Here is a 288,358-nt window from a genome sequence, read left to right on the forward strand (position 1 = left end):
CGTAGGGCTCTGTGCTGACAGCCTGGACGGGAGCCTGGAGCCTGCTTCAGATTCTCTCTACCCGTCATGAGCCCCTTGGAGCTCATGCTCTCTCTCTCAAAAATAAAATAAATATTAAAAAAAAAAAAGTAAGAATGAAACAGAGGCCATTGGGTAGGAACTGTCTATGACGGTTCCTTGTTCCAACCCACCCCAAAACAATTTTTTTTTCTTGCTCTGGAACCTGGATCCGCCTACTTCCTTAGGATCTTTGACTTCTCTCCTATCCTCAGCCCTTTGAGTACACACACGCCTGCATGTGTCCCCTCTTCCAAAAATAACTCCCTCAACCTGCTCTCCTTCTCCTGCCCTGTCCTCACGCTCCACTTTCTCACAGCCCTCTGGTCCCCAACCCACCCGACAATGCCCCCGTCACTTTGCCAAACCTGCTCCCGCAGAGGCCACCCGCGAACGCTGTTGCTACCACTGGTACACATTTTTCCATCTTTATTTAATTTTTTTTGCAGTTTATTTTTTATTTTGAGAGAGAGAGAACCAGCAGGGAGGGGCGGGGGTGGGGGACAGAGGATCTGAAGCAGGCTCTGCGCTGACAGCAGAGAGCCCAATGCAGGGCTCAAACTCACGGACTGTGAGGTCCTGACCTGGGCCGAAGTCAGAGCTTAACTGACTGAGCCGCGCAGGCGCCCCTGCATCCTCCGTCTTTAACTTCCCTGCCCCCGCTACAGCCTTGAGATCCTTGTGATCCTCTCCCACTTGGCTTCCTGACGCTTCTCTCCTGCTTTCCCCCCTCAGGCTTCTCCTGCCCAGTCTCTCGTCGGCCCCTCCTCCCCTGCCCTCCCTTAAGTGCTGACCTTCCCCTTGGGCTCTGACCCTCTTCCCTTCCGAAATCCAAGTCTCTTGCCAGATTTTCCTCTTACTGATCCAACTGGTTGTTGGATGTACTCGCTCCTCAAGCCCTAGACGTCCACCGCCAAACTCGCCATTTTGCCCACCAACCCTGACTTGCTTCCTGGATTTCCTAGCTGAATTCGTGGCTCTACGATCTGCCCGCTGTCCAAGTCAGAAACCTGGGACTCCGGCCAGACTATTCCCAACCTATGTCCTTCCACTAGCCACGTTGTTTACCAGCTGGTCTCTCTGCTTCTTTCTAGTCTCGACTCCCCCGGATCTCTTTTCCATGCTATTTACAAATGCTCTTTCTCGATGATCACCAGAAAAAGTCGAAATTCTAACACTAAAACCCTAACTGCACGCCTAACCCGATATCCTTAAGGATACAGCCCCCGCCTACCGCCCCAACTTCATCTTTCATCATGTTCCCCCAAATCCACACCAAACACACTACACCACCTTAAGTTCCCAGATTGCTTCATGTTTCATGACACCCCCAGGGTTTTTGCACTCACTGGTCCCCTGTGGAAATACCCCGTGTCCTGCCACCAGCTCAGTAAACTACTTGTCTTTACCGCAGGTGTTACCTACTCTGGGACGCCTTCTCTGCTCACCAGACCCTCTCCTGTCCCGGAAACTCACCCGCCAGGCTGAGTGAGCCACCCCTCTTTTACACTTCCATAGCCCCTGAATGTGCCCCAGCCTGAAATGTGGTTGTTGACTGACTTGCAGATCTCCTTCACTAAACAGGGACCTCAATCAGTTGGGGACCTCGATTAGTTGGGGACCTCGATCGGTTGGGGACCTCGATTAGTTAGGGACAGCGCCACCTTGCCCCTCTAGTTCCTAACACACCAAGAATACTCAGTAAATGTTTCACGAATGAATGGACAAATAGTGACAGTTTCTTGGGTAGCAGCCCCTCTCTTGCATGCCTAAGAGGAAGAATCATAAGCAACATCAAATGTTTGTGTGTGTGTGTGTGTGTGTGTGTGTGTGTGTGTGTATACACACACGTAAGGGTGAAGCATCTTTAAATAGAGACCACTGTGGGGGGCACCTGAGTGGCTCAGTCGGTTGAGCATCCGACTTTGGCTCAGGTCTTGATCTCATGGTTCGTGGGTTCGAACTCTGTCAGTGCAGAGCCCGCTTTGGATCCTCTGTCTCCCTCTCTCTCCGCCCCTCCCCTGCTCGCACTTTCTCTCAAAAATAGATAAAAAAACATTAATTAAAAAATAAAAAATAGGGGCGCCTGGGCGGCTTGGTCAGTTAAGCATCTGACTTCAGCTCAGGTCATGATCTCGGTTTGAGCCCCGCATCAGGCTCTATGTGGACAGCTCAGAGCCTGGAACCTGCTTCGGATTCTGTGTCTCCCTTTCTCTCTGCCCCTCCCCCGCTCATTCTCTCTCTCTCTCTCTCTCTCTCTCTCTCTCCCTCCCTCTCTCTCTGTCTCTCAAAAATAAACATTAAAAAAAATAAAAATTTGCATGGATGGAACTAGAGGGTATTATGCTAAGCGAAATCAGTCAGAGAAAGACAAATACCATATGGCTTCACTCATATGAGGACTTTAAGAGACAAAACAGATGAACATAAGGGAAGGGAAGCAAAAATAATATAAAAACAGGGAAGGGGACAAAACATAAGAGACTCTTAAATATGGAGAACAAACTGAGGGTTCCTGGAGGGGTTGTGGGAGGGGGGCTGGGCTCAATGGGTCAGGGGCACTAAGGAATCTACTCCTGAAATCACTGTTGCACTATATGCTAACTAATTTGGATGTAAATTTAAAACATTATAGACATTTTTAAAATAATAAGAAAAATGTTTTAAATAATAATAAAAATTTAAAAAATAAAAAAATAAAAAAATACAGAGAGATCCCTGTGTGTGTAATGCATGCACATGAAAGGCTAGACAGGTTATGGGAGACTATTCATTTTCCTTTGCCTTATTTCCCCCTTTGCTTGTAAGTTCCTGGGCCTTTCTCCATCAGGATTCCTTGTGTTCAGATAACTTTATTCTGCTCTTTCAACAGCTGCACTTCCTGCCCACCACAGAATTTCTCGATATTCTCACTCAGTAGTCAGGACAATACTCTCACGGCAGCTATCGTGAACAGGTAAGAACTCTAAAGACAGAAGAGAATTGCCACTTCCTCGCATTATCAATTTCCATTCAGTCTTCTTTTTTTAATTTTTGTTAACATTTATTCATTTTTGAGAGACAGAGAAAGCGTGAGCAGGGGAGGGGGAGAGAGAGAGACAGAGCGAGAGTGGGGAGGGGCAGAAAGCGAGGGAGACACGGAATCCGAAGCAGGCTCCAGGCTTCGAGCTGTCCGCACAGAGCCCGACATGGGGCCTGAACCCACGAGCCTCAAGATCATGACCTGAGCCGAAGTGGGACGTTTAACCGACTGAGCCACCCAGGCGCCCCTCCATTCAGTTTTCTCCTCTCTACATTCAATTACCTCAACTCCTTTAGCTGGGTTAATATCATGTCAAATGAGACTTATAATCGACACTCATAAGCAATTAATTATCAATATTTATTTCAATCACGCCCCTTCCACGTTCAGAGGCCAAAGCATTAGTCGTTTGTGGCTTTCCCCATGCTACTACTCATTTTCAGTTTGTGCTCATTCTGCCCCATTCCAAGATCCTTCTATGCCAAACCTGGGGTCATTCTGGTCATTCTTCACTTTTTCAGCTTAATTAATTGGAAGGTCACCTGAGTTTTATTGCGGGGAAATTAACAACGATCCACGGATAATGTTAAAACGTTTTAAGAACAAGCTTTAAACTAATTAGCAATTTGTCATTCCATAAGGCTAGACCACACCAAATAAATCTGTGTTTTACAGCATAATGATCATCTTTAAAGAACAAAGTGTCTTGAAATAGTTGTTACTGGGCATTAATTAGCGTATACAGGAATTATAAGATAAAACGCGAAATTGACAAGGACAAGCCATTTTTAAAATCAGCCTCTCAGTTAGAAATTAAGTCTTCAAGGCACTTAACTTTCATCTATCACCATCATTGCTATATAGTCCTTGTAATGAACTGAATTCGATTCTGGATCAATTGCAGCAGACAACATTTCTTCCATTTCCTCCTGAGAGAAAGGCTCACCTGGGAAGGACAAGAAGGGAAATTCATCATTTACAATCCTCTGATCTTTTTCTTTCTCTTTCCGCCGACCAGCTTAATTGCCACGGAGCCCCCCAGGTCCCCGCCGTGTCGCTGGTTCCTCTCCCTGGGGCCCCGGAGCCAGCACATCACGACCGTCCAGACGCTCAAAGAGCAGGCAGTTGTATCCCTGGCCGACTTGGGACTTAGTCTGCCTTGCAGACATCATAGCTCAAGCGACCTATAACATCGATCACTCCAGCTAGAACAGCGGGAGGACATTAAGACCCCCCTGAATAAGGTTGCTTATTTATTTAAATTAAAACTATTGGAATTGCCTTCACCCGGAGGCTCACTTTTCTAGGGAGTTTAATCATTATATTGAGCAAGGCTGTGGCGACGGGATTAAACGGTCGTGATGCAAAATTGCTGAAGAGCCACTGACAGAGACGTGAAGTCTCTGAATACTCCCTGACCAGCTCGGCCAGCTTCGTGATGCCAGCTGAACCCACAGACAGATGCCACTCATCCTCCGGGTCAAAACGGTCCTCTCTGTTATAGTCTGGCCCAGCGTTGCTGTCATACGAAACCAAAAGTTACACAGAAAATCTATGGATTTTGCTGGATCCAGGTAACAGCTGAGGGTCATCTTGGGCCCTGATGCCACCAAGATGAGAAGCAAACCCGGGAGGAATGCCGGAAAGGTTGCCAACTACTTAAGAAAGAACTTTGTCCTGATATTAAGCAAAAATACAGAAACGTCCAAATCGCCACTTTCCCCCAAAAGACGCTTCTCTGAGCCGGTGAGTTACTAAGGCCTGAGGATCACTTATCTTCCGAGTTTTTCACCTGCCACGACACACGATGTTTTCCAGGTCGGAATTCAGCTAAAACCACAGAAATCATTCAAGTGGGGATCGTGAGGACAATGATAACAGATTATCAAACAAGGGCAATGTGTCAAGTTCTCAAAACCGTACTTACATCCTGAGAAAAGACAGAACGCTTACACAGCCTAACATCTTTCTTATACCTGATTAAATGGAAACTCCACTGCCAATGAACTCCGATGGGCACCGTGGAGGTCCTGCACAGAGCACTGGTAACAACCACGTGTTGAGACGCACGAAGTTAACCTCCCAAGCGCCTCACAAGACGAAAGGATGGCTGCCCCACTTACAGAAGAGGAACCGGCACACAGAGATGCGAGGCCACCCGCCCCGGCCAATGAGTGGCAGAGCTGGGATCTGGATGCCGTAGTCCAGCTCAAGGTCCATGACCTCGAGGACTACACTGGACTGCTCAGAACACGGCGCTGCTCACAGTACAATCCAGAAGGCAGTCACACCGCTTCCGTGGGCAAGGAAGGAGGTACACAGTGTTTGATTAAGGATAGGAACGGAATAGCTTAATGATTAAAAGCACAATCTTGCAGGGGCGCCTGGGTGCCTCAGTCGGTTAAGCGTCTGACTATTGATTTCAGTTCAGGTCATGATCTCCTGTGAGATCATGCCCTGCATCAGGCTCTATGCTGACAGTGTGCAGCCTGCTTGGAATTCTCTCTCTCTCTCTCTCTCTCTCTCTCTCTCTCTCTCTGTCTCTCAATGAATAAACATTTTTTTTTTTAAAGCACAATCTTGGGAGGCAGACTACCTGGGTTCAAATGCTTAGCTGTCTCATTAACTTTAAGATCCTGGGCGAATCACTTAAGCTCTCTGTGTCTCAGTTTTCCTCCCTGCGAAATGGAGAAGATAATCACGGCAGCCATCTAATGCGGTTGTTATGAGGACTCAACATGTTATTATCTAACTAACACTTAGAACATTCTGGCACACAGGTGGCAACATGTATTTGTTGAAACAAAGTTTTGGAGACCTTCCCTGCTGCTAAATACTGTCTGACACCATCACACGCCTGGACGTCTTTCAGGAATTTGGTTTGCTGCAGCTTATCATGTGTTTCATATGACATCCCAGGCAGCCAGAATGCATCTTCCCAACCTAATAGTCTGTGGATGTTGTGAAACATCCCCTTATCTCTGTGTCCGAGGCAGTCTGCTTCTGATATCTCGGTGTCAGTCAACAGTATTCCCGTGACACCCATCATCTGAGTCAAGGCCCTGTTACTCCTGCCTCGCTCCCACCTTTGTTCCCTACATGATGTTACTCATCGGGACCCACGGATCCTGCTGTAGACAGGCCTACTGTACCTCTCTCTCTTTTTTTTTCAGTTTATTTATTTTTGAGAGAGAGAGAGAGACAGAGACAGAGAGTGCCCGTGAGTGGGGGAGGGGCAGAGAGACGACACAGAAGATCCGAAGCGGGCTCTGTGATGACAGCACAGAACCCAATGCGGGGCTCGAACTCAAGAACCGTGAGATCATGACCTGAGCGGAAGTCTGACTCTTAACCGACTGAGCCACCCGGGGGGCCCCCTGTACCCATCTCTCCTTTCCGTTCCGCCTGCTGGCTCCAGACTAACCTCGCTAGGGCACCTTCCCAAAGCCGCAGTAGCCTCCTGACCTTACTTGTCCACAAACCGCCAGCACCAGACTGGCCTTCCAACAATCCCTCCTGCCCCGTAAGGACGCCATGCTCCTGTGGTGCCCACAGGGTGAGTCCCGAGCCCTGAGCCCAGGCCTCAACAGGCTAGCCCACAGATCTACCCAGGGTTGTCTCCTGCTGTTGGCCAGCAAGGCCCCCAGGCACTCTCCACTCACAGTCTCCATGATACGGAGATATCACGCTCACTTCCGCCTCCCCACCTCTGTTCACACTATGATGTCAGTACCTATCTCTCTCCATCGGGCCCCTTCACGAATCCTTCTTTCATCGGCTCATTCATTTATTATTTTTTTTTAATGTTTATTTATTATGGAGAGACAGAGAGACACAGAGCATAAGCAGGGGAGGGGTAGAGAGAGGGGGAGACACAGAATCCGAAGCGGGCTCCAGGCTCCGAGCCGTCCGCACAGAGCCCGACGCGGGGCTCGAACTCACCAACCGTGAGATCATGACCCGAGCCCAAGTCAGTTGCTTAACCCACTGAGCCACCCAGGCGCCCCTGCTCATTCCTTTAATAATTCAACCCACATTTGTTGAGACTTACTGTGGCGGGGGGGTGGGGCTATAACGCATAAGACTTTACTCTCGCTCGCAGGGCACCTGGGTGGCTCAGTCTGTTGAGCATCTGACCTTGGCTCAGATCTCCCGGTTTGTGAGTTTGAGCCCCGAGTCGGGCTCTGTGCTGACGACTCAGGGCCTGGAACCTGCTTCAGATTCCGTGTCTGCCTCTCTCCCTGCCTCTCCCCTGCTCGTGCTCTGTCTCTCTCTCTCTCAAAGATAGATAAGCATTAAAAATAATTCTTTTTGAAGATATTTGTTACAGTGTCACAAGAGTGCTTGGTGGCAGCCGTGACAGCCAAGTCATTCTTGTCCTCGTTGCCCGTAGCCTCACCTCGTGGTGGGTCAGGTCAGCGTGGCCCAACCAGCTGTGCCAGTGGACAATCTTGGTCTCCAGTCCTCACAGTCACTTGCACTTTTGGTTCTGTCTCTAGTGATGGCAACTGTGCATCATGCGGGACTCAACCCGCAAACCAGCGAACGGAACAAAGGAGACAGAACCCTAACCCCATATGGGAGGAAGGAATGTGACCCAGATGGGCACGGTTTCAGGAGAGTGACCATCAGGCCACAGAAGTCCAAGGAAGACGAACTTACACATCCGCCTGAGCAGAGAGAGTGCCTCAAGAAAACAGTGTTATGGGTAACCGGGCATGTGTAGGTCAAGGTCAAAGCAAATACAGAACGCCGCCAGCATAAAGAACTGGAAGTTTCCGTGTGAATTCTATTCAACTGAGTCTGTATTATCTGTAAGTTCATCAACTGAAAAGCTCTTTGAAAAGGAATTTTACCATAACCTAATTCAAATCTTCAATCTAGTCACAGGCACTGATTTATAGTTGATAGTTCATGTTTTCCAAGGGCGTAGCTTTTATTCTGAAAACACTCTAAGAGAATGGAGTGCCTTCAATTTGTAGAAGTTTCATTATACGTTACAAACTCCTATACAGCAACTATCACTCTCCCCTTAACCGACCCTTTGTCCTCTTACCCCCACAAAACAGAACCCGTTCCAAAACCAAAATAACAGGAGTAGTCAATAACTCTTTGAACCAGAATGATTGATTTAAAAGCATCTCCTAGGGGCGCCTGGGTGGCGCAGTCGGTTAAGCGTCCGACTTCAGCCAGGTCACGATCTCGCGGTCCGTGAGTTCGAGCCCCGCGTCGGGCTCTGGGCTGATGGCTCGGAGCCTGGAGCCTGTTTCCGATTCGGTGTCTCCCTCTCTCTCTGCCCCTCCCCCATTCATGCTCTGTCTCTCTCTGTCCCAAAAATAAATTAAAAAACGTTGAAAAAAAATAAATTAAAAAAAAATAATAAAAAATAAAAATAAAAATAAAAGCATCTCCTAGGGGCGCCTGGATGACTCAGTCAGTTGAGCATCCGACTTTGGCTCAGGTGGTGATCTCGCGGTTCGTGGGTTCGAGCCCTGCGTCGGGCTCTGTGCTGACAGCTCAGAGCTTGGAGCCTGCTTCGGATTCTGGGTCTCCCTCTCTCTCTGCCCCTCCCCTGCTCACACATTCTCTCTCTCTCTCTCTCTCAAAAATAAACATTAAAAAATTTTTAATAATAAAAGCATCCCCTAGAACTTTTCCATAATTGTTGTTAAATTATTAATCACTTAAATAAGTCACAGTTGAAAAAGAAGTAATAAATCACTCTTACCTTCTTCAGTCATATATTTGATCAGTTCTTCCTTCAAAAGAAACCCACGTTTAGATGGATCTAATACCTAAAAGAAAAGGCGGATATTGTATGTTTGGTTTGGCGAATACATTCTAGATGATGCATTTTTCACATAAATACATATAAAATCTGGAGCTTACACACCTCAAACGCTCGAAGAAGGATATCCTCGGGAATTGGTCTGTATCTAATTATGCAGTAAAGGGAGCAAATGTCACAGTATTTAGCTCAGTCTCCACACAATAAACGATCACATAGAACAAAATAGCAGCTGCTCATATACAAGGATAATAGTACTAACCACACTGAAACAGTTTTGGATTTCGAGATATGAAAGTCGAAAGCGCTTCACACCCAAAGAAAATATTTAGTTCAAAATCACGTGATGTTATCTATTCATCTTTTTCATCCTGATGAAAATCCACTTCTCGGGAAATAAACTTTCTACAGTAAACCAACTGGGGTAAGCTAACGCTACACGGTCTTTAGAAGAGTAATTAGGGTTAAGTCTCAGTGATGATTCAAAACAGAAGATAATAAATCTGTTGTTGGTTTATGCTTTTGGTAGCCTTTTGCCTCTGTAATTACACTTTGCTTATCAGATTAGTATAAACATGGTTGATATTTCTAAGCATATGCCAAATGGCCGTTCAGAATGCAGTGACTGGGGCACCTGGATGGATCAGTCAGTCAAGTGTCCAGCTCTTGGTTTCGGCTCAGGTCATGATCTCACGGTTTGTGAGTTCGAGGCCTGCGTCGGGCTCCATGGCGTCAGTGCCGAGCCTGCTTGGGATTCAATCTCCCTCCCTCTCTCTCTGGTCCTCCCCTACTTGTCTCTCTCTCTCTCTCTCTCTCTCTCTCTCTCTCTCTCTCCCCCCCCTCCCCCCCCCGCCTTTTTCTTTCTCTCTCTCTCCAAATAAATAAACTTAAAAAAAATAATTAAAAAAAAAGTATAGTGAAAAGTCAGAAGGAAGCTATCCCAGGATAAACACTGGTTGGTTGAATAAAATATACAAAATGAGGGGCGCCTGGGTGGCTCAGTCGGTTGAGCGTCCGACTTCGGCTCAGGTCATGATCGCACAGTTCGTGGGTTCGAGCCCCGCCTCGGGCTCTGTGTTGACCTCTTGCTCAGAGCCTGGAGCCTGCTTCAGATTCTGTGTCTCCTTCTCTCTCTGCCCCTCCCCCGCTCACGCTTGGTCTCTGTTTCTCAAAAATAAATATAAAAAAAATTTTTTTAAAAGAATATACAAAGTGAAAAAGCCAAGTGCTTTTAAATTAAGATAATTCTAATCACTACCTCCACAACTGCATGTACCTTCTTACCTTCTTTCCAGGAGTACTTCAGTCATCACTGGAAGAAATTTTTCAAATCGAATGTATCCAGTGGGTTCTTCTTCCTCTACCTAAACATTCCATAACGAATAGCCATGTAAAAAAAAAAAAGAAAAGAAAAAAATAATAGCCATGTATTACTTCAGCAAGTGCACTGAGCAACTCCTTTTCCAAGCACTGTGCCAAGCGCTAGGGATTTGATAATGAGCATACTTGGGTATGGTCCCTGCTCGTAGAGCTTATATTCATTAGTGGAGACCCATACTAATCAAAAAACAACAGAGCTGAGTGTCTAATTATAAACATAATGAAGTGAAGGAGAATGGGTCTATTAGAGCATAGAGCAAAGGGCAGTTGTAGGTCAGATCAGGAAAGGCACTCACGAGGAAATCACACTGGAGCTGATTTATAAAGGATGAGTAGAAGGTACTTAGACAAAGCCAGCAGAGACGAGACTCCACGTAGAGGAAACAGGATGCGCTAAGACCCCGTGGGAGCCAGGAGGCTGAAGGGGGGGTGCTCGGGAGCAAGATGGAGGACGTTTCCAGATGAAGCTGGAGGGAGAGACAGGAACCGGAGCTTGCTGGGTCTTATCGTCCATGAAAGTGACTCTGGTTGTCATCCTAAGACCAACGGGAGATCCCCGAAGGCCTCATAGATGTGTGTGTGTGTGTAAATGATCACACTGGTTGGGGGCAAGGCGGCTTCTGCCATGGGCTCAGCAGCTGTGACAGAGCTTGGACTAGAGTGGTGGCCATGACAAAGAAGTGGATGGTTTCAAGAAAGATTTAAGAAGTAAAAGCAATAGGGCAGAGCTGCGTCTATTATGGGCAGAGATGAGAACCAAGAGAGGAGTCAAGGACTCTGACTTGCAGAGATGGGATGCAGTGATGCTCTCCCCTGTGATGAGGAACACCGGAGAAGGGCCCCGATTAGGGGACCAATCATGTCTCAAGGACCAGAGTACATATCAAATCACCATAACATTTACTAAATGCCCACATGGTTAATGGCACTTTGTTATACCACTGCTAAATAAAACACTACACCCGAGGAAGAGAAATTTGGGTACCTGGCACTGTTAAATGAGAATGAGAGACTCCCACCCATAGGTTCAACGTCAACAGTGTGGCCGAACAAAACACTATTGATCTTAACTTTCATGTCAGGCTATTTACGAGGAGCTGTAAATTTTCCACTCCTTTTCAAAAGTCCTATTAAAAGGCTCATAGATCCCAATTCAACACAGGACCTTTTAACAGATTCATTCTTTGAACAAAAAATAAGAAATCTATAGGTCGCTGCTAAGTGGAACACACTGTGGTCCCGATGACAACTATTTTTCTAATGTTTATACTAGAAGCTCAGAGGCTCACCTGGTATGAGCGGAGCCCTCGGACTCCACTATCAACAGAAAATGTCACCCATCTCATGACACAATGATACTCCGGACTCTCTGAGCCCGTCAATACGCGAACAATTATCTCAGCAGCTGCCTCTCGGCACAAGGCGAGATTTTGCAAATTAATGTTCATCTGGCTCCGATGTGCTTGAGTAGCACTGTGACTCCCAACCCCGGGAGCCTCTTAAAAATCAAATGTCGATCTCATGAGACTACCTTTGGAGGGATAATTTTTAAATTAAAATGGCGGGTTTCTAGGCTGATCACTTTACCAATTTGCTCCAGAAGCCAGGGCGATCAATGGCTTGCCTCCCTCTCTCCGCATCCCCCACAAATAAATCACCGTGGAGCAAACAGTCTCGACCTTGAAAGATCAAAACTCCTCTATATTTTATGAGCATCCTCATCAATCTACAAATGGTCTGGAGGTTCTCCAAAGCTCAGCTCTGTAGCACTCTGTCCACCACGTGAGAATTCACAACACATAGCATGTGCCCCGTAAGGCTCTCCTGGTTCCCACACGATTTCCACGATCCCCCTGGGGGCTCGCAACGCTGGGGCGAAAACTGCAATCATTCTGGTCCGATCTATCTGTGAGAGCCAAAACTGCACAAAAACAGCAAGTTAAAGCAGACCTCCAGCGAACCAGCATGGCAGGAGATGCATACATTTTTTCTTTTAAGACAGATAATGAATAAACAGAGGACTTACGGTTAAAAAGTAAGAAGAAAAATAAAGAAGTCCACCTTCAACTTGGGCAGAATGTGAAAATCTTTCTATGACCCAACACTGTCCTCTAGAGGCCACATCTCATCCATTCTTTTGTACACAAAGATGCAGAAGCAATGGCATAAAAACGATGCAATTAAATAATTCTTTTTTTAAATGTTTTATTTATTTTTGAGAGAGAGAGACAGAGCACAAGCAAGGGAGGGGTGGGGAGAGGGGGAGACACAGAATCCGAAGCGGGTTCCAGGCTCCGAGCTGCCAGCACAGAGCCCGACGCGGGACTCGAACCCACGAACAGGGGGATCATGACCTAAGCGAAGTCAGACGCTCAACTGACTGAGCCACTCGGGTACCCCAATTATATGATAATTCTTTTTTTTTTTTCAACTATTTATTTTGGGGACAGAGAGAGACAGAGCATGAACGGGGGAGGGTCAGAGAGAGAGGGAGACACAGAATCGGAAACAGGCTCCAGGCTCTAAGCTATCAGCCCAGAGCCTGACGCGGGGCTTGAACTCACGGACCGCGAGATTGTGACCTGAGCTGAAGTTGGACGCTTACCCGACTGCGCCACCCAGGCGCCCCTGATAATTCTTAATACATAGTATTAATAAACTGTTTTGGACTAAAAACTATTTTGTATTAGAGAAGGTTTTTTAGCATTTAAAACAACTTTTTTATTTTAGAATAGTTTTAGATTTAGAGCAAAGCTGTGAAGATAGTACACGGTTCCCATATACCCCCACCCATTTTCCCCTATTGTTAATCCTTCCATTTCCATGGCACAGCGCTAGTTGGCTCACTGTCACAATTAATGAAGTGATATTAATACATCAGTATTCGGTAAACTCTATGCTTTATTTGGATTCCATTCATTTTTCTAAAAGTCATTTTTATTTGTTTTTAATTTTTTAAATGTGTATTTATTTTTGAGAGAGAGAGAGAGAGAGCATGAGTGGAGGAGGAGCGAAGAGAGAAGGGGATGGGGCTCGAACTCAAGAACCATGAGATCACGACCTGAGCCAAAGTTGGATGCTCAACTGACGGAGCCACCCCAGGTGCCCCTAAAAGTCATTTTGAAAATACGGTATATTTTTCTATCATAAAGAAGAAACCAGAAGAGAAGGGAGGAATCTGGAAATACGAATGGGGAGAGGGAAGGCTAAGATGTGGTTCTGTTATTTCTGGTGTAGGACAAGCTAGTTAATGTTATGAGGCCACAAGTAAGATAGGACAAAAATACTATGTTCTAGAAATGTTATGCGATAATGGCTCAATGGTTATTTAGACCCACATACTAAAACGCCATTAAGATTTAATAGAAATAGGGGTGCTTGGGTGGCTCAGTTGGTTAAGCATCCAACTTCGGCTCAGGTCATGATCTCACAGTTTGTGTTTCAAGCCCTGCGTCAGACTCTGTGCTGACAGCTCAGAGCCCGGAGCCTGCTTTAGATTCTGTGTCTCCCTCTCTCTCTGCCCCTCCCCTGCTCATGCTTTGTCTGTCTCTCTCTCTGAAAAATAAATAAAAACATTAAAAAAAAAGATTTAATAGAAATATATCAAATATCAAATTATATACATGTGGGGGGAGGTGTAGGAGGAGGATATATCCACAGGTATAGAGAGAGACAGAGAGAATGACTTGTGGGTTGAGTTGTGTCCTCCCCAAATTCCTACATTGGAGTCCTAATGCCCATACCTCAGAATGTGATTTATGTGGAGAGAGGGTATTTACAGAGGTGATCAAGTTAAAATGACCAGTGTCCTTATAAAAAGGGGAAATTTAAACAGAAAAACATGCGCACAGGGAGAATGCCATGTGAACCTGAAGACCGCCATCTCCAAGCCATAGAGAAAGGCCTGGAATAGATCCTTCCCTCACAGACCAGAAGGAAACCACCCAGCCCATGCCTTGACTTTGTACGTCTAGCCTGGAGGGCTGTCAGATAATAAATTCCTGTCGTCTAAGTTACTGTTTGTGGTACTCTATCACAGTAACCCTACCAAACACACACGCACGTGCACACACACACACACACACACACACACACACTCTAAGTATGCATGATACATTGTAACCCAAAGACTTTGAATCCCTATCAAGCTTAAGTTCCTATACTTACCAACTGGAAATTAACAAAGCAGACATTCGAAATTCAGAACTGATTTTACAGAGCTGATATGGAGAAAATAACACAGCCCAGACCTACTTTCTCCAAGAGAAAACTCAATTAGCTGACTTATGGGGCCCCCAGGTGGCTCAGTCGGTGAAGCATCCGACTTTGGCTCAGGTCATGATTTCACAGTCCTTGAGTTCCAGCCCCGCTTCGGATTCTGTGTCTCCCTCTCTCTCTGCCCCTCCTCTGCTCATGCTCTGTCTCTCTCTGTCTCAGAAATAAATAAACATAAAAAATTTTAAATCAATAACCTGACTTATAATGAAGTGAACTCAAGAAGGACTCCCATGTTACAGCAGACATGTTGGGAAAAACTAGGAATTCATTGCCATTTCTTCATTCAACCAAAGTCATACTGGGAAAACACTTCTCTTTGTATTGGGAAGTTTCTTTAAAAAATAGATGTTGCCTTTCTCACGGAAAAATATCAACATATTCACCATGTTAGACCAAGGATAGTTTAAAATATTCTGACCAACATACCCCTTTGCGTCCTCACCTGTAACAGGGCAAGTGGCCGGTTTATCTCACACAGTTGCTGTGAAGTTTACATGAGATGATTTGAGGTGTTCTGTGAACTGTGAACCTCTCTTTTTTTTTATTTAATTAAATTAATTTATTTATTGAGGGGGGGCGGGGGGGGCAGAGAGAGAGGGAGAGAGAGAGAATCCCAAGCAGGCTCTGCAAGGTCAGTGCAGAGCCCAATGCGGGGCTCGAACCCACGAACCAGGAGATCGTGACCTGAGCCGAAACCAAGAGTCGGACGCCCAACTGACTGAGCCACCCAGGCGCCCCAACCGTGAGTCTCTTGTTATGAGTATGATGATTTCTATCAAGAGGGCGCGCACATCTGGTTCTGTATCGTGCCATGACATCTTCTAAAAGAATCCATGTCTGGTGCTGAAATCTCAAGCACCCCCTCCCGGCCCCACCAAACAGACCTAACTTGTTCATACGGGAGTTTGGTCCTGCCTTCCACCTGTAGATGCCACAGGGTGTGTGGTGAGAACGTACTCCATTGCTAGGCATACCTAGTGCCTTGTGCCCAGCCCCGGCCCCCGCCTAGAGGACAGGGCGTGCGCTCCCCCTCTGCTGTCTCCCTCTGTGCCTCTGCGGGCTGACTGGCAGGACAGGGGGAGAGTAACAGCCAGCCACCAAACACGTCCCTCCTCTTCAAAAGACAAAAGGAAAGCAAACAAATACATCATGTTACCACCGACGGGGATGAGGCAAAGTCCGGTACAATCTGGTTTGTTTCAGCTACGAGGAGGGCTAATGTACGGAAAAGGAGGTCACAACTGGCAAGCGGCCTGGGCAGCATTTGTGAAGACGTAATAAACCCCTTTGTAGGAAGATCCCCCCGCTACCACCACACCTGCAGACACCCCAGTCTCTCTGCACCCTCTCCCCGGCGTGAAGAAGTCTCAGTAAATATGGATGGTGTGGGATTTTTATAAACATCGCCATGTATCTCAGTCTCAAAGCATGAGGCAAATACGGTTTCTCACTCCACTTTGGCCAAAGTCAATTGTCTTCATGTATTTTGCTCCTGCAGAAAGTCGGACACAGGGAGGTGAAGTGCCCACCTTGTCCATAATTCGGTCAGGTGCTTTGATGGGACCACAGCCCAGAGTTCTCTGCCCCCAGAGTGAAATCATCTTTATTCCCACAGTGAAATCATCAGGCCATCCCTTTTCTCATTAAAGCATTATTTATTTTAATGCTGAACTCACTAAGTAGGTGCAATAAAACACACAGTGAAAATTCATTTCTCCCCAGTGACACAACACTCAGTCAATAAATTGAACGATTTCATGCTTCACAAAAGCAAGATAATATCAGTAGTTAATATGGTTTATAAGGCACCTACATTTCACCTAGTTCCAGGTCACCAAAGAAGATATATGTACCATTTTTTAACTCTTTGTGGTAAAAGATAAAAACAAACACCAGGAGATATTTCAAGTTAGGCTCCAAATACCACATATTCAAATTCTGATACAAATCATGACTCAAAGCAAAAAAAGAAAAAAGTACAATTTAGAAAGTATTTCTCTACCTTGGACGGAATATTTTATTAACAAAAATCCATTGGCATTTGCCAAAAATCTTTACGAATGAAAAATCTTAAAGCCGCCTACTTTAGGGGCTCCTGGGTGGCTCAGTCGGTTGAGTGTTCGACTTCGGCTCAGATCATGATCTCGCGGCTCACGAGTTTGAGTCTCATGTCTCACTCTGTGCTGACAGCTCAGAGCCTGGAGCCTGCTTCAGATTCTTTGTCTCCCTCTCTCTTTGCCCTTCCCCTGCTCATTCTCTGTCTCTGTCTCTCTGTCAAAAATAAACATTTAAAAAAATATAATAAAAAGCCACCTACTTAAGAAAATTTGTTTACTCCAAAACAGTCCAGAGACTATTGTACAAAAATCAGGATATGTGTTTGGGTTATAAATTATTTATTAAGGTAAGTATCCAAAAAAAGTTGGAATGAACCAACCATCAGAGATGCTAAGAATCGTCAGGTAGCTAAGCCAGATCATTACGTTCCCTTCCAACTGAGTGTTTCTAGAACTTGAGGTTATGCAGGCATCAATGGCTATCAATTTCCCCATTTTATCCTCTTGTAGGGGGGGAGGTGTTAAGGGGTTCAAGCTAAACTAACAGTACTACAAGAATACAGTCATGTTAAAAACAGGCATACGAAAATAATATGGAAGGAAGTGCGCTACAACATTACAATGATTATATTACGGCGATGGATTATTGGAAAGGATTTTCCTCTATTTCTTTAAAAATTTTCTATAATGTATTACTTATTTTATCACAATAAACATTGAAATAAAAACTTTTATTAGTCTCTTGTTATGGTTGGCTTATATAAAATTATGAAACGTATTTATTTATATTACATATTTGTGTAAGAGACGGAAAAAGACACTTACTGACCGATTTCTCTGGGTTTTGTTTCCTGCTGTTGACCGCTGCTTTCGTACCATTTACTGTTGTTCTTCTAGCTACAGATAAGTGATAATCTCAGTGTATTCTTTGTGCAACACAATCCTCTCAACACCCCACTCCCCTTCCCCACCGCCATTTACCTATTTTCATTCAGAAATCATGGCTGGTAGCCATTTCTAGATAATCTCCGAAGTACCTCTCGGTCTACAAATCTTTACCTCCGGCATCTAACATTAGCACAAATTAGAGCAGATCTGCTTCTTTCCCCCACCTCCTCCAATGCCAAGGTGTTGAGGAAAAATAACAGATAACGATATTTCACGTCACCAGCTACTTCAAAATCAGAACATAATTATCCCCACCCGTTCCCAATCTCTGACACAGTTGGATCCCGAACGATGTGACATCTCAGGGCTCATCTGGAAACGAGAATGATGTAGTTAAGGTCCAGGCTGATGGAAATCCCCACTGGAATTTTTGTGGATTATGCAGATTTTACTCTACTAACGAGACAGCCATTTCTGAAGTTTCAAAGAAAATATTTCTGAGGATACTTAACCAATTAAAAATAATGAGAAACCGTGATTTGGGACCTCTGGGGCTTGTGGTACGTCTGGTGTGGTAAGGTATTTTTCAGCCAAGATGAAAAATGCAGGAAATGACTCAGTAGAATCATTACGTTGTTGTAACTGGTTACTAGGGAATATTTGACACATTGACATCATAAAGGCTTCTCACCACTATTAATTTAACATTAAATCACTGACCACAGAAAATGCACCGAACATTCATTTGTGGGTGAGTTTCTTCATTTAGCAAAATGAAGAGGACTGAATACAATCTCGAATATTTTAATGCCTATGTATTTACATTTTCGATGTTCACAAATTTAAGTGGTTTGAAACTATCCCGAGCCCAATTAGGATGGGGTTTCTCCACTTGTCTTGTGTCTCTGTATGCCTGACACCCGGCACGTAGTAAATGCTTGATAATTATTTGTCGAATGAACGATGACCCGTTCACAGGAGTTTTTAATTACTTTTACTTCCCGTAAACTTGGAATTTTTGAGCACATGAATCAGACCTATAGTAAGTATCTCTGCGGTGCTTTGTAAGCCTAATCTCCACATTTGCTACTATTCTTTTTTTTTTTTTTTAATTTTTTTTTTCAACGTTTATTTATTTTTGGGACAGAGAGAGACAGAGCATGAACGGGGGAGGGGCAGAGAGAGAGGGAGACACAGAATCGGAAACAGGCTCCAGGCTCCGAGCCATCAGCCCAGAGCCCGACGCGGGGCTCGAACTCACGGACGGCGAGATCGTGACCTGGCTGAAGTCGGACGCTTAACCGACTGCGCCACCCAGGCGCCCCATTTGCTACTATTCTGATAATAGGTCTTACAAGTAGAGTCTAGAAAGTATTAGAGGCAGAAGAGAAGGTGTCAGAAACACAATTATAACCAGACTACTGCTCGGGCCCACAGCGAACAGGAGAGCAGTTTCTTGAACCAGTACACGTCGGGCTTTGTTCTACATGCTAAGGATGCAATGGTGTACGAGGCATAAGCTTTGCGCCTTCAAGGAGTTTCTATCACAAAAGCGAGAGACAGACACATAAATAGAGAACTTCAGATCGTGTTGAATACCGCTGACAAAACACAAAGGCTTGTATCATCAAGTCAGATTCACCAGAATCCGAGATCTTACCTCGTATCAAACTTCCAAGGACAGAGATTCACAAGGCACAGGTAAAACATGGGGCAGTTCAGGATGGCAGCAGCATCTGCGAGATGCTTTCTTTCTTGCCACATTAGGACTCACTCTGGTCCAGATCTAAAACATAAGGTCTCTAAGTGCTGTGGGTACTTGGAAGAAGAGCACCCCAGAGCAGGGGTGAGAGCAAGAACAAAGACCTTGAATAGAAGCATGTAGGACATAGTCGAAAACAGCAAGGAAGCCAGCATGTGACCAAGGACAATGGCAGGAAGTGACAGACCTGATCCCTTAGGGCCTTGTAAGCTGTGCTAAGAAAAAGTACTTTGGACTTTTTTCCTAAGTGACTTGGGAACCTCAGAAGAGGGGTTCTGAGCAGAGGAGTGGAGCACTCTGACTGACCTAACCTTGTTAACATCATCCTTCTTGACTGTAGTGTGAAGAGTAGACAGCAGGGGACCAAGCGCGGGAGCAGAGAGTTCAAAGGCCGCCATGGTTGTTCAGGGAGATTGGGACAGTGGCTTGGACCAAGGTGATGGGTATAGAAGTGGTAAGAAGGAGTCAGTGTATCATCTGGAGGCAGAATTTGTTGGTACAGTGTAAGGTGGTTCTTTGTAAAGTCCAATTTCACGATCTCTGTTTTCTACCTTGTGAGTTTCGTCCAGCTGCATTTATTATAATTGCTAATATCCTTATCTTGTGCTTTCTATGCACCCTGATTTTTCTATGCTTCTTTTTTAGTTATTTCCCACATTCTTTTTTTTTTTTAATTTTTTTTTTAACGTTTATTTATTTTTGAGACAGAGAGAGACGGAGCATGAATGGGGGAGGGTCAGGGAGAGGGAGACACAGAATCTGAAACAGGCTCCAGGCTCTGAGCTGTCAGCACAGAGCCCGACACGGGGCTCGAACTCACGGACCGCGAGATCATGGCCTGAGCCGAAGTCGGCCGCTTAACCGACTGAGCCACCCAGGCGCCCCGTTATTTCCCACATTCTTTGGACTGACTGAGACGCCCTTGAATTCGTTTATCCTCTTTATCAATTTGGAAGTGATACGTTCAACTTCTATTCTTTTTGTAGTTACCTTTAATATTTAAACACGCTTCCTTAATACAATCTAAAGTGTGTATTATATCATACATGTTATAATTGCTCAGTGTTCTAATTCTCACATTTAGCAAACCTCTTTTTCAAAGATTATTTAAGGATATCTCATTTAGATTTATTTTCATTTTCTCTGGATTATTACTGCTGCTTTCTGCTGAATGACTAATCAAATATCAGTGGAAGTCTGGGTTAAGAAGGCAAAGTGCACACACGCATGTAACTTCAGTCCCTCTCGAACCTCGTTAAAATTGCAGTAAAGGAATATATTTTTTAAACAATCACAAACCTTAGACAGGTAGACTAGGAGAGCATACAACGGCAATAAAATTTTGGAAGCTGGAAAGCAGATGGACGAGTAACAGTGACCTAACAGACCCAGAAAACTGAACTCCAGCAGTAGGCCAAGAATTCTCAAAGAGCGGAGTTAAGGCAGAAGATTTTGGTATGAGAATCCTGGGCTCACCTCTCATCCCATGGATACAAATTGGCAACACCCACGTCAGTTGTATATAATCCAGAAAATGACTCAAACACTGGCAGACAGATTCTCCACAGCTAAATGTAGAAAAAAGGCTACATCAAAGAAGGGAGGAAGGGGCAGAGATACAGCTGGGAGCCTAACAGACATGCAGGACTGTCCGAGACTGTCCGGGGAGGGAGGGATGCTGGGGACACAGAGAGGGAAGAGGAGAAGACCCCATGCCAGGTACCCAGGCACAAGGGACTCACACAGGGAAGACAACCCCTCCCCCACCGCCACCCCCCCCCCCCCAATATCTGGCTTTGAAAGCCAGAGAGGCCTAACTTCAAAAGTTCTTACAATCAGTGGGGCTTAATACCTGGAACTTTAAAAATCAGCAGGCTTGGCTCTAGGAGAGCCAGAGGGCAAGAGGAAGCTGGGTCTTCCCCCTTAAGAAGACACCACAACAAACAGCCCCTCTGACATACACCATAGAAGCAGCAGTTTGAAAGACACAGGGGTACACGGGAGGGAGATTTTTTTTTTTAATTCCAGTACAATCGACATACAATGTTATATTAGTTTCAGGTGTACAATATAGCGATTCAACCGTTCTATATATCACTCAGTGCTCATCATGATAAATGTACTCTTAATCTCCATTACCTATTTCACCCATCCCCCCCCCCCCACCTCCTCTGTGGTAACCACCTCTTTGTTCTCTATAGTTAAGACTCTTTTTTGGTCTGTCTCTTTTCTTCTTTGTTCTTCCGTTTTGTTTCTTAAATTCCACGTCAGAGTGAAATCATGTGGTATTTATTTGTATTTCTCCGATTGACCTATTTCACTTAGCATTATATTCTCTAGATACATCCATGTTGTTGCAAATGGCAAGATTACATTCTTTTTATGGCTGAGTAGTATTCCATTATATACATACCACAGCTTCTTTATCCATTCATCTATCGATGGACACTTGGGTTGTTGCCATAATTTGGCTATTGTTAAGTAATGCTGCAATAAACACAGGGTGCGTATGCCTTTTTGAATAAATGTTTTCATATTCTTTGGCTAAATACCCAGTAGTGGAATTAATGGATCATATGTTAGTTTTATTTTTAATTTTTTGAGGAACCTCCGTACTGTTCTCCCCTGTGATTGCACCAGCTTGCATTCCCACCAACAGTGAACGAGGGTTTCTTCTCCACATCCTCACCAAACTTGTTGTTTCTTTTGTTTTTGATTTTAGCTATTCTGACACGTGTGAGGTGATATCTCATTGTTGTTTGGATTTGCATTTCCTTGATAGTAATACAATAATCCAGTTTAAAAATGGGCAGCAGACATGAACAGACATTTTTCCAAAGAAGACATCCAGAAGGTCCACAGACACATCAAAGAAATGAAAATGGAATGTTCTCAAAATATCTGTTGAATCCATCTGCTCCAATGTGTCGTTCAAAGTCACTGTCTCCTTATTGATTTCTGTTTGGATGATCTGTCCATTGATGTAAACAGGGCATTAAAGTCCCCTACTATTGTTATATTGCCATTGATTAGTTCCTTTCTGTTTGTTAGTAGCTGCTTTATGTATTTGGGTGCTTCCATGTTGGTGCGTAAATATTTACAATTGTTAGATCTTCTTGTTGGATTGTCTCCTTTATGATTATATGGTGTCCTTCTTTGTCCCTTGTTACAGTCTTTGTTTTAAAGTCGATTTTGTCCTTTATATAACTATTGCTACCCTGGCTTTCTTTTCACTTCCATTTGCGTGATAAATGTTTTTCCACCCCTTCCCTTTAAATCTGCAGGTGTCTTTAGGTCTGAAATGGGTCACTTGTAGACAGCATATAGATGAGTCATGTTTTTTTACCCATTCCTTCACCCTATGTCTTTTGATTGGGACATTTAGTCCATTTACGTTCAAAGTAATTATTGATAGGTATGTATTTATTGCCATTTTGTTACTTGTTTTCCGGTTGTTTTTGTAGTTCGTCTCTGTTCCTTTCTTCTCTCATGGTTTGCTGGCTTTCTTTAGTGATATACTTGGATTTCTTTCTCTTTATTTTTTGCATATCTATTACAGGTTTTTGATTTGTGGTTGCCATTAGTATTATATATAGCAGTCTATATTAAGTTGATGGCCACTTAAGTTTGAACCCATTCTTCACTCTTCTCCCCCCACTCCACATTTTATGCATATGGTGTCATACCTTACATCTTTTATTTTGTGAATCGCTTGACTGCTTTTTACAGATACATTTAATGTTACTGCTTTTGTGCTTCCTACCTTTCTTATTCCTACTTATGGTCTTTCCTTTCCACTCAAAAAGTCCCTTTTTTTTTTTTTTTAATTTTTTTTTTTTAACGTTTATTTATTTTTGGGACAGAGAGAGACAGAGCATGAACGGGGGAGGGGCAGAGAGAGAGGGAGACACAGAATCGGGAACAGGCTCCAGGCTCCGAGCCATCAGCCCAGAGCCCGACGCGGGGCTCAAACTCACAGACCGCGAGATCGTGACCTGGCTGAAGTCAGACGCTTAACCGACTGCGCCACCCAGGCGCCCCTAAAAAGTCCCTTTTAAATTTCTTATCAGGCTGACTTAATGGACATGAATTTCTTTAACTTTTGCTTGTCTGGGAAACTCTTAATCTCTTCTTCTATCCTGAATGAGAGCATTGCTGAATAGAGTATTCTTGGCTGCAGAATTTTTTTTCTTTCAGCACTTTGGATATATCATGACACTCCCTTCCGGCCTGCAAAGTTTCTGCTGAAAAATCAGCTAATAACCTTATGAGGTTTCCCCTGTATGTCACTGCATTCTTTTCTCTGGCTGCTTTTAAATTTTTATCTTGATCACTACTTTTTGCCATCTTAATTACTATGTATTTTGGTATGGACATCTTTGGGTTGACTTTGTTGGGGGTTCTCTGTGGTTCCTGGATCTGGATTTCTGTTTCCTTCTCTAGATTCAGGAAGTTTTCAGCTATTATTTCTTCAAATAAATTTTCTATTCCTTTTTCTCTCCCTCCTCCTTCTGGGATCCCTATAATGTCAATGTTACTACACTTGATGGTGTCACTGAGTTCACTTAGTCTATTTTCATTTTGCATTTGTCCTTCTCTCTCCTGTTCAGCTTGATTGCTGTCCATTACTCTGTCCTACAGGTCACAGATCCATTCTTCTGTTTTCTCTAGTCTACCATCTATTCTCTCTTGTGGGTGTATTTTTCATCTCATTCATTGAGTTATTCGTCCCTGATTGGTTCTTTTTTATGTTTTCTATCTCTTCCTTGAGGGTCTCACTGAGGTCCTCCACTCTTTCTTCAAGTTCAGTGAGTATCGTTATGATTTTTATTTATTTTATTTTTTATTTTATTTTATTCAATTCGATTCGATTCAATTCGATTTTATTTATTTAGAGAGAGAGAGAGCATGCGCAAGCAGGAGGGGGCAGAGAGAAGGAGAAAGAGAGAATCCCAAGCAGTGGGATTCACACACTAACAGTGTGGAGCCTGATGCAGGGCACAAACTCATGACCTGAGCCAAAACCAAGAGTCAGATGCATAAGTGACAGAGCCACCCAGGTGCCCCCTGATTGGGCAAATCCTTTTAATATTGATTAAGATAATCATTGTTTATTGTGTTTGTTTTTTTGTGTGGTTCATGCTTTTTATGTCTTATCTAAGAAATGTTTGGCTAACCCAATATCACAAGGTTTTCTCTCTTCTTCTAGAAATGTATAGCTTTAGCTCATCTATTCAGATCTATGATCCACTTCAAGTTAACCTTTGTATGGAGTAAAAAGAGTGACAAACTTTGTGTTCTTTCTATTCAGATACCCATTTGCTCCTGCACTATTTATTGAAGTGATCATCCTTTCTTCATGGAATTACTATGGCACCTTTGTCAGAGATGTATAGTTCTATTTCTGGATCCTCTGGTTTGTCCCATTGGTCTATATGTCTTTCAGTCCACAAATATCACACTGTCATGATTACTGTAGTTTTGCAGTGAATCTTGCAATCAGGTAGTGAAAGTCCACCCACCCTTGCCCTACATTTTCAAAATTATTTTATTCTAGGTCCTTTGCTTTTCCATTCAAATTTCAGAATCAACTTATAAATGTCTTTTAAAAAAAAAAAAAGCCTGCTATGATTTTGAACACATACTGAATTCATCAAAGAACTGCCATCTTAACGATGTTGTTTTGCCATCCATGAACATGTATATGTATCCTTTTAAATCTTAATTAATTTCTCTTTGTAGTGTTTGCTGTTTTTAGTGTATAAGTCTTGCCTATATTTTGTTAGATGTATTGACTCTTCTATTCTAATGCTTTTTTAAATGGAGTTGTTTACTTGATTTCATTTTTCTTACCATTGATTTCTAATTATACAATTATGGGAATGCAAGCTGGTGTAGCCTCTCTGGAAAACAGTATGGAGCTTCCTAAGAAAATTAAAAATAGAATTACCCTACGACCCAGCAATTGCACTACTAGGCATTTATCCACAGGATACAGGTGTGCTGTTTCGAAGGGACACATGCACCCCCATGTTTATAGCAGCACTATCGACAACAGCCAAAGTATGGAAAGAGCCCAAATGTCCATCGATGGATGAATGGATAAAGAAGAGGTGGTATATATACACAATGGAGTATTACTCGGCAATCAAAAAGAATGAAATCTTGCCATTTGCAACCACGTGGATGGAACTGGAGGGTATTAAGCTAAGTGAAATTAGTCAGAGAAAGACAAATATCATATGACTTCACTCATATGAGGACTTTAAGAGACAAAATAGATGAACATAAGGGAAGGGAAACAAAAATAATATAAAAACAGGGAGGGGGATAAAACATAAGAGACTCTTAAATATGGAAAACAGAGAGAGGGTTACTGGAGGGGTTGTGGGAGGGGGGAATGGGCTAAATGGGTAAGGGGCATTAAGGAATCTACTCCTGAAATCATTGTTGCACTATATGCTAATTTGGATGTAAATTTTAAAAAATAAAATAAAATAAAGAAAGAAGACATCTGGAAAAAAAAAGAAATACAATTAATTTTTCATGTTGACCATGTAGCCTATGATCTGGCTAAAGTCACACATTCTAGTGGCTTTTTGGTAACTCTCTTAGGATTTTCTCCATGAAAAATCATGTTGTCTGACATAGAAATAGTTTCACTTTTATTATTTTTATAATAATATTAAATATACTATATTAAATATTATAAAAATATATAAATATAGAAAATAATATAAATATAAAATAGTCTTTTACTATTTCTTCTTACCTTGTTGCACTAGCTAGGACCTCAAGTACAATGATGAATAGGAGTGATAAACACAGGCATCCATGCCTTGTTCACGATTTTAGGTAGACAACACCGAGTGTCATCTTAGCCTTGAGTTTTCACAGCTGCCCTTGGCCAGATTGACAAGTTTCCTTTTCTTCTTAGTTTGCTGAGTATTGTTATCTTCAGTGGGTATTGAATTTTTTCAAATGCTTTTTATATATTTATTGAAATGATCATATGATTTATCGACTTTGTTCTCTTAATGTAGTAGATTACACTGATTCATGTTAAGCCAACCTTAAATTTCTGAGATAAACTCCACCTGCTCATGATGTATTATCTTTTATACGATATTGTTGAGATTGACTTGGTAAAATCATAGTAAGGACTTTTTACATCTATGTTAACAAGATCTGTAGTTTTCCTTTTTTTTGTAATACAATTGTCTGGTTTGAATATCACAGCAATACTAGCCTGGAAAGTGTTACCTCCCGCAATGTTTTCAGAAAGAATTTGGGGTAGAAATGGTACTATTTCTTCCATAAATGTTTGAAAAAAAATTCACTAGAGAAGCCATCTGAACTTCTAGTTTTCTCTATGGGAAAGTTTTTAATTATAAATTTAATTTTCATAACTGATAGGGGGCTACCCAAATTCTCCACTTTTTCTTGGGTCAGTTTTGGTCATTTGTGTCTCTTGGTGAGCATGTCAATTTCATCTAAGTTGCTGCATTTAGTGGCATAAAGCTGTCTCTTATTAACGTTTTTAAATGTCTGAAGGACAATGAAAAACCCTCCTCTAATCTAGATGTTGGTAATTTGTGTTGATTGTCTGAGCTACAAGTTTATCAGTTTTATTTGAAAAGACTAGTATTTTGCGTTCAGGGATTTTCTCTGTCCATTTTCTAGTTCACTGAGTGCTGCTCTTCACAATTTTTCTCCTTCTCTATATATTGGGTTTATGTTGCTCTTCTTTTCCTAGCTTCCTAAAATGAGAATTTAGATCATTAATTTTAGGTCTTTTTACTTTTCCAATGTGAACATTTAGAGTTGTAAACTGGCCTCCAAGCACTACTTTCCCTGAATCCCACAACGTTTGACGTGTTGCATTTTCATCAACGTTCAGGGCAAAATGCTTTCTCACTCCCCTCGTGATTTCTTCTTTGAGTCATGAATCGTTTTAGAAGTATGTTGCTTCGTTTCAAATATTTGAGGACTTCCTAGTTATCTTATTCTCAATTGATCTCTGGCTTCATTCCATTTTTTAAATCAGAGAACATATCCTGTATGATTTCGATTTTTTAAAATGTACTGAGATTTGTTTTATGGTCCAGCACTTAATATATCCTATTGAACATTTCATGGACACTTGGAAAGAACATGTATTGTAGGTGTAGTGTCCTATAAATATCAGTTAGGCCAGAGTGGTTAATGGTGGTGTTGAGATTATCTCCATCTTTGCTGATATTTTATGTAGTTGCTCTATCAATTACTTGAGAAGCTTGTTAAAATCTCCATCTATGGAACACAGACATTTATGATTTTTAATACCTTCCTGACGAATTGACCTTTTGAAAAAAAATCACTGTACAGTGTAATAATCTTATCAACATAGGTGTTATTTTCCAAACATCTCATAGTTCTCCCTTCTAATTACTTTAAATTCTCCACAATTCCACTTGAGTTTGAACTTTGAAGGCTGTAGACCTCTCCACGCCCTTCCCACTGGTATTGAGAGGCCACCATGCCCCCCGCACCCCCACCCCTGGCCCCAGCTCTCACACGGAAGAGCCTGGAAGGCTCTAACTCCATAGCAAAGGAAGAATGGTTTAATAACCTGTATGTCAATAAAATTTATATTAACCCTTCTTACGGCTGTTGGGTTTTGTGATATTCCAAGCGGGTAGAGATTATTTGGGGCAAGTTGCTAATTGTAGAATATGAAGTAGAGGGATCAATGCTGAGTGATTTTTAAATGATCTATTTCAAGAGAGACATCAGCTCTCCTGTTGCTTCTCAGGAAGTGAGGGGCTGAGAGTATGTATCTACACTGAAATTTAAGTAGATGGCAACTAGAGAACTGAACATAGATTTTGATGTGGGTTTTTGTTTTTGAGAGAGAGAGAGACGAAGGGAGGGAGGGAGGGACAAGCAGGGGGGAGGGGAAGAGTGAGAGGGAGAACCCCACGCAGGCTCCACGCCTAGCATGCAGCCTAATGCAGGGCTCGATCTGAAGACCATGAGATCATGACCTGAGCCAAAGTCAAGAGGCAGATGCTTAACCAACTGAGCCACCCAGGTGCCCTTCGATGTGTAGAATTTTAGAGCATTGTCACATGATTGTATTTTTTTACATTATTGCATTTTAAAGCAAATGAAGCAGATATAGTTTCATTTCTGAAACCATTACAGAGCATTTATCAATACAACATTCATCCTTATTCACCCACTATTTGGAGCTTTTTTTTTTTTAATGTATTTGATACCTACAAATATCTATGTGCTTTTTTTCCCCCTCAGTTATTTGGGAAACTTCAAAAAGGGTAGTCACACCCAAAGCTTCTTAAGCATCTTGCTATAATTTAATCTGAACAAACTGTTGTGCACAAATACAGAAAAACATATGCAGGGCTTAGATAGCATATTGCTATAATTCTTAAGCTTCTTAAGCATCTTGCTGTAATTTAATCTGAACAAACTGTTGCGCACAAATACAGAAAAACACATGTAGGGCTTAGATCGCACAGTGATCCCTCTTGGTCCAACTGTTCGAAACGTGTAATTTTCAAAGGCTGTGTCAATGTACCTAAGCAAAGGACAAATACAAAAGAAAATGCTGGGGCCTGAGCATCTACTGTGATTAACTGTGAAACCCGCGGGGTCATTTCGGTAGAGAGCCACCTACAGAGCAAGCCAACCCAAATATACACTGAGTGCCCACCAGGGAACAGCTGATTCCTTGCAGCGATCAGAATGAATCCTCATAAAGACACTTGGCTATTGTTGCGTTCTTTTCACAGATGCGGGACCAGGCTTTGAAAGAGGACGCTGCTCAGCCAAGGCCACACAGCTGTAAGTGGTAGCTCTGGGGTTTGCAAGTAGACTTCCTGACACTATTCGTGGTGTCTGTTCCACTTTGCCGGAAAAACTTACAGATCAAGAGTTGGCAAACTTTCCCTGGAAAGGGCCCGACAGTAAATATTTTAAGCTTTGCAAACCATATGGTCTCTGTCGCGAGGACTGAACCTCCACTCTTGCAGTGAGAAAACAGCCATAGACAATATGTAAATAAACGAGCTTAGCTGTGCCCCGATAAAATTTTATTTACAATAAGAAGAGGTGGGCTGGATTTGGCCCAGGGGTTGGGACTGGCGGACCCCCGCTACAGATTGAAACGTACAAACCAACCGTCAAGGAATCAGGCTCTAAAGGTTCCGCTTTTCTATCTTTCCAGGGCCATTTTTCATTACCGCTGCGCTTACTCTACTGAATTGTACGCAATCATGACGATTTCACTGTAAATTCATCCTCCAGTCCCTCTCTGCTCCACAATGCCAACGTTCCTCTCCCTAGCACAGATTCTCGCTTTGTCGATCAACACTGTCAAGCAGCGATCAACACCTTATTTTTAAAAATGAGGACTGGGGCGCCTGGGTGGTGCAGTCGGTTAAGCGTCCGACTTCAGCTCAGGTCACGATCTCGCGGTCAGTGAGTTCGAGCCCCGCGTCGGGCTCTGGGCTGACGACTCAGAGCCTGGAGCCTGCTTCCGATTCTGTGTCTCCCTCTCTCTCTGCCCCTCCCCCGTTCATGCTCTGCCTCTCTGTCTCAAAAATAAATAAGCGTTAAAAAAAAATTAAAAAAAATAAAATAAAATAAAAATGAGGACCAACTTGGGAAAAATAAGTTTTTTTTTTTTTCCTCTGAGTAAAAATAGTTTCACCGGGTCCCCAAATGGAAAACCAGCGTAAAGATTTTGTGCTTTACTGAATATTTTTAAATGCTAATGAAAAACTGGTACTGCCTTTTAGTTACCAAGATGCTAAGAGGTGGGTACCAGAGTTACCTTCCTGATCTTCCATTCCTTAACTTTATATAGTGTGTTAGGATTCAAATACGTTATTTCATTTGTCTTTGAAGTACCGATTATCATGGAGAAACTGAAACGGATGCGCCCGGGGCCGGTGCTGTGCTGGGCACATGGAATAAGGAAATCAACAAAATCGCGCTTCCTTGCCTGTCCTCTGTTTCCTCCCACTTGGAGACCCACACACCCACAAAAGCAGTTCTGGAAAGGTTCTTCTCGTGGTGGGGGCCCAGGGAGCTTGGTTCCCCGCAGGACCCCGCTTTGTTGGACTGAAAGCTGCATGCGGAAGTTAGAGCAGATCCTTTGCTGGAAAACCAAACAGGGCAGGAAGCTCTCTGGTCTTGGGCCACTCACCACTGCTTTACGGGATAACTCTCTCCAAGGACTCATCTACACTGTTACAAATAACCATTTTTCAAATTCTTAGACTCTTTGGTCAGTGTCAAGTTAGTTCTTATTATTGTGTTTACTACTTGCTCGGAAAGTTGGTTTTATTTCCCCCAAATAAATACAAATTTCTTCCAGTCTCTGTTTCCGTTTCTATCCCCTCTGAAGTGATGTTATTCAGTATATTCCTTTCCAGTGCCAATATCCTCTCTGCACATAGTCAGTCCCCTGTGTCTGTCTGCTGGCCTTTCTTCAACTAAGTTTAAAGAGTATAAATAAGGGTTGCCTGGGGGGCTCAGTTGGTTAAGCATCTGACTTCGGCTCAGGTCATGATCTCCCAGTTTGTGGGTTTGAGCCTCGAGTCAGGCTCTGTGCTGACGGCTCGGAGCCTGGAGCCTGCTTCAGATTCTGCGTGTGTCTCTCTCTCTGCCCCTCCCCGCTTGTGCATGCGCACTCTCTCTCACCCCGTCTCAAAAAGAAATAAATAAACATTAAAAAAAAATGTATAAACAATATAAAGTGGGCTCCTCACTTGAGCCATCATGTTACTCAGTCAAAGCCATTTGTTCCAGATCTGCTATTAATTTGTTCAGACCCTGTTGGCTGGCTGATCCGTAAAGCTGCCCGAATGTTTCCACCAAGCACCCTCATTACTTTAGGACACGCTTAGCTGCAGGGAAGGGTTTTTAGGCACCAGGAATGGACGAAGCAGGGAACCCGCGGCACGCAGCCTTGCCCCAGGTCTGCTTACCTCCGCGATCAGGTCATGGAGCTCTCCTTCGCTCGGGCAGCACCCTAGCGACCTGATAATTGTTCCGATCTCTCTGCGGAAAAAATGGTCAACAGTTTTAGAACATAAACTTTGGAAAGCAAGCGCTGTGTTTCTCTAAACAAGGTCAGGGCAGATGTAGCACCGAGGTCACTCAATTAAGTCCTACCTCGTGAGGACAGCAGATACTTTTCCGGGGGAAGGAAAAGGCAGACAGGTGAACCAAAGGGAGAAGAAAGAAGTGTTTGTGGGGATTAGCCCGAGCCCAAATCAGAAAGTTCTAGAAAATGAAAACAGGGGAGGGGGGTAAGGAAAAGAAGTGTCAGGCACTCACTAGCTGATTTTAAGTTAATTAGCTGTTTCAAACCTCAGTTTCTGCATCTGTAAAATGGTGACAACAATATCTCCCTCAGAGGTTTGTGTTAAAGTCCACATTAGCGGCAAAATACTGAAAAGCGTGGCCCCTAGTGTCAGATTGTCAGGGTTCAGATCTGAGCTCCATCACGTGCTAGGCTGCACAGGTTAATCTCTGGGTGCAGAAGCCTACCCGGTGGTTAAAACCTAGTGACTTCGTGCAAAATACTTAGAAAGGGGCGGGGAACACCCTAAGAGTAAAATAATACGAACTATCATAATATAAAGCATAGTTCTTGCTTTATATTATGCAAGATTTATTGAATGGCATACGCTCAATAAATATTAGTTACGCCCCTGCCCTCCCCAGAATGATGTAATTCAATTCAGCAAATAACCTAAGAAAAGTATAAATTCTATTCGGTACTCCCTAGATGTGAAGAGAGGGGATTTAGAACAGATTATTAAAGATTTCCACTTAGGGGCGCCTGGGTGGCGCAGTCGGTTAAGCGTCCGACATCAGCCAGGTCACGATCTTGCGGTCCGCGAGTTCGAGCCCCGCGTCGGGCTCTGGGCTGATGGCTCAGAGCCTGGAGCCTGTTTCCGATTCTGTGTCTCCCTCTCTCTGCCCCTCGCCCGTTCATGCTCTGTCTCTCTCTGTCCCAAAAATAAATAAACGTTGAAAAAAATAAATAAATAAATAAAGATTTCCACTTAAACTTATTAAAATTAAAGATGTGATATTTGAATGTTAACTTAATTTCACAAATATGCACTTGAATAGAATTTTTAAATATTTATTTATTTATTTTGAGAAAGAGAGGGAGAGAGGGAGAGCGTGAGCAAGGACAGGGAAAGAGGCGGGGAGAGAGAATCCCAAGCAGGTTCCGAGCTGTCAGCACAGAGCCTGATGTGGGGCTCAATCCCAGGACACTGGGATCATGACCTGAGCCCAAATCAAGAGTCAGACGCTTAACCAACTGAGCCACCGAGGCACCCCACTTGACTAGAATATTTTTTTTACCACTCTGGGTAATAATGATGGTGTTATACTTACTCCCTATTTTACTGAGAAAACATTTTTTTTTTTAAGTTTATTTATTTATTTTGAGAGAGAGGGAGGGAGGGAGAGAGGGAGGGGCAGAGAATCCCAAGCAGGCTCCACTGTCAGTGCAGAGCCCCATGCGGTCATTAGATCATGACCTGAGCCAAAACCAAGAGTTGGATGTTTAACTGAGTCCCCCAGGCGCCCTGTGAAAACATTTAAAAATGTTTTTTAAATGTTTTTATTTATTTTTGAGATGGAGAGAGACAGAGCATGAGCAGGGGAGGGGCAGAGAGAGAAGGAAACCCAGAATCTGAAGCAGGCTTCAGGCTCTGAGCTGTCAGCACAGAGCCCGACGCGGGGCTCGAACTCACGAACCGTGAGATGGTGACCTGAGCTGAAGTCGGACGCTCAACTGACTGAGCCACCCTGGCACCCCTGAGAAAACAGTTTAAATTAGAATGTTAGGCTTCTTCACTTACAGAGGCTGCGGGATGAGCAGCGAGGGGAAAATCAAAAGTCTTTAACTGCGGAAGACGGGATTCTTAATTTTCATTTACTGATTTTCCTTTGTAACAAACACGGCCCACTATACACGCCACGTCTTCCTGCGGACTACGTTTCACACCCACCGGAGGACCTCAGTCTGTACACTTCTGCATTGTTTCTCCCGCCCAGGTCCCACGTGAAGGCAGGATCTGAACATGATGGTGTGCATAGAAACTGAAGCATTTTACAAGACTATACTTTCGAGAAGTCCCTAAAGATGTGCCGTGAATCTGGCTAACACCGAACTAGTAAACATATCGTTGTAACATCAGACTGGCTGCTGTATACATTAGACCAAAGAGAGGCAGGGACAAAAACATGATTTGGTAAGTATTCACAGATTTAGCCCTTCCATAACCTTCCGGGCCTTTTGCTATGTGCATCAGGAAACTGAAACTCCAGGGGCGCCTGGGTGGCTCAGTTGGTTGAGCATCTGACTTCAGCTCAGGTCATGATCTCGTGGTTTGTGAGTTCGAGCCCCGCGTCGGGCTCTGTGCTGACAGCTCAGAGCCTGAAGCCTGCTTCAGATTCTGTCTCCCTCTCTCTCTGCCCTTCCCCCACTTATGCTCTGTCTCTGAAATAAACATTAAAAAAAAATTAAAAATACATAAATAAATAAAACATTAAAAAGAAAGAAAAGAAAAGAAAACTGAAGAAACTCCAGAATCAGAGGGACCCGAAGAAAAGCTGGTTACCCTACACCAGAGGCAGGGGTGGGGGTAGGGGGTGGAGAGGGGACCTGGAACCGCCTGCGGGCAGGCGTGTAGGACAGCGGCCCTTTCGTCCGTCTGGCTACTGAGCACTGCGCAGGTGGCTAGCCCAAACAAAAACAGGCTGTAAGTGTAAAACACAGATTTCAAAAACTGAGCACACACACACACACACAAATGTAAAATATTTCATCGATCATTTTTAAATTGACACATGTTGAAATGACAATATTTTAGACATATCGGGTTGACTAACACTTATTACTAAAATTAATTTCACCTGTTTCTCTTTTGCCTTTTGTTTCCTTGTGGCTACTAGAACATTTTAAATTATCAGTCCAGGGGCGCCTGGGTGGCGCAGTCGGGTAAGCGTCCGACTTCAGCCAGGTCACGATCTCGCGGTCCGTGAGTTCGAGCCCCACGTCGGGCTCTGGGCTGATGGCTCGGAGCCTGGAGCCTGCTTCCGATTCTGTGTCTCCCTCTCTCTCTGCCCCTCCCCCGTTCATGCTCTGTCTCTCTCTGTCCCAAAAATAAATAAACGTTAAATTATCAGTCCAATACTCCCTATTTCTGGAAATGGCTAGGAAGAGCTGCCATCACGAGTCAGACGTTGAGAGGTACACAGAAAGAGAGAGAGAATCACCTTGCACCGTGTCAGCAAGGTAATCATTCTCCCTCGTGCCTCTCTGAGAAGCGTTAACCAGGTGTTTGTTTGTTTTTTAATCTTTTCATTTATTTTTTGAGTCTGTCCGCAGAGAGCCCGAGCAGGGCTCGAACTCACGAACCGTGTGATCATGACCTGAGCCAAAATCAAGAGTCAGATGCTTAGCCGACTGAGCCCCCCCAGGTGCCCCTGAACCAGGCTGCAACGAGCCCTCGGTCGCTGCCAGCCCCCACGACACAGGAAGGGCTGACTATTAGGTGGCGGGCCGGGCGGCGTCCACCCCCAGACCCGACGCACAGGAGGGCCTGAGCGGGAGGAAGGTGCGGGCCGGAGACACAGCTCTGGCAGCGAAGCCGTGGGCTCTGACGGGAATGTGCTGGCAGGAAGACACCAGCCAGGGGTCCAGGAGGAACTCTCTAGAGGGCCCGCGCTGACCCAGCGGTACGAGGAAGTGGCCCGCGTTAGCCACGGAGGAGAGGAGCCAGAGGGGAGGCGCGGACTCCGCAGAGGGCCGCGTCCAGGGAGCTGAGGAAAGACGTGGGGAAAGCGAGCCTCATCTCAGTGTCCCATGCTGCGGAGAGCATGGGTTTAGGGAAGGAAGATCAGTTGTGATATTTGAGGAGGGAGGGCGGCGTCGAAATCAGACTGCACGGGGTCCGGGAGGATGGGTCCGGGGAGCGAAGGGGAGGAAGTGATGTCTAGGGAGGGGGGCAGAGGCGTGGGGCCAGGGAAGATTCTGTAAGAAACGTAAGACCGGAGGGAGGTGGGCACTCACGAACGCGGATGGGCAGGGGCCGGCGCGGAGAGGGCTGGAGAGACCAGGGCTCGCGAGGGGGTGCTCCTGGGGAGGTGGGAGCACTCAGGGGGCACACGGCTGGCCCGGGGCCTGCCACCCGCAGGCTCCGTGTCAGAAGGGCAGGTCCTTCCTTCCCGCCTGGAAAGGTCTTCTCTACCCCTCTGGCTCCCCTTTGAAGAACCGATCACCATGTCTCCTCCCCTGAGTGAATCCAGCCAGGAAGACCCACTTTGCCCACGGAAAACAGCTCGTCTGATGCCCTCCAGCCACACAGGCGCTACTTTTCTCTGGCCCTCAAGCACAGAGCCTGACTCCGCTAAGGGGAAAGGGCAAAGCTTCTGGGGCCGATGAGTCCACAGCGGCCTGAAGAACAATACAACTCAAGAACTCACCCCGAAGCCCTACAAACTGGCCCTCGAGCTGTGGGCGGCGGCGAATTCACTGAGCATTCGTGCTCCTTTGCTGCCGTCAACCAGTCAGACCTGCCGTTTCCTGTCCTGGATTCTGGGCCCCTGAACCTTCCATCCTGCCTGCTCTATTAATCCCTAACCCTGAGCAACTCCCCGGTTTCCTTCCTCTGCTCCGGCAAAGCACTGCGGGAAGAAAAGACCTAACAAAAGGATCACGGGCCGCTGCAGATTCACGCCGTCCAACATCCAGCGTCCCGCATGCTGCCTAACCCCCTTGCTTTCGCTTCCTGCTGCTTCCCTAGCAAACTGCCCCCCAAACAGCCATTCTGAATCATCTCCGGCCTCACGCTCAAAACCACAGGTACGTCCAATCTCAGCGGAAGACCCCACCGGCCTGTCACCTGCGTCCCCCCCCATGCGAACCGGGCACGGCTGACCCGCCGACCACCCGCTCGGCCGGCCCAGGCCGCACAGCTACGCACCGCAGCCTGGGTACAGGCAGCTCACGGCTCTGAAGGAGGCAGAGTCCAAGACCTGGTGAGAACCCTGCTCCCAGCTTGTGGATGACCGCCTTTCTCCGTATCCTCCCATGACCGACAGCGAGCGGGCTCTGGGTCTCCCTCTTCTTTCAAGGGCCCCAATCCATCGCGGGGACCCCACCCCCGTGACCTCATCTAGACTTAATCACTTCCCAAAGGCCCACCACCTCCAAACACCATCACGTGGGGGGGCAAGGCTCCATCATATGAATTCGGGAGGGACACACATCCGATGGCGGGCGCCCCCACGACAGGCCCGGCCCCTGTACCGCCTTCCAAGTGTGTACAAGCCTCCCCTCCTCTCCCTCTCAGCCTCCGAGGAACTAAAAGTGCCCTTCCCTAATAAAGCTCACCCCTCTCCATTTTCCTGAGTTCCAGGCTGGGCTCCATTTCTCCCCCCCAGCATGTATATACATTATTCAGTGCCCCTCTCAGTGTGCATAGTCTTAACCCCCTCAGTCTCGGCTCTTTTTCTGGACACACTTGCCTCCCGCTCAACATCTTCATTCAGCCCTTTACTAGTGGCTTCCTCTTTTGCCCTGAGATATTCACGTAACTTCCCTCTCTTAAGACATTTCTAACAGGTGCCTTACCGCCTCCAACTACTCTCCCTCCGCTTCCTTTGCTAGCACAGCCCTTGTTCTAAGTCGCTCATCTTGGGGGCGCCCGGGTGGCTTCAGTGGGTGAAGCATCTGACTCTGTTTTCGGCTCAGGTCGCGATCTCACGGTTTGTGAGTTGGAGCCCCACGTCGGGCTCTGCACTGACAGCGTGGAGCCTGCTTGGGATTCTCTCTCCCTCCCTCCCTCCCTCCCTCTGCTTCTCCCTTGCTCTCCTGCACACTCTCTCTCTCTTTTAAAATATATAAATAAACCTTACAATGAATAAATCACTCATCTTGTAACTGTCAGGACACCTCCCGCCATCCACTGTAGACCTGCCGGCCTAGCTCTTGGCCACATGCTCCGTCTGTCCTGTCTTAGCCTCTCCACCCCTCTCTTCCTCCCACGGTCCCTCAACTGCCCCCTGCCTGGACCCCTGGTTGCAGGATGACCTCACTGTTCAAAGTGTTACAGGGGCCTAAGAGAAGAAACCCACCACTCGGATCTGGGCAGAGAGAAGCCTGCCACTTGGATGTGGACAGAGAAAGGCCCACGGCTCAATCCTGGACAGGAGAGGCCCGCCGCTCGGATCTGGACAGGAGAGAGGCCCACCGGTCATCACAGCACCGGCACCTGCAGGGAGAGAGGGACAGAAAGCCTGTGCAGGGCGGCAGCAGTGGGGGACTCGAGTGGCAGGCAAGGGGAACACAGGGTTAAGGCGGCCGCTCTGGAGAGGCACGCGCAGCCTCTGGCCAGAAGCTCGAATTCAGTGCAGCCGCCGGTCCCGCGGTCCCCACGGAGGCCTTGACCCCTCGCGACAGTCCCATGGGGTGTGCGCCTTGCCCTCTCCATTTCACAGACCAGGAGACGATCCCGAGATGTTCAATAACTTACCAGGGCCACAAATAGCTGCGCATTCTAGCGCCCCCAGAGCAGGGGGCCGGGGCTGCGGGCCCAACCAGGGGGCAGGACAGCGACACAGGAGACTGACCGGCCTTCCGGCTGGGAGCCGTCACCTCCTCTGGGACTTGGAGAAGGAGACCCTGCAGCCCACTCCCTCCCCTCCACCACCTGCGGGCTGCAAGGGGAGTGGTAACCGCGCACAGGGTTTCACCAGCGGGCCGGGCTCTGTTGTCAACTGCTCTAAATCCTCTTACCCGCTTCCTCCCCAAGGCAGCCCTGCGAGGACGACCCACCAAAACCAGGCCACAGAAAGATTGGGTAACTTCCCCAGCACCCTGGGAAGTAGTGGCTGGGATCCCGACACACACAGGCTGGAATCCACACGCCTCAGCCCTGCACGCCGCCACCTCTCATAAACCTGATCCAGTATGTCACGAGACGGAGGGAACTCGGGGACTGTGACAAGGCGCCTCCAAAGAAGAGTGGAGGTTCCATCCCACGGGAACCTTGAAGGCAGATCCAGGGCGCCAAACAGACGACCCAAGGGACAGAGTTGGCCCTCAGATAAGGTTTTGCTCAGCGCAGTGTTGGTTCATAACATCCGTGTCTTCAGGAGTGCCCCAGGCTGTGTCCCTCGCACATGCACATCACAGGCCTGGTCCCTTGGGAACCTGGGTCTATCACTCCTGGAAAATAGCAATTTTGTACGGTAGGGATTTACCTGCAAGAAGCGGGGGAATGAGCCAGTGACCTCTTAAAGTTTTCTCCCCAGGGGCTCTGATTCTAAGATTATACTTACACACACACACACACACACACACACACACACACACACACGGGTGGCTTATGTAAGTGAATATTCTTGCTCTTAGAAGGTACACACTGGAGGACTTCAGGGGAAAGGTCACAGCGTCTACAGCTCACTCTCAAATAGTCCAGCAAAATAAAATAATAAAACGTATAAATACGTAGATCGTGTAGATGTGGTGTGTGTGTACGTCATAAGAGAGAGGGAACACAGGCAAAAGCAAATGCGCCAGAATGTTAATAACTGGCGCATCTAGGGGACCGTACACAAGAATTCCTTCCACGCGCCACTCTTGCTGTTTGTCTAGACGTGTGAAATTTTTTAAATAAAAAGTGTTCGTGAAAGAAAATAATAACAAGAAGTGGGTGCCTGGCTGGCTCAGTCGGAGCATTCCACTCTTGATCTTGGGTCATGAGTTCGAGCCCCACGTCGGGCATGGAGATTAGTAAAAAGTAAACTTAAAAAGGAAACACAAGATAAGGACATTTCATTCTCAGGCAGGAAAACCAAAGTAGAAAGAAATAACAACAGAAATCCTGCCTCATATAAACTGTCTGCAAAACAATTTACTTTTTTGTGTTATACTATATTTATCATGTTTGGCTTAAAAAGTTGATTATTGGGACGCCTGGGCGACTCAGTCGGTTAAGCGTCCAACTCTTGATCTTGGCTCAGGTCACGATCTCACGTTCATGAGATCAAGCCCCATGTCAGGTTCTGTGCTGACAGCGCAGGGCCTGCTTGGGATTGTCTCTCTTTCTGCTCCTCCCCTGCTTGTGTTCTTTCCTCTCTCTCTCTCTCAAAATAAATAAATAATTTTTTAAAAAGTTGATCATTAACGGTATCTTAGTTTACAAGAAAATACGTTAGTGACAACATTCTTCAATTTCACAACAAAATCAGTTACAATATTCTTAACTCAGTACTTTAGCATTTAAAATAAAAACCTGGGGGCGCCTCCCTGGCTCACTTCATAGAGCATGTGACTCATGATCTCAGGGTTGAATTCAAGCCCCATGCTGGGTGTACAGATTACTTTAAAATGGAAAACCCAACAGACTCCACCAAAAGTCTACTAGAACTGATACATGAATTCAGCAAGGTCTCAGGATACAAAATCAATGTACAGAAATCAGTTGCATTCTTATACACTCATAATGAAGCAACAGAAAGACAAATAAAGAAACTGATCCCATTCACAATTGCACCAAGAAGCATAAAATACCTAGGAATAAATCTAACCAAAGATGTAACAGATCTGTATGCTGAAAACCATAGAAAGCTTATGAAGGAAATTGAAGAAGATACAAAGAAATGGCAAAACATTCCATGCTCGTGGATTGGAAGAATAGATCTTGTTAAAATGTCAATACTACCCAGAGCTATCTACACATTCAATGCAATCCCAATCAATTGCACCAGCATTCTTCTTGAAGCTAGAACAAGCAATCCTAAAATTCCTATGGAACCACAAAAGACCCCGAATAGCCAAAGTAATAATATTGAAGAAGAAAACCAAAGTGGGAGGTATCACAATCCCAGACTTTAGCCTCTACTACAAAGCTGTAATCATCAAGACAGCATGGTATTGGCACAAAAACAGACACACAGACCAATGGAATAGAATAGAGACTCCAGAATTGGACCCACAAAAGTATGGCCAACTAATCTCTGACAAAGCAGGAAAGAATATCCAATGGAAAAAAGATAGTCTCGTTAACAAATGGTGCTGGGAGAACTGGACAGCAACATGCAGAAGGATGAAACTAGACCACTTTCTTATGCCGTTCACAAAAATAAACTCAAAATGGATAAAAGACCTCAATGTGAGACAGGAAACCATCAAAACCCTAGAGGAGAAAGCAGGGAAAAACCTCTCTGACCTCAGCCGCAGCAATTTCTTACATGACACATCTCCAAAGGCAAGGGAATTAAAAGCAAAAATGAACTATTGGGACCTCATGAAGATAAAAAGCTTCTGCACTGCAAAGGAAACAAGCAACAAAACTAAAAGGCAACCAATGGAATGGGAAAAGATATTTGCAAATGACATATCGGACAAAGGGCTAGTATCCAAAATCTATAAAGAACTCACCAAACTCCACACCCGAAAAACAAATAATCCAGTGAAGAAATGGGCAGAAAACATGAACAGACACTTCTCTAAAGAAGACATCCAGATGGCCAACAGGCACATGAAAAGATGCTCAACATCGCTCCTCATCAGGGAAATACAAATCAAAACCACACTCAGATACCACCTCACACCAGTCAGGGTGGCTAAAATGAACAAATCAGGAGACTACAGATGCTGGCGAGGACACGGAGAAACAGGAACCCTCTTGCACTGTTGGTGGGAATGCAAATTGGGCAGCCGCTCTGGAAAACAGTGTGGAGGGTCCTCAAAAAATTAAAAATAGATCTACCCTATGACCCAGCAATAGTGCTGCTAGGAATTTACCCAAGGGATACAGGAGGGCTGATGCATAGGGGCACTTGTACCCCAATGTTTACAGCAGCACTTTCAACAACAGCCAAAGTATGGAAAGAGCCTAAATGTCCATCAACTGGTGAACGGGTAAAGAAATTATGGTTTATATACACAATGGAATACTATGTGGCAATGAGAAAGAATGAAATATGGCCTTTTGTAGCAACGTGGATGGAACTGGAGAGTGTGATGCTAAGTGAAATAAGCCATACAGAGAAAGACAGATACCGTATGTTTTCACTCTTATGTGGATCCTGAGAAACTTAACAGAAACCCATAGGGGAGGGGAAGGAAAAAAAAGAGGTTAGAGAGGGAGGGAACCAAACCATAGGAGACTCTTAAAAACTGAGAACAAATTGAGGGTTGATGGGGGGTGGGAGGGAGGGGAGGGTGGGTGATGGGTAGTGAGGAGGGCACCTTTTGGGATGAGCACTGGGTGTTGTATGGAAACCAATTTGACAATAAACTTCATATATTGGAAAAAAAACCAACTGAGAACAAACTGAGGGTTGATGGGGGATGGGAGGGAGGGGAGGGTGGGTGGTGGGTATTGAGGAGGGCACCTGTTGGGATGAGCACTGGGTGTTGTATGGAAACAAATTTGACAATAAATTTCATATTAAAAAAAAATAAAATCAAAATCAAATCAAAAACTTGGCAGCACTGGATAGATCTAAGACATTGTGTTTCATGAAGTACAAGTTGCCAGGAAGCTGGCTATCAGTCTACTATTCCTTGCAGGTAAAAGTACCTGGAGAAGACGGAGCCCCCCAGTGAGGAAGGCAGCACCGTGAACTGCTCCTTGTGGGCACAGGACCAGAGCAGTTTCTCTGCCGGACTCTTCACCGAGCACAGGGCTCAGGCTCGCTACCGATGGGACAGCACCTGCCAGCCACAGTCAGATCCACTCTGGCCCAAGAAGGCAGCTCACTGCACAGGCGCCCCTCCAGCCTGGATCAGCAGGGGGAAGGCAGAGGGTGTTTAAGTACTACTAACCCTTTCTCCTCCGGTGTGTTCTTTCTTCAAATGACAATGCATTAGGTGAATTTATTTCAAGAGGCTTCCCGCGTTCCCTGAGAGGAGAGGGGAGGGGAGAGGTGGGGAGGACAGGAGCAGGAAATAGAGAGGCAAAGATGCCTCTTGTTGTAACTCGTCCCGGAATACAAGGCCAGAGGCACAGAAGACCGGACGATCCCGAGAGCTCCTCTTACTTAACGATTCTGCTGCCAATAACACGGGACTGCAGCCGAAGCAGTCAGGTGGGCTTCCAGAACCCCAGATGCCCGGGAGGGGGCTGGGGTCCTGGCCATCAAGGAGGAAACCATGTAACTCACAGTTCAGCCTCAGGAGCAGAGAGGCTCCTAAAGGTGAGTGAAGAAAAACGGGGGAGGGGCGCCTGGGTGGCGCAGTCGGTTAAGCGTCCGACTTCAGCCAGGTCACGATCTCTCGGTCCGTGAGTTCGAGCCCCGCGTCGGGCTCTGGGCTGATGGCTCAGAGCCTGGAGCCTGGTTCCGATTCTGTGTCTCCCTCTCTCTCTGCCCCTCCCCCGTTCATGCTCTGTCTCTCTCTGTCCCAAAAATAAATCAACGTTGAAAAAAAAATTTTAAATAAAGAAAAACGGGGGAAAAAAAGAGAGAAGGGCAAAAAAGAGCAGAGGCCAGAAAAACATCAGGCCATGAATTTCTGAGAAAGAGACAGAGGTCTAGAAAGGAGGAGAACCGAAAAAGAAAGAGCAAGAAAACACTGAAGGAGATGAGATTATAGCTTTCGGAGACAAGGAACAGAAATTCCCAAGCTTAATGATGAAAATAAAAGACAGAAGTTCAGAAAGAAGAAATGACAAAGATACCAGACAACTGGAAAGTTGAGCAAAACTGTGAAATAAAGTGGTACAGTTACATACAACATTAGGCTGATCAACCCACTTTACTTGCACAAACCGGGACTGTGAATCAAGCGAAACGATTGAAAATTATTGTAAAGTATCTTTTAAGACTACTCGTAACATTAGTCAATCATTAAAGTCTTTTACGGTTATTAAAATACCTTTTAAAGCAACTATTTAGGAACTTACTGAAGTCAATGTAGTAAAATAAAACTAAAATCGTTTTTGTTTTTGTTTTTTAAATTTTTTTTAAACCTTTATTTATTTTTGAGACAGAGAGAGACAGAGCATGAATGGGGAGGGGCAGAGAGAGAAGGAGACACAGGATTGGAAGCAGACTCCAGGCACTGAGCCATCAGCCCAGAGCCCGACGCGGGGCTCGAACTCACGGACCGCGAGATCGTGACCTGAGCTGAAGTCGGACGCTTAACCGACTGAGCCACCCAGGTGCCCCTAAAATCGTTTTTGAATTTTAATAATTTCTTCCAAAGTCTTTTTGTCAGGCGTTTAGAAGAGAGTCCAGAGAAACGGCGCAAACGCAGGTGCGTACAATGGGGAGTGTGCTGTTTTCAACTGGTTCCTCAAGAGGGAAAAGCCCTGATTGGAAGCATCTGCATTTCCACGGTGTCAACACAGCCATCTGGGCCAATTTTGAGCTGCCAGAGTGAAGTCACCGGGGGAGGAGGTGGGAAGAGATGTTCCCGGTGTCCCCAGCACATCACCGCACGGCACCCCAGCACACGTACACGAGACAGATTTGCAACAACGTGGATGGAACTAGAGTGTATTATGCTGGGCGAAATAAGTCAATCAGAGAAAGAAAGATATCATAGGATTTCACTCATATGTGGAATTTAAGAAACACAACAGATGAACATAGGGGAAGGGCAGGAAAAAATAAGATAAAAACAGAGAGGGAGGCAAACCATCCGAGACTCCTAAATACAGAGAACTAACTGGGAGACGCTGGAGGGGAGGTGGGTGGGGGGATGGGCCTTGAGGAGGGCACTTGTTGGGATGAGCACTGGGTGTTGTATGTGAGCGATGAATCACTGGGTTCTACTCCTGAAACCAATACTACACCGTATGCTAACTAACTTGAATTGAAATCGAAAAAAAAAGCGTAAGAGTCAAACGTGGTACTGCAATTAGGAAGTAGCCACTTTTGAGTATTACCTTTTCGTTGTTAATAAGCACCTTCATTTTCGCATTTTATAAGAACAGCCTGGAAAAGTACAGAGGGCTTGATGAGTCTGGGTGACGCCCTCACGCAGGGGCCGTGCTAATCTCTGCCCCGTTCCAAACTGGGTGTCAGTGCCGCCCCAGGGAGCACCTTTGTTTTTTTCAATATAATTTCCTTGTAAGTTTGTGTAATTGACTTGTTCCATAAATGAGTGTGGCGGCGCCTTGCAGGATCCCTGCAAACCTAACCATCATCTCTGTGAGTCAGCGCTGGACCTGATGTTTCTAGACAGGTTCATCCTCTGAACGAACGAGGGCCCACTCACTGAGTGTTGGACCGTGTTTCTGAAACAGAAATTCGGTATGTTTATTGTAAAAAAAAAAAAAAGAAAAGAAAAAGAAAAAATCTGTTTTTCCTTTGGAAAATGTTTTTCTTTCTTTTAAATCAATTTCGTGGGGTTTTCCTTTTCTTAATCGAGGACCCCTGACTTTTGGTAGCATTTTCCAAGAAAATGAAAATCAACATTCACATAAAGTCTTTAAAAATCTGCAGGGCCATTTCATCCGCTTTGGCAGAGGAGACGTTGCCTCGTGTCGATAAGAAGTACGAACCAATTCCAGAAGCCTTTATGGTTAAATACTACGAATTTGTTTCTGTACTTGCACTATATATAATGCGTAGACGTGGGGACAAAATCGTTTCAGAACATATGAGTCACAGGAACGTTGCCCCAAAGTGCTACCGTTTAGGTTATACACAGCCTGTGTGACCAGGGCCTGGCTGGTCCTGGCAGGCGTCCAGTGGGTGCAGTACCACGTTCCTGACACAAGGTGGAGCCAGTGCCACGGAGCTAGGCCCTTGGCGAGTCTTCCGCGTAAGGGCAGGCTAAGGTCAAAATCGTTCCAAGTGAAGACCCCGTTCAGGACAATTGACGCAATGCTAAGGGACAAAAGATAGGCAAAATATTTTACCTCCTGTACGGAATAGCGGATATTCGGCGACGTATAAGAGAATGCGGAAAGCGATTCAAAAATTTCTAAGAAGGAACAGAGCGGGACTCGAAAATGATTTCCATTTACTTCGTAAATATTTGCCAAACACGACTGTGTGCCAGGGACTGTTCTCGGTAGAACAGCCGGCAGAAGGAAGACCCTGCCCTCGCACTGGGCGTCTTTCACAGATTGATCTTCTTTTGCAAAGCCGTGAAATGAAACCGAAATAATGGCTAAACCTCCTTACTCAGCACAACTGCTCTATTAAAAAAAAAAGGCTTATTTTTCCAGAGGCCCCTCTAGTCAAGTGAGGATCGTTTTCCCACTGCTAAAATGTGCTTTCCAAAAACCTCTGGGCTCTAACCGGTTACAGTATTATTTCTCGTACAGTCCTATGTGCTAGAGGTTCCAGCCCCCAAGTGAAGGACTCGGGGTCCCCTGTGTATCACAGAAAAAAACCTCTAGCAAATATTGGATGCTCTAGATAATAAATGACTCAACGGCACCTCTATTTTTACCGTGGGTGCTGTGGTTACTGTCATGAACCAGATAGACAAGGATCACCACCTCTGTCATTATTATCCTCAGTGCATTAGCCGGCTAGGGCGGCCATACCAGAACACCACGTCTGGGGGGCTTAAGCACCCCCCAGGTGTTTTATTTGCTCACAGCTCTAGAGGCAGGAAGCCCAGGATCAAGATGGTGGCACGGCGGGTTTCTTCTGAGGCCTCTCTCCCCGGCTTGTGGACGGCCACCTTCTCCCCGTGTCCTCACACTGTCTTCCTTGCGTCCGTGCATCCCTCGTGTCTCGGTGGGCCCAAATTTCTTCTTCTGACTCGGTCAGATTTGGGCCTGCCCTCATGCACTCATTTTATCTCCGTCACCTCTTTAGAGAGGTGATTATCTCCAAATAAGGTTACATTCTGAGATGCTGGGCATCGAGGATGTGACTTCTGGCTGGGGGAGCTCATCTTGGCCCCTGACAATAACAATAACGACTATTACGCTCCAACCACCCTTTTCTGGCCGCCATTTCTTGCCGGGACCACGGCAGTTGCCCACATCTAGCCACCGCCTCTGCTCTCACCAGCCACCTCCATCCACTCTCTCAGCAACCAGAACAATCTTTTAAAAATGAAAATTAGGGGCACCTGGGTGGCTGAGTCGGTTAAGCGTCCGGCTCTGGCTCAGGTCACGATCTCACCGTTCATGAGTTCGAGCCCCTCATCGGGCTCTGTGCCGACAGTTCAGAGCCCGGAGCCTGCTTTGGATTCTGTGTCTCCTCTCTTTCTGCCCCTCCTCCACTCATGCTCTGCCTCTCTCTCTCTCTCAAAAATAAACATTAAAATTTTTTAATAAATAAATAAAGATGAAAATTATACCACGCAGTTCTCCTGCTTAAAACCCCCAGGAGCTTCCCACTGCACTGATAACGCCGGTGAGGGCTCAACATAATTGGGGCCTGGCCACCCCCTGACAAGGTCTCACACCCTGGTCTCCAGCTGCCTGCCTCACAGCCACACCGTCCTCTGTTTTTCTCTAACACACTAGACCCCTGCCCCTTCGGAGGACCTTTTAATTTGCCCTCCCCCAGTTTTTCACATGGCTGGCTCCTTCGAACCTTAAATATCCTTTTTTTAATGTTTATTTTTATTTTTGAGAGAGACAGAGGAAGAGAGTAGGGGAGGAGCAGAGAGAGAGGGGGACAGAGGATCAGAAGCGGGCTCTGCACTGACAGCAGCAAGCCCGATGTGGGGCTCGAACTCATGAACGGTGAGATCATGACATGAGACAAAGTCGGATGCTCAACCGAGAGCCACCCAGGAGCCCCTCGAATCTTAAAGATCTTAACTCGAAAATGACCTCCAGAGAAATTTTCCCTGGCAGAGATCTACCCTGTTTCCGTTTCACCCCACCTCACTAACCCCTCATTTGCTAACACATCACCCTCTTTTACCTTCCCTAGAGCATTTCGTAACATCACCCTGTTTTATGTACTATATTTATAGCACTTTTTACTGAAATCTTGTTACTTGTATATTCTCTGTCTCTTCCTCTAAAATGTAAGCTCCGTGTGGGCAGAGGCCCCTCCCTGCTACATCCCAATACCTCAAAGGATCTCACACATAACAAGGACTCAGTATATATCTGTTAAATAGTACATGAATTTGTAGAACACTTTACAGTTTGAAAAATACCTTTCAATCAAAGAGAACTTTCATATTTATTCATTCATCTAATTCTCACACCAATCTATATTACGGGAATTTTTTTTTTCTTAAGTTTACTTATTTGAGAGAGCATGCTCATGTCGGTGGGGGGAAGAACAGAGAGAGATGGGAGAATCGCAAGCAGGCTCTGTGCTATCAGTGCAGAGCCCAACACGGGGCTCAAATCCATGAACCATGAGATCGGGACCTGAGCAGATCAAGAGCTGGACGCCCAACCGACTGAGCCATCCGGGCACCCCTCAATCCATATTATAATCCCCATTTTAAAAATAAGGACTCACCCTCCAGGAACATAACTAGTATGGAGCAAAATTGGAAGCTGGTTCCATTCTCTGATTCCTGAGATTCTGTCTCTCAGGAGTCTCCGCAATAACATTTTCTTAGAACCAATCACGGTGGCTAATGTGATTTGAGGTGAAAAGTAGTGGTAGAGAAAAAGTGGAACAGAACCACAGCGCCTTTTGCATATCTCTCCTAGATGTTTTGGTTGTAACAAGGGCTTAATAAACCTTTACTAGATTAATTAACTAAAACATCTTCCACTGCTGTGAAAGATCTAAATAATCCCAAGATCAACACCGACCAAATGGTTGCTCGCCGTCCAAACAAAACAGACAAAAAGCTCACTGTCCTGGAGTTTCTTTTTTAAAAAATAACACTGAGACACCATTCGGCAAATGTGATGGTAATCATTTGTTACACGTCAGATCAATCAATGAATGTGAAAATTAGTGGGCAAAGTTTGAAGAGAAAGGATATTTTGAAGTCTCTCCCCCAAGATATTTATGAGTTCCAAAGGGAAAAATAATAACTTCGTGGAGTGGTAAACCTAGCAGACACTTCCTCAAGCAAGCGAACAAGGTGAGCATCACCAGCAAGGACACGGCCACATCAAGTACCCGCTGCCGTGATGCTCTGAGAAGAATACAAAATCACTCCCTGGTATTCCTGCCGAAAAACGCATTACCTCGATCTGTGCGGGGGGGAGAAAGCGTCTGACAAGCCCAAACTGAGGGGCATTCTACAAAATCACTGAGCAGGACTTTTCAAAGTAACAAGGTCATGAGAGAGAAAGATGGGGGAACTGTCACAGGTTGGAGGACTGAAGACACTAGACAACTAAGTGCAAGGATTGTGTGTCGGATCCTGGAAAAGTTATTTTAAAATAATAACATGCCTTTTTCTCTATGGTTAAAAACTGGAGATTTCTTTTAAAAATCAGATGTTTTTAAAGAGGTACCACTTTTATACCTCGGAGATATTAGCCATTTGCAACGTAACATTTTCTCAGTCGTTTATCTCTTGATTTTTTAAATTTTTTCTTGAAATTTTTTTCTGATGTGGCTGAGCATGTCAATCTTTTCACTTTAGAATTTTGTTTTAGAATTCCAAGTCCATAAAGGAATTCATCTATATATTTTTTAACACTTAAAAAGTGTTCCATTTTATGCTTCGATTTTTGTTGCATATAGACTTTATCTTGGTATACAACTTGAAGTACAGATCTAATTTCATACTGTTTCGAATGGCTATTATATAGTTGTTGAGTCTACCTTTTCCCCACCTATTGGAGAAGTCACCCGTATCATAAATGAACTCTCTGTATGAATATTTCCGGATTTCCTGTTCTATTTCATTGTCTGTTATGCCACACTCCACTCGTTGTAAAAGACTTGTAATGTTTTACTATCAAATAAAGCTAAACTCACCTCCATTCTCTTCTTTATCAGCAATTTCTTGGCTACTCTTGCTTATTTGTTTTCCATGTGAACATGAAATTCACTTGCATAGCTCCAGAAAAGTTCTATTGGTATTTCAACCGTGGCCGTGTTGAATTTGAAAGTTGAACTCACCTTTATGAGTGCAAGTCTTCCTATCCAAAACACGTGGCACGTCTTTCCATTTGTTCAAGTCTATTTTTAGATCTTTCAGGTTTTCCAAAGGTAGCATTTGTAATTTTTTTTGTTATGTCTCTAAATTTTAGCTTTTTTGTTGCTCTTGTAGATGGGTCTTATCTTCCATGGTATCACCTAACTGGTCATTGTGTAGTTGAAGGCTCTGGAGTTTTGTGTATTGGTTTGATTTCCTACTGCTTTATTGGAGGGTTTTTTTTTTTCCCCATAGTAATTTTTCCACTGGTTCTCTCGGGTTTTCTAGATAGTTCATAATTTCTAGATATTTCATAATAAAGTTTAGCTTTATTTGATAGTAAAACATTACAAGTCCTTTACAATGAATGGAGTGTGGCATAACAGGCAATGAAATAGAACAGAAAATCCAGAAATATTCACAGAGAGTTCATTTATGATACGGGTGACTTCCCCAATAGGTGAGGAAAAGGTAGACTCAAATAGAGACCGTTCTTCTCTCTTCTGTCCTTCCCACCTTCTACCATTTCATGTCCAATATTCATGTTTCCATTACAACTTGCCTAATTGCGCTGGCTAAAGCCTCTAATGTTAAATAATAATGGCAGATATGGATATTCTTGTTTTTGTTCCTGACTTAACAGAAATGTCGATTGTGCTCTCTCGTTAAGAAAGAAACTGGATTTTAGGCTGAGATACACAGATTTCATGTTACGATACACGGATTTCCGGATCGACTTTACTGAGTGTGATTTTAGGTGTCAACCTGATTGGGCTTAAGGGATGCCCGTATAGCCGGCAAAATATTATTTCTGGGTTGTGTCTGTAAGGTTGTGTCCAAGAGATTAGCATTTGAATGGTAGACTGAGTACAGAAGATTGCCCTCACCAATGTAGGCGGACATCATCTAATCTGTCGGGGGCCTGAGTAGGAAGAGAAGACAGAAAGGCAGAAAAAGGGCCTATTTGCTGTATTTCCTTGAACTGAGATACCCATCTCTCCTGCCCTTGGACACTGGTGCTCTTGCTGCTTGGCCTTTGGACTCAGACTGAACCACATCACTGGCCCTCCTGACTCTCCAACTTACATACAGTAGTCACAGGACTTCCTGGTCTCCGTAATTACGTGAGCCAATACCTGTAATGAATCTCCTCCCCGCCCCCACCCCGCTCTACATACAAATATAGATATACAGATATAGACGTAGGTATAGATGATACAGACATGTCCTATTCTGTTTCTCTGCGGAACTCCGACATATTGAATCTTTAAAATTATGAGCATGCAGAATTCTGCCCGATGCCTCTTATGTGTCTGTAGACATGATCCTGTGATATTTCCTCTCAGACCTATTAATATCATTAAATGTAGGGGTGCCTGGGTGGCTCAGTCGGTTAAGCGTCTGTCTCTTGGTTTCAGCTCAGGTCACGATCTCATGGTTCATGAGTTCAAGCCCCGCATCAGGCTCTGCGCTGACGGTGCAGAACCTATTTGGGATTCTCTCTCTCTCCCTTTCTCTCTGCCCCTCCCGTGCCTGCCTCTCTCTCTCTCTCTCTCTCTCTCTCTCGCTCTCAAAATAAATAAACTTGAAAAAATAATGAAATCTATGAATACACTCCCAAACATAATACTATTCTTTCACTCCTGGAATCAATCCCATTTTGCCTTAATGTGCATTTCATTGCTTAGCATTTCCCTTATAATCTTTGTATAGATATTCATAAGTAAGATTGTTCTCTAGGAATTTTTCATTAAGTTTTTGCTATCAGTATTATACTTACTTCAGAAGAAGAATTTGGAAGTTTTCCTTCTTTTCTTATTTTCTGGAAGAAATTAAGTACCATTGGTACAAAAGTGTTTTTCAGGTTGGATGGAATTCTCCCGTGAAAGCACGTGGATTGAAGCCTTTTGGTGAGAGAGCGCTTTGAAAACTTGCCTGTTGATTCTACAGAAATTGGTATGTTTAGATTTTTTTACCTTTACTGGGTGCCATTTTTTGTTAATTTGTTTTGCTTCGCTTTTTTTGGTCCATTAACTTTTTGGAAAGTGGCTTTTAGTAAATTCACAATGGTGAGCAGCCATGACCACTATCTAATCCTAGACCATTTCCCAGAGAGGACCCCATACCTGCCAGCGGTCCCTTCTCATTCCCTCTCCCCTCACCTCCTCGTGATCACTATCTGCTACCCAAGTTGTCTTTCACTTGGCGTAATGTCTCCCGGGGAAACCCACATTGTCACGTGTATCGGTACTTCATTCCTTTTTGTGGGTGAAGAATATTCCATTGTGTGGACCCACCACGTTTTGTTTATCCATTCATCGGTTGATGGACAGCTGAGTTTTCTCCTTTTCGGCTGTTAGGAATAATGCTGCTGTTAACATTCATGTGCAAGCTTTTCTGTGAACGTGTTTTTTCATTTCTCTTGGGTATATGCCTAGGGATGAAATGCCTGGGTCCTACGGTAACTGTGTTTACCTTCTTGGGGAACGACAAAAGTTCCCTGACGTGGCTGCACCATTTCACATTCCCACCAGCAGAGTATGGGGGTTCTAATTTCTCCACATCCTCACTGACATTCATTATTTTACATGAAGAGGAATTATAGCCATCCTAGTGAATCTGAAGTAGTATTTCTTTACGGTTTTGATGTGTATTCCCCCTTAACAACGAATGATGTGTGGCATATTTTCACGTGAGTATTGGCCATTAAATATGTTCTTTGGAGAAATGTGTATTCGAATCCTTTACCCACTTTCTCATTGGGTTATTTGTATTTTTATTATTGAGTTGTAAGAGTTCTGTGCACATTCTGGATACCGATACATGATTTGCACATATTTTCTCCCCTTCCGTGGCAGACTTTTTATTTTCATTATGGTGTCCACTGAAGCGCTAAAGTTTCTAATTTTGATTTAGTCCAATGTACCTATCTTCCTCCTTCTGTTGCTTTGCTTTGTGTGTCATATCTAAGAAGCCACCGCCCCATCCTGGGTCACAAAGACTTAACATCTATGTTTTCTTCTAGAGTTTTACAGTTTCAGGTCCTCAGTGTAGGTCTCTTATCTAGTTTGAGTTATTTCTTATATATGGTACGTGGCAAGGGTCCAAACTTCACTTATTTGCATGGAAATACCCAGTTGTCCCAGCACCATTTGTTGCAAAGACTATTCTTTCTCCATTGGATTGACTTGCCAACTTTGCAGAAGATCAATTGACCATAAATGTAAAGATTCATTCCCCAACCCTCAACTCCATTCCACTGATGTACATGTGTAGCCTCACGCCATCATGTCAGTATCACAGGTCTTGATTACTGTAGCTTTGTGTAAATTTTGAAATTGGGAAGGGTGAGTTCAACTTTGTTCTTCTTTTTTGAGATTATCTGTGGCTATTCTAAGTCCCTTGCAATTCCATGTAAACTTAAAAAAATTTTTTTAATGTTTATTTATTTTTGAGAGAGACTGAGACAGAATGTTAGTGGGTTAGGGAGAGAGAGAGAAAGAGAGAGAGAGAGAGAGAGAGAGAGAGAGAGAGAGACAGAATCTGAAGCAGGCTCCAGGCTCTGAGCTGTCAGCACAGAGCCTGACGTGGGGCTCGAACTCAACGAACCACGAGATCATGACTTGAGCTGAAGTCATACGCTCAACAGATTGAGCCACCCAGGTGCCCCTATTTATTTTATTTTATTTTTTAATGTGTATTTATTTTTGGGAGGCAATTCCATATAAACTTTAGGACCAGCTTGTTGATTACTGAAAAAAAAAAAAAAAACGTGAAAGGCAGCTGGGATTTTGATAGGGATTATATTGAATCAGTTGATCGATTTGGGGAGTATTGCCAGCTTAACAATAGTTAAGTGTGTCCAAACCAGGTATACAAGTTCCAACAAATGATATTCTACTAGAAAGTTGCCCTTTACAGCTAGATTTTCAGATTTGCTTGCATAGAGTTGTACAAACGACTCTCGTGATATCTTTAAAGTTCCCATTTCGATTGTTATTTCAGCCCAGACATTTGTGCCTTTTTGTGCTTTCTCAAAACAAACACACAAACAAAAAACCGCCAAGGACTTTTCTTATTTCGACCTTTTACAAAGGACCAGCCCTTCATTTTATTCATTAGTTCCTACCATTTCCCTTTTCCAGCCCCATCATGCTTTATCTTCACCAAGCCCTCCCTTCTGCTTTCTCTCCTTTTGCACTTTTCCCCCAGCTTTTTCAGTCATATATTCTATCCATTTTCTTATGCTTTTATTTTCCTTGATCTAGGCATTCATGGGCTCTTATTTGGTTGTACCTCATGGATTCTAATGTCATTTCCATTTTCATATCTCATTTCCATTATAGTTACTTTCCAGAAGTTTTTGATGTCATTTCCCCTTTGACCTAAGAGTTGTTACAGGCTCTTAACATGTTTTCCAGGTCGAGCCCCAGACTTGGATAGGGATGAGATCTTCCAGAAAAGGACCTAAAGGGAAAAGAGGGATGGGGATGGACCTAAAAGGAGCTCCGAAGGAAGAAATCGGAGGTGTTGGATAAAAACAATAGGTGAACTTGGGGAAAACAAGGGAAGAGACAACCAGTGACCTCAGGAGACACCGTTTGAATGGGAATGGGTTTGGGGATAGAAGTCAAATTACAAAGTGTACATGAAGAATGAACAGGATGAAGGTTATCAATGAGAGCAAACCCTTTTTCTCATTAAGATTCTTAGCTGTGAAGAGAAAGACAAGGATAGGGCATTAGCTGGGGGTTTATTGGGTAGAAATGTTTTTTGTTGTTCGCTGTTTGTGTTTTGGTTTATAGGAAAGGCATCTTTAGAGTGGGATATTTTGGAATGACACTGAAGCCTTTCCATCCAACTCAAGGCACCCTTCCCCCAACCAAGGCGGCTAGCACATTCCACATTCACTGCCTCAGGGAAAAGATTACTCAGCACAACACAGAGATCTGGGTGAATCCAAGGAAAGCTTACTTATCCAAAGGGCTCATTACTTGAGACTGTGTGGCTAGGCCCTCGTTCTCTCCATGTCTGCTCCTGTGCTGGCCTCCATGTTTCTGCCTGGCATTAGGCTACGGGTTCCGGAGAGCCAAGGGTCTTGTGAGGTAGGAGAGCCCTCGAGGTCAGCTCTACGCTGCTCTTCTGTATGCAGTCCTGGGCTATCTGGGTTATGGGGCGGCTCTGTAAAGGCCACCACCACACACACACACACACACACACACACACACACACTGGTAGCCATTTTTTCCCCCAAGCTCTAGTTAAGATTCCTGGGAGCCGGGTTTGGGAATTCCTTTTGCCCCATATCCTTGTTTGTACCTATTACTGAAAGAACGTATGCCACGTTCTTCAAGTTCCTATTCAAGTCTTTGCTCATTTCACTGTGTGGGCTTTTTTTTTTTTTTAAGAAGCTCCCAGGTAATTCTAGGCCTAGCGCACCCAGAGCTAGAAACCACTGATCTAGTCCACATGTCAACCTACCTACCATCCTAGAGTTCTTTTTCTAAAAGCCCAAATCTGTTACCTCTCTGCATTTATGGATTTCTGCTGCCTACATAACAAAATCCAGGCTCCGTAGGGCACAATTAAGACCATTCACTGAATGGCCTCAATCCACCTTTGTAATATTTATTTCCTAACAACGCCACAAACCAGTACCTCTGGTCATAGGACTTTAATAGGACTGACACTGTAGGGGCACCTGGGTGGCTCAGTTGGTTGACTGTCCAACTTCAGCTCAGGTATGAGCTCACAATTTGCGAGTTCAAGCCCCACATAGGGCCCGCTGCTGTCAGAGCAGAGCCCACTTTGGACCCTCTGTCTCCCTCTCTCTCTGCCCCTCCTCTGCTTGTGCTCTCTCCAAAAGAAACTAAAACATTTAAAAAGAAGAAAAATATTAGTGACACTGTATATGGACCAAAGACAATGCTGTACACATTGCAGAACCCAAATGTTAAATACATTTTGTCTTCAGTAAATTTTTATTTATTTAAAAAAAAATTTTTAATGTTTTATTTATTTTTGAGACAGAGAGAGACAGAGCATGAGCAGGGGAGGGGCAGAGAGAGAGGGAGACACAGAATCTGAAGCAGGCTCCGGGCTCCAAGCTGTCAGCACAGAGCCCGACACAGGGCTCGAACTCATGGACAGTGAGATCATGACCCGAGCCGAAGTTGGACGCTCAACCGACTGAGCCACCCAGGCGCCCCTTCAGTAAGTTCTTAAACATAGGAGAGACGAGAAATAGAAGCTCTTAGTGAGAATGAAAAATACTTTTAGAGTTGGGAGAGCAAAGGAAAGATGGCCAAAATGAGCTCTCAGGGAAAGGCTGGAAACTATCACAAAACGCACTGGTACTTTTCAGGGGGAAAAAAAAATAGACATTTGGGTATCACTTCTCAGTAATTCAGAAAATGAAACCGAAGAAGGCTACAGGTCAGGAGCTGGGGTAGCCACCGTGCCTTTAAATTAACCAGAAGCTGACTTGAATTACAGCACTTGCAGCCTGGCTCCTGGCCTGGTTTCATCACTGCATTATGCAGTGACACTTCCAAACGCTCGTTTCTGAGTCCTTCAAAGACACAAACAATTAATTCCCATGCTCCTTGGGACCCTGCTAATGTAACCCAATCTCCTTTCACAGCCACTTGAATAGCACCCAGCACAGTCCTGTCTCTCTCACCTCCCCCAGGGAAAGGACAGATTTAGACACCTCTTACTATCTCTACAGATGAAACGGATGAAGTTTCCACCACTCCCTCCATCCAGAATTTGTCGAACACGGAATCCCACCGCCACAATTGACCATGGTGGACACCGAGTCACTGGCCCTGTGTACAATACGGAACCACTGGCTACTGATCGCCTCCCGCCCTTCTCTCTCCTCTCCCCTCCCCAGTCAATCTGGGGCCATTTCAAACAACTCCCAGACTTTCTTACGCAACCACAGATGTATCTGATCGCCACAGCCTGCGATTTGCAGGGTAAGTCGCGCAGGAGGACGTTTTTCACGTCACGCCTGACGGCAGTAGCAAAACAATGAAGGCTCTTCCTCTATTTCCCATCAGCCTCTTCAACCAACTTCAGCCTCGGACACAGCTCCCTAAGATACCTCGGCGCCCCAAATCCTTCCTTGGGTTCCTGTGGAGAAAGTTCCATAAGGCAACTCTGTGAGGATAACAGTCACCCCTACAACAAACTCCACCATCCAGGGGCTTAACACAACGCTTATGGAGGTGGCTTATACTAAAGCCAAAATGAGTTTTCTTGATCGAAGAACGGCTTTACCCCAAAGAATCATTCTGCTTCCACCTTGTGGCTCCATCACCTTCGACGCATGGCTTCCAACGTCACTCTATTTGCACGCATCAAGCCAGAAGGAGACAAAACACGAAGGGCCACGCACGGGAGGTTTTTAAAGATCAGGCAGAACTCCCGGGACATTCCACTGGCCGCAACCCAGCCAGGCGGTCTACCTAGACTGCACTTCTGAGCCTCCCGCCACCTTCCCAGTAGGGTGGGAAGTCTAGCTTAGCTGTGTGCTCAGGAAGGCAGGAATACAATTAGCCTGCCCAGTCTCTACCAGTCAAGCACCGTGGCAGGAAATCACTAGCATTACCAGGGAGGACTCCTGTCCCGGAATTGGGTTGAAATGGCCTAATGTTAGGTTTCTACCACCTCATCAGGGTTGGGGGGGGGGGGGTGGAACTGTACCGGATAGGGAGTAATCCACAGTCCCGGTGAGAGGTCCCTCATGCGTAGGGTGTGGCGCTTTGCGCCCCTAGACCTGCCTTGCGAGGAGGCGCGGCTGCCTTCACCAGAGATGGCCACACAACCAAATATGGCATCTCTCCACAGGCCCAACAGAAACGCTAGGACACTGTCATCGGAGCCCCGCTCCATCATTATTTTATTTTCTTTTTCTCTTATCGTATTTTAGTTCCTGTGTGAAGGAGAACAGGTTGAGGCTGCAGGACTATGAAGCTGGAAGCCACAGAGGGTACACACCCCAGGAATTATATGCCCTGAGGCCCCAGGAACTACACTCCCCGAGACCACCAATCCTCAGCCCCCAGCTCCTGATTTTTCAACGTTTTTTATTTTTTTATTTTTTATTTTTGGGACAGAGAGAGACAGACCATGAACGGGGGAGGGGCAGAGAGAGAGGGAGACACAGAATCGGAAACGGGCTCCAGGCTCTGAGCCATCAGCCCAGAGCCTGACGCGGGGCTCGAACTCCCGGACCGCGAGATCGTGACCTGGCTGAAGTCGGACGCTTAACCGACAGCGCCACCCAGGCGCCCCCCCAGCTCCTGATTTTTAAGGTGAACAAAATTCACACCTGATCTGGGGCTCCTGGGTGGCTCAGTCGGTTGAGCCTCCGACTTCGGCTCGGGTCATGATTTCCCAGTTCGTGAGTTCGAGTCCCGCGTCGGGCTCTGTGCTGTCAGCGCGGAGCCTGGAGCCTGCTTTGGGTCCTCTGTTCCCCACTCTCACTGCCCCTTCCCTGCTCACTCGTTCTCAAAAATAAACATTAAAAAAAAATTGTAAGAAAAAAAATCGCATCTGATCTAGACAATACAATAAATACGACAGACAGATATCTATAATCCAGAGTCAACCAAAGTCAGCCTCCAAAGTTACCAAAGACAGGAAAAGGGTGTTCTTTATCACAACAGCAAATTAAGTGCCCTGGACAGGATAGTCCCAATCTAAGAGCTATACGTCTGTCACGTGGTATTCTATTAGTCAACTCCCATCTCTGAAGCCTGGGGTATGGTATACTAGGACATCTAGGACTGCCCCCCCCCACCTTTCTGATGTCATCCAATACACTAAAACTTAGCACATGTGTGTACTTAGACTAAGAGTAAACTGGAAAGCTATGTCCATTCTGGACTCCTGAATGCTACTGACAGGCCATAAAAATCAACTTCATCACAGGCTTGGTCCCATCCCAAGGGAACTGTACCGTCCTATGAAAGTGCACAACCATTTGAGTGAAAAAGGGGGGTAATAAAATAACATACATGCATAGCCTTGTACATGTACGCATAGGTATTTCCGGAGTGATCGCTAGAAATTAGCACTAATTGTCACTAATACTTTGGAGCGGTCCTGGACGGCTGGTGGAAGGGAGTTAGCCGGACTTTTCTCTGGACTGTTGTTCTCTTTGAATTTTGAGCCATGGAAATATATTATTTTAAAAATGTATCTTTAATTTCAATCCCCCTTCCTGATTACTCCCTTCACACCCTGTCACCAAGATCCACTATTCTCTCTCAAATCTTTCTTCCCCCTTAACATCTTTGAATCTTTGGCAAACTCCTCTTCAGTCACAGTGAGGGTGGCCTTCTTAGTCTGTTCTGGCTGCCAAAACAAAATGCCATGAACTGAGTACTTATAAACGACAAACATTTATTTCTCATAGTTCTGGAGGCTGGCAAGTCCAAGGTCCTGGGGCAGGCAGACTTGGTGTGGTGAGAACCTGCTCCCTAGATAGCGTCTTTTTGCTGTAAACTTACTTGGGAGAAGGGATGGGCTAGCTCCCTGGTCTCTCTCGTGAGTGTGCTAATCTCACCCACAAGGGCTCCACCCTGATGACCTAATATCTCTCAAAGGCCCAACTCCCAATACTATCACACTGGGGATTAGGATTTCAACATATGAAATAGGGGAATTCAGACCATAGCCGTTTTTTTTTTCTATTTTTTTTTTAACATTTATTTATTTTTGAAAGACAGAGAAAGAGAGAGAGCACCAGCTGTGGAGGGGCAGAGAGAGAGGGAGACACAGAATCTGAAGCAGGCTCCAGGCTCCAGGCTCCGAGCTGTCAGCGCAGAGCCCGACGCGGGGCTCAAACCCACAAACCATGAGATCATGACCTGAGCTGAAGTCAGATGCTTAACCAACGGAGCCAACCAGGCGCCCCAGACCATAGCAACTTTTTATTCATCCCCCCCCCCCCCGCCACTGCCATTCTAATATCAGAATTTAATTATGCAGATTGAGACACCTTATCTCCCAACAAGAAAAAAATCAAAGTCTTCCTCTTCAGAAAAGGGAAGAAAAAAGATCTCGGGCTTCCAGGATTTACTTTTTGGCATTCCAGGAAAGGGCTACAGTCTTTGAACAATTCCACGTCAATAATTTTAGCCCTGACACAACAATAGCATCATATTATGAGCAACCCAAGTTTCCAAAATTAGGAGATACATTAAATTATGATACAGCTATACATCCCAAGGTGTTTGTCTTACAGCCATTTTTAACAATGATGGTATAAACTTTTAAGATGTCATTCAAGTACAAAGTATTTGACTATAAGGCAAACATTTGAAACATGAAAGAAATGGGGCTCCTGGGTCGCTCAGGTGGTTAAGCGTCCAACTTCAGCTCAGGTCATGATCTTGTGACTCAAGAGTTCGAGCCCTGCATGGAGCTCTCTGCTGTCACCGCAGAGTCTGCTTCAGATCTTCTGTCTCCCCCCTGCCCCCCTCCCCGTGTCTGTCCCTCCCCACCTCATGCTCTCTCTCTCTCTCTAAACATTTTAAAAAATAAACATTAAAGAACTTGCAAAAATACCCAAGAGCCCTTTTCGCAAAAGAAACTGACAAGAGAACCCAGACCACAGAAATAAATCAAAGAATATGAGAAGGGAAGAGAAATGGGGGTCAGCAGTAATTCCATTCAAATAGAGAAAAAATATACTTAAAAAATTAACACAAAACCAAGTATGAATATTGTACCTTGTCAGCGTAAACATAATAATATGCCGCAGATAAATCGGGGAACTGAGGGTGAAAAAAATGGAAGAAATTTTAAAAGTGCTAACGTCCGCATTCTCCACAGGAGGGAGTCAACTGACACTCTGTATTTGAAATAAGTAGTTTTTTAATTTTTTTTTTCAACGTTTATTTAGTTTTGGGACAGAGAGACAGAGCATGAACGGGAGAGGGGCAGAGAGAGAGGGAGACACAGAATCGGAAACAGGCTCCAGGCTCTGAGCCATCAGCCCAGAGCCTGACGCGGGGCTCGAACTCACGGACCGCGAGATAGTGACCTGGCTGAAGTCGGACGCCTAACCGACTGCGCCACCCAGGCGCCCCAATAAATAGTCTTTTAAAAACATACATACCCTCGTAAGGTTTTTCCTCATTATCTTCTCTGAAGTGAAAATAAATAATGTCTCTCCTGGCCAGCAAACATTTGAGAGTCCACAACTTTTTCAATTTAAGTTTATTTTTTTTCCTTTCTTAGTTCAAGTAAAATTAAATTAATACTTTTTGTTTTTTTTAAAAGCATGGTTATTGTGATCTTATTTTTAGAGGCTAGTCTCTTCCCTCATGTATTTAATAAATGTATGTATATTGGGCAACTGCTATGTGCCAAGCAAGTCCGAGGTGCTGAAATACAGCAGTGAACAGAACAGACAGAAGGTCCTGCCCTCATGGGGATTATATTCTAGATTATTTTCTTCCATACGTTTTCTTTTTCCTTTCTTCCCATTCCTCCTACTTCCTTTCTTATTAACTCCCCATTTATCCTATTATATGAAAAAAAGAGGTCTAGAACTACATTTGTCTAACATTAACAACTGTTATTTTGGGAGGTAAGATTTGGGATGATTTTTAAATTTTTTTTAATTAAAAAATTTTTTTTCATGTTTACTTAATTTTTGTGAGAGAGAGAGAGAGAGAGAGAGAGAGTGAGCGAGCATGAGCGGGGGAAGGGCAGAGAGACAGACAGACACAGAATCCGAAGCAGGATCCAGGCTCTGAGCTGTCAGCTACAGAGCCCGAGGCAGGGCTCAAACCCACAAACCGTGAGATCATGACCTGAGCCGAAGTCAGGCACTTAACCAATTGAGCCACCCAGATGCCCCAATTTTTTATTTTTTGAATTTTTTTTATGTTTACTTTTGACAGAGAGAGAGAGAGAGAGAAAGAGCACAAGTGCGAGAGGGCAGACAGAGAGGAAGACACAAAATCTAAAGCAGGCTCCAGGCTCCGAGCTGTCAGCACAGAGTCCAACGTGGGGCTCAAACCCACAAACTGAGAGATCGTGATCTGAGACAAAGCCAGACGTTTAACCGACTGAGCCACTCAGGCGCCCCTGGGATGAGATTTTAAAACTTCAAGCGATTATTTAATTGCAGTTCATCAAAAGGACAATTAGAAGCAAACCGAAATTTCACAAAGCAACCGGAAAGTGAGATGGTGAAAAGCCAAGGTATACACCACTCTTGAAACAAATATGCATTTTTATTGTGAAATACATTGTGAAATATTACAGAAAAAAGGACACACAAAAATATAACAGCCATACATCCAATACCAAGATTTAACCTTTTGCCACATCTGCTTCCGATTTTTTCGCTAATAATAAAACACGGCAGAAACAGCTGAAGTCCCACTCTCCATCCCTTCCGTCTCTGTCTTCAGATGCGACCACCATTCTGAGGATAATATTTCTCGTTCCCACGCACAGCATTGTATTCACACACCACAGATGCTGCTGTTCTTTTGTATATTTAACATTTACGTATGTTATCAGGTTTGCTTCTTTTTGTAATTTTTGTGACGCAACATGCGTTGTTGAAATTGATCCAAGCTGTCCACGTGGTCTAGGTCATCACTCATTTCATTCACGTGTGTGAACTATGCAAGAACAGACCCGGTTTTTACAATTATGGATCCAACAATCCCATTCCTCTTTAATACTGTGTTTTCCCACCGCACAAACACAGGCCCACTGACCTGCGCAGTTTCTCCAAAGCTCTTTGAGTCGTTTCAAGCTTTCTCAGATAATAATTGTTTAGGGAAACTGTCCCTGCAATCTCTCCGTATTGCTCACCCTTTTTACTACCCTTTTTACTACCTGATTAAATGTATTGTGAAATCTTGTATCAACTTATCTTCAAAAATAGTATTAAATACAAAGAAGTAGAAATAATATTCACGGTACCTCCAATCTTCTTAGGAAAAGTTATCCCTAATCCATCACAAAAAGGTTCTTCTTACCTACTTCTTATTGAAGTTTAGACAAGCTCTAATACACTCAAAGTTCCTGCCAACTGCTTAAGAAACTCAAGTCTCCTTATCAGTGAAACAGATGAACACTGGGTGTTGTGTGCCTCAGAGACTCATGCTGAGTTGGGATGGAAACACCAAAAAGGAGACTCGGTGCATTGGCAAGAGGACACCCAGGGGGCCGCTGGACTACAAAAAGTTTGCCCAAAGACTATGAAAGCAAGAAAATATTAGGAAAAATCTCCTATAGAAGAAGCAGGAATAAAGTAAACACAGAATAGTCTCAAATACCAATAATGTCACTCTGCAAAGGCACAGAAACATAGGAATGGCACAGATGGGTGTGGTTGGGAAACAGGACGACCAGCACTTTTATTCCAGGACTGGACCCTTGTCATCTTGGCGCACCAAATTCTCCAGGATCAGACCATTCTGGAGTTGGTTAGAATGGAGTGTTAAAAACATATATAACTTGATCCGATCTTAAACACCTTTCAAAATTCATTCATGATTTTTCATTTGCTACTCTTAACACTCTCGGGGCTTAAGTGAAGCAGGCATGAGGAAAATAAAAAGAGGGTGGCACATAAAAAACCAATGATAGTAATCAAAACCATGATACTGGCACAAAAACAAACACAGAGATCAATAGGACAGGATAGAGAGACAGGAATATACAATGGAGAAAAGACAGCCTTTTCAATAAATTACATTCGGAAAACTAGACAGCTACATGCAAAAAAGATGAAACTGGGCCACTTTCTTACCCTCTACACTAAAACAAACAAACAAACAAAACAACAACAACAAAAAAAAAACCTCAAAATGGATTAAAGACCTAAATGTAAGATCTGAAACCATAAAACTCCCAGAGGAAAACATGCAGTAATCTCTTGGACATTGCCCTTAACATTCCTCTAGATATGTCTCCTCTGGCAAGGAAAACAAAAGTTTATTCTTATTAACTACTGGGACTACACCAAAATAAAAAGCTTTTGCATGGTGAAGGAAACCATCAACAAAACAGAAAGGCAACATACCAAATGGGAGAAGATATTTGCAAATGATAGATCCTATGAGGGATTAGTATCCAAAATACATAAAGAACTTATATAGCTCAACACCACACACACACAAAAAAAAGATAATCCACTTAAAACAGGCAGAGGACCTGAACAGACACTTTTCCCAAAGACATCCAGATGGCCAACAGACACATGAAAAGGTGCTCAACATCACTTATCATCAGGGAAATGCAAATCAAAACCACGATGAGATATCACCTCGCACCTGTCATAATAGTCTCAAAATGACAAAACAATGACAAGTGTTGGCAAAGAAGTGGATAAAAGAGAACCCTCATGCACTGTTGGTAGGAATGTAAATTGGTGCAACCTCTGTGGAAAACAGTAATGGAGGTTCCTCAAAAAATTAAAAACAGAAATACCATACGATCCAGTAATTTCACTACTGGGTATTTATCCAAATAAAACAAAGATACTAATTCAAAAAGATATATGCATCTCCGTATTTATTGCAGCATTACTTATAACAGCCAAGATACAGACGCATCCCAAGTGTCCATCAATGGATGAATGGATAGAGAAGATGTCTCACACACACACACACACACACACACACACACACACACACAGGAACATTTCTTAGCCATAAAACAGAATGAAATCTTGCCATTTGCAACAACATGGATGGACCTGGAGGGTATTATGCTAAGTGAGGTGAGTCAGACAGAGAAAGATAAACACCATACGATTTCACTTGTATGTGGAATCTAAAAAGCAAAACAAATGAACAACCAACAAAAAACAAACAGATTCTTAAATGCAGAGAACAAACTGCTGGTTGCCAGAAGGGAGGTGGGGAGGGAGGGTGGATAAAATAGGAAGGAGATTAAGACGTACAAAGAGATGAAAGGTATAGCACTGGGAATATCATCAGTAATATTACAATAACGTAAAAAAAAAAAAAAATTCAACGATACAGCCAGCAACTGACTCTACTGACTTGTAGTATACCTTTATTCTGTTAGACTCAAAAATGAAAGAAAACTGACTACAAAAGAACTAGATTTGTTTGTGATTCAGATTTGAATGACATTCAAATTAAATTCATCAGCTACATGGAAAAATGAATTAGCTTCTTTACTTTAAAGGCATTCCTTGTGGAATGTTATTTTTTACTATACTAGCTTCATTCAGGCCAACTTAAATGTATTCTATTAAGACTACTCTGATGACTTTTGTTTGTTTCCAAAAACCAAATCCATACTGGTGTGTAATTTACCTTTTTTTTTTTTTTTTAATTTCTGAACACCAGAAAGTAAAAATAGTCAGAAGACAGATGGCATACAGTTCACACTTTATGGCTAGGATCTTTAATATATATATAAAAAAAAATTCAATAAAAAAATGGGAAAGGACATGAACTGCCAGTTCAAACAAAAGGAAATACAAACCACTTTTAGACATACAGAGAGAGGTCCATAATTAGAGAAATGAAAATTAACACTGAGTTTCTATCCGCTACGTATCACATTAGCAAAAATCTTAAAGTCTGATGATTAAACTTTGTCTAAGAGAGAGTAAGGAAACAGGCATACTCATGAAATAAAGTGAAAAAGGGGCACCTGAGTGGCTCAGTCAGTTAAGTGTCCGACCGGCTCAGGTCATGATCTCGCAGTTCATGAGTTTGAGCCCTGCGTCAGGCCCTGTGCCGACAGCTAGGAACCTGGAGCCTGCTTAGGATTCTGTCTCTCTCTCTCTGCCTCTCCCCTGCTATTACTCTGTCTCTCTCTCTCTCTCTCTGTCTCTCTCTCTCAAGAATAAATAAACATTAAAAAAAGTTTTAAATAAAGTGAGAGAATACATTGTCAATATAGCAACAGCTAGCAAAAATATTCATGCACTTTAATATATTTTCAAGAATTTAACTAAAGAAAAATTCTCACTTTTGCAAAATAACATGCAAAGTAAGCTATTCTCCACAACATGGACTGTCATAACAAGAGTCTGAGGATGCCTGGCTGGCTCAGTCGGTGAAGTGTCCAACTCTTGATTTTGGCTCAGATCATGATTTCACAATTCATGAGTTTGAGCCCTGCATCAGACTCCATGCTGACAGTGAGAAGCCTGCTTGGGATTCTCTCTCTCTCTCTGCTCCTCCCCTGATCATGTGCATACACATATGCTGTTTCTCTCTCTCTCTCTCTCTCTCTCTCTCTGCATCTCTCTCTCTCTCTCTCTCATTAAAAATAAACACACTTAAAAAAAAATAACAAGAGCCTGGAAACAACCTAAATAACCACTGATAGGAAATTAATTCAGTATATTATGGTTCATCCATACAACGAAATGAGGAAGCTCTTACGTACTAATAAGAATAATCACAAAGATATTAGAAGTGAAAAAAGCAAAGTACAGAACAGTTTAGTCTCTCACCACTTACATTAAAAATACACATCCTGCGACGCCGGGGGCTCAGTCGGTTAAGCTTCCGACTCTTGTTTGGCTCAGGTCATGATCTCATGGTTCATGGGTTCAAGCCCCACATTGAGCTCTGGGCTCTGTGCTGACAGCATGGAGCCTGTTTGGGATTCTCTCTCTCCCTCTCTCTTTGCCCCTCCCCCATTGGCTTGCTCTCTCTCTCTCTCTCTCTCTCAAAATAAGCAAACATTTTAAAAAAAAATACACATCCTATAACTCAACATCAAAAAAAACACAAACAAAAACAGTACAATTTAAAAATGGGCAAAGGGCTTAAATGGACATTTCTCCAGAGAAGGGGTACAAATAACCAATGAGCACAAGCAGATATGCTCAACATCATTAATCATTAGGAAAATGCAAATCCAAATCACAAGATACCACTTTAGACCCATTATGATAAAAAGGAAAAACAGAATAACAAATGTTGGCAAGGACATAGAGAACTTGGAACCCTTGTGCTTTGCTGGTAGAAATGTAAAATGATGCAGCTGTTGTGGAAATCAGTGTGGTGGTTTCCTAAAATATAGAATTACATAGAATTACTACATCATCTAGCAACTCTCCTGCTGGGTGTTCATCCAAAAGAACTGAAAGCAGGGACTTGAACAAATATTTGTTCAGCGATGTTCATAGCAACATTGAGCAAAAAAGCCAAAAGGTGGAAACAACCCAAATGTCTATGAACAGAGGAATGGATAACTAAAACGTGGTGTATACGCACAGGAGAGTATTATTCAGCCTTAAAAAGGTTATGAAATTTGGGGCGCCTGGGTGGCTCAGTCGGTTGAGCATCCGACTTCAGCTCAGGTCATGATCTCGCGGTCTGTGGGTTCGAGCCTCACGTCGGGCTCTGTGCTGACAGCTCAGAGCCTGGAGCCTGCTTCTGATTCTGTGTCTCCCTCTCTCTCTGCTCCTCCCCCTCTCATGCTCTGTCTATCTCACTCTCAAAAAATGAATAAATGTTAAAAAAAATGTTTAAATACAAAAAAAACGCTATGAAATTCTGACGCATGTCACAAGGATAAACCTCAAAGATGTTATGCTAGAAGAAATAAACCAGACACAAAAGGGCAAATGTTGTATGACTTTGCTTATATGGCATCTCAAGAACAGTCAAACTCAGAGACAGAAAGTAGATGAGTGGCCGCCGGGAGCTAGCAAGAGGGGGAGTGCGGAGTTATTGTTTCAAGGGGTACAGAGTTCCAGTTTGAGAAGATAAGGTTCTGATTTCAGCTCAGGTCACGATCTCACGGTTCTTGACTTCCAGCCCTTCCTCAGGCTCTGCACTGATGGTGCAGAGCCTGCTTGGGATTCTCTCTCTCTCTTCCTGTCTCTCTGTCCCCCGCTCCCCCTGCTCACTCTCTTTCTCAAAATAGTTAAATAAACTTTAAAAATAAACTAAAACATGGGGCACCTGGGTGGCTCAGTCGGCTGAGCGTCTGACTTCGGCTCAGATCACAATCTCACCGTTTGTGGTTTGGGCCCCGCGTTGGGCTCTGTGCTGATGGCTCGGAGCCTGGAGCCTGCTTCCGATTCTGTGTCTCCCTCTCTCTCTGCCCCTCCCCTGCTTACACTCTGTCTCACTCTCTCTCTCTCTCAAAAATAAATAATCATTAAAAAAACCTTTTTTAATAAAATAAAACAAAATAAATAAAAAGAGGAACTGGTTAGCCGGAGTTAGAGGTAGAAAGATGTGCCTGTACTATTCTTTGTACCTTTTGAATTTTATCCCTCGTCTGTATCTCATCTATACAAAAATTTGGTTCTCAATCAGTCTTACTGATTGAAATCTGAACACAGAACAGGAAAATGTACTTAAGTCACAATGTATCATGCTCTACGTTTTATATGAGGCAAAATTAAAATGGTCCCAATTAATGACATTAAAAATCTGCCTCAATGGTTTTCAAGGTGCCAACTTTCAAAAGCTAGTTAATAAGGAAAATGAACTTCAGAACTTAAAAACTCAACACGCAATGCACAGAAATAAGTAAAACAATTCTTATGAGAGGTTTGTTATGTATAATTGCTAATCCAGAGCAAACAGAGGAAAAACTAAATTATTTACTTCAATAATACAAAGTATAATACTACTAATTATATTGTCCTAAAGTATAATACTACTACTAAAGTTACTACTAATAATGTAATACTATTAATAATAGCTAGTTTGTTCTGAGCTAATATTGTTCTAAAAGCTTTAAAAAAATGACCACTGACAACACTGGTTCTCAAATTTTCTGGTTTCAAAATGTGTTTTGCATTCTTAAAAATTATAGAGATCCCCAGAGAGCTTTTCCTTATGTGAGTTACATTTATCTCTATTACCATATTAGAAATTAAACCTCAAAAAATTTAGGGGTGCCTGGGGAGCTCAGTCAGTTAGGCATCCAGCTCTTGATTTCAGCTCAGGTCATGATCTCACGGTTCGCGAGATCAAGCCCCGCAACGGGCTCTGCCCTGACAGCATGGAGCCTGCTTAGGATTCTCTCTCTCCCTCTCTCTCTGCCCCTCCCCTGCACATGCTCTCTCTCAAAATAAATAAAGAACTTAAAAAATATTTTAAATATTCACTTAAAAATCTTTTTTACTTTTTTGTTTTATTTCAATAATTTTAAAAAAATTTAATGTTTTATTTATTTTTGAAAGAGAGGGGGAGACAGAGCGTGAGCAGGGGAGAGGCACAGAGAGGGGGAGACACAGCATCCGAAGCAGGCTCCAGACTCCGAGCTGTCAGCACAGAGCCCGACGCGGGGCTCGAACTCACGAACCGTGAGATCATGACCTGAGCTGAAGCCAGATGCTTAACCGACTGAGCCACCCAGGCGCCCTTAGAAATCTTTTTTAAATATTTTAAAATATTCATTTAGGAATAACGATAAATAAATCCAGTGCAAGTGTATGTAATTTTATGAAAAGTAAGTGCATTTTCCAAACAAGAACAAACTGCGTTAGAAGAACGGCACCGTTTTCCATGTTTGCAAATCTCCCTGCTGTCGGGCTTCACAGAAGACAGCTGGATTCTCATATCTGGTTCTGCATTCAATCTGTTGCAATATCACACATCATGTAGCTTTTCAAAACCTCCAACACATACTTGTGAGAAATTGAGAATGAAAATAGCAAATACTGTCTTAAAGTTACTATAAAAATAGTTAAGACCTCCCAGACCCCTGAAAGGATCCTTCCTCTGAGGCCAAAGTAAATAGAGAGAATAAGTAAGTTCCTCAGTCACAGGGCTGGGAGTGGAGCCCCGGCAGTCTGATTCCGGACCTGGGGTTGCCCCTCCGACCGGGAGGAAAGCAGCAGAGGCCCATTTCATGATGTTTTACACGGCGGTACAATTTCAAATTCAATCTCTCAATTCGTGCAAAGCAGAGGTGAGGAGAAAGGAGAGTAACTGCCCCAAAACTCATCCTAAGGGAGCCCAGGGCTGCCTTACCAAGAAAATGGCACCATACTTACACTGTAGGAGAGACACAGCTAAGTGTCCTGGGAGCCTCTCCAGCAACAGCTCTCTCCTGCCCAAACCGAGCCCTTAGCTACATCTCTGGACTCTCTGTCAGATGCTTCCCTACGCTATTCTTTACATAGACTTCTGCCTTCAATTCTTTTCTCCCCCAGTTTTATTGAGGAACAACGGACAGATGTCACTGTGTAAGTGTAAGGCCTGCAGCATGACGGCGCGAGTTACGCACGTTGGGACACAGTGACCACAACAGGTCCAACCTACATCCGGCCTCTTTTGCAGACACAATAGAAAGAACAGAACAGAAAAGGAAAGAAAAGGCCTCCTTGTGATGGGAACTCAGGATTGACGTTCCTCACCTCTTCCCTACAAACCGCCCAGCAGCGTTAGCTGTACCCGTCCTGCGGGACATCACATCCCGGTGCTTACCGCGTAACTAGAGGTTTGCACCTCGCAACCAGCTTCCTCCGGCTCCCCTCCCCCATCCCCATGTCCAGTATCCACTGGTCCAGTAACCAGTGTCCTGGTCTCCTTTCCTGAGTTTGTTTTTTTATTTGTTCGCATTTTAGATCCCACCTATACGTGAAATCACACGGTCTTTGTGTTTCCCTGACTTATCTCATGAGCATAATTCCCTCAGGATTCAATGATGCTGTCACCAACAGCAGGATTTCCTCATTTTTATGGCCGAATAATATTCTATTGTATATCTATACCGCAACTTCTTTATCCCTCCATCCATCGATGAACACTTAGGTTGTTTCCATGTCTTGTTGTGGTTTTTTTTAATTCTTTTTTTGTAATTGTTTAATGTTTTTTTTTTTTAATTTCTTTACATTTGTTTACTTTTGAGAGACAGAGAAACAGAGCACACGTGGGGAGGGGCAGAGAGGGAAGGAGACAGAATCCAAAGCACACCCGAGGCTCTGAGCTGTCAGCACAGAGCCCGACGTGGGGCTCGAACTCACGGACCGCGAGATCATGACCTGAGCCGAAGTCGGACGCTCAACCGACTGAGCCACCCAGGCGCCCCTACAGATGCCAACTCTTGCCACACAAGTAAAAAGACTGAGATGAGGGAAGGTCCCCGAAGCCCCCCACACCCAACGACAGGTCACCTGTCAGACACAAGCCTCAAGCAAATACTGGTTTCTCTTCTCTGCTCCCCTGGTCTTCCTCTGGCTCTCCCTGACCTCTCTAACACTACCTCTGTCCTCTGCCCCCTGGGGAACCTTCCAGCCTCAGCAAGAGGTCTGAGGCGAAGGCAAGAGCCATCCTTGGATTGAGTCGTTCATGCCACATGCTCCCCACCTCATCCCAAACCCTGTCACCGGCACGACCGCCCCACCGGATGTCTTCCTCCTATGATATACCCACCCTGAGGATAAAGTGCCCCCCAAATGGCACCCGTGTGGCCCGTGCATCTGAAGCCACGTGAAGCCACACACATCCTCGGCAACAGCTGAGCCAAGGCTCACACAAGGCCGACCGCGCTGGTGGTTCTGGAACGGAATTCCCAACTTTATCTATCGCCTGCTTCAAGGCCCAGAAACACGGTGGAGGGAGAAAACTCAACTTTATAAAGTAATGAACGGCACCGCCCCTTCTCAGTCTCCTCTCCTACAGTCACACCTGTGCCTTCAGGGATGAAGACACTACACAATACACACAGTTACAATGTGTGGCCAACAAAATAAAATCGCATGCGGTGGTTCCGCCGGTGTGGCTCCTTTAAAGCACTGAGTCCCCCGACTAGCCCTTCTGTCACTTCCCACTGCTTCGCTGGCCTCTGTGTCCTCGCTTCTGAGTTTCGAGACTGTGATCCCCCCACATGTTCCTCGTTCGGCTCGGTCTCCTGGAAGGAAGGTCCGTGGCCTCTCTGGGATGTCCGTGGCCTGGATCCCACAGCCTCTGCTGTTCTCGTGGACAGTCTCTTCTGCCTTTTTGTTTTGCTTTGTTTCCTTTCTGGTCTCAAACTATTGTCTCCTGTCCTCCATTCCCGATCTAGCAGTATTCATGTCTCTCTCTCCTCTTTGTATGTTCTTCTGTTTGGGTTCTTTTTGTTACTTGACTTGGGGAGCGTATCACTGTTCAAGTATTATTAATCTTTCTTTGTAATTTCTGGCTCGATCACACAAAACCTATTTATTTTTTTATTTAAAATTTTTTAATGTTTATTCATTTTTGAGAGACAGAGAGAGACAGAGCATGAGCGGAAAAGGGGCAGAGAGAGAGGGAGACACAGAATCCGAAGCAGGTGCCAGGCTCCGAGCTGTCAGCACAGAGCCTGACGGGGGGCTCGAACCCACGAACTGTGAGCTCATGACCTGAGCCGAAGTCGGACGCTCAACCGACTGAGCCACCCAGGCGCCCCACAAAACCTACTTATTTTAAAAGCAAATTCCGTTCACTCGACTCAACCAATAGTTACCAAGCGCCAACTATGTGCCCAGCAATCATGCTACAGCAGGGGTCACCTCACTCACAGAATTTACAGTCCGGAGGTTGCAGCGGGCAATGTGGATGTTCTTTTCACCAGGTTATAAAGAACAGGAAACAGTATTGATCCAAAGCACTAGCTAGTAGAGGGCTTCCACAGAGCACAGGGAAATAAACACTTTTAAACAGCATAAGAAATCCAAGGCCTGGAAAAAGACAAGACCCCTCCTCTATTTTAGGAGTTGTGTCCGTCATTTAGAATCAGAACAAAGAAGACACGTCCAAACCTCACATCCACCGTATTATTCGCCTCGTGGTCAAACACTTCAAAGGCGTCTTTGATTTTTTTGTGGAACTCTGCTACGGTTATGTCTGCAAAAGACAAAGTAAATAAAAATTGTTTTAATTACTCTCCCTTGGGATTCCGAACAGAAATTTCAGCCGCTCAGCTAGAACTTCTCAATAAGGAAGAGCACGCGGAACTCTCCTCATCCGAACGCACCAGTTAGCATGCTTCCCTCCCTCTCGAGGAGTCAGGGAACGGACGGACTCTTGTTTCCCGAGGCACGAGACACACACGGTGCATTATCGGAGTACCTACGCCTCTCGAGTACACAGCCTCACGGGGTTTACACGTGTACAGGGTCATGGGGCCACCGCGATCGAGACACAGGAAGCTTCCAACACGGCGTGTCTTCTGTCCCGAGTCGTCTGGGCAGAGAGTCCCAGCCGAAGAGGCAGAAGGAACCCAGCACTAGATACTGATTGTAGGTCACCGGCATGCCCACCTGCCCTGCTGTGCCCGAGGAGGGCGGAAGCCGGGGGCTGGGAAGGCATGCAAAGGCCACATGTGACACTCTCTCAAAGAGCTTTCAAACGAGTTTTGAGACTAAGAATTACTTCTCTGAAACAATTAGGAAGTCATTTATTCGGTAAGTATTTATTGAGGCTCTACTATGTGCTGGACACGACTGTCGGTGCTAAGGTTACAGCCAGGAGCAGAATGGACAGAAGTCCCTACCTCATGGAGCTATGCGTACTGGAGGAGATACAGAAGCTCACACATACACTGTAGGTCAAATGGGCCTGGAAAACATAAAGCAGGGAAGGCCTATGAAGAGTGCTGGCTGTGTGGGAGGGGGAGGATGGGGGGTGTGGGGGGAAGGCCTCCCTAGTGATGAGGGGGAAGAGGCAGCCTTGTGAATATCCACAGAAGGAGTTTTTAGGCAAAGAGAACAGCAGAGGCAGAAGGGTAGGAAATAAGGTCAGAAGGTGTGCATTTGGGGATTTGGGGGCAGAAGACGGGTTCTATACCTGCATGCTGCTTTAAGGATTTTGTTTTTTACTTTAAATGAGATGATGGATCACTGGAGGGTTCTAAAGCAGTGCTGTGACATAGCCTGGCTTATATCCACTTCAGCTACGATGTTAAGAATATACTGGAAAGGGGGGCCTGGGTGGCCCAGTTGGTTAAGCATCTGACTTCAGCTCAGGTCATGATCTCACAATTCGTAGGTTCAAGCCCCACATCAGGCTCTGTGCTGACAGCTCAGAGCCTGGAGCCTGCTTCGGATTCTGTGTCTCCCTCTCTCTCTCTGTCCCTCCCCTGCTCACGCTCTGTCTCTCAAAAATAAATAAATGTTAAAAAATAATAATAATAATAATAAAAGAATATACTGGAAAAGGACACCTGGGTGGCTCAGTTAGTCAAGTGTCTGATTCTTGGTTTCAGCTCAGGTCATGATCTCACTGTTTGTAGGTTTCAGTCCTGCATTGGGCTATGTGCTGACAGTGCAGAACCTGCCTGGGATTCTCTCTGTCCCTCTCTCTCTGCCCTTCCCTGATCACTCTCTCTCTCAAAATAAATAAATTAATTAAAAAATATTTTTTTAATGTTTATTCATTTTTGAGAGACAGAGACAGAGCATGAGCGGGGGAGGGGCAGAAAGAGAAGGAGACACAGAATCCCAAGCAGGCTCCAGGCTCCGAGCCGTCAGCACAGAGCCCGACGTGGGGTTCGAAGTCACGAACCATGAGATCTTGACCTGAGCTGAAGTCGGACGCTTAACCAACTGAGCCACCCAGACTCCCCTTAAAGGATGTCCTGGAAAGGGACAAGGGTGGAAAGAGAGACTACTTAGGAGGTTATTGCAATATTCTAGAGGGAGACTGATGATGGCAGGGATAAAAATGGAAGCAGTCGGAGACGGTGAGAAATGACAGGATTCTGGATATATTCTAAAGGGCACAGCAAACAGGACTCGCTGATAAGGTTTGGTGTTAGGTGCAGAGAAAAAGATAAGAATTGAGGTTGACTCCAACGTGTCTGGCTGAGTGGAAGCCTAAAGGGGGAAAATGCAGTGAAGTCTCAAATTTTATTTTTTAGATACTAAGTAAAACTAGGACACCTAGAAAGGGAGAGATTGAGTTCATATAATTATTTTAATTATAAATAGAATACCATCAAATTACAGAAAATGGGGGGAGGGGGAATTTACTCATATTCCCTTTACCCTAACATAACCACGAATCATTTTGCTAGATTTTCATCCAATCTTTCTTCGCACACAACCTTTAGTATATTGTATTTCATATACCATCCTTTCGCTCAACGAAAACTTACTGAATACAACACTACGTACTAGGTTTGCGTCAGATGCTGTATCCACATTTATAGCCAGCAAGGTATCAACCAAAGTTCAGAGGGGTTGCTCTCTCCCACACTCTAATTGCTAGTACTCCTTAGTTAAGAACCGTAACTCTTAATTCCTTCACTCAAATGTTATACCTTTCCAGGCTACAACATAACCTATCTAACCTTCCATTTTTCACAGTACCAAAGGAATATGCCACAACTTACTGATATTAATTTTTCTTTATTATAAAAAACATTGCTAACTTCACAAGCAAAAAACAAAAAAATGTCATCTGATTATTTAAATTTACTCTCCTTTGATCACAAGCGGACCTGCTGTGAACGATCGGTTCTTGTTGTCTGCTCACTCCTCTAGGATCTCCCGTTTTTTCTTGGCAAGTTTTGTAGGTGCTCTTTAAATAATGAAGACTTGGGGCGCCTGGGTGGCGCAGTCGGTTAAGCGTCCGACTTCAGCCAGGTCACGATCTCGCGGTCCGTGAGTTCGAGCCCCGCGTCGGGCTCTGGGCTGATGGCTCAGAGCCTGGAGCTTGTTTCCGATTCTGTGTCTCCCTCTCTCTCTGCCCCTCCCCCATTCATGCTCTGTCTCTCTCTGTCCCAAAAATAAATAAACGTTCAAAAAAAAAAAAAAAAAGAAAAGAAAATTTTAAATAATGAAGACTTAACCTTGTGTCATAATTACTGCAAAAAAAATTCCAGGTCAGTTGTTTGCATTTGTTTTTCTAAAATAGAACGAGCTTCACATCCTTGCTGACCATCCATAGCATACCAGATTATTGGAAGAAAAAAAGGATACAGAAGAAAGTTTAGATTAGGTAAAAATCACTTTGAATCCTACCATGTGGGGTTAGCTACTCTCTTGTTGTCCTCTAATCTAACTTGCACTCAACAATAAATTGTGAGCATCCTGCATTTCAAAAATATGTTTATTACATTATCATTTCTAGGGACTGCTTGGTATACCATTATAGAGATTTATCATAATTTATTTAACCAACCCTCGAAGTGTAGGCATTTCGGCTGTTTCCAATTTTCCACTGTTATAGTTATTCTTTGGTGAACAGTCTTGTCCATTTCATCTTTGTGAGTTTGTCTTATTATCTCACTGAAATACAGTGAGTTGCGACAGTTGAATTTGTGTGGGACATTGGGAAGGGTCTAATTAGTCATAATAATGTCTTGGGAAAGTCTCACTGGTTGTAACACTGCCAGTGCAGAAAACTGATGTCCGCTTTCTAAGTTTAAGGTCATGTTATTAATTTTTTTAAGTTCTTATTCAAATTCCAGTTAGTTAACGTACAGTGTAATATAGTTTCAGGCGTACAATTTAGTGATTCGGCACTTCCATACATCACCCCATGGTCATCACAACAGGTGATGACTTAATCCCCATCACTTATTTCACCCATCCCCCGCCCACTTCCTTCTGGGGACCATCAATTTGTTTTCTATAGCTAAGAGTCTGTTTCTTGGTTTGCCTCTCTTTTTTCTCCCTTTGCTCCTTTGTTCTGTTTCTTGAATTCCACATATGAATGAAATCATAGGGTATTTGTCTTTCTCTGACTTATTTCACTTAGCATAGAACTCTCTAGCTCCATCCATGTCATTGCAAATGGCAAGATTTCATTCTTTTTATGTCTGAGTAAATTCCATTGTATAGATATACCACATCTTCCTTATCCATTCCCCAGTCAATGAACACTTGGGCTGTTTCCATAATTTGGCTGTTATAGGTAATACTGCTATTAATCAGAGTACACGTATCCCTTTGAATGAGTATTTTTGTATTCTTCGGGTAAATATCTATCAGTGCGATTGCTGGATCGTAGTGCAGTTCTGGTTTTAACTTTCTGAGAAACCTCCATGTTTCCCACAGTGGTTGCACCAGTTTGCATTCCCATCAACAGTCCAGAGGGTTCCCCTTTCTCCACATCCTCTCCAACACCTGCTGTTTCTTGTGTTGTTGATTTTAGCCATTATGACAGGTGTAAGGTGATACCTCATTGAACTTCTGGCTTGTATTTCCCTGGTGATGAGTGATGTGCAGCATCATTTCAAGTGCCTGTTGGCCATCTGCGTGTCTTCTTCAGAGAAATGTCTGTTCGTGTTTTTTGTCCATTTTTAATTGGATGATTCATTTTTTGAGTGTTGAATTTTATAAGCTCTTTACATTTTTGAGGTACTAACCCTTTATCAGCTACGTCATTTGCAAATACCTTCTCCCATTCCACAGGTTGCTTTTAGTTTTGTTGATTGTTTCTTTTGCTGTGCAGAAGCTTCTTCTCTTGACAATAGTTCATTTTTGCTTTTGTTTCCCTTGCCTTAAGAGGAGTATTTAGAAGAAGTTGCTATGGCCAATGTTAAAGAGGCTACTAAGTGTGTTCTCCTCTAAAATGTTTATGATTTCAGGTCTCCCATTTAGGTCTTTCATGCATTTTGAATTTATTTGTGTGTATGGTGTAAGAAGGTGGTCCAGTTTCATTCTTTTGCATGCTCCTTTCCAGTTTTCCCAACATTTGTTGAAGGAGACTGTCTTTTTCCCATTGGATATTCTCTTGCTTTATCGAAGACTAACTGACCATAAAGTTGCGGGGTTGTTTCTGGGTTTTCTACTGTGTCATGTGTCTGTTTCTGTCCCAGTACCATACTGTTTTGATGACTACAGCTTTGTAATACAGCTTGAAGTTTGGATTTGTGATGCCTCCAGCTTTGCTTTGCCTTTTCAAGGTTGGTCTGGCTATTTGGGGGCTTTTGTGGTTCCATAAAAAACCACATTGTAGCCGTATTTGTTCTTCCATGAGCATGGAATGTCTCTCCATTCCTTTGCGTCCTCTTCAATTTCTTTCATCAATGTTTTGTAGTTTTTGGAGTCCGGGTCTCACCTCTTTGGTTAGGATTTATTCCTAGGCATCTTATTGGTTTTGGTGCAATTGTAAATGGGCCTCTTTTCTTAATTTCTCTTTCTGCTATTTCATTATTGGTTTATAGAAATGCCACTGATTTCTGTACATTGATTTTGTAGCCTGCAAATTTGCTGAATTCAACTACCAGTTCCAGGAGTTTTTTCATGCAGTCTGTAGGGTTTTCTATATAGCGTATCATGTCATCTGCAAATAGTGAAAGTTTGACTTCTTTCTTGCTGATTTAGATGCCTTTTATTTCTTTTGTTGTCTGATCACAGTGGCTAGGTCTTCCAGCACTATGTTAAATAACAGTAGTGAAAGTGGACACCCCTGTCTTGTCCCTGACCGTAGAGGAAAAGTGCTCACTTTTTCCCCATGGGGGATGATATTAGCTTTGAGTTTTTCATAGACAGCCTTTATTATGTTGAGTCATGTTCCTTCTTTTTTTTTTTTTTAAATTTTTTTTTTCAACGTTTATTTATTTTTGGGACAGAGAGAGACAGAGCATGAACAGGGGAGGGGCAGAGAGAGAGAGGGAGACACAGAATCGGAAACAGGCTCCAGGCTCCGAGCCATCAGCCCAGAGCCCGACGCGGGGCTCGAACTCACGGACCGCGAGATCGTGACCTGGCTGAAGTCGGACGCTTAACCGACTGCGCCACCCAGGCGCCCCGAGTCATGTTCCTTCTAAACCTACTATTGAGTGTTTTTACCATGACATTAACTTTAAGGTCACTGAAAAATTATATTATCTTTTATTTTTAGGTAGTCACAGCAGATGAGTTTTCTTTTCCTACTTTAAATGTTTGAAACTTGTCCTCTGAGGAGCTTCCTGGTTGGTGCATATATGGAGGTCCTGGCAGAGAGGCCGATCCGGGGAGGGCACGGAAGCACCACACACTTGCCCGCATACCTCACCCTATGCCCCTCATATCTGGCTGGTCCTGGGTTGGACACTCGGGAGGAATATTGGAGGTTCAGTCCAACTCTTGACTGGAGTTGCGAGTACTTCCTACAACGCGGACAATGTGCCCTTCTCCAGACTTTGCCCGATGAGCTCTGCAAGACAGAGAACCGCCCACAGGCAGCCTATCTCAACGCCAGACAGACACTTCTATGGTGATACCTGGTCTTATAGTGTACTGCTGTCACATCCCTAAGCCAAGTATAAATGATTTTCGTACTATCCAAACATTCTTTGTTGGGGAATTATTCTAACTTTTAATCGATGTCTAAATAAAGGATATATGCACCCCAGTGTGTACGCAAGACAATACAATGGGTGTGAAGAAAACTTATAATTACAATGGGAAGGGGAGGGGAGGGGAGGGAGGGGAGGGGAGGGGAGGGGAGGGGAGGGGAGGGCAGGGGAGGGAGGAACTTATCCTTTGAAAGGACCAAGAAGGAGAGAGAAAATCACCTTGTGCTGGAGATTTGGTGAATACTCAATTCAATTTTTTTCTACAATTTAAAAATACATTTTACGCTTTCATACATATGACATTTATTTTGACTTGATTCAAAGTGACAGACTAGCTTCTAATCTTAGTTTAGTAATTTCTAATTTTCTAAGCATTTGATTTATTTCCTCCTACTTCACAATGTGATCTAGTGTCCTACGTGATAGAGACTACTTCTATTGACTGTGTATTCTACTGATTCTATTCTGATTTGTATGTCTAGTCTTATGCAATTAGCATACTAATTTATTTATTGCCACTGTATTGGTCTTCTTTTTAGGAATGTTCATTGATATGTTCACCAGTGTATTCTTCCAAAAGAAATTTAGAAATTCAAATAAAGTTTAGAAAGGCCAAATAAACACCACTGGGAGTTGTACTGCTATTGCAATGAAGCTACACAGTGAGAAAGAATGAAGATTTTTAAATATGTAGTTTTCACATCTAAGCGATATATATTAGTTATACATCCCTTTTCTATCTCTAAATTAAATATTGCACATTATAGTTTTCCTCCTATAAGTCATATACAATTCTCCAAGAAGACTATGCCCGAGTATTTTTATGGGTTTTGAAGATTTCAAGTGAGAATTTTTTTTTTTATTAACTTATTTATTTGGAGAGGGAGAGTGTGAGCAGGGGAGGGGAAGAGAGAGAGGGAGAGAGAGAATCCTAAGCAGACTCTGCACTGTCAGGCAGAGTCCCATGCAGGGGTTGATCCCAGGAACTGGAAGAAAATGACCTGAGCCGAAATCAAGAGTCGGATGCTTAACAGACGGAGCCACCCAGGCGCCCCACGCGGGAATCATTTTTTAAAACCCTGTAATTTTGGGGAGTTGAGGTAAATGTTGAGTGTCTTATTGCTGCTACTTATGTTATGTGCATCTATTTCCTGAAACTTTTATTAATCATAACCGCTTTCCAGTTGGTTATATTTTCTGATCTTACATTTTGTCTCTTCTTTCTAAAATTTATACTTTTTAGTTCCTCTTCATGACTTATTGCACTAAGCACCTACCAAAACAACTTCAATGCATCAAGTGCTGGTGATGATTTTTGGTTTTTAAAAAATTATGTTTTTAAGTTTACTTACTTTTGAGAGAGAGACAGAGAGAGAGGGCACACGCGGGCACGTGCAAGTGGGGGAGAGGCAGAGAGGGAGGGAGACAGAGAATCCCAAGCAGGCTCTGTGCTGACAACAGACAGCCCCATGTGGGGCTCGAACCCACAAACGGTGAGATCATGACCTGAGCCGAAGTCAGATGTTTAACCGACTGAGCCACCCAGCCGCCCCAAAGCAATATTATTATTTAATAGATTCGAGCACTAGTCTTTGACCAGCAAAGTTCATGCTGGCTTGTGTCCTGAAACAGGAGTTACCTACAGCTGAAGGCAGCATTCCTCGATTTCTCTAAGTTTACATATAAACAACAGGCACTGGGGCACCTGGGGGCTCAGTCAGTTAAGCGCCTGACTCTTGATTTCCACCCAGGTCACGATCTCATGGTTCGGAAGATCGAGCCCCGTGTTGGGGTCGGCACTGAGAGCGTGGAGCCTGCTTAGGATTCTGTCTCTCTCCCTCTCTCTCTGCCCTGGCCTGACTCACTCTCTCTCTCAAAATAAATAAACTGAAAAAAAAAAAGAAAAGGGGGTACTAACTTTTAACACCTTCTTTTCAATACTTTCTAAATTTTCTGCAGCGCACTTTTTCACACCCATTCCTCAAGATGCTTCTCAATAAATGACTTCAGTGATCAATATTTCCGGGAAACTTTGAATACTACAGTCTCCTCTTGGAAATACGTGATGTGTGTTACTATATTAAAGTCTTTAGGATGTTCTACAGCAAAGAAACCTGTTCACCTTAATGCAGCGTTTTCCAAAAGTACCCGATCACGTATCTCCTTTCTCCAATCATCACCTGTCGGGAATAATTAATGCCTGAATTGAACTCTGGGACTTCCCTAACTCAGGAATCCTCACCTACTGGCCACTGGCAACATGTGAACGGATAACGGTCACCAAAAATACTGATCCTCTCGTCCTTCGCTGTGGCCAGATGAGGCCGGCAGCTGAGCACATCTTTCTATTCCAGGGCTTCCCAAAGGAGGTTCAGGGGAGCACAGGAGCTGATGGCATGTCCCTTCCCACGGGTGGCAAGCACAACAAATGCCAGCAGATACCCACTGCCCCACATCACCAAGGAGGTGATCTACCACATGGGCTCTCATTTCAGAAACCATATACCAGGGGTGCCTGAGTGGCTCAGTCAGTTAAGCGTCCGACTTCAGCTCAGGTCGTGATCTCACCGTTTGTGGATTCCAGCCCGGCGTCGGGCTCTGTGCTGGCAGCTCGGAGCCTGGAGCCTGCTTCAGATTCTGGGTCTCCCTCTCTCTCTCTGCCCCTCCCCCGCTTGCACTCTCTCTCTCTCTCTCAAAAATAAACAAACATTTAAAAAAAATTAAAAAAAAACCCTATATACCAAATACATCCCTGCCTACCATGGACGAAGCACAAGGAGTTGCTGGAGAAGTCCATGTTCCCGATGTCCAAGGAGCATCGTGTGCAACCCAATCTGTGGTCCACTGGGACTGAGGGGATTCATGGGTCTAGGTAACAGCCCCAGATCCCTACCTTCCCATAAATCATCTACTTCTGCCCCTCTGCAGCCGATGTGTCCTTTTAGCAGTCTGCTACATGGTTCTAACAACACATGCATGTTACAAAAATTATGTCTTCACCATTATTTTGAAATAATCGATACAAGTATGCTCAAATGGATTAAAAGCAATTTGCATTATTAAAAACTTGTCTAGGGGCGCCTGGGTGGCGCAGTCGGTTAGGCGTCCGACTTCAGCCAGGTCACGATCTCGCGGTCCGTGAGTTCGAGGCCCGCATCGGGCTCTGGGCTGATGGCTCGGAGCCTGGAGCCTGTTTCCGATTCTGTGTCTCCCTCTCTCTCTGCCCCTCCCCCGTTCATGCTCTGTCTCTCTCTGTCCCAAAAATAAATAAACGTTGAAAAAAAAAAAAAACTTGTCTAAATTATATTTGCCAATTAAAGGATACATTTTTAGATTATATAAATATAATTTCAACTGTTAGAATATTTTTTAATTTTTTTAACATTAATTTATCATTGAGAGACAGAGAAAGACAGAGCCTGAGCAGGGGAGGGGCAAAGAGAGGGGGAGACACAGAATCGGAAGCAGGCTCCAGGCTCTGAGCTGTCAGTACAGAGCCCGACGCGGGGCTCGAACCCACAATCCACGAGGTCACAACCTGAGCCAAAGTTGGATGCTTAACCGACTGAGCCACCCAGGTGTCCCCAACTGTTAGAATTTTTTAATGGTTGAGAAAGATGCTTTTACATTTTTTCTCATTGGTGGTAAACTATCACAAATTGAAGCATAAAATCTGATATTCTGGAGGGCAGGTGTCTGGCTGACTCAGTTGGCATGGAGCTCTCAATCTCAGGGTCCTGAATTCAAGCCCCACTTTGGGTGTAGAGCTTACTTTAAAAAAAAAAAAAAGAAATAAAGAAATAAAAAGTATTCTGGGAAGCAAGCTGAAGTTCTTCATTAAAATTTTTAAATATATAGGGCGTCTGGGTGGCTCAGTTGGTTGAGCATCCGACTTCGGCTCAGGTCATGATCTCCCGGTCTGTGAGTTCGAGCCCTGCGTCGGGCTCTGTACTAACAGCTCAGAGCCTGGAGCCTGCTTCCGATTCTGTGTCTCCCCCTCTCTCTGCCCCTCCGCCACTCGTGCTCTGTCTCTCTCAAAAAGTAAATAAACATTTAAAAAAATTTTTAATAAAATTTTTAAATATATTTGGAACACTTATATATATAAATTCATCATTTACAAATTTCCTAATACTCTGTGTTTTATTTTCTTATAAAAATAATACAGGAAAGGCAATGATTTTTTTTTTCATTAGGCCCCATGTTCATCAGGCCTCAAATTTCCCCTAGCTGTTTACCCCAGTAGCCTATACAAATATTATATTCCATGCTCATGTTTGTAAGTGTTAAAGGCTGGGAATCACTCCCCGAAGGTAAATCACCTAAGTCCTTTGAGAGTGTGTCGCTCATTCTCCTGGTCAACTATCTCAGGGATTTAAGGAATATTAGCAATATTTTGCTCCCCTTGCTGCTTATAGCCCCTTGCTCCCAGCCCGTCATGTTTTTTCCAACTCCTTTGATTAAGAAAAATGTCAAACATACAGAAAAGGTGCGAGCTTGGGGTGGGGGTGGGGGATGGGTGAAACAGGTGATGGGGATTCAGGAGGGGCACTTGTGATGAGCATCAGGTGATAGATCACTATGCTGTACACCTGAAACTAATATTACACTGTATTTTAACTAACTGGAATTAAAATAAAAACTTTAAAGAAAAGCAAAGCTGAGAGCTCAGCACCGTAAGCAACTCTATACCCGCCACGTGCATTGAACGATGGCTAATATTTTTCCATGTGTGGCTTCCTCCTTCTGTCTCTGTCCCTAAATACATTGAGACATGACAGTACCTCATCCCCAAATGCTTCAGCATGCATTTCCTAAAAATAAGGACAATTCTCCCACATAACCCCCATGTAATTGTGACGTTCTTAAAAAGGAGCAAGAATTCACTAAAATCGTCTAACAGCTATTTCAATTTTCAGATCTCTCCAGCTGTATCATTGCCACTTAGTTTTCCCAACCCAAACTCTAGTCAAAGTTTGTGTGCTCCATTTGTTCTTATTTATTTATTTTGGCCTCTTCTAAACTGAAACAGTCCCCCCCCACCAATCCTTCCTCAGCCTCCTCTCCCTCCAGCCATGAAACCAGCTTGGTGAAGAGACCAAGCATCGCAGTGTCTTACAAAGCGCCCTACATCCCGGCGTGGCCTGGGAGCGTCCTTGCTTCATCCTGTTAAAAACTCCTACTCCATTAAGTTTTTTGTTCCTTCAGGACATGTCACCTACTCCTCCTCCTTCTCGTTGCTGCCTTCTATTGATTCTCTGATCACTGTCCTTCACTTTTTTTTTTTTTAGTTTTATTTATTTAAGTAATCTCTACACCCCATGTGGGCTTGAACCCACGACCCCAAGATCAAGAGTGGCATGCTTCCTCCGACTGAGCCAGCCAGGCGCCCCTGATCACTGTCTTTCCAATTTCACCCCCGAGCCAGTTCAGAGGGCCCATATTCACAGTCCTATCTGATAGTCAACACACTTTGATTGTACATAGGAAACACTTCTGAAATCTGTCTCTCCTCTTCCATTCCCACTGCCACTGCTTAAGTGCAGACCCTCATCATTTCTGGCCTCGATTAATACAGGATTAATATTTGCTGTCTTTTTGCCTGCAGTCTCCTTTCCCCCTCTTCCCATTCCAACCTTCAAGCCACAGTCCTTGCTAGGATGATCTTTCTAAAATAAAAATTTGCTCACATGACTCTAAAATCTTTCAATGATTCCTGGGGTCTTAAAAAAAACAAACCATTCAGACTCCCTTAATCAAGCCCACGAAATCCTTTATGAACTGGGCCCCACCTATCTCAAAAAGGTCATTTTGTAACACTTTCCTGTACAGATCTCCCATCTCAGAAATCTTTGTGGTTTCCCAATCATTATGCTTTTCCATAGCACCATTGTGCTTGATAGTCCTTCTGTGTGGAACAGTCCTCTCCTTTTTCCTGGCTGACTCTACTCATCATTCAAGGCAGTTTAAGAGTAACACACTTTTTGAAGGCTAACCTCATCCTCTTTTTCAGTTAGATGTAATTAGGTAGCATCAATGGGTATATCTATCATATTATTACATCGAACTCTATGGTAGTTATTTATTTATTTAGCTTATTTATTTGTTTTTTTTCCATACTTGTAAACACCTTCAGAATAACTTTGACAGTCAAACATCTTAAACATACTAAAAGCTCAATAAATGCTTCCTAAACAGTTAATAATTAGATAGGAGTGGGGCGCCTGGGTGGCGCAGTCAGTTAAGCGTCCGACTTCAGCCAGGTCACCATCTCGCGGTCCGTGAGTTCGAGCCCCGCATCAGGCTCTGGGCTGATGGCTCAGAGCCTGGAGCCTGTTTCCGATTCTGTGTCTCCCTCTCTCTCTCTGCCCCTCCCCTGTTCATGCTCTGTCTCTCTCTGTCCCAAAAATAAATAAACGTAGAAAAAAAAATTAAAAAAAAATAATTAGATAGGAGATAATTCATATCTCATATGGATATGGACATTCCAGAGTTTCCCTTTTTGGTGTTTTGTTGGGTATTATTAATAGAGTTATATTTATTTCCTTCCTATAATGAAACTGGGTGATGCTTAGTGGTTTTCTACATTATAGAACAATTTATGTAACAAGAGAATTGTCTGTTTGCTAAGAAATTGGCAAGGAAAGGATTAAGGTACTTAGGAAAATGAGAGACAGTAAAATGCAGTGGTTAACAAATTAACCATTAACCGTTAACCATTAACATATTAAAAGGATTACACATCATGACCAAATGGGATTTATTCCAGGAGTGCCAGACTGGTTCAACATATAAAAATCAATCAAAGTTATACACCACATCATTGCAGTAATTCCACTATTGGGTATTACCCAAAGAAAACAAAGACATTAATTCAACACAAGTTCCGTCAATAGATGGATGGATAAAGATTATATACACACACACATACACACACATATATATGTATATATTTAATATATATACACGTGATAGATATATATAATATATGTATACACACACATAGTGGAATATTACTCAGCCATAAAAAAGGATAAGATCTTGCCATTTGCAACAACATGGACGGACCTAGAAGGTATCGTGCTAAGTCAAGTAAGTCAGACAGAGAAAGGCAAATACCATGCGATTTCACTTATATGTGGACTCTAAAAAACAAAACAAAACAAACAAACAAAAAGTAGAATTAGACCTATAAATATAGAGAGCAAACTGATCATTGCCGGGGGAGGAGAGGGATGGGTAAAATGGGTGAAGGGAAGTGGGAGACACAGGCTTCCAGGTATGGAATAAATAAGTCACAGGAACAAAACGTACAGGACAGGACATATACTCAATGGGAGTGTAATAGCATGGTGACAGATGGTAGCTACACTTGGACTGAGCACAGTATGATATGTGGACTTGCTGAATCACTATGTTGTACACCTGAAACTAATGTAATATTTTGCGTCAACTATACTCAAAAAAACTCCGAAAAACAAAAAAACAAAGTTATACATCACATTAATAGAATAAAGGATAAAGGGCTACGTAATTATTACAACCGAAACAGAAAACGCATTGGGCAAAATTCAACATCCTATAACAATATCAATAATCAGAAAGCTAAGAATAGAAGAAAAATTCCTCAACGTGATGAAGGTCATGTATGAAAACCCAGAGCTAATGTCGTATTCAATGGTGAAAGACAAAGATTTTCCCCTAAGATCAGGAACAAAACAAGGATGCCCTCTTTTACCACCTGTATTCAACATAGGATCGGCTGTTACAGCCAGAGATCTAGGCAAGAAAAATAAAAGAGATGCAAATTAGAAAGGAAGAAGTAAAATTATCTGTTTGCTATGACGTGATGACATGTAGAAAACCCTAAAATACCACAAATAAAACTGTCAGAAGCTAATAAAGGAAATCAACGATGGTGCAGGATACGAAATCAACACACAAAAATCAGTTGCATTTCTATCAATAACAATGAACAATCTGAAAAGAAAATTTTAAGAATAATCCCATTTACAGTAACATCAAAAAGAATAAAATACTTAGGAATATATTTAAGCAAAAACCTGTGTGCTAAAAACTACAAAACACTCATGAAAGAAATTAAAGACTAAATAAGTGGAAAGACATCCCATGTTCATGGACTGGAAGACTTACTATTGTTAAGGTGATAATTCTACCTATTATAGCTTGGACTGTACCCTCCCCCCACCATTCGTATATTGAAGTCCTAACCCCCTAAACTCAGAATGTGATCTTGTTTGAAATACAGTTGTTGCAACTGTAATGACTAACCTGATAAAGTCATATGGGAGTAGGGTGAGCCACTAATCCAGTATGACTAATGTCCTTATAAAAAGTGGAAATGTGGACAGAGAGACAGATACACACAGAGCATAAACACCATTTGGAGATAAATACAGATATCAGAGTGATGCAGCAGGAGCCAAGGAATACCAAAACTGGCCAACAACCCACCATAAGATAAGAGAAAAGCATGATTCTCTTTCACAACCCTCAGAAGGAGTCAATCCTGCCAACATCTTGATGTCACACTTCTAGCCTCCAGAAACCATTAGACAATACATTTCTGTTGTTGAAGTCATCCAGTTTACGGTATTTTGCTACAACAGCCCTAGCAAATTAGTATCAAAGCAATGTACACTTTCAATCTAATCCTTACCAAGATTCCACTGGTGTTTTTTTTTGCAGAAACAAAAAACCCATCCTAAAATTCATGTGGAATCTCAAAGGGCCCAGAATAGCCAAAACAATCTTGAAAAAGAACAAACCTACAGGACTCATACTTCCCGAATTCAAAACTTATCACAAAGTTATCATAATCAAAACACTGTGGTACCGACATAGGGACAGACAGACCGATGGAATAAAATGGAAAGCACAGAAATAAACCCTCACACATGGTCAGCTGATTTTTGACAAGGGTGCCAAGGGCACTGAATGCAGAAAGGACAATCTTCTCAACAAATAGTACTGGGAAACCTAGCTATCCATGTACAAGAGTGAAGTTGGATCCTTATCTTGTACCACACACAAAAATTAAATCAAAAGGAATCAAAGACCTAAATACAAGAGCTCAGACTATAAAAACCTTTAGATGAAAACAGGGAAAAATCTTCATCCGTATTGGAGTTGGCAATGATTACACGGATATGACCCCAAAGGCAGAGGAAACAACCAAAAAAATTCATAAACTGGACATCATTGAAGTTAAAACTTTTGTGAATCAAAGATGCTATCAAGAAAGTAAAAGACAACCCACAGAATGGGAGAAAATGTTCGCCAACCATATATCTGATAAGAGATTAACATCCAGACTGTATAAAGTACAACTAAAAAACTAAAACAACCCAAGTTAAAAACATGCAAAAACGTTGAATAGACATTTCTCAAAAGAAGTTATATAAATGGCTCATAAGTGCATGAAAAGATGCTCACTGGGTGACCAAATCAAAACCACAATGAGATACCACTTCACACCCATTAGGATGACTATTTTCATAAAAATGAAAAATAACAAGTATTGGTGAGGATGCGGAGCCCTTGTGTATAATTGGTGGAAATGTATACTGGCACAGCCAGTGTGGAAAATAGTACAGAAATTCCACGCAAAATTAAAATTCAAATTACCATATGACCGAGCAATTATACTTCTGGGTACACATCCAAAATAACTGAAAGCAGAACTCAAGCAGATATTTCTATACCAATATTCATAGCAGTATTATTCACAATGGTTCTAAGGTAGAAACAAACTGAATGTCTGTTGACAGATGGATACATAAACAAAATGTGGGACACACACACACACACACACACACACACACACACTGGAATATTACTGAGCCTTGAAAAGGAAGAAAACACTGACATGCTACAAAATAGATGAATCTTAAAGGCATTAAGCTAAATGAAAATAAGCCAGATAGAAGGACAAATAATGAATGATTCTACTTCCATCAAGTACTCGGAATGGTCAGATTCAAAGAGACAGAAAGCAGAATGGTGGTTGCCAGGAGCTGGGAAGAATGGGAAGTTATTGTCTAATGGGTAGTTTCTGTTTGGGATGATGAAAAGTTCAGAGAATAGACAGTGGTGATGGTTGCACAGCACCGTGAATGTAATTAATGCCATTGAACTGTACACTTGAAAATGGTTAAGGAGCATCTGGGTGGCTCAGTGGGTTAAGCATCGGACTCTTGATTTCGGCTCAGGTCATGATCTCATGGTTCGTGAGATCAAGCCCTGCTCGATCCCTGCTTGGGATTCTCTCTCTCCCTCTCTATGCCTTTCCCTCCCTCCCTCTCTCTCTCTCTCAAAATAAATAAAAATTTAAAAATAGTTAAAATGGTTTAAAAGAAGTTATAAGAATGAAAGTTTAATTAACCATTCTAGTAAAATTGTTCTAAAATTGACAGTGGTGATAGCTTGCCCATACCCATGAATATACTAAAAACCACTGAATGTACACTTCAAAAAATGAACTGTATATGAATTATACACCAATAAAGCTGTTATAAGAAAAGGGGAGGGATGTTAAAATTCTTATACTCACAGAGAACATGATTATGTAAGTAAACATTTCCCTTATTCTAATGAGAAGTGTGCAAAAAAAAGTTATTGAAAAATTAAAAATAAAAATATGCCAATTGCTTAATGCAAATTTTCTTTCAGAAGAATCCAAAAAATACATTTTATGTGTAAAGCCAATCCATTTCATCTCTTCCTTTCCAATCTGTATACCTTTGATTTTTCTTTTCTTGTTGGGCTGTGAACAAAATGACACAGACTGGGTAGCTTATAAACAACAGAAATGTATTTCTCACAGTTCCAGAGCAGGAAGTCTGAGATCACGTGACCAGCATGGTCTGGTGACCAGGCACTCCTCCAGATTATGGACTTCTCATTATAGCCTCACATGGTGGAAGGGGTTAGAGAGCAATAATCCCATGCATTAGGCCTCCACCCTCATGACCCAGTCACTTACTAAAGGCCCACCATCTATGAATACCATCAGCTTTGGGGGTTGGGATATCAAATATGAGTTTTGGGGAGACCCAAACATTTAAACGGTACACTAGTACATACAGTACCACATTGAAGAGGAGTGGTGAGAGGGGACACTCTTCCCTTGTTCTTGATCTTAGTGGGAAAACCCCAAGTTTCTCACCATTAACTATGATGTTAGCTGTAGATTTTGGCAAATATTCTTTATCAAGTGGAAGAAATTTCCCTCTATTCCTAGTTTACTGAGGGAATAGGTGTTGTATTTTCTCAAACACTCTTTCTGCATCTATTGACATGATCATGTGAATTTTCTTTTTTATAGCCTATTGATGTGATGAATTACCTTACTTGCTTTTTGAATACTGAACTGGCTTTGCATACCTGGGTCATGGTGTATAATTCTCTTTGCACATCACTGAATTTAATTTGCTAATACTTTGTTGAGGTTTTTGCATCTATGTTTACCAGAGGTGTTGGTCTATAATTTTTTCTCTTACAAGGTCTTTGTCTGGTTTGGTCTTAGGATAATGCTGGCCTCATAGAATGACTTAGGAAGTATTCCCTCTGTTTCCATTCTCTGAAAGAGATTGGAGAGCATTGGTATAAATTCTTCCTTAAATGTTTGATAGAATTCACCTGGGTACTTTCTGTTTTGGAAAGTTGTTGTTGATTCAGTTTCTTTAATAGATACAGACCCACTCAGATTGTCTGTTTTGTTTTTTTTTTCTTGGCTGAGTTTTGGCAGCTTAGGTCTTTCAGAGAATTAATCCATTTCATCTAAGTTATTAAATTTGTGGGCATTGAACTGTTTACATTATTCTTTTACTATCTTTTTAACTTCCATGGGATCTGTTGTGATGCCCCCTCTTTCATTTCTGATCTTTGTAATTTGTATTTTTTCTTTTGTAATTAGCCTGGCTAAAGACTTACTGATTTTATTAATCTTTCCAAAGAACAAGCTTTTGGTTTCACTGATTTGCTCTATTGATTTCCAATTTTTTTATTTCATTGATTTCTGCTTTAATTCTTATTATTTCTTTTCTTCTTCTTACTTTGGATTTAACATGCTATTCTTTTTCTAGTTTCCTAAGATAGAAACTTAAATGACTGACTTTAGATCTTTCTTCTTTTCTAATATATGCATTCAATGCATTTCTAAGCGCTTTCACTGCATCTCTAACAAGTGTGCATTCTGATACACTGTATATTTAGTTTCACTTATTGTGAACTATTTTAAAATTTCACTTTATATTGCTTCTTTGACCCATATGTTATTTAGAAGTATGGAGGGTTGTTTTGTTTTGTTTAATTTGAGAGAGAGAGAGAGACAGAGACAGAGAGACAGAGAGATGCATGTGTGCAGGGAAGGAGCAGACGGGGAGAAAATCTTAAGCAGGCTCCATACTCAGCATGGAGCTAGCTTGGGGCTCGATCCCACAACCCTGAGATCATGACCAATATCAAGAGCTGAACGCTCAACTGACTGAGCCACCCAGGATGAGAGTGGACACTTCTAGTCTTAAATTTGCTAAGGTTTGTTTTATGGCCCAGAATATGGTCTATCTTGATTCATGTTCCATGTGAGCTTCAGAAGAATGTGTATTCTGCTATTGTTAGATGAAATAGTATATAGTTATCAATTATATCCAGTTGACGGATGATGTTTTTGAGTTCAATGAACCTCCTTACTTACTGACTTTCTGTCTGCTGGATCTGTCCATTTCAGATAGAGGGGTGCTGAGGGGTGATGACTAGTAGATTCATCTATTTCTCCTCACAGTTGTTGCCTCATGCATTTTGACACTCTGTTTTTTAGGCACATACATGTTAAGGATTATTATGTCTTCTTGGGAGAATTGACCCCTTTATCCTTAATGTGATATGCCTCTTTATCCCTGAGTATTTGCTTTCAAGTGTCCTCTGTCTGAAATTAACATAGCCACTCCCAATTTCTTTTGATTACTGATAGCATGATGTATTTTTTTCCATCTATTTACTTCTAATCTACATGTGTCTTTATATTTAAAGTGGGTTTCTTGCAGACAACATATAGTTGAGTCTTGTTTTTTGATCCACTCTGACAATCTCTGTCTTTTAATTGGTACATTTAGACCACTTATGTTCAAAGTGATTACTGACACAGGAGTGCCTGGGAGGCTCAGTCAGTTAAGCAACCAACAGTTTCGGCTCAGACCATGATCTTGCAGTTTGCAGAATTGAGCCCTATGTAGGGCTTCCACTGAGAGTGCAGAGCCTACTTGGGATTCTCTTTCCCTCTCTCTCTGCCCTTCCCCCCGTTTGTGTATGCTCTCTTTCTCAAAATAAATAAACTTAAAAAAAAATCCTTAAAAAAAGTGATTATTGATATAGTTGTGTTGATAAATACCTTATCTGCTGTTTTCTATTTGTTGCCCTTATTCCTTGTTCCTATTTTTGTCTTCCACTCTTTCTCTGCTTTTTCTGGTTTTAACTGAGCATTTTATATGATTCCACGTTCTGCCCTTTCATAACATATACATTATACTTCTTTTTTAAAATTCTTTTTTTAAGTTTATTTATTTTGCAAGAGAGACAGAGAGAGACAGAGAGAATGAGTGGGGGAGGGGCAGAGCCCAACGCAGGGCTGGAACTCACGAACCATGAGCTCATGACCTGAGCCAAAGTCAGATGCTTAACTAACGGAGCCAGCCAGGCACCCCTAAATCCTTTTTAGTAGCCCTAGAGTATGCAATACACGTTTACAACTAATCCAAGTCCACTTTCAAATACTATACCACTTCACATGTAATGTGAGTACCTTACAATAACAAAATAATCCTAATGCCTCCCTCCTACCCCTTACATCATTGCTGTCATTCATTTATATAAGCAAACATAAGCATACGTGTGTATATGTACATAAGACATATACATAAGCATACATAATCAAAAACATTGTTGTTAGTGTAATTTTGAACAAATTATGTCTATTAAAATCAATTAAGAATAAGAAAAATAGAAGTTTTATTTTACCTACCCTTATTTTTTCTTCAGTGCTCTTCCTTTCATAGAGATCCCAGTTCCTGACCTATATCATTTTCCTCCTCTTTAAAGAACTTTTTTTTTTAATATTTATTTATTTTCGGGAAAGCGAGGGGGACAGAGAATCTGAAGCAGGCTCCGTGCTGACAGACTGACAGCAGGGAGCCTGATGTGGGGCTCCAACCCATGCACTGTAAGATCATGACCTGAGCCGAAGTCGGACCCTCAACTGACTGAGCTACTCAAGAACTTGGAACATTTCTTGCAAGGCAGATCAACCGAAAATAAATTCCTTCAATGTTTGTTTGTCTGAGAAAGTCTTTATTTCTCTTGCATTTATCTGGAGCATAATTTCTTAGGATAGAGAGTTCTAGGCTGATGGGGGTTTTCTCTGAACACTTTAAATATTTCACTCAACTCTCATCTTGCCTGCATGGTTTCTGAGGAGAAGTTGTATGTAATTCTTATCTGTATTCCTCTATAGTGAAGTGTTTGTTTGTTTGTTTTTTTGTTGACCTCCGGTTTCTTTCAGGATTTTCTTTTTTTTTTTTTTTTTTCTGTAGTTGGAAAATTATATGCCTAGGTGTAGTTTCTTGGCATTTGTCCCTGTCGGTGTTCCCCCATTCCCTGGATCTGCGGTTTGGTGCCTGACATTATTTAGGGGAAATAGTCATGATTGTTTCCTTTTTTTTTTTTCTGTTCCTTTCTCTCTTTCTTCTTCTGAAATTCCCATTTTGTATATGTTACACCTTTTGTACTTGCCCCACTGTCCTTAGATATTCTGTTCTGGTTTTTTTCAGTCGTTTTTTTTTTTTTTAGTTTTTTAAGTTTTTATTGATATATCCTCAAGCTCAGAGATTCTTCCTTCAGTTGTGTCTACTGATAAGCCCACTGAGGTCATTCTTCATTTCTACGACAGTTTTTGATCTCTAGCATTTCTTTGTGATTCTTTCTTAGGATTTCCATCTGTCTGCTTATATTGCCTATCCTTGCGTGCCGTCTAGTTCATCCATGAGAGCCCTTAGGATATTAATCACAATTTCTTTCTTAATTCTCTATGATAATTCCAACATCCTGCCGCGTCTGGTTCTGATGTTTGCTCTGCCTCTTCTAGTTGTGTTCTTTTGCCTTTTGGTATGCATTGTAATTTTTTCCTTATAGCTGGGCATGATGTGCCAGGGAAAGGAATAGGAAGGCCTTTATAATGTAATGGTGAGGTGTGGGAGCTGGGGATAGTGTTCTAGAAGTCCCGCGATTAGGTCTCAGTGAGCCCATGCCTTTGGACTATGAGTGTCCCAAGTGTTTCTCTGTTGTTTCCTCTCCCGTTAGGTGGGATGGTAGGATGAGATGGCCGGAGTGAGCTGGAGTTGGTTATTTCCCTCCCCCCAGGTCAGTTTAGGCTCTGATAACATCCCAGCAGGTTAGGTTCTCATTAACTCGTTTCTTCTTGTTAAAAACAGAGTGCTCTGGAGTATTTCAAAGATTTTTTTTTTTAATATTTGTTTGAGACAGAGAGAGCACATGAGCAGGGGAGGGGCAGAGAGAGGGGGACAGAGGATCTGAAGTGGGCTCTATCCCTACAGCAGAGAGCTCAACGCGAGGCTCAAACTCAGGAACCGTGAGATCATGACCTGAGCTAAAGTTGGACACTTAACCGACTGAGCCACCCACGCGCCCCTCTCTGGAGTATTTCAAAATGGTTCCTTTTTTCCCTCCTCTTACTGAAAGCACAAGGGGATATTTCTCTGACATTTACTACTGGAATCTGGCCAAGTTCCTGGAGGTAAAACCCATAAACGTGTGGGGTCCCCCGATGACTGGGTCCCCCTGGAGTTTTTAACTGTCACCCTTGTCCACACCCTGTACTTCCTAGATGACAGTCCAGGTTTTCCTCTCCTGGCACCGGTTCCCACAGCTGTTTCCGTCTGTGAGTCTCTGCTCTGGAGTCTTGTGCTGTGACTCCCTGTATTCACCTGTCTTTACAATATTGGGGGCAGCAGTCTGTCCTGTGTCTTCTCCTCTCTTACAGATCCAAGAAGAGTTGGTAATCGTTCAAAGTGTTCAGCTTTTTGCCTGTTGTTAGGGCAGAATGGCCAAGCGGTCCATTCTATTATGGCAATATAGATACTGACGTTAAATCGAACACATCCCTGTAAAATAAACATTTTATTTGGCACATCTTAGCAGCTCAGCGGTAGATTTCCAGACACTTCCTACCCTGGCACGGGATTCCAATATGAAAATGTTTGCTTGAAATTTTGTAGCAATATAATGTTTGTTTTAAAGCATTCATAATAGCCAAAGGTTTCTCAACCCTGTCTATGATAATTCCCTTTCCCAATCTTAACTTTCTAAAACCAGATTACTTGACTAGTGACCAAAAACCTGTGTGGATTTCATGGTAATTTCATGGTAGAAATATTCTCAAAAGCCTTAGTACAGAAGAGATAGAGAAAAGTTTTCCAATACGCCACATGAGAAATATGTTGCCATTATTTCACACTCTTCTACCATCTGTTAATATACCTGTAGCCAAAAGATAGAAGCTCTGAAATAAAAACTGCTATATGATGGCTGAACAAGAGGTTCTTGGCTATCCTGCGCTTAACCAGTAAAGTGACAGAAACAATCTCCTCGGAATTCTTTACATGGATTTCTACTCCGCCTCTCCAATACTCAAAGAGAAAGTTACATACCATACTGGAGACCATGTCCCCATCGTGCTCCTTACCACGTAGAATAGATTTTTGTGCCATAAGCTTCCACATCATAAGTTTAAGATGCAAACATATATACGGGGCCACATCTAATGTGCACAGATTAACGAATTAACCTGAATCCTTTGCAAACTCTTCCAAAAATGAAGAGGAGGAAAACACACTTCCAACTTACTATGAGGTCAATATTGCCCTAACCGCCCCCCCCCCCAAAAAAAACAAAGACATCAGAAGAAAAGAAAACTACAGACCAAGATTCCTTATGAATGTAAACACAAAAAGCTTCAACACAATACTCGCACATACCAAACCCAGCCACATAGTAAAGGGATTATACACTATGACTAAATGGGATTAACCCAGGAAGGCAAGATTGGTTCAGTACAGGAAAAAGGTTCCAGGCCAGGTAGTTAAGCCAACCAGCAAGTCAAAAGCAAACTAAAGCACTACCTTCCCCTTTTTGCCCTTTCCCCGTTAGCGTTTCTGTTTTTGTTTTTTAAGTATTCCTGGTTTCTTTAATTTAACTACATTTTTTTCATCATAAAAAGAAAAAGGCCTGATTGTGTATATTCTTGCCAAAATAGAAGACCAGGTCTCCTCATATTTGTCTGAAATACCATGACAACATGTCAGAAAGTTATATTAACCTATTAATATTTGCATGTTAACAACGTAATGAAAGCTTTAGAAAGTTCTATTGTTGTCAGAAAACGATATAAACTATTCAAATTAAAGTATAACAATATGTCTTTGCAATAATGGAGGTGAATGCTGGCAAATATATTTGAAAATTTACACTGCTCACAGCAACATTTCAAAATAACAATTAAAATGCATCTGATTTTTAAATATTTTGTGAAAAAAGTAATTTTTGTCTAGGAAAAAATCTCGAGGATTATTAGAATATAACAAATGAGGTACTTGAGGCAATGATTCTATTTAAAGAAATACATTTTTTACCTAGAAGTAGAATGAAACACAATGTGATCAAATGTGTTATCACTAATTTTTACAGTATTTTGGTAATCAAAGTGCTTTTCTCTATATGTTTGTGTAAACGTAATTTATTATACGTTGGTAATAACTGAGACCCATTATGTCTTCATTAGTTATTAACCCATAACAGATTAAGATTTTATACAAATTTTGAGAAACTTCATGAAGTGTTTGGCTGATGACAGAGTTGGGCCAGTAGAGAAAAAGATCAATTGAAAACCACAGAATCTAAACTGAAAGAGATTTTAATAGTCACTTAGCCCTTTCAACCAATGAAAGGGTCCCTCCTGAAAGAGTCTTATGTGGTCATGGACTGGGGTTTGGTCTATTGTTCTCTACTCTAAAGACTAATCACTTGTTTTTGTTTTTGTTAAGAAGCACTGCATTGACTATAACCACCATTAATGAAAATGTGTTTACTGAAGTCTTAACCAATTTTTCAAAATCCACACTCAGCCCCTCTTCACTAGGCACAGTCTTACTCAAACTGAACTCTTTGCCATGTTAATAGAAATAAAGCTGTAATTAACAAGTGTGCTCTGGAAAGGACCAGTTTCTTGCCACAGAACATGTTTAAAGTACACAACCTTAACACATGAGAAAATGATGGGTTGATAGCCCAAGTAATTCTATTTAATTCACGGTTACATCTAATTCAATATCAGAAGTGTTATCTCAAAAATTAAATAGAGCTAAAATGAATACATAAGTTTTCAGCAAGGTATATGCAATTTTGCCAAGCTTGGGGGAAAATATTAGCAATAACATATTAAATTTCACAGAAATGTCATGTTCAGCAGGTGTTCCAGAAAATGTTACTTTTTATAGAGTGCCCATTTAGCAAAAAATGGAATGACCATATGTGGAAATAAGCACTTTTATAAGATGGTCAGATGGTAAAATTATACCAGAAATAACAGTTAACAAGCACATGTTTATAAAAGAGCTATGCAATATATGCCTCATTTCAGATGATCTTATAAGTTTTAAAACATACTGTACACTGACTGAAAGCTTATTTTGATAAAATCAGAATTTCTTAAGACTATTTTTTGAGAGTGCTAAAAAACAGGAACACTTTTTGATTACTGTGTGCCCCCCATTCCCTGAGCATTCTTGGGGGGAGGTACTTACAAATTCTTATGTGTTCTTTTAAAAATTATATCCTTATATCGGATATATCCTTATGTCCGATTTTTTTGTCTTCCTTTTTTTTAAATATGAAATCTATTGTCAAATTGGTTTCCATATAACACCCAGTGCTCATCTCAACAGGTGCCCTCCTCAATGCCCACCACCCACTCTCCCCTCCCTCCCATCCCCCATCAACCCTTAGTTTGTTCTCAGTTTTTAAGAGTCTCTTATGTTTTGGCTCCCTCCCTCTCCAACCTTTTTTTTTTTTTCCCTTCCCCTCCCCCATGGTCTTCGGTTAAGTTTCTCAGGATCCACATAAGAGTGAAAACATATGGTATCTGCCTTTCTCTGTATGACTTATTTCACTTAGCATAACACTCTCCAGTTCCATCCACGTTGCTACAAAGGGCCATATTTCATTCTTTCTCATTGCCACGTAGTATTCCATGTGTATATAAACCATCTTTATCCATTCATCAGCTGATGGGACATTTAGGCTCTTTCCGTAATTTGGCTATTGTTGAAAGCACTGCTATAAACATTGGGGTACAAGTTGCCCCTATGCATTAGCACTCCACTCCACCAAAAGTCTGCTAGAACTGATACATGAATTCAGCAAAGTCGCAGGATACAAAATCAATGTACAGAAATCAGTTGCACTCTTATACACTAATAATGAAGCAACAGAAAGACAAATAAAGAAACCGATCCCATTCACAATTGCACCAAGAAGCATAAAATACCTAGGAATAAACCTAACCAAAGATGTGAAACATCTGTATGCTGAAAACTATAGAAAGCTTATGAAGAAAATTGAAGAAGATATAAAGAAATGGAAAAACATTCCGTGCTTATGGATTGGAAGAATAGATCTTGTTAAAATGTCAATACTACCCAAAGCTATCTACACATTCAATGCAATCCCAATCAAAATTGCACCAGCATTCTTCTCGAAGCTAGAACAAGTAATCCTAAAATTTGTATGGAACCACAAAAGACCCCGAATAGCCAAAGTAATTTTGAAGAAGACCAAAGTGGGAGGCATCACAATCCCAGACTTTGTCTTCCTTTAAAAAATAATTAAAATAATGAACAGCAAAATTGTACTACAATGCTCTCTCAAAAAAGAAACCAAAAAACATGAGGAAAAGTTCAAGTTTTAGATCCTAAACATCCCTCTATTGAGAAGTAGCTATGAGACAGAATGCAAGGTAGGGACATGGTCTTTTACACATTAAAGGACACATTAAAGGAATCTGGATTTTATCCTAAGGGCAAGAGATATCAACCGAAGATTTATAAAGCAGAGAGCATCTAGCTAGATTTATAATCAAGGAGGATCACTCTTGCAGCCCTGAGGGTAACTCAGCTGGAGGCAGAGATGGTAAGGAGACTCAGTTCTCAACACTCTTGTATTCCCAAGCCTTTAGCATCAGAGCAGACACACAGTGCGTACTTAGTGCCCAATAAAATCTGTTCTATGAATGATCAAATGATAGGAAAATAAACGAATAAACCACACAACACTCAGCAGTGTGAACACCCACGAAGCATGGCCCACAATGGCTCGGGGCGGGTTTCCAGCCTCATTCTCCCACGGCCCGGAACAGCAGACCCACACCACTGTATTTAGCCAGATTTGAGAACTTACACATAGCAATTACACAATTCTTGGGGGGAAAGAAGGAAGACGATCATGGGGAAGGAACAGTAGTTCAGATCATGTCAGAGCAAGTTGGTTACTAACCGAAGGCCTGGGGTGAGAAGAGGTAAGGAGAAGTCATGTTTGTTTCACTCATCGGTTCATTCATTCATTTACCCAGTGAGCAAATCTTTGTTGAGTGGCTACTATATGCTGGGCACTGTGCTCTACGAGACATATGTAAATGATGTGGCCCACGTCCTCTGGACTCACTGCTCAGATCCAAGCTTTGCCAGGCGGTGTGACTTAATCTCTCGTGCAAGTGACTTAACTTCTCGGTGCCTGAGTCTCCAATCTATCAAATGAAGCTAATGACATTTTACCTATCCCATAGGGCCACTGTGCGCACTGAATATTATATGTAAAGTGCTTGGCGCATAGCGTTTGGCAATAACTTAAAAACATAAGCTATTTTCATTATGTCACATTGGGAACTTGTAACTTGGAGATTGCCTTTACTTTGTATCCTAAAACATTAAAGATGGGCATATCCGCTTCATCTCCAGGATGGGGGTGCGGAACAGGTCTGAACAAACGAATGTAATACTTGTACTGTGTGCCAGACACAAGGTTAAGTGGGACGTCTGAGATGATTTCATTTAAAAGCTAACGGTCTGGGGGAGGAGCCAAGATGGCGGAAGAGCATGGAAGCTTTTTGTGTGTCTCACATCCATGAAATACAGCCAGACCAATACTAAACCATCCTACGCACCTAGAAAACCGACTGGAAGATTAACACAACAATCTGCACAACCTGAACCACAGAATTCAGCAGGTACGCGACACGAAGAGCTGAACTTGGGGAGCAAGAAGCCCTGAAAGGTAGGGAACCATTTTGCGGGCGGAGAGAGCATGGAGACTGGGGAGTAGGGGAGCATACGGGAAAAGCACCCCTCCCCAAAAGCAGCTGGAGAGAAAGTGGAAAATTTCAAACAGCCTCAGGGACTAAACTAAAAGGGGAGAAAGGAGAAAGGAGAGGGTTTAAATTCCATTAAGACTGTAAACTAGGGGAGTGCAAAGGCTGCAACTCCGCAGCTCGATACCTGGTGGTGCTCTGGTGGGAAAGGTGAATGCCCAGGAACAGAGTGGGGTCCGGGAGGTTCTCGGGCCACATGGGGAAAAGCAGTTCCACTGCTGGAAGGACATTTGGTAGAGACTGTTGAAGCCACTTGGTCCCAGCAGACCCCGGAAGGCAGCCACATTCGCTGGTGCTGGGGCAAGGTTGTTGAGGGTGAAGCCTGGTGTCAGATGTGTGTTGCGATTTTCCATGGTCCCTGAAATGCTGAGGGTACAGTCTCGCAAATTTTGGGGGGAGCAGGCTGGCACCCGGCTGCAGTCTCGGGGCACCGGCAACAGCAGAGTCCAGTGGGTGTTCCTGGGTGCAGCCGACACTCGGCCATTGCTCATTCGGCCACTGCTCGGTGAGACCCTCCTGCAGAGGGGTGGAGCAGGTCAAAGCCACAGTCCTTTGGAAGTAAGGGGCCGGGGAAAACAGCCGCATCTGAGACAAAACTTGGGAGAGAGGTACTGCCTGGGGCCTGGTCGCGGAGAGTGAAAAGGTGGGGAGTGGAGGACAGCTGAAGACCAAGGACAGGTGGGCAACTGCTGATCTGGGAGAACAGACTGGGTGGCTGGGCGGCGCCATTTTTCACCCCTCCCGCGCATGTGCAGGCGCACGCGCACCTATGAGCACCACAACAATCCACCCCAGTGGGCTAGCAGCGCAATCTAGGGGAGAGCAGAGCTGTTACACCGAGCCCTACCCAACTGGGCCAACTTTGCTCTTCAAGAACACAACCCTCACCGCCGGCTTAAGCTATGGACTATAAAGAGCTACATGGACTGACCTCTAGGGGAAAAGGAAGTAGTTTCAGTCCTACTTCAATCTGTTAGCAGGTTCATCTATTCAATTTTTTTCTCTCTTTTTCCTTTTTCACTTTTACAATTCTTTTCTTTTTCTTGAATACAGAAAGAGAAAAGACTCATTTTTATTTTCAATTTTTATTAAAAATATCTGTCTTTAATTTTTATTACTATATTTTTTACTTTTGTGTCAATTTTTTCAAATTCTACTTTACTTCCATCATTTGATTTTAGTCTACTTCAGTGTACTCACCTTTTCAAATTTTCAAACCATTTCCTTTTTTTTCTTTTTTCTCTTTTTCATTTCTTCTCTTTTTTTTGAATGCAGAAAGAGAAAAACTTCATTTTTACTTTCAATTTCTTTTAAAAATATTTTTATTTAATTTTTATTGCTATATTTTTTACTTTTATGTAAATTTTTCAAATTCTATCTTACTCCCATCATTTTATTTCAGTCTACTACAGTGTATTCACTTTTTCAAATTTCCAAACAATTTCTTTTTTTGCCCTTTCCTTTTTTCTTTTTTATCTTTTTTCTCTTCTTCATTTCTTTTTTCGTAAAATGAAAAAATTCATATTTCTTTTTAATTTTTATTAAAAATATTTTTCTATAATTTTTTCCTACTATATTCTCTATTATTGTGGTTTTAGTTTACTTTAGTGTATTCATTTTTTCAAATTCTCAAACGATTTCCTTTTTTTTTTTCTCTTCCCCACCTTATTTGTTTGTTTGTTTCTCTAATCTGCCAAACTACTTTCTACACCCATACCAAAACACACCTAGGATCTAGCATCATCTATTCGAATTTTGTGTGGGTGTGTTTTTAATTTTAATATATTTTTTAAAGTTTTTTAATTTCAATTTTTCTACCTCATTAATTCCATTTCTCCCCTCAAAATGACAAAACGAAGGAATTCACCCCAAAAGAAAGAGCACAAAGAAACGACAGCCAGGGATTTAACCAACACAGACACAACCAAGATGTCTGAACCAGAATTTAGAATCATGATAATAAGAATAATAGCTGGAGTCAAAAATAGATTATAATCCATTTCTGCACAGATAAAAGAAATAAAAAGCAGCCAGAATGAAATTAAAAATGCTATAACCGAGCTGCAATCATGGATGGATGCAGCGGCGGCAAGGATGGACAAGACAGAACAGAGAATCAGCGATATAGAGGACAAACTTATAGAGAATAATGAAGCAGAGAAAAAGAGGGAGATTAAGGCAAAAGAGCACGATTTAAGAATTAGAGAAATCAGTGACTCATTAAAAAGGAACAACATCAGAATCATATCTTTCAGTACTCACTCTAAATGTCAATGGACTCAATGCTCCAATCAAAAGACATAGGGTAACAGAATGGATAAGAAAACAAGACCCATCTATATGCTGTTTACAAGAGACCCACTTTAGACCTAAAGACACCTACAGATTGAAAATAAGAGGATGGAGAACCATCTATCATGCTAATGGTCAACAAAAGAAAGCCAGAGTAGCCATACTTATATCAGACAATCTAGACTTTAAAATAAAGACTGTATCAAGAGATGCAGAAGGGCATTATATCATCATCAAGGGGTCTATAGACCAAGAAGACCTAACAATTGTAAACATTTATGGGCCAAATGTGGCAGCACCCAAATATATAAATTGATTAATCACAAACATCAAGAAACTCATCAATAGTAATACCGTAATAGTAGGAGACTTCAACACCCCACTCACAGCAATGGACAGATCATCTAATCAAAAAATCAACAAGGAAACAATGGCTTTGAATGACACATTGGACCAGATGGACTTAACAGATATATTCAGAACATCTCATCCTAAAGCAGCAGGATATACATTCTTCTCCAGTGCACATGGAACGTTCTCCAGAATAGACCATATACTGGGACACAAATCAGCCCTAAGTAAGTACAAAAAGATCGAGATCACACCGTGCATATTTTCAGACCACAATGCTATGAAACTCGAAATCAACCACAAGAAAAAAATTTGGAAAGGTAACAAATACTTGGGAGACTGAAGAACATTCTACTGAAGAATGAATGGGCTAACCAAGCAGTTAAACAAGAAATTAAAAAGTATATTGGGGCGCCTGGGTGGCGCAGTCGGTTAAGCGTCCGACTTCAGCCAGGTCACGATCTCGCGGTCCGTGAGTTCGAGCCCCGCGTCGGGCTCTGGGCTGATGGCTCAGAGCCTGGAGCCTGTTTCCGATTCTGTGTCTCCCTCTCTCTCTGCCCCTCGCCCGTTCATGCTCTGTCTCTCTCTGTCCCAAAAATAAATAAACGTTGAAAAAAAAAATTTAAAAAAAAAAAAAGTATATGGAATTCAATGAAAATGATAACACCACAACCCAAAACCTCTGGGACGCAGCAAAGGCGGTCATAAGAGGAAAGTATATAGCAACCCAGGCCTTCCTAAAGAAAGAAGAAAGATCTCAGATACACAACCTAACTTTACACCTTAAGGAGCTGGAAAAAGGACAGCAAATAAAACCCCAAACCCGCAGAAGACACGAAACAATAAAGATTAGAGCAGAAATTAATGCTATCGAAACCAAAAAAAACACTAGAACAAATCAATGAAACCAGAAGCTGGTTCTTTGAAAGAATTAACAAAATTGATAAACCACTAGCCAGTTTGATCAAGAAGAAAAAGGAAAGGACCCAAATAAGTAAAATCAAAAATGAGGAGAAATCACAACCAACACAACAGAAATAAAAACAATAAGAAGAGAATATTATGAGCAATTATATGCCAACAAAATGGGCAATCTGGAAGAAATGGACAAATTTCTAGAAACATCTACACTACCAAAACTGAAACAGGAAGAAATAGAAAATTTGAACAGAACCATAACCAGTAAAGAAAACTGATCAGTAATCAAAAATCTCCCAAAAAACAAGCCCAGGGTCAGATGGCTTTCCAGGGGGAATTCTACCAAACATTTAAGAAAGAGTTAACACCTATTCTCATGAAGCTGTTCCAAAAAAATAGAAATGGAAGGAAAACTTCCAAACTCTTTCTATAAAGCCAGCACTACCTTGATTCCAAAACCAAAGACCCTACTAAAACAGGAAAACTATAGACCAACTTCCCTGATGAACATGGATGCAAAAATCCTCAACAAGATACTGGCCAACTGGATCCAACGATACATTAAAAAACATTATTCACTATGACCAAGTGGGATTTATACTGGGATGCAGGGCTAGTTCAATATCCAAAAAATAATCAATGTGATACATCAAATCAATAAAAGAAAGGACAAGAACCATATGATCCTCTCAATAGATGCAGAGAAAGCATTTGACAAAATAAAGCATCCTTTCTTGATAAAAAACCCTCAAGAAAGTAGGGCTAGAAGGATCATACCTCGAGATCATAAAAGCCATATTATGAAAGACCCAACGCTAATTATCATCCTCAATGACGAAAAACTGAGAGCTTTCCCCCCTAAGGTCAGGAACAAGATAGGGATGTCCACTCTTGCCACTGTTATTCAACATAACATTGGAAGTCTTAGCCTTAGCAATCAGACAACACAAATAAAATGGCCAAATTGGCCAGGAGGAGATCAAATTTTCACTCTTCGCAGATGGCATGATACTCTATATGGAAAACCCAAAAGATTCTACCAAAAAACTGCTAGAACTGATTCATGAATTCAGCAAAGTTGCAGGATATAAAATCAATGCACAGAAATTGGTTGCATTCCTATACACCAAAAATGAAGCAACATAAAGAGAAATCAAGGAATTGATCCCATTTACAGTTGCACCAAAAACCATGAAATGCCTAGTAATAAATCTAATCAAAGAGGTGAAAAATCTATACACTGAAAACTATAGAAAGCTGATGAAAGAAACTGAAGAAGACACAAAGAAATGGACAAAGATTCCATGCTCCTGGATAGGAAGAACAAATATTGTTAAAATGTCGATACTACCCAAAGCAATCTACATATTCAATGTGATCCCTATCAAAGTAACACCAGCATTCTTCACAGAGCTAGAACAAATAATCCTAAAATGTGAATGGAACCAAAAAAGACCCCGAATAGCCAAAGCAATCTTGAAAAAGAAAACCAAAGCAGGAGGCATCACAATCCCAGACTTCAAGCTATACTACAAAGTTGTAACCATCAAGACAGTATGGTACTGGCACAAAAACAGACACTCAGATCAAGGGAACAGAATAGAGAACCCAGAAATGGACCCACAAACGTATGGGCAACTAACCTTTGACAAAGCAGGAAAGAATATCCAATGGAATAAAGACAGTCTCTTCAGCAAGTGGTGCTGGGAAAACTGGACAGCGACATGCAGAAGAATGAACCTGGACCACTTTCTTACACCAGACACAAAAATAAACTCAAAGTGGATGAACGACCTCAATGTAAGACAGGAAGCCATCAAAATCCTTGAGAAGAAAGCAGGCAAAAACCTCTTTGATCTTGCCTGCAGCAATTTCTTACTCAACACATCTCTGGAGGCAAGGGAAACAAAAGCAAAAATGAACTACTGGGACCTCATTAAAATAAAAAGCTTCTGCACAGCGAAGGAAACAATCAGCAAAACTAAAAGGCAACCGACAGAATGGGAGAAGATATTTGCAAATGACATTTCAGATAAAGGGTGATTAGTATCCAAAATCTACAAAGAATTTATCAAACTCAACACCCAAAAAACAAATAATCCAGTGATGAAATGGGCAAAAGACATGAATAGACACTTCTCCAAAGACATCCAAATGGCCAACCGACTCATGAAAAAATGCTCAACATCACTCATCATCAGGGAAATACAAATCAAAGCCACAACGAGATACCACCTCACACCTGTCAGAATGGCTAACATTAACAACTCGGGCAACAACAGATGTTGGCGAGGATGTGGAGAAAGATCTCTTTTGCATTGTTGGTGGGAATGCAAGCTGCTGCAGCCACTCTGGAAAACAGTATGGAGGTTCCTCAAAAAACTAAAAATAGAACTACCCTATGACCCAGCAACTGCACTACTAGGCATTTATCCAAGGGATACAGGTGTGCTGTTTCGAAGGGACACGTGCACCCCCATGTTTATAGCAGCACTATCCACAATAGCCAAGGTATGGAAAGAGCCCAAATGTCCACCGATGGATGAATGGATAAAGAAAATGTGGTATATATGTACAATGGAGTATTATTCGGCAATCAAAAAGAATGAAATCTTGCCATTTGCAACCACGTGGATGGAACTGGAGGGTATTATGCTAAGTGAAATTAGTCAGAGAAAGACAAAAATCATATGTCTTCACTCATATGAGGCCTTTAAGAGACAAAACAGATAAACATAAGGGAAGGGAAACAAAAGTAATATAAAAACAGGGAGGGGGACAAAACAAAAGAGACTCATAAATATGAAGAACAAACTGAGGGTTGCTGGAGGGGTTGTGGGAGGGGGGATGGGCTAAATGGGTAAGGGGCACTAAGGAATCTACTGAAATCATTGCTTCACTATATACTAACTAATTTGGATGTAAATTTTAAAAAATAAAAAATAAAGTTAAATCCAAAAAAAAAAAAAGCTAACGGTCTGAAGTCAGACAAAACTGATGGCATCCCCAAAGTCTTCCTAGCTTTGGCAAATTACCAAATCTCCTTAAGTCTCAGTAGTCTCATCTGTAATGCTGGGATAATATGAACAATAACAACAATAATAATAGCAGCTACCTTACAAGGCTGCTGTGAGGATTAAAAGACACGATGTATGCCGTGACCCAGGCACATACACAGGTTCATTAGACGTGAGTTACTATTACTATTTCTTGGAAAAAATCGGCAGGATTGGCTGTGAATATCCTCACCTAATAGATGACGTTGTTGAGGCTTAGAAAACTAAGTAAGTGACTTGCCAAATACCTAGGAAATAGGATATTGAAGATTCAAGCACAAGTCTGGATGGCTTCAAAGATTCTGTTCTTTTCACTACATCACACTGCTTTTCATTGCTTTGAAGAAATTGCCTAGATTATAGGGGCACCTGGGTGGCTCAGTTGGTTAAGCAACTGACTTCAGCTCAGGTCATTATCTCACGGTTCATGAGTTTGAGCCCCACATGGGGCTCTGTGCTGACAGCTTCAGATTCTGTGTCTTCCTCTCTCTCTGCCCCTCCTGCTCATGCTCTGTCTCTTTCCCTCTCTCCTTCAAAAATAAATACACATTTAAAAAAAAGAAATTGCTTAGATTATAAATATTATCATATACTAGACTTAACATTTAAGATTGGTATATATATAATTCTTTATAAAAAGCTTTGAATCTTTGAAATGTTTATATATATAAGTTTCATAATACTTGCATATAGTTGTAAAAAAGGCACAAAGAATTGTTTAATTTACGTTAAAAATATGGCACATAATAAAACAGGACTGGGGCATCCTAAGTTTTTGTTTCCTACTGAAGATAACTGCTCCAACTATGGCCAGTTTTATAGCCTATTTTCAATATGTTCCCATCACCGGGTCTTAAAAATTATAGGTCATGCAATGATACTTAAGAGTTCTACCCAGACATGAAGGTTTGCAAATGAATCTTACTACATTTCCGCTCACCCAGCTTCCAGAAACATTTTATAACGCAAATAAAAGATGCAAATAGACAAAATGCAATAAAAGTTTGATCCAAAACTTTAACAAACAGAATAAGTTGGTTTTCATTCTTTACAGACACAACTTAGTGGGGAACAAAACAATAAAAAGAAAAATAGCGTGAACAGAAAAAATAAAATGAAGGACATACAGCTTGAGTAGAAAGCATATAGAAAATGAGGGGAAGGACTACATAAAATATATCAGAGACAGCACTCTTTTCTCCTAGGAAAATGCAGCCTTTTGGGAGGTTCTCAAATGATTATGATCCAAATCCAAAAGTCAAATTGAATCCTCGTGTCATTTTAAATTCTAGTATATCAAGATAAATTATATATTTGCCATTCCTTAAGCAAAAGAATTTGTTTCAAGAAATGCAAAGATACAAATTATTATAAAAACATTTCACGAATTGGGGCGCCTGGGTGGCTCAGTTAAGCACAGAACTCTTCAGGCCGTGATCTTGTGGTTCATGAGATCGAGCTCTGCATCGGGCTCTGTGCTGACAGTGCGGAGCCTGCGTGGGGTTCTCTTTCTCTCTCCCTCCCTCTATGCTCCTCCCCCGTGCTCTCTCTCTAATAAATAAACATTAAAAAAATTCATGAATGTAATGCATTATGCACTGTCCATGTCTTACCACTTCAACCTGCGAACTACCAAATCTATTTGTCTAGCTTTAAGCCTTTTCTCACCCAAGTGACGGGCCTATATTTCTACTACAAATCTCACTTCCTCAAACTCAAGCCTATCCAAAACCAAAGTCATTTTCCATCAGACCCTTCATCCATCTTCAGATGGAGGTTCCTCTGACTTCTAATTGCCTGTAGGCCACCTGCTCCCACCCCTGGTTCTGAAGCAGGCTGGTACGTTAGGAGTTTGTGGACTGATCACTCTGCCACTGGCCCATTATCTCTATTCCTTTAGATCCCTTTCTTCGATCCCAGGTCTTTGTCATGGCAACTCAAAATCTGAGAAAGGACCATGTTTGCAAATAACATTCAGTAAGAATCTACTGAACGAACGATGACGCTGGAGCAGACATAGGACAACGGGGTGGAAGCTGGACTCTTAAGGGTGAGGCAGTCATGAAGAAAATGAGAAGCAGGATTTCCTGACCTGACTGAAACCTGGCATTGAGTATAGCTGTTTAAGAATTTTAGCAAGGAGAGAGAGGAAACTCACACAACTAAAAGACAAGCAGGACTATGAGAAAAAATGTATGGAAATTTGAGAATGCTTGTGGGCAAAAAGGAAGGAACCCGTCAAGACAGAAATCTAAAGATGAACGTTCTTGTTGTTTGTACCTCCAACTTCATCCTTCCCATTGTTGCCAAAGTGGTGGGCAAAAATGCATGTCTGATGACATCACTTTCCAGCTAAAATCCTCCAGGAATCCCCCCATTACCTACAGGATAAAGTCACAGATCCTTAGGAATATTAGATCTCTAGGGTCTAATCAATGACTCCTGCCTTGTTCTTGACACTGGCGGTGGTGATTCTCAAGGATGAGAGAACCACACGGGGTCAGTTGTAGGAGAAGTGGCCAAGAGCTTGTTAAGAAATATGCATCCAGGGGGGCGCCTGGGTGGCGCAGTCGGTAGAGCGTCCGACTTTGGCTGGGGTCATGATCTCACAGTTCGTGGGTTCGAGCCCCGTGTCGGGCTCTGTGCTGACAGCTTGGAGCCTGGAGCCCGCTTCGGATTCTGTGTCTCTGTGTCTCCCTCTCTCTCTGCCCCTCCCCCGCTCATGCTCTGTCTCTGTCTCAAAAATAAACATTAAAAAATTAAAAAAAAAAAAAAAAGAAATATGCACCCATAAACTCTGCCCCTGTAAGTTTAGATTCAGGATCCTGGATCAAGCCAGGAATCTGTATTTTTACAAAGTTCCACGGGGGATTTGATGCGCAGCCAAGTTTGGGAACCACTTCGTTAGTATAACAAGATCGCTTTAAGGAACACCAGGCTTTGCAGCCAGAAAAAAGCCAAAATAAATCCCTGCTCTCTAAGATTTAGAGGCCAAGTGGACTTGTGCAAGTTAGTTAGCTTCCCTAGGGATCGAAGATATTTTTCTTTTCTATAACGGGAATAACACCTTACTCGCAGAACACCTTAAGTATTAAGTGAGAAAATACATATATAAGACTTAGACTGTGTACATAAACACTCATAAATGTTAACTGTTATTAACTATTTAACACCTACCTGCTCAAGCCACCTGCCTCCTCGTCATTCCCCACCTTTGTTCATGCTTCCCTCTCTACCTGGGACTCTCGCCTCATTTTTTCCCTGCTGACTTTAAACCTTGAAAATGCTGTTCTTGATATTTCCTCCACCAAGCCTCTGTAGCTCCCCCACCTCCATCTTCCTTTTTCCATTCTCTAGGCTGGGCCAACCACCATCTTACATGATTCCTAGCCCCCTGTGCTTACTTCTCAGCATTCATGCAAGAGTATTTATTGAACACCAACTGTGTACCAGACACTGAAGACACAGCAGAGAACAAAAAGATATGCTGACATTCTAATGGATAAGATAGTGATAAATAATCCTGATTGTAAGTAATTACACTACAACCAACTATTGGTGTCTGTTTTTCCCTGCCAAATACTAAATCCTTCAAAACTATATCAAATTCATCTGTACACCTCTGGCATTCAACAATGTCTGGCATAAAAGAGATATTAGTAAATAATCTTAACAAGGAGAAGGGGGGCACCTGGCTGGCTCAGTCAGTAGATCGCACGACACTTGATCATAGGGTCATAGGTTCAAGCCCCATGTTTGGCATGGAGATTCCTTTTAAAAACTAAGTAAATAAAATAAGATAAAAACAAAAACAAAGAGAAGGAAGTCTTAGTTAATGAAGAAAAGTCCTGGAGAAGACCAGAGTGGATGAGATTATGAATGCAAATGAGAAATCAAGCCTCAAACAAGAGAAGGAACAGCTCTTTTACTAAAATAACTAAAGGAAAGTAGGAAAGGAGAGTGTTGATGAAGATATGTTTAAAGGTAGAAGCAATAAGTTGAGGGGGTTCAAGACTGATGGCTACCATTTTTGAAATACAAAGCAGGATCATCTACTGAGAGTACGGAGGCTGATGTTGGACCAGACAGCTTTATGGCAGACAGCCCTCCATCCCCAAGCCAGCAGGGGGCTAAAGGAGACTTTCATGGATGCCTCTCCTTCCTCTTCTTCCTCCTCTTCACTTTCTGCCTTTTTTCCCCCCTCTTCCTCTTCTCCTTCCTCTCCTTTTCCTTCTTCATTTTTTTGGCACTTAGGATCCAAATACTCTTCCCATTTGGATAGAACCCCCATTGGGTATGTTGGCAGAATACAATGTCTGCTCTCTCACTAAGTAAGCCAAAAAGGATAGATCTTTCCCCTCCCAGTCTTCTGATGTAACAGACAAATGAACTAGGCTTAGCCAATCAAATGTTCTTGTACAGGATTTTTAATCTTAAGGAGGTAATACAAAAATGAGAGACAATTTTTAAATGATCTATAGGGCTGGTGGAAGCAGTAACAGCAAGAATTTGGTAGCAGTGGTCCAGGGGCAGTGGTCCTAGCAGGGGCATATTAACCAGACTGTCCTTATATCATCATAGCTGTGATAGGATGCTGACCCTCCTGGTTCTTGACTATTTGGTGAGCTCCCTGCTATCATCTAATAAATTCATTTTCTACTTACATTAGCTAGAATCAGTTTTGTTTGATAAACTGGGAGTGGGGAAGAGGCGAGAAGGATCAAGGAGTCTAGAGGTCTTGGTAAGATCTACCAGCAAGTGTTTTATAAGTAAGAAAGCAGAGTACCACTGAAATCTAGGAGATTGTGGTCAGTCAATGGGAAAAAGAGAGAGAGAGAGAGAGATGAGTGGTCTCCCTGGTCAGTTTTCTGTTCATCTCAAATTCCACCATCATCCTGGGTGAGTTCAGTGACCAGGCAGACCACTCACCCAACACACAAGTTTCATAATTCCTTGTTCTTTGCAACCTCAATGACCTTAACTTCCTTCCAGTCATTTTCAACATCATGTTCTCCTGGCTAAATCTTACGAGCCACTATGAAATCTGTACTTCAAATGACATTGACGAACAGAGGGTGAGTAAGATGGGATAAATTTCAAAGGAAAAAGAACTTTTCTATAAGAATGAAAGAGCAGTCATTTGGAAGTAGAAGTGGGCCGATGTAACTTATTACAAGATAAAAGACATGGGAGAACGAATAACCATCAAGATGGTTAGCCATCAAGATGGCACCAAGAGGCATGATGTTCGAAAAGGAAAGCCAGGGTTAATTAAGAAAAAGAGATGAGGGGAATGTTCTAGAAAAAGAGTATTTGGATAGAAGTTTATTTACATTAGAATAAGTCTGAAGTCCCAAAGCACTCCATGGAAAGTGACCAGAGGAAAATCCGTAGAAGGATGAGAAAAGACAGGTGAAGGTCAGAGCTATACGGAGAAAGGACTATAAGAAAAGATCATTGGGGCGCCTGGGTGGCGCAGTCGGTTAAGCGTCCGACTTCAGCCAGGTCACGATCTCGAGGTCTGTGAGTTCGAGCCCCGCGTCAGGCTCTGGGCTGATGGCTCGGAGCCTGGAGCCTGTTTCCGATTCTGTGTCTCCCTCTCTCTCTGCCCCTCCCCCGTTCATGCTCTGTCTCTCTCTGTCCCAAAAATAAATAAAACCGTTGAAAAAAAAATTTTTTTTTTAAAAAAGAAGAGATCATTGACCAAAGCTTTCCACATATGTAACAGAAGCTGAAGAAAATTCAGGTTTAAAAACAAAGGCAACAATCCCATGGAATATCTATCCACTCTTTTACCTCAGGCCTGGGCTCCCAAGTCTTCTTTCCTGAACATAGGTTCAAATCTATGTTCTCTGGTGAGCTCTTGAACGAGTTAACTCTTTAAGCTGCAGTTGGAGGTAACAACTCCTTTCAGGGTTGGATATAAACAAACAACGTGTGAGTCTAACACAATGCTCAGGCACTAATAAATATGCACTCAACTATGGAATTCCTACAGGCAGGGATGTGGCAAACCTTTCCCGTTCTACTGGGACCAATCATGTGACCAACAGAATAAGGCAGAAGTAATGGCATGCCACTTTTAATGGTAGGCTTTTGTCTTACTGTCTCTCTCTGTTCTTCTCGATCTCCAACTTGAATAATTAATAGATAACGGTAACAGATAACACAGAATTTTGGTACCTGAAAGTGAGATGCTACTGAAAAAAAAAACCTAAATATTCGGGAGGGGCTTTGGAGTCAGGTAGTGCTGGCCTTTGAGTAGGCTGTTAGAGCTTAAAAGAAAGTGCAGAAATCACACTGGAAACCACAAAGGGGCCCCCTTTTATGAACCACAGAAAAATTCATATTAACGTGGAAAGTAGAACACATGCCGAATGAACCTGGTGGTCTAGATAGAAGTACCTCTAGGAAAAGCATTGACAGTGCTCCCTGGTTCTTTCTGGCTGCACGTAGTAAAATGCAAGAGGAAAAAGAGAACCCAAAGGAAAGCCTGTTAAGTAAAAAGCAGCCAGGAATTGCTAGTTGTGAAAATTCCCTGCCTCTCCAGATGGCAATAGATGCTAAGATAAGAAATGGCTTCTGGGCAAAGATCAAATTTGGGGCACTGCCAGGAAAACACAGTCTAAACATGAAACAGAATATGTGGCTATAAAATCCTTTGTTAGGACCTCCGAAAGATCAAACACAGTGTCTCAGGGCACCATTCAAACTAGCAAAAAAGCATTTCCAGCGTTCGAGGGTGTGTCCCACAGATCATTGCGATCAACCAGTGGGGCTTCAAATGCAGCTTAATGTCTCTCAGCTCAGGAAGCTCAAGGTAGACAATGGCTTGTCTCAAGTAAAGCTGGGTATGGCTTTTGTCTAAAGGACAAGATTCACAGGAGACCCATGAAGATTCTAAGACTGTTATGCTTGCAATGCAATCAGTACAGTCCTATACAGTACAAAATGAAAGAGTCTTTGGACTCCCCGAAATTCTGTTGGCCGGAAGCAGGCTTAGAAAAACACTTAGCTGAAAACATGTACTATTTCTCATAAAAGAGAGAGAAGGGCAAAGAGGGTAGAACCAAGAGCCCACACGGTAGAGCTTAAAGCCCATCTAGAATCATCTGCAGACAGTAGAACCGAGTCCTAATCAAGGACCTTCCAACATTTGCCCAGCTGGATTTTATGCACCAGCGACTCCTGTGTGCCTCCTATTTTCCCTTCTAGTCCAAGGAGGCTATCCTTTACCTATTCCACCATTACATGTTGGGTGGTTAAGTGGAAAACAGCTTGTCTCTTTAGTTCACAGTCTACAGATGGAGAGAAACTACTCAAGAGGCTATACTTAAGTAGCCATAGCCAAGGAACCTCATCCACACCTAGGCTTGATTTAGATATGGCACTCTGGACTTTAATCTGATGCTGGAATGGGCTGAGACTTCGGTGGGCCTTGGAAGAGAGTGAATGTACATGTGGGAAGGATCTGGATCATTGGGAGCCAAATGGAAGACTGTGCTAGCTAGTCTCCAAGATGGCTCCCAATGGCTCCAACCTCTTGGTATTCACACTGTTGCGTAGTCACCTTTAATGTTTTGTGTTAGTTTAGGCCACCAATAAAATACGGCACAAATAATGGTGTCACTTCTGAGATTAGGTTATACAAGATATTGCGCCTTCTGTCTTGATCTCTATCTGTCTCTGTCTCTTGGATGATTCTGTCTGGCAGATGCCAGATGCCAGATTGTAAGGACACTCAGATGGCCTATGGAAAGTTCCACGTATCAAGAAATTGAGGCCTCTGGCCAACAACCATTAAGGAGCCGAGGCCTCCTGCCAACAGTCATGTCAGTGAGCTCCAGACTTGTAAGAAAATCTGAGCCAGAACCGCCCACTAAACCTACATCTGGAAATTGTATCAAATGATAACTGTTCGGTCATTTAAGCTTCTAGGTTTGGGGGAAATCGGTTGCACAGTAACAGTTAACTCATACAAGGACTGTGTCAAGCTCATTCCTTTTTTTCTGTAACTCTAGCTGTCTAACAAATTTCGCTAAATCAAATTCGTTTTCCTTTTTCCTCCTCTCTCGTCTGGATTTGTCACTCTCTCAATTTTACAAAGAACTCAAGGCTTGAAAAATTATTTTGGAAGTGGTATAAAACAACTTCTCCTCATTAAACAAAGACTGAATTGTGTTCCACTGTGGTTGTTGTCTATACTTTTAGGGAAACACGGTCCAACAGTGCTTCAAAGGGAGCCGGGTAGGTTTCTGACTTGTTATGGTTTGCTATTTTACTGTAAACAGCTTTTATAAACTTTACAGAAAGGTTTTCCTCCCTGAAAAAATTGTCAAGCCTAAAAAAACTGTGCAAGCACAGACATGTCTATAAAAAGATGTCTGTCAACTACATGTTATGGCTTAGAAGAAAGCTTCTTAGGGTTTTCAGCTTCCCATCAGCTTTTCTTATCTCTGTTTTTGGTGTGGTTTGAAACACGCAGTCACAAAACGTAAGAGGCCTTCTATGAAAACCAACTGATTTTCTTCTGGAATTAATCAGTCCAGAAAGTCAAGTTTAATAACTTTCTTTACTTTCTGTACCATGAAAACCAGGAAAAAAAAAAAAAAATCTCCCTTTTTTTTCTACCAACTACATGAAAATGACTTGAAAGGTACTGAATGTGAAGGAGAAACATAGCTTCCTTATGAATATTTATTGATTTTAAATAAAACGTTTACATAATTTTCCAGAAATGTGGAACATTAAAAGTTTAAAGGCTGATCAAACAGGACCTACCTCCTACTAGCCTATTTCTTTATCTGTAAAGTGAGAAAAATACCTCCTAGAGCTGTTATGAAGATAAAAGGACGTAAAAGGATTACCATAGGGGCACCTGGGTGGCTCCGTGCTGACAGCTCAGAGCCTGGAGCTTTCTTTGGATTCTGTGTCTCCCTCTCTCTCTCTGCCCCTCCCCCACTCGTGCTCTGTGTCTCTCGAAAATAAATAAATGTTTTTTAAAAAATCACAAATAGGCATTCTTGGGGGACCTGGGCGACCCGGTTGAGCTTCCGACTCTTGATTTTAGCTCAGGACACGATCTCATGGTTCGTGGGATCAAGCCCCGTGTCGGGCTCTGTGCTGACAGCATGGAGCTTCCTTGGGATTCTCTCCCTCTCTCTCTCTCTGCTCCTCCCCTGCTCATGCTCTCTCACCCTCTCTCTGTCTCTCAAAATAAATAAGTAAACTTAAAAAAAAATAAGCATTCTCACCACATGTCCACACAGACACACACACATAAGGGGATGACTGTGTTCACTGACTAGAGAAAAATATGTATTTTTCTGTGTCTAAATATATATATATATATACACATACACATACACGCAAATCATCGTATCATTTTATTTGTCAATTATACCTCAATAAAGGTGGGCAGGGGTGAGGGGGAGTGGGCAAAGCTTGTGAACAGATACCTCACCAAAGAAGATGGCTGATAAACATATGAAAAGATGTTCAACGTCCTATGTCATAAGGAACTGAAAACGAAAACAACAATGGGATGCCATCGCTCACCCATTACAACAGCATACTCCACAAAAGTGGCAAAACCAAATGCTGGCAAAGAAGTGGAGCGACAGGAAATGCCATCATTGCTAGTGACAGTGCAAAACGGTAGAACAGCCACTTTGGGAAAGAGTTCGGCAGTTTCTTACAAAGGTAAACATAGTCTTACCGTACGTGACCCATCACTCACACTCCTTGATGCTTACCCAGACGAGTTGAAAACCTATATCCTCACAAAAACCTGCACCTGAATGTTTATAGAAGTTTTACTCATAATTATCAAAAAGTGGACGGAATCAAGAGGTCCTTCAGTGGGTAAATGGACAAACTGTGACCCGTCCATACATTCTATTATTCAGTGATTTAAAAAAAAAAAAAAAAAAAAAAAAGGAAGAGCCTTCAAGTCATGAAAAGATGTGTAGAAACACTGCATGTTGCTAACAGCCAGTCTGAAATGGCTACATACTGTAGGATTCCAATACTATGACATTCTAGAAAGTCAACACAATAGAGGCAGGCAAAGGATGTCAAAAGTTCAACTTGTCAGAGCCTAGAGCTGCTTCAGACCCTATGTCTCCCTCTCTCTCTGTCCCTCCCCTGCTCGTGGTCTCTCTCTCAAAAATAAATAAACATTGAAAAAATTTTTAAATAAAAAACTTAAAAAAATTTTAAATTTAAAACAAAAAATAAATAAAAGAAATATAATTAAGTTGATATATCAATATAATATAAAATGCATTTTAGTCGGTGAAATTCAAGTTAGAGGTGAAATTCCAGTTACATCATTATATAATAATTCCTTTTTCTCTTTAATTCCATACTAGGCACTACTAACAAAAAGAAATAAAAGTCAACCAAATTAGTAACAAAGAAATAAAAGTTTCACTATTACAGATGACATGATACTATATATAGGAAACCCTAAAGACTCCACCAAAAAACTACTAGAACTAATAAATGAATTCAGTAAAGTCACAGGATAGGAAATCAATATGCGGAAAGCCATTGCATTTTATACTAATAATGAAGAAGCAGAAAAAGAAATTAAGAAAACAATCCCATTTACAATTGTACCAAAACCTATAAGATACCTAGGAATAAACCAAGACCCGTTCTCTGAAAACTATAAAACACTGATGGAAGAAACTTAAGAGGACACAAATAAATGGAGAGACATTCCATGCTCATGGATTAAAACAAATACTGTTAAAATGACTATACTACCCAAAGCAATCTACACATTTAATGCAATCCCTATCAAAATACCAACAGCATTTTTCACAGAACTAGAACAAACAATCCTAAAATGTGTATGGAACCACAAAAGACCCGAAATAGCCGAAGCAGTCTTGAAAAAGACAAACAAAGCTGGAGGTCTCACAATCCCAGTGATCCCAGAAGTTATACTACAAAGCTGTAGTAACCAAAACAGTACGGTACTGGCACAAAAACAGACACATAGATGGAAGGAATAAAATAGAGAGCTCAAAAATAAGCCCACAATTATATGGTCAATTAATCTTTGATGAGGCAGGAGAGAATACACAATGGGGAAAGACAGTCTCTTCAACAAATGGTGTTGGGAAAACTGGACAGCTACATGCAAAAGAATGAAATTGGACCACCTTCTTATACCATACACAATAATAAATTCAAAATACATTAAGGACCTAACGTGAGACCTGAAACCATAAAAATCCTAGAAGAGAGCATAGGCAGTGATCTCTCTGACATTAGCTGTGGCAACATTTTTCTCGATAGGTCTCCCGAGGCAAGGGAAATAAAAGCAAAAATAAACTATTAGGACTATGTTAAAATAAAACAGCTTCTGCACAGCGAAGGAAACAATCAACAAAACCAAAACACAACCTACTGAACAGAAGAAGATATTTGCAAATGGCATACGTGAGAAAGGGTTAGCATCCAAAATATATATAGAACTGATACCACTCACCACCCAAAAACCAAATAATCCAATTGACTATGGGCAGAAGACATGAACAAACACATCTCTCTAAAGACAGGCAGATGGCTAACGACACAAGAAAAGATGCTCAACATCACTCATCATTAGGGAAATGCAAATCAAAACTACAATGAGATATCACAGCTGTCAGAATGGCTAAAATCAACTACACAAGAAACAACAGGTGTTGGTGAGGATGCGAAGAAAAAGGAACCTTCTTGCACTGTGGGTGGGAGTGCGAACTGCTTCAGCCGCTCTGGAAAACAGTATGGTGTGTCTTCAAAAAGGTAAAAATAGAAACGCCCTACGACCCGGTCATCACACTACTGGGTATTTACCCAAAAAATACAGAAACACTAATTCAGAGGGATACACGCACCCTTATGCTTACCGCACGCGGCACTATTTCCAATAGCCAAACTATGGAAGCAGCCCAAGTGTCCATCGACTGATGAATGGATGAGGAAGTGGTGTATATATATACAATGGAATATTATTCAGCCACAAATAAGGAATGAAATCTTGCCATTTGCAACTCAGGGGGAGCTAGAGACTATGATGCTAAGCAGAATAAGTCAGAGAAAAACAAATACCCTCTGATCTCACTCGTATGTGGAATGTAAGAAACACATGAGCAAAGGAAAAAACAAAAGAGAGACACAAACCAAGAAAGAGACTCTTTTTTTTCTAATATTTTTTAAACGCTTATTTATTTTTGAGATAGAGAGAGACAGAGCACGAACGGGGGAGGGTCAGAGAGAGAGGAAGACACAGAATCCGAAACAGGCTCCAGAGTCCGAGCTGTCAGCACAGAGCCCGACGTGGGGCTCGAACTCACAGACCGCGAGATCATGACCTGAGCCGAAGTCGGACGCTCAACCGACTGAGCCACCCAGGCGCCCCGAAACAGACTCTTAACTACGCAGAACACACTGATGGTTACCAGAGGGGTGGTGGGCAGGGAATGGGCTAAACAGAAGATGAGGATTAAGGAGTGCACTTACCACGAGGGGCACGAAGTAACGTATAGAACTGTTGAATCACCAGATTGTACACCTGACACTATCACACTGTGTGTTAACTATACCAGAATTAAAATTTAAAAATTAATTTTAAAAATTCCATGTTGGGGCGCCTGGGTGGCTCAGTCGGTTGAGCGTCCGACTTTGGCTCAGGTCATGATCTCGCGGTCTGTGAGTTTGAGCCCCGCGTCGGGCTCTGGGCCGACAGCTCAGAGCCTGGGGCCTGCTTCGGATTCTGTGTCTCCCTCTCTCTCTGCCCCTTCCCCACTCATGCTCTGTCTCTCTGTCAAAAATAAATAAACATTAAAAAAACCAAAAAACAAAAAATTCCATGTTAGGCACCACCAAAGCCAACATATCTGACATTATAGTTGTTTTGCAGCAATGGGAATGCTAAGGCTAAAAATTAGCTACCATACCAAGTTAAAGTCATACCATAGAATGAAAAAGACAAAAAACAAAAAAGTCACATTTAATTTCAAAAGAAGAAACTAATGATAATAAATATAGGGGCTGTCATGACCAAAATAAAAATCACATCATGTAAGGCTGTAGAGTGGAGAACTTTGTTTTGTTTCTAAGTGAGCTCTATGCTCAATGTGGGGCTTGAACTCCAGACCCCAAGATCAAGAGTCTCACTCTAATGACTGAGCCACCCAGGGACCTCTATGGAGGAGAATTTTAAACAAGTAGTACACCTGAGTTCTTTCCCAGACCTAAGATGTCTTTAAAAAATTTTTCTTAATGTTTATTTATTTTTGAGAGAGCGCACACGCAAGCGGGGGAAGGGCAGAGAGAGAGGGAGACACAGAATCCAAAGCAGGCTCCAGGCTCTGATCTGTCAGCACAGAGCCCGACGCGGGGCTTGAACCCACGAACCATGAGATTGTGACCTGATCCCAAGTCAGACGCTTAACCGACTGAGCCACCCAGGTGCCCCAGACCTAAGATGTCTTATACATATTCAAATATTTAACTAGCTGCTCCAAACCCCACCTACAGAAATTAAAATGAAATAATGAGTCCCAAGAGGAATCTTTACCATGAGAACTGTTTAAAACACACAGCAAAGAAGGTAAAGAAATGCCCTTAAGGTTAATTAACGAGAAGGTACAAATAACATTATCGTTCTCTTTGTCTCAAGACTGCCAGTACCTATTCCAGAGATAAGCTTTTTAAACAAAACCAAAAACAAAAACAAACCAAGAACCCAATTCGTCTTTTTCGTTTTTTTGTTTTTGAGGTGGGGAGGGTTAGTTCTCCATGAATTCCTATTCTACAATCAACTTGATCCAAAGATTGCTGTAGCACTAAAATGCCTGGCTTAAAAATGGAACCCTGCATTCACTCATCATCTAGCTTTCATCTGTGCTTTCTGCGTCAGGTGCTTATTGACCTACAAATACATTCCAGTTTAAAGGAAAAACAAACCAGCCACAGCAAACTGTAACAGCGGATGTGCTCAAACTCAGCAGAAGTGTATGGGCGGGACTGTGGGACCACAAGGGTGGCATCCAGTCTAAGGCGGGGATTTAGGCAGAGACCAGGAGGAGTCAGAAGTCGAAATGGTGTTAATCCATCTGTAGGTAACCCTGTCCTCCAAGTCCCGACATCCAGTACAAAGCAATTAAAAATCTCTAGACTCTGGAACCACCATCGGTTGAGCGTCCGACTTCAGTTCAGGTCATGATCTCGCGGTTTGTGGGTTCGAGCCCCGCGTGGGGCTCTGTGCTGACAGCTCGGAGCCTGGAGCCTACTTCGGAGTCTGTCTCCCTCTCCCTCTGCCCCTTCCCCCGCTCATGCTCTCTTTCTCTCTCTGAGATAAACATTAAAAAAAAAAAATTTTTTTTTTTTAAATCTCTAGACTCTGAGACCTTCTCAGTCATTCGTTCTGTTGCCATGTAGTCTGAGACACCACCAACATCCTCTGCTCCCACCCTGCTCCAATCTGCCACAGTACAGCCAAGTGACCTTTTATTTCTTAATAATTTTTTTAATGTTTATTTTTGAGAGCGAGCGAGAGAGAGAGAGAGAGAGACAGAATGCAAGCAGGTGGTGAGGCAGAGAGAGAGGGAGACACAATCTGAAGCAGGCTCCAGGTCCTGAGCTGTTAGCCCAGAGCCCAACGTGGGGCTCAAACTCATGAACCGCAAGATCATGATCTGAGTTGAAGGCAGACACTTAACCCACTAAGCCACCGAGGCACCCCAGCAAGTGACCTTTTTAAGAACATAAACTAAGGGGTGCCTGGGTGGCTGGGTCGGTTAAGTGTCCGACTCTTGGTGTGGGCTCCAGTCATGATCTCACAGTTAATGAGTTCAAGCCTGTGTCGGGCTCTGTGCCGACAGCTGGGAGCCTGCTTGGGATTCTCTCTCTCCCTCTGTCTCTGCCCCTCCCTTGCTCACTCTCTCTGTCTCTCAAAATAAATAAACTTAAAAAATGAAATGAAATGAAATAAAAACATGAACGGTGTTCTCTCCCTGATTAAAAAGCTAAGATGGCTTCCTTTTCCTCTTGAGAAGAGGTCAGCACCCACCCCCCTCCAGCCTGGTCATCAAATAGGCCCGGCCTCTGTCTACTCCACAAGCCTCAGCTCCTACCGCTCTTCAACACTTGCTACACGGGCACTCATTCAATGCTCTAATAAGCCACTCGCTCTTCTTTATTGCCTCGGCCTTTCAAACTTACACTTCCTTCTGCTGAAAACTAGCGAGAGGGAATGCCACACTCAAAGCCCCCGAAGCAAGAAAAAGTTAAGTGTCCCTCTTCTGAAACCCCGATCTTTGAACTACTTATCCCAAATGTAGCTAAATAATTCTGTAACTATGGTTCTCTCCTCCGCAGTAGTATCATCTCTAAGAGAGCAAGGCCCACATCTAACTGCTCCCCCAGGGGCGCCTGGGGGGGGCGGGAGGGAGGCTCAGTGAGTTGAGCAAATCAGACTCTTGATTTCAGCCAGGTCATGATCTCGTGGTTCATGTGATCAAGCCCTACGTCAGCCTCTGAGCTGACAGTGTGGAGCCTGCTTGAGATTCTCTCTCTCTCTCTCTCTCTCTCTCTCTCTCTCTCTCTGTCCCTCCCCTGAACTCTCTCTAAGTAAATATACGTCAAAAGAAATTTTAAGCGCTCCCGCAGTGTCGAGCACAGCGTGACGACTGAGAACACGTACAGAGCTCTTACTACGTGTGAAGCTCTCTGTTACATGTTTTGCTACCATATGAGGTCGGCTCTGCTATACCCGTTTGACATGTGAAGAAAATAGAACGGTGTGGTGCCTACCCCGAAGCCACCCGGCTCTGAAGTGACAAAGCTGAAATACGAATCCATAAGGATTTACTATAGACTTCCCGTTCTTACCACCAAGCAACACAATTTCTTAAATGAAGCCCATCATGCGGTAACGATGTGTGCACGAGCCTACCGCTGTCATCTCGGGAACAACGGATACACCGTTCGTCGGGATGAAATGTCCAGGGCACGGAGGTGGTGCCAGACCCGTGATCTGAAAAAGACCTGGCGAAACGAAACATCCTAGTCTGTCCTGTTAGAGAGTTTAGCCTGTACTGATGCAAGGGGAAAGCGCTGAAGGGCTTTAGGTAGAGAATTCGTAACCAGATAACCAGATTCTCAGTCGGTAAATGAAAACGAATAAACCACATAAGGGGCTTCTGCAATAATCCGGTAGGTAGCTACAGATAAATACGTACGTGTCAAGAAACTGGGAGAATTTCTATCTTATGGCTTGTATTTGCCCTGCCACGTAAGAAGTGAAAAAGTTGGAGCGCCTGGGTGACTCAATCCATTAAGCGTCCAACTTCGGCTCAGGTCATGATCTCACGTTGGTGAGTTGGAGCCCCGTGTCGGGCTGTGCACTGACAGCTCGGAGCTGCTTGGGATACTCTCTCTCTCTCAAAATAAAAAAATAAACAGGAAAGGTGAGGAGAGGAAAGGGAAGGAAAGGAAAGGAATACAGAGTGAATAGGAGGGGAGGGGAGTAGAGAGATGAGATCATGTAGTCGTGCAGATGACCCAAGCCCTTTCTGAAGCAATCACGGCCATGATGGACAAAGAAAGACAGAGGTGCTGCTCCAGAGGACAGACGAGTGGCCAGAGACTCAACGAAGTCCGTGATCTGGACCAGAACCTGCCCTAGAGGGGCAATGCTAGAGCAGGCATTTTTGACAGCTGGGACAACTGACAAAATCGAGATGTGGACTGTAGAATTAGATGAACTCAAACTTCATAGATTGTACATAAAAGACGACTACCTTTGTTCCTAGAAAATGTGACAAAATGTTGACATTAGTGAATTGGGGTAAAGGGAATGTGGGAAATCTCTGTACCATTCTTGTAGTTTTTCCTGTGAATTTGAAATTATTCCACAAAGTGTGAATTATTTCAGGAAATTGTTTTACAAAGTTATTTTTCCCATAAAATATTGAAGAAAATATTGCCCAAGAATGAAATATCTCAATGTGAGATTATCAGAGGTGCCCCAGTTCTAGAGTATGGCAGTCTCCAGTTTGGCCATGGAAGTGTAGCTGCGATCAAGGTCATCGAAATTGAGGCCATATTTGAGACAGCTTCCCTCTCATTTTTATATTGCGGCTTCACATGAAATTTCATTGTATTTACGGATTTCACCTCAAGTCTTTGAATCTCTGGATTCCCTTTCACTTTTCTTTTGAAGTTTTTAGTATGCATACTACTTTATATACCAGTGCGAATCCAGTAATCGGTTAGAGAGGCACACGGCGCCTCTTCCTCGTCCCTAACGAAAAGAATTTCAAATCCCCATCTCTTTGACATCCTGTTAGACACACTACCTCTTTCCAGGTTTATTATCTTGAGTCCTACTCAGAATGTTTAATCTATGTGGCAATAATTACATTTCATACAAATTGCAATAATATTTCAGCTACTATGTCAAAGATGGTAACAATAATAAATGGCGGCACAAGTCCTCCTACCATCAACTGTGCTGGTATCCCTAAATCCCGTCTCTCTGATTTAAAGTCATCAGAGAGTACGACTCCAGTCTCCCGCGTGGACGGAAGGGAAGTGATCACCTGGTCATTCCAGGGGACGGGAGATCCAACCACGTGCCGTGACTTCAATCCACACCTCCCACATTTAGCCTCACTGCACACACACGCCTTCAGCAATGGCTGCTGCTGTCAATCCCGAGCGTCCCCAGGGTAGTACAGCTCCCCTTGGTTTGTTTCCTCGGGGCTCCTTCCTCTACAGACTCGGGTTTCTTTCCTTTGGTTCTGCTAGGCTAGTTGCCACTCATCCATCCATTTAATAATTTCTTACATCCTCTCCTAGCATCTTTTTATTCTTTTCTCCTAACGCCTTTTTAGAAACCGCTATTATCTCCTCTCCCACTTTCTTTACCCTTGTAGGTCTGTGCCTTTTTTGTAATTCCCTTCCTGTCGTGCTAGTGGGGTTTCAAGAATGGTAAAAATAAACATGTGTGCTCAATCACCATGGTGAAGTGGACGTAGCATTCTAGCTTGCTGTGAAGTTAGATTAAATATGTGTTTCCAGTCGCAGTGCTTCTGCAAATGTAATGGGGGTAGCTCTGGGCTATTTTCAGCATTTATTTTTAAAGGTTAGCAGAAAAATTCATTTACCCATAATGAGATCATGAAGGGTGACATTACATTTCTTTACTCAATGTGTTACTCCTGGTTCATCCATTCATTAAACAAATATTTACAGTGACTGCTACTTCCTCCACCCTGTCCTAAATTCCAGGGATTCAGCAGTAAATGAAACAAGTCGCTTGACTTCATGGAGTTTCTGCTGTAATACAACAGACAAACAAAAAGCAAATATGTATCTTACACTGATCATAAACTCTGGCCACTAAGTGGTTAATAAAAAGGTTTTTTTTTTTTTTTTTTTATTAGAAGTTGAAAAAAGAATTAATGTAATTAGTATAAAAGGATCACGAGGTACTCCTAGAATTTAGAAATTAGATTACCCTCTGTTATTAACTAGTAAGATCCAACAGAGGTGAGATTCAAAGGGGGTAGAGGGTGGGGATCAAAGCTGGGTCAAAAGGTCCTTTTGGAAGAACACTGATTGCAGCATTATTTACAGCACAGAAAATTTGGAAACAATCTAAATATCCAACAGCCAGGGAAGGCTTAAGTAAATATGTGCCATAAATAACGATGAATACAGCTATTTTAAATGATGTGTTTGAGAAACACTTAGGACATGGGAAAGTGCTTTTTTTTTTTTTTCCAACGTTTATTTATTTTTGGGACAGAGAGAGACAGAGCATGAACGGGGGAGGGGCAGAGAGAGAGGGAGACACAGAATCGGAAACAGGCTCCAGGGTCTGAGCCATCAGCCCAGAGCCTGACGCGGGGCTCAAACTCACGGACCGCGAGATCGTGACCTGGCTGAAGTCGGACGCTTAACCGACTGCGCCACCCAGGCGCCCCAAGGGAAAGTGCTTATTAAGAGTAAGTGAAGGAGCGCCTGGGTGGCTCAGTCAGTTAAGCATCTGACTTCAGCTCAGGTCATGATCTCACGGTTCATGAGTTCAAGCCCCGCGTCAGGCTCTGTGCTGACAGCTCGGAGCCTGGAGCCTGCTTCCGATTCTGTTTCCCTCCATCTCTGTCTCTGTCTCTGTCTCTGTCTCTGTCTCTCTCTCTCTCTCTCTGCCCCTCCCCCGCTCATGCTCTGTCTCTGTCTCTCAAAAATAAATCAAAAAACAAACAAAAAAGAGTAAGTGAAAAAGCCGGGGATAAAACTATCTACAATATCAACTATATGAAACCAACAAAACACAAATCTGCCAAGAAAAAAAAAAAACCTGGAAAGAAACACATCAGAATGACAAACTTGATTCTAGATCAGTGGTTTTTAACAGCATCCTCATCCCACGATAACTTGATAGAAATGCAAATTCTCACACCCCTGGTGTGACCCACTGGTTCAGAAATCCTGGGCTGGGGGCTCAGCAATCCATGTTTTTACAAGGCTTCCAGGTGATTCTGATGTTCACTGAAGTTTGAGCACTACTCTAGATAATGAGATGGTGGGTGACTTTTATTTTCTTCCTTATTTAAATGTCCACTTGACTTCTCTATGTGAGGCATAGAGGCAGAAGACATTGGCCTTGGAGTCAGACTTGAATGGAGTCCTTGCTTCACCTCGTTTACATCACTAGTGACCTTAGTTACATTGCTTTTCCGACTTTTCACCACTTCAGATATTTCACTCCACTCTCCCCTGGCTTACATGGTTTCCGACAAAGTCCAGGGAAGGTGTTTGTTTTCCTCTAGCTTCTTTCAAGATTCTCTTGTCATCTTTGGTTTTCTGCAGTTTTAAACAGGGTATGCTTGGTGTTCTCTTAACTTCCTGGATCTGTTTTGGTATCTGTCATTCATTTGGGGAAAAGCTTCATTACTACTTCAAATATTTCTTCTGCTCCATCTTTTCATTCTTTTCCTTCTGGTATTCCAATTATGTGTGTTTCACACCTTTTAAAATTGTCCCACAGTGCTTGGATGCTGGGTTGTTTGTTTTTTCATTCTTTTTTCTCTTTACAGTTCAGTTTGCGAAGTTTCTATTGACCTCATCTTCAAGTTCCATCGTTCTTTCCTCAGTCATGTCGAGTCTACTGATGAACCCATAAAAGATATTCTTCTGTTCTACTGCATTGGATTTCTAACATTTCCTTTTGACTTTTTCTTAGCATTTCCATGTCTCTGCTTACACTGCCCGTGTTGTTCTTGCATGTTGCTACTTTTTCCATTCGAGCCCTCAACATATTAATCACAGCTCTTTTTTAAATTCTCCATCTGATCATTCCAAAATATGCATCACAGATCTGAGTTTAGTTCTGACTCTTGCTTTATCTTCAGACTGTGTTTTTGCTTTTAGCATGCCTTGTAATTTTTTGTTGAAAGCCAGACATGATCCATCAAGTAACAGGAATTAAGACGGACAAACAAGAGGCTTTATGTCAATCTACCTAGGAATCGGGCTGTGTTTACTATTTGCTGTTGCTCCAGGTGCCAGATTCCTCTAAGGACTCCTCCTTCACCAGAGTGTTCACCACACACATCTTTCATCTGTGATCCACTGTTATTGTGCTACAACTGTGTGATGTGGTGGGAAGGTGGAAGTGAAGAGCAGCATCTACCTCATAACTAAACTTCATTCTTTTAGTGGACCCGTCTATGGCTGTGACCTTCATGACTGTTTTTTGGCTTTTCCTGGCCCCCTCAGATCCACTGGTAAAGTCTCTTTCCCCTGGAGAGCAGGTCTTTGTTATGTGGAATGCACTGAGATTTCAAAATGTTTACTCTCCCCCCTCCCCTGCTGGAGCAACATGGGGTCTTTCTGGGCTCTTTACCCGATGACCCAGTAGGGTTCCTGGAAGCAAAACCCAAGGGAGAGGGATTGCCTAGGACTACAGGATCTCAGGGAGTTTCCCACAGTTATGGTGGTTCACGCAGCTTCCAGCAATTTGCCAAAATTACCAAGTGCTTCTTCCCATTTATAGTGACAGGACTGATCACTTTCAAGCTCTCATCTGTCGGAGCTGAAACTGGAAGTGTGTTTTACCGATCTAAGCCTCTGTTTCTTCATTTGTAGAAAGGATGTTAACAGAGGCATCTATCACATAGGTTTGTTGGAAGGATTAAATGACCGACCTGATGTAAAAACATTTAGCCCAGGGCCCACTTCAGAGTAAGTGCTCATTAGACTGGGAACTCTTTGAGCTGAAGTTCAGAGAAATTAAGTGACACGCCCAAGTAAAATCTGGAAAAAAAAAAAAAAAAAGCAGTATCCAAACTCAAGCCAGGTCTTTAGACTCCAAATTTATTGCTGCATTTAAAGAATAAATTACTTTATTACACTCTTCATATCTATAAGATCCATACTAGAGGTTTACAAAAGCATTGTCAAGTACAGGGTGTGGTAAACACATTTTCACAAATGGATAAGAATAATTTACAATTGGCATACAGGTTTTAAATTATAAAAACAGTTCGGTGCATTTTAAAGCTTCTGTATAAATGACATTAAAATAATGAGACTTTTGGGGCTCCTGGGTGGCTCAGTCGGTTAAGTGTCCGACTTCGGCTCAGGTCATGATCTCACGGTTTGTGAGTTCAAGCCCCGCATCGGGCTCTGTGCTGACAGCTTGGAGCCTGGAGCCTGCTTCGGATTCTGTGCCTCCTTTTCTCTCTGCCCCTCTGATGCTCATGCTCTCTCAGTCTCTCAAAAATAAACATTAAAAATTAAAAAAATAATAAAAAATAAAAAATAATGAGACTTTTAGGGCGCCTGGGTGGCTTAGTTGGCTGAGCGTCCGACTTCGTTTCAGGTCACGATCTCGCGGTTTGTGAGTTCGAGCCCCACATCGGGCTCTGGGCTGACAGCTCGGAGCCTGGAGCCTGCTTCGGATTCTGTGTCTCCCTCTCTCTCTGCCCCTCACCTGCTTATGCTCTGTCTCTCCCTCTCTCTCAAAAATAAATAAACATTTAAAAAAATTAAATTAAATTAAAATTAAAAAATAAAATAAAAAATGAGACTTTTAAAAATGAATGCCCCTAAAAATCTGTCCAACCTGATCTCATCCTATGTTCCCCTGTAATCTTTACCCATTCATGCATATAATTTTTATATGTTGTTTTAAATGGCTAAAGCTCAATAAGTCAATACATAACAACTTACTTTACACCCCCCCATTTGTTGGACAAGTAGATCTTATGTGTATCTTCAAATTTATAAGTAACTTTAAAATCATCATTTGTTTACTTCTCACTTTTTTCCAGAATATATTTCTAAGAACAAATACCCAGGAGTATATTAATGAATCAAAGCATGTGGACATCATTTTTTTCTTTAACACAAACTTCCAAATTGCCTTCCCCCCAAAAAAGTACCATTTTTTTTTTTTTTCATTTTGGATGTACTCAACATTTCCACTTAATCTATTTTAAATTGTGGTGAAACAAACATAAAAAATGAACCGTCTTAACCACTCGTATGTGTACAGTTCATAGTGCCAGGTACATTCATGTGGTTGTGCAACCAATCTCCAGAACACGCTTCATCTAGCAAAACCTGAACCTCTCTTCCCATTGAATAACGACTTCCCTTTTCTCTAACCTCTGGCAACCACTGTTCAACTTGCTGTTCCTATGAATCGGACGACTCTAGGTACCTCATATAAGGAGAATACTACAGTACTTCTCTTTTCGTGACTGGCTAAATCCACTTAGCAGAGTATCTTCAAGGTTCATCCCTGTGGTACCATGAAGTCACAACGTCTCTTCTGTTTTAAGGACGAACAATATTTCATCATATGCATATACAGCATTCTGTGTATCCATTCACCCACCCACTGATGGACGCCTGAGTCGCTTCCACCTTTCGGCTATTGTGAATAATGCTGCTATGAACACGGGCATACAAATACCTGTTCGAGGTCCTGCTTTCAATTATCTTGGGTAGAAACCCAGATGCAGAGGGGCGCCCGGGGGGCTCAGTAGGTGGAGTGTCTGACTTCGGCTCGGGTCGTGATCTCGTGGTTCAGGAGTTCGAGCCCCACGTCGGGCTCTGCGATAACAGCACAGAACCTGCCTAGGATTCTCTCTCTCCCTCGCTCTCTGCCCCTCCCGCGCACACACGTGCGCGCGCGCTCTCTCTCTCTCTCTCTCTCAGAAATAAACATTAAAAAAAAATTTAAACCCAGAGGCAGAGTTGTTGGATCATATAATAATTCATATCTGAATTTTTGAGGAACTGCCAGACTATTTCCCACAGCAACGGTACCATTTTACATGCCCAACCATAGCCCGTAAGGGGTGCAATTTCCGCCCCCCGCGTCACCAACAGCTATCGTTTATCATAGGCGTCCGAATGGGTGTGAAGTGGTGTCTCATCGCCCACTTGCTTTTTACAGCATGCGTTTTCTTGACAAGTTTTTACCGGTCGCTACAAACATCAATTTCAGCCCAGTTTTTCCTCCAAACTTTATTATGAACTAGAGGAAGTATATCAAGTTTCAGTAAGTTCATTTTCTCCTTCCATTCATCTCTACCTAGATTGTTATCTGTCTAAAACGGGGAGAAAACTTATTAAATGGTCCCCCAAAATATGCATGAATGCATCATGTGTGATTGACAACTGGAAAGACTTAGATTTAAGTTTTTCTTCCTCTTGGATTCCATGCCGCACATATACTAAGAGCTACATATTTCCTAGAGGGTGTCCAGCACTTTCCTTCCTATTTATTCAGCATTTCTCTACTGTCAGGCATCATGGTGGGCGCTGGGGATACGAAGATGAGTAAGAAGACACTGTCCCCAACCTAATAACGTTATGAAATTGGTATAATTATTCCCACTTTACATTTGAGGAACCAGAAGCTCCTTAGCTCTAGCATCTTGGCTAAGATCAGACAGAGCTTGGGGAAGCTGGAATCCAAAATTCAGGTCTTACTCCAAAGCTCACTTTTTCTACTACTCCATAGTATACCCTGTACTATCAACAATTCCTTTTTTTTTTCTTAATGTTTGTTTATTTTTGAGACAATGCGACAGACAAAGTGCAAGCAGCGGAGGGGCAGACAGAGGGAGACACAGAATCCGAAGCAGGTTCCAGACTCTGAGCTGTCAGCCAGAGCCCAATGCCGGGCTCGAACTCACAAACCGCGATATCGTGACCTGAGCCGAAGTTGGACACTTAACCGGCAGAGCCACTCAGGCGGCGCCCCTCAACAGTTCCTTTTTTAAAAAGTAATGTCCGATTGTAGTTTGTTTTTTACGTTAGATTTCCAAATGTTGGGTTTTGAAAGGAACAGCACAATACAAGGAAAGAAACAAACAAAAACCTGTAAAACCTCTTCCATTTAGGACTTGATAGTTGAAGTGAACTTTACCAAGCAATGCAAAGTAATGAGCAAGATTTTAGTACAAAAAATAGTATATCCTAAATTAAAAAACCCCAAAAAACATTTACTTATTTTTGAGAGAGAAAGAGACAGAGCACGAGCAGGGGAGGGGCAGAGACAGAGGGAGACACAGAATCTGAAGCAGGCTCCAGGCTCCGAGCAGTGAGCACAGAGCCCGACGTGGGGCTTGAACTCACCAGCTGTGAGATCATGACCTGAGACGAAGTCGGACGCTTAACCGACTGAGCCACCCGTGAGCCCCACAAAAATAGTATATCCTAAAGCAAGCTTTTGAGTATCTGAGGCTTACTAAAAAAAACTGACATACCTTCCAAAGCTCCCTAGAGCCTGCCAAAAGTTAGAGAATTTTACTCCTAAGCACTTTGTTTCCTAGATACAATTCTAATTACAAACAGAAGTTCCTTGCAGTCCTATATAAAATTCTCTAGGAGACAGAAACAGTAAGATTTAAAGATTCAAAGAATCAACAATTGCATTGATTCTCTATTTAAACAAACAAAATAGAAAGAAAAGGAAAAAAATATTCTAGCTGAGAAAACTTGAGTGAAATAGCAGAACTTCAAAAACCGTTTTTGAGGGCACCTAGGTGGCTCAGTCAGTTGAGCATTCAACTTTCGATTTCAGCTCAGGTTATGATCCCAGGGTCCTGGGATCAAGCCCCACGTTGGGCTCTGTGCTGAGCTTGCTTAAGACTCATCCTCTCTCTCCCTCCCTCCCTCGGTCTCTCTCTCTCTCCTCTCCCCCACCCTTCTGACTGCCCCTCTCCCTCACTCTCTCTGCAAAAAAATTAATTAACAAATAATAAAATTTTGCTATCCCATTTCAAACACTCTTTCAGTAAAACAAAATTAAGAAATTTCTAGAATTAACTTGATTCTAAGATTTAAATTCCTTTCTTTTTTAGCTAACATAACTATATACATATTTTGATCTAGGACGAAATATATTATGTTAAACCACAAAAATGCTACAACTGAATAGAACGTCAATGTCTATAGTCTTATAGAAAATGCTATAAATAAAACATAATTACCCATCATAGGCAATTTTTGTTACTAGTGCTGTCACTACTTTTATCAAGATTAATCCCTACATGTTGAAGAGCTGGATACAACATAAATCCAGAAAATTAATCTTCCTTTATAATTAAAAAAAAAAAAAACACCTCAATTTTTTTTATGTTTATTTTTGAAAGACAGAGAGAGGGAGGGGGCACACCCACAGGCAGTGGCAGGGCAGAGAGAGAGGGAGACACAGAATCTGAAGCAGGCTCCAGGCTCTGAGCCATCAGAGGCTTAACTGACTGAGTCACCCAGGTGCCCCTAAAAAAACTCAAGATTAAAGATGAACTCTTTAAAATATATGTATGTTTCTACAAAGAGGATTTTTGAGATTGTTGTCTTTGAAAGACAAGCCAGTGAATACTGTGGCTCTCAAAAAGTTTGTTGAGCCAGATGTAATAGAAAGATACTGCTTACCTGTAAGAACGAGGGGGGAAAAAAACTAAAAATAGCGTAGGCACATTGGGTATAGATTTTTAGGAAATAGCAAGTAGTGTTTTAGCTGAAACATAAATATCTTTAATTCAAATAATCTGAATTCAACAAGTACTGAGTTCCTACCATATGCTGAGCACTCTGCATGACACTGAGTTTAACAGAGCAGAAAACAGTCCCCTTCCTCTCGAAGCGTACAGAGTAATGGATATATCCTCCAAAACTATCCTTTCTTTTGTGTGATTCCATGTTCATCAAGGAACTTCTGAAATATAAATTCACCCTCCCCAAAAGTTTAAGAGATCAGCTTTCTGGTTAAAGTATCAACCTACCCCTAATGAATTAATAATTCATGGAGCTGGAGGTGGGGGGAGGAGAAGAAAAATTAATTCGTCAGGGGCATCTCGTTGGCTCAGTTGGAAGAGCAGGAGACCCTTGATCTTGGGGTCATGAGTTCGAGCCCCACATTGGGTTGCAGAGATTACTTAAATTAACTTAAAAAAAATTTATTTTAAATAATTCATTAGTTGTTGGTGTGAGTGAATCCCCAAAGGCTGATCAATTCTGACTAATTGGGGAGATGTAATTTCTCAACCTTCAGAGCTCAGAATCAAATACGGGACAGGAATCATGTCCCTACAAAGAAGATACGTATATACGGGGCACCTGGGTGGCTCAGTCAGTTAAGTGGCCAACTTCAGCTCAGATCGTGATCTCACGGTTTGTGACTTTGAGCCCACGTTGGGCTCTGTGCTAACAGCATGGAGCCTGGAGCCTGCCTAGGATTCTGTGTCTCCCCCTCTCTCTGCCCCTCCCATGCTCATGCTCTGTCTCTCTCTGTCTCCCAATAATAAATAAACGTTAAAAAAAATTAAAAAAAAAAAAAAGATACTGCCAAATGAGTTGCTAGGTTACCCTCAGGCAATGGACCTTTATTTCATCAGGTCCTCTAAACTGCTATTATAGTTAACTCATAAAATTGTTAAGAATAAAAAATACTATGTAACCCTGCTTCTCAAAGTTTACCATGCCTATGGGTCACCTACAGATCTGTTAAAATACAGACTGATTGAGCAGGTCAAGGGCAGAGACGAGAAACACACCTGGCATACAGGCCACTGAGCCCAGCTAACTGTTCTCTCCCCTTTGTGGATGTCGTATCTCCTTTCTCATCTCACTTTTCTTGGGACAAAAGATGCTTTTCCTCATATTTGCACCTTCCAAAATCCGAGCCGAATCAGAACACCTTCCAGAGGCATTAAATACATGCCAGTTCAATGAATGACATCCAGCTTTTGTCATTACTTCTATAGCGATGAACAGAATTGTTTCTTCCTCTGAATTTATTCTACAGAGAAAAGTATTTCTGAAAACTGAAATATCAGAAAAATCTATTTTTTTAAACAAGTATTGTATTTGCAACACGATCCACTGCATTTTCTCATGCTCATTAATCTTAAATATATATATGTGTATATACATATGTGTGTGTGTATATATATGTGTATATATATATATATATACACACACACACATATCCATAGCTAACTTGCTCATTTATCCCCTAATGATTTTTCCATTTTTTTGTAAATAATTTACTAAACAAAAACAACTAATTCATTTGGTTTCCTGGGGAAGGCTTAAAATTAAAGGGGCCCCTGGCTGGCTCAGTCCAAGGAGCATGGGACTCTTGATCTTGAGGTTGTGAGTTCCCAGCCCCACATCGGGTGCAGAGATTACTAAAATAAATAAATAAACAAACTTAAAAAAATAAAACATCTTAACATGAGTGTTAAAGTAATCATTGCCTTCGGATGGATCTTCCACTTTTAAAGGGGCACAGTAATATTAGAAGGCCGTCTTAGGAGCGGTAACATCTGTAATACCATCATTCCGACTCTTCAGGCTAGCCGTGCTATAAATAAATCAAATCCTATTCCTGTTATCACTAGGTCTTTCTCTGGCACGGTTTCCCGTGTCTCTCCGCTGATTTTCTGTGATCACCCAAACGAGACTGGTTTCTTCACTTGTAAACGCACACGGTCGCCGGCGGAGCCAGGGGACACGTGACGGGGTGTGTCAAGCACTCCAGAGGGGGAACAGGGCTGGAATACTTTTCATCTCTTAAGAGGTTCGCCTCTCCGGTCTCCCGGCTCTTGGCCGCGGCTGTGGCCCCGAGTGCGCCCGCTGGCGCGCGCACGGGCTGTTATTTCTGAGCAACCGCGGAGGGTGCCCGAGGATCGGGGCGGCGCTGTTGCAGCTCAGCGCGGACAGTCGGGGCTCCGCCGGGGCGCCCGCCCCTCAAAGACCCGGGAGGGTTCCCCCCCCCCCCCCCCGCCCACCCCGCGCCGCGCAGTCGGGCTCTTCCGCCTTCTCTCCTCGAGGCTCTCCCTCCCAGGACCCTCCCAGGGCCGCGGGGCGCGTGTGCCCGGACTGGCCCCGACGGGCGGGGCGGGCGTTCCGGGGACTGGAGGCGCGGAGGGGGGCCGCCCGTGAGCCCGAGGCCGGTCCCCCCGCGTCCCCACTGAGGCTGCAAAATGGAGGCGGCGGGCGCGTTCCCGCCGGGCGGGGCTTCGGCGCGGCCCGAAAAGGCCGCCGGATCCGGGCGGCCGGAGCCCGTCGTCGCCCGGGCCGCCCCAGACGCCCGCAGCCCGGCAGCTGCCGGCGTGGCGCCCGCGGCAGCGAGGCCGGGGCGAGGCTGTGGAGGCGGGATGCCGGCGGCCGCGAACAAGGACGCCATTATCGCCCCGGCCTGGCGGAGCCGCGGCCGGGAGCTCGGCGGGGGGGGGGGGGGGGAAAGGGAGACGGGAGGGGGAGGGGGAGGGGAGCGGGAGGCGAAGGGAGGGGAGCGGGAGGAGGGGACTGGGCGGGGCCGAGGCGCCGGCGGGGAGGCTGCGGGTGTCGCGGGAGGCGGCCTCCCCCGCGGGCGGGCCGGCGGCCCCCTCCCCTGTCGGCTCTCTCCTGGCGGAGGAGGCTCCGGTGGAAGGCGGCCCACCCCGCCGGGAGCGTCCCAGTGCGGGCCGGGGTCGCGGCGGGCGGCTCTTACCTGGGCCTTCCCTTTCTTTATCGTCCGCCATCTTGTTGCGGAGCCGTCGCCCGGGAGATGCCTGGCGTCACCCTAGGTCGAGGCGTCCTTGCCCCCACCAGCCCCCGCGCGAGTCCAGACCCTGGGGGTGGGGGTGGGGGGAGGCTCCGAGCGCGCGCCCCTCCCCCTCCCCCGCGCGCCCCTCTCCCCGCCCCCTGGGGACGAGGGAGGGAGGGAGGGAGCCCCGAGCCCTTCGCTCCCTGCTGACCCGTGTGGGGACCTCGCAGACGCGGCTCCCTCCCTCCCGTGTTTGTGCGACGTGGCGCCGCTCGGCCTTTTCCCTGCGGATGTTAACAGGCAGCCGGAGAGCCGGGGGCCGAGCCGGGGGCCGAGCCGTGGCCTCCCGGCTGCGGAGAGGCCCGGGCGCGGGGGGCAGCGGGCGCAAACTCGGCGCCGTCGGGGCTGCAGCTTCCGACCCCAAACGGGAGGGTGTCCCGGCCCCCGAGTCGTGTCCGCCTTCCTCCTCGACGTGCACGTGAAAATGTCCTCGCTGGTGAAATGTGACGTGACCTCCAGTTAAGATCGCCACGGGAAAGTTTTCAATGCCGCTGCTCTCAAACTTTGATGCCGTAGCCTGATGTTACATTTCTGTCTCCTTTTAAGGATAAGCTCGTTATACGAGGACGTTTTCTTTTTAAAATGATTTTTGCATTATCTGGTTCAAATAGGAGATTTTTAAGCTAATCTTGGATGATTTTTAAGTGCATGCTAATTGGAGTGACGTTATGTAAACCTGTATGAACTGTTCACAGTAAATGTTGAGGCCTTCAAAATACAAGGTGCTAGTATCTAATGATTTTCTTAACGTAGTTTTTATGCCCCTTTTATTCTGGTCCTATACTCTCTCAGTGAACCCTAAAGCAAACTAGGCGTAATTAAAATAAGTATTTGTTATAGAAGACCTTCATTTGGTGCCACGACCGGCATTCTCTTTGAAATTGATTAGAAACTATCGAATCATCACAAAATGGCTTCTATTAGAAGATAGGGACTTACATAAAATGGATACAGTTGTTTACAGTAAATTCTGAACACCCCAAAACATGGGGAAGTAACCATTAGCATTCACATATATGTAAAAAAAATGTGATCAAATGCAATGGTCGTTAGAGTCTAGTAGTTTGTTTTTAAAGACTCCCTCTATACAGATAGTGAAGGGCTTTGAAATAAACGTAGGAAAGAAAACCTCAGCTTTGGTCTCAGGTTTCCTTTTCACAGGCCGTTTGCAGTTTCTTTTTTCTGGAATGCCTTTCTCTCAAAATTCACCCTCCTGCAAATGCACATCCCCCCCCCCCCCCCAAGTTGTCAGGACGTTGAAGGTCACAAACTCCTTGAAGCTTCCTCTGTGGTCCAGGACTCATAGAGCCTCGTCCATTGATCTGCAATGACTTTGTATATTTACTTGTACTGCGCGCTCTCGAGGACAGGAAACACTTTATTGGTCCACATGTTGGTCCCCGGTGCCTAGAACAATTTGCCAATTTTTGTGACTGAAATAACATATATATTCAAACTTAAGACTGGGATTAGTCCTTTCAGTGACTCACTAAGAAGCAAAGCTTTTGATTATTTAGAATAGTCCAAACCACATTAATCTCTACTTCCCCGAATTCCTACAGCATATTTAAGACAATACGGTTTCTCTAAATTTGGATGAGTAAAGAAGTAACATATTAATTAATGTCTCTCTTCCAATTAATTAGGTTTGAAGACAGAGCCTGACCATATACATCTTTTATATACCCATAGTTTCTCTACCTCACCTAATTTGGGACACATACTAGAAGATTAAAACATACTTTTCAATTGACTAGCTGATTACACGTAAAAGTATCATTATTTTGGAAAGCTCCACAAAGTGGAAAAAAAAAATGGTAATCCAAATGACAAAATAGAGGTCTACAATGCCAGTGAGTAATTATCTACACAAAGCTACTTGACTGTCCACTTTTCTTTGGTTGTGGAAAACTGACTTCTGATTTTATTACACTTTAAATTCTTTTAAAATGTTATTAACTTGCTTTGGACAATGGCAAACTACAACTGGTCCCCCCACCCCCCGCCCCCAGAATATATTTTGTTTTTGAACTATGACTTTGAGTAACTTTGTGGTAATACTGTATGTCGCTAGAGCATTCTTTCACTTAAGATTCTCATCGTGATTTTTCATGAGTTTTTCTGAAATTCCTGATTGGAAAATTATTTCTGGCCCCACTCAGATATTATACAATCTTAGGGCTAAATCAGACTATCAGACTGTTAAAAAGCAAGGGCACAGTTCTAGACAATGACAGTCGATTAATTATTCAGTGGGGCCAGATGGATATGTACAGGTTATGTCCTTTTGCATGTTTGAATTTATAGTGAGTTAAATCTGTTTACACAGGCGTTGATTCCATGCCAGTGAGGGACACGGAAGATGTCTGTTCGGTGCCTGTGAGGGACAAAGAAGATGTTTCTTCTGAATACAATTGACTCAGTTACCTGAGTTGTGTCTGAAATGGAAAGCGTAAGTGGTGTGAGTGATGCAAAATCATAGTCAAAACATCTTCACACTATGTCTCCTTTCCTATTCTGGGGATAATTGAAATCTTCTTGGACTAGGAATCATTAAAAAAGCAAAAACTGGATTTTCCTTGGGCACTGCCGTGGACTGACGCGATCCTAGGCAAGTCATTTATTTCATCTCTTTAAGTATTCTTTTTATTATTTCAGAGAAAGAGGGGAACAGGATTTAAAGCGAGCTATATGCTGACTGCAGAGAGCTCGATGCGTGGCTCACACTCACAAACCATGAGATCATGACCTGAGCTGATGTCGGATGCTCAACCGACGGAGCCACCCAGGCGCCCCTCTTTTATCTCTTCAAAACTCCGTTAACTCAGAAAAGTAGAAATGGCAACGTCCAAACTCCCTATCTTGGAGTTTTCATGAGACCCAACAGATGTAACCAAAAGCTTTCCAAAGCTTAAGAACTTTCGAGGAAATCCACTTTCTTCGAGATAAACCCCCACTTCCGTGGAGGAAGGAACGCTTTGAGGTCAAACTCCCAACTTCTTTCCTGAGATTCAGCTTCCACCGGGAGAGTTTGCTTTTCCAGTGGGAACTACACAACAGGAGGGGGTCTGATCCAGGCCTCACACTCTTCACTAGAGTATGTGGTGACTGCTCCCCGCATGCCGTCTGCAGTCTCCATGATAGAGCTTAGCATCTTCCGTTTGTGGCCCCTTCCTGATTTCCACCCTGCCATTTTTAAACCTTCCCAAGCAGAAGTGGCTTTAAGCATATCCAGATGCCTTGAACGCTAGACCCAGGAAATGACCGGGAGGCAGTGACTTCTCTGGTTTGTCTAATTCCCATTTCCTAAAGAAAGTTATTACCCTTCCGTGGATGGTTAACATCAAGAATGTTCTCCCTGGGCCACCTGGCTGGCTCAGTTGGTAGAGCGTGTGACTCATGATCTTGGGATCATGAGTTCGAGCCCCACATTGGGGTGTAGAGATTAGTGGAAGGAAAGAAGGAAGGAAGGAAGGAAAGGAGGCAGGGAGGAAGGAAAGAAAGAAAGGACAGAAGAAAGCTCAGCCCCTTCAAGATACCTTCCCTACCTACCCCTGGTATATCTCCAAATGAAAACCTTATCAGAATACAACAGAATAACGGTTTGGTTTCATTTCAGTTACGGCAATAAAAATAACCCTTCTGGATACTGTGTACACATTATCTCTTTTAATCCTTATGAGGCTGATACTGACATCCCTGTTGTACAGATGAGAAAGCCACAGCTTCACATTAATGGCCTGCTTCAGTCGGTAAGAGGAATCTAGTTGTGATCCCAGAGCCCCTGTGCTATTCTGCTTCTTCATTAAATACGTATTATTGTTACATCCTGTTTAGTAACCTGAGTATTTGGAGAAGAATGTTAAGGGCAAATATTCTGGGCAGAATTAGTCACCTTCCTCCCCCACTTTTTTTTTTTTTTTTTTTAAGACTGCTTCAAAACATCAACCAAAGCAACTGACAAGAGACTCTTGGGGACTCTAAGGGAACCAAATAATGGCATGCTTGCCTGGACAGACTTAAAAGTCTTAGTTTAGCTTTCAGAGGGCAGGAGATGAGGCAAAATTCGCTCTTCCCCACCCATGACTCCTCTTTTCTGCCCACCTTCCTGCAGATTGAGATTCAGGCCCCTGGAAAATGGAGGATTGCATTAAATTCTTGGCCCCGGACAAGACCGTTTTCAGTGCCAGAACCCCTTCGGGCTTTTCAGGGAGACCCAGGGCAGGAAGCCGGGACTATAGCACTTGTGGGCAGCTTGAAAGTAAATGTTACGTGAAACTGCAGTTCTTGAAGCATCTAGAAAAATCACACTCCTGGCCGTATTTTTCTCAAAAGCACATGTTTCTTTCTGTTTCACTTGAAAACACACACTGACACAGCAAGTCACTGTTTAATTCATTTCCTGCCCTAAGTAGCACTTTCCAGGGACTCTCAGCATGAAGTAACTTTTGGTGAGTCTCTGTTCTTTCTTCATCGAAAATCAGACCTGAGAGGTGAAGGGGGAAGCTGACCCAGAGATTCGATAAATGTTTGATGATCGCCCATATAACCTCTCCCCAACCCCCACCCCCACAAAGTGTAAAAATAGAGAAAAAGTGGAGAATTGTGCCGGTGATTGACTTCGGGATGATTTTTTTAGTTCCAGCTCCAAAAATAAATCTTTGAAAATTAAGTTTCGTTTATGTTAGCATTCGCATAAGGAGATAGTGCTGAATAGAAGATTCAAGCAAATAGGAGATAAACGGGCCCACTGCCCTTTAGCTACATGACTTTGGCCATGTTATTTCTTCTCTGGAACCTCAGTTTCCCCCACCTGAGGTTACGTGGAGGTTAGATGCACATAAGGAGATGGGTTGACCAGTTGGGACATGAAGCCACATATACCGCTCCCTTACTTCTGGCCTGATTTAATGTCTTTAGACTGTGGCCATGTGACTCCTCAATGGCTCCAGGACCAGTTGAGAGATTATTTGGTTCACTTACTGTGTTCTAGGACCTATGCCGAGCAGTTCACATGGACTATCTTGCTTCGCATCACAATATCCCTGAAAGATGGCTACTGTATTAAAGATGACGAGACCAAGGGTGAAGATCCCCAAATGGTTTTTCTAAGAGGAAAAGTAGCTTTTCTACAGTTGAGCCTTAAAGGCTGTCCTGAGGTTCTGCCTCAGAATCTCACTCTGGATTTTTCATTTCTTCCCTCTGCTGTGTCCCAAGGACTGGCCTGCTCTCCTCCCTCTTGAAGGAGGCATCGTCCACCCATGGGGTGAGGAGAGGTGTTGTGAAGGCGGCTGGAGCATCCCCATCTCTTGTGATGCCACCTTCCTTGTTAACCTTCAATACAATCATGTAAACTGGGTTTGTTTTTAGTTTCAAGAATTTCACTGCTGACGTATGAGGAAAGAGATGGGATAATAAAATTAACAAATGGGGTTATTATACACATCCTGGAATCCTAGAAATTTTTTAGAGGCATGATTCCTGGTTCGTAAAGTTCTTGACTCTCTCTGAGACGGCAAGAGGGTGGTTCCTGGCCCATGTAGCGCTTCCTTCACTGTACCATTTCAAAACCACCACGACTATAATGAAATTTCCTTCCCAGAGTTTGCACAGATTAATGACAGTCCACATGGCTCTTACAGGACAAAAGAAAACTAGCCTAAGGGATAAATGCATAGTTCTAGATCTATGTATATGTGGATTTTTTTTTAATTGCTGTATATAGTACTGATGAGGGACCATAAGGGAAGCTGAAGGCCAAGGACAAGCTAACACACACCGCCCACCCCCCACCCCCATCCCACATGGGATATATGTGAGATTCCTCAGGCACTCCTGGCTGCCCAAGAACAAAGGAAAGGGCAGAAAACAAATAGTTAAACCGAGTCTCCATCAGTTTACAAGTATCTCATCCATAGCCTAATCTCCGGGAACTGCTTACTGTCTTACTGTTACTGCTTTGCCAGAGGGAAAAACAACCTTAGCTTGACAATAGCTAGGCCTCCAGTAATCTGTAAATCCTCTTTAGCATGTGGCAATCCCTTTAAGAAACTTCCTCTTGACTTTACCTCCCCCACCTCCAGCAGTCACTGTGCACAACCCCAGGGCAGCTCTTCCCGCCCACGCTTTTTTTTTGCACCAAAGACGTCTTGAAGAATTCTTTCTTGGCTGTTGGCCCTGAACCCCCACCAACACCCCAAAGCCCCATCAGTATTATTATCTTGTATTAAAGACAATTCCAATACCATTTGTAGCCTTAGAATTGGAAAACATGGCTCCATGCTGTGCCTCCTGGTTGACTCTATAGGCCTGGCCTATGACGATGGCCACTTAGTAAAATGCCTGCAAATAACAATCAGTTGAGACTCAATATTCTTGTGAATTGGAAGCTACCTCCTTGATACAATCCTACATTACCTAGTAACTCCCCCAGGACAGGGATTTGCAACCCCATCCCCACCAGAGAATATCGCTAAGCAAAATGGTACAAACCTAAGAATCTCCAGTTTTGCTGGGGTTTTCTTTATACTCTCCTTTTTTCCTCCTTTCTATTTTTAAGAAAGTAAGGGAAGGGGCACCTGGGTGGCTCAGTCGGTTAAGCGTCCGACTGCAGCTCAGGTCATGATCTCGCGGTTCATGAGTTCGAGCCCCGCATCGGGCTCTGTGCTGACAGCTCGGAGCCTGGAGCCCGCTTTGGAATCTGTGACTCCCTCTCTCTCTGCCCCTCCCCTGCTAATGCTCTGTCTCTGTCGCTCAAAACATAAGTAAACGTTAAAAAAATTCAAAAGAAAGTAAGGGAAGGTGTGAGACTGAGAGTGAGTGGTGGCGGCTGGAGAGAGGTTAGGAAGGAAGTTATTTTTAGGAAGGCTTGGGTGGGAACGAAAACTGGGCGAGTGGAGGCAGGGGCAGTGCAGCCAGGGCACGGCTTGCGCGCCTGGAAAGGGTCGACCAGTTCCCTAGAACCTCCCATTTCTTCTCACATTCTCATAATCCTTCCTCACCAAGTCAGAAGAGGAAGTCAGCCCCAATGCCTGGAGGGGAGGTGGGGTAGCAGGAAGGCACTGTCTTGTGCATGTTACCCGCCCCCTGCGTTCTTACAGGAGGAAGATTCGCTCACTATAGAAAATATAGGTGTGCAGGACAATCTGTTAGGCACCATAGGGATTTCACAAACATGACCGCTGATAGCTGCTCTCTATTTGCTGAGATAGCTTTTGAGCTGGTCTTTTTTTTTTTTTTGGTTTGCGTTTTTTTGTTTGTCTTCTGTTTTTGTTTTTGTTTTGGTCCCACGTTTCCTAAGTTAGTGACCCACAAAACAGCTTTCCCCTTCAAAACAAACCTTACCATGTCTGTAGTGGTTTTTTATTTGTAACGTGTGACCAGTTCTCAGTTATCCAGAATACCATAGAAGTATGTCATTGAGGAGAGAGAGGAAAAAAAAAGATGTCATTGGGTTTGACCAACGGTGTCCTTTTCTAGGAGGTAAGAGGTAGGTTATATCTCCATGTGAAGATCAAGAGATTGTGAATTTAATTTGACTAAATCTATTTACTAGATTGTTTTATTTCAGTGCCTTGAATGGGTCTTTAAGGCCTTTGAATCCATTGACCTTTAACCGAATATTAACTAGAAACTTAATACTAATCATAAATAGCTCTCTCACAGGGGGGAGAGCTTTGTGTTATATTTGTTCTATCTAATCATAAAACAATGCAAAAAAAAAAAAAGGCAAAACCAAGAATGTAATAAATACTTTTAAAATTAATGTCCACAAACATAGAACCCTCCCTGAATCCTAAGCAACTCTGTACAGAATGAAGGCTTATGTGTATCTCTTTTTAATGCCCTTCTCTTTTAAATGTGAGCGCCCAAAGACTGGGACCCGGTCTTTCGTTATGTTAATTATTTTTTTTAAATGATCACTTGAACAATGAGCAGCACAGTGAGAGAACCAAAGGTCTAGAATCCTGAATCTTCTTTCTCCTTTTCTCTGATGTTATTTAGAAATCTCTACCGCTGGCGTTGCTGTGGCATATTTATTAGACCTCTGTGCCTCCACATCTTTAACATGGGTATACCATCTTTACCACTTGACTATACTTAGGCTTTGAAATCTTAGGCTGATAACCATGATCTTTTCCGTTAAGAATCACTTATCTAGGGACACTTGGGTGGCTCAGATGGTTAAGCATCCGACTCTTGGTTTCAGCTCAGGTCACGATCTCATGGTTGGCAAGTTCCAATCTCACGGTCCCATCTCATGGTCAGCGCCGTCGGGCTCTGAGCTGACAGCGTAGAGCCTGCTTGGAATTCTGTCTCCCTCTCTCCCCGCCCCTCCCCCACTCTCACTGGTTCCCGATCTCTTTCTCTTTCCCTTTCTCTCTCAAAAACACTAAAAATTTTTTTATTAAAAGCAATCACTTATCTAGTAACAACACAGATAGAATTTAGGATCAGACGTTGATAATGTTAAAGGCAAATTTCATATCCAGTCCAGGGTCTACACATCTATATGCCATAGAAGTCTGTTTGTACTCTTGTCCGTCCAGCCTTGGGCTATCCTAGCAATGAAAGCTTCTTCAACGTCCATAGCAAAACCCTACTACTAAAATATAGTGGACAAAAATAGTATCAGCCACATATAATCCCAGTTTTAAATAGGACTAAGTAAACCTTAGTAGCATTCTTCATTTGTTTTCATTAATAGACTTTATTTTTTAGAGCAAAAAAAAAATAATAATAATAAGCAAAAAGTAGAGTTCCCATGTACTGTACCTCTTTTTGGCTCCTCCGCCATTTCCCCCATTATTTTTGTTCATATGTATTTATTTTGACAGAGAGAGAGTGCACGAGAGCACAAGGGCAAGCAGGGGAGGGGCAGTGGGGAGAGAGAATCCCAAGCAGGCTCCGCACTCATCACGGAGTCCGGTTGGAGGTTCGAGCTCACGAACCACGAGATCATAACCTTAGCCAAGATCAAGAGTCAGTCACTTAACCAGCTGAGCCAGCCAGGTGCTCCCATTTCCCTCATTATTAACATTTTCTATTCGTGTAATCCTATTCTTTTTATTTTATTATATTTTAAAAATTAGAGACGATGATTGCTTTGGCAACTAAGAACGTAAGGATTCTAACGATCTAAAGCAATTGGCTTATTAACTGCTTGTTAGCTACCGACAGAGGAAGTACTTTCATACCATTTACACCCAGAAGAAAATCCTTTTATTTGGTAGAAATTCCCATATTTAAATAGCTAATCAGCTAGTTGGGGTACACTTTGCAAACAAACATGATGAGGAAAGCACTAAACTTGTAACATTAAGGTATAGACCAAGGTTCTACTCTTAACCCTCCCCTGGGCCAGTGGGCTTGGCCAAATCTCTGAACCTCTGTGGAACTGTGTTGGATTAGAGAAGCCAAAAGAGGCCTTTCAAATCCAATTTTTCATTAATTTATTAACCCCCTGTTCCCCAAATGAGTGGTAGACTATTTCAGGTGGCTCAAAATTTTTTTTTTTTAATTTATATAGATGGGTTTTTAAAACGTGTACTTAAAATCTAGTGCCTCGTTGATTAAGCCTCTGACTCTTGATTTCAGCTCAGGTCATGATCCCCATGTCGTGAAATCGAGCCCTTCATTGGGCTCTGTGTTGACAATGCGGAGCCTGACTTTAGATTCTGTCTCTCCCTCCGCCCACCCCGCCATGTTTACACTCCTTCTTTCTCAAAAATAAATATATAAACATTGGGGTGCCTGGGTGGCTCAGTCGGTTGAGCATCCGACTTCGGCTCAGGTCATGATCTCGTGGTCTGTGAGTTCGAGCCCCACGTCGGGCTCTGTGCTGACAGCTCAGAGCCTGGAGCCTGCTTCCGATTCTGTGTCTCCCTCTCTCTCTGCACCCCCCCCCCACTCATTCTCTGTCTCTCTCTTTCTGTCAAAAATAAATAAACATTTTAAAATATATACATATATATAAACATTAAAAAATAAAAGTAAGGGGCCCCTGGGTGGCTCAGTCAGTTGGGCGTCCGACTTCGGCTCGGGTCACGATCTCATAGTCCGTGAGTTCGAGCCCTGCGTCGGGCCCTGGGCTGACAGCTCGGAGCCTGGAGCCTGCTTCGGATTCTGTGTCTCCCTCTCTCTCTGCCCCTCCCCCCACTCATTCTCTGTCTCTCTCTTTCTGTCAAGAATAAATAAACATTTTAAAATATATAAAATATAAAATAAAAAAATTTTTTATAAAAAAATATAAAAAATAAAAGTAAGGGGCCCCTGGGTGGCTCAGTCGGTTGGGCGTCTGACTTCGGCTCGGGTCACGATCTCATGGTCTGTGAGTTCCAGCCCCACGTCGGGCTCTGTGCTGACAGCTCGGAGCCTAGAGCCTGCTTCGGATTCTGTGTCTCCCTCTCTCTCTCTGTTCCTCCCCCGTTCATGCTCTGTCTCTCTCTGTCTCAAAAATAAATAAACATTTAAAAAATAAAAGTAAAAAAATAAAATCTAGTACCTCAAACCCATGATTTCAGAAATACTGCTTAAGATGAAACTACATTTTGAAAATTATTCAATGTGTGTCAAGTTAAAGAAAATATGATCTACTTGTACAAGTAACAAGGATATGACAAAAACCAGACGTGAAAAGTAACTGAATAAAGTTTGGGAACGCTGGATTAATCAATGAACTAATCCATTCAAAAAACTGTGTCAAACACAGCCTTGTCCCTGAACTCTTCTTTGTAATTTGTATCCTCTAGATAATTTGGCTCAATTAATGAACAGGTAGCTCAGAACTAACAGGGGCAAAACAGTGCAATAAGAAAGGTACTATATCAGAGAAATGCCCCGGGGCTGAGGGAGCACTGAACAGAGCAATTAAATGTAATTCCAAAACACCTCCAACATTCTGGAAATTAGACAAAGTCTACAGGGCGAGTCTGTGAATAGAGAGAAGGACTGATTAAACCTATCTTCAAGTTTTTCAGGCCATAACCATTTCCTCGTATTATACGGCAAGTAATTCGGTGTGTTAGCTGCAAAGCCATCCCGGTGTTTGAGTTAAGGCATGGCTTTCTCAAGGAAAATGCTGTCATGGTCTAATGGCAGACAGCGCCGTCTCCCATGGCACCAACTGAACGGGTCTTCCCTTTGGAAGGAGAGGGGACATTTGACTCTCATTTTTACATGGAGTTTTCTTTCCTCACATCAAGCATCCAAATCATGTGGCTCTTTCTTCAATCTACATGGGGAACATAGAAGTCCAAAAAGACTAATGCATGTTATTAATCTTTGTAACCCGCATACCTTTGCCCAATGTCTGAAACAAATACTTGCTGGTTAGTTACGAATCTAGGTAAGTTATGAATAAACCAAGATCTGCTTCTGCTAAGGGCACACTGAAGACACCAATCATTTCAGGGCCCCTGGGTGGCTCAGTCAGTTAAGCGTCTGACTCTTGATTTTGGCTCAGGTCATGATCTCATGGTCTTGAGATCGAGCCCCATGTCGGGCTCCATGCTAAGCTCGAGCCTGCTTGGGATCCTCTCTTTTCCTCTCTCTCTCTGCCCCTCCCCAGCTCGTGCACCCACGTACACTCTGTCTCAGAAATAAACAAGTTTATTTATTTTTGAGAGAGAGCACAAGAAGGGAAGGGGCAATGGGAGAAGGAGAGACAGAATCGGAAGCAGGCTTCAGGCTCTGAGCTGTCAGCACAGAGGCCGACGCGGGGCTCGAACTCATGAACTGTGAGATCGTGACCTGATCCGAAGTCAGATGCTTAACGGACTGAGCCACCCAGGAGCCCCAATAAATATTTTTTAAAGAAGATAGCATCATTTCAGGGTGCCTGGGCAGCTCAGTCAGTTGAGCATCCAACCTCAGCTCAGGTCACGATCTCACAGTTCATGCGTTGGAGCCCCACGTCGGGCTCTGTGCTGACAGCTCGGAGCCTGGAACCTGCTTCAGATTCTGTCTCTGTCTCTCTGCCCTTTCCCTGCTCACGCTGTCTCTCCCTCTCTCTCTCTCTCTCTCTCTCTCTCTCTTAAATATAAATAAACATTACAAAAAATTAAAGAAGATAACAATCATTTCAAATTTTTTCATGTTTCTTTTTTTTTTTTTTTTTTAGATTTTCCATGTCCTACGCATATATATCAGAACGCAGAGAATTTTTTTCTCCACCAGGAGTTACATGACAGTGCGGTAGCCCGTAGCCCCTTCAGAGAGCTGGCAGGAGGCATCTCATTTGAATAACTGTTTCTGTGGTGTGAAAATCTTGCCACTGAAGATATCTGCTATTTCAGGCAATGTCCTGTATTTCCAGTTTCATTCAATAGTCTGCTATTTAAGTTTGGATAGTCTTTATTGATGAATGTTTATCGCTTCTTAGGCCAAAAAGTGAAATCTTCTTTTTTTTTTCCTTTAGCTCTTGGGGAAAAAAAAATCCGTCCTTGATTGTAGTAATCGGCTTATCTTCGGTACTTAGTAATATCTATCTGCTCTGTTACTTTTTGTAAAATAATAACTAATATTGCAAGTCCTATGTGCTCAGCCTGAAATTACATATAGGATTTTAACCCTCACAATGACCCTATGAGGTATACACCTACGATTATTCCCTCTTGACACTCTAAGGAACCGTGACCTGGAGAAGTGAGATTCCTTACCCAAAGACCTAAAGTTGACCAAAGTGAGTTACGAACTCAGGTAGTCTGACTCCGAAACCTATAGTATTAGCCACTCTCCTATGTTTTTGTCCCCAGTTCTCCTTTTTTGCATCATGTTTTACAAATAAACCTCTTTCAGACTTCTTTTAAGGAAAAACGGTTATTGTTCCTTAACTCACAAATCAATAGTATGATATGTCCTTCTGTAAATTTTTTTACATTCTTTATATGGTACCCCCCCAAAAAGACATCTCTCAAATGTATCTTTACGTTTGATTTTTTATGGTGCAGGTTGCTCAATGTGACGTTCTGTTTCAAGTTATAATACACACCCAGCTGTCATTCTCTTTTTGCTGTTCGTGAAATAAGATTATGTGACTTAGGGACACATGGTTTGTGGCTTCTTCCCTAAATAATCAGGCACACAGCTGGGACACTCTAGCAACTAAAAGAAAATGAATTGTGTGCTCTAAACACTTCTCAAGTAGGGACTAAAGGAGAATTGAAGCAGGACGCCTGGGTGACTCAGTTGGTTGAGCCTCTGACTTGGCTCAGGTCATGATCTCGCGACGCGTGAATTCCAGCCCCGCATCGGGCTCTGTGATGATAGCTCAGAGCCCGGAGTCTGCTTCAGATCCTCGGTCTCCCTCTCTCTCCCCTCCCCTGCTCATGTTCTCGCTCTGTCTCAACAATAAATATTTTTTAAAAATAAATTTTAAAATAAAAGGAAATAATAATAATAGTAAAGGAGAACCAAAACTCCAGCCTTTTCCTGAAAGCCATTTGTGGTTCTGGGGAAGGAGTCCTTGGCACATCAATTGGAATTTTTATCTGGCATGCCACCTCCCGGGGTTTCAAATGACGGTGACAGAGTAGTAACCCAACTTTCTATGTCTGCCACTGTAAATTTGCTGGACACAGAGGGGATCGTTTTGACCGTGGCTTCTGTGTCCCATCCTTTCCAGATATTGACCAGTCTGGCCACGTGTGCCCCTACCCTCTCTCCCTCTCTCTGTCTCCCTCTGTCTCTCCCTCTCTCTGTCTCCCTCTCTCTCTCTCTTCCCCTCCCCCACTCTCTCTCTCAAATTAAACTTAAAAAAAAGATCTTATAGAAATGCATACTGTTGTAGCTCATCTAGTATGTGTTGTTAAGTACCAAAGCCTCAACGTGAACAGGTTTGTAAATGACACAACTATAGAGAAATAAATGGGAACGTGTCATCTTCGTTTCCTTGCATAGGTGTATGTACGTGCACCTGTGCCCGTGTGTGTATTTTCTGCTGTAGAGGAGGGATAGACCGAATCTGAAACGGAGGTGGACGATTTCAGACAAACACATAATCAACTGATGCAAGGTCTCCTTTCCTGTTGAACCGCCGTCACTGTTTTCGGTGACTTGGTGGCATTGGGTTGGATTTCTGCTCCTGCTATGTTTAGAATCTATTTTTAACGCGGCCAACTGATTTACTATGGAAGCATGTGAGTGCTGCTATTTTTAAATATATAATAGTTGTCCCTAGAACCCATCAAGCCCTGTAGAAGACCATTGTGTGCCTACCCACCGCACTGCACGTGTTCCGGGATGCCAGACCACGATTAAAAGAAAAAAATTAACTGAGTTCCTGCCGCGTGACGGGCAACAGGTTGTGCGCTTTCAAATGTTTTCGCCTTTAATACTCAAAAACAAAAAAACAAAAAACAGATCCTTGTGTTGCTAGAGACTCCTCGCCTTACCAAGCACATGGCGAAACACTACGTGTCATTATAAAGCTGCGTACCGAGTAGGGTAAGCACGGGTATTCATGCCGATCAGTCCTGAGCTCCGGTCCTATCTTTGCCACTTGCTGGCTGTGGGAACCGGGGCAAATTCTCTAGCCTGAGTCTCAGCTTTTTCATTTGCAACATGAGAAAACACCACTTCCCTGCAGGCTGTTCTGAAGAAAAACCGGGTCGGTGGTGGCGTCTCAGGCCCTTCCATAGCTTCTGGTACAAAACGGTGGCAGCGCAGTAAAAGGTGGTTATCGTTCTTCTTTATTATTCTGAGTTTCTTCTTGTCCTAGAAGGGAAAAGGTCAGAGGGCTTGGTAGACACCTCAGGTAAGTGATCTCCGGGCGGCTCAGTTGCAATCTGAGTGGCTGGGAGGTGCTACAGCAACCCCACTTGGCATTTTAACAACCCCCAGACCTTTCGGTTGGGGCCTTTGGCCCCTGGGAGTCCTCGGACGTCTGCTGGGAACCTCAGGAGTCCTGGGAACTGTTTAACAGAGTATTAGCTTTGAGCGGATGTGTCCCAGCCTGCGTGGTCTCAGGACAGCTTATAAGGAAGCAGCGACATATACCTACACCTACAGGGGCAATCCTGGCCTCCTGCGTCTACACCCCGCTGGCGCTGGGTTGAAACCGCTTGGCAAAGATTTCAGAATCCCTGTCATGTCCTCTGGGAGACGGGGTGCTCTCTGGCTCGAGCGCCCGTGGAGCTTTTCTGGGCGGTCTGAGGTCACACCCTGCGACCCTGAGTTCCCCCTGGACGACAGCAGAGATAACAGCCTTGGTCTGCCTGCCTACTGCTGTTCAAGGGACTCCTTACGGGTGGCCTCCTGTGCGGTCTGCTAGTGGACTGGGGACACTGACGTAGTCGCTCTAGTTTGAGGGAGGAATTAGGAGACCCCGGCTGCTGAGGTTAACCAGGAGGGAGGGAAGAGGTCTCACATGTACCGAGAACCTACCACGGTGCCAGGAACTTCACAAGGGAGATAATACCATTACACCAGGTAAACGAGGAGGAAGATTTTCCTTCTGCTCTGTTTGCTCAGCATTAAATCTGTTAGTTTAAAAGCAAACTCTTTGGGGGCGCCTGGCTGGCTGAGTCGGTGGAACATGCGACTCTTGAGCTCGGGGTTGTGAGTTTGAGCCCCACGTTGGGTGTAGGGATTACTTAAAAATAAAATATTTGGGGTGCCAGGGTGGCCCGGTTGGTTAAGCATCTGACTCCGGCTCAGAGCGTGATTTCAAGGTTGGCCGGTTCGAGCCCCGCGTCAGGCTCTGGGCCGACAGCTTGGAGCCCGGGGCCTGCTTCGGATTCTGCGTCTCCCTCGCTCTCTGCCCCTCCCCCGCTCATGCTGTGTCTCTTTCTCTCTCTCTCTCACAAGTAAACAAATGTTAAAAATGTTTAATAGAATAATAAAATCTTTTAAAAAATAAAATAAAAATGAAAGCAGACTCTCTTATATGACGATTTCAAGAAACAAAGCATTTTCTTCTGGTCATCTGAACAAACCGAAAAAATGATGAGTCCTCTCACACTAAATATCCACTGTACTTATAAGAAATACTTGCAGGATGTAATTTTGATTGTTTGGTCCTAGTGCTTTGCAGGTCTTTACGGACTTTCTCAAGCAGTTATTATATCCTTGGGTATTTATTCACTCCTTAAGCACAAGGATTTGGGTTTTCATTTTCCTGGCATTTGCCAAATCAGCTAATACGGGGCTCTGTCAGAGCGTCTGTATCACAGCAGTAGCTGAGGCAAAGAATATTTCCATGATGCTGGCTCATACCTAAAGACGGAAACATTTTCTAAACGAGTATTTTTGCATGAAATTTCACAAACCGAAGGGCTCTCATTTTGTGTTAGAAAGCTCTATGATCTAAGTCATCCTTGGAGATAGTTGATTTTTTTAGGATTTAATTTTTTTTTTAATTTTTAACATTTACTCATTTTTGAGAGACAGAGCATGAGCAGGCAGGGGGCAGAGAGAGAGGAGACACAGAATCCGAAGCAGGCTCCGGGCTCCGAGCTGTCAGCACAGAGCCCGACGCGGGGCTCGAACCCACAAGCCGCAAGATCGTGGCCTGAGCCGAAGCCTGATGCTTAGCTGACTGAGCCACCCAGGCGCCCCAAGATGTTATTTTTAAGTAACCTCTACACCCAATGTGGGGCTTAAACTCACAACCACAAGACCAAGAATTGTATGCCCCACTGACTGAGCTAGCCAGACGCCCGGGGATGGTTTTAATCTCTCCCTCTTGTGCACAATTTTCTTTGTAAAACTCTTATTTTATTTGCCTCAGACAGGCAGTCAGGATTTATGCAAATTGTTGACTGTTCAGAGAATACAATCTTGTTAGCAAAAATCAAATATATAACCATAAACATGTCTTCTATATAAAAGTTATACAGTTGTCCAAAATATTTTGAAAACATAGATCTCGATACTTCAACATCTAAATTGAGCATACTATCTTGTTCCTTATACTTTAAAAGTGTCCGTGTTTAGGGGCACCTGGGTGGCTCAGTCGGTTGAGCTTCAGACGTCAGCCCAGGTCATGATCGATCTTGAGGTCTGTGAGTTCAAGCCCCGTGTCAGGCTCTGTGCTGACAGCTTAGAGCCCAGAACCTGCTTTGGATTCTGTGTCTCCCTCTCTGCTCCTCCCTTGCTCACACTCTGTCTGTCTGTCTTTCTCTCTCAAAAATAAACATTAAAAAAATTTTTTAAACTGTCCGCACTTAAAAATTCGATGTTTTCAGTAAAGTTTTTGAAAATGGGTCAGGCATCTTTTTAGAGACGATTTATTGTTAATTGGAATGGCTGGGAGGCAGTGTTTAGAAGTTATAAAGTAAATCTATTTTAATGTGGTTCATTTAACTGGTTTAACTCATATACATTATCAGACTTTAATGGGACTTTTCAGGGAATTTAGTTTGGTTTCTTTGTTATCAAGCTTTGAGATTTTACAAAAAGAAGCTTTCAGTGAAAAGGATAAGGTTATTTAAAATTCTTTTTCCACTACTTACAAAGGATTAACTATTTTTTTTGAATCCGTAATATATGCCTGCAGTACAAAATTCAAAAGGTACACAAAGACTGCATAATGAAAAGAAAGTCTCCCTCCTCCCTGCCTTCCACCAGCCTAAAATCCCTCTCTAGATATAGTTACCAGGTTTTTTTGTTTGTGTTCTTTTTCAAAGCCTCATGCAAATATTTGTATTATTTAATTAATGTCTTGTTACCTTCCTTTTGGAATAACCAGGGAAATGTCATGGCATATAATCCTTCCAAAACCCTATACAAAGTCCTTATGTTACATGCGAAACCCAGAGAAAATAAAATTTGCTTCTTCTCTCTGAGCCTTGGGAAGGTCTTCTACTGCATAGTAATACAGAAATGATAGTGGTTCAAACCTTGCCACAGATTATGAGAGAAATAGCCACATGACCGTATTGTATATTTTAACTAAGTAGGAAACCAGTTCACTGAAGTTAAAGATCAAAGTAAAATTTTAAAAATTATTTGATAATCATTTTTGTCTATGCTGCTTAATTCTCTGATTTACAAATCCCTGAATCAAAGCTTTCCTGATAAAAAAAAATTTTTTAATATGTATTTATTTGTGTGAGAGAGAGACAGACAGACAGACAGACGGAGCACGAACAGGGGAGGGGCGGAGAGAAAGGGAGACACAGATTCCAAAGCAGGCTTCAGACTCTGAGCTGTCATCACAGAGCCCGACGCAGCGCTCGAACTCACAAACCATGAGATCATGACCTGAGCCGAAGTAGGATGCTTAACCAACTGAGCCACCCAGGCGTCCCCTTTTCCTGAATTTAGATAGGATTTGAAAAAAATCTGATTTCCCCTCCCTGGAAATCCTTCTCTTCCTATGATTTTTTTCACACACCACATTCAAAAGAGTAGTGCGTACTAGATGCTTTCAATATATGATATCTCATCCTCATAACAACCTTGCAAGTTTGGCTTTGTTTCCCTTTTTTGAGATGAGGAAACCGAGGCTCTGAGAACCGAGCACCCTGCCAACGATTCATCGTAGTAAGCGCAAACCTGGGACGCACACTTCGCTCTAACGACCCAAGTCATGGACCACAACATCGTTCGAAACACAGAATCTCCTGGTCTCCAAGTCTCCTTGCTTGACAGCATGGATCTCATTTCATCAAGGTATGTGCCAGAAACCTGAAGACACATTCGTAAACAAATTATCGTCGGGGAAACTAGGTGGAAATAGATTTAGGTAAAGTGATAATGGATACAATCACAGTAACCTTCAAAGGGTGGATTAGCGGCCAATGTATCCCTGGGAGTATGTGCAATAGAGCTCTATCCTTGGCCCTGTTCTGATCAACATCTTATTAATGCTTGGGACGAGAGCGGCGACGGTAATACAATAGAACGTGTAAACACCCACTGAATAAATGAATGAATGAATATTTGTACTATGCTGATCATATCTTCAGCTGTCACAAAGTTTCAAGTCACAATAATTATATCAAACAGGTAATTTCAGATTAAATTTTTTTAATGTTTATTTTTGAGAGAGATAGAGATGAGCGGGGGAGGGGCAGAGAGAGGGAGACACAGAATCAGAAGCGGGCTCCAGGCTCCGAGCTGTCAGCACAGAGACGGACACCGGGCTCGAACCCATGAACTTCAAGATCATGACCTGAGCTGAAATCGGACGCTTCACCGACTAAACCACCCAGGCGCCCTGGTAATTTAAGATTAAAGTATCATAACAGGGAAATATGATAGGTCAAGGCTCAAACAATAAAATTTGATATGGATGAATGTTAAATCCTAGACTTAGACTTCCATGATCAATTTTACAATGAGAGGATATGGGCATTAAGAAGTGTGGAAGGAAGGAAGAGAAGAGGAGAAGAGAGGAGAGGAGAGGAGGGAAGGGGAGGGGAGGGGAGGGGAGGGGAGGGGAGAGGAGAGGAGGGGAGGGGAGAAGAGAAGGGAGGAAGGAAGGAAGGAAGGAAGGAAGGAAGGAAAAGGAAGGAAGGAAGGAAGTTTGGCTTGTACTTTCATGGCTAAAACTATCAAAATGAGGCTAATCATATGATTCAGCTTGTGAAGGAAATTAATAGACAATTAGGGAACAATGTAAGGGAGGGTACTTCTTGTGTTTGCCCTACAGTAGTCAAACTCCATCTGGAATAGGTTTCAAACTCTGGGTCCCTCATGTTAACAGGAACAGTAGGGATCTGAAAAGAATCCATAGGAAGGTGACCAGGGTGCTGAGAAGAATTAAGCCCGTGACACATGAAGAATAGTGATGGAACCAGGGATTTTAGGCCAGAGACAAATAATGCGGGGAAGTCAAGTTCGAGAACCTGAACAGTGTATGGGAAAGAAATCAGATTTACAGGCTAATGCTGGACCACAGAGTCACAATGCAAAGAATCCTTCTGAAGCTTGAATCACAGATTATCACTTACACACATTATCTGAGTGAGAACGTAACATAGAGTTATTGATCTGGAACCTAACCTAGTGGTTTTCAGGGTATAGACTCAAGCCCAGCAGCACCAGCATTGTCCACAATCCTGCCAGAAATAGAAAGCTTTTGGACCCCTTCCCAGATCTACGGAATCAGAAACTGCGGAGGTGGGGCCCCACGTTCCGTGGTTCAACAAGCCCTCCAGGTGATTCTGACCGCATGCCACAAGGTGACAACCACCACAGGTCACCAGATGTGGCTGTTTGGCCGAAACCCTTGACTGTGGTTATGTTTGAAAACCTTCCTTCTCCTCTGTGTGATTCCTATTCACCTGTCCTTTGAACAGATCTCATCAGTAATCCAATTCATTCTGGGCAATGGATATTTGTTAGGGTTTTTGGCTACACGGTTTCCAATTAGGATTGATCTCCCATTTTGTAAGTGGTAAGGGAAGACCAGGGATTCCACTACAGATGCCGAAGCGTCCAGATACCCCCTCTTCCAAACCTCTGAGAGCAGGAAGTGGATGTGTGAGCCAAGATGGCAAATTAGTTGCCCCCGCCGGGAACTCTGAATCTTGAGCAAGTGACGCGAAGGTAGAGAGATGGTGGAGAACCATCCATTGAGCGAGGTCTAGGGACAGAAGGTGGCAGGAACGTCTGATGCTGGTGGTAGGCCTCCCATCCAACAGGATCCTATGGGGTGACCTTGGTTATGGGTGCTTCTGCCTAGCTTCCTGATACTTCTACCCTTTTTCTGAGCCCAGTTCTCGGCTTACCTACAGATTCTATAATCCATCCTATACCCTTTTAATGCAGTACTTTTTAAAAAAATTTTTAATGTTTATTTATTTTTGAGAGAGAGACACAGCGTGAGCAGGAGAGGGGTAGAGAGAGAGAGAGAGAGAGGGAGACCCAGAATCCTAAGGAGGCTCCAGGATCCGAGCTGTCAGCACAGAGCCCAACACGGGGCTCGAACCCAGGAACCGCGAGATCATGACCTGAGCCGAAGTTGGACGCTTAACCAACTGAGCCACCCAGGTGCCCCTAACGCAATACTTTTTTTCATAAGGTGGGCAGAGTTCATTTCTGTGGCTTGCAACCAAGAACCCAAAGGGTATGTACCTACTCATTCCCAACACGTTCCATAGTCAGGGAGGCCCTTGGGTTGTTTTCTCTGCTTCAGACAATGACAAAAATAGGCAATCAATGCTGGCCAACACAAGCAAGAGCAGAAAAAATGGTTGAAGCTAGTGGCTGGACTTTGGAGTTTTTATGCCCCATGACAGGGCGTCTTTAGGAGAGATGCCAACATTGCTTGATTTTGTAGGAACTTTTATTAAATTACCAATGGCTATACCACCCTAATATGAAATCTCGCCAAAGAAACTGAACCTGAATCTAATGAAGCTTCTAGAGCTAGCTTTCATTGACAGGAAATGGGGGGGGGGGGAGGAGGGAGAGAGCAGGAGAGGCAATGGGACAAGGAGTTAAATGCCAGGAGAAGGAAGCAACAGGCAAATCCCAAATGTGGGACGTTGTACCGGACAGACCAGACCAGCGTCTTCCATCTGTCAATAGCACTGAAAAAAGAGTCACGGAGGAAGGAAGGAGATCACTCTTAACGGAAAGAAACTGAAGAGCTATAACCACCAGATGTAATGTGTGCATCTTGCTTGGAGTTTGGTTCAAGCAAACCAATTGGGACATAGGAAGTCTTCTTATAAGTACCTCTAAGTACACTTACGATAAAAATATAAAAAAGTTTCCAGTCAGGTCATGATCTCATGGTTGGTGAGTTTGAGGCCCGCATCAGGCTCTGAGCTGATAGCACGGAGCCTGCTTGGGATTCTCTCTCTCTCTCTCTCTCTCTCTCTCTCTCCCTCTCTCTCTGTCCCTCCCCCACTCATGCTCGCTCGCTCTCTCCCTCTCAGAATAAATAAATAAACTAAAAAAATTGAAAAAAAAAGGATATGTGTATTAATGAACCAACCATAGGTGCATTAAGATAGGAAGAGAGCCAGACTACATCTCTTTTTTAAAAAATTTACCATCTTAACCATTTTTAAGTGTGCAGTTCAGTAGTGTTATGTTTGCATTATTGTGCAACAGATCTCCCAAACTTCTGCACCTTGTAGAAATGAAACTCTATAATCGTGAAACAACTGCTCTTCTCCACCCCCTGACCCCCACCCCCCACCGTCTCTCCCTCCAGCCCCTGGAAACCACCATTCCACTTTCTGTTCCCATGGGTGTGACTACTTTTGACACCTCATACAAGTGGAGTCATAGAGTACTTGTCATTGTGTGACTGGCTTATTTCACTTAGCATGATGTCTCAAGGTTTATCCATGTTATAGCATGTGACGGGATTTCCCTCCTTTTTAAGGCTAAGTAATATCCCCTACGTTGAGGCTAAATCCCCTACATTACAGGCTAAATAATATGCTAATTTCGTGTGTTCGTCCGTTAGTGGACATTTGGGTGCCTTCTGCCTCTTGGCCGTTGTGAGTAATGCTGCTATGAACATGGGGTGGAAATACTTCTTTGAGACCCTGCTTTTGAGGCTTGTGGAAGTGGGATTCCTGGATATGGTCATTTTATTTGTAATTTTTCAAAGAACCGTTCTATTGTCTTTCATGCTGGTTGCATCAGTTCACAACCCCACCAACACTGCACAGGGATCCAATTTTCCGTATCCCCCAACGCTTACAATTTTCTAATTTTTTGATGGTAGCCATTACAGTGAGTAGAGTTGGTATCTCATTGTGGTTTTGACTTACAACTCTCTGACGATTAGCGGTGTTGACCACCTTCTCATGTACTTGTTGGCTAGTTGTATATCATCTTTGCAGAAATGTCTATTCAAGCCTATTGCCCATTTTTTATTTATTTTGACAGAGAGCGCAAGCACACAAGCAGGGAAGGGGGCAGAGAGAGGGAGAGAGAGAATCGCAAGTAGGTTACTCGCTGTCAGCGCAGAGCCCGACACGGGGCTCAATCTCACAAACTGTGAGATCGTGACCTGAATGAGACAAAATCAAGAGTGGGACGCTTAACTGACTGAGCCACCCAGGCACCCTGCCATTGCCCATTTTTAAATCCAATTACTCCATTTTTTTGTGGTTGAGTTGTAGGAGTCCTTCATCTAGTCTGAATATTAACCCCTTATCTGATATATGACTTGCAAGTATTTTCTCCCATTCGGTAGGTTGCCTCTTTCACTCCATTGATTTTGTCCTCCGAGGCACAGAAATTTTTAAGTCCGATGTCATCTAATTTGTTAACTTGTGCTATTGTTGGCCTATGCTTGTGTCATCCAAGAAATCATTGCCAAACCTAGTGTCTTCAAGTTTTTCCAAATGCCTTCTTCGAGTTTAGTTTGGGGGTCTTTATTCCATTTTGATTTAATTACTGTATGGAGAATGAGATAAGATTCCAAGTTCATTCTTTCCTCGATGGACACCCAAAGTTTCCCAACACCAGTTGTTGAAGAGAATGTCCTTTCCCCATTTGACCATATATGTAAGCGTTTATTTCTGGGCTCTATGTTCTATTCCGTTGGCCTCTATGTTTGTCCTTAGGCCAGTACCGCACTGTTTTGAAGTGTACTATGTAGTTTTGTAATATGTTTTGAAATAAGGAAGTTGAGTCCTCCAAAATTTTGTTCTTCTCTTTCAAAATTGTCTGGACTATTCAGAGTCCCTTGGGATTCCATACAAATTTTAGGATTTTCTCTATTTCTGGGAAAAAAAGTCATTAGGATTTTGAGTGGGATTTGCGTTTGAATCTCTAGGTTGCTTTGGGTAATACTGACATCTTAACATTGTGATACTCCTAAATATTTTAATCTTTTTGAGGCTACTGTAAATAGATTGTTTTCCATTTCCTTTTTTGATTGTTCATTGTTAGTGTATAGAAACATCCCATTAAAAAAAAAATACGAATGTACTGGGGCACCTGAGTGTATCAGTCGGTGAAGGGTCCAACTCTTGATCCTGGCTCAGGTCATGATCTCACAGTTCATGGGACCGAACCCCAAGTTGGGCTCCGTGTGCTGTGTGCTGACAGCATGGAGCCTGCTTGCGATTCTCTCTCTCTCTCTGTCTCTGTCTCTCTCTCTCTCTGTCTCTCTCTCTCTGCCCCCCCCCCGACACTTGCTCTCTTTTCTTTCTCTATCTCAAAATAAATAAACTTTAAAAAAATAGTAATATGCCCTTCTGTTCAGGAATTCTCATATTCCTAAGATTTTGGGTTTTTTGCCAATGCTTCTGAGGAATTATTTTATGGGCTTCCCATTCATCTGAAAAAAGCGAAGGATGTTGTGAAAATCAGAATGTCAGTAACATATGTGTTTGCCTGAAAGGCTGAGCAAGCTTGGGAGCACCTGTCTGATGTGGCCCAACTTGTCTCTCTACCTACAATTAGAGAAACCCGTAAGACAGTTGACATTTTGGAAAGTAACTTGTTTGCACAGCCCCAAGAACAGAGAGGCATTGACGGGTCCCTTGAGGATTATTCAGCTCCAGATATTTGAAAGGAAGTGTTAACCTTATATCAGCTAGGAATCATTCAGTTGTGCTTGACAGAGAACCCTTCATAAACAGCCTCAAGCAGAAGAGAGGACACACGTCACTCAAATGTCTATAGGTAGAGCTGGATTTTGGCTTTGCTTGATCCAGGAGTTGAAATAATGTTACCGCACTCCAGAACCAGCCTCAGACCAGAGCAAGAGGGCCCCTACTTCGCCCTCCGTGCCGAAGGGCCTGGATGTCCTAAATCTGGAAAAGGAAAAAAAAAGTCGCACTCAGTCTTTCAAGGAAGTTTTCGGACTTTGGTAAATGCTGAGTGGAAGGGAACCACCGGACAGTCCCGTCCTCAGTACAGAAACCCCCTAAGCTGAGTGAGACATGGGGAAGAGAAGAGACCGGCCCCTGGCCCTGGGAAACCAGACAAAACGCTTCTGGTGCTTTACTCTGGCTGCCCCAAGTGTAGGTGTCTAGACCTGTGCATGTCCACACGTGGCTATTGAACATTTCAAATGCAGCCGTTCCAAACTGAGGTGTGAGCAGAAAATACACCCTGGAATCTGAATACAGATACAAAGGATACAGATACAGAATCTGAATACAGATACAAAGGAACCGTGTAAAATCCCACGTTAATACACGTTTACATTGATCACATGCCAAGATGTGACATTTCACGTAATATTTTCACCTGTTTCTTTTCACTTTTTATAATGGGGCTGCTAAATTTTTGGTTGATCACCTGCGTGGTTTGTGCTATATTCCCATTGGATGGCTCTGACTCAAAGCAAACCAACCTCCCCCAAAAACGCCAGGCCCTCCCTCCACTCTGCTCCGGCAGCTTCTGGAAGCCCTTAGAACTACTTGGAATACTACGGTGTGGGGTGGAGGGAGGGAACCCGCCTGCCCCAGCTTCCTGGGGCGTTGATGGGTCAGTTCCCTTCCTGGGAGTCTGCCCAGTGCTACCTGCAGTCCTGGTCTTGCCTGGCCTGGCCGGCACCCTTGCCCTGGTGGCAAATGCCACATCACTGATGGGGCATCTCTGGAACTTCCGTTAGGTTTATGGGGGCAATCCCAGGGATGAGCGCGCTCAGAATGACACCATCCCATTGCCCATGGGGTCATACGGTGGAGGAAGAGCTTTCTGTGAGGGAACAGCCATGGCGCCTGGAGAGGCAGAATGGAATCACAGGGCTGTAGAGAGACCTTCGCAAATTCAGAGCTTCTTTTTTTTTTAATACATTTTTTTTTAATGTTTATTTACTTTTGAGACAGAGAGAGAGCATGAACGGGGGAGGGTCAGAGAGAGAGAGGGAGACACAGAATCCGAAGCCGGCTCCAGGCTCCGAGCGGTCGGCACAGAGCCCGACGCGGGGCTCGAACCCGCGATCCGTGAGATCATAACCTGAGCCGAAGTTGAACACTTGACCGAGCCACCCAGGTGCCCCCCAAATTCCGAGCTTCTGAGTGACACTGTCTCTTTCTTTCTCTTCGGCCACCGTGTTTTCGGAATATGAGAACTAGGCCAAACACACCTGGGATATCCGGCGCTTCTGTCAAGGCCGCTCAAGCTCCGTGCAGCATAGGCCAGTGCGCACATACGGGGGCCACACGCGGCAGACGCGGCTGCTTCCCTACGTCCAGTCTGCACCGCAGTGTTCGTTTTTTCATCCCATTGGTTGATGTGCTACTTACACTAGTTTTCCCGGTGGTCCCTTTCCGACCCGTCGGCCGACGAAGAAGCTGACCTTGTTCCTCAGTGCATAGGTCCCTTCTCTAGCATTCTGGGCACAGCGGACACGCGATTACTCTTGACCATCAGTGGACTCCCTTGCCACCAAATTGAGGTCTCTGTGCCTGACTCGGGCCAATCCTCTCCTCACTTCCAGGCCGCCTCTAGCCACGAGCTCACGGTGAGCACTGTCACCGGCTTGTGAAAGGCGCGAGGCAACATACGGTCATGAATAAAGCAGCGTTCTGTGTGTCGGATTAAGAACCAAAGGAAACCAAAACCAAACTTCCAACAGTCTCTGTAGAGTGGTGCCTGGGTGGCTCCGTTGGTTGGACATCCGACTTTGGCTCAGGTCAGGATCTCACTGTCCGTGAGTTTGAGCCCCGCGTCGGGCTCTGTGCTGGCAGCTCGGAGCCTGGAGCCTGCTTCGGAGTCTGCATTTCCCTCTCTCTCTGCCCCTTCCCCACTCACTCTGTCTCTCAAACATGAATAAACATTAAAAAACAATTAAAAGAAAATTTATTTTTCGTTAACATTTATTCACGTTTGAGAGACAAAGCGAGAGCAGGGGAAGGCAGAGAAAGAGAGGGAGACACAGAGTCTTTTTTATTAAATTAAAAAAAAAAATTTTAATAAATAGATAAATAAACAAATAAAGATTAAAGCAAAAAAAAAAATTTTTAAGTTAAAAAAACCCAAAACATCCTGGTAAACAAGCCAGGTTTACCCGGAAGTACATGGATTCCAAACCCCTGTCCTGCAGCCCCGAGGTGGCTGGTTGACCCGCCCTCCGTGACTGTCTGAGGAGAGCTACCCTTGCCTTTGTGGGACGGGGCTCCGATCTCCTTCTGAAATGCGTCTCTGGCCACCCGTGCTGGGCCCGCCCATGACCACCGCCCACAGGCCTCTGCTGTGTCCCTGCACCAAGCGGTCAGCCTCCCGATGGGCCCCTGCCCTTCGTCATGCTCCACCCGAATGCGCCTTCCCACTCCTGGCTGTCATCTTCCTAAGTCACAGCCATGATTGAGTCACCCCCCCCCCCCCCCCCGCTCCAAAGTATTTACCAGTGCTGTGTGGTCTAGAGATGAAGTCCAAGAGACGAGAGCTCAATGAAGCACTTTGTACTCTGACATCAGTATAACCTTCTAGCTTCCTGTCTGGTGATATTGCAGCCCCCAGCCTGCCTGCCTCCGCCCTCTTCCCGCCCCCCCCAGATCTGCAGCCGAAAGGAATTCCTAAACGCTTTAACATCTTGTGGCTTCTGCTCCTAGTGTCCCCTTCACCTGAAAAGCCCTCTTCCTCGCATTAGATAATAAGGAACCTTTGTGCAACATGCCGGCAAAAACTCATTTGAGACCTTTGTGTCAGTGATGGACAGCTGTAGCCAGTCCCCTGGGTTTTAATTCGCCGCTTATTTTGCTGTGTAATTATGAGCAATTTATTTAACTTCTACAGGTTCCTCATTTTTTAAAAGGAGGTAATAATAGCGTCTTATCTGCCAGGCTTGTTTTGGGAACTAAAGAAGTCCACTTATTTAAAACCCTTGGAACATTGCCAGACACACAGCGCTCGCTAAATGAGGGTCAGCTGTCACTTATGAAATGGCCCAGGGTCTCTGAAGTTAGGACTCAGGTCTCCTGACTCAAAAGCTTACAGTCAGTGCATTTTGCCGTCACGCGTTGCTTTTCCACTGTCGTGCATTGCTTTTCCACCTAGCAAAAAATCCTACCCATTCTTCAGAGACCCAGCTTAAGCGTCTCTCTCATTTCTATGTGACCCTAACACACAACCAATGTAGGGGCACCTGGGTGGTCTGACTCTTGATTTCGACTCAGGTCATGATCTCGAGGTTCATGAGTTCAACCCCTGCATCAGGCTCCGTGCTGGCAGTGCAGAGCCTGCTTGGGGTTCTCTCTTTCCCTTCCTCTCTGCCCCTCCCCTGCGCTCTCTCTCTCTCTCTCTCAAAATAAGTAAACAAAAACTTAAGACACCACCAGTTGAGGGTGCCATTGATTGTAAGATGTTCCGTTGTTTCGCTGTCATTGAAGAAAAGCAAACAAACAAAGCCGCCGATGATAATTGCAAGACGCCACGAATTGTAAGATGCCTCCCGACGGCAGAGATGTAAAGTGCGCCTTAGAACTGGTGAAATGAGGTAACCTTAACTGGGATTAAGTACCAGGCTGTGCACCTCTGCATCGAGCACGCGTTCTATTGCATTATAGTTGGCTATGCGCTTCCCTGCTAGATAGGAGTAACGTCAGGCCAGCAAACGGATCTTTCTTACTCTGGCATCCCCGCACCTTCCACTGTGTTTGGCACAAGACAGACATTCCATACTCGGTTGTTTAATACAAATTGAAATCGTCATTAGACACTGTGAGGGCTACACGAGGGATGAAAAATATGCGACAGACGTTGTATGATAATAAAACTTCACTGACCCAACAGTTGGACCAGATAACGCCTTGGTGAGTTGGTCTTCCTGCTTCGAGGCTAGAAACCTGATGTCGCAGGTCGCCTTTCGTATGGCTTTTACCCCGCTCACGAGTACCATACATACAAATAGACCTTATATCGGTTTTCAAAGACAGATGGCCCTTTCGCCGGCAAGAAAAGACTAACAATATACTAGTGGCCTGAAGATGTCTACTTTTAGATTAAATATAATGAAGAAAGTGTTCGTCCCTACAGCCTTTTGGGACACATCTATTCTTTTGCCTTCTTTCCCTTATCCTGGAGGGTTTGAATGACCTGCCTTTTAAGGTTTAAATATAGATGCTCAGACTGGGCTTTGAAATATTTCAAGAATACAGCATTACAGGAATCCCAGATTCTATAAAATTCTGCATTTTCATCCCTGCAAAACAGCATGACTTTTGTCATTCCTTCAGAAGCAGTAACACTGATTTTTGGGTTTCCTTTTCTTTTTTCTTTTCCTTTCCTTTTCTTTCTTTGCTTACCTTTCATCAACCAATTAACCTTTGAATGAAAAGGAAACTTCAGGGGCCTCTGGGTGGCTCAGTCGGTTGAGCGTCCGACTTCGGCTCAGGTCATGATCTCGCGGTCTGTGAGTTCATGCCCCGCGTAGGGCTCTGTGCCGACAGCTCAGAGCCTGGAGCCTGCTTCGGATTCTGGGCCTCTCTCTCTCTCTCTGCCCTTCCCCCACTCACGTGCATGTGCTCTCTCTCTCAAAAACGAATAACCATTGGGGCGCCTGGGTGGCGCAGTCGGTTAAGCGTCCAACTTCAGCCAGGTCACGATCTCACGGTCCAGGAGTTCTAGCCCCTCGTCAGGCTCTGGGCTGATGGCTTGGAGCCTGGAGCCTGTTTCCGATTCTGTGTCTCCCTCTCTCTCTGCCCCTCCCCCGTTCATGCTCTGTCTCTCTCTGTCCCAAAAATAAATAAAAATGTTGAAAAAAAAATTAAAAAAAAAAAACAAAAACGAATAACCATTAAAAAAATTTAAAAAAAAAGAAAACTTCAAGTAGTGCAGAAAGGTTGCTTCTAGAATCTGTTGATCGTAAGCATGTGCAGTGCAAACTCATGGTCCAGGGAACACAAACTGACCCACCAGGAATATCCAACGAAGACGAGCTTCCTCCTCACTGACGAGGACGTCTTCAAAACGGGTTGTTGGCTGGTTTTCTCGACGTGACACGCTGTCGGATGACTATTGATTCTGTTTAACCTCTCTGTCTTCGGTTGCATCAGACCAAAGGGAGAGGACAGTGGGTGGTCCGTGTGATGCTGCTTCTGTCTTACCCATACTCTTCTTCTAAAATGTGGGCGATCTTTACGTACGTTGCCTTGCTTTGTGTCACATAGCTCTGCAAGCTTGGCCATGACTGATTGTCCGGCGGCTCTCGCCAAAGCCAGTGAGCGATAAAGGGAGAATACAGGACAAGGAGGTGGCCTGGCAAAAGAATCTCACCCAACAGGAGTCACCCGGGTGAACATGATCAGCCAACCTAATCAGATCCTTTCTCTTGGGGAATTTGTTATGTAAACTGGAGAGAAGGCATTAGAAAGTGAGTCCAAGGGGGGCACCTGGGTGACTCAGTTGGTTGAGCGTCTGACTCTTGATTTTGGCTCAGGTCACGATCCCAGGGTCACGGGCTACGACCTGAGTGTGCAGCCTGCTTAAGAGCCTCTCCCTCTGCCCCTCTCCTCCCCTCATGCAAGCTCCCTCTCTAAAAGAAAAAAAAAGAATCTAAGAAAATGGTTTGGTAGTTATGGACATGTCGCCAAAGCAAGGTGCAAAAGGCCTTCGTTCCTGAGGAGAGAATGAGGTGACCAGGCCATCAGAGCTGTCACTGTTTTCTGGCAGGCCTGGCTTGGGGTTACTGCTTCCTACGAAGCCTGGATTTTCTGCTGTTGACACATTTTCTTGTTTCTCTACTTTCCCGGTATCCTTATATATTTAAAAATATCTTTTAATATTATAAGTATGATATGTGAGCATTGAATGAACCTCAAGCGATAACGAAACGTGTGTTGGTGTAAGTGAAAACCCATGCGTCCCCCAGTTCTAATACCCCAAATATAATCACAGTTAAGTGTCAGTGTAATATTCTTGCATATTTATTTTAATATAGTATTATCTCTAACTTGGTTTCTTTATTCAGCGATAAAGCATGGATATTTCTCCACATTAAAAAAAAAAAACAAAAAAACAAAAAACAGGGGCACCTGGGTGGCTCAGTTGATTAAGCATCCGACTTCAGCTCAGGTCATGATCTCGCGGTCCGTGAGTTCGAACCCCGCGTCGGGCTCTCTGCTGACAGCTCAGAACTCGGAGCCTGCTTCGGATTCTGTGTCTCCCTCTCTCTCTGCCCCTTCCCCTCTTGTGCTCTGTCTCTCAAAAGTGAATAAATGTTAAAGAAAAAAAAAAAAAAAAAAAACAGAGTGGGGGGTACCTGGCTGGCTCAGTCATAGAGCATACGACTCTTGATCTGGAAGTTGTGAGTTCAGGTCCCACGTGTAGTTTGGAGTTTACATTAAATTTTTTTTTTAATATATAGAAAGATATATCTATATATTTATATTTACAGAGAGAAATTTTATTCTTTGCAACAACTGCATAGTACTCCACAGTACGGACATATTACATTTCATTTAATCACCTGATACCAGTGGATGTGGGGGCTGTTCCAAATTTTCAAGATAACCATGAACAATACAAAGGTCACCCTCGTTCCGCACATGATTATGTATGTATGCAAATATTCTTATACAATAAATTCCTAAAAGTAGAATTGGGAGGATCCAAGGGAATATGCACTTAAAATTTTAAGTAGGTGGCTCAGTCGGTTAAGGGTCCGACTTCAGCTCTGGTCATGATCTCATGGTTGGTGAGTTCGAGCCCCGCAGCAGGCTCTGTTTGGACAGTTCAGAGCCTGGAGCCTGCTTCGGATTCTCTGTCTCCCTGTCTCTCTGCCCTTCCCCCGCTCACACACACTCTCTCTCTCCCTCTCTAAAATAATGAGATAATTTTTTAATAATTTAATAATTAATAACTTAAATAATTATTTAATATATAAATAATAATATATAATTGTTTAAAATAATTAAATAATTTAAAATTTAATAATTTTTTAATACTAATTTAAAAATATGTGTCAGATGGAAGTGCCCATAGAGAAACAAGGTGCAGGCTCAACGGAAGGCTTTCTTCACTCAGTAACCTTTCTTGAGAATCTATAAGGCACCTGCCATGTGGTAGGGATTCAAAGACCATTAAGACACGGTTCCCTGCCGCAGAAACATTACAGATCCACAAAAGTGTGAAAATAGGATAGAGCAACTTACCAAGCCTGAGGGGCCTGGGGTAGATTTCACAGGGACGACCTCTGAATGGAGGCTTAAAAGATACGGAGACATTTTCCGGGTGAAAAAAGAAAGGGAGAGCAATAAAGGTGAAGGGGCAGGAGAGGTCAAAGAAGCCGGCGAGTCTAGGGAATGTGCCAAACGGCGATGCTTGGCCTAATGCTTTGTGAGGTGATGACGATGGGGGTCTGCAGCGTTCCTCTTGATGACCACCTTTTACGAGCCATGCGTCTCAAACTGGGTCCTTTCCTTCTGTCCCAACAGGGCAGGGAGCCCCGGGCTGCGTGTGGCTGTTGGGACTTGGAATGAGGTAAGTGTGATCAAGAAGTGAATTTTTAACTTGATTTCATTTCAGGTAACATAAATTTAAAAACACTCAATTCAGTTGTTGGAAAAATAATAACTTTTTTAATGTTTATTTTTTTATTTTTGAGGGAGAGAGGGTGCATGTGAGCAGGGGAGGGGCAGGGAGAGAGGGAGACACAGAATCCGAAGCAGGCTCCGGGCTCCGGGCTGTCAGCGCAGAGCCCGACGCGAGGCTCGAACCCACGCACCGTGAGATCATGACCTGAGCGGAGTCGGACGCCTAACCTTGACTGAGCCACCCAGGTGCCCCTGCACCAAGTATTTCTGGTGAAAATTTGGCATTTGAACTGAGATGTGCTGGAAGGGCAAAATATACGCTGGATTTCAAAGACTTAGGACAAGAAGAATGTGAACTATCTTACGGATAATTTTGATATGAATTACATATTCAGATAATAATATTTTAAACATGTCAGAGAAGTGAAATCCAGGGGCACCTGGCTGGCTCAGTGGGTGGAGAATGTGACTTGGTTTTTTTGTTTTGTTTTTTTTTTTCAAATGTCTTAAATGTTTTTTTATTTTTGAGACGGAGGCAGAGTGCGAGTGGGGGAGGGGCAGAGAGAGAGGGAGACACAGAATCTGAAGCAGGCCCCAGGCTCTGGGCTGTCAGTACAGAGCCCGACGCGGGGCTCGAACCCACAAATCGTGAGATCATGACCTGAGCCGAAGTCGGACGCTTAACCGACGGAGCCACCCAGGCGCCCCAATGTGAGTTGGTTTTTTAATTTTTAGTTTTTTAGAAAAAGAGAGAACAAGTGGGCAGGGGAGAGGGGTAAAGGGAGAGAGAGAGAAAGAGAGAGAGAGAGAGAGAGAGAGAGGGTGAGGGGGGAGAATCCCAAGCAGGATCCACACTTACCTTGGAAGCCAAGCTGGGTCTCAATCCCAAGAACCATGGGATCCTGACCTGAAACTGAAATCAAGAGCCAGACGCTCAACCGACTGAGCCACCCACGCGCCCCGAGAATGTGACTCTTGATCTCGGGGTTGTAAGTTTGAACCCCACATTGGGGGTAGAGATTACTTTAAAAATTAAAATTGTTTTTAATTAAAAAAAAAATGAAGGAAAAGTGAAATCTACTATGAAAGTGAATTTCACCTGATTCTCTTTCCCTTTTTACATGCAGCTACTAAGAAATTAAACGTCACGTGTAGAGCTTACAGTACATTTCTATTGCCGTTGCTGGTCTAGAACCCCATCACCTCATGCCTGGATCTCTGCAGTAGCTTCCTTCCTGTTCGTTCTGCTTTCCTTCCGTTTAACGCATCCTCCCCACTGTCACTAGATTGCAAAACACAAATGTTATCAGAACAGGATGCCACATCACTCCTCGTGTCTCGGGACGTCCACTCCCTCCTTTCTCCTCAGCCAGCCTTCCCGCGTCTCCCCCACTCTCTCTGGCTCTCCCTTCCAATCCAGCTGGGATTTTTCTTCTCCCTGGCCCCAAACGCAGCTCTATCTTCCAATTTTTATAAGAGAAATCCAAAATCTGCATAACATATTCTGATCTGGAAAATGTTGACAACTGGGACAGAAACTGCCTACCCAGTGCGTTCCCCCTTTTTCTTTATAACAGAACCCTGCTTTAACCCAGGCGGCAAGCTTCCCAGATAAAAGAACGCATTTCGCAATCTCCTCTGCACGTCGGGTGGATAATGAGGTAAAAGGGGAATTCGTATGGGGATGTCCAGGTGATCCCCTGGGACAGCTGAGCTGGGAAGTGCCCCTCTTCCCTCCCGGTCTTCCTCCTTCCTGACAGAATGCAAATGGCTGGAGCCCCAGCAGCCACTTTGTGTCCTAACACAGTAATGAGGATGGAAGCCGTGTGTTAGGAAGATTAGAGCAGAACGATAGGTACCTAGCTTCCTGCTTCCTCTGGAGTTACCACTTAGAATTTGCTATCTTTAGTTTTTCTTTTCCCTTTCTTTTTTTTAAGTTTATTTATTTATTTTGAGAGAGAGGGAGAGCTGGGGAAGGGCAGAGACAGAATGAGGGAGAGAGAGAATCCCAAGCAGGCTCTGCACCCTCAGAGCAGAGTCCGATGCAGGGCTCGAACTCATGAGATCATGACCTGAGCTGAAATCAAGGGTCAGACGCTTAACCGACTGAGCCACCTAGGGGCCACAGTTTTTCTTTTTCATGGAAGAGAAACCTTTATTCTATTTAAACCACTAATTTGGGTTTTCTGTTCATACATGGCCAAACCTGTTTTGGCAACTACTCCTTTTTTGCTTAAGAGCATTGTCCAGACCCAAAGAAACCAAACAAAACCGCAGAACATGCCCGTGGCTCACTTAAAAGTGCCTGGGCCTCAATTCCCCTACTGGAAAAATCAGTTCACTTAAATAAATGATCTCTGAGGCCATTTCCAGGCCTAAATGAGATTATCTCATTTAACTCTTACAACTGTCCCATGAGATGATCCCCAGTTTCTTTGAGAAAAATGAGAAAGTAGGTACCTTACACACCACTTAGCAAGCACCACAGCAGGCTTCAAAATCAGTCGAATTCTTTGGACGCTCTGAGGATCGAATGAAGATAATGAACGTGAAAATATTTGGAAAAGTTAGCCATTGCATACAAAGGCTTTCCATAACAAAGGTCACTAGAAGCTAAAATGAAAACAAAGTTTCTGAGTAGATGATGTGTGTTACACAAATACAGAAGTGATATTGACGAGTTGCTTTGTGTCAGGGACATTGCCAAGGGCTGTTTATCCATGGTCAATTAAGAATCAAACAATGGCCTATGTGCTGGGACGCAGGAGATGAATAAGAACAGGTATGTTGTAGAAATGAATCCACCCTATTTGGGGAACATAAATTAATGTTAGCCTCAGCAGCCAACAACATCCTGATGTCTTTCTGTATGCTCCTACATTCACCATCCTACCTTCTTTATTCACGGGCAAAGTATTTGCCCTAATCAATATCCCTTCGTGACTGGTTCATTAAATCATTGCCCCTGTCTGTTTGGTTGGTTGGTTTTTTTCAGTACTGGAAGAAGATAACCTTGGCAGAATACTAGGAGAAAAATGACAAAACATGAACTTCCGTGATCTTAGTTCCACATGGCGGGTTGAGAAAAAGTTCAGTAGATTATTGAATGTATTTCATCAATTTGTATCTTGATTGGGGCATTTGGGGTTGACTTAGTGGTAAGTACGCAGAAAACTAAGGAAATGAAACAGTGAGGCAATCGTTAACACTAGGAAAAACAAAAAACCGTACAGGAAATAAAATTTAATTGGCTGCAAACTGTATACAGTCAGAATGATGTAAAGGGAAAAATTGATTTAGCATAAATTATGACGTGAATATATTGGGAAGACTGAGGGAAGGGGATGGAGCAAGGGCTGGGAATCATCTCTCATACAAAAAAAAAACCAAATAAATTCAAATAACCAAAAGAAACAGGTGTAGGACTCAAACATGGTTACCTCTGGGGGGAGGAACGGGGGGTTGCAAGAGGTAGGGCATGAGATTACTATTTCCATGATAAGCCTAACAGCACTTTTGACTCCTTAAAGTAATGTAGAAAATCAAATTTAAAAATCATTGTAACTTATGTAGACAATCCCCTGGCTTTTCCAATCGCCTAAAATGTCAAGTCACCTTCTTCAGCCTGACCATAAAGTCTCTCCACAATCTGTCTCCACCCTCCCTTATCTTACCTTATCTCTAAATTTCTTTCCATCTGGCACTCTTGATTCCAGTCAAGCACTATTCACTTGGTCTTCCTCGACGCCCTGGCCCCCTCGAAAACATCATTCACCCAGCCTGGGATGCTCTCTCTCCTATCTGATCTAAAATCTTACCAATGGGTGGAACAAAGGAGTACAGATATGAAGGTTATCCCCTGAGAACAACATTAAGAAGCACAAAAATGTAATGGATGAGTGCAGTCATCGGTAGATTAAGGGTTGATGAGCTGAGGATAAATGTGTTAACAGAAGGGGGATGATCTTTGTGGGTCTATAAAAAGTAAAATACCGAGCCATTCAATGTAAAGTCATTAAGCGCCTATCATGTACCAAGTGTCCTGGGAGTATGTAACAGTAAGTGGTGTTGTTAAATACCAAGAATTCAGAGGGACAGAGGTATTACCATTAGTCTAGAGGACTAAAACTTTCTAGAAAAGCGAGGTCAATGTACAACCACAAATGTCTCTTCTACTTAACAGACATAGTCTCCGTAGAGAGGGGACGCTACAGGCCTGATGATATTAACACAATGGTTTACCTAAGATCCATCTGGTGTTAAACTCTGGACTAGGTGCTTTGTATTTGTTTTCTAAACCATACAACAACCTGACGGGATTCCTTTTATTATTTCCAACTTTCAAAGGAACGAACGGAAGCTTATAAATATTAGGGTCTCGCAGCCAGTGTTAAAGGTGAGATGTGAATTCTGGCCCAGCTTTCGTGCCCATTCCTTTTAAACATATTTTTTTAAGTTTATTTACTTAATTTGAGAGAGAGAGAGAAAGAGAGAGAGAGAGCGAGCGAGCCAGTGGGGAAGGGCAGACAGAGAGGGAGAGAGAGAGAATCCCAAGCAGGTTCCTCGATGTCAGCACAGGGCCGGATGCAGGGCTTGGACTCATGAACTCCGAGATCATGACCTGAGCCGGAATCAAGAGTCGGATGCTCAACCGACTAAACCCCTGCCCCAGCACCCCTTTGGTGCCCGTTCTTGTTCCACTATACCCCCCAACCTCCCCAGCCAACTAAACCATGCATACCAAGCAACTTTCTGATTTGACTTCACACGTAGGAAAAAAATGCTATAGTTAGTTAATAAAACCTTACTTTGCTAGGCAATTATAATAATAACAAAAGGGGCACCTGGGTGGCTCAGATGGTTAAGCGACAGACTTTGGCTCAAGTCACGATCTCACGGTTCGTGGGTTCAAGCCCCGCATCGGGCTCTGTGCTGACAGCTCGGATTCTGTGTCTCCCCCCCCCCCCCCCGCCCAGAAATAAACATTAAAAATTTTTTAAATAATAATAAAAATATTAGGTCTGACAAATATTGAATCTTTTGTGCCAGGCACTGTGCTGAGCATCTACAGGCACAAAGAAGGAATCATCATCTCCATTCTAGAGAAAAACACGAAGACATTCAGAATGTAAATCATTTGGTTCGAGGCACATCACTCGGAAGCGAGCTTGTGATCTTAGTCATTTTATGCACTGCCATCTAACAAACACTGCCGTGCACGGACTCTTTTCATGGAAACAATATTTAGTGAGCACCCCCTCCACGGTCTGGGGCTTGGTGGCGGAATATCCATGAAAGTATAAGACCTCGTCTCTGTCTTGAAAATATTTACAATTTCAACGTAGAGGCAAGACACCACGCAGTGAAACGGTAAGTAGCAATTGAGGTTCGTACAGAATTAAGTCGTAAATGGATCAGCGTGACCAATAAACGATTTCAGAGAAGGGGAGCCCCCCCCTGAGAGCCAAGGCAGAGAGGAGGTGAAGGACGCACAGAACCCAGCCGGGGAGAGAGAACATTCTGGTGCAGGAATGGGCATGGTGTCCTGGGGGACAGGAACCAGCTGGCCCCGTGGACGATCATCGTGCGACGCACGATCACGGGCCCCTTCCTCCAGAGGCTCCCCTCCAGGGTCCGGGAGAGCCCTTCTCGGGGCGGCTGCTTCCGTTCTCCTTCCAATTCGGCGTCAACCAAGGAAGTGCCAACAAGGTAGCGCGAGCTCCTGAGTCTTCGCCTCATGAGCTCCTCGGTAGCTCCCGGGGAGGCAGGCACCTGGGGCCTGTTAGCCACCGGACGGTGGGAAAACGACTCCGTCACCACGGCCCGGCGCCCGGGAGACAGACTGCCTGTTGCGCATGCTCAGTAGATGTTCGCCAAACCAGGAAGGAAGGACCCGGGGCGGACAGCCGTCGGTGCAGCGGAGGGGCCGTCGGTGCAGCGGAGGGGCCGTCGGTGCAGCGGAGGGGCCGTCGGTGCAGCGGAGGGGCCACCGGTGCGAGAAGGGCAGACAGGTCTGGCCCCTGCCCCTTGCTAGGCGTGTGGTCTGGCGCACTTGCGTTGCAACTTCCTCTCCGCGAAATCTCGGCAGCATCACCCTCCAAGGGTTATTGCCGTAAAGATTAAATGCATTAATGGACGTGAAGCGCTTCGAACGGGACTGGCGTCTGTCGAGAGCTGTTCAGGCTGCTGTATTAATAGCATGGGCTCCACAGCCAGACCGAGCCGTCTGAGGCGTGTCGGTGCTGCTCAGCACGTGAGTGGGCCCTCTGGACCTCAGTCTTCCCATTCGCAAAATGGGTATCACAGTCCCCCGCTGGCCCAGTTCGCGTGAGGATTGCGTGAGGGAAATGCAGGCAAAGCACCCAGCAGAAGCCCGCGGCCCACCTCAGGAATCATGCAACACAGTGCTAATAGGAAGGCAGTACCGTTCTCCTGGCTTAGTCACCGGATCTTTCCTCTGGCCCTGCCACTGCGGCTGGCAGGTGGCTAGCACATTTCTGGATTAGGCAAGACTTTATTTCTGGAGCTGGTGTAGTTCTGCCACGATCGGTTCCTCCTCGGCTTCCTTCTAGGGTGATTTCTATTTTAACATAAATCGCAAACCCCTTATTATGCAATTTTCAGACAGATATAAAACCAGAGAGAGTAACACAGGCAACCCCCACGTACCCATCACCCAACCTCAATCATCATCAACGCAAGGCCCGTCTCACCCCGTCTGTATCTCACCGACTTTCTCCGCCTCAACGAGATTATTTTGACACAAATTTCAGGTATCGTATACTTTCATCCAGAAACACTTTAGTAACGGATCTCTAAAATACAGAATTCTTTTTAGTCTTTTAGTCTCTTAACATAACTTCAGTCATAGGACCATACCTCAGATTTTTAGCGATGAGTCCTTAGTATCATCCAAAAGCCAGCCTGCCTAAGAACGTCTTTGGTTATCTCACGTGTTACTTTTGTACAGCTTTTTTTTTTCTTCTTAAGTCAAGATCCAACAAGGTCCAGATATTGCATGTAGCTGATGACTTTCCAATCTAGAGGTCTCTCGCTTCCTTCGTTCCCCCTCAAGTCAATTTATTATTGCAGAAACAGAATAATTTGTCCTGCACGGTGTCTCATATTCTACATTTTGCTGATCGCTTTCCCCCAGTGGCATTTAATATGTTCCTTTGACCTCTGGAACATCTTGTTGTGGCGGAAGCAAGGAAGCTGTCAAAGATTTCTGGGGTTGTGTCAGAAGGACACGGGGGCACTGGCCAAAGGTGGGATATTTTGAGAATCCAAGAAATAAGTAAATAAATACTGCAACAGAGTGACATCCATCAAGTGTGATAATATCCACAGGTTCCTAGTAATGCTCCAAAAACGGACTCGCTGGTCGCCTTCCAAGGATGTTGAGGAAACAATCGTTCGTTCTGAAAATAAATGAGTAAAAATAAAGCAGCAAGCATCTATTCTGCCTTTCTTGCAAGGATTGCATCTCAGGGTCATCAAATAATCAAGGAGAAGAGATCCTGCTAATAAATGAAGAAGGGATGATACAAGGAAAATGTCGTCAACCGCAAATGAATAGAGCATTTAGAAAACGATCATCACGGGCCTGCTGAAACCATAGGTGAACCGCTGGGGTGGGGGTGGGGTGTGGTGGGGACTTTACAATGGAGCATCAAGTCGATAGTATCTGTCAACAGATACTGTCATCACCAAAAGAGAAGCCACCGGGTGTCATGTGCCCTCGATGTGACACAGTAGGAAATGATCAGCCTGTGACGTATTTACGTCAAAAAATCGAAACTGAATCTGATCAAGCCTTTGTATGTAATCACGAGTTTGAAGGTAGTTTGTCCTTTTCGTATTTAGTCTTTTTTTTTTTTTTTTTTTTTCCAAATTAACATTGCGTCTTTTTTCTCTAAAATGAGTAACAAAAAATCATCGGGCGTGTGTCAAACTTCCTGAAGGCGGGTGCGGTAAAACGGAAGTGAATGCAGGGTGAATGCAGGCCCCACAATTGTAAAACCATTACATTCCCAAGCTTAGAACCGCCCTGCGCATGACCAGTGAAAATTGCTGAGCCCACGGGGCTCTAGCCTTCTGGACGCGCACGGACTGTCTTCTTTTGCTCGAATCTCTGACGTGAACTTCATTCACACAGGCTACGCCTTCACAATACACTCTCACTGTGTTCAAGAAAATGGTGTTAGGCAGGCGGCCGGGCACCTGACATCAGGATCGCCGGGCAAGAATCCCTGCGGCGGGGAGAGAAGGGGGGTCCGGGCCCCGCACGCACCTGGGGCGGGTTTCCGCGGTTGCAGGCGGTGTGGGCCGGTGTCGGATGCGGGCGTGGACGTGGGTGGGTGGGGTGGGTGCAGATGTGGATGTGCGTGTGGGTGGGTGGGGCGCGGGGGGGAGCAGGTGTGGGTGTGGGTGGGTGGGACGCGGGGGGGGGGGGGAGCAGGTGTGGACATGGGCGTGGACGCGGGTGTCCGTGGCGTGTGCAGGTGTGGGCACAGGCGTGCAGCGGGAGCTGCCCGCGGAGCGGTAGGTGGTGGGCTGGTGCCCCTCCCCCCGCGTGCTGCTGTTGCGTTTCCTTGGCCTTGTTCATTCATATTTATAAGCCTAGATCCAGAAGTCCGGACACTAGAGGCTTCCTCCCATGGTCCAGTATCGACATCTGTATTCCTAAGAGCGTGCAGGTTCGCGTATCCTTTTAACAGACGACTTAACTACATATATTTGGAAAACCGCAATTCTCGAATGTTAGCAGCCGGCTGGCAGTTCCTGACATGTTGCACATTTAATTGGAGGTATTTGGTACTCCATTTCCCACTTAAGAACACTGATACTTCTCTTTGTTATTTATTTCAAAGATCACACGAAAACACTCGAATTAGAAGGAATTAAATTACAATGCACAAATGATCCCGACGTTCTTACACTAGAGACACTATAAAAAAGTATAGACGGGTTGGGGTGGGGGCGCTGATTGGCGCAGTGGGTTAGGCATCCGACTCTTGATCGTGATCTTGGCTCAGGTTGGTGAGTTCAAGCCCGGAAACCAGCTCTGCGCTGACGGCCCAGAGCCTGCTTGATATTCTCCTTTCTGGCTGCGGCTGTCCCACTCGTGCATGTGCATGCGCACGCGTGCTGTCTCTCTCTCTCTCTCTCTCTCAAAATAAACTTAAAAATATTTGTTTAAGTATAAAAAGATGTAAAGTCCACGGATTCTTTAATTTACTTTCATTTTCAAATGCACACAATAAATAGCCAAATAATATTTTACAAATAATTTTGGAAAAAATTTACTTGATCCCAAAAGGTACACGTCACGTCTTTTCCTGCTCTCCTAAATTCTGCCACAAGCTAATAAATCGGTGAGATCCAAGATGCATCCTGGCATTTATCTTGGTTCTCTTTGCCATTTCATGGAAATATGGTGAATGTAATTTCCTCTTAATGGTAGTAGTCAGTCTAGGTTCTGTGAATTCATCTTTCTTCCTTCTTTTTCTTCTTCCTCTCTTCCTCCTCCTCCTCCTTCTCTTCCTTTTTTCTTTTCTTTTTCTTGGAGGTAGCATGAGATACACAACGGGGCTGAGTCTGAGCATGTTTGACCAGTATGGGTTGAATCCTAAGGGCAGTTCTCTTGCCCGGGATGAGAAGTAAAGAATTAGTTCCCTGTTTTACCATCAGCTCAGGGCAGAGTAATTATTCGAGGCCTGACATTTAATACACCAGCGATCACAGCTATTGCCACTGTGAAAGCTTTTCCAACAAAGCAGGAAACAAAAAAACCTTACAGCAGTGTCTAATTTGCATTCGCAAAAGTGGGGGAGCTGTGAGGTGAAAATAAACACAGCCCTGTGGGACGCTATCGAGTGTCTCTTTAACACAAGGGGGGGGGGGGGAAACCCAGCAAAGCAAAGAGAACCATACATATTATAAGGGGCTTAGGCAGTGCAAGGTACATGCAAACGCAAAGGAGAAGTCAGCTGTGACGAGTTGTTTAAGATACGTTACTTTACCCAACCCTGGGGAACCCAACCTCCTGGGAATACCATCTATGCTACGATCTCTAGGCAAAGAAGAAACTGGGATGGAAGCAAAGGGAAGATAAATTCTTCTGTAGGTTGTATCTGCCTACTTTTTTCTTCTGCTAAGATGCCTTATACCTTATCTCTCTTTTATAAAACAGTAGAATAGCATTTGGGGCAGGGGAAGGGGAAATATGATCATTAGGTAAAGCGGCTGTCGTTTTCAGCCCTTGTCTTTTACCACTTTGTTAGTGATGCTTACACCAAAATAGTATTAATTACTTCAACCCACTCCTTATTTTGTCATTGAATTTGTTTTGACAACCGCAAAGAGATATTCCCGGGGCTCTGCGTCCGACGAACACCATATTGTTAAAATGTCAAATGTATATTTCACAAGAGACTGTTGCTAAGGAATTTTGTTTCAAAGGGAAAAATGGGCATTGGTCAAAGGATCAGCCTTGTCGCGACATCAGGATGCTGGATATGGTTTCCCCTTCCTCCAGTACATCAGGAAGGCTGGCAACTGCTCAGGACCGCGGCCATCCCCTCTCCTTCTTTGCTTCCCATGCTCTAGAGCACCTGCTAGGGCTGCAGGGTGTGCTCTGATGGTGTTTGCTAAAGACGTGAAAGGTTCATAACTCACCTCATTTTTTGTTACAAGCAGTGGGCACCGGTGAGAAATTATGGAGTACAAAAGAACACATCTAAAATGTCAGCTCTGCTAAGGTCGTGGGAGGAGAGGAAGGACCTACCTGAAAAAAATAAAACTTGCCCTGAAAAATAAATAGAAAGGGAGCCCAAACCTGAAGTGGAGAAATGACATCCCGCGCCTGATTGAACGTGGCATCCTTGTCCACAATGAGCTGGTGATCTTAATGGAACACAGGAAGTTAATGTATCATGCGTTAGTTTAAAAAATATAATGATGATGATGAGCTTAGAGTCCCTTAAAATAATTTGCTTTTCCGTCCGACTTCGGCTCAGGTCATGATCTCATGGTTCGTGAGTTCGAGCCCCGTGCCGGGCTCTGTGCTGACAGCTCAGAGCCTGGAGCCTGCTTCAGAGTCTGTGTCTCCCTCGCTCTGCCCCTCTCCCGCTCGTGCTCTCTCTCTCTCTCTCAAAAATAAATAAACATTAAAAAAGTAATAATTTGCTTTTAATTACACATAAGTAAACACTAATTGTGCTGAGTTAATTTTGTAATAAGTCTTCATCTCTAGCGGTACAGGACATTATTCTGCACCTGATGATTAACGAGAAAATTCTTCTTATTTGTGACTAGAGCCTGACGTACTGCGATATGCAGGCTATGTTGAATTCTTTGACATGCAAATAAGTCATCAACTTTTAGAGCCGGAAGGAATCTTGTAAATCTCACGCTCCAGCATCTTCAATTTAACAGAGAGGGAATTGAGACCCAGAGGGGAATAAGGATATTCACCAAAAAAACAGAAGGTGATCAGAAGGCTCTAGCCAGAGATCCGGCTCCTGTCCTAGTCCTGGGCCCAGAGCCTACATTCATTACCTTTTTCTTTCTTTCTTTTTTCTTTTTTTTTCTTTTTTTTGAGTGATCTGTACACCCAGCATGGGGCTTGAACTTACAACCGCGAGATCAAGAGTCACATGCTCTACCGACCCAGCCAGCCAGGTGCCCCTAATTATCCCATATTTATCTCACTGGGGTTCCCCCCCCCCTTTTCAAAACCTTTAAAATAAAAATTTTAGAGAATTTCTGAATAATAACAATAATGAACAGCTATAGAATGTCCTGGGATTCATAGAAGCATTTTAGACATGACATGCGCAGTCGTGGTTCCTGATATAGAAGAGATTTCACTTTTTGAGACCAGTATCTAAAGGAAGAAACACACAAAAGGGACTATGTCCACCTTGTTCAAATCAAGACTGTTGTAATCACGTGCACCGACATAAAAAGATCAAAATCTTCAGTAAAATCAAGATGTCGCTAACGGGTGTAGATCAGTCATTTTCAAACGTTTATTCTTAGAATATTCCCCGGGGCGCTAAAACAGATAGAAGTGGACCGCCAGGCTTGACGTTGTAAAAAGAGAGTTCCCGCAACTCCGCCTCCTCTGGAGGCACACTGGAGCCTCTGTGGCACTGTTGGAAAAATCGGCCATGTAAAGAACTTTCTAGAAATGGTCAGGATTCCACCCAGACCGCGGTGACGGGGTGAGTTGTAGGCAGGCTGTTTCGTCGACTGGTTGACTCACTGCGGCGTGACGGGTAAGCTAACGCCACTCTGTGATGACAAGTTTAAATACACTCAGCTTCCCTTTTGTTCAAGTTCTGCTGATCTTTGCGGCAGGGTTTTAAACCGCAAGGTGCACGAGCATCACTGGGGGAGCGCGCTGCGATGGTGGCTCGCCAGCTTCCGTCCCCAGCGTCCCCTTCGGTGGTTCTGGGATGCAGTCGTCAATCTACACCTTCCAGCAAGCACTTCAGGTGAACCGTGGACCCCTCTTTGAGAAACACTGCTTGGGAGCGTCTGTCAAAATGCCTCACATGTGGCACTTGCGCGGGATCCCTGTTCTCCCGAATTTACTTTAATTTTTGCCGTGTTTATTTAAAAGGGGCTTTCTGTATTCAGGTCCTAATGATTACGCAAACTATTACTGATTCACAAATCCGACGATGTGTGCTAAGTTGGGGTGGATCTAAGGGCTTTTGACCGAAATGAGATATGCGGGGCCTTGTGGGAAATACTCTTTGCAAGCAGGAACTCTAATAACTAACACGTGTTTTCTTTTTCCCACTAGTAAAGAAAAAATAGAAGGAATCTTCCTTCATGTATTAGAAGTTTTCTCTCTGAAACCAACAGTAAACATCATACCCATAACCTCTACAGACATTCATTCAAAAATCTGAAACAGGGGCACCTGTGTGGCTCAGTCGGTTGAGTGTCCAACGCTTGGTTTGGGCTCAGGTCAGGATCCCAGGATCATGGGATCGAGCCCTGGGCTGGCTCCTCACTGAGGGTGGAGCCTGCTTAAGATTCACTCTCTCTCTCTCTTTCTCTCTCTCTGCCTCTCTCCCCCACTTGCTTCCTTTCTGTCTCTAAAATTAAAAAATAAATAAATAAAATAAGAGAGCCTGGGTGGCTCAGTCAGTTAAGCATCTGACTCTTGATTTGGGGTCAGGTCACAATCTCATGGGTTCAAGTCTCGCGTCTGGCTCTGTGCGGACAATGTGGAGCCTGCTTGGGATTCTCGCTCTGTTCCCCTCTCTCTGCCCCTCCCCCTCCCTCCCTCTCTCTCCCTCTGTCTCTCTCACGCACGTGCTCTCTCGAAATAAATAAATAAACTTGAAAAAATAAAATCAGAACATTTAAAAAATCTGACACAACCGTGTAAAATGTGTACCCTCTCACCATATTATTCAATGTTGTTCTGGTAGTTTTTAACCAAAGAGACAATGAAAAAATGAGTTTAATTATTGGAAACCAAGAGATGAAATTATCCTTTTCTCTCTCTCTTTTTCAGGTCCTCTATCTGTGTAGTCAGAAACTCTATGGCAATCAACCGAAATGCTGTTGGAAAGAATAAGAGAAGTTCATTAAGCGACTGGCTCTAAAATCAATATTAAAAAATAGCTTTTCTATAACCCAGATTCAAAATATAATGAGAAAACATCCAATTTCAAATAGCAACCAAAGAGTGTAAAGGGTCTAGTCATAAACAAAATTAGAACTGTAAGGAACCTTCACACAAAAACCTGAGAGTCTTTCCTGGAGCACACAAAGGGAGACTGGAATAAATGCAGAGGCATGTCCTGTCCCCAGAAGAAGAGATGTAATATTCAAACTCTGTCAATCCTTCCCAAATTGATGTATACATTAACTCAGTTTCAACAAAAAAAATCCAAAAGAATTTCACGAGAAATCAACCAAGTGATTCCAAAATTAATCCGGAAGAGCAAATACATGACAATATCCGCACGCGATAATTACATTTAGCGAATGTCTCTTTTAAGGAACTTCGACATTTACTCCTTTTCTAACTTTGTGGAGGAAGACGGTCTCCATCAAATTTTCATTCCCTGGCTGGGAAACTGAGACCCAGAAAGGCCAACGGGTAAAAGGCCATCTCCCCCGAGCCCTCCTCCTGTGAGTGCCATGCTTGTATCAACGTGACCCGTGCTGTCTCTAGTACTAGAACTCTCCGTCCAGTCCGCTTCACGTTTTCTTTTCATTTCACCAAATGAACCTGAATCTCCCCTGGAAAGAATAAAGCCCCACCCAAGCACCATTACCTATTTCCTTCTGATGACGCACAGCTCTGATCCCCGTTTCTTTGGTGGTGGTTACTTAGGTCCCAGTCTCTGCTGTTTTTGGGTCCCTCAGGTTGCAGCCTTCTCTTATTTTTTAAGTCTATATATTTATTTTGAGAGAGAGCGAGCTCGCACGCATAGGAGGGGCAGAGAGAGAGAGGGAGAGAGACAGAATCCCAAGCAGGCTCTGTGCTCTCAGTGCAGAGCCCGATGCAGGGCTTGAACCCACAAACCGTGAGATCATGACCTGAGCCCAAACCAAGAGTTGGACGCTCAACCGACTGGGCCACCAGGCACCCCTGCAGCCTGCTCTTATAATCCTCGGCAAACCCACCACTGTTCTTAGAACCTGTCGTGTTGTCCTTAATCCAGAGGAAAAGTCAACTTTCCCATTAGCAATGATTCGCGTGAGAATTCTGTGCGCTTCACTCGTATGTGGTCACTGGAACTCCCCCCCCTGTTTCAGTCACCGTGAAAACCTAGCTCACTGAAATATCCAAGTTTCTCTTTATCCCCAAAGAACTTGGTAATCGCCAAGAAAAGTGGCATAGCTTCACACAATAAAGTTTTAAATAACGCTGCATTGCCGAAAGCACTAAATATTCCTGGTGGATTTAAACTGTGTCAATTTGTATATATTTTAACAATAATAACAATAATAGGGGTGCCTGGGTGGCACAATCAGTTAAGGGTCCGACTCTTGATTTCGACTCGGGTCGTGACCTCACGGTCCTTGGGTTCGAGCCCTGCATGGGGCCCTGTGCTGACAGTGCGGAGCCTGCTTGGGATTCTCTCTCACCCTCTCTCTCTGCCCCTCCCCCCACTCATGCTCGTGCTCTCTCTCTCTCTCAAAATAAATAAACATTAAAGAATTACAAAATAAGGGGCACCTGGGTGGCTTAGCACGTTGAGCGAACGACTCTTGGTTTCGGCTCAGGTCATGATCTCAGTTTGTGGGTTCAAGCCCTGCATCCCAGCTTGGGATTCTTTTTCTCTCCCTCTCTCTCTCTCTGCCCCTCCCCTGCTTGTGCTCTCTCTCAAAGTAAATAAATAAAATTTTTTTTTAATTACAAAATAATAATGTTTAAGGACTCACTGTGTCCCAGCCCTTGCTGTGGAAGCTTTTTACCTGCATTAACTCCTGTTCTCAGCAACCCCATCAGTCCCAAGCCGAAGTCGGATGCTCAACCACCCAGGCGCCCCACCTTAGAGGTATTAAAGGACAAATATAAAAACTTGCCAGGCTTCTTTTTCCGTCCTAGAGAATGATCATTGCAAATAATTCACAGGGGAGGCCTCTGAGCCCCCTGCATGCAACTGGTTGCTTTTTGAAGTCTTTCTGCCTAGCCATCGATGGAAATGCACACAGAAAAGGCTGCTGTGACCCTTTGCCCTAGCAATCAACCTAGCCATTTTTCCATTTTCCGTGTATTAAGTGACATGTGCCTTGTATATGATTGTTGCTCAATAATACCTTCCTGCATGGACGGAAGGATGAACGGACAAACCTCATTCTTCATGGAGCTTTCTTGATCTGGGCAAAAGGTCAGTCATCAGAATATACAAGAGGGGTGGTCTCTGAGTGCAAAGGAGCTGACGCAACTTGGTGACAGCAACGGGAAGTGTGGCCTCAGAAATGCCGATCATATTAAGAAAGAGTAAGGACAGCGCCTGGGTGGTTCAGTCGGTTGGGTGTCTGCCTTAGGCTCAGGTTACGATCTCTCAGTTTGTGGGTTCGGGCCCCGGGTCGGGCTCTGTGCTGACAGCTTTGTGTCTCCCTCTCTCTCTCTGCCCCTCCCCTGCTCTGTCTCTGTCTCTGTCTCTCCTTCTGGTCTTTGGTTGACCCTGTTCCTTCCATTTGCCTCTCTCTCCTGCTTCACCCCTGCTCAGCTCAGCCGTGGTAATAAAGCTCTTGTCCTTCTGGATTTGCTGTGCTATTTCTGACTGATTGTTTCTGATTGCTCCCTGCACTTTTGGTATCTCAAAGTTTATTTCATTCATAGCAGCATAAAGTAATTCCTAAGGGACTGATATTATAACTTTACGACTTGTGCCACGTGTCAGCAAAATGAAGCCCCTCACGGTAATCTTTCATAATATCTTTCCTTGGAAGATTTTGTTTAAAAAGTGCGTCGTAGGGGCGCCTGGGTGGCTCAGTCAGGTGAGTGTCCGACTCTTGATTTCAGCTCAGGTCATGATCTCAGGGTTCCTGAGTTCGAGCTCCGCATCGGGCTCTGCGCTGACAGCACGATGCCTGCTTGGGATTCTGTCTCTCCCTCTGCCCCTCCTGTGTGTGCGTGCCCCCTCTCTCTTAAAATAAATAAATCAACTAAAAAAATTACAAGCACATCGCAAAATGGCAATGGGAAGACAGTCATCCTTTGCTGACATGACACGTGGGTGTTGTTTCCTTCACTTGCCTTGGGAATGTGTTAAATGCCACTGAATTGTACACTTTAAAATAGTGGATTTTATGTTAGATGAATTTCACCTCAAAAGCAAGTAATTCCATTAACGTAAAATCCCCTGTTTTAATCGTCTTAAAGTGTGTAATGCAGTGTTTTTTCATTTAAATAATTTTTTCATAGTTCTTTTTTAAGAGACAGAGCAAGCTGGGGAGGGGCAAAGAGAGAGGGAGAGAGAGAGAATCCCAAGCAGGCTCTGTGCCGTCATCACAAAGCCCAACGCGGGGCTTGAAATCACAAACCCTGAGATCGTGACCTGAGCCCAAACCAAGAGTCGGACACTCAACCGACTGAGCCCCCCCAGGCGCCCTGCAATTTGGTGTTTTTTAAAGCGTATTCACAATGTTGTGCAATCATCACCACGATCTAATTTCAGAACAACCTCCTCACCTCCCCCCAAACCCTCATACCCGTCAAAGGTTGTTATTCCCTGGGTTCCTGGGTGGCTCCGTAGTTGAGCGTAGGACTTTGGCTCAGGTCATCGTCCCACAGTTCGTGAGTCCAAGCCCCGCGTTGGGCTCCTTGCTGGCGGTGTGGAGCCTGCTAGGGATTCCCTGTCTCCCTCCCTCTGCCCCTCCTCCGCCTCAAAATAAGTAAATCAACTTTAAAAAAGTGGTTATTCCCCATCCCCCCACCCCTAGCCCTTGGCAACCACCAATCTATGCTTCATCTATGGATTTGCCTCTTCTGAACATTTCATATAAATGGCATCACAATAGGCCACAGCCTTTTCTATCTGGCTTTTTTCACTTTGCATCATGTTTGCAAGCTTCATCCATGTTGTGGCCTGTGTCAGCACTTCCTTTTTTTCCTTTTCATGGAAAGGCTTTTATTCATTCATTCAAGCACTGTTCTTTATTTTTAAAGATTTTGGGGGGCGGCTGGGGGGCTCAGTTGGTTGAGTGTCCAACTTCAGCTTGGGTCATGATCTGGTGGTCTGTGGATTCGAGCCCTGAATCAGGCTCTGTGCTGAGAGCTCAGAGCCTGGAGCCTGCTTTGGATTCTGCGTCTCCCTCTCTCTCTCCCTCTCTGCCCCTCCCCTGCTCGCACTCTGTCTCTCTCTAAAATAAATAAACACTAAAAAAAAAATCGTTTTAAGTTTACCCACTTTTTTGTTGGGGGGAGAGAGGGAAGGAGCAGAGAGAGAAGGAGAGACAGAATCCAAGCAGGCCCTGTGCAGACCCAAGTGCCTGACACGGGGCTTGAACCCACGAACCGTGTGATGGTGATTTGTGCCAAAACCAAGAGTCAGTCGCTTAACCGACTGAGCCACCTATGTGCCCTCCGTTCAAGCACTGTTCTAAGTGATGAGGTCCCTACATTTCATTGAGCTTAGATTTTGTGGGAAAGAGAGACAAGAAACAAAGAAGAAACAACATCAGGTGGCACTGAGGGCATGCAGAGAGCTGACACTGAATGTCCGGAGAGAAGGGACTACACGACTTGTTACACTGAGCGGCCGAGAAAGCCAACTCTGAGGAGAGAGCATTTAAGATGAGATCCACATGATAAAACGGAGCCAGTCAAAGACCAGAAGAGAAAGTATTTCGAGCAGAAGAAACACTACAGTCTAGATGAACTTGGAATGTTTTAAGTACAGAAAAAAAAGAAGTGGGCAGGGGAATGAATGCATATCGGAGAATAGGTCTGAGAGGCGGGCAGGAGCCAGATCATCTAGTGCTCGGTAAACTCGGATGAGGAGTTTGAATTTCATTCTAAGTGTGATGAGAAAGCACCAGAAGAGTCAGAATAACATGATTTGCCTTTGGGGAGCGGATTGTAGAAGAGCAAGGTGCTTCATTCTTTTTTATGACTGAATAACATTCCTCTGAATGGATATACCACATTTGGTTTCCCCATTCACCTCTTCGTGGACGCTTGAGTTGTTTCGAATCTCTGGCTGTTAGGAATAATGCTGCTACGAACATTCGTGAGCGGGCTCTGTGTGAATACACATCATCAGCTCTCTTTAATAACATACCTAGGAGTTGAATTACCGGGTCACGTGGCGACTCTAGGTTCAGACATTTGAGGAAATGCCGGACCATCTCCGCAGCAGCTGTACCATTCTGCATTCCCACAAGGAGTGTTTGAAGCTTCTGATTTCTCCCTGTCATCCACCTGTTCCCATGTTTATTTTCATTACAACCATCTTAGCGGCTGCAAAGTGGTGCCTCACTGTGGTTTTGATTGGCACTGCCCTAATGACTAATGGTGTCAAGCATCTTTTCGTGTACTTATCAGTTAGTTCCTACTTATCCTTCGGGCTCACCTTCTCAGAAAGGACTTTCCTCAAAACCTATCGAAAGAGAGAAGATTTATTCTCTTACTACATTCTAGCATTCCGTCCGGCGCCCTTCAGAACACTTACCGCCTTCAGTTATCATTTGGACAGCTGTTTACTTCGCTTTGCCGAGCACCATTACGGCAAGCACACGGTAGGAGCTCCGTAAATATTTAACTCAACGAGCAAATCAGTCAGGAGAGTCATGAGACACGGAAATCAAGCAATGTGGTTGCCAGTCGGGAAGCAGGATGAAATACAGGAGATAGAGCGGATGTAGGCGCTGACACCGAAAAAGCAAGGGGTGGGTATAGAGTCAGCAGGCAACTCACATGAATACTGAGTTAAGTCTGAGACGCCAGCTCAACCCTAGTGGAACAAAACCAGGCAAAATATGTCTTTAGTCTTAGAAAATGCTCAGACCCTTTAACTTACTAGTTCTATTTTTAGAAATTTATCCTGAGAAAATAATTGGGGATGTAGCAACATTTATGTATGAGGGTCTTTATTATGGCATTTTTTAAAAAGATTCTCTTTTTATTTTTTAAATGTTTATCTATCTTGGAGAGAGAGAGAGAGAGAGAGAGAGAGAGAGGGAGCACAAGCGGGAAAGGGGCAGAGAGAGAGGGAGACAGAGGATCCAAAGCAGGCTCCTTGCTGTCAGCACAGAGCCCCATGTGGGGCTCGAACCCACAAATTGTGAGATCCTGACCTGAACTGAAGTTGGATGCTTAATTGACTGAGCCACCCAACCCCCCCAGAAAAGATTTTATTTTTTTTATTTTTATTAAAAAAAATTTTTTTTAATGTTTATTTATTTTTGAGACAGAGAGAGACAGAGCATGAATGGGGAGGGGCAGAGAGAGACGGAGACACAGAATCGGAAGCAGGCTCCAGGCTCTGAGCTGTCAGCACAGAGCCCGACGCGGGGCTCCAACTCACGGACCGTGAGATCACGACCTGAGCCAAAGTCGGACGCTCAACCGACTGAGCCACCCAGGCGCCCCAAAAGATTTTATTTTTAAGTAATCTCTACACCTATGGGAATGCAAGCTGGTGCAGCCACTCTGGAAAACAGTATGGAGGTTCCTCAAAAAACTAAAAACAGAACTACCCTACAACCCAGCAATTGCACTACTCGGCATCTATCCACGGGATACAGGGGTGTTGTTTCGAAGGGACACATGCACCCCCATGTTTATAGCAGCACTATCCGCAATAGCCAAAGTATGGAAAGAGCCCGAATGTCCATCGATGGATGAATGGATAAAGATGTGGTGTATATATATACAATGGAGTATTACTCGGCAATCAAAAAGAATGAAATTTTGCCATTTGCAACAATGTGGATGGAACTGGAGGGTATTATGCTAAGTGAAATTAATCAGTCAGAGAAAGACAAAAATCATGACTTCACTCATATGAGGACTTTAAGAGACAAAACAGATGAACACAAGGGAAGGGAAGCAAAAATAATATAAAAACAGGGAGGGAGACAAAACAGAAGCGACTCATAAATATGGAGAACAAACAGAGGGTTACTGGAGGGGTTGTGGGAGGGGGATGGGCTAAATGGGTCAGGGGCACTAAGGAATCTGCTGCTGAAATCATTGCTGCACTATATGCTAATTTGGATGTAAATTTAAAAAGATAAAAAATTAAATTAAAAAAAAAGTAATCTCTACACCTAATGTGGGGCTCGAACTTACAACCCTGAGATCAAGAGTCTTGTGCTCTACCAACTGAGCCAGCCACGCCCCCCTATTGTGGCTTTTTTTTTTTCCTTTTTTAACGATTATCAGAAAGTTGAATGGGGCACCTGGGTGACTCAGTTGGTTGAGATCCAACTCTTAATTTCAGCTCAGGTCACAATCTCACCAGTCTTGAGATCAAGTCCTCCATCGGGCTCGGTGCTGACAGTGCAGAGCCTGCTTGGGATTCTCTCTCTCCCTCTCTCTGCCCCTGTCCCATTCTCTCTCACTCTCTCTCTCAAAATAAATAAATACACATTAAAAAGAAACAAGAGGGGCATTTGGGTGGCTCAGTCGGTTAAGCATCTGACTTCAGCTCAGGTCATGATCTCACGGTTTGTGAGTTTGAGCCCCACATTGGGCTCCACGCTGACAATGGGGAGCCTGCTTGGGATTCTCTCCCTGTCTCTCTGCCCCTCCCCCACTCGTGCTTTCTCTCTTTCTCTCAAAATAATTAAATAAACTTAAAAAATGTATAGCTAAAAACACCATAAATGCCCCCTCGATAGGAAATGGTTACATAAACCCTCCACATGGTAAAATACTATGCTACCATTGCCAATGAGAATACAAAAGCGAGGATATGAATTTTTCAGAAGCACCGAGAGAAAACATATTTTAAGTGGCGCCTGGGTGGCTCAGTCAAGCGTCTGACTTCGGCTCAGGTCGTGATCTCACAGTTTGTGAGTTCGAGCCCCCTGTCAGGCTCTGTGCTGACAGCTTGGAGCCTGGAGCCTGCTTCGGATTCTGTGTCTCCTTTTCTTTCTGCCCCCCCCCCCCCAGTTGTGCTCTGTCTCTCAAAGAATAAATAAATGTAAAAAAAAAAATTAAAAAGAAAAATATTTTAAAAGACTGGGTCAGGGTCACAGCCCTTGATCTGAAGGAATGTTCTTAGGAAACGTTGAAAGGAAATTAAGACAAATTATGATTCTCAGGTCAGAAGCTAAACAGACATAAGTTAATAGGAAATAACCTTTTTTTTAAAGTTTATTTATTTATTTTGAGAGAGAGAGAGCAGGGGAGGGGCAGAGAGGGAGGGAGAGAGAGAGAGAATCCAAACCAGGCTTCCCACCGTCAGCACAGAGCCTGATGCGGGGTTCCAACTCACAAACCGTAAGATCATGACCTGAGCCCAAATCAAGAGTCGGATGCTTAACTGACCGAGTCGCCCAGGCACCCCAAAAATAATGTATTTTTTTGACATTTTTAGCCAACATTGAAACTGGAAGTCCAAACGGGCATGACCTCACTCATCATTCGACGGATGCCTCCGGAGCAGCCACCATGTATCAGGTGCCAGTAGGTGCTGGGAACACACAACCGTACGTGTGCGAAGACACAGGTGCTAAAGTCGAGCGAGGGAGACAAAAACGAAGTTATTGCTAGTGACTGGTTAATTACCAGTACACAAAGTACTGCAACCAGGGATATAACAGACTTGCCTAGACATTGGGGACAGGGAAGCAACATTTAAACTGAAATCTAGAGAGGCACCTGGGTGGCTCAGTCGGTTCAGCGTCCAACTCCGGCTCAGGTCCTGATCTCACAGCTCGTGGGTTTGAGCCCCGCATCGGGCCCTGTGTTGCCAGCTGGGAGCCTGGAGCCTGCTTCAAATTCTGTGTCTTCCTCTCTCTCTGCCCCTCCCCTGATCACGCTCTGTCTCTCTCTCCTTCAAAAATGAACAGGGGCGGCTGGGTGGCACAGTCGGTTAAGCGTCCGACTTCAGCCAGGTCATGATCTCGCAGTCTGTGAGTTCGAGCCCCACGTCAGGCTCTGGGCTGATGGCTCGGAGCCTGGAGCCTGTTTCCGATTCTGTGTCTCCCTCTCTCTCTGCCCCTCCCTCGTTCATGCTCTGTCTCTCTCTGTCCCAAAGATAAATAAACGTTGAAAAAAAAAGGAAAAAAAAAAAAGAAAAAAAAAAAGAAAAAAAAATGAACAAACATTTAAAGGAATAAAAAAAAATAAGATGGTTACAACAAGTATTAGCTATTAGTTCTTTTTTTTTTCAAGTTTATTTATTTATTTTGAGAGAGAGAGAGAGCACGCAAGCGGGGAGGGGGCAGAGAGAGAGCGAGAGAGAGAATCCCAAGCAGCCTCCGCGCTGTCAGTGTAGATCCCAATGTGGGGCTCGAACCCATGAACCTGGAGATCATAACCTGAGCCAAAATCAAGAGTCGATGCTCATCCGACCAAACCGTCCAGGCGCCCCTCCTAGCTTTTGATTCTGAAAAAGACCAAGTATTTCCCCTCGAGGAACATTCAAAAGGGCAGTTGCACAGAACCAAACGGCTTTTCAGATCAAGAAAAGACTTGCAGATAACCCTGCAAATGAAGGTTCCAACGGTCTCCTTCCACAGGCTTCGGGAGCAAACGACCTCTTCTCTCTCCTTTGGCCTCGCGACCTGACCGACGCATGTCCTGTCCCAGCCAAAGCCTGATGCGGTTTGTCTTGTGAGATGAAAAGTCATGTCCTTGGCCCATTTCTTTCGTATCTCCTGGGTCTTCATATCTGTCTTCTCACTAACCTTTTAGGTCACCAAATGCTTACCAGTGGTAAATGGCCGAATAGAAAAAGCTTTTTGAGATTTTCTGATGGAGTCTGGGTTTCCCCATAGGCCAGTGGTTTTCTTTTCTTTTCTTTTTTAATTTTTTAATGTTTATTTATTTTTGAGAGGGAGAGAGAGAGAGACAGAGTGCCAGCAGGGGAGGCAGAGAGAGAGAGGGAGACACAGAACGGAAGCAGGCTCCAGGCTCCGAGCTGTCAGCACAGAGCCGGATGCGGGGCTCGAACCCGCGAACCGTGAGATCGTGACCTGAGCCAAAGTCGGACGCTTCACCGACTGGGCCACCCAGGCACCCCATGTCTCCCTCCCCTCTTAAAAATATCCTCTTCAGGGGCGCCTGGGTGGCTCAGTCGGTGAAGCGTCCGACTTCAGCTCAGGTCATGATCTTGCGGTTCGTGGGTTCCTGGAGCCTGTTTCAGATTCTGTGTCTCCCTCTCTCTAACCCTCCCCCGTTCATTCTCTGTCTCTCTCTGTCTCAAAAATAAATAAACGCTAAAAAAAAATTAAAAAAAAAATATCCTCTTCATGGACCTAGAGGGCATTATGGTAAGTGAAACAAGTTAGACAGAGGAGGCCATATACCATACGATCTCATGTGTTTGTGGAATCTAAAAACAAATCACAAACAGACTCATAAATACAGAGAGAAACTAGTGGTTTCCAGAAAGGGGGGGGGGGGTGCTGGGTGAAACAGGTGAAGTGGGTTAAGAGGTGCAAACTTTCAGTTATAAAACAAACAGGTCAAGGGATACGAAGTACAGCACAGGGAAGATAGCCGATAATATTGGAATAACTTTGTGTGGTGACAGTAACTATAATAAAATCAGTGGTGGCCATGGGTAGGGGGGAGGGAGGAGCAAATACGCAGGGCACAGAGGACGCTTTCGGCGTTGAGGACACTGAAAACACTGTATGACACTCTGACAGTGCAGACATGTCGTGATACATTTGTTCAAACTCACTGTACAACACCAAGCGTGAACCCTGATGTTCGCTAGGGGCTGTAGGTGATACTGACGTGATATTGATGTGTCCCTGTAGGTTCATCAGTGGTAACAAATGCCCCATCCTGTGGGGGACGTTGATAGTGAGTGACGCTGTGCCTGTGTGGAGGCAGGGAACATACAGGAACTCTCTACCTGCGGCTGAAGTTTTTGTGAACCCCAAACTGCTCTAAAAACTAAAGTTGAGGGCACCTGGGAGGCTCGGTCGGTAAGCGTCGGACTCTTGATTTCGGCTCAGGTCATGCTCCCAGGGTCCCGCATTGGGCTCCGCACTGAGTGTGGAGCCTGCTTGAGATTCTCTCTCTCCCTCTCTCTGCCTCCCCCACCCTACTTGTGCATACTTCTCTCTCTCTCTAAAAATAAAATAAAATAATTTTTTTTGATTTTAATTAAAAAAAAAAGTTCATCTTTAAAAAACTATTGGAAATGGGGCACCTGGGTGGCTCAGTTCGTTGAGCGTCCACCTCTGGCTCAGGTCATGATCTCGGGGTTCGTGGGTTCGAGCCCCAGTGGGGCTCACTGCTGTCAGTGCAGAACGCGCTTCGGATCCTCTGTCCCCCTCTCTCTGCCCCTCCCCCGCTTGTGAAAAATAAATAAAATATTTTTTGAAAAAGCTAATTGGAAAAACAAAAAAGACATGTGAATTTTCCATAACTCTGACATGTTATTTGAGACAAGAAGACATTAAAACTCACAGCTAAGATTTATAATTAAATCTATCTTTCACTATAGATTGTTAGAAAGGCAATATTCCAGGGTCAAGGCCTCCGGGGAACAGCAGTCCCCATGTTACGGCTGATGGAACTCTTTCTGCAGGACGCCGACAGGCCTTAACCCGAAGAAAAGCGTTTGAGGAAAGCCTGGGTTAAAGAAAGTAAAGCGTTTTTTGGTTTTGGTTTTTGCTATTTTTCTTTTCATGAAGAGCCCCTTGGGGCTACTGTTCGTTGTGAATCCCTAAGAGGGTTTACTGTAGCTGTGTTTCCCAAACTTCTGTGACCCCAGGACCTTTTCCTTTTTTTTTTTTTTTTTTATGTTTATCTATTCTTGAGAGAGAGAGAGAGCACCAGCAGGGGAGACACAGAGAGAGAAGGAGACAGAATCCGAGGCAGGCTCCAGGCTCCAAGCTGTCAGCACAGAGCCTGACACGGGGCTTGAACCCACCAACTGTAAGATCATGACCTGAGCCGAAGCCAGGCACTTAACCCACTGAACCACCTAGGCGTCCCCCCGCACCCAAGACCCTTTCCTTAAGGAGCTTCTTAAGGGACTATTTTGGACACTAACGCAGAAGGCCCGGGAGAGGCACTCAGGCTGGTTAACAGCGTGGTCTCCCAGGCTGGGGCTTTGCCTCTGGCCCCCCGCCCCTGATTCGCGTCCCCCACCGCCTGCTCTCTTGTTTGGGCTGCGGTTCTCACTGCCTCCAGGACTACCGTCCCCACTCCCCCGGAACTCAGAGTGCAGGGGAGCTCACCGCGTCCCCAACAGAGGTACAGCCCAGTTCTCAGCAGTGGGGCCCAGAGACCCTCCCCCCATGGCCTCCTGGCCCCCCGGCCGCAGCCTGCCATTACCTACCTTGCGAGCCCTGAGCCAGGCTCTCGCCGCCTCTGAACTCGACGGGCGTTGGATTCCATTCCCGGCCCATCACGGGGGAAATTCAAGTCCCTTTGACGGCGCTGGGACATGCTCCAAGTCAGCCCCGCCCAGGCCTCCTCCTGGCCTTCCCCCGACCCCGACCCCTTGCCTACAGTCCAGGGGAGCTTCTGTGTTTTTGTGAGTGGGTTCGCCTGTGCTATTCTGAGCCTTTCTCTCCCGGCTGCCAGCAAAGCAGGTGTCTCTCATGGAACACGCGAGCTTCCAGGATCCACGCCGCCTCCCGCGTTGGGCTCGGCGGCTGCCAGAACCGAGGTTTTGCTTCTCTGCCCCTCGTTCCCCGTCGCGTGAAAAGACGAAGCAATCTGCCAGCTCCACAACTTGGTCTCCACGGGGGAGGAAGGCGTCCTCATCTTTGTCTCCTTAAAATCTCAAGCGGAGTCTCCACCCAACTCCCTTGGCTGTATCCCCCCAAAAGGCGCAGTGGTAGTTGCACGCGGCCGCCGGCAGTGTTTTCGCTTCAACCGACACGTGGGCACCGCGCAGGCCCGGCCCGGTGCTGGGTGCTTCGGCTGGAGGATGAATGAGGCAGTTGGCACCCCAGGCTGAAATCAAGGGGAAAAGCAACTTCAGGGGAGTGAGGAGGGGCCCGGAGCTCCAGGGAGGGAGAGTTTCCCCCCCCCACCCCCATCCCCGGGTCAGCTCAGAGCCCGACGCGGGGCTCGAACCCACGAACTGGGGGACCATGACCTGAGCTGAAGTCCGACGCTTAACCAACTGAGCCCCCCAGGCGCCCCTGCAACTTGCTTTGAACAGCACACGTAATCATCTTGAGACGTTAACCAATTTATGAAGGTCACGTCGGATACTTTAAACTTATTTTTTGAGCTTTTATTTTTTTTCATGTTTGTTTATTTTGAGAGAGAGAGAGAGAGAGAGAGAGCACGAGCAGGGGAGGGGCGGGGGGGGGGGGGCGGTGGAGAAGATCCAAGGCGGGCTTTGCGCTGACAGCAGTGAGACTGATGTGGGGCTTGAACTCACCAACTGTGAGATCATAACCTGAGCCCAAGTTGGACACTCAGGCAACTGAGCCACTCTGGGGTCCCTTCTTTTTTTAAGCTTTTAAATTGGCATCTAAAAGGCTGGTTGTGGGGGGCACCTGGGTGGTTAAATCATCCGACTCTTGATTTTGGCTCCGGTCATGATCTCCCAGTTCATGAGTTCAGGCCCCATGTCTGACTCTGGGCTGACTACGGAGCTTGCTTGGGATTCTCTCTCTCTCCCTCTCTCTCTGCCCCCACCCCTGCTCACGATCCAAATAAATAAACAAACTTAAAAAATAAAAGGCTGGTTGGTTATTTGATTACACTCTAAGTTCATGCACTTAAACTTACTAAGAATTAAATTTTTGCAACTTTATAGCTATGATGGTTTCATCATTTTGAGGAATGCTTTTTAAAGATTTTATTATTTTTAAGTAAACTCTGCACCCAGCGTGGGGCTTAAACTCACCATCTCGAAATCGAGTCACATGCTCTTCCAACTGAGCCAGCCAGGCACCCCTGAAGGGCTTTTAACTATTTTAAAATTATATTTGGGGGTATCTGATCTCAAAACAATGTGCCAATTTAGCAAATCTTCTTAGATAAATCACAGATGAAGGAAGATTTTTTTTTTTTAATGTTTATTTTTGAGAGAGACAGAGACAGAATGCGAGGGGATCAGGGGCAGAAAGAGAGAGGGAGACACAGAATCCGAAGCAGGCTCCAGGCTCCGAGCTGTCGACACAGAGCCTGATGCGGGGCTTGAACTCACGAGCTGTGAGATCAGGACCTGAGCCGCAGTTGGACGCTCAACCGAGTGAGCCGCTCAGGCGCCCCATAGATGAATGAAGATTTTTAAGGATTATGGTTAGAAGGATGACTGCCTTTGCTGAAGTGTCCATTTTGGCAAAAGTAGCGAGACAGGAAATTCCACCAAGGGACCAAATGATAGTAAATCACATTTGCTTGGCACCTGAGAGTCTGCAAGGCACTTTTGCATGTATTGTTCTGTTTGGTTCTGAGAGTGATCTTACAAAGTGTAGGTGGGGAGATTGCTGTTCAAACACGGCGCAGACAGCACAAGTACTCATCATCCCTGTTGCCTGCCGACACTCTCCTAAATGACGTAAAAATAAACCTGTGGGGCCAGGGAGAAGAAAAGAGAACGTAACGGTGGATGAGAGGTAATAATACATTTTGTGAATAGGGAAATCAGATGAAGCGTGGTGACTCACATAAAAAAGGGAGAAGCAATAGAAACCCCAGAAATAAACCCACAATTATATGGTCAATTAATCTTCGACAAAGGAGGATGAATATCCAATGGGAAAAAGACAATCTCTTCAACAAATGGTGTCAGGAAAACTGGACAGCCACCCGCAAAAGAAGGAAACTGGACCACTTTCTTACCCATACACAAAATTAAACGCAAAATGGATTAAAGACCTAAATGTAGGACCCTGAACTATAAAAATCGCTCAAGAGAGCACAGACAGTAATGTCTGTGACGTCGGCTGTAATAACGTTTTTCTAGATAGGTATCCTGAGGCAAGGGAAATAAAAGCAAAATAAACTACTGGGACTATATCAAAATAAAAAGTTTATACACACTGAAGGAAATAATCAACAAAACTAAAAGGCAATCTACTAAATGGAGAAGATATTGGCAAATGCCCTATCAGATAAAGGGTTAGTATCCAAAATATATAAAGAACTGATACAACTCAATATCCCCAACACAAATAATTCAATTAAAAATGGACAGAAGAGGGGCGCCTGGGTGGTTCATTCTGCTTAGCATCGGACTTCATCTCAGGTCATGATCTCACGGTTCATGAGTTCAAGCCCCACGGCAGGCTCTGCGTTGACAGATCAGAGCCTGGAGCCTGCTTCGGATTCTGTGTGTGTCTCTCTCTGCCCCTCCCCTGCTCATGCTCTGTCTCTCTCTCTCTCTCTCTCTCTCTCTCTCTCAAAAATAAATAAAGATTTTTTTTAATTGTTTTTTAAATGGACAGAAGATGGGGCACCTGGCTGGGCTCAGCTGCTAGAGCGTATGACTCTTGATCTCGGGGTTGTGGGTTCAAGCCCCATATTGGGTATAGAGGTTACTTAAAAATAAAATCTTTAGGGGCCCTTAAGTGGCTCAGTCGGTTAAGTGTCCAACTCTTTTTTTTTGACTCAGCTTGCAATCTCACCGTTTGGGAAACCGAGCCGCACATAAGGCTCTGGGCTGACATCTTGAGGCCTGCTTGGGATTCTTTCTCTCCTTCTCTTTACCCCTCCCCCACTCATGCTTACCCTGTCTCTGTCTCTGTCTCTCTCTCGCAAAATAAATTTTTAAAAAACCTTAAAAACAGTAAAATCTTTAAAAAAAAAATGGGCAGAAGACACGAACAGACATCTCTCCAAAGAAGACATCCAGATGGCCAACCGACACGTGAAAAGATGCTCAACATCACTCATCATCAGGGCAATGTAAATCAAAACCACAATGAGATACCACCTCGCACCTGTCAGAATGGCTAAAATCAAAAACACAGCAACAACAAGTGTTGGCGAGGATATGGAGAAAGGGGAGCCTTCCTGCACTGCCAGCGGGAATGCAAACTGGTGCCCCCACTCTGGAAAACAGTATGGAGTTTCCCCCCCAAATTAATGTGGAGATACTATATAATCCAAGAATCCCACCTCTGGTATGTACCCCCCCAAAATCCCAAACACGAAATCAAAAGGATACAGGCACCCTGAAATTTAGAGCAGGTTTGTTTACACTAGCCAAACTATGGTAGCAGCCCCAGTGTCCAGCAAGTGATGAATGGATAAAGGTGCGGTACAGATCGACAAGGGAGTATCATTTGGCCATAAAAAATGAAATCTTGCCATGTACAATGGCATGGATGGAGGTGGAGCGTGGTGTGCTAAGCGAAATAAGGCAAAGACAAATACCCTATGATCTCACTCATATGTTAAATTTAAGAAACAAAATAAACAAGCAAAGGAAAGAGAGAGAGAGAGAGAGAGAGACCCAAATCAGACTCTTAACGGCAGAGAACAAGCTACTGGTTACCAGAGGGGAGGTGGGTCGTGGGATGGGGGGCTGAGGGGATGGGGATTAAAGAGTATACTTAACTGTGATGAGGATTAAAAACAAATAAAATGATTTTTTTTTTAATTTTTTAAAGGGAAAAGCACCAGATCAGAGGAGGGTCTGACGGGCTCTGCAGACCCAGGGAAGCCTCGCAGCTGGGATAAATCGGCACCTGCTGCCTGGGCCTGGCAATGGAAGAATTGGTTCAAAGTCTGTATAAGATTTCCCATCATGCCCCCTCCCCTTCTCCACACAGCCAGGCGAAGGCCCCGCCTCCCCACTTTACCCAGCCCCCGCTCCCCAGGGGTCCAGAGGTTAATTTTGGAGAAATAGAAACCTAGAGGTCCAGATCCAGGAAGAGCTGGCAACCAGGGAGGCAGGGGAGAGGCCCTGGGCCGAAAGCTGAGGGTTTGTGTGAAAGTGCAGCCAGGCCTGTCCCCTTGCTCCCCCAGGGCGTCACCCGGGTATGTTACCAGACTCAGCCCATCCTCAGGCGGAAGGATGACTCTCTTCCGAGAAACCGTTGGGCTAAAACACTGAATTGCTGACCAGAAGAGGTGGCCTTGTCGCCCTGGCCCTGTGTGATGGGTTTAACCACGCAGAAAGATCTTTTTGGGGGCCTTCGCAATCCCGTTGGGGAGTGTGGCGGTAAGAAGCAGTCCTGACATGAGACGCCGAAGGAGTGAGCAAGGGAGAGATTAGAAAGGGGACGTAATGGTCGCGGGTCAATTGCTCAACAGTGGACAGTACTCGGTGGGTAGTAACAATAAGGCAAAAAAAGTCAATGTTGGCTTAACCAAGATTTCGATATGACAATGCTTGGCTGATGGACAAGGTAGAAATGGGAAGGAGGGCTGAGAGAAGAATACGATGCCTCCCATCTTCCAAAAGAGCGAGTCAGATTGTGACACGTCTGAGACGGATAGCCGTATCAGCCAAGTAATCCTCCCGGAGTTATGAGCAGGGAGGAGACGTTGCTAAAAGAAAGGAGGCAGGCAGCTCTCGGCAGAGAGATGCTGAACGAGGAGGTGGGTTGGGAAGTGTTCTGGTTCCCATTGTCGGGTGACAAATTGCCCGGAACTTGGCGGCTTCCAACAGTAACCGCCCCTGTGTGCATTGGCTCTCCCTGGCTCCGGGCTCAGGATTTCAGGAGGGGCTCTGCTGGGCAGTTTGGGACGCAGGGCTCTCCGGCTGGTGCTCAGATTCAAGGATGTGGAGTGGGGCGGGAGCAACAGGGGCCCAGCCTGGCCTCTCTCCCTGTCTCCCTCTCTCTTTCTCTTCCTCTCCCTCTTTCTCTCTCTCTCTCTCTCTCTCTCTCCCCATGCAGTCTCAGGGCTTCTCTAGGGGATCCCTCCAGGTAGCCTAATGGGAGCTCTTTCCATATGGCAGCTCAGGGTTCCAGAGGTGAGTATCCCACGGGAACAAGATGTCACGGGGCATCTGTGAGAGCTAATTTTCCGTGTCAGTTTCGTTGGCTCGCGGAATGTCCGGGGATATGTGGTTAAATGTCGTCTGTGTGCGCGTCTGTTAGGGGGTTTCTGGAAGAGATCAGCATTTGATTCAGTAGACTGAGCCAAGTAGAGCAGTCTTCCCTACGCAGGTGGGTATCACCCAGTCCTTTGGATGTCTGAATAGAACGAAAAGACTGAGGAAGGGCGGACTTGCTCTCTGTCTGACCACGTGAGCTGAGACATCCGTCTTCCGCACTTGGAGCTCCTGGCTCTCAGGTCTTTGAACTGCAACTACATCCCACAGGCCTTCTTCGGTCTCCAGTTTGCAGAGGACAGATGTGGGACTTCTCGGCCTCCATCACTGGGGGAGCCAATACCTTATAATAAATCAATGTCTCTGTCTGTCTGTGTGCCTGTCTGTCTTTCTGTTTCTCTCCTACTGATCTATCTCTCTGGAGAACCCTGATCAATACATACTCCTAAGTCACTCTGGTTGGGGGGGGGGGAACATAGACCCTCCCCAATCCCCCCCACCCACCCATTCCCAAGGTGTCAAGGTCTCAGAAGAACACTGCGGGATGGGAGATACTGTTGTGACCATCTGTATAAAAAACAATCTGCTCTTTTTTTGCGATGAGCCTTGTAGCATTATTTGACCATTGAACAATGTGTGCGTGTTATTTTCACAAAGGCAAGTTACGCATTCAGGATATTCATCTCATTCTTTAAGCAGGTGAGGGAAATGTCTCAGAGAGGTGCAAATAATGCTTGAGAGAGGGCTTAGGATTGGAAACAGATCCTTTGCTCTTAGCTCGGTGCTCTTTACTGCTGACCAGATGACCAAGGAGAGTCACTGTCATTTATATTAATGACCACAGTCTAGTTCAATTATAGTAGTTAACAAGTGGGCTGGCCAGCAACCTCAGCGTTTTCAGCCTTGCCTGTTAGTTAGCCTGAATATTAATGCAAACTTTGAACGCAGATAATCAGATCTCAGCTAAGCGAGATCAAAGCAAAGACATTGACACTCACATGATGCTTCAGGCGCCTGAGAATTAAATTTGGTTTTCCAGATAGTAGACCCTGGAACTGAAGTTTCTCTTAGGGTCCCCCAGGGTGACTCTGCGTTAGGCTGGGAGTCTTCAGTACCCACGTAACCCTCACACACACAATTGCCAGACGAAAACAAAAAACAAAAGCCTTTTATTTAATTTTTTTAATGTTTGTTTGGTTTTTTGAGGTGGGGGAGGGGCCAAGAAAGAGGCAGACAGAGGATCCGAAGCAGGCTCTGTGCTGACAGCAGCGGGCCGGATGTGGGGCTCGAACCCTTGAACCATGAGATCACGCCCTGAGCCGAAGTTGGATGCTTAACCCACCGAGCCCCCAGGCACCCCCCCAAAGTCTTTTCAATAAGCCTCTGCCTAGATTAGTCATGCTATCCTTGTCCATTCTCCAAATATCTACCTGCACATACCACCAAATTTCCCAGGAGAGGACATCGACCTTGGACCTGTGACTGCTCCGGGCATGAGCTATCCATCCCCAAATCCACTGCCACTGCTGGGCATCGCACTCTGCTCCTGACTCACTCCTGAGGAGCAGCGCTGCTCCCAGACCACAGCCAAGGACTGGGGCATCACTCCCGGGTGGCCAAGTCTGCTGGTCAGGTCTGAGCCTGATCCATGAAGCAAGAATGTCATTAAAAAAGAGAGAGAGAGAGAGAGAGCGAGAGAGCTGTGAACGGAAGCTGGGAGGAGTGGGAGGGCCCCCAAAATTACATAGTGGAAATGTTAGAAGGATCACTGAAAATGATCTTTATGAGTTTCTGATTGGAAAGATAATGCATCTGGGATTCAAGCTGTGTGGGGTGAGTGGGATTTAAGTGACTACATATAGCGAAGAGTAGAGTAATACTCAAAACTGCTTTTAAAGAAAACAGGGCACAGGGGAGGGGGAAGCAAGCCAGAGAGAAACACAGTATCTCAGAAATTCCACTGCAAATATAAGGGCTGGGGATAGGCTGCAAAAGAGTCTCAGCCAAAAGCATCAGGAAGAAGGGAAAGAAAGCAGGGTTGTTACGGCAGTGTAGGCAAGCTGAGTCAGTGATGAGGTCGCTGTGACAGGCGAAAATGATAACCAAAGAACGTGGGGTAGGTGTGTGAGGCTCCGACAAAAAGACATGATTCCTCCTCCAGAGACCACATTGGGGCTGTGGGGTAGAGACCAGCCTGGAGGCTGGAAAATAGAAATATAATCCTCAGACAGAAGGACCTTAATGGGGGCTTTGACCAGCACATAAGGGGGAGTTTGTTAGAAGCCCAAGTGTGTGGGGCGCCTGGGTGGCTCAGTTGGTTGAGCGTCTGACTTCGGCTCAGTTCATGATCTCATGGTTTGTGGGTTTGAGCCCTGTGGGGCTCAGCTGACAGCTCAGAGCCTGGAACCTGCTTCAGATTCTGTGTCTCCCTCTCTCTCTGCCCCTTCCCTGCTCACTCTCCGTCTCTCTCTGTCTCTCAAAAAATAAAATAAAACGTTAAAAAAATGTAAAAGAAGAAGTCCGAGAGTGTCAAGGCTGAGCATCAGGGGGTAACGTCTTTACTGTTTTCTAAGGGCTGAATTGTGTCCCACCCCAACCCCCAAATTCATGTTGAAATCCAAAGCCCCAGGAACTCAAAATTTGACTGTATTTGGATATAGGGACTTTAAGGCGGTGATTCCATTAAAATAAGTCCATTAGGGTGTGCCTTATCCAATCCAAACGGTGTCCTTATAAGAAGAGAAAGTTTGGCCACACGGACAGACACCGAAAAGATGCGTGTACAGATAAAAGCCATGTGAGGACACAAGGAGAAGGTGGCTGTCTGCAAGCCAAGGAGAGAGGCCTCAGAAGAAACCAATCCTACAGGCACCTTGAATTTGGACTCCCAGCCTCCAGAAGTGTGAGAAAATACATTTCCGTTGTTTAGGCCACTGTAGTCTGTGCTCTTTTGTTACGGCAGCTGGTGCGAACGAATACAAAGTTTTATAAACGTTTGCATTTTGGGATCTGAAATTTCCTCTGGCTGTGGCGAAATTTAATTGTGCGTTTATCTGAGTTGGTTGGCTGAACCACAGGGGATATGTAGGACAAAACCACAATGCTGGGGAAACCTTGGGGGGCAGGTTGAGACTGAGGACTTGGTTGTTCTGGGTGACCTTCCTTCTCACATGTGGACCGTGAGGAAGTACCTCGGACTCCTGCCCGCAGAGGTGTGAGAGGGCACCATCACACATTTCTTTCTCATCCGCATTTTGAGGTTGGGTCCCCCGGGAGCTTTCAAATGCCTAGGTTGGTCCACGTGTTTAACGAGGCTTATTAAAATAAAAGATGAAAATAATATACTGCCTGGAAAATTTGTTTACTTTTCCCAAGCATGTAAAGAGAGTTCTCCATGCCACTAAAGCGCTAATTAAAAAATAAAACCCACCGTGCTTGGAGAGCCATAATATAAACTACACATTCAGAGGTCTTGGTTGGGATACAGAATTTGTGGGCCTTTGTGCCTTCTTTCTTTCTTTTTTTTTTTTTTCTCTCTTCCTAAGTTTTTTTTTTAAACATTTATTTATTTTTGAGAGAGAGACAGAGACAGAGTGCAAGCGGGGGAGGGGCAGAGAGTGAGGGAGACACAGGATCTGAAGCAGGCTCCAGGTCCGAGCTGTCCGCACAAAGTCCAACGCGGGGCTCGAACTCACAAAATGTGAGATCATGACCTGAGCCGAAGTTGGACGCTTAACCGACTGAGCCACCCAGGTGCCCCATGTGCCTTCTTTCATTCCCAGGAAGCAGTTTTTTTAAGTCTGAAAACAACAAGAAAAAAAAAATTAAACCACCAAGTATATAATAAAGCGAGATGGTAAAATGACTATAAATACAATATCCCAAGGAGCCAGAACAGTGAAAATTTCAGTAGGGAAACATGTCCTTAGGGATTTGAAAAGGGTCATCCAAAGCACTTGGAATATCTCTCCAAAGACGTCAGATTTTATCGGACAGGCATGATGAGGCCTCAAAAGCACCAAAAGGTAATTGCATTGGTGGTTGAGAAAGTTAACTCTGAAAGCCAGAAATCGGGGGGGGGGGGCGCAGATTGGGGACTAGGAGTAGAGAAGGTGGTTAGGAGTTTCTATCATTCAAGAGAGAGATCAATGGGCCCAAGAATGAGGGCAATGAATCGGGGAAGCATATGGGTTATTCCAGAGGTACTCAAAGGTTAGGCAGAAGGAATAGAGGAGTTGCTGAAATGTATGAGGCTAGGAAGAGAGAGCTAAGACGAAGTCAAGTTTTCCAGCTTACGTGGTGTATTAGTTTCCTATTGCTGCTGTAACAAAGATCACAAATCTGGTATCTCAAACGGCACACACGTATTCGTTTACAGTCCTGGAGGTCAGAAGCCTGTCCTGGGTCCCACTGGACCGAAATCAAGGTGTTGTGGGCCTGCTTTTCTTTCCGGAGGCTCTGAGGAAGAATCTATTTCCTTGCCTTGTCCAGCTTCTGGAGGATGCCAAGTTCCCTTGACTCATGGCCACCTTGCCCCGTGTCCACATCCAGTAACGGCAGAGTCTTTCTCCCTTCCCATCTCCTACCCTTCCGTTGTCACATCTCTCTCTGACCACAGCCGGGAAAAGTTCTCTGCTTTTTAAAGGCTCATGTGATTAGAGTGAGCCCACCTGGACCATCGGTTTAACATTCTCATCTCAGAGTCTGTAACCTTAGTCACATTTGCAAAGTTCCTTTTGCCAATTAAAGCAACATGTTGGCGGGCTCTAGGAATTAGGGCGTGGATGTGTTAGACGTTATTCTGCTTATCACAGGTATCAAAGAACAGAGTTTTTCAAATCCATTAGGGGATTGTGAAATCTACTTAATAGGGAAGTGCCGGTATTTTCCTTTCAAGGGGAACAGAAACTAATAGAGGATAATGCAGGTGCTCAGAGTAGTGAATTTGCAACATTTCGATTTAGTTTTTTTATGTGTGAGCATACTCGATGGTGCTGTAAGATGTATTTCTCACTGAAGGCCATGGGCAAAAGTGTTTGAAAGGCATTGACTTAGAGAAGAGGCTGATGACAATGTGGAGCAAAACAGAACATAGCGCTAACAGCTAACATTTGCGGAATGTGCCTGTTTTAAAAGCTTAACACTCATGAACTCACATAATTTTTCCAACTGCCCAGTACCATTGCCGCCATGTTGTGAATGACGAAATGGACAGAAATTGAGTGTCTTGGCTGAAGTCACACAGGTAGACAACGGGAGAGCTGGGATTTAATGCCAGACATACTAATATAGTATATATTATATATAGCATATACCATTATTACTACTGGCTCCCAGCTCCCAAGACTGTATACTTAATACCACTCTGCAGGGCCCAAAAGCACATAGGGCCTGAGGAGGAAGGCAGTCTTGCTTCTCTGGTTCCTTCTGCTACTCTGAGAACCTTTGACCCATGCATACTATCCTATTTAAAATAGGGAAGGCCATGACGCCTGGGTGGCTCAGTCCATTAAGCGGCCGACTTTGGCTCAGGTCATGATCTCGTGGTTCGTGAGCTCGAGCCCTGCATCGGGCTCGCTCCTGTCAGCACAGAACCTGTCTCCGATCTTCTGTCTTCCTCCCCCTGGCCCTCCCCCATTTGCATGCTGTCTGTCTCAAAATAAGTAAATAAACTTTTAAAAAAGTAAATAAAAGGAAAGGCCAATAACTGCAGAGCAGAAAATAAAACTTCTCATGTAGCCCTAGGTATGAGTGTGTGGTGGGAGAAGAAAGAGAAGTTTCTCTCAATCCAAAGTCTACACTGAGCTTCCCTCGACAGGCTGAGAGCCTAAATTTCAAGCTAGGCTTTGGAGTGTAACTATAACATACACCATCGAGACTAATATGTTTGAAATTAACATTAATATTGGTTCTTGAACAATGAGGATAAATAGACCACTACTACTAATAAAGATCAATAGATAAATAGTCTTAGAATAGACACATGCAATGTGTCAGACATTGTAAATACACAGATACAAACTATACTTATTTTTTTAATATTTATTTATTTATTTATTTATTTATTTATTTATTTTGAGACAGCGAGAGAGAGCGCATGCTTGTGGGCGAGTGAGGAACAGAGAGAGAGGAAGAGAGAGAATCCTAAGCATCCTGACCTGGGGCTCAAACCTGTGAACCGTGAGATCATGACCTGAGCTGAAATCAAGAGTCGGACACTCTACCGACGGAGCCACCCAGGTACCCCAAACTATATGTTATTTCATCAGTAACTAGTTTACTTATTACCATGCAATCAAATAAAAATTAAGCGATTACCCACCATTCTCTTTGCTGTGCGAATAGGAAAAAAGAGAGCTGATCCTTTTCCTTGGATAAAGGATAAGAAATAAAAGATATTAAATGCTTGTGTTTTTGTTTTTTTGATCAACTTTCCTCAAAGCCAGTAACTTAGCAAAACGCTTAGGAAACCTTATTTCTCCATCCGTGAAATGGAGGCAATCCTACCTACCCCAGAGTTGGGAAGATTTGGTAAGGTGACGCACATGAAATTGTTCTGGAAACCAGGGGGTAATAAGATGTGCATTGACTATACTTGGGATTTTATTCACTTGTCAAATGTTGATATAATACTTAGTACAAGCCTCGCATTGTTTGAAGTGCTTTGCGAGTATTCGTGGGTCAAACGCTCATAACAACTTGATGACTAAGTACCTCGGTATTCTCATTTTACAGATGAGGGAAACCGAGGCACAGAAAGGTCAGACTTGCCTCACTTCACAAAGGTAGTAAGTACAGGGGACGGACTCTACCGCTCGCAGCCTGGCTCGTGTCGGGGCTCGTAAAAGCTCTTCTGTGTGGCACCCACTGGGAAGACGGTGTTTAGATGGGAACTCACCCCCTGTGTCCGAGACATCAGATGTATGGAAGTCAAGTGAGATCTCAAAACCATGATCTAAAGGTCGTCGCCTCTCTACTTCTTTCCACGGTGTCTACTTTGGAAAGCCAAGCTCCTCGGGAGACTGCTCCCGCTGGTGACAAACGCCGCTTGACACGGGCCTTGAAAACGGAATGTTCGTTATCACCCTGATTAGCCTCATACTTTGATGTTTCCTTCTCTACAATGCTGCCTAATGTTTTATTATACCATCTCTTCTTATCGAGCTCCTCACATTCTAAAAAGACTGAAGTTTATTCAGTGGAAAGTAAAGAAAAGCTACTGGGAAACCCGACCATCATTCAGACCACAGACAGTGGACAAATGGTGTGTGGTTCCTTTTTGAGGTGCGATGTGTTCTCCCAGCTCCCAAGGGTGCCCAGAAGGTTTTGTGACAGGTGGTGGGGGTGGGGGTGGGGGAGGTCTTGGGGTCGTAGGGAGGATAGCTCAACCTATCTGCTAAGGTGGCCTTATCAGAGTCAAGTGCAACCCTTTTCCAGGACTTGGACTTTGTCGAAGGCCTCGAAAATTTGCTTAGACACGTGGGGATGACTAGCTGGTCAAGCAAGGATAAGAAAATTAAGGAAATTGTGTTGGGCCTGACAACGGAAAGTCTGGAAGGGATGACTGTTAACATGAAGGAAAGAGAAAGGAAGAGAAAGAACAAGATGGGAGATATTGTTTGGGAAGCATTTTGTGATGGGGAAAGCCCTACTTAAACACTAGGTTATTGCCAACGTCCTATTTTTGATTTAGCAAATGAAGGTTGGACACATATTATGTGCTGTTGGCTTGGGATATAAAGATGAAGAAGAGCTAGATAAAACATATTTACATACGAAGGGTAACTGGGTGTGAAAGTTGAGTGTATTTTTTAGACTAGTCCATAAGTCCAAGAGAGCACCTTTGTATGTTACCCATAGTAAGCACTCTACGAATATTTACTGAATTAAAGTATTAGAGTTGAATAAAGACCAGGTTCAAAATAGTTAACTACAGGGGCGCCTGGCTGGCTCTGTCAGCAGAGCATGTGGCTCTTGATCTCAGAGTTGTGAGTTCCAGCCCCACGTTGGGTGTGGAGCCTACTAAAAAACAAAAAAGAAACAAAAAGTTACGCATTCCTTCAACAAAATTTCTTATTGTAGTAGAATATACATAACGTAAAATTGACCATTTAACCATTTTCTGTACATTTCAGTGACATTCACGTCGTTGTACGCCTATCCCCCACCCATCTCCAAAAGGTTTTCATTATCCCAAACAGAAACCCTGTACCCATTAAAAAATACCCCCCCACACACATCCCCTCGTCAACACATTTGTATCTATTCCTTCATTCCACCAATCATTCAGATTCAGCCCAGTTCTCATTGTGGGAGGTCTGGGTTACAGAAGGGACAAGACAGACAAGATATAGTGCAAGAAGGGAGACTAGCGAGCCAATGGGTAGAAAGCTAACATTGGCTGGATGCTCCCGACACAGTGGGCACTTTGCATGGACAACATTCCTTCGAGGTGGGTTTACCGTAGTGACAGTTCGTGTTTGGAAAGGGAAGTGTGGGCTGATGGGTGGGGGGGGGACAGTAAATTCCATCGGGAGGACAGAACTTGGTCAGGGCATCAGGATTACGTTGAGATCTGAAGCAGAGAGGGGGTTAGCCAGGCCAAGAGTGGGAAGGACACAGAGGCAGGCCCTGGGATCACAAGGGTCCTCAGAGCCAAAGACACTCAGGGAAACCAGGGAAAAGACTGGGGAGGCTGCTGGAGCCACCCCCCTCCCCTCCGGGGGGCCCCGGGCAGAATTTCGTGCTCTATCTCCAAGGCGGTGGGAAGCCGCCAAGAGCTTTCAGCAGGGCCTTAAAAAGATCAATCGCTCCCGCGAATTGTTAATGAGTGATTCACTTCTCTGCAAGCTCTTTATTATCATGCTGATGGTAAGTGCAGCTGACTTCGAACCACCCCTGGTAGAAAAATCGCCAGTATTTACAATGTAAAATCTTCGTTTGAAGTTCTGTCCTGGGAGTTCGTTCACATTTAAGTAAACGGTGTGGCCTGACCCAAGGGCTGATGGAGGAAGAAACTGGAAATTTGTCCCAGCGTGCAGCCCATCAGACCTCTCCCAGAGCGCGAAGAAATCCTACCCCTGTGCAGAAAGATAGGAGGCGTGAGTGAAACCTCACTGGCCGCCCCCTCTCTGAATGTGTTTGTTCCTGTCTTCCCTGGGGGGGGTTGGGGGGGCGGACAGTGGAGGAAGGTGGGAGGGCCAGGGAGGTAAATTTCCTCAGTTCCCTCTGGACAAACGCAAATGAAGATTCTGTTGACAAAGTGCTCCATCAACGTGCCTAGGCAATATTATCAATCATAATTGTGGGTCAGGTTCATCTGTCATTGGACTGCTGGGCTGCTGGAGTATTTCTGTGATAAAGGTCTTTTTCAGAAGTTCCCTTTCTGGAGGGGAAGACAGGGATACAGTGAGCACTGGAGAGCGGAACCTCCTTCTGCATCTCACTTGTGCTGCTTTTGTGACCGAGTGCCTCACCATGGATCACTGAGCCATCCCAGGCGAGGGTGTGAGAGTGGCCGTCCCCGTTACCAAGAGAAACCTGTCCCATGTGATGAGCTGTCAATAACTTTATCTACACAGTTGAAAGCACTGAGCTTAAAAAAAAATGTTTTTAATGCTTATTTATTCTTGAGAGACAGAGAGAGACAGAGCTCAAGCCCGGGAAGGGCAGAGAGAGAGGGAGACACAGAATCCCATGCAGGCTCCAGGCTCTGAGCTGTCAGCACAGAGCCCAGGGCGGGCCTGGAACTCACAAGCCCAGCTGTGAGATCATGACCTGAGTTGAAGTCTGACGCTCAACCAACTGGGCCACCCAGGTGCCCCATTGCACTATTTTTTAAGGTCTCATCAGTTTTAAGGTTTTTTTTATTATTATTATTATTATTATGCACAATGACAATGCTTCTGCGGAAGCAATGTAAGGCACCCACTTATGTTTTTTCTTTAGCAAGAGTTGGTTGTGAACCTTGTGCACAGGTAAGCATTCAAGAGTCAAGACCTTTTGTTTAAATGTGACTTCGTTTAGGGGTGCTTGGGTGGCTCAGTCTGTCAAGCGTCCGACTTTGGCTCAGGTCATGATCTTGCGGGTCATGGGTTCCAGCCCCATGTCAAGCTCTGTGATGACAGCTCAGAGCCTGGAGCCTGCTTCAGATTCTGTGTCTTGCTCTCTCTCTGACACCTCCCCGCCCCCCCCCCCCACTAGCACTCTGTCTATGTCTCAAAAATAAATGAACATTAAAAAAATGTTCTTTAATGTGACTGCTGCCCCAGGAGGAAGATAAACTGCTCGAAGTCTTGACTCCCAATCAAAAGAGGTGTAGCAGCACCTGGGTGGCTCAGTTGGTTAGGCGTCTGACTTTTGATTTTGGCTCAGAGCATGATCTCACAGTTTGTGAGATCGAGCCCTACATTGGGCTCTGTGCTTACAGCTGGGAGCCTGCTTAGGATTCTCTCTCTCCCTCTCTGCTGCTCATGTGCTCTCTCTCTCAAATGTATAAAAATAAAAACATAATTTTAAAAAAAGAGAGACATAGCGTATCAACCCAGACAATCATAGCTCTCTCTTTTCCCCAAAGCTATCAAACTAAATTATAAATTCTTTCAATAAACACTATGTTGCCACTCAATTTCAGATTGAGATAGGTAAACAAAAACTTTCCCCCTCTTTTTCCCCCAAAAGCCTGTTTGATAAATAATAACTATACAAATACTATATACATTTGTATAGCATTTAAGTTTTTTTTTTAAATGTCTATTTATTTTTGAGAGAGAGACAGAGTGTGAGCAGGGGAGAGGCAGAGAGAGAGAGAGAGACACAGAATCGGATGCAGGCTCCAGGCTCCAAGCTGTCAGCAGTGAGCCCGACGTGGGGCTTGAACCCACAAACCACGAGATCATGACCCAAGCCGAAGTCAGACGCCTAACCGACTGAGCCACCCAGGTGCCCCTGTATAGCATGTTATAGTGTAGCATTTTTGCATATGTAATTCCTACCCCTCAGGGGGAAACAGCACGTGATCATTTTACAGGTTCAGACACTAAAGAGAGAAGGAGAAACTTTGCCTGAGGTCACCTGCCTGGTAAGGGACAGAGCCATTTGTGGAGCTCTGTGGATCTACAAAGGCTCACTTATTCCACACATCACCTGTCCTGAATGCTTACCTCTCAGGCTAGACTAAGAATGTAAATGAACTTAGACATACAGCAGTGCCCCCTTGAGAAGGTCAGTCAGTGGGTGACAGGCATAGAAACAGAATATAAAACCAGGAGGCAGGAATGGCATTGGAGACTTTGGAAGCTCGGAGGAGGCATATCCAACATAGTCAAGGGCAAGGGAGGCTGGGGTGGGGGGTAATCTGGAAGGTCTTCTTGGAGGAGGTGACACCCAAACTGAATCTTAAAACAGAGGAGAAAAAGCAAGGCACAGCCTCAGACAAGCTTAGACTCACTAGGAGGATGACAGGTGATACACGAGAAGTCATTCAGACATGGCACAGCTGGGCAATGACTCAGGGAGACGACTGGTAAGTTGGCAGATTCTCATACGTATGTCCTGTCCGTCTGTCTGTCCCTCTCCCCATGTGGTCCTATAACAAAGGCCACTCTGGTTTTTGTTTTTTGGTTTTTTTTTTAACGTTTGTTTATTTATTTGCGGAGAGAGAGAGACAAAGAGCAAGCAGGGTGTGGGCAGAGTAAGAGGGAGAGAGAGAATCCCAAGCAGGAGCCACCCCGTCAGCACGGAGCCGGACGCGGGGCTCAAACCCATGAACTGCGAGATGGTGACCAGAGCCGAAACCAAGAGTCAGATGCTTAACCGACTGAGCCCCCCGGGCGCCCCTACAGGGCCCACCCTGGACCGCTGAGGTCCACCAGTCGAGACTGCCGTGTTTCTTTCCATAGATCACCCCCCTTGGGTTACAGATTTCCCTTTGTGCTCCTATCCAAACACTCCTTGCAGTCAGCCTCCCCCTATCCCGATGGTATAAACACGTAGAGAGAGGGAAAGGGAGCGAGTTCCCAGGCCTTACGTGTTGCTAAGGTTTGCTTTGATTCTGTGACTTGATTCATACATCTTGTGGTCTGTATGCGGCCACTTTGCTGGAGGGGGGGTGGGTAAGGAGCTAGCTGAGGGCTGACCGCCTTCATACATGCTTGTCGGAAACGTCCAAAAAAACTGGGCGCTGCGCAGCCACTTTCCTTTAGGAAAGACGGTGCCCACTCCCACGAAATCTTTCATCTCTATTCTGGTTAGAAAATTAACCCAAATGATTAATTTGCCAAGCCTGGGTGGTCATGTCAGAGTCCAAAGGAACATCACTGGGGTGCCTCTAAAGTGACGCATCTGGGGGCGCCTGGGCGGCTCAGTCGGTTGAGCGTCTAACTCTTGATTTGAGCTCAGGTTATGATCTCATGGTTCGTGGGATCAAGCCCCGGGTCGGGCTCTGCGCTGGCAGCACGGAGCCTGCTTGGGATTCTCTCTCTCCTTCTCTTTCTGCCCCTCCCCCGCCCCCTGCCCCAATAAATGAATAAACTTAAAGTGACACATCTGACCTGGGTCAGGTGGCCTTCATGCCTTCTCACCTGGTTAACTCCAAATAGCCTCCTAACTGGTCTTCTGGCCTTTGACACTTCCGTGACCCTCTAGCCCGGGGCTTACAAACAGGTGGCCAAAGACAGGAATTGTTCTTGTTTTCTGGCCTGCATGGCCTTGGCCACCTGTAAAATTCAGGAGATGTCACATACAAGTGACGATTCCCTGCAGGCCATAGGTGGCTGCCCTATTCAGCTGGGGCCTTTGCTCCAGGTCTCTGAAACCGGCATCCCTCCCAGGGTGGCCCTGACAAGAGACTGTCACTTGCCCCATACAGTCATGACTGCGGTGTTTCTCACACCTGGACCTCTTCATTTACTGACGTTTCCTGCCTAGAACCTACTGGCGTGGGAGTTTTCAACACTCCTCTGCTTACGTATCTTTCTAAAATTTGGACCTGTGGTGCCACTTCTCAGCTTAAAATTCTTTAGTGCCCGCCCTCCCCACGTCTTGGTCAGTGGATGAAGCCCCAGTATCTTAGCTCAGCTGGATTCTTTTTAATCTGCCTCTTTGTCCCCTCTCAGTATTCTCCACCCTTCCATCTACCCTTGCTTCCCAAGCCTTATTCCTACCCCAGCCGTACTGAATTCCAGCCATGGGAATGATTCACATGCATTCTGTGCATTCAAAGAGGCTGTTCCTGCTGCCCAAATGCCCTTCCCTCTCAGCTCTACATGCTTTTGAAGACTCGGCTCCCGCGTCTTTCCCTTAAGCAACTCCTCGCTCCACATCCCAAACCGAAGACACCCCTCCATCATCGCATACGTTACCCTTGCAATGGAATCATTGGCGTGTCTCTTTCTCCTGTGACGATACACCATCAAATCTTGCTGCCACCCAGCATGTGAGTTTTGACTTTGGAACTCTAATGCATCCTCTTGGTGCAGCAGAGGGAGCTTGGCCATGGGAGGCAGGCTGGTTGCTCCCTCAGCTTTGCCATTTATCAACTTTGGCCAACTTCCTCAACCCCTCTGATTCTCAGTTATCGCCATCTATACGTGGAGATAATAATTCCTACCTTGTGACATTGCTATGAGGATTAGAAATATGTTGTATAAAATGCCTAGCACAGAGGCTGATCCCTAGCAGGCACTCAATCCCTGCCAATTCATGCCCCCAGTAAATGAATCGGGACAAACACAGCAGACTTAAGAAACAGCCCATCTAAAGTGCGCCTGGGTAGGGGTGCCTGGGTGGCTCAATGGGTTAAGCATCCGGCTTCCGCTCAGGTCATGATCTTGCGGTTCACGAATTCCAGCCCTACGTTGGGCTCTGTGCTGACAGCTCAGAGCCTGGAGCTGCTTCAGATTCTGTCTCTCTCTCTCTCTCTCTCTCTCTCTCAAAACTAAATAATCATGAAGAAAAAAATGTAAAGTGTACCTGGGTGGGATAAAGTAAAAGCAGAAGGGGCGAAGGAAAGAGTATATATACACGGTGTGCAGGCAATTAGAACAGTGCTGGGGGCACTCTCAGTTTGACTTTTGCCCTCCTAAAGCCCCGGACAGCGTTCAGTGAAGGACTTAATTATCAGCTGGCAGAAGTCTGCAAATGTTAGCTCTGTATCTAGAATAATGGGGATGCCAGAAGAGTATCCTAGCTAATTACTGTTTACCGTCAAATGTCATACAACTGGCTTCTTAAGTCTGTATGTGAGGTTTGCTCTGGTTTTGTTTTCCCATGTGTGAACGTCGGTGGGTGCACAAGCATGTCTCCAGACCTACCCCGTGGGAACCCTGCCGAAGGGAGCTCAGCAGAGGGTCAAGGTGGTCGGCTCCACGCGGGTTAGGGCACCGTAGCATCCTGCTCATAGCCGGTCCTTTCTCTCCAAACTGCGAGCTCCTGGAGGCCTGAGCCTGTGTCCTTCATGTCTGTTTTCCCTGCACATAGCATAATACTGCTCCACAGCAGGCGATCGATAAATATTTGTTAAGTAGATAAATGGGTCCGTTGGGCGTTGACTCTCTCTCAGTTTTCTATATTTGCCGTTCTTTGCCTCCGCCTCTTCTAGATATTTGCTCTGGTGTTACCTTCTTTCTTAGGCTTTCCTGACCCCACCTCCATTTATAGCTGAAAAACTCACCCCCACATCAGCATACCCTCTGGCTCTCCTGATTTGCATTTCCCCATAGTTCTTGTTCCCACCTCTATTTGATATATTGCCTGACTCTGAGAGAGGGACGGCATAGTATCTCACAGTAGCTCCCCACTGTATCCCCAGTACGGCACGCACGGCCTGCCTTAGACGAGGTGCTCCAAAATATTTGCTGAGTGAACTCTGTGACAAGCTACGGTGCTTAGGTATGTGCCTTTGCATCAACCTACAAATGTAAGCGACATATTCTGGGCCCCCTAACGTGGTAATAGATCGGCTACCCACACACAATAGGCTAATCGCTTTTTGCTGCTGAGAATTCATTTGTCCCGACTTCCACTCCGTATCCTAACTAGTCTCTAGGATTTCAGAAAGGGGGAGTTTCAAGAGTCTTAGAGGCCCCCCAGTGATTTAGGGAAAGTGACTTGTACTTTTCCTGGTCTCTGCAGAACAGGACAATCATGGTGGCATTAGAAGGGTAGAAAACAAAAACGATCACGCTAAGTCACTATTTGCACTTGCAAGTAGTAAAATATGGAATTGCAGATTTCACCTGTTTGTAGACAGGACAAACAGTAACGGATGGCTCTGACCATCCGCAAAAACTGTTTTTCTTTCAAATGTTATCTAAGAAGTCCCAGTGTAAGGAAGGAGCATGGGGGAGGGGGAGGGCTGGCGGGGAAGGGGGCCCTCAGCCTCCCGGGCTGTTAAAATGGGTGGACTGAAGACAATCTCCTGGCGCCATCAAGCTCTAAAAGTCAGTGGAGGTAAAGCTATGGAACTTCTCGTGCCCATCTACTCTTATATTTCATGTTTATTATTACAACTGACTTAACGTACCAAGAACAATTGTTATAAATCGACATTTAGACCTGCGAACTTTACTTTCAGAGTTTAGTTTTTTTTTCTAATTAAGTGGAAATTGTTTTCCTATGACGAATATTTAAAAATGTAAGAGTATCTAAGGACACTTATAAACTTAAAGGACCATTGTAATGACTACATTTAACTTTGATTCCTGAAGAGACTAATTATCCAGTTGGTGGACACGGAAGCCCCCTGGAGCTCTCTTCCCGTTTTTGAACACAGGCAAAGGACTTGAAAAGCTCAAATTCCAGTCTGTGAGTTGTTTATAAGCTCCAAGGACATTATAAGCAGAGGCTAAATGAGTTTTTGGCACGGTTTGGAAGTTCCTATTTTGGGTACCTTCCACCTCCACCAGCTTTAAGCTGAGAATTACCAGCACTGTGCATAGTCCGTTAATTGCAATTCAGATCATTTCACAAGTGTTAATATTTCATCTTGATAACGACTGCGTGGTAAAACACATGCTCCTTAAAAGCTATGGAGAAGAAACTTTAAAAATGAAATTTATTAATCAGTTAAATCACATTAGCCTATGGGGGAGTGTTCGCAGTGTCCCAATTTTAAATGAACATTGGGGCAGCGTTACTGTGCCAGCCAAACACCAAACAGTGGGGGTAACTGACCTCCTCCGAGATCGTGGACCACTGGCCAGTCACTGTGCAGATCTTCTGGGGTTTAAGATGTTCCTTCCATCACAAATCCAAATTCTGGCACCCCTATCCAAAACCGCAAGAACATAGCACACCTTTTATTTCGCAAAGAGGAAAATGAAGCTTCTAAAATACACCAGAATAACAGAATTGTCTTCGGGAGGGATAGTCTCGTTTTCTTTTTCTCGTTTTTTATTTTTCATGAGCCTTGATAATTAACCTGTGAGTTTCAGCACGATCAGGAGTATTTGTACGGGATGAGGAGTAGAATCGTGCATGATCTAGCTGGGTCTCATCCTCATTGTTGGCTGCTGGGACGTCATAACTGGATGACCAGGTCCTGAGTTGGACGGAATTAATTTTGCAGAGGTCTGTGTGTTTGGGTAGGTAGAGCCGACTCAGAAACGCCATTCTGAGGCTTATTTAACTTCTCAGGCTCTGAGCACCGGGCGAACAGCTGCCCCGGGGAGGCTGGCAGCATGGAGTGGAGGCTCCCGCTCCCGAAGCCAGCCCTGCACCCGGGCTTGGGGAAGAGACAATAGAGATGCTCTGTCCTCGCCCTTCCTCAATTTAAAACCCAGGGCGCCAGGCAGGGCTTGGAAAAATTAAACCAAACACTAAGCGGAAGAAAGCCCCCCGCGTCCGATAACTGCCGATTCGTGTGGTACAAACCGACACGGAAATGAGATTGAAGGAGTTTCGAGCAAATAGCTGGGGAGACAGATACGAAGGCAGATCTAAGATGGAAGAAAAGGTGGAGGGCTCGACTGAACAGGCCAGGTCGAGGCCTGCGAGCCTGTGCGCGCACACGGCCTCCGGGCTGGGAAGGCCAAGAGCGGGACGAGTACCGCCGGCAGAGGACTAGAAAAGCCAGCGGAGGCTGCAGAGGATCGGTTTAACCGAAAGGCGGTTTCCTCTTCCTCCATTTGCTCGGCCCCAATTGGAAGCGCACTGCGCGGCCTGCGCCGCGCTCTCGGCGGGTTCGGCGTGGGGGCGGGGAGGCAGGCACGGGCGGGGCGGGGCGGGGCGCGGGCACGCTCCGGCTCTCCTCCTGCGCGGCGCTCCCGGCGGCGCAGGGGGCGGGGCGCCTATATTACGTGCGCGGCGCCGCCCCTGCGAGAGGACGTTGCGTGCTCGCTCGCGCCAGGCGAGTCTCCGCGTCTCCCTCGCGAACTCGGTGAAAGGAATTGGCGCCGTTCGACACCAGGCGGGTCCGCTCTGCAGCACGAACCCACCTCCAGCCGCAGCCGCAGCCGCCGCCCGGGCCGAGGAGCAGCCGCAGCAGCCGCCACCAGTGGCCGAGTGAGCGGAGCCGAGTTTGAGCCAGCGCCTAGCGGTGAATCGGGGCCCTCACCATGAGTTCCTCGCCTGTTAATGTAAAAAAGCTGAAGGTCTCGGAGCTGAAAGAGGAGCTCAAGAAGCGGCGCCTTTCCGACAAGGGTCTCAAGGCCGAGCTCATGGAGCGACTCCAGGCCGCGCTGGACGACGAGGAGGCCGGCGGCCGCCCCGCCATGGAGCCCGGGAACGGCAGCCTAGACCTGGGCGGGGATTCCGCCGGGCGCTCGGGAGCAGGCCTCGAGCAGGAGGCCGCGGCCGGCGGCGACGAGGAGGAGGAGGAGGAGGAAGAGGAGGAGGAAGGGATCGCCGCGCTGGATGGCGACCAGATGGAGCTAGGGGAGGAGAACGGGGCCGCGGGGGCGGCCGACTCGGGCCCGATGGAGGAGGAGGAGGCCGCCTCGGAAGACGAGAACGGCGACGATCAGGGCTTCCAGGAAGGGGAAGATGAGCTCGGCGACGAGGAGGAAGGCGCGGGCGACGAGAACGGGCACGGGGAGCAGCAGCCTCAACCGCCGGCGACGCCGCAGCAACAGCCCCCACAGCAGCGCGGGGCCGCCAAGGAGGCCGCGGGGAAGAGCAGCGGCCCCACCTCGCTGTTCGCGGTGACGGTGGCGCCGCCCGGGGCGAGGCAGGGCCAGCAGCAGGCGGGAGGTAAGAAGAAGGCGGAAGGCGGCGGAGGCGGCGGTCGCCCCGGGGCTCCGGCGGCGGGTGAGTGCTGCGTTGTACGTTGCGCGCGGCGGGAGGCCCGCGCGGGGTGGGGACCGTGCCCCAGGCCTGCCGGAGCCCCGCCGGGGGGAGGGAGCCCCGGGCGGGGGCCGCCGCGGGGGTAGCGGGGAGGGGGGGAGGGGGCGCGGGGAATCCCGCCCGGCCGCGAGGCCTCGGGCTCGGGGCGTGCGACGGTGGCGGCGGCGCCTCCATTATGTGGCTGGCGAGCCGGGGGTGGGGGGTGGGGGGGGAGGAAGCTGCAGCTGCCGCTGGCGGGGGGAGGAGCGGCGGGCGGGAGCCCCGTCGGCCCGCGGTGGCGCCGCCGCGCTGCGTGCGCGCGGTGCGGGCACATGTCTCGGGGGGAGGGGAGAGGCCCGAGGGCCCGGGGCGGGCGCGCTTTGGCGGCGCTGGGCCGCGGTATTGTGCAAGGAGCGCAGGGTCTCGGCGTGACGTCACTTCCGGCGGGAGGGGCCGGGCGGGGAGAGCGGGGCGGAAGATCAGTACAATGCGGCCGCGGGGAACGCGGGCCCGGGTGGGGGAGGGGAGGGGAGGGGAGGGGAGGGCGCGCGGGCCGGGCCGGCCCCTCCCCCCTTCCTGAACTCTCTTTGGGATACACGTGGGCTCGGGGCCTGTGCCGCGCTAGCCTGCAGGAGCTTTCTCGAATCTTCGCATAGAGTGGCAAAATTAGCGATGGTTTTGGACTGCGTCACTAACTGCAGCCCGGTTCCGAGCTGATTGTTCTTTGGGTTCGCGTTGGGTTCGTCGATTGAAATCCCTCCCGGAAAAGAACGGGAAAGTCGAGTTTTTTGCGTCTTTGAACAGGAAGGGGGTTTTTCTTTTCCGCCGTGTCGCGGCTTGGCCCCTTACGCGGGGGTGTTGTGTGTTATAGGAGACGGCAAAACAGAGCAGAAAGGCGGAGATAAAAAGAGAGGTGTGAAAAGACCTCGAGAAGATCATGGCCGTGGATATTTTGAGTACATTGAAGAGAACAAGTATAGCAGGTAGAGGATGCCCATCTAGTTCTACTCGTCACCCGTTCGGTCTTGGGTAGGACAAGCTGAATCAGGAGACGATTCTGTCTTTCAGAGCCAAATCTCCCCAGCCACCTGTTGAAGAGGAAGATGAGCACTTCGATGACACAGTGGTTTGTCTTGATACTTGTAAGTGAAGCGGTTTCTCCCGTCTACTCCCCTAGTTTCTCAGTGTGGCGGTTTGGGTCCGAGAGTGTTAGAAAACAACGCAGTGCACTGAACGTAAACGCGTAAAACTTAGCCTAAACCGTTTCTGTTAAAAGGAAGGTGGTGATGGCTTGTATTCAGATTTCGGTAGCTAAATGTTTAGTACAGCATCGGTTGTGTCGTATTGATAATTTTCCAGGCTTCGGCAATTTGGTTATATTTTTTTATATGACTCGAAAGTTTTCATTTGTAGGAATGTAAAATTAATGCCAGTTTTTTTTAATTTTAGTTAGCTAATGGAAACTTGTAAGACTATCTGTAACTTATCCTTGCAGGCTCCTACAATAATTTCCCTTTTTGGGGTAGAATTCTAGCAAGGGAGCTCTTTGGGCTAGTGAAATATGTAATGAATGGCTTTTCCCATTAGCACGCAAGTGTATTCCCTATTCTAAAAGATTGTAATATTACTTTTTCAATAACTGCTCTTTTGTTCTCAATTCCAGTTCAGTAGCTGCTGCTTTAACATAAGTTGATTTCTTCCAAAGACCTGGGGCAGCAGCAGTGGGCTATCACGGGGCTACTAGCTTTCTTCAGCAGCGAATGGTGTCAATGGCAGCGCTGTAAACACTGCTCCTTTACCCAAGTTGGGTTGCAATTGAGTGTGAGGAGGATTGCAGACCTCTAGATGGGCCTTGGCTGTCACGTGTGTGACTTTATTTTTTAACAACAACGTTGTGTTGGTTTAACATTCGATCAGAATGCACAATTCTTTCACTTGGATAGAAAGAACAAAAGGTAGAAACAATTGCTTGAAAAGCGGTAAGGTGTGAACCTGCCCTGTAGATCCAGGCAGTTAAAGTGTAGATTCCCGTGTTTTCCAATACGAATTTAATTTTAATCAGGTTTGTGAGGATGTAAACATTGACCCTGGATTTCTTACTAAATGTCCTTTACAGGTAGTTGAGCTAAGGGAGTCTTTTAAAAGAGAAAACACACACGGAAAAGTAGTTTCTTTGAAAGTTTTAAATACAGTTCGGTTGCTTAAATACAAACTGGGCGGGCATGGGTAGGACAGTGAAGCAGTGATTCAAGAAGTAACGCTACTATCAGAGTAGGCTTTTAATTCATTACTGAGGAATATCAGCTCCTTCATTTGCTACTTACATTGGGTACAAGCACAGTTTGAGCCAAAAATACTATCAGCGATCAGGAATCTTTTGAGAGCAAAGCTTATTTAAGGAGAATTCCAAACTAGGTTTAATTTCCTTTCATCAATAAAAACTGTTGAAGAAAACAGTTTTTAACTTTAGCTCTCATGGGGGGAACTCCAAGAAGGTGCATACGAAATGAGCCAGTGACCCAAAGGTAGCTAAGTTAAAGACCTTTTGGATTTGAGTAATCCGGGAAGTGGATAATCCCCCATTGTTATTGACGAACCGGCAAGCCTGGGGAAAAGGGACCTTAAAATGCTGTAATATGAACAGTGTTAGACAACCAGGCTTGCACTTTGTAGGGTTGAGGCTGCCTTCACAAGTTCTGGAAAGAATTTAGGATCTAGAGCCCCTGGTGTTTTAAAATGACAAAGTGCAGGATCAACGGCTCATATTCCTGTATTTTAAAATATCATGGCCTACCTTCAGTTTTATTGTGGCACGGGTAAATTCTCCCTGGTTCTGGCATACTTCACTTTGATTTCCTGCTATCCTCTACTGCTTGCCTCTAAATCAAGGTAAAGAGCAGAGCAGGTATGTATCCATGTCCCATTGTCTTGATTATTTTATATACTTAAAATACACGTTAAACCTGGCTGTTTTAGTTTTGGAGGCTGTTTACGCTTTAGTTGGTAATTTGGTGAGAGTGACTTGGTGTGGGGGTGGGGCTTAAACGGAAGGTCAGAACAGCAGCATGGTTTGTAGAAGCAGTGTCCGTGAAGCATTAGGAAATACGCAAGAATGTAATCACCAGGTTTGCCTACGTAGCAGCTGTATTCATGTTGGATGTCAAAAGAAATAATATGGTATTTGATATAATTACAGATAATTGTGATCTACATTTTAAAATATCAAGAGACCGCCTCAGTGCTTCTTCCCTTACTATGGAGAGTTTTGCTTTTCTTTGGGCTGGAGGAAGGGCATCTTATGGTGTGTCCAAAGGCAAAGTCTGTTTTGAGATGAAGGTAAATGTAGTTTTGTGACTTTGGTTTTTTGTTTTTTTTTTTAAACAAGTGAATTTCCAGTTGCCGGACCCTATTCAGTGTCAGTGGGGCTTCTTTCTTTGGAAGTTTCTGTGGACTGGAAGAGGGGCTTGGAAGACCTTTGTTTTATAACCGTTAACCATATTTGTTACAATCAGAATTTGTTATTGAGCCAGTCTGTTTTTCTTTAGGGTGCTCCTTTTTTATCAGGCACTTGAAAGGCCCACCAAGGGTTTAAAAATAACTGTTGGGTTTCTCGTTTTGTCCCAGAGCAAAGCATGTTGAGCGTATACTTTCATCGGGTTTCGAGTCAGGGATATGTAATTTTTAAACATTATCTGTTCTTTTAAATGTGATCCAACCAAGTACTTAACTTCAACCTTTTCAATTCCAACTTATAAGTTCTGTCAATTTGTAAAGTTCTTACGGGGGAGGGGGGAGATGACAGGGTAGAATGAGTGTCTTTGTATTAGTAGCCAGAGAAGAATTAGCCCATGGCCCAGATGAAATGAAGCTAGAGTTCAAGGGTTTATCTTCGTAGTAATCACTTATGATTTGACTTTCAGGTTACAGAGAAGATCCCAGTAAGGCATTTATATACAAAAGATATTGACATACATGAAGTTCGGATTGGCTGGTCACTAACCACAAGTGGAATGTTGCTTGGTAAAGTTTCCATTAAGAGTACTGTCCTCATGAGTGTTCAGGGTCTGATTTCAGTAGTGAGACTAGAAGTATTCTAATTCTGTCTTGTTTGTTTTTAATCGATTTTATTAGTATTTTAGAGACGAATGCTATTAGCATGTATAGTAGGATGGTTACTTGTTTTATGACTGGTGGTTAGGAAAAGCATTATCCTGTGGTCTGCAGTTTTTCAAATAGTTATATAAGCCTTGTAGCTCTCATTACTTGTCTATGTTTTAGATACAGCATGAGTGGAAGAATGTTAGGTTAGGTACTCATTTATATTGTTGTCCTCTATCCTGAATGTTAAAATATGTGGGTCATGGGACTGTTTTGAACAATCGATTTCACGAAAGTTCATTATTTTCTTAGGTGAAGAAGAATTCTCTTATGGGTATTCTCTTAAAGGAATAAAAACCTGCAACTGTGAGACTGAAGATTATGGAGAGAAATTTGATGAAAATGATGTGATAACATGTTTTGCTGTAAGTCAACTAAGTTTCTATATATAAGTGAGCAATTACTAGCTGGGGATTTTTTTTAAAAAAGGTTTATCAACATTGGCCTTCATTACTAACCCATTTTGACTAAAAACTACTTAACATGAACTGGACCTGAAAAATCTAGTGTACTTTACTGAAGGCAGTATTGTTTCTGCTTCTAGATGTGTGTGTCTCATTGTTTATAACTATTCTAAAGCTCCTAACGTTTAACCTAAATCTGTTTTCCAGAGGGTAAGCTTCACTCAACTTGAATTTTGAGGGTTTTTTAAAGCAAGTTTAAAGGAAGCAGGTTAAAATCTTAATTTTTTTCCCGATTTAACAGAACTTTGAAAGCGATGAAGTAGAACTCTCCTATGCAAAGAACGGGCAAGATCTTGGCATTGCCTTCAAAATCAGTAAGGAAATTCTTGCTGGAAGGCCACTCTTCCCGCATGTTCTCTGCCACAACTGTGCAGTTGAATTTAATTTTGGTCAGAAGGAAAAGCCATATTTTCCAATACCAGAAGATTATACTTTTATCCAGAATGTCCCCTTAGAGGATCGAGTTAGAGGACCAAAGGGGCCTGAAGAGAAGAAAGATTGTGAAGTAAGTGGATTTTTTTAAAAGCATTTGAAGGTTACTTTTGTTTGGCAAGAATGACATTCAGAAGATCTGGATGATTGTTCTGTTTCACGTGCTTTGTGGCACGGCTGTTGGCATCAGCTGTAGCTGTGTTTTTTGATGTAGAATATTAAGTTTTCCAGAAATTCCCTTGTTTTAGGGCAATGAAAATTTACAAATTGAAACTGGGTTTTTGTGCACTTCACAAAATAACTTCAGGAATTTTTAGATGGCTCTACTAAGTGAAACATTTTTTTTCCATGGTAGGTTGTTATGATGATTGGCTTGCCTGGAGCTGGGAAAACCACCTGGGTTACTAAACATGCGGCAGAAAATCCTGGTAAATACAACATTCTCGGAACAAACACCATAATGGATAAAATGATGGTAAGAAAAATACTGAGGGTGTGATCTCAGCACTTTAAAAAAACCAGAAGGCGTTAAAACTTTTTTGCCTGTTGTCTTTATCCATTTTGCGTTGGTGTTTTAGAGATAGGAGCTTGGGCAAAGTTCCATTGGTTACTTAAACTATAGAAGGATGTAAACTACTTCTGTCTGGAAGGTAAAGTGCCTTCCAGGGGCGACGCTTTATTTTTTCTAGGAAATTTTGAACTATCGACATTTAGTAGCTGAACTTAGGAGAGCAGAGGATCTTGCTTATGTGATAAAATGACCTTTTTTGTAGTGATGATAAGGAAAGGCGGTATTTAAACTTTGCAATGTCTGGTTTCCATGTAGATTTAAGCTGATATTAAAAAAATTGAGCTTTATTCACAAGTTCAAAGGAACTGTTGAACTTTTAAAACAGGTGGCAGGTTTTAAGAAACAGATGGCTGATACTGGAAAACTGAACACGCTGTTGCAGAGGGCTCCACAGTGTCTCGGAAAGTTTATTGAGATCGCTGCCCGTAAGAAGCGAAATTTCATTCTGGATCAGGTGAGCTGCAGCCTTGAGGTTATTAACAAAAGGAACTGATGATTGGGTTTGGCGTGGAGCTAACATTTGGGTTTATGAACTTTGTTTTAAAGACCAACGTGTCTGCTGCTGCCCAGAGGAGAAAAATGTGCCTGTTTGCAGGCTTCCAGCGAAAAGCTGTCGTAGTTTGCCCAAAAGATGAAGACTATAAGCAAAGAACACAGAAGAAAGCTGAAGTAGAGGGAAAAGACCTACCAGAACACGCTGTCCTCAAAATGAAAGGTATGAATTTAATTCTATTAACGTTAAAGCTGCCGAGATCTGTACCTGCAAACTCGCGTGAACGTTTGCCGGTGATGCCGGTTCCTGAGTTACCTTCGCTCTTTGTTAAGGGAGTGTGTGTGTGGGGTTTATTTCTCTCTTTAGGGAAACGCTCATACACCGAGCAGATGGCATATAGCGTGGTTTGAAAGGATGAAAGCAGGCTTTAGGACTGTGGTCTGGGGCTAATCTGACCCTATTCCTTGTAGGAAACTTCACGCTGCCGGAGGTGGCCGAGTGCTTTGATGAAATCACCTATGTTGAGCTGCAGAAGGAGGAAGCCCAAAAACTTCTGGAGCAGTATAAGGAAGAGAGCAAAAAGGCGCTGCCGCCGGAAAAGAAACAGAACACCGGCTCCAAGAAGAGCAATAAAAATAAGAGTGGCAAGAACCAGTTCAACAGAGGCGGCGGCCACAGAGGACGTGGCGGGTTCAACATGCGCGGCGGGAGTTTCAGAGGAGGAGGCGAGTTTGCTTTTGAGTTTCACCTGGTTGGAGGTTGGAACGAGCGATGACCATCTTCTAAGTTTGGGGGCCGGGTGGTGGTCAACTGAATTTAACGCAGGACAGTTGACCTCCCTGGACTCTTCCGCCCTAGTAACTAGCTTCAAATGCCGTGATGTGATCCTAAGCACGCCTTGTTAGGTGTTAAACGTTGTGTCTTTTTCTTTAAACGTTATTTTGAGAGAGTGTGTGTGATGGAGGCAGGGGCAGGGGGGGAAAGAGAATCCTAAGGAGGCTCCGCGCTGTCGGCACAGAGCCTGACCCAGGGCTCGATCCCACAGACCTTGCGGTCAGGGCCTGAGCCAAAATCAAGAGTCGGATGCCTACCCAACCGAGCCAGACAGGCGCCCCTGTTGGTTTTAGAAGTTACTTTTCTCTACAGTAGAGGACCAGTCCGCAAGAGTAGGGTCCTGTGGAAAGGAAGTGCAAGGTTGCTAAAGCCAACGTGTCTTGTCTGCAGCTCCTGGGAATCGCGGTGGTTACAACAGGAGGGGCAACATGCCGCAGCGAGGCGGTGGCGGTGGCGGCAGTGGCGGCATCGGCTACCCGTACCCTCGCGGCCCCGTGTTCCCCAGCCGAGGCGGTTACTCGAACAGAGGGAACTACAGCAGAGGCGGGATGCCCAACAGAGGGAACTACAACCAGGTAATGGCCCCCCCCCCCCCATGATTCGGATAATGGAGTCGGGAAAGTTGTAAAGTCATGTCACAGCCTCAGTGAGGCCATTAGGTCTGAGTGCGGTGGCGCAGGAACACCAGGGATGGTAGAACGAGGGCCGCCTAAGTTTGGTGTTCAGGTGCATGAACCCGCAGCACGTCCAAGGATGTCTTAAATGAATAAAACACCGAGAGCAAAACAGCACAGGGCGCCCAGGGTTGAGTTGCTAGAGGCGAGGCCTGTCCTGTGCTGCTGGCTCCTGTGTACGGCACAGACCTGTGCTCTGGAGTTTGAGTTTTCAAGGATTTTTTTTTTTCTCCCTGCCTCCCCCCCCCCCCCCCAGAACTTCAGAGGACGAGGAAACAATCGTGGCTACAAAAACCAATCTCAGGGCTACAACCAGTGGCAGCAGGGTGTAAGTAACTTCTTATGTGCTACGTACATTCATTGTGCCTTAAGTTCATCGTAAGAGTCAGTCTTGAAACCCTTGCGCAGGGATTGGAGCATTTTTATAATCGTTACAGGGCGAGGTTTGAATATAGGTGGAGATGGCTGTAACTTACTGTTTTAATAAAGTAATATTCTTTAATACGTACGGTTCTTTTTATTGTTAGCTTTAATTGTATAAACTAACCAAGTCATGATGTGTTTTCTTTTGTAATGTGTTTATTGGTAATAATGGGATATTAATACTAACTAAATCTGGTTTGATAGAAATCAGAGGTATGACAGGTGTAAATTTGTTTCCAGCAATTACTCTGAATTAGATTGTCATTTCCTAAAAGCAGTTTGAGTGGCTTATTGATGTTTTTTCTTTAAAAAAAAAATTTTCTCTTACAGCAATTCTGGGGTCAGAAGCCATGGAGTCAGCATTATCACCAAGGATATTATTGAATACCCAAATAAAACGAACTGATACATATTTCTCCAAAACCTTCACAAGAAGTCGACTGTTTTCTTTAGTAGGCTAACTTTTTAAACATTCCACAAGAGGAAGTGCCTGCGGGTTCCTTTTTTAGAAGCTTTGTGGGTTGATTTTTTTTCTTTTCTTTTTTGTACATTTTTAATTGCAGTTTTAAAGTGAATCGTAAGAGAACCTCAGCATTGTGCACGATAAGAGAATGTGTCAGTATTTCAGGGTTCTACATTTTATCTGTAAAATGTGACTTTTTTTTTTTTTTATCACAACAAAAGTAAAATGTTGCTTTGTACCTGGTGTCTTTTATTAAGAATTTACTCCCCCCATTTCTCACAGAGATAACAGTCGGGAGTCATTGTCACAATATAATAGAAATGTTAGCAACCAGATTCATGGGAGGACCGCGCAGTCCTCATGAATCACCTGAGACTCTGTACTGCTCCTAGAACACTCCATCCTCTCTGTAGTTTGCCGAGCGGCGGAGGGGGAAGCTTCCATCGTAGTTCCTGACCATAACTGGGAAGTCTTTTTCTTTCTTTTTTTTTTTAAATAACAACGGAATTGGCCTAATGGGGAACGAAGAGAAAACTTGGAACCAAGAGAGAGAAGATGGAGTGTACGTAGAAGGGCTGTTCAAAATGTAAAACTTTGGTTGCATTATTTGTGGAGGCTCAAACTTGTGAAGGTTCAATACCATAATTTTTCCATTTGTTCTGCATTTTGATTCTGAAAAGAAAGCTGGCTTTGCCCATTTCTTATTAAAAAAACTTGTTGTAAATCCAGTTGTCTAATGGGATCTATATGAAGTTAGCTATGTCTGTATGCCCTTCTCCCACAAAATACTGTATCACTAGTGTGCTTGTAGTACTTTACTCCACCATCTTTGTAAGCTAATGAAATTGTGAGTCACCCATTTATATCTTAATTTTTAATCATGTCAGTTCTTGAATGGGTATCTCCTTAGCCTGCTGATTTCTTTTTCTCTCTAAAGAAAGTGGGTGGAGAAATTAATTTAGACGTTTGTTTGCAATAAAAAGAATTCATTTTACTCTCGTTTTGGGATTCTCGCCATCAAGGTTCAAAATCCCTTTATAAAACTCCCAAGAGGAGGAAATTTAAGTGTGTGCTTTCTGGACAGCTTATTCTGTACTCCGTACTTCGAACATTTAGGTTTTAAAAACTTAAATGTATACTGACAATTGAGTTTTAATTACGAAGTAAAGTCGAATCCTTCCTTCCCCTCCCCCCCCAGACGACTTAACATTTAACGAGGGGAAAAGGTGTACTGGCTGGGAGAAGTTAACACTCAGTTTACCATCTTTACGAAATGCTAACGGCTGTCCTCAAGAGAATATCTTAATACGCATATATCTGATACGTGAGACTCTGGGAACAGATGCTTTTAGAAGCCATCGTACAAGCCAGTCCTTGATTTCACGACTACACAACACTGCTAACTTAACTGTAGCTATGTGACCGCATTAGATCCCCTAATTGTAATTCTATTGGGTTTGCACAGAACACTTAATCTTCTAAAGGACCCTCACTGATGTGAAGTGAGGAATCAGGAGTCAAACTGTAGAACTAAAACTTGACTTCAGTCTAGCGTTTTGTTGGTGTTTTAGGTTGCTTCTGGTAAGTTGAGGTTTGTCTGTATTTTCTTCTGTCTGCTTAGATTTTTGTTTTAGCCATCTTCAATCAGATTTTTCACTTCTTCATACTCCTAGGAATTCTGCCACAAGCAGAGCGGGAGTGGAGTTTTAGCTGGTGGTGTAGGTTTAAGTTGATACATTTTGGGAGCGGAGGCTAATCCTGGAATTCTGGTGAGAATACTTACCGGGACAAGGTAGCGTCTCAAGGGTTTTTGTTTTTTTTAGCAGTTAGCTTTAGTGCTGGCAACCACTGGCATTAACTGTTATATCAGTACACATTGTAATTACGAGGATTGCATAGTAGACCTACCCAGGGGAAAAATTTGTTTTCAGCTTTGTTGCTAATCAGTGTTCTGGGTACGTTTGAAATATCTTGGATCTACCTTCTAGTTGAAAACTGCTTCCCGAGGAGTTCATACTCTAACGTGAATCGTGGTGGGGGAGTAATGGCCAAATAATACTGTTGGGTAGACTGTTCTCCCTTGGGTAGTCCAGAGAAGTTTGGGAAGACCAGTGGAATAGATAAAAACACTGTCCAGGAATATGTTAAAATTTCCAGCAGCGGTCTCCTCGAGATTAGAACTAAATATGCCTGGAAAGGAATAATCTTCGTGTTTAAGGAACTGGGAAGGGGGAGCGGATCAGATAGCAAGCAAAAGGGCGGAAAAGAAGAAAGGCCATTTGGCAGAGTAGGGTCTGTAAACGAGAAACTTGGCCTCCTGCTTGCCCCTCCTCTAGCCCGTCCCTCTGTGGCGAGCAAAACCGAAGAAACACAAGACCTAGTTGGGAACAAATGTCTCCGCTCCACCGGTGAGATTGCTGTTGGTTCAGTGGTACTTCCCCTAGAAAGTTTTGCAGGTGGTCCTGTCCTCCTGAGTGAGGTGTTGGATCAGATTGGTGAGCTCCAGCGGTGTGAGAAGCGCAGGGATAGGTTAATCAGGAAAGACGGCAGATCACTGTAAGAAATGAAGTAACAGCTCCTGTCCTGTAGAGCATTTGCTTTGCTGCTGGTAGGTTCTGTCTTGTGGCTCCTGTTTGGCCTTTGACGTGGAGGTCTCTGGCTCGGACCTAGGAGGTCAGGACTAACTTTTGGCCCCTTCCTGGCCAGGCAGTAAGACGAAATCTTAGAATGCAGCACGAGTGAAGTCAATCTGACCAAAGGAAGCCTCCTTAAATCCACAAAACCCGAAGCTCACACTTGCCCAGGGTAGATTCTGCCTGAAAATGAGGACCATGTCCTGAGCACTGACAAGGTATTAAAGCTTCCTAAAGACTACTTGCCTTGACAAAGTACTTAAAATTTTTCTGGGAGAAGTAATACTTAAGTATGTTTTCCACCTTCGGGAGAACTTACATTCATGGAGATAATGTGTTCTGTATCCAATGCTTGCATCAGTTGTGGGAATGAATGTGTTTTTCTGTGCGCTTAATATAAATTGGCTGTTTGTCCTTAGGACCGTTTTCATAATAGGTCCCGTCGCACAAATAAAAACGAAGTATTCCCATACCTTTTTAAGCTTGGGGTAGACTTCAGTCACCTACAAAAAACTGATTATAGGTCTGTGGGAATATATCTGGTACTTAAAAAGCCAAAACCAGAATAAGCTACTAAGGAAGGCATAAACCTGTCTTTCATAGCCCAAGTCTTAGTGTCTGGTAATGTAACCTTAAAAACCATTTCCACGACTCCCTTTGTATGCGTAAGTATAAAATGTCTTTTTTAAAAGTGGGTGGATGTAGCAGAGAATAATTGGCCACTCCCACCCCCCAGAATATTCCTTGAACTACTCCGGAAAGAGGAGTACAGCATTCTTTTCTAAAGCCATGCGTACCTAAGTATTTAAAATGGTTTGAGTCTAAACTTTGTCGTCGGTGTTTCTGGGGCTCTGAGAGATGGTGTAACGTTTCAGTAATGGTAAAGAGCAAAGATACGTAGCGTTAAGGGCCTCGGCAATAGGTCACGATGGTTACGCCCGGGGCGTTAAAGGGGACGGTAAATTGGTATTTAGACTAACTGCGTTAGCTGTCTAAATAGTTTTGGTCCCGTTCAACCGGCCTCTTCGAACTCGAATGGTTAATTTCATAAACTTACCTAAAACTATAATGCCCTTCTGCTACGCGGAGCCTTCTGTTTGGATTTAGGTTTGAATTTTCGGCCCTTTTCTTCAAGTCTGCAGTAAAACACTCGGGGGTCGTATGTGTAGCCAGGTTAGTGGTTGAGTTTTTCTTGAGGTTCCTCTGAGGCCCAGTGTATTTTATACCCTGGTGCCAGCACTGCAGGTACGTGATAGACAAATACTAAAAATACTTTATGGTGGCTAGCTCGTGTTGAAGCGAGTGACCTTAGCCTTCCTCCTCTTTTTTACTCACCTTGCTATCTAAGGTAAACCCTTCAGAATTGTGATGGAAGTGATCTAAAGGCGTGCTGATTGACACAGTGTGTATCTCTTGAGTGCGTTGGGGTGGACAAAAAGAAAAACCAGGATCCCCAAGTCCCTTAATACCCCGAAGTTTAAATCCTGTATATGTGACATTGAATAGTTGAAATCACCTACTTAATAGCCAATTGTTTTTGCTTAAAACGTACGCTACTTTATTTGGTGGTTATACTTAGTCGATTTCAACACGCATACGGCTGGAGACCCCATACGAGCACTTAAGATCCGTAGGAGAAGGCCAACAGCACAGACGTCACATCCTAACCAGTTGACTAAAATTACAGGCGATTGAGTACGTCTGATGAGTTGGTCCAAGGAACTTAATTTAGTCTGTAAGGCTCAGTAGATTGTAAAAACTATAGTCCTAATGTTAACCGGAGTTATTTTAAAAATGTTAACACCTGTGTATTTTGTGAAGTTAGGTTGTGCCGTCCACATGGAAACCGGAATAACTACAATTTCTTGGCATTGTGTAGCTCCTGGGGCATTCAGTTGTGATTGTAGAGCAGTTACTTGTAGGGGAACAGATCATCGATAGGCGCTACTTGGTTAGGGAGGTTATTGGGACAAGGACCTTAACTGTGTTTCAGTTTGTACTTAACTTTAATTATTGCCTAGGAATATTACAATTTTTTCTCCCTTTTCGTGCCAGGATTCAACGTATACTTGCATCTTGACAAGGAATGGCGGGGGGGGGGGGGTTTGGTTTTAAAGCTGGATGGGTGGGTATGAGAAACTACATTCTATAGTTGAAAGCGAGGCGGTAACGACAGTCTAGGTAAATAGAGAAATGTCTTTGGGGAAGATTCGCTTCGTTTTGGCTGCACCGCCAGTGGCGTTGCCGTCCCAGTGGCGGAGCACGTTCTCTGGAGCATGCGCAGGTCTGACTGCATAGGCCAGAGAGCCAACCTGTCTAAACAAACACTGAACTGTTGTTTATGGCATGCTCTTCCCTGCCAGTCCTTTAACAGTCCAGGCGCTCACCGGAAGTAAAATCCACTTTGTGCGGTGAAATTTTCTGCACTTGCCAAGCACCTGAGAAGCATACTCAACACGTTAGGGTCAACGAAAAAAAAATTAAAAGGCCAAGAACAGCGAGATGGCCAGTATGGTCGGCCAACCTGTGACGGAAACGTTTTGAAGTGTTAAGGCTTACAGAGAGGTGAAGGAAAATCGGTACTTCAGAAGAAGGAGCGGGGCTTTTACTAGAATGGCAACTAGCAGTTTTTTTAGGTAGCTAGTAATAGAAGGTGTCCTTACATTTCAGTGGTCTAGTTGAAGGGAGTGGGAGCGTCATGGTCAAGTACAACGAAAGGGTCCAGCTTTATCTTTTTTTTTTTTAAGTAATAAAGCAAAAAAAAAAAAAAAATATATGCTGATTGAAATTTCATCTCCTTTTCCTTAGTCTGTCCATGTGAATGTCCTGTGTGGAAGAGTAAAGGGCCCAACTAAATGTGTTCCAGTGATTCCAATAGGTATTCCAAATTCATTGCTGCTTGTACATTTCATACTTGTTCTTTGGGCTTCCAGGATCACCTTAATTAGAACTCTCTTATTTAAAAGTAGGGGATTGGGAGACATTGGTAACCCTGATTGGCTAGATTCTATAAACTGGAAAACCAGGTTTTCTCCTGTCCTTCGCACCCCCAAGTATGAAGTATTGGTGTGCCCTCGAGTGGTGGTCCTTGCATGGGATTAAGACTGGGTATGCAAATAGAACCGAGCCCTTAAAAGGTTAGATCCTTAGTCTAATGGTTCAAATTCCTTCTGTTGTAACTTTTTGGAAGACCCTCTTTTTAATTCTCCTCACTTGTAGAGATTACGGAAAATGCTTTAATGCAGAAAACTGTCCAGGATACCTGTGTCCATGTTTTCCCCAGATCTTTCTGCATCTGTGCTAAATGCGTACATGCTTACTCTTTATTAGTTTATAAACATTTGGAAAATAGATTGAGATCCTTTTGGATAATGAGATGGGACTCCATATCAAAATGGAAAAATCAACTAGGAAGTAAATTTAAATTGTGAAGACAGAAGGAATAAAAAGGCTCAGTGTGAGCTCTGCTTGTGCCAGTCCAGAGCATGTAATTTCTCACCGCCCTGAAGTCCTTTAAAGGCTTGATAAGAAGCTTAGAGGGAAATGTATTGGGTAATACAGTATAGCGTTGAGACGTAGCTATCAGGATTTGCTCAATGAACTAGAGCTCTACGGTGTCACCTAAAATCTGATGGCTTCTGAAAGAGCAGACTGCTTGCTCTGTTTCAGACTAAAGAGTAAAAATCCGATTTTGTTCACTTGAGGAAGAAAACCATTACAAGAAAAAGGTTTGTTTCAGAAATAAGCTTTGAATTCAGATAGCAAAGCATAGCTTTCATTTCATAGGACTTGTCCTCACAGTCCAAAGGGAAGAAACATTTCCGTGGAAACTGCTCCATTAAGAAACCCCGTGTATACAGGTTGTTGACTTTGGTTTCCTAAGGGGAGGTCCTACCATAAGTTTATGGCATATGGAACTTAACGGATGTTATTCCTAGGAAAGTGGAACAGATACCATTTGTTCACAAAAATGAACAACCGAAGGCTTTTTACATTAGTGCCTGCTCGTGTTAATGTAGTCACTGCTGGTTTTGTCAAGATAGAAATACTTGGAAAAAGACCTTTACTCTAGAAAATGAAGAGTAAGGCAAGCATAGCTGTTGAAGACTCCTACTTGAAGTAGGAGTTACAAGCTTCAACGTTACAAGCTTCAACATGTAATACCTTGAGGAAGACCTTTGTAATAAGCTTTGTCCCTAAAGCTTCGTATTTTAAGAGAAAAAAGGTGGAGCTTCCTGCATAAAATCGGCCGCGTGAGACGCCAGCATTGGGGTATTGGTATATTCTGTTGTCCTCATTGGATGACCACTGGACCATATTTTAAGATGCTTCCAAAAACTATTATTATAGAGGACCATTAAAAATCAGAAGTTTAGCACTCGCTTTATTTTTTTCTACTCATTAAGACTTTCTGTTTACCCAAACTGTAGTACGTATATTAACATGACTTTCAAAGGGGTGCCTTGACCCCCATCCGCTACAGATTTTTATCTAGGAATAGAAGGATTCCAACCCCATTTGATCCCTAGCTCTTTGCTGAAAAGTGCATAAACAGGAGTCCTGAATTTATTATATAGACCTCCTCGCATTATATAATCGAAGCAAAGGGAAACCAGCGATGGAGTAGAGGTACGTAGACTAAAAAGATGCTTGCAAATCAAATAATGGTACTAGGAATAGTTAAAATTTTTTGTTGCCAAACTTGGTCATTATAAATCACAAGTCCAAAGAAAAGCTTCTAGTTAATGTTAAATTCCCTGAGGTCCTTTTACTGTGATGGAAAAGCCAAGTAGTCGAGGGAGGGGTGAGGGAAGGGGGAAATGCATAGAGCACCAGACAGATTTAACGAAGCATTTATAGATAAGCCACAAAGCGTTTTTAAAACTACTAATGGCCGCAATTCTATTTTAATCAGCTATTTAGCTGGTATCTACTGCTAGATCACCTAGTGTGAAGTTTTGGAATTAATGGAACAGTGAAAGCCGAGATTCACCTGGAGGTTCCCGCTGTCACGGAAGGTAGGTTGCTCTTCCAGTCCCGTGGCGAGTGGGTGGGGGGGAGCAGGGACCTGGAGCACTGTTTAACGGACACGGGACTGCCCTTGCCAGGCACGCGGGTTGGGAACGTAAAGAGAAGAGCTGACCGGAGTTGCCGACAAGGGACTTGGGCTCTGCCTGTGGCCAGAGTGGGAGAGCTCAAGCAGAGGCCCGAGTTCAGGTCTCCGTGGCCGGAGGTGCGCTGGAGACAGGCTTGGCACAGCGCTCACCCGGTGGGAGCCTGAGGTTGGAATGCGGAGCGTGAGTGGACGGGGTTGGAGACTAGCGGTGGGACCTAGAGGTCTGTCGGGAGGCCTCAGGGAAGGTGTCCGGGAGCCACAGGGGAGGGGCCTGGAGTGTGTTCTGGTCCAGCAAGGAGTGTGATCCCTAACATCCGTAACTGAGGAAGGAAATAAAAGGCATTATCATGTAAACTTACTAAACGATATTTTCAGAGTCAATCCAAGTAAGTATGTCACAACTTTGTTTTTACCCAGGTCTTCAATTTATGCAGTTACTCTGCTGTGAAAGTGAACTAACCTTGTAACTGGTGAAGGCCTTGGAAATTTTTGCCAGCCGAGAGGTTTCTCTCACTCAGGGTAAGATGCGATCATAGAATGGGAGGGCAAGGTGGGAACTGAGTTAACTTAATCCGATTGCCCGATTTTATACATTGCCTCCGTTTGTAAACCGAAGCTGAGAACAGGAGTGGCCTGTGCACACAGCTTATTAAAGGTCCGGTTGGATCAGTACTCCTCAGTCCCCCCCCACACCCCCCCATGCAGATACAGTGCTGCCTCTTAAAACGTGAGTGACTGGTCACTTTGAATAACAGACTGGATTCAGCTTTTGAGTTGTGTCTGTAGTGGACAGATGTTCGTAAACTGCATTTTCCTTTCCAACAACCTTTCCGCATTAGTGTTCAAATCCTGCCTTGGGCGGCCTCTAGATGATGAGAATATTCTTAGGAGGTGTGGCATTTGGGAGACCACATAGCCCGTGCGCCCTGCCCCTGGTGAGGACGGCCACGGGAAAGGTGGGCATAGGAGGGAAGGGTGCTCCCTTGTGTGACCTGAACGGAGCATGCGCTCCCCACTTACCTTTGAAAAGTGGGACACCCCAGAATAAAGTTTCAGGATATCTTGACCTTGTTCTGTTTCTCTGGCTCACCACCATAATCCAGTTCTAGGACCATTAACCAGAATCCTGTCTGCTGGTCTGTGTTCAGACTTACCGTCTCTTAACCAGGAAGGGACCCCCTAGCTTGTGTTTTGTCAAATTATTTAAGAGATTTTCCTGAAAAGTCCTGTTGGCTATTTATTGAGCCAAAAAATAAATAATTCCATTGCTTCCATTCCAAAAGGGAGTTTTTTTCCCCTGAATGAATAAATGCTGTAGACTTGGTTGGGTGCCTTGTTTTTGTTTCTGTTTTGCCTTTTTACATGACAGCTGGTTGAATTGTAAATTACTTATCCATATTAATGTAATAATATGTGTGTGATCCTGTAGTTTTTTGTTTGTACCAAACAAGTTCTGAAAATGTTTGTGCATGCCCTGTGTATATTTAAATTCCATTTAAAAGAAACTGCATACTTCCAGAAAAATTAGAGCACTTAAAAACAATCTTCACTTTTGGAGAGATCCTACCTGTTCTAAGAAATCAAAGAATATGGTCAGGTGGCGAGTGCGTTTTTAAAATAGCAATCCGCAAAGTCCTACGGTCCATTAGTGTTTTAAGGCTTACGGTAGCACCTAACTTTAGAAACCAGGAAGTATTTCCTCACTTTTAACAGGATACAGTGATGCAGTTGTTCCTTGTTTTTAAGGCAAGTTTTCTGACCCAACTGGGAGAGATTCTGTTTCTCGAGATGCCATTACTTACACTCTTACTACAAGGAAACTTTTCTGAGCATGTGAGGCCGCTAAATTTGACGAGCCCACTATCTGCTACGCTGGCCGCAGTCCAAGAGTGAGAGTAAGTGTGTGTTCACACAAGTGTAGGAAAAAGAGACTACAACTAACACACGCTTTATTTACTTGATTGAAAGTCACGGCACGTACAAGGTATACTACGTGGGCCTCAGTGAGTTGTAGCTGGGTTTTCTGTGCTCGAGGTCACCCCACTGCCGCCGTTGCCGTTGGCTGGTTTTCTTTGAGGATCAAGGTGGGTACTTTCATATAAAATCTTATTTTTAATTCCTTCTCTGGCCATTCTTTCCTGGATTCTTAGCTTTGCATAATTATACCTACAGTGGAACCTTGTAAGAAAAGAACAGGAGTTAAGTCTTTCTTCATAGAAAGTTCTTCTAGAGACAAGTGTGATTGATGGCTGTAGTAACAAAATTCAAGAGGCCTTACAGACGACTATTCCAAGACTGAAAATGCCACCATTCTAATTCGGAGTACTGTTTGTGGGGGGTAGTTTGATGTCAAGAATACCTAAGAGCACATTATTATTATTAAGGTATGCTTTACATAAAATGAGGACTTTCATGACCTTTAGCTTAGTTTTACTTGTAGAACCTCATATGTATGATGTACTCTGGGTCTGGCTCCCCCCGCCCCCCTTAAGAAAACCCATCATCAGATTCATGCATGTGTTGTGCCAGTAGTTGTGAACACACTCTTAAAGTAGCATTTTCAGCTGTGCTGCCCTAGGCCGGAAGTGAGCGTGTGGAAGGTTGAGGCCTTCCCTAAAGTACAAGTCATAACTTGGTGTTGACGGAATGTCCTGCATCCGTCTGTTCATCTGACGAATGGTATAAAATGTGTCTACATACGCACATTTAAAAGATACAAAGGCACAGGGGTTGGGGGAGTCTTCTAGTGGGAGGTGGCTCAGAAAAGAGCATGTGCTTGAACTGGAGAAAACTATCACCATCCTGGATATTCTGGAATTACTTAGTACACATACCAGCATCCTAATGTCACCAAGATAAATCCTCCTACTCCAACATCACATGATCTTCTAATCCTACCTGTCAAAAAGCATAAGATGACCATTGTAATTAAACATTACACACTAGTCCACCTGGGAAATGTTCACCACACGTAGAGAAAAACAGATACTCACTAGTTAACAAAAAATGTCCAAGGCCAGCCACAACAGATCCTAATGAACCATATAATACTGAATCTCGTGCACAGGGGATGTTCTCGACATCCAAAATTCCTAGGAGCTTAAAGGTCTAGGATACAATAGAAAAGAACCTGGATTGAACAAAATATTTTATTTCTGGGTGGTTTGGCAAAGATTAAAAACTCTAGGCTATGTGCTTGTGTGACAACCGTGAACCCGCTTACCATCTTTGGTCATCGGGCTTTGGCCTACAGTCTGCATCTCTAAATGTGGGAAACCTGGAGAATCTGATCAGAAAACCCCATTACAACAGGACAACTTAAACATCTAAATGAATTAAAGTACGGTGTTAATACCAGAATTTGCCGGTTGACTGATTTGGAAATAAGAGCATCCATCACTGATCATTGATCATTTAAACATCAATGAAATCTGGTGGGAATCTGGTGATCACTGAAATTAAGCAACACTTTGCTTCCCATACCTCGGGAAGCACAGAATGGTAAAAGTAAATACTCAGCCGCGCTTGCTTATGAGACTGTAGTGCCGTTTGTTTTAAAGTCAACAAGGACTTCGGATTTTATTGGTATCAGGTGAACATCAGTTTTGTTCATGGAAGTATTTCACGTGAAGATAAACGTGCACTGTTTCTTGGTCTGTTTCCTTGCCTGTGATAAGAAATTGTGCTGGCCTGTATTTGAGTCTTTGTTGCTAGCACACGGCACCGAGGGGTGGGGGAGGCGTCACGGGGAAAGCCGTGGAAACGTGCAGGTGGGTTTCTCTGTCAGCTCTGCCACCGACTTCTACAGCCTGTGGGATATATGTGTATTCTTTAACGTCTGTGGCCCTCGATCTATAATGAAAGGCATCAGGCTAGGAGATGATTTAAGTTCCTTCGGGTGCTAAGATGAACCTTGCCTTCTTTTTCTACAGTCTGCATGGATGTATGGACTTGCTCTTCCTGATTAAAAAACATACTGCTCAGCTTAGCCTCACATGCTTAGTGTGAATATCCAATGGAACTCGATTTTCGGGGTTCGGGGAAGGCAGGACGCAATTTTTTTTTTTAAAGTCACACTTGCTTCACTCTGGCATGCCTACGTAAGAAGGACTTAGAAAACAATGAGACGGTTTCCTAAAACTTGAGTAAATGCAAGTTTTCGGTAACAGACTTTGAAAAAAGGAAGCAGACTTGTCCATATAAAGGTTTCAGTCATGGGGGTGCCTGGGTGGCTCAGTCGGTTAAGTGTCCCGACCTTGGCTCAGGTCTGGTTGAGTCTGAGCCCCACATCAGGCTGTCTGCTGTCAGCCCTGCAGCCGTCACTGCCGAGCCCACTTCAGATCCTTTGTCCCCGGCTCTCTGCCCCTCCCCCACTCGCGTTCTCTCTCAAAAATAAACATTTAAAAAAATAAAGGTTTCAGTTATGGGGCACCTGGGGTGGCTCAGCTAAGTGTCTGACCCTTGATTTCGGCGCAGGTCGTGATCCCAGGGTCACGGATGGAGCCCCGCATCCAGCCCTGCACGGACAGCACAGCCTGCTTGCGATTCTCTCCTCCCCCAATGTGTGTGTGCACGCACGCTCTCTTAGTAAATATTTTTAAAAGTTTCAATGAATAATTTGTGAACAGCATGGTGTGAGGCAGGATTCTGTAGGAGGAGGGAAAAGATGATGAAGGAATGGGAAGGGGGCAGTAAATGGCAAATCAGATTAAAGGTTGAATTATGAAGATACTCGTTTGTATTTCCTCCTGTGTTTGCTGCTTTGGCTCAAGCTGCTGCCAGGCAAGAAGTGTGATTTGGTTCGCAATAAAGCTGAAATTATGTATCTTCTTGATTATCCCATTTTCTTCTCTCTCCCTGTTCCCCCATCCCAGACACACACCCCTAATGCTGTTTGGTGGGTACATGTTGCCGACTTAATTGTAAAAGCTCTTCAGTACAAACCTAATACGTCCCTGTGTTTTCAAAGAGGTTGATTCTGTTTCTAGCAGTTCATTTGATTTAGGAAAACTCCGCTTGTCCCCCATCAGCTCAAAAAGCCAAGGGGGACAGAACAGTCATGGCAGGTGGGGAGGCTAGGAGCTGCTCTGCAGACAGGGCTCCCCACTGCAGTCCAGCGCTAATGCCCTCGTCTTCAGACCAGCCCATTTACCTAGGGGAAGACCAGAAGGGGTGGTTTGTGCCCATTTTCTCAGGTCCGCCACAGGGTAGGAAGTCACTATGGCTTGCACGTTTGGGCAGAGACGTCCTAAGAATAAAAGGAACGATCGATCGGGTTGGCCACTGCACACATCACTCTATGAATGGCTTTTTGCATGTGGATTCCCTTCCATGCCCGAGTCCTACCGGGCAGCATCTGCAGACGAAACGTTTCTGGGGGTACTTAGGCAAATTGCTACCAACCCCAGTTCTTTTTTTTTTTTTTTAATTTTTTTTTTCAACGTTTATTTATTTTTGGGACAGAGAGAGACAGAGCATGAACGGGGGAGGGGCAGAGAGAGAGGGAGACACAGAATCCGAAACAGGCTCCAGGCTCTGAGCCATCAGTCCTGAGCCTGACGCGGGGCTCGAACTCACGGACCGCAAGATCGTGACCTGGCTGAAGTCGGACACTTAACCGACTGCGCCACCCAGGCGCCCCCCCAGTTCTTTATAAAGTAAAATACCTTGCCAAATATCTGAAATAGCACTAAGTCAGCTAGGAAACTTACCTTTTTTCAGTTTAGAGGTTTTCAAATCTGCCCTCAGATTCTGGGATGGGCCGTGGAGATCTAGGTTTAGAAAGTTTCAGGGTCTCCCCCCCCCCCCCCCCTTCTATGAATGTTACCAGATCAGGGACAGCTTTTAGATACTGTTAAGAAAAGTAAATGTTAAAAAGGGAGGTGATTCAAAATAGTCTTATTTTAAATAAGACCCCTTAAAAGAAGTTACATCTACTTTATAAAATGGAATCTTCTAGAAAACCAACATGTGGCTACAGGCCAAGGATGCTGCTGCCAAACATTCCACACTACATTTATCAGCACCACATCCAACAAAACTGGTTTGTGCTAAAGTTAAGAAACCAACACTGGTCTAATTAAACAACAGTAACTTAGAGCTGGGGCAGGAGTTGTCCTTCCAGGCCCTTTACATCCCTTGTCACAACCTCTCAATGTGAGGAGACCTCCGAGCCTGGCTGTGACCTGCTGCAGAGAGGTCAGAGGGGACGTGGAAGTAAGTCCGCCTGACCCCCGAAGCTTGTCCTTCCCACTATCCTTTAACCCTTTCTTTTGTTTTCATAAATGAAATGGGACGTTTTCCAAAGGTCACACATCTAGGGAGTAAGTACTAAGTACAGATCGGCAGTTTGTATCAAAACTGCGTAAGAGTGCACAGACTTCTTTTAAGAGCCCAATCTTCCCTTCACTGGTAGAGAATTCTCAGCTTCCCAGTAAAGCTGGAGTTTAGACTGATTACTTAAAAGCAAGTATAGGAAAATTAATGAAAAGCCAGTCTTAAGCACATAGAACGCTTTTAGAAAGTACACTGAATTGTAAGGCTCAGAAATGTAAATGAAAAGGCTCAAGCCATAAGTCCCTTTGGAGTACTATTTAAGATTTTTTTTAAAAAACGGACACTCTTCTGCCCAACGTGGGGCTCGAACTCACGACCCCAAGATCAAGTGTTTACATGCTCTACTGACTGAATCAGCCAGGTGCCCCATAAAAATTTTAAGCTTAGATTTGGAAAAGCAGCTTTTCCAGCTCACCTTGATGGAATCAGGGATGCTCAAAAGATTTCTAAGCCGGCATGCCAGTTTAATAATTTATAGGAAATAGACTGAACTATAGAGGCACCCCATTTCCCACTGCATCAAGGGCCGGTACATACTTTCCTCCCGATGCACCAGATGAACTGGGTGTCTTCCTATTTCAAACCAGTCCCTAACTGCAGTGGGTTCCTCCTGACCACTCAAAAATGGTGCAAATGTGGTTACCCCTTCATTTGCACCATTATTTTTCCTCTCCGGGCTAAAAACAAAACCCCTCCTCTCTTGACACCCCTCTCCCCAACAAGCCGCCTAAGGTACAATCCCATTTTTCTGCGCCCTCTCACCGCAAAGCTAAAGTTAACCCCCCCCTCCCTTTAACTCACTTCAAAGAGCATTTATCCCTACGCTGCACTGCAGAAGCCCGCGTGAGACACCATAAAACCCGCCGCACTCCCATCGGTGCACCTGGCACGGGCCACCGTTTGTTTTCAAAACGCTTTCCTTGGCTTCAGACGGGAGGGACAGTGCCTCCTGGTTTTCTCTACCTTGCTGGCCGTTCCTGGCAGTTCTGCTGTTCCCTCCTCCGATGACCTCTCGCACCGCCCTTCGCCGCTCCCAAATGTAGGCTTTCAATTAAATGCCATTTGCATGATGGCGACTCCCATATTTGTAAATCACGCTTAACCTCTCCCAAGCTTTCACTTCCCCATTCATCTGTCTAGCGATGCCTTGTGTGTGTCAGAGGAGCACCTTGAAATTAATACTTCCAGATTAGAATTACTTCTCAGGCATCACTCCTCCACCAGTCTGCGGACCAAAAAACCTAGGCGCCATCATCCTTGAATCCTTCATCAAACCCGTGTCCAATGTGTTGGCAAGTCTGGGACATACCTGAACCAAACACATCCCGAACTAAATTCACCTCCGCTGCTGCTACCAGGCTACCATCATCCCTCGTAGTATCTTCACAGACCATCGTCCTTTTAAATCCCCCCATGCCTTCCTTACTACTGTCGTGAAGGCCCCCACTCTCTCTCATCCTCTGGTCTAGGTACACCGACCCAGATGGTTCTTCGTTAGCACTACACTGCCTTTCTTCTCCTGGATCTTTGCATGGTTGAGTCAGTAGCTGAAATTCTGGTTTCCCTTGTCTGAGTCCTGCAGCACCACGGAAGTTCCACAAGGAACATTTTGCCTGTTTTGATCAAGGCTGTGTCTTTAGCACCAAGTGCCTAACACTCAGTAGGTACTCTGTAAATACTTTTTGAATGGGTTGATAAATTCAGAATTTACCTACAGTGCTTTCCTGGTAGGCCAGTACCAAATTTTGTATTTTAAGGTTTCCTGGAGAGCAAAGAATGGGGGCAGAGAGTTTTTAAGGGTTAGTTCTACCAGCTTGATTAACTCCCATTTCTATCTTAGGTTTGCTGATGCTAATAATCCCTAGATTACACTGGAATGATCACTGAATAATTCTTTAAAAAGAACTGCAGGCTTCCTTTTCTGACATCACCCTGGGCTACTAATTCAGTCACAGCTTATGCTACATAAATTTTGTAATCTCTTTGTATGAGCTTTGATAGGTACTAGTGTTTTATGAGTAAGCTTTCCCCCCCTCCCAACCTTGCCACATAAATCTGGTAGTGTTCAGTTTTGCGGCTTGTACCTAAGCCTTCTTTTCACCAACTACAGTATTTTGTTTTACTAATGATGGACCAATTAAATAGGTTAGTAGTATTTTTTTCCATTAAATTTTTAAATTTTCAATGGCTAAACCATACTTTGCACCCTTAAATGATAGCAGTCATCTGTCAAAGGTAACAAACAGAGGGATAAAAGCCCTATTTAAGATGCCAGTGTTTACAGTTATGGTGCCTCTTGAAATAAACAACTTTTAAATTGGGGTACATTTGGTTACATGACGTATACTCCAAATAGTATATGAGGCATTAAAAAAAAAAGGCACTAATAGTGTAGAAACTGACAAATATGTTTTGATATTCAATATGGAAATATCCAACATTTGTTCATATTAACCATCTGATGACCTGAGCCAAATTTAACGGAAAAATCCCCAGAGAAGCAGTAACTGAAGTAGCATAATTTCCAAGCTGAGCAGAGACTATCCTAAAACTGTAGATTAGGACCGTTCTGGCACACAGTAGGTCTTGCGTATTTGTTCATTACTGGCCCAAAGTGAGCATCTCTACAAGCTCTCTATTGAAAAAAAAAAATGTTTTCTTCCATTTTCTGAACATCCGTTATTCGCTCAGCACTGAGGATATATAAATTGGGTTCCCTGAAGGAGCCCAAGAGGAAGACGACATAAATGATGAACATCCAGTATCATGAGTGCGGGAGTGATGTAGCTAAGGGGAAGGTGCCGGGGAGATGGGGACAGAGGCATTTCCGTCTGCTTTGGGGAGTCAGGAGGCCCTTTAGGAGAAACCGCCCTCCTTTTCCAAGCCCCCTGTGTCTAGAGCCTCGGGTAGCTTTGGTGCAATTGGAAGGGAGAGGAATCACACACGCTGCACGGTTAGGGGCTACGTGAGGGCTTTGTACTACAGGCCACGGATTTCGGCTTTTATCCTGAGAGCAACGCGCCGCAGCTACCGCATCTTCCGCAGACGGGAAATGGTGCAGTTCGCAGGTGAGCGCACGCAAACGGGGAAAACCTCAGTCTTCACCCGCCCTCCGCCTGCTGTGCGCAGCGGTTCCCCGGAATCTAACCAAGTTTCCCTTCCTCGGCACTCCGGGGTCCCCGTGTGTCGTGCTCAGGACACAATCTCCAAGACCAGGCACCGGTGCTCGGGGAGCGCGCAAACGCTCTTCACCGCGACCAGCACATGGCGGTGCAGGGCCCCCGGCCGGCTACGCTCTCCTTCAGTGCCGCCAGCCCGTGTCACGGCCACTGCCGGTGCCGCTCGGTCCCCTCCGCCCCCGAGTCCCGGACACTTTCGTCAGGACGCTGCGGCTAGAAATGTCGGGGCGGGGACGGTAGCTCTCCGGAACCCGCGTCCCGGCGGGTGGCCTCCCCCCACCGCCGGCCCCCGGCCCGCGCGCCCCTTTACCTTCCCCTTGGCGGGCTCGCCGGGCTCCGGCGCGGCGGCCATGGCCTCCGGAGGGCGCCTGCGCCCCGCCCCGCCCGCGCCGCGAGCGGAAGCCCCCTCCCCCGCCAGCCCCGCCCCCGCGCGCCGGCCGCCATCTTAGGGCAGGTTTCTGCCGTCTCCGCAGTGGCCGCGCAGGGCCGCCGCCTGGGTTGGGGGGCCGTCTCCTTTGTTCAAACGGGCGGGTGACGCCTTCTCCACACGGGGGTCTCCGCAGTCCGGGGGGGCCGGGGCCGTGAGAGAAGGAGGGCTCGTGAAACAGCCCTGCACTGGGATCCTCGGCGGGGCGGGGGCAAAACAAAACCCTGGCGCCTCGAGGCTGCGCCGCTTCCCGCCCCAGCCCCCTCCTTCCGCCCCGACCGCCATTTCTAACCGTCGGCCGCCGGGCGCGCGCGCGCGTGCCTGGGCGCCGGGCGCGCGCGCGCGAAGCGGGTCCGCGGCGCGGAGAGCGGGCGCGCCGCCGCCGCTTTGTCCTGCGCGCGGGCCCCGCGGCCGGGTCGGCGGCCCAGCCCGCCCCCAGCCCTGGCCCACCGGCCCGGAAGTCGGCCCGCGCTCGCGGCCCCTGAGTGTCCTTTGTCCTTCCGGCCCTAGGACGAGCCCTGGCTGCCGCGGGCAGCTCCACCCAGCGCCGGCGGCCGTGTAGCCCCCAGCGCCGGCCCCCTGCACTCCGCCGTCCCACGCCCGCCCCGCCGCCTCCCCTATTAGTTCCACGACTTAATGGCTTTAAAAGAGCGCCGCCCGCCTCGCCCGAAGGAGACTGGGGACAAAATGGAGGGAGCGGTCGTGGGCGGACGTGCGTCAGGGCGCCCGGGCCGAGCGCGGCGGAAGAAGCCGGGCGGTGCCCCCTTCCCGGGCCTCCCGTCCGCCCGCTGGCGACTGCCCCGCCGGGGCCGCGCGCCTCCCGCCCGGTGCCCTTGCAAGTGCGCTGCTGGGCACGCGTGTACGCGGCGGGCAGGCGGCGGTCCCTGTCGCCCCGTTCCGGCTCCTGACCTCGTCCCCACCGTCGCCCGACCCCTTTCTGCAGTCCCCGTGCCACGCGCGGTGGATGGGGACAGCTCTGCGTGCCACCCGAGCTCTGGGTGGACTCGGACAGTTACACCGCCTACTGCTGTAGTAGGTGTTGGGCAGTGGGAGAACAGCCCCGCACCCCTGCATCCCGCCACGTGGGGGGTTCTCTCCTGCAACCGTCGAGCTAATTGTGCTTTGAACTCTTGGTCTGGAAGGTCCTGTTTCGGGGTAGTAATATTCCATAAACGAGGGAGGAATTCTTTTGAAGTAATTCCTAGTGTTGTTGAAAACGAAGGAGAACTGGAAAAGTACCAGGTGAAACACATAAGCGCTGCTATTTTATTTTTACTGTGACTTGGAAAATTGTACACTTATTATGTAAAAACTGTAAACTCATGGTCTTTGGAAAGCATTATTGTTTCTTTATACTAAAAATGGCATTTTCACAAAAATTGCGTAATACTTGCATGTTGTATTATCCGCTCCAATACAATATGCCCCCCGCCCCCAAGTTTACAGGGTAAGACTGAAAAGTAAACATTTTTTCCACTCTCCCCCCTCCTTTCTCCCCTAAGGTGAACTCACCTGTTTGATGTGTCAGTTTCCAAACTGTCCTTTTTTCTCCTTTTTTCCTTTACTAAAACAACATGGGAATTTAGCATAAAAAGCGGAAGTCTCTCCGTGCCCTACCTGCCCACCCTACACGCCTACTTGTATGTACGTATATGATACACAGATCTAATTACTCACTATGTAATTTGCATTCAATAGTTTACTTTCTACCATTTAACACTAAGTTGGAAACTTTTTCATGTAAGTACCTATAGATTTTTCTCATTCGTTTTAAAGGCTGCTCATCAATCCTTTCATCAAACCTCATTTTCCTTCCGAGTGACAGAAAATTTGTTCCTGTTTTTGTTTATTCACTAATCCAAAAAAAAGTGCTTCAGTGCATCTTTATACTTATATTTTTGTGCACGTGTTCAAGTATTTTAGTCGGATGGATTTCTGGAAGTGGCTTGATTGGAAGGGGTGTGACATTAAAAAATTGAGGGGCGCGCCTGGGTGCCTCAGTCTGTTAAGTGTCCGACTTTGGCTCAGGTCATGATCTTGAGGTTCTGGGTTTGAGGGGTGGCGGGTGGAGCTCTGTGCTGACAGCTCAGAGCCTGGAGCCTGCTTCAGATTCTGGGTCTCCCTCTCGCTCTGCCCCTCCCCTACTTGCGCTCTGTCTCTGTCTCTCAAAAATGATAAAGGTTAAAAAAAACAAACAAACCAAACTGACCACCTGGGGTGCCTGGATGGGGCGGTCGGTTAAACGTCTGACTCTTGGTTTTGGTTGAGGTCACGATCACATGGTTCCTAAGTTCGAGGCCAGCCTCTGGCTCTGCACTGACCCTGTGGAGCCTGCTTGTGATTCTCTCTTTTTGTCCCTCCCCCACTCGCACCGTCTGTCTCTCTCAAAGTAAATAAAGAAACTTAAAAAAATTGAATACCTACTGCTAAAGTGTCCTCCAGAAATACTAGCAGTCTCCATTCCCAGTAACAATGTGTTGGAGAGCCTGTTTCCTCACAACCTTTTTAACACTACATGTTATGTATTAAAATTTCTGCTGATGTGATGGGTGAAAAGTGGGGTCTTCCTGCTTAAACTATCTTAAACTTACCGCTTAAACTTTGAGCATTCTTTCAAATGTTTGTTGGTTATTCTTTTTCCAAGAACTAACTTTGTATATAGGTTTTGCACATTAAAAATTGTGTTTGTATATGTGATTTTCTTACTAGTTTATAGCAGTTCCTTAAAATGTTGGCTTTTAATTCATAGTAAAGTTATTTCCACTTCACTTCTTAATTTTGTTTCTGGACACTTCATTTCTTTTAACTTTTTAAAAAAAATGGAGTGTAATCTGTCAATATTTTCTTTTATGGCTTTTGATCTTGCGTCTTGCTTACATAAGCCTTGACTCCCATAATTAAAAAATACTCCCATAATTTTGAAAATAATCTTCATGTGCTCCCTTCTCATTAATAATTTTGATCATTTATATATTCTTAAAAGACAAGCTTTTGGCATTAGTAACCACTTTTTTTTAAATCTATCTTATTTTTTATTTTGCATTTTTTCTGTTTACCTGGTATCTATTTTTTAAATTTTATTTTGGAGAGAGAGAGAGAGAGAGAGAGAGAGAGAGAGAGAGAATATGAGTGGGGGAGGGGTAGAGGGAGAGAGAAAGGGGGAGAGAGAGAGAGAGAGACTTTATTTAGGCTCCAAGCTGACCGTGCTCAATGAAGACTGAGCGTGTCTGTGAAGGGCTCGATCCCACGACCCTGGGATCATGAACTGAGCTGAAATCAAGAGTCAGACGCTCAATCGACAGCCACCCATGTGCCCCTGTTGTTTTTAACACAAAATTTTTTTTCCCCAGCTTTTTGAATTGACTCCCTTAGTTCACTTTTGGTTTCTAATGAATATATTTAAGGCTATAAAATTTGCTCTGAGAATCATTTTATCCCATGGTATGTCATAGATTTTGAGAGGTAATGTTCTTATGACATTTTTTTTTTCTTAAATTTTTAATAGTTTCAGCTTTTATTTCTTTACAAGTAAATAAGTGTGGATATAGTTTTGGAATTCGCTTTTAGTTTTTTGGTTTTGTTTTGTTTTACACTGTGTCACGTGTATTTCTATTTTTTGTGATTTATCCATTTGTGTGTGTGTGTTACCTAAGAGATTATTTTGTGCATGTTCCATAGGCATTTGAAAACAGTGTGTGTTCCTATATTAGTACCATGTTAAGGTTATTAGTTATAATAGTATAATATATATATTATAAATATATGGATATATAAATATAAACTCCGTAACATAAAATTAAGCTTATTATTCAACCATATTTTTGTATGGCAAGGGTTTTTTCATTCCAAGTAACAGACTCTGACTCTAGTTAGCTTAAACAAGAAAGAAATGTACTGGAGGGGCCCCTGGATGGCTCAGTGGGTTAAGTGTCCAACTTTGGCTCAGGTCATGATCCCATGGGCGGTGAGTTCGAGCCCCGCGTCGGGCTCTGTGCTGATGGCTCAGAGCCTGGAGCCTGCTTCACATTCTGTGTCTCCCTCCCTCTCTGCTCCTCCCCCCCCCCCCAAAATAAATAAACATTAAGAAAAAAGTGTACTGGGAAGGTGTGGAGAAAGTCACTGAATGGATAAAAAGTTGAGCCAGGTGTTGAAAACAATGGCATCCAGTCCAGGTCTCAGTGACAAGAAATAAAGGAGCGACTCTCAGGGTAACACGATGCCAGATCTGTTCAGTGTCCTCCCCACCGTGGTGCTTTGCTTTGCCAACCATGCTGGCTGTTGCAAGTCTCCGTGTTTGTCTGGCAGTGGATGCAGGGGTCCTAAGTGAGGTGGTAGGTGAGCACAGTGGGCAGAGCGGGACCAGAAAAACTCTTCTCTACCTCTTCCTTTGCTCCTGGTGGTTGTAAGCCCTCTGGCACGCTGCCCAGAGTGTCTGCTTTCGTTTTCTCATCTGGGAGAGAGCATCCAGGATCAGGAACCCCATCCTAGACAGCTGCGGTTATCTGCAGGCTGGTGGGAAGGAAATGGGAATATCGTGGTAGGGGGTTAGCAGGGCTGTGCTAGCGAAGGTTTGAGGTTTCCTCTTAGGCTTCTGTGGGGTTTATTTTATTTTGTTTTGTTTTGTTTTATTTTATATTTTATTATTTTATTTTTTTGAGTGTGGGGTTGTTTTTAAATCAGGTATACTGGGTTTAGTAATCAGTCTGATCCCAGCGCCTCTGTATCATCTGGAAATGCCTACTGTCCTGGTCCTCTACTGGTGCATTCTCCTGTCTTTCCAGCAGAAATGCCGATTTATTTTTATATTCTTTTCATCATTTCAATAGGCCTTAAGGAAGGGAGCGGTGAAAAGTTGTGTTGTCAGACCTTTATAACCAGAAGTCTGAATTTTCCTCCTCTTCTTTCCTATTTGTGTGTCTGTGCATGTGAGTGTGTGTGCATATGTGCACACGAGTGTGTGCAAGCCTTAATGGAGTCAGAAAGAAAAGCAGCTTTTCTGTTTTCCGCCCTAATTTACTCGGGGTGTCTGTTCTGCACCCCACAGACAGTGGCCTTTATCTCTTTTGGCTCGTTATTCTGATAGTTTACCTTCATATTTCTTTTTGAATTAAAAAAAATTTTTTAATGTTTATTTTTGAGAGAGAGACAGAGAGAGCATGAGCAGGGGAGGGGCAGAGAGAGAGGGAGACACAGAATCCGAAGCGGGCTCCAGGCTCCGAGCTGTCAGCACAGAGCCCGACACAGGGTTTGAACTCATGGACCGCGAGATCATGACCTGAGCTGAAGTCGGACACTCAACTGACTGAGCCACCCAGGTGCCCCTTCCCTTCATATTTCTAAATAAAAGACTTATTCTTTTATTTCTTGATTTTTCACTTTTAGGCATTGTCTACTGATAGTGACAATTTAGCTCTGTTTTCTACCCCTTCCCCCCCTCCTCTCAACATGGGGCATCACATTTTGCAGTGTTAAACCCGCACTCCGTGTGGACATTGCCACGACAATGTAAATGTTTGTAGCTAAGCCACGCGGAGTCATAGGATTCCATTTCTTTTCTTGTAGAACTTTTTTTTGGGCAGGGGGAGGGATTTAGTAATTGCTGTATTTGTGCGTTTGCTTAATTTTGTTGGAGCTAGGTCTTACTGGCTCTTTTTTTTTTTTTTTTTTTTTTTGCATAAGAAATTATCTGAATTATACCATATAATTCCCATTTGGTTCTTGGGACCAATTGATAGTATATGTGCATTTGTTAATGACTCTTGAGACCCAATCATGGGCACCTCTTGCCAAATCTGTTCAGTGACTTCATGCTGGTAGCTTCATTTGGCTATTTTGAGAGCATCTGGGTGCCTCAGTCAATTGAGTCCCCTCTTGATTTCGGCTCAGGTCCTGATTCCAGGGTTGTGAGATCGAGCCCCCAGTCAGGCTCTGTGCTCACAGCAGAGCCTGCTTGGGATTCTCTCTCTCCCTCTCTCTCTCTGCCCCTCCACTGCTCTCTCTCTCTCTCTCTCTTAAAAAAAAAAAGGCAATAGTGGGAGTATTCTGCCATTGAAATCAACAAATGTTACAAATCAGGGCTTTTTCTTTCTTTTTTCTCTTCAGAGAGGTGGTTTGCCAATATACTACTGAATGCACCTATCACTAACATTTCTCTCAAAATTCTCCAGTAGAGTTATCAAATTCCCACAGTAGAGTCAAACACATTGTATTACCTGCCTGCCAGGTTTTTCTTTGAAGACCTCTCTCCTGGAGATTTTCTCTCTGTGGTCCAGTCCAGAATGGCTGCTTTCTAGGTCGGATTCCCAGCCATCCTCCTGGAGACTCTCATCACGTCTCGCCTGTGCTGGGTCACCTGCTTCGTCATTCCTCATCTTCCTCTTTCTTGGCTTCCTCGCTCATTTTGGAGGATGGCATCCTCTAGGCGCTTCCTGGGAAAAGGCTGCGTAGAAGATAAACATTTTGGGGTCACCATGCCCCCGGATATGTGTTTCTCCTGTCAACTTTTTTTATTAAAAAAAAAATTTTTTTTAACGTTTTATTTATTTTTGAGACAGGGAGAGACAGAGCATGAATAGGGGAGGGTCAGAGAGAGGGAGACACAGAATCCGAAACAGGCTCCAGGCTCTGAGCCGTCAGCACAGAGCCCGACGCGGGGCTCGAACTCACGGACCGCGAGATCATGACCTGAGCCGAAGTCGGCCGCTTAACCGACTGAGCCACCCAGGCGCCCCTCTCCTGTCAACTTTGATTGATATTTTGATCCAGTTGCATTTCTAGAATGATTCTCCCACTAGAATTATTATCCTTCCTCGAGATAAATCAGTCTCCTACGTCATCGTAATGCCGTTGTCGCACCTAAGGAAAATGAGCAGTAATTCCGTGATTCATCCAGCATGTAGTGCATATTCCAAGTTCCCTGGTTGTTCAGAGAAGTTTTTCCAATTGCCCACGCTTTTGGTTTTTGTTTTCAAACAAGGATCCGGTATTGCATTTGACTGTTACATCTCATTAGTCTTTGTCAAGGACGGTCTCCCCATCTTATTTTTTCTTTGGCAACTAAGCCAGTTGTTTTGCAGAGCGTCCCACATTCTGGATTGTTCTCGTGGTATCATTAACTTGTCTACTTACTATCACCTTTATTTTCTGTAGACTGGAAGTTAAGTCCAGGACTGAGCTCTCCAGTATGGTAGGCATTGCGCAACTAATGCTAATGCAAGTGAGAAACTGAATTTTAATTTAAGTTGAAATAATTTGAATCTAAAACTCATGCTCCGTTTCATTGTTGGAAAAATGTTAAGTGTGCTTGGAAAAACTTAGGTATGCAACTCTCCTTTTTCAGTGGTAAATTTTATGAAATCTAAATACAGATCAAGCATTTCCAATGAGAACTCATCATCTGAATTGAAATGTGCTTTAAAATTTTTTTAATGTTTTTTTATTTATTTTTGAGACAGAGAGAGACAGAGCATGAACAGGGGAGGGGCAGGGAGAGAGGGAGACACAGAATCTGAAGCAGGCTCCAGGCTCTGAGCTGTCTGCACAGAGCCCGACGCGGGGCTTGAACTCACAAACCGCGAGATCGTGACCTGAGCTGAAGTCGGATGCTTAACCCACTGAGCCACCCAGGTGCCCTGAAATGTGCTTTAAGTGTAAAAATGCACACTGGATTTTGAAGACTCACTACAAAAAAAGAAGGTAAAATAGGAACACTAACTTTTTATATTGATTACATGTTGAAATACTAATATTTCCTATATAGATATGGGCTAAATTAAGTATTTAAATAAATTTCATCTGTGGGCTTTTTGGTTTCGTTTTTGCTTTAGATAGAACATTTATACAGAAAATTTATATTCCCATTGACACGCATGGTCTAATAGCTTGATTAAATCCAAGTTAAACATTTTTAGTAAGAATATTTCTAGATGATGTGTATTTCAGATTGTAACCCATCCGGGGGCTCCTATGTCAGTGGTCCCACTACAGCGATGCTAACTTTGGTCCCTCGGTTAACGTGGAGACCAGGAACTCTCCATCGTAAAGATAGGCTTCCCTTTTTGCGTTTTAAAAGTCTACGCAAATCTCCCCCAAATCCGTTCACCTAACGGTGTTGCCTTTTTTTTTTTTTTTTTTTGGATGATTTTGCCTTGAACTGATGATTACATCGGGGTTGTCAACTGGTGGTTTCCCTATTTTGCCAATCCATCTAGGTTTGTTTGCTGAAGCTCCTCCTCCCCTTTTCATAGATCTATTTGGATATGATTTTCCGTATGTATGTGTTTAATGCGTTACAATTAGATATAGACATTCTTTGTATGCTCAGTACGCTTCTGTGCACATTTCCTGCCCCAGACCTGTAATCAACCATTTCTTCAAAGAAGTCTTGTACTTTTAGTGGGGATTCAATTGCTTCTTAAAGCCACTAGGGAGGACGATTATTTAAGTATAGGGAAAACACTGATGCCGTCTTCTTTAAGATCCTTAACTAACGCTTTGTACAAGAAACCATTAGTTTCTTCACTGCACGTTTAAAACTGCATCTTGGATAGCCTTAGGTTTCATCTTTGCGAAGTGAGGCCAAAATTCCTTCCTGTGCTCCCTCTCGTCAGCGCATGCCAGGAAGTCCAACTGTCCCAGGCCCGAGACGTCAGCCTCTGCTCCTTCTGGCATTCTCTTTCCCTCCAGCGTCCTCCCCACCCCGTTTTTTTTTTTTTTTTAATTTCAGTTGTGTTATTATAGCTCCCCACTTTATTTTGCAAACAGTCTTTCCTGCTATATCTCCATATGAATTGGGAGATTAGTCACTTTAAAGCACACAGAAATCACCCATATTTTCCTATACATTTATTAAACACTGATGAAAGGTTATTAACCTAACATGTTAATATTCAAGCACTTCAACCTAATATAATTCCTTTCTCAACCTTTACAATGGTTTTTGTCCCACCTAAGCCAATATACATTTACATTTGGTGTGTGTGTGCCTATGAAAACAGACACATTCCTCAAACTGACTATAAGATAAGCCAGCATGTGGTGTCCTTCTTTCTGGGTATATTAAAATTTCACAGGTACAGTGGTTTAAGTGGGAACAAATAAGTCGATTTCCTTATGAGATAAACTCAGCATACAAAATCTAAGAAGTATTAAAGGTGCTAACGATTAACCCCATAAATCTTTCTCTCTTTCCTGTCCTTTTATTTTTATTTATTTATTTTTTAACGATGATTTACTTTTGAGAAAGAGAGAGACAGAGCGTGAGCAGGGGAGGGACAGAGAGAGAGAGGGAGACACAGAATCCGAAGCAGGCTCCAGGCTCTGAGCTGTCAGTACAGAGCCCGACGTGGGGCTCGAACCCACGAACTGTGAGATCATGACCTGAGCTGAAGCTGGAGGCTCCCGTGCATGGGGCCATTCTTATTCAATAAAAGGCCCTGAGATAGAAAGATGAAAAGTGAAAAGAACGCATTTTTTTCTTTATCAAATTATCTACATAAACTTCCTGAAGAAGTAGAGGAGATCATTTGTGACCGTGAGTTCCGAGGTTGATCTGGCCTTGACAATAAGCTGTTTATTTCATTTATGTTCCACTTTGCGGGTCTACGATTTTGTTTGGCCCCCTATCTTTGTAACTGGGGCGAAGTGGGAGGTTTAACTGGTCTGAGAACACTTAATGTGCTCCATAAACTGTCTGAATCGAAGATTTTAATTTATTTTTCTGCCGAACACAACTGATTTCCATCTACAACTTTTTTTTTTTTTTTTTTTTTTTAAGGTAAGAAACACTAAGTCAACTGGAGAAGCATATGTGGCCTTGAGCTATGGGACATTATTACTTCCCTTTAACACCGCTACTGAGAAATGTTGAACCTCACTTTGGTGTAGTCAGTGTTGGTCTTCGACAGTGAATGGATACACTGCCAGGTACACATCCTCGAGTTGGAGTCATTCCTGTAACAGGGATCTTCAATAATATATTGTTTTTGTGGATCAGGGCTCCCAAGTAGTTCAGTTTTAGCTTGGCAGTCTTTAAGTTGATTACTTTTTTCTTTTTTGTGTGTGTTATTTCTTTAAAGATTTTTAAAATGTTTATTTATTTTTGACAGAAAGAGACACAGAGCATGAGCGAGTGGGGGAGAGGCAGAGAGAGAGGGACACACAGAATCCGAAGCAGGCTCCAGGCTCCGAGCTGTCAGCACAGAGCCTTATGTGGGGTTCGAACTTGGGAACCGTGAGATCATGACCTGAGCTGAAGTGGGACGCTTAACCGACTGAGCCACCCAGGCGCCCCATAAGTTGATTCCTTTTTCTATTCAAATCTTTCAGATTGCTCCTTACATCCATCGTTGGTATATAATCAAATGAGGCAAAGTCTTCTTTGGCAACTTCCCTATTTCATGTGGACTTTGTCGCACATATCCTCCAATTACCTGAAATGTTTTCGTCAGTCATGGGTTCTCTGAAAACTACTTTTGCAGTGAATGGCTGGCAAGGGTTCCCCGCTCCGCTGTCTTCCCACAGGCAGACTCCCCGACGTGGTGCTCCATTTTGGTCATGTCCCAGTCTCCATGGCAAGCTCAACACCACGTTCCAGGGAACTTCCCAGATCACCTGAACTTGGATAAGCCCTTCCCTTCCTGAGCAGTGATATCAAATTTTGATTAAAAAAAAGTTTTTTTATGTTTATTTTTGAGAGAAAGAGAGAGAGAGCACAAGCAGGGGAGGAGCAGAGAGAGGGAGAGACAGAATCCGAAGCAGGCTCCAGGCTCCGAGCTGTCAGCACAGAGCCTGACGCAGGGCTCGAACCCACGAACCGGAAGATCATGACCTGAGCCGCTTAAGCGATTGAGCCACCAGGCGCCCCTGAAATGTTGATATTTTACAAAATATCCGTGTCTAACAGATTGAAAATGTAAAAACCAAAACAGAACTGGTTCATCATCAATAATTTGAGAAGGACTGCTTCTGCTAGACTGGTACTTTGTGCACATAAATTTCCTGGGAGTATTGTTAAAATGCAGATTTAATTCAATAGGTCTGTTGTGGGGCTCAAGATTCTGCATTTCTAGCAAGCTCCAGCCAATGCTGATACTGCTAATGTTGGGACCATGCTTTGAATAGTAAGTAAAATAGATTTAACTTTGACTCGCATATAAAAGGGGGCATGTAAAAGTGCGAATTCTCACATATAAAAGCGAGAATAATCATAGCAGTATGCCAAGAACAATGTAAATGTAAACAACGGAAGTGTCTTGAATGGAAGAATGGGTAAATTAATTGTGGCAAAGTCAGCAATAACATATATATCATCAGTGCAAATGAACTAGATTAACATCAATGTGGATGACTTTTACAATAATTTTAATATTTTTTACATAATTTGAAACAAAATGTAAACCACGCAAAGATATGTAAAGTGTTTATATAAAGCTTAAAATTATACAAAACAACACTATGCAGGTAGCAATGCATACAAAGTAGTAAAAACATAAAGGTCCACCTAGAAATAATAATACCAAATTCAGGAAAATATTTCCTCTTGTGGGGAGGGAGAGGTATGTGACTGAGGACAGGCAACCAGGAAGATTCTATTCTACTTTAATTAAAAAAAATTTTTTTTTAAACGTTTATTTATTTTTGAGACAGAGAGAGCATGAACGGGGGAGCTGTCAGCACAGAGCCCGACACGGGGCTCGAACTCACGGACTGTGAGATCATGACCTGAGCCGAAGTCAGCCACTTAACCTACTGAGCCACCCAGGCGCCCCCTACTTTATTTATTTTTTTTTTTTAGCATTTACTCATTTTTGAGAGACCAAGAGAGACAGAGCATGGGGAGGGGGAGGGGTGGAGGGAGGGGGAAACACAGCATATGAAGCAGGCTCCAGGCTCTGAGCTGTCAGCTCTGTCTCACAAACCACGAGATCATGACCTGAACCGAAGTCGGACGCTTAACTGACTGAGCCAGCCAGGCTTGTTGTATTTTATGCTTTTCAATGGCTTTAAATATTTCATAATTGGATTTAAAAAGCAATTCAAATTCACTCAATATATGTTTACCCGACTTAAAAAAATTCCACGAAGGAAATCTCCAGTATATTCTTTCCTTTTCAAAGGTCTTGCAGGGTAAGGTCACAGAGATCTGAAAGAGGAAAAAGGGGTGGTTTTGAGAACTTTTGCTTTTTTTCTCCCCTCAGATTTGTTTAAGGCCAGTTAGAGTCCAACTGGGGTACAGAGCGCCTAATCGTCCCGCCAGCTGTTAGTAAAGCATTCCCGCACCATGACTTCCATGAACATAGTTCATCCGGCACCAGTTACATCCTGTTACTCAGGAGCCGACCACCCTCCTTCAGGCCACCACCACCTCCTGCCTAGGTGACGGGGCAGCCCCTGCTTGGTCTTTCTGCTTCCGCTCTTGACCCTCACATGGTCTTTGCCTCATGACACCCAGAGTTACTCTTTCCAAACACATCAGAAAAGTCATTTCCCTGCTCCCAACCATGACTGGCTGGCTCACCGCAGTATCTAGAAAGGAGTCCACAGTCCTTAGCGTGACCTCCTTGGCCTCCATGAGCTGGTCTGTCCTACCACTCTGACCTCACGTACTGCTCTCCCCTCTTGACCCTACACTCTGGGGCCCCGGCCTCCATGTTGTTTATCCGATGTACAGACTCACTCTTTGTTTTTTTTATTATTTATTTATTTTGTGTGAGAGAAAGAGCGGGGGAAGGGCAGAGAGAGAGGAGAGAGAGAATCCCAAGCAGGCTCAGATGTGTCGGCACAGATCCAAAAGCGGGGCTCGAACCCATGACACCATGACCTGAGCCAAAATCAAGAGTCCGATGCTCAACTGACTAAGCCACCCAGGTGCCCCAGGCTCATTCGTATTTCAAGGCTTGGAGTGCCCTTGCCCTGCCTGGATTTTCTCTCGGGTGTCTCCTTCCCACCATCCTGGTTGCTGCTCAAACGCACCTCCTTAAAGAGGCTTCCTCTGACCCTGCCATCTAAGGGGGTCCTCCTCACGTTGCTCTTGTCCCCTTGAGCCACTTTATTGTTCTTCTTAGCCCTGATTGTCACCAGACACTGCATTAGATCTCGGTTTATTGTCTGCCCCTCGTTAGGCTTGACCATAAGCTCTTGGAGAGCAGGGACTTAACTATTTCGTTCTCCGCTTTATCTCCAGGGCCTAGAGCAGTGCCTGGCACATAGTAAGTAGTCTGTAAATCTTTGTGGAATAAACAGATGAATGAATCAGTGCATGAGAAAGCCAGGGACTTTTGATAACCTGATGGGGCTGAGCTGGCCACATTTAATCTACTAATTGGCAATAACTCAGCAACAATCTTGACATATTTTATTACCAGTTTAGAAACCACTAGGTACTTGATCAAACATATTTGTCATTGATTATTCTTGGATCTTATGAAGTTATTAAGTAGCCCCTTTTCCCAGCATGCAGTTCAACAAGTTTGTATTATTCATTAAACAAATTTTTTAAATGTTTATTTATTTTTGAGAGAGAGAGACAGAGACAGAGCGCGAGTCGGCGAGGGGCAGAGAGAGAGGGAGACACAGAATCCGAAGCAGGCTCCAGGCTCTGAGCTGTCGGCACAGAGCCCGATGCAGGGCTCGAACCCGCAAACAGTGAGATCACGACCTGAGCCGAAGTCAGGTGCCCAACCGATCTGGGGCCTCCCAGGTGCCCCGAACAAGTTTGTATTAATAAGCAGGCTTTCTACATTCTCAGGAAAGAATGACCGTTTTAGTCCTCACCATGTTCTAGGCACTTCGCATATATTATGATTTCATTTATTATCCCATGTCATTGTCCACCCCAGCAACTCTTTGAGCCAAATGTTATCGTTTTGTAAAGAAGGAATCTATGTTCAGAGAGGTTAGCTGTTTGCCCAGAGTCGCAAAGGTCCCATGATCCATATAGTCTCATGATCTACATCAAGTCGTCTATTGCATGCTTATGTGACAGTCATTTAAATGTATCAATGAATGTTAGTGCCGCGAGGACTTCTGGATCAAGTTGGAGATTGACTTGGGGACTTGTCCACGCACCTCCGTAACAGGCGAGCCAGTCTAGAAGCTCACGGCCCCCTTCCACATGGCCTCTCTCTGTTCCGAGTATGTACGGCTCTTCCTGACAGTTATTTGCAGACTCCATTTGTGAACTCATCTCCTTGCTAAAATTGATTTGTTATCCTCAAATAAGTCCCTGGGTCATTCACAGCCAGACACACAGCGTGGTGAAAATTTTGAGTCGCCCAATGTGCACGTTCCCAACCGAGGTAGAACACGGTGGCATTCTGCCTGCTTTCATTAGCTTGAATATTGTAAATGTCCCTCTCGTGGTCACTTTAATGCCATGCTTTTTGACGTTGCTCTGTTTTTCGTGGGTGATTTGCTCTTTAAAGTGGCCCCCGAGTGTAGTGCTGGGGTCCTGGCAACGCTCCTGAGCACAAGAAGGCCGTGAAGTACTTTACGAGAGAAACACGTGTTAGATACGCTTTGCTCAGGCATGAGTTACAGTGATGTCGCCCCTAAGTTCAATGTTAACGAATCAACAATGTATATTAAATAAGGTGTCTTTAAACAGAAACACACATAAAACAAGGTTATGATTTGACTGCTTGACAAAAATGTTGTCGCTGGAGGCTCACAGGAACCTAACCCTGTTTTTCCCCCTGTGAATTCAGTAACTCTGTTCGCAGTGACTTTACAGGACATTCACTTTATGGTGAATAACAAGATCGGCTGTATTTTTGTAACACGCCATACGGTTGCATCCGGTCACAGAGGCCAGTAAGAAGGAGTGATGAGAAAAAACAAAAACAAAAACAAAAAACAATCCCGAAGGGAATTACTTAGCTATAACTTAAAGGATCACAGTACTTTGTTGCTGGTAAAACAGTAGTTAAATCTCTGTGCTTTGGTGATTGATCTGTCTAGAATGGGGACGTCGTGAGAACGTGAAAACGGTATTCTTGCTGTCGGTTCCCGATTGCATGCTATAATTTGAGGATTCTTATTTCTGACCTTGTCTAAGCGCAGCCGAACGTTCTCGTTGTTAAAATGGGAGATAATTGTAGTTCGATGGAGGGAGCACTCAGTTTGGAGTGAGAAATTCTGGGGATGAGTCAAAACTCAGATGCCTACTGGCTGTGCAACCTTAAGCACATTTGTGAACTTCTCTGGGTCTTAGTTTCCTAATCTGTAAAAAGAAAGACAATACATAGGCAATATCAGCTAACTCACACATTTCGGGTGTTCCAAGGGCTTTTCATTAACCCTCACAACCCTGTGAGGGAGGCGTTAATACCTCCTTCTACAGGGGAGGAAATTGAAGCCCAGAAGTGACTGGCTCAGGATCACACACCTAGAGAGAGTGGAGCTTAGTCTAATGAGCCCAAGATACTGGCCTTAACCACGGTTCCTGCCTCGGTGGCCCTCACCGCCTGCCATCTCAAACAATGCTGAGGCCGGGTGGCATACGCTTATGCATATAATACGCAATCAAATGTAAGATATTACTATTTTTCGCTAGGGTTAGCATTTCGAACGTTAGTATTTCAAAAGGGAAATTACCTTAAATAATTAAATTAAATTAAATTACCTTAAGGTAATGTGGTTTTCAAAAAGTTTGTTGGAATCATTCGGTATGCTTTTATTCTTCCAGGGACCAGCTTTGATGGGGGAGGTGGGGGTCAAGACTCATTTCTAATTTTATTTTTTTTATAAACTTTTTTAATGTTTATTTATTTTTGAGAGAGAGAGAGAGAGAGAGAGAGAGAGAGCGCACAAGCAGGGCAGGGGCAGAGAGAGACAGAGACACAGAATCCGAAGCAGGCTCCAGGCTCTGAGCTGTCTGCAAAGAGCCCGACGTGGGGCCCGAACTGTGAAATCATGACCTGAGCGGAAGTCAGACACTTAACCGACTGAGCCACCCAGGCGCCCCAAGACTCGTTTCTAATTTTAAATTGCAAGTGAAGTGAGAAAAAGAGGATTTGAAGTGGACGTTTTCTTTAGAGCAACGCTTTGGTGAACTTATCTTTTGCATTTAGAGTAGGATTTTTATGTTCGTATTTGAGGGGGATTTTTCAAAGGCACAAGATGTGAAGTGCTAAGTCTGGGAACTGTTCTTGGTGGCGGCAATAAAAACTAACTGCATTGGGAAAAGGAAGATGGAAGGAGAGGACAGCAATGCGGCACACGATTCAGGAGACACTGACCTTCTGGGCAAAGTAACAGATCAGCCCTCAGAAGCGCCATCCCTCCCTCCAAAAAAAAAAAGGAAAAAAGAAAAGCTTGTCACTAAAGCTGAAACTAAAATGTTCTCCGGTGGGTTTCACTCATTCATTGGCTTAAGGATGTTTTTTGATCACCTGCTAGGTGCCCGGCTCTCCTCTGGGTCAAGAGGATGCTACCAGCTACGGAGCACGACTCAGGGCTTGAACTCACAAACCGTGAGATCATGACCTGAGCTGCAATCAAGAGTCGGAGGCAACTGACTGAGCCACCCAGGTGCCCCCAAAGGCTACTTTTTATTATGGAAAAAATACAACCTTTTTCTTCCCCAAGTTTTCATTTAAATTCTGGTTAGCTAAGGGGCAGTGCAGAGCCTGCTTGGGATTCTCTCTCTCCCTGTCTCTCTGCCCTTCCCCCACTTGAGCGCGCACACGCTCTCTCTTTCAAAATAAATAAAATAAAATAAAATTCTAGTTAGTTAACATGTATGGCAGAACTAGTGATTCATCACTTGCATATAACACCCAGTGCTCATCCCAACAAGTGTCCTCCTTAATGCCCATCCCCCATCTAGCCCATCCCCCACCCACCTCCCTCCATCAACCCTCAGTTTGTTCTGTCTTTAAGAGTCTCTTATGATTTGCTTCCTTCTCTCTTTTTCCTTCCCCATGTCCATCTGTTTTGTTTCTCAATTTCCACAGATGAGTGAAATCATAGGGTATTTGCCTTTCTGCGATTATTTCGCTAGCTCCATCCATGTCATTGCACATGGCAAGATTTCGTTCTTTTTTATGGTTGGGTAATATTCCAGTGTGTGTGTGTGTGTGTGTGTGTGTGTGTACCCCACGTCTTCTTTATCTATTCACCAGTCAATGGACATTTGGGCTCTCTCCATAGTTTGGCTGTTGGTGATAATGCTGCTATAGAAACATCGGAATGCATGTGCCCCTTCGAATCTGTATTTTTGTATCCTTCGGGGAAACACCTAGTAGTGCAACTGGTGGGTCATAGGGTGGTTCTATTTTTTTAACTCTTTGAGGAACCTCCATACGGGGCAAATAAAAACTTTGTGGTGGGAAGTTTCAAACACACACCTAGGTAGAGAGAAGGGCGACGTGAACCTCCCCGCGCTCAGCGCCCAGCTCCCGCAATTAACAGCTCGCGCCCAGGTAGCCCCACCCGCTGCCTCCCACCCCAGCCCAGGATTACGTTGAAGGACACACCAGATGTTGTGTCATTTTTCCCCGAATACTCAGTCCATCTGTCAAAACTATAAGAACTCTCAACGACCATTTTCACACCTTTGCCTTGGCCATCCAACAACATTGAACTTGTGGTTTATTCCTCCCTCAACTTTTTTTTTTTGAATTGGGGTAGAGAGGACACACAATTACATTAGTCTCAGGTGTACCTCAGTGATTCAGCAAGTCTGTGTGGTGTGGTGTGCGTGTCGCGGGTGTGGCTACCATCTGCCCCCCCCCCCCCATTATAATTCCATTGACCTTAAACTTTGATGGCACTGTTCTCTCTCCCTCTTCTTGGTTGTTCTCTGGCCTCCTCTTCTGAGATATTCTGGGCTGACCTTTCTCCCCTCCCACCCCTCACTTTCCCTGGGGCTTTTCCCTTGGCCGCTGATGTCACTTCCCACACGGCCCAGCCAGCCAGGCCCTCCGAAGGCTGCACTCGCTCTCGGTGGCCCCTTTTCTTCTGAGCCCCAGGCCCTGTCTCCAGCTCCCTGTCTGCTCCCTTCCCAGGGACTTCACTTCAACTTGACCGCTTTGGAACGAAGCTCATCATTCTTCCCTCCAGACCTCCTCCCCTGTGGCCTTCTCCCTCCCGAAAAGGCACCACACCCATGCAGATGCTCAGTCCATAATCCCAGGGACCCTCTCTTGCCCGCCCCCCTTCTTCCCCCCCCATAGCCAATCATCAAAAAGCCCTGTAGATTTTCTCATCCAATAAATCTAATATCTCCTCGCCTTCCTGATTTCCAGCAGGGTTACTGCCACCATCTGGCTGGATTCCGGATGCCTGTAGTTTCCGAACTGGTTTCCCGCTTCCACTCCAGCTTCCACCGAATTTGCCCCGGTGCAACTGAATATCCTACCTGGTAATCCACAATGAAGGGGCTCTACATTGTTTTTAGGACAAACACCAAGATCCTTGACAGGGCTCAGCTGTCGTCACCATCTGGCCCCTGGCCCTCTGGTCTCAACCTGTGTGGATCCCCAGCTCTCTAGTTACTGCCAAGGTTTTACAAGTATTTTCAGTGGTTTAGTGAAAAAAATCTCGATTGAGTAGGTAAGTATAAAAGAAATTTTAATTGTTAAGCTTACTCTGTAGACTCATTCTGCCTCTCTCTTGGATAAAATTATGACTATGTCCCAAAGCTTTTTTGGTTTCTGTGTCTGTCGCCTGAATAAGTCCTTTCAGAAAATTTAAAGTCTCATTAAGAGTTCTGTTGAAACTCCAAATCTGGGGCTCCTGGGTGGCTCAGTCGGTTGGGCGTCTGACTTCCTTCGGCTCAGGTCACGATCTCACCGTCTGTGAGTTCGAGCCCCGCGTCGGGCTCTGTGCTGAGAGCTCAGAGCCTGGAGCCTGCTTCGGATTCTGTGTCTCCCTCTCTGTCCCTCTCCTCTGCTAGTGCTCTCACTCTCTTAAAAAAAAAAAAAAAAAAAAAAGAAAGAAAAAGAAAAAGAAACTCAAAATGTATTTAATTTCAAAATGTCCCCGCTTCCCAAGCTTGGGCCTAATTCTGGCTTGGAAATTAGTAGCAGTTTCTGACGCCTGCGGGGCAGGGGGAAGGGGACAGAGCAGCGTTTCCCATGGTGGACAGGGGTGTAGTCTGCAGTGTGGACCCCCTGACCCCACCTCTGGGTGGTCCGGATTCTAAGTGGTGCTCTTAGAGGAATTCCTTCCATGACGCCCACCATGAGGTCCACATATGGTCCCTGGAAACATCTCCCTTTGCTCGGCCATCAGCGGAAATATAGCTCATTTCCAGGTGATTCTCTTTGCTCTGCCTGCAGACAGGCTGTTCTGCCATGGCTTCTCCCCTTTCACATGCCTGCCGTCAGTCATGACCCCCAACTCCCGAGTGCCCTTGGGGCTTTCGGAGCCCCTCTGGGGACCCTCATCCCTTCCCTGGGATTGAGTGGGCAGAGGACACAGCCCAGCTCCTGACCTCTCGTAAGTTAGAAGACGGTGGTCACCTGGTGCCCGAGGACCTGGCCTGGATCTCCCCCTTTACCAGTCCAGTGTAGACGGTCTGGTCCAGTCGCTATCTCAATCGAGACAGCAGGTAACTTGGAACCTGTTGTTCACCATTTGGCCTTTGGGGCCCTTGCTGAAACGGACATTGAAGAGTTACCTGCCTTTACCATCCAGACACAACGACGGATGTTTTATCTAGGAACCCTTTAAAGAACTCTTTAAAACATTCCCGGTCCAAGTGACTGCATCAACTTACGAGTAATATACAGTCTGTTGAAATGAAATACACTTTTCTACAATTGGAATTATACTCTAAAAAACAGTTTAGTTTGGCATTGATTTCCATTAGTCCAAATTAATGAGATTCAATGTACTTTATGTCTGTGGCATAGATTTAAATTCTAGATAAAATTGAAAATGTTTTACCTTGGAAGATTTCAAATATACCCCCCAGTAGAGCGAATAACATAATGGGCTCTAAACTAGCCTTTATCTGCTTGAACCATCAACCTCTGGTCCATTTGACTTCATATGTATCATCCTACCCTGCTTTTTTTGCTAGAACATTTAAAAAAAATTTAACATTTATTTATTGTCGAGAGAGAGAGACAGAGCATGAGTGGGGGAAGGGGCAGAGAGAGAGGGAGACACAGAATCCGAAGCAGGCTCCAGGCTCCAAGCCGTCAGCACAGAGCCCTATGCGGGGCTCGAACTCATGAGCTGTGAGATCATGACCTGAGCTGAAGTCAGACGCCCAACTGACTGAGCCACCCAGGCGCCCCTATTTGTTTATTTTTTAATGTTTGTTTATTTTGGGGGGACACAGAGAGAGAGCAAGCGGGAGAGGGGCAGAGGGAGAGGGGGACAGAGGATCTGAAATGTGCTTTGGGCCGACAGCAAAGATCCTGATGCGGGGCTGGAACCACGAGATCATAACCTGAGCCCAAGTCGGACACTCAACCGACTGAGCCACCCAGGCGCCCCTCTGTTGCATCATTTTTTTTTTAGATGTTTATTTTTTGAGAGAGAGAGAGACAGAGTGTTAAGTGGGAAGAGACAGACAGAGAGAGGGAGACAGAATCTGAGAAGCAGGCTCCAGGCTCTGAGCTGTCAGCACAGAGCCTGACGTGGGGGTCGAACTCATGAGCTATGAGATCATGACCTGAGCCCAAGTCAGATGCTTAACCGACTGAGCCACCCAGGCGCCCCTGTTGTGTCATTTAGCCCGCTCTGCTGTCCTTCTGTTTCCTGTAAACTGGCAGGCAGCTCCAGAGGCTTGGTTAGATCCAAGTTTGCAGGTGAGATACTTGACCGTCCATCCTGCCACATGCTCCCTATTTCTCACGTTCAAAGATTTGAGTCAAGCAGTTGATGCGTCGGCCTGATCCCTCCATTGAGAGTTCCCCTGAGCTGATGGTTTTGGTCCCTACTGATGACCATGGCCAAGATGCATTACTTCATTAGTGGCTACCATTTGCTTCTGGATTTATGAACTGGGCTTCTCAAAGAAGAACTTTCCTTCATCAACTGTGTGCTTAGCTTGACATCAGAGCTGACTAGAAAGGCAGGACAAATACTTAGACTCTTCCTTCATTTGCCAACTTTCAGAAAAATGTGTTGGTACCTTGATAATCTCCAAAAACAAGCAATACGGGCTTTTTTTTTTTTTTTTTTTTTTTTTGGTGGTGGTGGTGGTTGGGGGGAGGGGCAGGGCGATTAGTGTCATGGATGTTTGGATTTTTGTAATTTTTTTTTTTTTGAGAGAAAGAGAGAGAGTGTGAGTGGGGGAAGGGCAGAGAGAGGCAGAATCTCAAGCAAACTCCACGCTATGAGCACAGAGCCCATGCGGGAATCGAACTCACAAAATAGCGAGATCACGACCTGAGCCGAAATCAAGACTCAGACGCTTAACCAACTGAGCCGCCCCTATAATTTTATTGTTTTTAATCCACTGCGGTCATTATTCTTTCTGACATTCAAATTTTCCCAATTTTGGCCTTATCAAGTCGAGTCCTGTATCTTTGAAAAGATCCCGGAGGTCCTCAATAGTTTCCTTTCTTTCTGACACAAAAGATATCCCTGGAACGTCTTGTGTATTTTCTGCCTTGGACCCAGACTCGCCATTTCTCCAAAGAGCCATTTCATTAAAAAAAAAAAAATTTTTTTAAGTGGGTAAAGTATTTGGAAACCAGGACTTGATTGCTAGGTGACCTCACTGTTCCCAGGATGCCATTGCTTTCAGGCTCTTTCCATGAGCAGAGGTAGAAAGAAAAGTTTCATTAAGTCATGAACTTATGCTGATATTTAAATTAGGATATTTACAATCTGGGCCTCAGGCATGCTCCTTGCCATTAGGTGTCTTTGCTTCTTGGCCTTTCCGTAGACAGTTACTGTCTACTAAATAATAGTACATATTAATCAGTTACAGATTTTTTTACTCAACTTTTCTGGATTTTATATTCTTTTTTAAAAAAATTTTTTTAACGTTTATTCATTTTTTGAGAGACAGAGAGAGACAGAGCGTGAGTGGGGAAGGGGCGTAGAGAGAGGAAGACACAGAATACACAGCAGCTCCAGGCTCCGAGCGGTCAGCACAGAGCCCGACGCGGGGCTTGAGCTCACAAGCCCTGAGGTCATGACCTGAGCCGAAGTCGGACGCTTAACGGACTGAGTCACCCAGGTGACTCCAAAGGGAGATATTTTTTTATTACTACTTTTCAGGTGATGAAACTGATTCTCAAAGAGGGCAAGTAACTGTCCAAGTCTGACTACTAGTAAGTGGAAAATCCAGAATTCAATCATGAGTGTGTCTTATCTAAAACCCTGTATCTTTTTCCATTGTGCCATGTTACCTCTCAGAAACAACTCTGTAATATGTGTGTTATTTCTTTTTTTCCAAATGTTCTTTATTTATTTTGAGAGCCATAGAGCACAAGCCAGGGCAGGGGCAGAGAGAGAGGGAGAGAGAGAATCCCAAGCAGGCTCTGCTCTGTCAGTGTGGGGCCCGACGCAGGGCTTGATCCCACAACCATGAGATCATGACCTGAGTCGAAGTTGTGTGCTAAACTGATTGGGTGACCCCGGCGCCCCAAGTTTATTTTATTTATTTTGAGACAGAGAGAGAGAGAGAGAGAGAGAGAGAGAGGGAGAGAGAATGCAGGGGAGGAGCAGAGAAAGAAGGAGAATCCCAAGCAGGCTCTGACTCAGGGCTCAAACTCCCAAACCAGGAGATCATGACCTGAGCCGAAACCAAGAGTCAGACACTGAGCTGACTGAGCCCCGCAGGTGCCCCATGTGTGTGATATTTCCGTCTAGAATTTGTTCTGCCCCAGTGCAGGAGAGAGTGAGCGTGTTTATTTTCTACTGCTTAAGACAACATCTGGCATGTTCCTAGCAGCTTTCTTGGTAATGGCCCAAACTGGAAAGGACCCAAGTGCTCATCGGTGGCAGAACGAGAAGGAGTCACTGCTAACATGACAACGTGGGTGAATCCCAGAAATAGAAAGAAGGTTGAGCAGAAAAAGCCAGACCTGAAAATGTATACACTGTAGGTTACCATCTGCGTAAAGTTCAAAACCAGACAAATCTAAGGTCTCCTCGTCGGGGGGCGGGGGCCGCGTCAGCGAATGGGAGGGGGCAGCAGCGCGGGGTGCCTCCTGCTCTATTTTTTGATCTGGTGTTGGTTACAGGGGAATGTTTGCTTTGTGAAAAGATAAATATTACATCAATATTATTATCCTTACCATCCTTATGTAATGGAAAAAGAAACCGAGGCTTGGGGAGGTTAGATGTTTTGCCCAAGGTCACGTAAAAGTGGCTCAGCCGGTTGGGGCGCGCCTGGGTGGCTCAGTCGGTGAAGCGTCTGACTTCAGCTCAGGTCACGATCTCACACTCCGTGAGTTCGAGCCCCGCGTCGGGCTCTGGGCTGACAGCTCAGAGCCCGGAGCCTGCTTCGGATTCTGTGTCTCCCTCTCTCTCTGCCCCTCCTCTGCTCGTGCTCTGTCTCTCTCTGTCTCACAAATAAATAAAAACATTAAAAAAATTTTTTTTAAAAAGTGGCTCAGCTGGGACTCTAACTTGGTTCTCTGTGAGCTCAGAGTCCATTTCTTAACCATGGCATGTGCCTCAGAAGAGGGGGCACCGGAGGAAGCGTCAGGGCATAGGAGGGGACACCGGGGGAGTGAGGCTGGCAGGGTCGGAAGGAAGCCTAGAGGTTGGGACACTGTGGGGTACCCAGAGCAGGGGCGAGCCCAGAACAAAGTGTATGCCTGAGGCTCCTGGGAATGTCCTACAGCGACAGAGGCTGGATCTGGGCTCTGGGTTGAGGCAGGGGGTCCCTAAATGGCACCAGGGAGCAGGGACAAGCCTCGGCAGGTGTCTGCCGAGCGGGAATCCTCCCCACCTGCCTTTCCCTGCCCTCAGCCAGCATCCCACCTCTCCCCGCTAAGACACAGCGGGAAGGGGAAGGGTGTGTGCCCCCAGGTGTCTCGGATGAACGAAGCCACCCGATCTCACATCTCAAAAACTAACCAGAATGCCTGACTCCAGTGCATTGTGACAAACGTACATGCACGCCGACCCACGTGCACTTGCATGACACCCTCGGGGTGGCTGGAGACGTCCGGCCAAATGACAGAGTAAAAATTAGGCTGCTACAGGTTAAGGTTTGCTGTTGTATTGTCTATTGCAGCCTTGTAGAGAAATTACAAGACGTGGGGCGCCTGGGTGGCTCAGCTGGTTGAGCGTCTGGCTCGCTCTCTCCTCTCTCTGCTCCTCCCTCGCTCACAGGTGCGTGCTCACGCTCTCTCCCTCTCTCTCAAATAAATAAATGAATAGTTTTAAAAGATTTACAAAACTCAAAGCATCCTTTTTCTTGGCCTATGAACAATTCAGAAGCTTTCTATTTCCTTAGCAACACAAAGCACCCGAGACCCAGGATTTATTAAGAGATCACCTGTTCACCCCGTAGAGGAGCTGTTTATAGGAGCCACCGTTCCCCGCCGACGATGTAGGCCCGCCAAGCTTACGAATAAAATTCTGTGACCAGCAGCCCTTTCCACACTGCGCATCAGGCAGGACGGTTCTTGGGTTCACAGTCCCACTTTTGCTCCCCATCTCCGCTCTAAAGCCTTGACCCTGCCAACACCGTCTCTCACTCTTCAGGGGCCCTCAAAGGCCGGCCGGCGGCTCGTGGCAGTCCCCCCAGGGCAGCGTGCCTGACATGTTTGATGGCGCGTCTGAAGAGCCCTGGAGAGTTTCTGTCCTCGCCACGGGTGTGCTCTCATCTGTATAAAAGACGGATCTGACAACGTCACCCTTCATCTTCCACGTGTTAGGTCCTAATGTTTTGTTATGATGGCTCATGAGGTTTCGTTATAATAACTTATTAAATAAATTAAAACTTACTTTAAAGGGGGAGAAAGCTACAGCATTTTCAGTATCTACACTGTATTTACACATTGGATCTAACTTTCCAAATAAAATTTGCCGGTTCTGGCACTTAACGTAGATCGTGATCAAAGGACAATGGGATAATGGCTTGCTTTGTCCTAATGTTCACGGGGCATGACAGAAACGTGGGAAGTCCCTCTTTACCGGATCAAGCGCAGAGGCTGTGGGCAGCGGACAGCACACCCTAGTGGCCAACCCAAGTAATTACCATTACCTTATCAACTGGAAAGGTTAAGTGTAAAAACAAAGCTGTAAAAACCCTCCGTGTGCTTCTACTGCTGTGAGAAGATTCCGCAAATTTCTGCCAGCCAATTTCTTTTTTTTATTTTAGCTTTTTTTTTGTTGCAAAAATGAACACAGATACAGAAAAATCACACACGACAAACGGAGAGCTTAATAAATCATAAGGTATATGTTAGTATTTAATACTCAGATTAATACACAAAATTGAGGTGTGAAATCAGTATTGAATTTTATATTGACATACTATTATATTTATATTTAATGTATTAATATTTAATTATAATGCATATATTAATGAATCATCATAGCACCCTTGTAACTACTGCCCAGATCGAGAAATAAATTTTGCCAGCCACTGAGTAGAGCTCCGCCCCCACCACCACCATGTGCCCCATACTGACCATATTCTTCCTCCCAAGTAACCAGTAAGCTGATCACTTGCCTGTGTTTCCTATAGTCCTTTCACCCAGGTAGATACCCTGGGATTCTATAGTTGTCCTTTTAAGGCTTTTTCTTCTTCTTACATAGAGACAGCGCATGAGAAGGGGAGAGGGGCAGAGGGAGAGAGAGAATCTCTCCACACTCAATGCAGAGCCCAAGACAGGGCTCGGTCCCACGACCCTGGGATCATGACCTGAGCCAAAATCAGAGTTGGATGCTGAACCGACTGATGCTGAACCTAGGAGCCCCCATTTAAAATTTTTGATATTATTTTAAGTTTCCCCTTGATCCCTTTCTCAGCCTTATACTTTATCCATTGAACAACCTGAATCCTTTGGCTTGCGAAATTCTCTGTAGTCTGGATGTTGCCCAATGACGTACTCTTGGTACAGGTCAGCAGGTTCTGGATTTCCTACCACTTGGCGGTTGGATGAAGCTGAGGCGTGGTGAGACCCAGGTCAGTCCCGTTGGCGAAATCATAAGTGGTGATGTGATCTTGAATCAGGAGGCATAAAACCGTCCGATTCCCTTTTGTTATGTTAGCAGCCATTGCTGCTTAATGCCGAAATCCATTAATTCATTGGGAGTGCAGAGTGGTAACACTCTAATTCCATCACTTCTCTTTCATTTATTAATTGTTACACTTTCATATGCAAATGCTGCCCTTCATCTACTATTTGCTTTCCCAGCGGTACAATTCGTGTGGAAAGTTAGGAAAAGTGCTGCATTCTTTCCAGTTATGTACCGGTTTTTCAAGCATCCCCCAAATGTGATATTTATTTATTTATTTATTTTAAAGTAAGCTCTATGCCCGTCATGGATCTCATGACCCCAAGATCAAGAGTCACATGCATTACTGATGGAGCCAGCCAGGCACCCAGGTTTAAAACATATATATATATATACATGTATATATATATATTTAAAAAATACATATATATATTAAAAAATATATATATATATATAATTAAAGGGGCACCTGGGTGGCTCAGTTGGTTAAGCTTCCAACCTCGGTTCAGGTCACTGTCTTGTGGCTTGTGAGTTCAAGCCCTGCATGGGGCTCCGTGCTGACAGCTCAGAGCCTGGAGCCTGCTTTGGATTCTGTGTCTCCCTCTCTCTCTGCCCCTACCTGGCGCTTGTGCTCTGTGTCTCTCTCTCTCTTTCTCAAAAATAAATAAACATTAAAATTTTTTTAAAAATAAAAAGTATATAATTATGAACCTGTGGATTTAAATTTCAATCCCTTGGAATTACTGAAGCAGAAATGACTCCACCTTTGGCAAGTGGATGCCTCTTACCATTGGCTCCTGAATCCTTTTTACAGTATCTAGTCGTCTAAGACAGCTTTGCTGCCATCTGATATGATTAAGTGATGTGACAGGGTCAATGTATACATTTCCTGCCTCAAACCAGGAATCAGTCATTTCTTCAAGAAGCCTGGGTTTCTGTTAGTGGGAAATGGTATTTCAGAATAATAATCAGCACCAAAGATGCTCATTGCTACTGTTGTTGGTTGCTGTTTTCTTTCTGAGCCTTTTCAGTGGAGGTTGTATATAATAATATAATATAATATAATATAATATAATATAATATAATATATAACATATAAATATAAATATAAATATAGTATAATATGGTATAGTATAATATAATAATACAGTATAATATAATATAGTATAGTATAATTTGGTATAGTATAATATGGTATAGTGTAATATAATATAATATATAAAATATAAATATAAATATAGTATAATATGGTATAGTATAATATAATAATACAGTATAATATAATATAGTATAGTATAATTTGGTATAGTATAATATGGTATAGTGTAATATAATATAATATAATATATAGTATAATATGGTACAGTATAATATAATATAGCATAATATAATATAGTATAATATAATATGATATGATATGATATAATATACACAAATACTCCATCTATTCATACGGATACTTCAAATTCAGGACCACAAGATTTTTGCTTAACCGCTTCTGTCTTACAGCTGTGTACCCCTTCTTCCAAAATTGAGTAGAGGGTTCTCAAAAACAAAATGGATAAGAGACTATCCCATACTTACTCATTTGCTTTTTCCTCAATACTCCTACAACAGTCTCACAAACACTGCCAATATGACTACTAAAAAGGTTTTTTTAAAAAGTCCTTTTCTGCATGCTCCATCACCTTGTTCTTGCCCTATTAAAAACAAAAAAACAAAAAAATGTTGTCAGAGCGTGTGGCCATATTGCAAATTATACTCACTCTCTTTTAACTCTCATTTAGTCTTAATTCCATATGTATATATAGACATGTGTAGATAGTGTTCATACAGTTCACAAAACGCCTTTTCATTTAGGCTGTTCAGAGAATTCAGTAGGCATTATGAGTTTTTTCTATTTTACAGATGAGAAAGTGGGGCCCAGAGTGGCTGGGTATCTTGTAGGAGGTCAGAAGACCTAAGGAACAGGCTAAATGGCACACATTCTGGATCATACTCTCATTTTTGTTGCCTGTGTCGTGGGTCATTTCTATCTTCCATGCACAAGAAGATGTACACATGTGTGCATGTGCACACACCCCCTCTCCTTGTCGCTAACTCTGTGAAATGGTTCTTAAGATTTTATTCCGTTTTCTTCAGGGGTAAGCTGAGAATCCGCCATTATAGGAGGTTCATGATGTTATTGCAAATCTTACCACCAGGTGTCGCCCTAGTATACCTGCGCAGGTTTCCTATATTGGTGAATTCCAAGGATTGATACTTCAGCTACTTTTACTTTTATTTTTTATTTATTTTATTTTTTAAAATTTACATCTAAGTTAGAATATAGTGCAGTAATGATTTCAGGAATAGAATCCAGCGATTCATCACTTACATATGACACTGAGTGCTCATCCCAAGTGTCCTCCTTAATGGCCCTTGCCCATTTAGCCCATCCCCTCCCCCCAACCCCTCCAGCAACCCTCTGTTTGTCCTCTCAGTTTAAGAGTCTCTTATGTTTTGTCCCCCTCCCTGTTTCTATACTATTTTTGCTTCCCTTCCCTTATGTTCATCTGTTTTGTGTCTTAAATTCCACATGTGAGTTGAACTCATATGATATATGTCTTTCCCTGATGATAATTCAGCTAACTTTAAGTAAATCCATCATGCAACTTGAAACAGCCAAAGAGAGTAATGAGGATTCAAGAGGTGAAGAGGGTGATGTTGTACAAGAAGACCAATGGAGGGGCGTCCAACTTCAGCTCAGGTCATGATCTCACGGTTCATGAGTTCGAGCCCCGCGTCGGGCTCTGTGCTGACAGCACGGAGCCTGGAGCCTGCTTTGGATTCTGTATCTCTGTCTCTCTCTGCCCCTCCCCTGCTCACGCTCTGTCTGTCTTTCTCTCAAAAATAAGATAAACATTAAAAAAAAAAAAAAAAGAATGGGTATGGGAAACGTGGGAAGAGGGGATTTTTTTCCACTTTGCAATTGGCTTTACAAGGCAGAATACTTAACCTTCGTTGCTATATGTAATTCTTAAAAATTTTTTTTAATGTTTATTTATTTTTGAAAGACAGAGACACAGACAGAGTGTGAGTGGGGGAGGAATCCAGAAACCATGGGACCTTTTTAGAAAAAGAATTGGGGCACCTGGGTGGCTCATTTGGTTGAGCGTCTGACTTCGGCTCAGGTCATGATCTCACCGCTCGTGAGTCCGAGCCCCACGTCGGGCTCTGTGCTGACAGCTCAGAGCCTGGAGCCTGCTTCTGATTCCGTGTCTCCCTCTCTCTCTGCCCCTAACCCACTCGCATTCTGTCTCCGTCTCTCTCAAAAATAAATAAACATTTAAAAATATTAAAGAAAAATAAAGAAAAAGAATGGTTATGAACTGAATGTTTGTGACTCCCCCCAGAATTCATATGTGGAAGCCCTAATCCCTAGTGATGGCGCCTCTGGGAGGTAAGTTTTAGATCAGGTGACGAGAGTGAGGCCCTTAGGATGAAGCTAATGTCGTTATAAAAAAAGGGAGCGACACAAGGTATCTTCTCTGTCTCTTTCTCATTCTCCCTCTCTCCCACCAGGAACTGGATCAGTTAGCACCTCGATCTTGGGCTTCTCCACCTGTAAGAAACAAATTTCTATTGTGTAAACCACCCAGTCTGTGTGGTATTTTGTTATATCAGCCTGAGCCCTTGAGACAAGAGTCCATATTTTCCCCATTGTGATTTGCAAATAATGTAGATATAAAATTTCTAAGGCCCTTTACGTGCTTGCTCTTGTCGCACTAAATCCTTGAGTTTAATTCAGAGCAAAGAGTGCTGGGATGGAGGGTGGGGGAAGGGTGGCATGGGTGTTAACGAAACGTACAGCAGCGTCTGCTCTCGAGAAGCTCACAGTCTTCTTGTAAGCATACCCCATGAGAGGTAGGCATACCCTTGCGAAACCAAAGCATACAAGGCAATTTGGGATCCAAGACCAAAATGACTTCAGATCATAAAGGCTATGCCGTGGGTTGTGTTCCACAGAAAGCCGACTCTGAGACAGTGTTTGATGTGTGGAGTATTTATTAAGGATTGCCCTTGGGATCAGCATCTATGGAAGGGAGGGCTCAGAAGCAGGACTGGGCAGAAGAAGAAGCCAAGCTGAGATCCAGACCCAGTGACAGCTTTGGCCAACCCCATGGGGATCCAGGACTAGAAAGGCCACCACCTTCAGAGATGTCTCGATCTCTGTCTCAATACTCCTGCCATATGTCAGCAGTCAATGTGGGTGACCCCAGAAGAGGAGTAAATATTTGAAAGCGAATGTAAAAATGTTAAAACTAAATCTGAATGACATGCTTGAGTATCACAGACATTTCTAGGCTGCCAAGACAGATGAGTGATCACACTGACCAGTGTCCGCTCTGTGGGTGCCATCAACATAAATGACAAGGAAGTAGGCTATTTGGCTTTCCAAAGGTCAAGACGACACAAAGCCAGTTAGCAGATTTGGGCCAGATTCCGGAACCAAAGCCCAACTTGTGTGCATCTCTGACCTTTTGACGTAGAAATCCCATTTGGAGGCATCTACTCTAACCGTAGTGACAGATGTCGTCTCTGTCCAGCATCCATCCTTGTGGGCAACAACATTCCTTCCTTCTCCTTTTCAACCATGTGGTTCTGGTGAAAGCTGACAGCCAGAGTGCCCACCCCCTGGACACAGTGGTTGGTTCAAAGTGGATGTGACCATACATACCCCTGCCAGGGAATCCGAGATCTTTCCAGGGATTTTTATGGACTGGGGTAAAGATCAAGTATTTTCTTTCCTCTGGGGTTCATGATTTAGGATGACTTATATCCAGAGCTACCCCACAGCACATCTCTGACTCATGTAGGATAATTCTAGAGCATAGGAGAGAATGAGAGCAAGGCCAGAGAGAAACAGACAGGATAGAGTGCCTTGTTAGAGCCCTTGGGACCATCTGTCATCCCTGGGGCAGCTCGACTTCTGTCCATTATGTAAGCAAATGCATTCTACTTTTTTTGCTTCAGCTACTTTGAGTTGGGCTCCTGTGACTTGCCACAGAGATACTCGTTAAGATACTAAGGGAATAATCAGGGACGCACACAAAGGATGTTCACGACAGCGGTATATATAATCTTGCAAAAGAAAAAGAAGACCTGATAAGAGAAATGGTTAAAGTATGGTTTATCCATTGATAGAATGTTATGTAATCTTTAAATTTTTTTTTTTTTAGGGGAGCCTGGGTGGCTCAGTCGGTTAAGCGTCTGACTCTTGGTTTCAGCTCAAGTCGTGATCTCGCGGTTTCATGAGTACAAGTCCCGCATTAGGTTCTATGCTGACAGTGCAGAACCTGCTTGAGATTCTCTCTCCTTCTCTCTCTGCCCCTCCCACAGTCATGCTGTCTCTGTCTCTCTCAAAATAAATAAATAAACTTAAAAATTTTTTAAATTGTTTTTTTAAATATTCGATGACATGGAAATGCTTATGATGTGAAGTTAAAGGAAGGTATAAAACCAAAACAATAAATGCTTCATGATTCTAATTTATGTGTATGGATACACACATGTATGAAAGTGGAATATTCCTGGTGACTGGCATTATATTTTTACACTTTTGTGTCTTCTCATAATTTTTAATTTTTTTTTCCAGGTTTATTGAGAAATAATTGACCTACGTCACTCTATAAATTCAAGGCAAGGGGCACGATGGTTTGATTTACATGTATTGTGGACTGATCACAACAGGTTTCGTTAACATCCATCATCTCAAGGAGATCTCATGGGTCTGCTGCTTCTGGCTCCTCCCCCTGGGAGGTCTTGTCTTTCTCTTCATCCCTACATCCCGCTCTCACAGCTCCCACCCCCACGACCGCAGCCTCTGGTAGTCTCTGGGGGGGAACTGTGATGTCCTCCTTCAAGTTCAACTCATTGTCCCAGCTACTCGAGTGCTGTGGGGCTCTGCCACAGAGAGCCTCTTAGTCCAAGATGAAATCTCCCCAGGGAAGGGGGTGCTGTTCCCCACAAGGATGGATGCTGGACAGAGACGACATCTGTCACTACGGTTAGAGTAGACGCCTCCAAATGGGATTTCTATGTCAAAAGGTCAGAGATGCACACAAGTTGGGCTTTGGTTCTAGAATCTGGCCCAAATCTGCTAACTGGCTTTGTGTCGTCTTGACCTTTGGAAAGCCAAATAGCCTACTTCCTTGCCATTTATGTTGATGGCACCTACAGAGCGGACACTGGTCAGTGTGATCACTCATCTGTCTTGGCAGCCTAGAAATGTCCGTGATACTCAACCATGTCATTCGGATTTAGTATTAACATCTCCACATTTCCTTTCAAATATAGACCACATTCTTTTTTTTCCATTTCAACGTTTTATTTAAATTCCAGGGCAGTACTGGTCTCAGGAGTAGAATTCAGTGTTTCATCACTTACATGCAACACCCAGTGCTCATCCCAACAAGTGCCCTCCTCTGTGCCCATCCCCCACCTAGCCCATCCCCCACCCACCTCCCTCCAGCAACCCTCAGTTTGTTCTTTACCTTTAAGTGTCTCTTGTGGTTTGTTTCCCTCTCTCTTTTTTCTGCCCCCCATATGTTCATCTGTTTTGTTTTTTAAATTCCACATATGAGTAAAGTCATAAAGTATTTGTCTTTCTCTGACTGACTTATTCCACTCAGCATAATACATTCTAGTTCCATTTACATAGTTGCAAATGGCAAGATTTCATTCTTTTTGATGGCTAAGTAATATTCCACTAACTAACTAACTATGTGTATATATATATATATATATATATATATATATGCCACATCTTCTTTATCCATTCATCAGTTGGTGGACATTTGGGCTCTTTCCATAGTTTGGCTATTGGTGAAATACTATAAACATTGGGGTGCATGTACCACTTCAAATCTATATTTTTATATTCTTTGGGTAAATACCTAGTAGTGAAATCGCTGGATTGTAGGATAGTTCTATTTTTAGCTTTTTGAGGAACCTCCATACTGTTTTCCAGAGCAGCTGCACCAGTTTGCATTCCCACCAGCAATGCAAGAGGGGTCCCATTTCTCCATATCCTCACCAACACCTGTTGTTTCTTGGGTTGTTCATTTTAGCCATTCTGACAGGTGTGAGGAGATATCTCGTCTTGGTTTTGATTTGTATTTCCCGGATGATGAATGATGTTGAGCATCTTTTCATGTGTCTGTTGGCCATCTGGATGTCTTCTTTGGAGAAATTCCTATTCATGTCTTCTGCCCATTTGTTAACTAGATCATTTGTTTTTTGGGTGTTCAGTTTGATAAGTTCTTTACAGATTTTGGATACTAAGCCTTTATCCGATATGTAATTTGCAAGTATCTCCTCCCATTCTTCAGGCAGCCCTTTAGATTTGTTGATTGTTTCCTTCACTGTGCAGACGCTGTTATCTTGATGAGGTCCCAATACTTTATTTTTGTTTTTGTTTCCCTTGGACATCAAATATTGGTCACATTCTTGATGTCACTTGCACTGAGGATCTCCTTATACCCTTTGTGTTGGGATTCTATCAGTAGGTGGAGTATACACGTAACACAGAGGCTGCTCCCCAGCTAAGGTCAGGAGCCTGGGAGGGACAAGAGCCCAAAGGGCCTCAGCTGACCGTGGGTGTTGGGCTCAACCCATCTCTGTTCAAGAGATCAAGAGCCAATGACTTGAGAGGTGGAGGAAGGCTCTTGCTGAGTGGGGAGAATATCAAGTTTTACCCGATCTTTTATGTATGTATGTATGTATGTAAGCAATCTCTACACCCAACGTGGGGCTCAAACTCAGAACCCCGAGATCAAGAGCCGCATCCTCTACTGACTGAGCCAGCCAGGCGTCCCAAGTTTTACCCATTCTTCTAAGATGATGGCTTAACATGTTTGCACCAGTTGAATTTGTGTGCCCTGAGGCAAGTCCCCAGTGTCCCTCCCCAGCTATGACACTGAACAGGGCCAGGTACACACAGAACTGGTGGCACCAGACCCTACACCCTGTCCTTTAACATGTCTCCCACTGAGAAGCCAGGGAGAAAGAGGGAGTCACAGTATTAAATCTTCTCATCCAGGAGCATGATCTCTGCTTCCATGTCCTCAGGTAATTTTTATGGGCCTCTGGTTTTTCACCTGTAAATGAAACATTTGAGAGTCGTTCCCAATTATCAGTTTTGCTTCATTCTACATATTCCATGATCTGAACTGCAGATGAACGTATACCATTGCTCCTGCTCCCATCCGGTTCTGTCACCCTCCCTGTAGGACCCATTTCAGAGTCTCACTGGGCACATTCTGTGGTGTCTTGCCTTCACGTTTATTTCAGAAATTATGACACCACCAACACAATTTTGCAGTGATAAAATCCTGGGCCCTACAGACAGCTAAGATGAGCTTAAAGAGATTGCCAACTGTCAGCAGCAATTGGGCGCGTGCTTGTTGTTATGTATGACATGGTGGCCTTAAATTGGCAGCGTGTTGTTCAAGGGAGTTTCTTTTCTTTTTTTTTTTTTTTTTTTGTATTTTTACTTGTGGTCAAATACACGTAATGCAAAATTTGCCACCTTACGCATTCTAAGTGTAGAGTTGAGTGGTGCTGAGTATGTTTACATTGTCGTATAATCAATCTCCTGAGCGTTTTCATCTTGCAAAACTGAAACTCTATACCCGCTAAATAATGACTCCCATTTTCCTCTCTCCCCAACTAGGTCTATGGCTCCTTCTCTTGAATCCGGGCAGCTTCTGGCCTGTTTTTCTTTTTTCTTTTTTTTTTTTTTTAATGTTTATTTATTCTTGAGAGAGAGAGAGAGAGAGAGAGAGGATGTGAAGCAGGCTCCAGCTTCTGAGCGGTCAGCACAGAGCTCAACGCGGGGCTCACTCTCACAAGCCATGAGATCATGACCTGAGCCGAAGTCAGATACTTAACTGACTAAGCCACCCAGGCGCCCCATCTGTGCCTGTTTTGACCAATAAAATAGGATGGAAGTGATGCGGTGCCAATTTGGGGTCCATGCCTTTGGAGACTGGCAACTTTCACTTCCTGCCCACTCAAACACTCTGGGGCCCCAGACCACCATATACAAAGACATCCCACTACTCCAAGACCACCATGCTGAAGAGGCCCATGTAGGCTCCTTCGTAGACATTCGCAGCCCAGTAGACATCCCTGCTGTCTCACCAGGCAGGTGAATAGAGTGACTTGGAGCCTCTGGACCAGCCCATCCACCTGCTGAATGTGATGGTGTTCGGAAGAGCAAGCTTGCAAGAGAGGGGTTCACTGTGCACCCAACCCAGCCAGCGCCCACTGCAGTGGGAATGGAGAACAGGGGCCATGGGATGAACTTGGGAAGGGGGGATCAGTTAGGAGCATGCCTATCATGTTTGGATAAAAGCGTAAACATTTATCTCACAGCACTACCCTCGATTCAGAAAATAAAGAAGACAAAGTAATACTTAAATAAATATTTCAAGTACACATTACGTACATCCTCTCAATGTCTATCAATCACTACGTCGCTCTAGAGTTTGTTTCCTGAGTCCGAAGCCTTTCAGTGCTTCTCGAGCTTAAGCGTGCCTATGGGATGTTGGAAGATGCAGATTTAATAAGTTGGTTGAAAGCCTGAGCTGCTTCAGGTCCACCGTCCACACTTCGAAGAAGAGCCTAGGCTCTAGATGGTGCTGGCTGGCATCCAGCACTCACAGGTTCACCAGATTTGTTTGTTTGTTTGTTTGTTTTTAAACAGCTTTATTGAGATTTAAGTTGCAGACTAGACAATTCCCCCTCCCCCCCGCCCCCCGCCCCTGCAGGGTACAGCTCACCCGCATCTGCGTGATCACAGAGTTGTGCAACCAGCGGCATAATCAACCTTGGAGCGTCTCATCACGCCAGCGAACTTCCCACATAAATTACTTTTCCCCTCCGCCCTCCAGACCACCAATCTACTTTGTCTGAATAGACTTGCCTCTTCTGGACATTTCAGACAAATAGAACCATGCAGCAGGCAGTCTTTGGTGTCCGGCTTCTTCCACTTAGCACGTTGCAAGGTTCATCTGTGCTGTGACACAGTCGGTCGTTACTTTTTATTGCCCAATAATATTTCATTGTGTGGCTACGTTCACATTTGGTTTATCCGTTCATCGGTTGATAGATACTTGGGGTTGTTTACAACCTTTGGCTACTATGAGTCATCCTGCTGTCAACATTGATCATGTACAAGTGTTTGTGTGGAGGGTTTCTGTGGGTACATATAGATCTTTAAGAGGAATCACTGGGTCACGTGGTAACTTTGACGACGTGCTGAGCTGTTGTCCCAAGGGGTTGCATCATTTTTACATTTTCACCGGTAGTGAGGTTTCCATTTCTCCACACCCTCATCAACACTTGTTATCTTTTTGATTACTTAAACACATGAAGTTAAATTAATTTAATTAAAAACTAATTAAAAATAGATAATACCTTTATTATTTTTTAAAAGTAATCTCTGTGCCCAATGTGGGGCTCAAACTCAAGACCCCCCAAATCAAGAGTTGTGTGCTCCACTGACTGAGCCAGCCAGGTGCCCCTGGTGTCTTTTTAAAAAAAAAAATTATATTTCTTGAATGGATGCAAAGTGATATCTTGTGTTGGTTTTTTTTTTTTTTTTAAATTTTTTTTTTTTCAACGTTTATTTATTTTTGGGACAGAGAGAGACAGAGCATGAATGGGGGAGGGGCAGAGAGAGAGGGAGACACAGAATCGGAAACAGGCTCCAGGCTCTGAGCCATCAGAGCCTGATGCGGGGCTCGAACTCCCGGACCACGAGATCGTGACCTGGCTGAAGTCGGATGCTTAACCGACTGCGCCACCCAGGCGCCCCTCTTGTGTTGGTTTTAATTTACATTTCCCCAAGGGCTAATGAGCCATTTTTGGGCATCTTTTCATGCGCTTGTTGGCCATTTCTGTGTCTTCTTTGAAGAAGTGTCTGTTCTTACCTTTTGCTTATTTTTTTTTAAATTTTTTTTAATGTTTATTTATTTTTGAGACAGAGAGAGACAGAGCATGAACGGGGGAGGGGCAGAGAGAGAGGGAGACACAGAATCGGAAGCAGGCTCCAGGCTCTGAGCCATCAGCCCAGAGCCCGACGCGGGGCTCGAACTCATGGACCGCGAGATCGTGACCTGAGCTGAAGTCGGACGCTTAACCGACTGAGCCACCCAGGCGCCCCTGCTTATTTTTAAATTCTGTTATTTGTCTTTTTATTATTGAGTGGTAAGTGTTCTTTGTTCTGGATGCAATTCCTTATCAGAGATATGAGTCGCCAATATTTCCCCCTGGTCTGCGGGTTGGATTTTCACTTTCTTGGTGATATCCTAGGAAGCAGAAAAGGTTTTAATTTTGATGAAATCCAGTTTATTTTTTCTTTAGTCACTTATGCTATTTGTGTCATGTGTAAGGGGGCTTTACTTAAGCCAAGTGCATGAATACTTACTCCTATGTTTTCTCCTAAGAGTCTTGTAGTTTTAGCTTTGACATTTAGGTCTATGATCCATTCGGGGTTCATTTTTTGTGTGTGGTATAAGGAAGGGAACATGGAGTTGCCCCATTCAGTTTATTGAAAAGATTATTCTTTCCCTATTGAGCTGTCAGTAAGGGTTTGTTCTTAGACTCTCAAACCTATTCCATTGATCTCTACATCTGCCCTTATACCCACACTGTGCTGTCTTGATCACTGTAGCCCTGTACTAAGTTTTGAAATTGGGAAGTGTGAGCCTTCCAACTTTGTTCTTCTTTCTCAAGATTGTTTGGCTAGTCTGGATCCCTTGCGATTCCATATGAATTTTAGGATCAACTTGTTGATTTCTGCATAAAAATGTAGCTGGGATTCTGACAAGGATTGCATTGAATCTGTAAATGAATTTGGGGAGCGTTGGTCACCTTAACGATATCAAGTCTTCCAATCCATGAACATGGAATGTCTTCGTATTCACAATATTTAGGCCTCCTTTAATTTCTTTCAACAATAGTTTGTAATTTTTAGAGTACAAGTTTTATGCTTATTTCGTTACATGTATCCCTACTTTATTCCCTTTGATGACACTGTAGATTGAATTTTCTTTTTTTTTAATCTGTCAGCATACAAAATGAGATTTTTTTTTTCAGTTTATTTATTTATTTTGAGAGGAGGGGCAGAGAGAGAGGGAGAGAGAGAGAATCCCAAGCTTGGGGCTTGATCTCACAAACCATGATCATGAACTGAGCTGAAATCAAGAGTCAGAGGCTTAACTGAGTTACCCAGCACCCCAATGGAATTGTTTTCTTAATTTCATTGTTGCATTATTTACTGTTGTGTTATAGAAATACAACTGATTTTTGTATATTAACCTTGTACCCTGCAAATCTGGCTAAACATATTAATTCCAATAGTTTTTTAGTGGATTTCTTAGAATTTTCAATATGCAAGATTATGTCACCTTCAAATAGTGATAGTTGTATTTCTTTCTTCTTTTTTTTCTTTTTTGCCTAATTGCCCTCATCAGATTTTTAGGGCTGTCACGATCCCCTTGATTGGTTAAGTCCTTGCCATTGCAGTGGCCACACGTTTGGAATCATGAGCCCAGCTTTGGGCTTCTAGGCTGAGAAGGGTCTTTCTTTTGATAAGCTGACGGTCCCTATCAGTGCCTGTGTCACCTGTCTCCCCGGTTCTGCTGATTATGTTAACACTATTAAAAAGAGGGGCACCTGGGTGGCTCAGTCGGTCAAGCATCTGACTTAGGCTCAGGTCATGATATTGCGGTTGGTGAGTTCAAGCCCCGCGTCAGGCTCTGTGCTGACAGCTCAGAGCCTGGAGCCTGCTTCGGGTTCTGTGTCTCCCTCTCTCTCTGCCCCTCTCCTTCTCACGCTCTGTCTCTCTCTCTCTTTCTCAAAACTAAATAAACATTGAAAAAAAAGACAGAGAGAGAAAGAAAACCACAAGGCCAAAATGGCATCACTTAGGCCAAGTCAGCAAACCAAGACTGAATACCTAACCCAACTGCCTATTCAATCCCCCAAATCCCCATGTGACCTTTAACCAGTCAACATGGAATTTCCTGGTCAGTAGTAGGAAAGTTATTGACAGACCCCTTCCACTACCCTTAAGAAGGCAATCTTGGGACACCTGGGTGGCTCAGTCAGTTGAGCATCCGACTTCAGCTCAGGTCACGATCTCGCGGTCCGTGAGTTCAAGCCCCACGTCGGGCTCTGTGCTGACAGCTCAGGACCTGGAGCCTGTTTCAGATTCTGTGTCTCTCTCTCTCTTCCCCTCCCCCACTCATGCTCTGTCTCTCTCTGTCTCTCTCTCTCTGTCAAAAATAAATATTTTAAAAAATTTTAAAAAAAGAAGGCAATCTTGCCTAAACAATGCAAACCTTGCTAACAAGTTCCCTTCTTCTTTTTTAAATGCCCCCTTTCTGCTTTTAAAAACTCTGCTTTTGTTAGAGCTCTCCTCTCGCCAGATGGGATGCTACCCCATTCACGAATTATTTAACAAAGCCAATTAGATCTTCAAATTTACTTTGTTACATTAAAAAAAAATGTTTATTTACTTTTGAGAGGGGGTGAGGAGCAGAGAGAGGGAATCAGGGGATCCAAAGTGGGCCCTGCACTGACAGCAGAGAGCCCGACGTGGGGCTTGAACCCACGAACCGTGAGATCACAGCCTGAGCCGACATCAGACGCTTAACCGACTGAGCCACCCAGGTGCCCCCAATTTTGTTTTTTAACAATACTTCGCGTTAATACTTACTGGAGGAGCCACCTGAAATGAGCTACTTTCACAGTCAAAGCCGAAGGGCTTACACCTCAGACACCCCAGAAACAGCTCCCCCTAACCTGCAGGGCTGTGCTCTTTAAGGCACACTTCCTTACCTCTCAGCTTAGGATCTTCCCCAGGTGGAGGGGGAGGGCCCCTGGGTTCCATTAACGTCTAGGAGCAAGACCGTATGTGTTGTACAAATTAAGTCACACATTCAGTGCTGCCCCGTTCGGCTTTCTGCAGTGGTGGACATATTCTACAGTCTATCATCGTTGCCTCTCACTGCACTTGGAATGTGACCAGTCCAACTGAGGAGCTGAATTTCTAAATTGAATTGCTATAAATGAATTTAAAGAGCCCCATGTGGTTTTTAGCTACAGCACGAGACAGCGCAGCTCTCTATAGAAAATATAGAAACGCGGGCACAAAGGCCTTCCCTGTCACGGACGTTTCTGCTTCTGGGATAGCGTTTCAATAATAATAATAATAATAAAGTATCATTTTGAAAAGTTTGACAAATATAAATAAATCAACGTAAGGCTTTTTGTTTATGAGGAAAAGAGAGGGTCGATACCTTTAAAGTTTTAAACCACCACGCAAAGGTCTGATTGAAAAGAAAACAATTGGAGGGTTTAAAAGAGAAATCTGAGGGGTTTTTTCCCCCTAAAAGGAGGATCTTATTAACCACAAATTTTAACACCAAAATAAAAGCGCTTTGGGGATTGTGAAAATTACATATGAAGAGGAATTATAGCAGTAAATGACGTGAGTCTGGATTAATATTATAGTTTCTGTCTTGCTCACTGAGCCTTACTTCACTTATCAGGAAAGCCCTGCAAAACCAAGTGGCAAACTCTGTCCCAGGAAGTAGGATATATGTTGGTGGGTCTCAGCCCTGGCGGCCCACTGGAGCCATCTGGGCACCGTTTAATGCGACACTGGTGCCTCTACCCCATCTCCGGAAATGCTGGTTTGATTTTACCACGAGGGGGCCAGACCAAACTTCCCGGGTGATTGTACTCAGAAATCACTAACCTAGGTACTCACCAGCAGGGGATGCTAAGGTTCAGCTGGAGCTGAGAACCAGACCTGTAAGGCGGAGCTAAGGCGCTGGTCACCCTGATCTGTTAGTGCTGTTAATTCAAGCAAGACACAGACTTGTTCAAATACAAATTCAAGAAAGTCCTGAGGTTTTTGCTTGTTTGTTTTTGTTTTTTACCACCTTGCATGTGGGAAGGGAGGGGCAATGATCCCTTTCCGGCTTAACACATGAAAATCACAGGCGTTTAGAAAATGGAGATGTCCATTTCAATGGAATTACTACCAAGGAACAAACTATTAAGTGAGATGATCAGTACTATAGACATCTTAAGGGTTCTTTTTTTAAAAGATTTTTTTTAAAAAGTTTATTTTGAGAGAGACAGCATCAGTGGGGGATAGGCAGAGAGAGAAGGAGAGAGAATCCCAAGCAAGCTCTGTGCTGTCAGCGGGGACCCAGACACGGGGCTTAAACCCATGAACCGGGCGTGAGATCATGACCTGAGCTGAAATCAAGAGTCCGATGCTTAACCGACCGAGCCTCCCAAGCACCCCTTAAAGGTTATTTTCAATTAGCAATAATCGCACCTCGGATAAACCTCATTGGCTACGAGACTGCCACTGTGCCAAGCTTAAAGGTTATTTTCAGAATGCTCTCTGAAATCCCAAGATCTTACCAGATCTTTGACCGGAAGTAATGTTCGCAAGGATGGTTTATGCTGTAGAAGAGAGTATCCACTTGCCTTCAGTGTGAGGGGGCATACACGCGTTTCTCTACTCATTCTGATGAGCTGTCTCTCGCCTGCCATTAGAAAAGCCTGCAGTTTTCAAGGCTAAGTGCTTGCACTCCGTCAGTGAACACCGAGCAGGGGGCGGAATGCAAACCAAGAAGATGAAAACTTAAAATATGATTGAAAAAAAGGGGAGAGGCGAATTAACAAAGGAGGGTGAGGATTGCAGTGTCTGCCTTTGGAACGTGCACCTGTTAGCTTCCGGAGGTCAGGTTTTGCTGTGGGGCTCGCAGCATCTCCGGGGAAGCACCATGGTTGTGACTCTTTTCCGATCCCAGCCTTGTAAACCAGAAAGGTTCACAGAGCCTGTGACAAACCAGAATATACGAGTCTTTAAAGATTTGTACTGGTGAGACGTCACAGCTTCTCTGTAGAAGCTGCTCCCCTGGTTACTCCCCTTTACAACAGGACACGCCTTCCATGGTTTGACCTTAACCCTTCCCCGCTGTGGCCAAAGCATATTCATCCTGTAGAGACACAGCAAGCGACCCCTCAGCATCCTTTTTTCAAAAAAAATTTGTAAAGTGATCCCTACACCCAACGTGGGGCTCGAACTCACAACCTCGAGATCAAGAGTCACACGCTCCGCCGACCGAGCCAGCCAGGCGCCCCCCACCCCCCACATCCTTTTGATAATAGACAAGCTTCTTCTCTCTGCTAATAAATTCCATTTCTATTCTCCAAGTGCTGTTCTGGGTCAGGCGTTGTAGGAAGTATTTTATCCGGTTTCACTTAACCCTTCGATAGACCTTTGGAGTGGTAGCATTATTCCCATTTTCCTGATCAGGAGACTGAGGTTTGGAGAGATCAAGTGTTCTCCCCGAGGTCAAACTCCTGGTAAGAGCGGGAGGCCGAAATCAGCCCGTTTCCTCTGGACTTCTGGCACCAGGCTATGGCCTCACCGCCTGGGCCTCAGTGGTCTGACAGGCGGGGAGGTCGGAGAGGGGCCCCCGCTGCAGTCATTTCTCTGTAGTACTCGGGGTGTAAGCAACCATACCTCCCATGTGACCGCTAGGGAATCATCTTCTTCGCGTGGGCTCTGGCCTTCCTGCCCACGAAGCCACCCGCAGTGGGGAGCACGCAGTGTGGCTACCGTGAACCTTCCTGGTCACCGGGATATGGAAGTGACCCAAACAGACAAAACTCCCGGCCCGCAAAGGTGTCTGAGAAGGGGGGAGGAACGACGAACACAAGTAAGTAAAGCGCATAAAGGGTACGTTAGGGTGCAATGAATCCTAAGGAGAAAAGCTTGGCTTGTGGTCAGCGGGGTGGTGGGGTCAGCGTGGCTGGAGCCATGAGGGGGGCGGGGGCAGTGTGTCTGGATCCGGTGAGTAGGGGAGCAGTGTGGCTGTTGGCAGTTGGGGGGGGGTGGTGAGTGGGGGCAGCAGGGACGATGGCGGAAAGACAAGGGGTGCGGCCAGGAAGGGCGCTGGTCCCCCCTAAGGTCTCCAGCTTCCCTCTGCATGAAACGGAGATGCGCTGGGTGATGGAATTTAACCAGATGGTTCGGGAAGATTTGTTGAGGGTAGAACAGAGGGGACAAGCACAGAAGCAGCCGGGCCTGCCAAGAGGCTGTCGCGGTAACCCAAGTGAGGGGTGACAGTGGTTTGCACGAGGGTGGAGGCAGTGGAGGGGGGGTGAACAGTGGTTAGATCTTGGATGTTCTGACGGTGTGGCCCGAGACATTTGCTAACAAACGGGTGTGCTGGGGGAGAAAAGAGAACAATCGAGGATCACATCAACGTCTCTGGCCTGAGCAATGAGGACACTGTTGTCTCGAGCGAGCTGGGGAAGACGGCCGGAAGGGCCGTGAGCTCCGTGTGGGGCCTCGTTAACCTGCCGGTTACGCAGCCAGGTGAGGACCCGGGAGCCGCTGGGTTGTGGGTATGCAGCTCAAGGGAAGGGTTCTTGCTGAAGGTAGCACATTTGTGGATCATCACACGCGGCTGACCTTGAACGACAACGGGGTTGGACTGTGCGGGTCTACTTACACGCGGATTTGTTTTCTGATACATACAGCACAGTGAACGTGTTTTCTCTTCCTTAGGAGGTTTTGGTTTTTTATTTTTTACTTTCTTAAATTATTTATTTAGTTGGAGAGAGACAGAGACAGCGCAAGGTGGGGAGGAACAGAGAGAGAGGGAGAGGGAGAATCCCAAGCAGGCTCTGCACTAATAGAGCAGAGCCCGACTTGGGGCTCAGTCTCACGAACGGTGAGATCATGACCTGGGCGGAAGTTGGACACTTAACCGACTGAGCCACCCAGGCGCCCCTCCTTATGAGTTTTTATCTTTATGAGACACAGAATCTGAAGCAGGATCCAGGCTCTGAGCTGTCAGCACAGAGCCCGACGCGGGGCTCGAACTCACGGACTGTGAGATCATGACCTGAGCTGAAGTCGGATGCTTAACCCACTGAGCCACCCAGGCACCTCTCCTTATGAGTTTTTAAATAACATTTTATTTTCTCTAGCTTCCTTTGTTAGACG

At 44.3% G+C, this 288,358-nt stretch overlaps 3 protein-coding genes, 3 long non-coding RNA genes and 1 pseudogene across 13 annotated transcripts; 4 read left to right on the forward strand and 3 right to left on the reverse strand.

The window, feature by feature from the left end:
- Window positions 1-3,420: 3,420 nt before the first annotated feature.
- EFCAB2 (EF-hand calcium binding domain 2) lies at window positions 3,421-135,796 on the reverse strand. The gene is made up of 7 exons (XM_047840954.1): window positions 135,638-135,796; window positions 72,008-72,092; window positions 31,229-31,301; window positions 10,152-10,231; window positions 8,973-9,015; window positions 8,808-8,874; window positions 3,421-4,025 (listed from the first exon to the last, which is right to left on the reverse strand). The coding sequence occupies exons 1-7, from the start codon at window positions 135,666-135,668 to the stop codon at window positions 3,910-3,912; spliced, it is 495 nt and encodes a 164-aa protein (XP_047696910.1). The 5' UTR covers window positions 135,669-135,796; the 3' UTR covers window positions 3,421-3,909.
- Window positions 18,160-29,646, forward strand: LOC125155533 (uncharacterized). Its single transcript, XR_007148259.1, has 3 exons — window positions 18,160-18,221; window positions 29,027-29,078; window positions 29,461-29,646. It is a non-coding gene; the product is annotated as an uncharacterized LOC125155533 (long non-coding RNA).
- A 65-nt stretch (window positions 135,797-135,861) lies between the features above and the next one.
- LOC125155532 (uncharacterized) lies at window positions 135,862-148,587 on the forward strand. Of its 2 annotated transcripts, none has more exons than XR_007148257.1 (3): window positions 135,862-138,185; window positions 138,392-139,485; window positions 147,855-148,587. It is a non-coding gene; the product is annotated as an uncharacterized LOC125155532 (long non-coding RNA). The 2 variants fall into 2 exon arrangements; XR_007148258.1 differs by lacking the exon at window positions 147,855-148,587 and adding an exon at window positions 140,727-140,844.
- A 68,406-nt stretch (window positions 148,588-216,993) lies between these two features.
- On the forward strand, window positions 216,994-235,531 carry HNRNPU (heterogeneous nuclear ribonucleoprotein U). Of its 5 annotated transcripts, XR_007147998.1 has the most exons (16): window positions 216,996-217,931; window positions 218,818-218,929; window positions 219,015-219,088; window positions 221,143-221,282; window positions 221,867-221,966; window positions 222,357-222,469; window positions 222,810-223,073; window positions 223,356-223,475; window positions 223,897-224,025; window positions 224,118-224,286; window positions 224,535-224,789; window positions 225,289-225,473; window positions 225,829-225,900; window positions 231,900-231,969; window positions 234,007-234,109; window positions 234,625-235,531. XR_007147998.1 is itself a non-coding variant. In XM_047839628.1 (14 exons), the coding sequence occupies exons 1-14, from the start codon at window positions 217,241-217,243 to the stop codon at window positions 226,377-226,379; spliced, it is 2,478 nt and encodes an 825-aa protein (XP_047695584.1). In that variant the 5' UTR covers window positions 216,998-217,240; the 3' UTR covers window positions 226,380-227,182. The 5 variants fall into 5 exon arrangements, 2 of the variants coding, with proteins under 2 accessions (XP_047695584.1, XP_047695585.1); XR_007147996.1 differs by having other exon boundaries at window positions 216,994-217,931; window positions 231,900-234,109; XR_007147997.1 differs by having other exon boundaries at window positions 216,995-217,874; window positions 231,900-234,109.
- LOC125154948 (cytochrome c oxidase assembly protein COX20, mitochondrial) lies at window positions 225,952-244,128 on the reverse strand. 3 transcript variants are annotated; one of them, XR_007147999.1, is made up of 5 exons: window positions 244,033-244,128; window positions 237,201-237,315; window positions 237,042-237,105; window positions 236,154-236,385; window positions 225,952-225,962 (listed from the first exon to the last, which is right to left on the reverse strand). XR_007147999.1 is itself a non-coding variant. In XM_047839631.1 (4 exons), exons 1-4 carry the CDS (start codon window positions 244,072-244,074, stop codon window positions 236,208-236,210), a joined length of 399 nt encoding a protein of 132 aa, XP_047695587.1. In that variant the 5' UTR covers window positions 244,075-244,128; the 3' UTR covers window positions 236,140-236,207. The 3 variants fall into 3 exon arrangements, 2 of the variants coding, with proteins under 2 accessions (XP_047695587.1, XP_047695588.1); XM_047839631.1 differs by lacking the exon at window positions 225,952-225,962 and having other exon boundaries at window positions 236,140-236,385; XM_047839632.1 differs by lacking the exon at window positions 225,952-225,962 and having other exon boundaries at window positions 236,247-236,385; window positions 237,042-237,101.
- Window positions 244,129-251,697: 7,569 nt separating this feature from the next.
- On the forward strand, window positions 251,698-254,871 carry LOC125154949 (uncharacterized). The gene is made up of 3 exons (XR_007148000.1): window positions 251,698-251,844; window positions 253,925-254,073; window positions 254,671-254,871. It is a non-coding gene; the product is annotated as an uncharacterized LOC125154949 (long non-coding RNA).
- Window positions 254,872-285,584: 30,713 nt separating this feature from the next.
- Window positions 285,585-285,712, reverse strand: LOC125155910 (uncharacterized; annotated as a pseudogene).
- Between the last annotated feature and the right edge of the window lie 2,646 nt (window positions 285,713-288,358).

This window comes from Prionailurus viverrinus, chromosome F1 (genome assembly GCF_022837055.1).
Source record: "Prionailurus viverrinus isolate Anna chromosome F1, UM_Priviv_1.0, whole genome shotgun sequence".
NCBI lineage: Eukaryota > Metazoa > Chordata > Mammalia > Carnivora > Felidae > Prionailurus > Prionailurus viverrinus.

What these genes read in the sequence shown, in the direction of transcription:
- EFCAB2 (XM_047840954.1), bottom strand. Translation starts at nt 135,668, where the DNA reads ATGGCGGACGATAAAGAAAGGGAAGGCCCAG. An exon ending in AATAATACGGTGGATGTGAG is followed by an intron (nt 31,302 to 72,007) that starts GTTTGGACGTGT and finishes TTTTTTCCGCAG; the next exon opens with AGAGATCGGAACAATTATCA. An exon ending in CAAATATATGACTGAAGAAG is followed by an intron (nt 4,026 to 8,807) that starts GTAAGAGTGATT and finishes TGTCCTTCCCAG; the next exon opens with GTGAGCCTTTCTCTCAGGAG.
- HNRNPU (XM_047839628.1), top strand. Translation starts at nt 217,241, where the DNA reads ATGAGTTCCTCGCCTGTTAATGTAAAAAAGCTGAAGGTCTCGGAGCTG. An exon ending in AAGTCTGTTTTGAGATGAAG is followed by an intron (nt 221,283 to 221,866) that starts GTAAATGTAGTT and finishes TTTGACTTTCAG; the next exon opens with GTTACAGAGAAGATCCCAGT. An exon ending in CCATAATGGATAAAATGATG is followed by an intron (nt 223,476 to 223,896) that starts GTAAGAAAAATA and finishes CTTTTAAAACAG; the next exon opens with GTGGCAGGTTTTAAGAAACA.
- LOC125154948 (XM_047839631.1), bottom strand. Translation starts at nt 244,074, where the DNA reads ATGGCCGCCGCGCCGGAGCCCGGCGAGCCCGCCAAGGGGAAG. An exon ending in GCGAGCCCGCCAAGGGGAAG is followed by an intron (nt 237,316 to 244,032) that starts GTAAAGGGGCGC and finishes ATTGTATCCTAG; the next exon opens with ACCTTTAAGCTCCTAGGAAT. An exon ending in TGGACATTTTTTGTTAACTA is followed by an intron (nt 237,106 to 237,200) that starts GTGAGTATCTGT and finishes GCTTTTTGACAG; the next exon opens with GTAGGATTAGAAGATCATGT.